The sequence below is a fragment of the Parasteatoda tepidariorum genome, chromosome 1 (genome assembly GCF_982258835.1).
Source record: "Parasteatoda tepidariorum strain Cologne lab strain chromosome 1, Ptep-v5.0, whole genome shotgun sequence".
Taxonomy (NCBI): Eukaryota; Metazoa; Arthropoda; class Arachnida; order Araneae; family Theridiidae; genus Parasteatoda; species Parasteatoda tepidariorum.
The window spans coordinates 124,628,740-124,907,288 of record NC_141755.1 but is presented as its reverse complement, the minus strand read 5'-3'; the positions used below and the strand labels follow the sequence as shown (position 1 = coordinate 124,907,288).

The window sequence follows — 278,549 nt, the reverse complement described above, 5'->3', positions numbered from 1 at the left end:
AATTTGCAAATACTGCTGCTCCTGGAGTAAAATATGTTTGCTTTAAGTTTTAATTCATTCACTTGTGAAATAGTAAAACTTTTTATCTTTCGTGAATTTATGGTGCAACAATTAAGCCTTCTAACTGAGACATTCATTTATATTTCTTGATTCCTGATATGAAAATACTGATAATTATTTAGTATGTTTTATTCAATATTTAAATTATTATTTTTTAATTTAAATTAATTATTTTACAAAGTTTAAAATTTTCAAACAAAAAACAATTAAGCTACATTTTACTTTTATTTTTTAATTAAAATATGATTATAAAAAAATTAGTAATGTAAATTTTTTTTTTATTTAACTGAAATTTTTTTATTTTGTAAGAAATATTTTGAGTTATTTTCTTAAAATTTAATTAGGAAATTTAAGCAAAATTTCATTACAATTCTCGTGAAAACAAATAATGTGTATTACCATCAATATTCATATTTTAAATGGCATGATCTTCTTTTTCAGTGGTAAATATCTCTTTTCAATTTATCCTTATTAATCTTTTTTTTTCCAACAGCAATTATAATGTAATCTTGTTCATATTATTAAGATTAAATTTAATAAAAACTTAAAATATTGGTTACAAAATAGAAGAAATTCAGTAAAAGACATTAAAAAAATTAAATTTCTAAGTTACAAATAAGTTTTCTCAAGTAATTCAAAAATAAAAAAAACAGCCAATTGTTTTTTGTTTTTAATATATGAATTTTGTAAAAAAAATTACATTAAAAAATAATAAATATATATTGAATAAAACAAACAAAATAGTTATCCACCTTTTTAGATCAGAAATCTAGAAATATAAGTAAAATTTAGCAGGCGATCATTGTGTCGTGACTTTAAAAGAGTAAAAAAGTTTTATTATTTCATAAGTAAATGAATTAAACTTTATATGGCAGCTAATTTTTACCCTATTCGAGGTTTTCAACCATTATCTTTACTTTAAGCTTAATTTCGTTTAAATGCACATTTTACAGCTGTGTAATGGACAAAAACACTCCGTAATCTAATGACCGGTTTTTCGTGTCATACGATTTATGGTTCAAGGGGGTCACTTCCTAGGATGGACTGAACTACTGGGACCTGCAATGTATTTGGAAACCTTAACGCGCTGGGATCCTTTTGGCTGATTTTAGTTATCAAGAGGGAGAAGAGATTTATATAGATTCTGTTGGAAATATGATCGATAATCGTCTCAAATCAGCCGAATCTATGCTCGTTGTTTATCTTTGGCTAAGTCACGGGATGAGATCCAAAAAGCTCGATGTCGGGCGTTTATCGGCAGTGGTAACAAACCACCCTCATGAAAATATGTTTTCCTTACGGGAGACCAGGGCTCGAAGAACCGCCCGTCCTCGGCGGTCAAAAATTCCCTGCGGACAACAAATATCTCGAATCCGGCGTCCGCGCGGACGGCCATTTTCCCGTTAATATTCGTGATACATTTTCAATTTTTGTTATCTTACAAGAGTCCTGCCCCTCACTTCTAAAATGACCCTCTAATCTAGAAATACAGCAACATACTGCGCTTGGTGGAATTGATGTTTTCTCTGTCTGGGAGTACTGCAGTGGTTGAAAGAGGCTTTTCAGCAATGAGCTTACAAAAAAACACATTACGTACTGGTCTTAAACAAGAAGCGTTAAACGCAATTATGAACATCCACCTAAATGGAAAACCCCTTTCAGAGATCTGTGCAGAAACCTCTGTAAATTATTGGCTTGATTGTGGAACTGGCAAAGGTCATATTTGTTTCATTTAAAAAACGAAGTACAGTGAAACCTGCCAAGTTGACCACCCTTGTAAGTTGGGCACCTGCATAAGTTGACCTCAATTATCAAGAACGGAATTTTTCCTATATAATATAAAGAAGCAAAACCTTTATAACTTGACCACCTGTCTATCTTGTATGTTGACCACTGAAATAAGTCAATTTTGTCTAGGAGTATTATGAAATTCTATTCTAAAAACCTCATAAGTTGACCAGAAAAAAAATTCAGAAAATTTTCTGTCATTTTAGCAATGTATGTTAAAATTTCACTTGTTTGGTGAAATAGTGTAAAAAGCTAATCTAAACCCTTTTGTGAGTTGACCATCAGGGGAAACTGTAAGGAGTCAGCTTTTTACAATTTCTTTCATCCGTTCATTGAAAACAGGTGTGTTAGTTGAAAAGTTGCTCTTCCTGTTGCAATAGTGAGCATTTGAATAAATGAATACTCTGAATCTTTGATCTTTAAGTGTAGTAAATAAATTTTAAAGTGTCCAAATAATTTTATTTTGTGAAAGATTTCAAATTACATATTTTCGTGTTCTGATATTTTAAGAAATTATATTTATTAGACACTTCACATGCATAACTAACCAAATAATTTTTAAAAAAAAAAATTAGTTATATATTAGAATTATATGTATCAAATTGAAGTTCATTCAGGGTTAAACACATTCCTTAACATATTCATTTGCATATTTTCTGAATAAAATTTTAAAGTCAAGTAAAAAAAAAATTTAATATATAGCAACATGATATAGGAAAAGAAAAAGTAAACAATGACCCACCCCCTCTATAATTTGCCCACTTGTCTAAGTTGACCGCTAAAACAATGCACCACAAGTGGTCAACTTAAACAAGTTTTACTGTACCCTCGGATAAATTGACATTCCAGATAACTTGACCTTTGTCATTTAAATTATTTCATAAGAGAAAGAAATTATTTCATATAAGAATTACTAGGTTTTACTACTAGTAACCCAGTATCTGTCATCCTAGTAACTACTAATTCATTGTGCAATTTATATTAATGGTTGTAATAAATAAGAGAAAATTATATTTTTATTTAATTATAAGCTACGGGTTAGTTTCAAAGGAGGTACATTGTTGAACAAGCCGTCCTCGGGGACAGCTAAAATTTCTGACTTTCTTCGAGCCCTGCATTAAACTCTAATTCTAGCCCTGCATTAAACTCTAAACTCTAATTAACAAAATTTATAGGGAGTTACGGGGTGTGATGTGTGCGTGCCTCCTGATACGACTTTTGTCTCTCTTTCAGCCATTATTCGTTCTTTAAGAAAGAAAAATAATTCTTTTTACGTATAGAGCACTTTATTCACGTTAAATATTGAAAAAGAAATTAAAAATATAACATAAAATAAATAAATAAGTAAAAATTATCCAAAATTTTACCGTTTATTAGCTATTATTCGCTATTTCCCAACAAAAAAAAATTATATTTTTATATACAAAACACTTTATTTACGTTAAAATATCGAAAAATATAAGAAAATTTGAAAGTCGACCCTCGCAGGGTTTCGAACCCAGGGTATCCGGGACTACAAATCTTCCTTGCCACGCAGCTTTACCAACTGCGCCACACTTCACATGCCAGGCCCGCGGATATTTAGCTTAAAACACCTCCTCCCGGTTAGTCAACAAAACGTATTTTGGCCTATTGCGTTCCCTCTAATAGGTCTATAAACAATTTCTTTAGTACAATTGTCCGCTACATTAAACTCTAATTTCGAGCCGAATTTAAAATTTATAGGTTAATATTATAGGGAGTTACGGGGTGTGATGTATGCGTGACTCCTGATACGACTTTTGTCTCTTTTTCAGCCATTATTCGCTCTTTAACAAAGAAAAATAATTCTTTTTACGTATAGAACAGTTTATTCACGTGAAAATATTGAATATGAAGTTAAAAATATGACATAAAATAAATAAATAAGTAAAAATTATCCGAAATTTTTCCGTTTATTAGCTATTATTCACCATTTCTCTACAAAAAAAAGATATTTTTACATACAGAACACTTTATTTACGTTAAAATATCAAAAAATATATTAAAACAAAATATAAAAAAAATTTGAAAGTCGACCCTCGCAGGGTTTCGAACCCAGGGTATCCGGGACTACAAATCTTCCTTGCCACGCAGCTTTACCAACTGCGCCACACTTCACATGCCAGGCCCGCGGATATTTAGCTTAAAACACCTCCTCCCGGTTAGTCAACAAAACGTATTTTGGCCTATTGCGTTCCCTCTAATAGGTCTATAAACAATTTCTTTAGTACAATTGTCCGCTACATTAAACTCTAATTTCGAGCCGAATTTAAAATTTATAGGTTAATATTATAGGGAGTTACGGGGTGTGATGTATGCGTGACTCCTGATACGACTTTTGTCTCTTTTTCAGCCATTATTCGCTCTTTAACAAAGAAAAATAATTCTTTTTACGTATAGAACAGTTTATTCACGTGAAAATATTGAATATGAAGTTAAAAATATGACATAAAATAAATAAATAAGTAAAAATTATCCGAAATTTTTCCGTTTATTAGCTATTATTCACCATTTCTCTACAAAAAAAAGATATTTTTACATACAGAACACTTTATTTACGTTAAAATATCAAAAAATATATTAAAACAAAATATAAAAAAAATTTGAAAGTCGACCCTCGCAGGGTTTCGAACCCAGGGTATCCGGAACTACAACACTACCTTGCCACGCAGTTTTTCCAGCTACGCCACACCTCACTTGCCAGGCCAGCGGATATTTAGCTTAAAACACCACCTCCTGGTTAGTCAACAAAACTTATTTTGGCCCATTGTGTTCCCACTAAAAGGTCTATAAAATAATCCTTTCGTACAATTGTTCGTTACATTAAACTCTAATTTCGGGCAGAATTTAAAATTTATAGGTTAACATTATAGGGAGTTACGGGGTGTGATGTGTGCGTGACTCCTGATAAAACTTTTGTCTCTTTTTCAGCCATTATTCGCTCTTTAACAAAAAAAATTAATTCTTTTTACGTATAGAACAGTTTATTCACGTGAAAATATTGAAAATGAAGCTAAAAATATGACATAAAATAAAATAAATAAATAAGTAAAAATTATCCGAAATTTTTCCGTTTATTAGCTATTATTCACCATTTCTCAACAAAAAAAAATATTTTTACATACAGAACACTTTATTTACGTTAAAATAACGAAAAAAAATTTTTAACAAAATAAAAAAAAACTAAAATAACTTAAAAGACGATCCTCGCAGGGTTTCGAACCCAGGGCATCCGGGACAACAAATCTATCTTGCCACACAGCTTTACCAACTGCGCCACGCTTCACATGCCGGGCTCGCGGATATTTAGCTTAAAACACTGTGTGGCAAGTTAGATTTGTTTTCCCGGGGGCTATGGGTTCGAAACGCTGCGACTGTCGACATTCAAATTATTTTCGTTCTTTTTCTATATATTATTTTTTTTATATATTTCTTGATATTTTAATGTGAATCAAGTGTTCTGTATATAAAAAAAAACAATTTTTTCTTTGGGAAATACCGAATAATAGCTATAAAACGGATAAATTTTATTTATTTATTTATTTTAATTTATATTATTTTTTTAACTTCTTTTCAATATTTTAAAGCGAATAAAGTCTTCTATATGTGAAAAGAAATATTTTTCGCTGTTAAAGAGCGAATAAAGGCTGAAAACGGGACAGAAGTCATATCAGGAGGCACGCACACATCACACCCCGTAACTGCCTATAATATTAGCCTATAAATTTCAAACTCCGCCCAAAATTAGAGTTTAATGTATCAAACAATTGTACCGAAGAATTTTTTTATATACCAATTAGTGGGCCCACAATCTGCCAAAAAAAGTTTTGTTTACTAACCGGGAGAAGGTGTTTTAAGTTAAATATTCGCGGGCTAGGCACATGAATCATAGCGCAGTTGGTAAAGCTGTGTGGCAAGTTAGATTTGTAGTCCCGGGGGCTATGGGTTCGAAACCCTGCGAGGTCGAAATTCAAATTTTTTCTTTTTTTTTAATATTATTTTTTTAATATATTTTTTGATATTTTAATGTGAATCAAGTGTTCTGTATATAAAAAAAATCTATTTTTTCTTTGGGAAATAGCGAATAATAGCTAATAATCGGATAAATTTTGGATAAATTTTATTTATTTATTTATTTTAATTTATATCATTTTTTTTAAACTTCTTTTCAATATTTTAAAGCGAATAAAGTCTTCTGTATGTGAATAAAGGCTGAAAACGGGACAGAAGTCATATCAGGAGGCACGCACACATCACACCCCTTAACTCACAATAATATTAACTTATAAATTTCAAACTCCCGCCCAAAATTAGAATTTAATGTATCCAACAATCGTACCGAAGGATTTTTTTATATACCAATTAGTGGGCCCACAATCTGCCAAAATGAGTTTTGTTTACTAACCGGGAGGTGGTGTTTTAAGCTAAATATTCGCAGTCAGGCATGTGAATCATGGCGCAGTTGGTAAAGTTGTGTGGCAAGTTAAATTTGCAGTCCCGGATACCATGGGTTCGAAACCCTGCGAGGGTCGACTTTCAACTTTGTTTTAATATATTTTTCGATATTTTAACGTGAATAAAGTGATCTATATACAAAAAAAAAACTATTTTTTCTTCGGGAAATAGCGGATAATAGCTAATAATCGGATAAATTTTATTTATTTATTTTAATTAATATTACTTTTTTAACTTCTTTTCAATATTTTAAAGTGAATAAAGTCTTCTGTATGTGAAGAAAGGCTGAAAACGGGACAGAAGTCATATTAGGAGGCACGCACACATCACACCCCTTAACTCACAATAATATTAACTTATAAATTTCAAACTCCCGCCCAAAATTAGAATTTAATGTATCCAACAATCGTACCGAAGGATTTTTTTATATACCAATTAGTGGGCCCACAATCTGCCAAAATAAGTTTTGTTTACTAACCGGGAGGTGGTGTTTTAAGCTAAATATTCGCAGTCAGGCATGTGAATCATGGCGCAGTTGGTAAAGCTGTGTGGCAAGTTAAATTTGCAGTCCCGGATACCATGGGTTCGAAACCCTGCGAGGGTCGACTTTCAACTTTGTTTTAATATATTTTTCGATATTTTAACGTGAATAAAGTGATCTATATACAAAAAAAAACTATTTTTTCTTCGGGAAATAGCGGATAATAGCTAATAATCGGATAAATTTTATTTATTTATTTATTTTAATTAATATTACTTTTTTAACTTCTTTTCAATATTTTAAAGTGAATAAAGTCTTCTGTATGTGAAAAAATATATTTTTCTTTGATAAAGAGCGAATAAAGGCTGTAAACGGGACAGAAGTCATATCAGGAGGCACGCACACATCACACCCCGTAACTTCCTATAATATTAACCTATAAATTTCAAACTCCGCCCAAAATTAGAATTTAATGTATCCAACAATTGTAAAGAAGGATTTTTTTATATACCAATTAGTGGGCCCACAATTTGCCAAAATATGTTTTGTTTACTCTCCGGGTGGAGGTGTTTTAAGCTAAATATTCACGGGGCAGGCATATGAATCATGGCGCAGTTGGTAAAGCTGTGTGGCAAGTTGAATTTGTAGTCCACGATACCATGGGTTCGAAACCCTGCGACGGTCAACATTCAAATTTTTTCTTTTTTTTAATATTATTTTTTTAATATATATTTTTATTTTTAAACGTGAATCAAGTGTTCTGTATATAAAAAAAAATCTATTTTTTCTTTGGGAAATAGCGAATAATAACTAATAGCGAACTTTTTTTAACTTCTTTCCAATATTTTAAAGCGAATAAAGTCTTCTATATGTGAATAAAGGCTGAAAACGGGACAGAAGTCATATCAGGAGTCACGCACACATCACACCCCGTAACTCCCTATAATATTAACCTATAAATTTCAAACTCCGCCCAAACTTAGAAATTAATGTATCCAGCAATTGTACCGAAGGATTTTTTTATATACCAATTAGTGGGCCCAAAATCTGCCAAAATAAGTTTTGTTTACTAACCGGGCGGTGGTGTTTTAAGCTAAATATTCGCGATCAGGCATGTGAATCATGGCGCAGTTGGTAAAGCTGTGTGGCAAGTTAAATTTGTTGTTACGGGGACCATGGGTTCGAAACCCTGCGAGGGTCAACATTCAAATTTTTTCTTTTTTTTAATATTATTTTTTATTATAAATTTTTGTTTTTAAACGTGAATCAAGTGTTCTGTATATAAAAAAAAATCTATTTTTTCTTTGGGAAATAGCGAATAATAACTAATAGCGAACTTTTTTTAACTTCTTTCCAATATTTTAAAGAGAATAAAGTCTTCTATATGTGAATAAAGGCTGAAAACGGGACTGAAGTCATATCAGGAGTCCCGCACGCATCACACCCCGTAACTCCCTATAATATTAACCTATAAATTTCAAACTCCGCCCAAAATTAGAATTTAATGTATCCAACAATTGTACCGAAGGATTTTTTTATATACCAATTAGTGGGCCCACAATATGCCAAAATAAGTTTTGTTTACTGACCGGGGGGTGGTGTTTTAAGCTAAATATTCGCGGTCAGGCATGTGAATCATGGCGCAGTTGGTAAAGCTGTGTGGCAAGTTAAATTTGTAGTCCACGATACCATGGGTTCGAAACCCTGCGACGGTCAACATTCAAATTTTTTCTTTTTTTTAATATATATTTTTATTTTTAAACGTGAATCAAGTGTTCTGTATATTAAAAAAAATCAATTTTTTCTTTGGGAAATAGCGAATAATAACTAATAGAGAACTTTTTTTAACTTCTTTCCAATATTTTAAAGCGAATAAAGTCTTCTATATGTGAATAAAGGCTGAAAACGGGACAGAAGTCATATCAGGAGTCACGCACACATCACACCCCGTAACTCCCTATAATATTAACCTATAAGTTTCAAACTCCGCCCAAAGTTAGAAATTAATGTATCCGGCAATTGTACCGAAGGATTTTTTTATATACCAATTAGTGGGCCCACAATCTGCCAAAATAAGTTTTGTTTACTAACCGGGCGGAGGTGTTTTAAGCTAAATATTCGCGGTCAGGCATGTGAATCATGGCGCAGTTGGTAAAGCTGTGTGGCAAGTTAAATTTGTAGTCCACGATACCATGGGTTCGAAACCCTGCGACGGTCAACATTCAAATTTTTTCTTTTTTTTAATATTATTTTTTTAATATATATATTTATTTTTAAACATGAATCAAGTGTTCTGTATATAAAAAAAATCTATTTTTTCATTGGGAAATAGCGAATAATAACTAATAGCGAACTTTTTTTAACTTCTTTCCAATATTTTAAAGCGAATAAAGTCTTCTATATGTGAATAAAGGCTGAAAACGGGACAGAAGTCATATCAGGAGTCACGCACACATCACACCCCGTAACTCCCTATAATATAAACCTATAAATTTCAAACCCCGCCCAAACTTAGAATTTAATGTATCCAGCAATTGTACCGAAGGATTTTTTTATATACCAATTAGTGGGCCCACAATCTGCCAAAATAAGTTTTGCTTACTATCCGGGCGGTGGTGTTTTAAGCTAAATATTCGCGGTCAGGCATGTGAATCATGGCGCAGTTGGTAAAGCTGTGTGGCAAGTTAAATTTGTAGTCCACGATACCATGGGTTCGAAACCCTGCGACGGTCGACATTCAAATTTTTTCTTTTTTTAAATATTATTTTTTTAATATATATTTTTATTTTTAAACGTGAATCAAGTGTTCTGTATATAAAAAAAAATCTATTTTTTCTTTGGGAAATAGCGAATAATAACAAATAGCGAACTTTTTTTAACTTCTTTCCAATATTTTAAAGCGAATAAAGTCTTCTATATGTGAATAAAGGCTGAAAACGGGACAGAAGTCATATCAGGAGTCACGCACACATCACACCCCGTAACTCCCTATAATATTAACCTATAAATTTCAAACTCCGCCTTAACTTAGAATTTAATGTATCCAGCAATTGTACCGAAGGATTTTTTTATATACCAATTAGTGGGCCCACAATCTGCCAAAATAAGTTTTGTTTACTAACCGGGCGGTGGTGTTTTAAGCTAAATATTCGCGGTCAGGCATGTGAATCATGGCGCAGTTGGTAAAGCTGTGTGGCAAGTTAAATTTGTAGTCCACGATACCATGGGTTCGAAACCCTGCGACGGTCAACATTCAAATTTTTTCTTTTTTTTAATATTATTTTTTTAATATATATTTTTATTTTTAAACGTGAATCAAGTGTTCTGTACATAAAAAAAAATCTATTTTTTCTTTGGGAAATAGCGAATAATAACTAATAGCGAACTTTTTTTAACTTCTTTCCAATATTTTAAAGCGAATAAAGTCTTTTATATGTGAATAAAGGCTGAAAACGGGACAGAAGTCATATCAGGAGTCACGCACACATCACACCCCGTAACTCCCTATATTATTAACCTATAAATTTCAAACTCCGCCCAAACTTAGAATTTAATGTATCCAGCAATTGTACCGAAGGATTTTTTTATATACCAATTAGTGGGCCCAAAATCTGCCAAAATAAGTTTTGTTTACTAACCGGGCGGTGGTGTTTTAAGCTAAATATTCGCGATCAGGCATGTGAATCATGGCGCAGTTGGTAAAGCTGTGTGGCAAGTTAAATTTGTTGTTACGGGGACCATGGGTTCGAAACCCTGCGAGGGTCAACATTCAAATTTTTTCTTTTTTTTAATATTATTTTTTATTATAAATTTTTGTTTTTAAACGTGAATCAAGTGTTCTGTATATAAAAAAAAATCTATTTTTTCTTTGGGAAATAGCGAATAATAACTAATAGCGAACTTTTTTTAACTTCTTTCCAATATTTTAAAGAGAATAAAGTCTTCTATATGTGAATAAAGGCTGAAAACGGGACTGAAGTCATTTCAGGAGTCCCGCACACATCACACCCCCTAACTCCCTATAATATTAACCTATAAATTTCAAACTCCGCCCAAAATTAGAATTTAATGTATCCAACAATTGTACCGAAGGATTTTTTTATATACCACTTAGTGGGCCCACAATATGCCAAAATAAGTTTTGTTTACTGACCGGGGGGTGGTGTTTTAAGCTAAATATTCGCGGTCAGGCATGTGAATCATGGCGCAGTTGGTAAAGCTGTGTGGCAAGTTAAATTTGTAGTCCACGATACCATGGGTTCGAAACCCTGCGACGGTCAACATTCAAATTTTTTCTTTTTTTTAATATATATTTTTATTTTTAAACGTGAATCAAGTGTTCTGTATATTAAAAAAAATCAATTTTTTCTTTGGGAAATAGCGAATAATAACTAATAGAGAACTTTTTTTAACTTCTTTCCAATATTTTAAAGCGAATAAAGTCTTCTATATGTGAATAAAGGCTGAAAACGGGACAGAAGTCATATCAGGAGTCACGCACACATCACACCCCGTAACTCCCTATAATATTAACCTATAAGTTTCAAACTCCGCCCAAAGTTAGAAATTAATGTATCCGGCAATTGTACCGAAGGATTTTTTTATATACCAATTAGTGGGCCCACAATCTGCCAAAATAAGTTTTGTTTACTAACCGGGTGGAGGTGTTTTAAGCTAAATATTCGCGGTCAGGCATGTGAATCATGGCGCAGTTGGTAAAGCTGTGTGGCAAGTTAAATTTGTAGTCCACGATACCATGGGTTCGAAACCCTGCGACGGTCAACATTCAAATTTTTTCTTTTTTTTAATATTATTTTTTTAATATATATATTTATTTTTAAACATGAATCAAGTGTTCTGTATATAAAAAAAAATCTATTTTTTCATTGGGAAATAGCAAATAATAACTAATAGCGAACTTTTTTTAACTTCTTTCCAATATTTTAAAGCGAATAAAGTCTTCTATATGTGAATAAAGGCTGAAAACGGGACAGAAGTCATATCAGGAGTCACGCACACATCACACCCCGTAACTCCCTATAATATAAACCTATAAATTTCAAACCCCGCCCAAACTTAGAATTTAATGTATCCAGCAATTGTACCGAAGGATTTTTTTATATACCAATTAGTGGGCCCACAATCTGCCAAAATAAGTTTTGCTTACTATCCGGGCGGTGGTGTTTTAAGCTAAATATTCGCGGTCAGGCATGTGAATCATGGCGCAGTTGGTAAAGCTGTGTGGCAAGTTAAATTTGTAGTCCACGATACCATGGGTTCGAAACCCTGCGACGGTCGACATTCAAATTTTTTCTTTTTTTAAATATTATTTTTTTAATATATATTTTTATTTTTAAACGTGAATCAAGTGTTCTGTATATAAAAAAAAATCTATTTTTTCTTTGGGAAATAGCGAATAATAACAAATAGCGAACTTTTTTTAACTTCTTTCCAATATTTTAAAGCGAATAAAGTCTTCTATATGTGAATAAAGGCTGAAAACGGGACAGAAGTCATATCAGGAGTCACGCACACATCACACCCCGTAACTCCCTATAATATTAACCTATAAATTTCAAACTCCGCCTTAACTTAGAATTTAATGTATCCAGCAATTGTACCGAAGGATTTTTTTATATACCAATTAGTGGGCCCACAATCTGCCAAAATAAGTTTTGTTTACTAACCGGGCGGTGGTGTTTTAAGCTAAATATTCGCGGTCAGGCATGTGAATCATGGCGCAGTTGGTAAAGCTGTGTGGCAAGTTAAATTTGTAGTCCACGATACCATGGGTTCGAAACCCTGCGACGGTCAACATTCAAATTTTTTCTTTTTTTTAATATTATTTTTTTAATATATATTTTTATTTTTAAACGTGAATCAAGTGTTCTGTATATAAAAAAAAATCTATTCTTTCTTTGGGAAATAGCGAATAATAACTAATAGCGAACTTTTTTTAACTTCTTTCCAATATTTTAAAGCGAATAAAGTCTTTTATATGTGAATAAAGGCTGAAAACGGGACAGAAGTCATATCAGGAGTCACGCACACATCACACCCCGTAACTCCCTATATTATTAACCTATAAATTTCAAACTCCGCCCAAACTTAGAATTTAATGTATCCAGCAATTGTACCGAAGGATTTTTTTATATACCAATTAGTGGGCCCACAATCTGCCAAAATAAGTTTTGTTTACTAACCGGGCGGTGGTGTTTTAAGCTAAACATTCGCGAACAGGCATGTGAATCATGGCGCAGTTGGTAAAGCTGTGTGGCAAGTTAAATTTGTAGTCCACGATACCATGGGTTCGAAACCCTGCGACGGTCAACATTCAAGTTTTTTCTTTTTTTTAATATTATTTTTTTAATATATATTTTTATTTTTAAACGTGAATCAAGTGTTCTGTATATAAAAAAAAATCTATTTTTTCTTTGGGAAATAGCGAATAATAACTAATAGCGAACTTTTTTTAACTTCTTTCCAATATTTTAAAGCGAATAAAGTCTTCTATATGTGAATAAAGGCTGAAAACGGGACAGAAGTCTTATCAGGAGTCACGCACACATCACACCCCGTAACTCCCTATAATATTAACCTATAAATTTCAAACTCCGCCCAAACTTAGAATTTAATGTATCCAGCAATTGTACCGAAGGATTTTTTTATATACCAATTAGTGGGCCCACAATCTGCCAAAATAAGTTTTGTTTACTAACCGGGCGGTGGTGTTTTAAGCTAAATATTCGCGGTCAGGCATGTGAATCATGGCGCAGTTGGTAAAGCTGTGTGGCAAGTTAAATTTGTAGTCCACGATACCATGGGTTCGAAACCCTGCGACGGTCAACTTTCAAATTTTTTCTTTTTTTTAATATTATTTTCTTAATATATATTTTTATTTTTAAACGTGAATCAAGTGTTCTGTGTATAAAAAAAAATCTATTTTTTCTTTGGGAAATAGCGAATAATAACTAATAGCGAACTTTTTTTAACTTCTTTCCAATATTTTAAAGCGAATAAAGTCTTCTATATGTGAATAAAGGCTGAAAACGGGACAGAAGTCTTATCAGGAGTCACGCACACATCACACCCCGTAACTCCCTATAATATTAACCTATAAATTTCAAACTTCGCCCAAACTTAGAATTTAATGTATCCAGCAATTGTACCGAAGGATTTTTTTATATACCAATTAGTGGGCCCCCAATCTGCCAAAATAAGTTTTGTTTACTAACCGGGTGGTGGTGTTTTAAGCTAAATATTCGCGGTCAGGCATGTGAATCATGGCGCAGTTGGTAAAGCTGTGTGGCAAGTTAAATTTGTAGTCCACGATACCATGGGTTCGAAACCCTGCGACGGTCAACATTCAAATTTTTTCTTTTTTTTAATATTATTTTTTTAATATATATTTTTATTTTTAAACGTGAATCAAGTGTTCTGTATATAACAAAAAATCTATTTTTTCTTTGGGAAAAAGCGAATAATAACTAATAGCGAACTTTTTTTTAACTTCTTTCCAATATTTTAAAGCGAATAAAGTCTTCTATATGTGAATAAAGGCTGAAAACAGGACAGAAGTCATATCAGGAGTCACCCACACATCACACCCCGTAACTCCCTATAATATTAACCTATAAATTTCAAACTCCGCCCAAACTTAGAATTTAATGTATCCAGCAATTGTACCGAAGGATTTTTTTATATACCAATTAGTGGGCCCACAATCTGCCAAAATAAGTTTTGTTTACTAACCGGGCGATGGTGTTTTAAGCTAAATATTCGCGGTCAGGCATGTGAATCATGGCGCAGTTGGTAAAGCTGTGTGGCAAGTTAAATTTGTAGTCCACTATACCATGGGTTCGAAACCCTGCGACGGTCAACTTTCAAACTTTTTCTTTTTTTTAATATTATTTTCTTAATATATATTTTTATTTTTAAACGTGAATCAAGTGTTCTGTGTATAAAAAAAAATCTATTTTTTCTTTGGGAAATAGAGAATAATAACTAATAGCGAACTTTTTTTAACTTCTTTCCAATATTTTAAAGCGAATAAAGTCTTCTATATGTGAATAAAGGCTGAAAACGGGACAGAAGTCTTATCAGGAGTCACGCACACATCACACCCCGTAACTCCCTATAATATTAACCTATAAATTTCAAACTTCGCCCAAACTTAGAATTTAATGTATCCAGCAATTGTACCGAAGGATTTTTTTATATACCAATTAGTGGGCCCACAATCTGCCAAAATAAGTTTTGTTTACTAACCGGGTGGTGGTGTTTTAAGCTAAATATTCGCGGTCAGGCATGTGAATCATGGCGCAGTTGGTAAAGCTGTGTGGCAAGTTAAATTTGTAGTCCACGATACCATGGGTTCGAAACCCTGCGACGGTCAACATTCAAATTTTTTCTTTTTTTTAATATTATTTTTTTAATATATATTTTTATTTTTAAACGTGAATCAAGTGTTCTGTATATAACAAAAAATCTATTTTTTCTTTGGGAAAAAGCGAATAATAACTAATAGCGAACTCTTTTTAAATTCTTTCCAATATTTTAAAGCGAATAAAGTCTTCTATATGTGAATAAAGGCTGAAAACGGGACAGAAGTCATATCAGGAGTCACCCACACATCACACCCCGTAACTCCCTATAATATTAACCTATAAATTTCAAACTCCGCCTAAACTTAGAATTTAATGTATCCAGCAATTGTACCGAAGGATTTTTTTATATACCAATTAGTGGGCCCACAATCTGCCAAAATAAGTTTTGTTTACTAACCGGGCGGTGGTGTTTTAAGCTAAATATTCGCGGTCAGGCATGTGAATCATGGCGCAGTTGGTAAAGCTGTGTGGCAAGTTAAATTTGTAGTCCACGATACCATGGGTTCGAAACCCTGCGACGGTCAACATTCAAATTTTTTCTTTTTTTTAATATTATTTTTTTAATATATATTTTTATTTTTAAACGTGAATCAAGTGTTCTGTATATAAAAAAAAATCTATTTTTTCTTTGGGAAATAGCGAATAATAACTAATAGCGAACTTTTTTTAACTTCTTTCCAATATTTTAAAGCGAATAAAGTCTTTTATATGTGAATAAAGGCTGAAAACGGGACAGAAGTCATATCAGGAGTCACGCACACATCACACCCCGTAACTCCCTATATTATTAACCTATAAATTTCAAACTCCGCCCAAACTTAGAATTTAATGTATCCAGCAATTGTACCGAAGGATTTTTTTATATACCAATTAGTGGGCCCACAATCTGCCAAAATAAGTTTTGTTTACTAACCGGGCGGTGGTGTTTTAAGCTAAACATTCGCGAACAGGCATGTGAATCATGGCGCAGTTGGTAAAGCTGTGTGGCAAGTTAAATTTGTAGTCCACGATACCATGGGTTCGAAACCCTGCGACGGTCAACATTCAAATTTTTTCTTTTTTTTAAAATTATTTTTTTAATATATATTTTTATTTTTAAACGTGAATCAAGTGTTCTGTATATAAAAAAAAAATCTATTTTTTCTTTGGGAAATAGCGAATAATAACTAATAGCGAACTTTTTTTAACTTCTTTCCAATATTTTAAAGCGAATAAAGTCTTCTATATGTGAATAAAGGCTGAAAACGGGACAGAAGTCTTATCAGGAGTCACGCACACATCACACCCCGTAACTCCCTATAATATTAACCTATAAATTTCAAACTCCGCCCAAACTTAGAATTTAATGTATCCAGCAATTGTACCGAAGGATTTTTTTATATACCAATTAGTGGGCCCACAATCTGCCAAAATAAGTTTTGTTTACTAACCGGGCGGTGGTGTTTTAAGCTAAATATTCGCGGTCAGGCATGTGAATCATGGCGCAGTTGGTAAAGCTGTGTGGCAAGTTAAATTTGTAGTCCACGATGCCATGGGTTCGAAACCCTGCGACGGTCAACTTTCAAATTTTTTCTTTTTTTTAATATTATTTTCTTAATATATATTTTTATTTTTAAACGTGAATCAAGTGTTCTGTGTATAAAAAAAAATCTATTTTTTCTTTGGGAAATAGCGAATAATAACTAATAGCGAACTTTTTTTAACTTCTTTCCAATATTTTAAAGCGAATAAAGTCTTCTATATGTGAATAAAGGCTGAAAACGGGACAGAAGTCTTATCAGGAGTCACGCACACATCACACCCCGTAACTCCCTATAATATTAACCTATAAATTTCAAACTTCGCCCAAACTTAGAATTTAATGTATCCAGCAATTGTACCGAAGGATTTTTTTATATACCAATTAGTGGGCCCACAATCTGCCAAAATAAGTTTTGTTTACTAACCGGGTGGTGGTGTTTTAAGCTAAATATTCGCGGTCAGGCATGTGAATCATGGCGCAGTTGGTAAAGCTGTGTGGCAAGTTAAATTTGTAGTACACGATACCATGGGTTCGAAACCCTGCGACGGTCAACATTCAAATTTTTTCTTTTTTTTAATATTATTTTTTTAATATATATTTTTATTTTTAAACGTGAATCAAGTGTTCTGTATATAACAAAAAATCTATTTTTTCTTTGGGAAAAAGCGAATAATAACTAATAGCGAACTCTTTTTAAATTCTTTCCAATATTTTAAAGCGAATAAAGTCTTCTATATGTGAATAAAGGCTGAAAACGGGACAGAAGTCATATCAGGAGTCACCCACACATCACACCCCGTAACTCCCTATAATATTAACCTATAAATTTCAAACTCCGCCCAAACTTAGAATTTAATGTATCCAGCAATTGTACCGAAGGATTTTTTTATATACCAATTAGTGGGCCCACAATCTGCCAAAATAAGTTTTGTTTACTAACCGGGCGGTGGTGTTTTAAGCTAAATATTCGCGGTGAGGCATGTGAATCATGGCGCAGTTGGTAAAGCTGTGTGGCAAGTTAAATTTGTAGTCCACGATACCATGGGTTCGAAACCCTGCGACGGTCGACATTCAAATTTTTTCTTTTTTTTAATATTATTTTTTTAATATATATTTTTATTTTTAAACGTGAATCAAGTGTTCTGTATATAAAAAAAAATCTATTTTTTCTTTGGGAAATAGCGAATAATAACAAATAGCGAACTTTTTTTAACTTCTTTCCAATATTTTAAAGCGAATAAAGTCTTCTATATGTGAATAAAGGCTGAAAACGGGACAGAAGTCATATCAGGAGTCACGCACACATCACACCCCGTAACTCCCTATAATATTAACCTATAAATTTCAAACTCCGCCTAAACTTAGAATTTAATGTATCCAGCAATTGTACCGAAGGATTTTTTTATATACCAATTAGTGGGCCCACAATCTGCCAAAATAAGTTTTGTTTACTAACCGGGCGGTGGTGTTTTAAGCTAAATATTCGCGGTCAGGCATGTGAATCATGGCGCAGTTGGTAAAGCTGTGTGGCAAGTTAAATTTGTAGTCCACGATACCATGGGTTCGAAACCCTGCGACGGTCAACATTCAAATTTTTTCTTTTTTTTAATATTATTTTTTTAATATATATTTTTATTTTTAAACGTGAATCAAGTGTTCTGTATATAAAAAAAAATCTATTTTTTCTTTGGGAAATAGCGAATAATAACTAATAGCGAACTTTTTTTAACTTCTTTCCAATATTTTAAAGCGAATAAAGTCTTTTATATGTGAATAAAGGCTGAAAACGGGACAGAAGTCATATCAGGAGTCACGCACACATCACACCCCGTAACTCCCTATATTATTAACCTATAAATTTCAAACTCCGCCCAAACTTAGAATTTAATGTATCCAGCAATTGTACCGAAGGATTTTTTTATATACCAATTAGTGGGCCCACAATCTGCCAAAATAAGTTTTGTTTACTAATCGGGCGGTGGTGTTTTAAGCTAAACATTCGCGAACAGGCATGTGAATCATGGCGCAGTTGGTAAAGCTGTGTGGCAAGTTAAATTTGTAGTCCACGATACCATGGGTTCGAAACCCTGCGACGGTCAACATTCAAATTTTTTCTTTTTTTTAAAATTATTTTTTTAATATATATTTTTATTTTTAAACGTGAATCAAGTGTTCTGTATATAAAAAAAAAATCTATTTTTTCTTTGGGAAATAGCGAATAATAACTAATAGCGAACTTTTTTTAACTTCTTTCCAATATTTTAAAGCGAATAAAGTCTTCTATATGTGAATAAAGGCTGAAAACGGGACAGAAGTCTTATCAGGAGTCACGCACACATCACACCCCGTAACTCCCTATAATATTAACCTATAAATTTCAAACTCCGCCCAAACTTAGAATTTAATGTATCCAGCAATTGTACCGAAGGATTTTTTTATATACCAATTAGTGGGCCCACAATCTGCCAAAATAAGTTTTGTTTACTAACCGGGCGGTGGTGTTTTAAGCTAAATATTCGCGGTCAGGCATGTGAATCATGGCGCAGTTGGTAAAGCTGTGTGGCAAGTTAAATTTGTAGTCCACGATGCCATGGGTTCGAAACCCTGCGACGGTCAGCTTTCAAATTTTTTCTTTTTTTTAATATTATTTTCTTAATATATATTTTTATTTTTAAACGTGAATCAAGTGTTCTGTGTATAAAAAAAAATCTATTTTTTCTTTGGGAAATAGCGAATAATAACTAATAGCGAACTTTTTTTAACTTCTTTCCAATATTTTAAAGCGAATAAAGTCTTCTATATGTGAATAAAGGCTGAAAACGGGACAGAAGTCTTATCAGGAGTCACGCACACATCACACCCCGTAACTCCTTATAATATTAACCTATAAATTTCAAACTTCGCCCAAACTTAGAATTTAATGTATCCAGCAATTGTACCGAAGGATTTTTTTATATACCAATTAGTGGGCCCACAATCTGCCAAAATAAGTTTTGTTTACTAACCGGGTGGTGGTGTTTTAAGCTAAATATTCGCGGTCAGGCATGTGAATCATGGCGCAGTTGGTAAAGCTGTGTGGCAAGTTAAATTTGTAGTCCACGATACCATGGGTTCGAAACCCTGCGACGGTCAACATTCAAATTTTTTCTTTTTTTTAATATTATTTTTTTAATATATATTTTTATTTTTAAACGTGAATCAAGTGTTCTGTATATAAAAAAAAATCTATTTTTTCTTTGGGAAAAAGCGAATAATAACTAATAGCGAACTTTTTTTTAACTTCTTTCCAATATTTTAAAGCGAATAAAGTCTTCTATATGTGAATAAAGGCTGAAAACGGGACAGAAGTCATATCAGGAGTCACCCACACATCACACCCCGTAACTCCCTATAATATTAACCTATAAATTTCAAACTCCGCCCAAACTTAGAATTTAATGTATCCAGCAATTGTACCGAAGGATTTTTTTATATACCAATTAGTGGGCCCACAATCTGCCAAAATAAGTTTTGTTTACTAACCGGGCGGTGGTGTTTTAAGCTAAATATTAGCGGTCAGGCATGTGAATCATGGCGCAGTTGGTAAAGCTGTGTGGCAAGTTAAATTTGTAGTCCACGATACCATGGGTTCGAAACCCTGCGACGGTCAACTTTCAAATTTTTTCTTTTTTTTAATATTATTTTCTTAATATATATTTTTATTTTTAAACGTGAATCAAGTGTTCTGTGTATAAAAAAAAATCTATTTTTTCTTTGGGAAATAGCGAATAATAACTAATAGCGAACTTTTTTTAACTTCTTTCCAATATTTTAAAGCGAATAAAGTCTTCTATATGTGAATAAAGGCTGAAAACGGGACAGAAGTCTTATCAGGAGTCACGCACACATCACACCCCGTAACTCCCTATAATATTAACCTATAAATTTCAAACTTCGCCCAAACTTAGAATTTAATGTATCCAGCAATTGTACCGAAGGATTTCTTTATATACCAATTAGTGGGCCCACAATCTGCCAAAATAAGTTTTGTTTACTAACCGGGTGGTGGTGTTTTAAGCTAAATATTCGCGGTCAGGCATGTGAATCATGGCGCAGTTGGTAAAGCTGTGTGGCAAGTTAAATTTGTAGTCCACGATACCATGGGTTCGAAACCCTGCGACGGTCAACATTCAAATTTTTTCTTTTTTTTAATATTATTTTTTTAATATATATTTTTATTTTTAAACGTGAGTCAAGTGTTCTGTATATAACAAAAAATCTATTTTTTCTTTGGGAAAAAGCGAATAATAACTAATAGCGAACTCTTTTTAAATTCTTTAGAAATATTTTAAAGCGAATAAAGTCTTTTATATGTGAATAAAGGCTGAAAACGGGACAGAAGTCATATCAGGAGTCACCCACACATCACACCCCGTAACTCCCTATAATATTAACCTATAAATTTCAAACTCCGCCCAAACTTAGAATTTAATGTATCCAGCAATTGTACCGAAGGATTTTTTTATATACCAATTAGTGGGCCCACAATCTGCCAAAATAAGTTTTGTTTACTAACCGGGCGGTGGTGTTTTAAGCTAAATATTCGCGGTGAGGCATGTGAATCATGGCGCAGTTGGTAAAGCTGTGTGGCAAGTTAAATTTGTAGTCCACGATACCATGGGTTCGAAACCCTGCGACGGTCGACATTCAAATTTTTTCTTTTTTTTAATATTATTTTTTTAATATATATTTTTATTTTTAAACGTGAATCAAGTGTTCTGTATATAAAAAAAAATCTATTTTTTCTTTGGGAAATAGCGAATAATAACAAATAGCGAACTTTTTTTAACTTCTTTCCAATATTTTAAAGCGAATAAAGTCTTCTATATGTGAATAAAGGCTGAAAACGGGACAGAAGTCATATCAGGAGTCACGCACACATCACACCCCGTAACTCCCTATAATATTAACCTATAAATTTCAAACTCCGCCTAAACTTAGAATTTAATGTATCCAGCAATTGTACCGAAGGATTTTTTTATATACCAATTAGTGGGCCCACAATCTGCCAAAATAAGTTTTGTTTACTAACCGGGCGGTGGTGTTTTAAGCTAAATATTCGCGGTCAGGCATGTGAATCATGGCGCAGTTGGTAAAGCTGTGTGGCAAGTTTAATTTGTAGTCCACGATACCATGGGTTCGAAACCCTGCGACGGTCAACATGCAAATTTTTTCTTTTTTTTAATATTATTTTTTTAATATATATTTTTATTTTTAAACGTGAATCAAGTGTTCTGTATATAAAAAAAAATCTATTTTTTCTTTGGGAAATAGCGAATAATAACTAATAGCGAACTTTTTTTAACTTCTTTCCAATATTTTAAAGCGAATAAAGTCTTCTATATGTGAGTAAAGGCTGAAAACGGGACAGAAGTCATATCAGGAGTCACGCACACATCACACCCCGTAACTCCCTATATTATTAACCTATAAATTTCAAACTCCGCCCAAACTTAGAATTTAATGTATCCAGCAATTGTACCGAAGGATTTTTTTATATACCAATTAGTGGGCCCACAATCTGCCAAAATAAGTTTTGTTTACTAACCGGGCGGTGGTGTTTTAAGCTAAACATTCGCGAACAGGCATGTGAATCATGGCGCAGTTGGTAAAGCTGTGTGGCAAGTTAAATTTGTAGTCCACGATACCATGGGTTCGAAACCCTGCGACGGTCAACATTCAAATTTTTTCTTTTTTTTAATATTATTTTTTTAATATATATTTTTATTTTTAAACGTGAATCAAGTGTTCTGTATATAAAAAAAAATCTATTTTTTCTTTGGGAAATAGCGAATAATAACTAATAGCGAACTTTTTTTAACTTCTTTCCAATATTTTAAAGCGAATAAAGTCTTCTATATGTGAATAAAGGCTGAAAACGGGACAGAAGTCATATCAGGAGTCACGCACACATCACACCCCGTAACTCCCTATAATATTAACCTATAAATTTAAAACTCCGCCTAAACTTAGAATTTAATGTATCCAGCAATTGTACCGAAGGATTTTTTTATATACTAATTAGTGGGCCCACAATCTGCCAAAATAAGTTTTGTTTACTAACCGGGCGGTGGTGTTTTAAGCTAAATATTCGCGGTCAGGCATGTGAATCATGGCGCAGTTGGTAAAGCTGTGTGGCAAGTTAAGTTTGTAGTCCACGATACCATGGGTTCGAAACCCTGCGACGGTCAACATTCAAATTTTTTCTTTTTTTTAATATTATTTTTTTAATATATATTTTTATTTTTAAACGTGAATCAAGTGTTCTGTATATAAAAAAAAATCTATTTTTTCTTTGGGAAATAGCGAATAATAACTAATAGCGAACTTTTTTTAACTTCTTTCCAATATTTTAAAGCGAATAAAGTCTTCTATATGTGAATAAAGGCTGAAAACGGGACAGAAGTCATATCAGGAGTCACGCACACATCACACCCCGTAACTCCCTATATTATTAACCTATAAATTTCAAACTCCGCCCAAACTTAGAATTTAATGTATCCAGCAATTGTACCGAAGGATTTTTTTATATACCAATTAGTGGGCCCACAATCTGCCAAAATAAGTTTTGTTTACTAACCGGGCGGTGGTGTTTTAAGCTAAACATTCGCGAACAGGCATGTGAATCATGGCGCAGTTGGTAAAGCTGTGTGGCAAGTTAAATTTGTAGTCCACGATACCATGGGTTCGAAACCCTGCGACGGTCAACATTCAAATTTTTTCTTTTTTTTAATATTATTTTTTTTATATATATTTTTATTTTTAAACGTGAATCAAGTGTTCTGTATATAAAAAAAAATCTATTTTTTCTTTGGGAAATAGCGAATAATAACTAATAGCGAACTTTTTTTAACTTCTTTTCAATATTTTAAAGCGAATAAAATCTTCTATATGTGAATAAAGGCTGAAAACGGGACAGAAGTCTTATCAGGAGTCACGCACACATCACACCCCGTAACTCCCTATAATATTAACCTATAAATTTCAAACTCCGCCCAAACTTAGAATTTAATGCATCCAGCAATTGTACCAAAGGATTTTTTTATATACCAATTAGTGGGCCCACAATCTGCCAAAATAAGTTTTGTTTACTAACCGGGCGGCGGTGTTTTAAGCTAAATATTCGCGGTCAGGCATGTGAATCATGGCGCAGTTGGTAAAGCTGTGTGGCAAGTTAAATTTGTAGTCCACGATACCATGGGTTCGAAACCCTGCGACGGTCAACATTCAAATTTTTTCTTTTTTTTAATATATATTTTTATTTTTAAACGTGAATCAAGTGTTCTGTATATTAAAAAAAATCAATTTTTTCTTTGGGAAATAGCGAATAATAACTAATAGAGAACTTTTTTTAACTTCTTTCCAATATTTTAAAGCGAATAAAGTCTTCTATATGTGAATAAAGGCTGAAAACGGGACAGAAGTCATATCAGGAGTCACGCACACATCACACCCCGTAACTCCCTATAATATTAACCTATAAGTTTCAAACTCCGCCCAAAGTTAGAAATTAATGTATCCGGCAATTGTACCGAAGGATTTTTTTATATACCAATTAGTGGGCCCACAATCTGCCAAAATAAGTTTTGTTTACTAACCGGGCGGAGGTGTTTTAAGCTAAATATTCGCGGTCAGGCATGTGAATCATGGCGCAGTTGGAAAAGCTGTGTGGCAAGTTAAATTTGTAGTCCTCGATACCATGGGTTCGAAACCCTGCGACGGTCAACATTCAAATTTTTTCTTTTTTTTAATATTATTTTTTTAATATATATATTTATTTTTAAACATGAATCAAGTGTTCTGTATATAAAAAAAAATCTATTTTTTCATTGGGAAATAGCGAATAATAACTAATAGCGAACTTTTTTTAACTTCTTTCCAATATTTTAAAGCGAATAAAGTCTTCTATATGTGAATAAAGGCTGAAAACGGGACAGAAGTCATATCAGGAGTCACGCACACATCACACCCCGTAACTCCCTATAATATAAACCTATAAATTTCAAACCCCGCCCAAACTTAGAATTTAATGTATCCAGCAATTGTACCGAAGGATTTTTTTATATACCAATTAGTGGGCCCACAATCTGCCAAAATAAGTTTTGCTTACTATCCGGGCGGTGGTGTTTTAAGCTAAATATTCGCGGTCAGGCATGTGAATCATGGCGCAGTTGGTAAAGCTGTGTGGCAAGTTAAATTTGTAGTCCACGATACCATGGGTTCGAAACCCTGCGACGGTCAACATTCGAATTTTTTCTTTTTTTTAATATTATTTTTTTAATATATATTTTTATTTTTAAACGTGAATCAAGTGTTCTGTATATAAAAAAAAATCTATTTTTTCTTTGGGAAATAGCGAATAATAACTAATAGCGAACTTTTTTTAACTTCTTTCCAATATTTTAAAGCGAATAAAGTCATCTATATGTGAATAAAGGCTGAAAACGGGACAGAAGTCATATCTGGAGTCACGCACACATCACACCCCGTAACTCCCTATAATATTAACCTAAAAATTTCAAACTCCGCCCAAACTTAGAATTTAATGTATCCAGCAATTGTACCGAAGGATTTTTTTATATACCAATTAGTGGGCCCACAATCTGCCAAAATAAGTTTTGTTTACTAACCGGGCGGTGGTGTTTTAAGCTAAATATTCGCGGTCAGGCATGTGAATCATGGCGCAGTTGGTAAAGCTGTGTGGCAAGTTAAATTTGTAGTCCACGATACCATGGGTTCGAAGCCCTGCGACGGTCAACTTTCGAATTTTTTCTTTTTTTTAATATTATTTTTTTAATATATATTTTTATTTTTAAACGTGAATCAAGTGTTCTGTATATAAAAAAAAATCTATTTTTTCTTTGGGAAATAGCGAATAATAACTAATAGCGAACTTTTTTTTAACTTCTTTCCAATATTTTAAAGCGAATAAAGTCTTCTATATGTGAATAAAGGCTGAAAACGGGACAGAAGTCTTATCAGGAGTCACGCACACATCACACCCCGTAACTCCCTCTATTATTAACCAATAAATTTCAAACTCCGCCCAAACTCAGAATTTAATGTATCCAGCAATTGTACCGAAGGATTTTTTTACATACCTATTAGTGGGCCCACAATCTGCCAAAATAAGTTTTGTTTACTAACCGGGCGGTGGTGTTTTAAGCTAAATATTCGCGGTCAGGCATGTGAATCATGGCGCAGTTGGTAAAGCTGTGTGGCAAGTTAAATTTGTAGTCCACGATACCATAGGTTCAAAACCCTGCGACGGTCAACATTCAAATTTTTTCTTTTTTTTAATATTATTTTTTTGATATATATTTTTATTTTTAATCGTGAATCAAGTGTTCTGTATATAAAAAAAAATCTATTTTTTCTTTGAGAAATAGTGAATAATAACTAATAGCGAACTTTTTTTTAACTTCTTTCCAATATTTTAAAGCGAATAAATTCTTCTATATGTGAATAAAGGCTGAAAACGGGACAGAAGTCATATCAGGAGTCACCCACACATCACACCCCGTAACTCCCTATAATATTAACCTATAAATTTCAAACTCCGCCCAAACTTAGAATTTAATGTATCCAGCAATTGTACCGAAGGATTTTTTTATATACCAATTAGTGGGCCCACAATCTGCCAAAATAAGTTTTGTTTACTAACCGGGCGGTGGTGTTTTAAGCTAAATATTCGCGGTCAGGCATGTGAATCATGGCGCAGTTGGTAAAGCTGTGTGGCAAGTTAAATTTGTAGTCCACGATACCATGGGTTCAAAACCCTGCGACGGTCAACATTCAAATTTTTTCTTTTTTTTAATATTATTTTTTTGATATATATTTTTATTTTTAATCGTGAATCAAGTGTTCTGTATATAAAAAAAAATCTATTTTTTCTTTGAGAAATAGTGAATAATAACTAATAGCGAACTTTTTTTTAACTTCTTTCCAATATTTTAAAGCGAATAAAGTCTTCTATATGTGAATAAAGGCTGAAAACGGGACAGAAGTCATATCAGGAGTCACCCACACATCACACCCCGTAACTCCCTATAATATTAACCTATAAATTTCAAACTCTGCCCAAACTTAGAATTTAATGTATCCAGCAATTGTACCGAAGGATTTTTTTATATACCAATTAGTGGGCCCACAATCTGCCAAAATAAGTTTTGTTTACTAACCGGGCGGTGGTGTTTTAAGCTAAATATTCGCGGTCAGGCATGTGAATCATGGCGCAGTTGGTAAAGCTGTGTGGCAAGTTAAATTTGTAGTCCACGATACCATGGGTTCGAAACCCTGCGACGGTCAACTTTCGAATTTTTTCTTTTTTTTAATATTATTTTTTTAATATATATTTTTATTTTTAAACGTGAATCAAGTGTTCTGTATATAAAAAAAAATCTATTTTTTCTTTGGGAAATAGCGAATAATAACTAATAGCGAACTTTTTTTAACTTCTTTCCAATATTTTAAAGCGAATAAAGTCTTCTATATGTGAATAAAGGCTGAAAACGGGACAGAAGTCTTATCAGGAGTCACGCACACATCACACCCCGTAACTCCCTCTATTATTAACCAATAAATTTCAAACTCCGCCCAAACTCAGAATTTAATGTATCCAGCAATTGTACCGAAGGATTTTTTTACATACCTATTAGTGGGCCCACAATCTGCCAAAATAAGTTTTGTTTACTAACCGGGCGGTGGTGTTTTAAGCTAAATATTCGCGGTCAGGCATGTGAATCATGGCGCAGTTGGTAAAGCTGTGTGGCAAGTTAAATTTGTAGTCCACGATACCATGGGTTCAAAACCCTGCGACGGTCAACATTCAAATTTTTTCTTTTTTTTAATATTATTTTTTTGATATATATTTTTATTTTTAATCGTGAATCAAGTGTTCTGTATATAAAAAAAAATCTATTTTTTCTTTGAGAAATAGTGAATAATAACTAATAGCGAACTTTTTTTTAACTTCTTTCCAATATTTTAAAGCGAATAAAGTCTTCTATATGTGAATAAAGGCTGAAAACGGGACAGAAGTCATATCAGGAGTCACCCACACATCACACCCCGTAACTCCCTATAATATTAACCTATAAATTTCAAACTCCGCCCAAACTTAGAATTTAATGTATCCAGCAATTGTACCGAAGGATTTTTTTATATACCAATTAGTGGGCCCACAATCTGCCAAAATAAGTTTTGTTTACTAACCGGGCGGTGGTGTTTTAAGCTAAATATTCGCGGTCAGGCATGTGAATCATGGCGCAGTTGGTAAAGCTGTGTGGCAAGTTAAATTTGTAGTCCACGATACCATGGGTTCGAAACCCTGCGACGGTCAACTTTCAAATTTTTTCTTTTTTTTAATATTATTTTCTTAATATATATTTTTATTTTTAAACGTGAATCAAGTGTTCTGTGTATAAAAAAAAATCTATTTTTTCTTTGGGAAATAGCGAATAATAAATAATAGCGAACTTTTTTTAACTTCTTTCCAATATTTTAAAGCGAATAAAGTCTTCTATATGTGAATAAAGGCTGAAAACGGGACAGAAGTCTTATCAGGAGTCACCCACACATCACTCCCCGTAACTCCCTATAATATTAACCTATAAATTTCAAACTTCGCCCAAACTTAGAATTTAATGTATCCAGCAATTGTACCGAAGGATTTTTTTATATACCAATTAGTGGGCCCACAATCTGCCAAAATAAGTTTTGTTTACTAACCGGGTGGTGGTGTTTTAAGCTAAATATTCGCGGTCAGGCATGTGAATCATGGCGCAGTTGGTAAAGCTGTGTGGCAAGTTAAATTTGTAGTCCACGATACCATGGGTTCGAAACCCTGCGACGGTCAACATTCAAATTTTTTCTTTTTTTTAATATTATTTTTTTGATATATATTTTTATTTTTAAACGTGAATCAAGTGTTCTGTATATAAAAAAAAATCTATTTTTTCTTTGGGAAATAGCGAATAATAACTAATAGCGAACTTTTTTTAACTTCTTTCCAATATTTTAAAGCGAATAAAGTCTTCTATATGTGAATAAAGGCTGAAAACGGGACAGAAGTCATATCAGGAGTCACGCACACATCACACCCCGTAACTCCCTATAATATTAACCTATAAATTTCAAACTCCGCCCAAACTTAGAAATTAATGTATCCAGCAATTGTACCGAAGGATTTTTTTATATACCAATTAGTGGGCCCAAAATCTGCCAAAATAAGTTTTGTTTACTAACCGGGCGGTGGTGTTTTAAGCTAAATATTCGCGATCAGGCATGTGAATCATGGCGCAGTTGGTAAAGCTGTGTGGCAAGTTAAATTTGTTGTTACGGGGACCATGGGTTCGAAACCCTGCGAGGGTCAACATTCAAATTTTTTCTTTTTTTTAATATTATTTTTTATTATAAATTTTTGTTTTTAAACGTGAATCAAGTGTTCTGTATATAAAAAAAAATCTATTTTTTCTTTGGGAAATAGCGAATAATAACTAATAGCGAACTTTTTTTAACTTCTTTCCAATATTTTAAAGAGAATAAAGTCTTCTATATGTGAATAAAGGCTGAAAACGGGACTGTAGTCATATCAGGAGTCCCGCACACATCACACCCCGTAACTCCCTATAATATTAACCTATAAATTTCAAACTCCGCCCAAAATTAGAATTTAATGTATCCAACAATTGTACCGAAGGATTTTTTTATATACCAATTAGTGGGCCCACAATATGCCAAAATAAGTTTTGTTTACTGACCGGGGGGTGGTGTTTTAAGCTAAATATTCGCGGTCAGGCATGTGAATCATGGCGCAGTTGGTAAAGCTGTGTGGCAAGTTAAATTTGTAGTCCACGATACCATGGGTTCGAAACCCTGCGACGGTCAACATTCAAATTTTTTCTTTTTTTTAATATATATTTTTATTTTTAAACGTGAATCAAGTGTTCTGTATATTAAAAAAAATCAATTTTTTCTTTGGGAAATAGCGAATAATAACTAATAGAGAACTTTTTTTAACTTCTTTCCAATATTTTAAAGCGAATAAAGTCTTCTATATGTGAATAAAGGCTGAAAACGGGACAGAAGTCATATCAGGAGTCACGCACACATCACACCCCGTAACTCCCTATAATATTAACCTATAAGTTTCAAACTCCGCCCAAAGTTAGAAATTAATGTATCCGGCAATTGTACCGAAGGATTTTTTTATATACCAATTAGTGGGCCCACAATCTGCCAAAATAAGTTTTGTTTACTAACCGGGCGGTGGTGTTTTAAGCTAAATATTCGCGGTCAGGCATGTGAATCATGGCGCAGTTGGTAAAGCTGTGTGGCAAGTTAAATTTGTAGTCCACGATACCATGGGTTCGAAACCCTGCGACGGTCAACTTTCGAATTTTTTCTTTTTTTTAATATTATTTTTTTAATATATATTTTTATTTTTAAACGTGAATCAAGTGTTCTGTATATAAAAAAAAATCTATTTTTTCTTTGGGAAATAGCGAATAATAACTAATAGCGAACTTTTTTTTAACTTCTTTCCAATATTTTAAAGCGAATAAAGTCTTCTATATGTGAATAAAGGCTGAAAACGGGACAGAAGTCTTATCAGGAGTCACGCACACATCACACCCCGTAACTCCCTCTATTATTAACCAATAAATTTCAAACTCCGCCCAAACTCAGAATTTAATGTATCCAGCAATTGTACCGAAGGATTTTTTTACATACCTATTAGTGGGCCCACAATCTGCCAAAATAAGTTTTGTTTACTAACCGGGCGGTGGTGTTTTAAGCTAAATATTCGCGGTCAGGCATGTGAATCATGGCGCAGTTGGTAAAGCTGTGTGGCAAGTTAAATTTGTAGTCCACGATACCATAGGTTCAAAACCCTGCGACGGTCAACATTCAAATTTTTTCTTTTTTTTAATATTATTTTTTTGATATATATTTTTATTTTTAATCGTGAATCAAGTGTTCTGTATATAAAAAAAAATCTATTTTTTCTTTGAGAAATAGTGAATAATAACTAATAGCGAACTTTTTTTTAACTTCTTTCCAATATTTTAAAGCGAATAAATTCTTCTATATGTGAATAAAGGCTGAAAACGGGACAGAAGTCATATCAGGAGTCACCCACACATCACACCCCGTAACTCCCTATAATATTAACCTATAAATTTCAAACTCCGCCCAAACTTAGAATTTAATGTATCCAGCAATTGTACCGAAGGATTTTTTTATATACCAATTAGTGGGCCCACAATCTGCCAAAATAAGTTTTGTTTACTAACCGGGCGGTGGTGTTTTAAGCTAAATATTCGCGGTCAGGCATGTGAATCATGGCGCAGTTGGTAAAGCTGTGTGGCAAGTTAAATTTGTAGTCCACGATACCATGGGTTCAAAACCCTGCGACGGTCAACATTCAAATTTTTTCTTTTTTTTAATATTATTTTTTTGATATATATTTTTATTTTTAATCGTGAATCAAGTGTTCTGTATATAAAAAAAAATCTATTTTTTCTTTGAGAAATAGTGAATAATAACTAATAGCGAACTTTTTTTTAACTTCTTTCCAATATTTTAAAGCGAATAAAGTCTTCTATATGTGAATAAAGGCTGAAAACGGGACAGAAGTCATATCAGGAGTCACCCACACATCACACCCCGTAACTCCCTATAATATTAACCTATAAATTTCAAACTCTGCCCAAACTTAGAATTTAATGTATCCAGCAATTGTACCGAAGGATTTTTTTATATACCAATTAGTGGGCCCACAATCTGCCAAAATAAGTTTTGTTTACTAACCGGGCGGTGGTGTTTTAAGCTAAATATTCGCGGTCAGGCATGTGAATCATGGCGCAGTTGGTAAAGCTGTGTGGCAAGTTAAATTTGTAGTCCACGATACCATGGGTTCGAAACCCTGCGACGGTCAACTTTCGAATTTTTTCTTTTTTTTAATATTATTTTTTTAATATATATTTTTATTTTTAAACGTGAATCAAGTGTTCTGTATATAAAAAAAAATCTATTTTTTCTTTGGGAAATAGCGAATAATAACTAATAGCGAACTTTTTTTAACTTCTTTCCAATATTTTAAAGCGAATAAAGTCTTCTATATGTGAATAAAGGCTGAAAACGGGACAGAAGTCTTATCAGGAGTCACGCACACATCACACCCCGTAACTCCCTCTATTATTAACCAATAAATTTCAAACTCCGCCCAAACTCAGAATTTAATGTATCCAGCAATTGTACCGAAGGATTTTTTTACATACCTATTAGTGGGCCCACAATCTGCCAAAATAAGTTTTGTTTACTAACCGGGCGGTGGTGTTTTAAGCTAAATATTCGCGGTCAGGCATGTGAATCATGGCGCAGTTGGTAAAGCTGTGTGGCAAGTTAAATTTGTAGTCCACGATACCATGGGTTCAAAACCCTGCGACGGTCAACTTTCAAATTTTTTCTTTTTTTTAATATTATTTTTTTGATATATATTTTTATTTTTAATCGTGAATCAAGTGTTCTGTATATAAAAAAAAATCTATTTTTTCTTTGAGAAATAGTGAATAATAACTAATAGCGAACTTTTTTTTAACTTCTTTCCAATATTTTAAAGCGAATAAAGTCTTCTATATGTGAATAAAGGCTGAAAACGGGACAGAAGTCATATCAGGAGTCACCCACACATCACACCCCGTAACTCCCTATAATATTAACCTATAAATTTCAAACTCCGCCCAAACTTAGAATTTAATGTATCCAGCAATTGTACCGAAGGATTTTTTTATATACCAATTAGTGGGCCCACAATCTGCCAAAATAAGTTTTGTTTACTAACCGGGCGGTGGTGTTTTAAGCTAAATATTCGCGGTCAGGCATGTGAATCATGGCGCAGTTGGTAAAGCTGTGTGGCAAGTTAAATTTGTAGTCCACGATACCATGGGTTCGAAACCCTGCGACGGTCAACTTTCGAATTTTTTCTTTTTTTTAATATTATTTTTTTAATATATATTTTTATTTTTAAACGTGAATCAAGTGTTCTGTATATAAAAAAAAATCTATTTTTTCTTTGGGAAATAGCGAATAATAACTAATAGCGAACTTTTTTTAACTTCTTTCCAATATTTTAAAGCGAATAAAGTCTTCTATATGTGAATAAAGGCTGAAAACGGGACAGAAGTCTTATCAGGAGTCACGCACACATCACACCCCGTAACTCCCTCTATTATTAACCAATAAATTTCAAACTCCGCCCAAACTCAGAATTTAATGTATCCAGCAATTGTACCGAAGGATTTTTTTACATACCTATTAGTGGGCCCACAATCTGCCAAAATAAGTTTTGTTTACTAACCGGGCGGTGGTGTTTTAAGCTAAATATTCGCGGTCAGGCATGTGAATCATGGCGCAGTTGGTAAAGCTGTGTGGCAAGTTAAATTTGTAGTCCACGATACCATGGGTTCAAAACCCTGCGACGGTCAACTTTCAAATTTTTTCTTTTTTTTAATATTATTTTTTTGATATATATTTTTATTTTTAATCGTGAATCAAGTGTTCTGTATATAAAAAAAAATCTATTTTTTCTTTGAGAAATAGTGAATAATAACTAATAGCGAACTTTTTTTTAACTTCTTTCCAATATTTTAAAGCGAATAAAGTCTTCTATATGTGAATAAAGGCTGAAAACGGGACAGAAGTCATATCAGGAGTCACCCACACATCACACCCCGTAACTCCCTATAATATTAACCTATAAATTTCAAACTCCGCCCAAACTTAGAATTTAATGTATCCAGCAATTGTACCGAAGGATTTTTTTATATACCAATTAGTGGGCCCACAATCTGCCAAAATAAGTTTTGTTTACTAACCGGGCGGTGGTGTTTTAAGCTAAATATTCGCGGTCAGGCATGTGAATCATGGCGCAGTTGGTAAAGCTGTGTGGCAAGTTAAATTTGTAGTCCACGATACCATGGGTTCGAAACCCTGCGACGGTCAACTTTCAAATTTTTTCTTTTTTTTAATATTATTTTCTTAATATATATTTTTATTTTTAAACGTGAATCAAGTGTTCTGTGTATAAAAAAAAATCTATTTTTTCTTTGGGAAATAGCGAATAATAAATAATAGCGAACTTTTTTTAACTTCTTTCCAATATTTTAAAGCGAATAAAGTCTTCTATATGTGAATAAAGGCTGAAAACGGGACAGAAGTCTTATCAGGAGTCACCCACACATCACTCCCCGTAACTCCCTATAATATTAACCTATAAATTTCAAACTTCGCCCAAACTTAGAATTTAATGTATCCAGCAATTGTACCGAAGGATTTTTTTATATACCAATTAGTGGGCCCACAATCTGCCAAAATAAGTTTTGTTTACTAACCGGGTGGTGGTGTTTTAAGCTAAATATTCGCGGTCAGGCATGTGAATCATGGCGCAGTTGGTAAAGCTGTGTGGCAAGTTAAATTTGTAGTCCACGATACCATGGGTTCGAAACCCTGCGACGGTCAACATTCAAATTTTTTCTTTTTTTTAATATTATTTTTTTGATATATATTTTTATTTTTAAACGTGAATCAAGTGTTCTGTATATAAAAAAAAATCTATTTTTTCTTTGGGAAATAGCGAATAATAACTAATAGCGAACTTTTTTTAACTTCTTTCCAATATTTTAAAGCGAATAAAGTCTTCTATATGTGAATAAAGGCTGAAAACGGGACAGAAGTCATATCAGGAGTCACGCACACATCACACCCCGTAACTCCCTATAATATTAACCTATAAATTTCAAACTCCGCCCAAACTTAGAAATTAATGTATCCAGCAATTGTACCGAAGGATTTTTTTATATACCAAATAGTGGGCCCAAAATCTGCCAAAATAAGTTTTGTTTACTAACCGGGCGGTGGTGTTTTAAGCTAAATATTCGCGATCAGGCATGTGAATCATGGCGCAGTTGGTAAAGCTGTGTGGCAAGTTAAATTTGTTGTTACGGGGACCATGGGTTCGAAACCCTGCGAGGGTCAACATTCAAATTTTTTCTTTTTTTTAATATTATTTTTTATTATAAATTTTTGTTTTTAAACGTGAATCAAGTGTTCTGTATATAAAAAAAAATCTATTTTTTCTTTGGGAAATAGCGAATAATAACTAATAGCGAACTTTTTTTAACTTCTTTCCAATATTTTAAAGAGAATAAAGTCTTCTATATGTGAATAAAGGCTGAAAACGGGACTGAAGTCATATCAGGAGTCCCGCACACATCACACCCCGTAACTCCCTATAATATTAACCTATAAATTTCAAACTCCGCCCAAAATTAGAATTTAATGTATCCAACAATTGTACCGAAGGATTTTTTTATATACCAATTAGTGGGCCCACAATATGCCAAAATAAGTTTTGTTTACTGACCGGGGGGTGGTGTTTTAAGCTAAATATTCGCGGTCAGGCATGTGAATCATGGCGCAGTTGGTAAAGCTGTGTGGCAAGTTAAATTTGTAGTCCACGATACCATGGGTTCGAAACCCTGCGACGGTCAACATTCAAATTTTTTCTTTTTTTTAATATATATTTTTATTTTTAAACGTGAATCAAGTGTTCTGTATATTAAAAAAAATCAATTTTTTCTTTGGGAAATAGCGAATAATAACTAATAGAGAACTTTTTTTAACTTCTTTCCAATATTTTAAAGCGAATAAAGTCTTCTATATGTGAATAAAGGCTGAAAACGGGACAGAAGTCATATCAGGAGTCACGCACACATCACACCCCGTAACTCCCTATAATATTAACCTATAAGTTTCAAACTCCGCCCAAAGTTAGAAATTAATGTATCCGGCAATTGTACCGAAGGATTTTTTTATATACCAATTAGTGGGCCCACAATCTGCCAAAATAAGTTTTGTTTACTAACCGGGCGGAGGTGTTTTAAGCTAAATATTCGCGGTCAGGCATGTGAATCATGGCGCAGTTGGTAAAGCTGTGTGGCAAGTTAAATTTGTAGTCCACGATACCATGGGTTCGAAACCCTGCGACGGTCAACATTCAAATTTTTTCTTTTTTTTAATATTATTTTTTTAATATATATATTTATTTTTAAACATGAATCAAGTGTTCTGTATATAAAAAAAAATCTATTTTTTCATTGGGAAATAGCGAATAATAACTAATAGCGAACTTTTTTTAACTTCTTTCCAATATTTTAAAGCGAATAAAGTCTTCTATATGTGAATAAAGGCTGAAAACGGGACAGAAGTCATATCAGGAGTCACGCACACATCACACCCCGTAACTCCCTATAATATAAACCTATAAATTTCAAACCCCGCCCAAACTTAGAATTTAATGTATCCAGCAATTGTACCGAAGGATTTTTTTATATACCAATTAGTGGGCCCACAATCTGCCAAAATAAGTTTTGCTTACTATCCGGGCGGTGGTGTTTTAAGCTAAATATTCGCGGTCAGGCATGTGAATCATGGCGCAGTTGGTAAAGCTGTGTGGCAAGTTAAATTTGTAGTCCACGATACCATGGGTTCGAAACCCTGCGACGGTCGACATTCAAATTTTTTCTTTTTTTAAATATTATTTTTTTAATATATATTTTTATTTTTAAACGTGAATCAAGTGTTCTGTATATAAAAAAAAATCTATTTTTTCTTTGGGAAATAGCGAATAATAACTAATAGCGAACTTTTTTTAACTTCTTTCCAATATTTTAAAGCGAATAAAGTCTTCTATATGTGAATAAAGGCTGAAAACGGGACAGAAGTCTTATCAGGAGTCACGCACACATCACACCCCGTAACTCCCTATAATATTAACCTATAAATTTCAAACTCCGCCCAAACTTAGAATTTAATGTATCCAGCAATTGTACCGAAGGATTTTTTTATATACCAATTAGTGGGCCCACAATCTGCCAAAATAAGTTTTGTTTACTAACCGGGCGGTGGTGTTTTAAGCTAAATATTCGCGGTCAGGCATGTGAATCATGGCGCAGTTGGTAAAGCTGTGTGGCAAGTTAAATTTGTAGTCCACGATACCATGGGTTCGAAACCCTGCGACGGTCAACTTTCAAATTTTTTCTTTTTTTTAATATTATTTTTTTAATATATATTTTTATTTTTAAACGTGAATCAAGTGTTCTGTGTATAAAAAAAAATCTATTTTTTCTTTGGGAAATAGCGAATAATAACTAATAGCGAACTTTTTTTAACTTCTTTCCAATATTTTAAAGCGAATAAAGTCTTCTATATGTGAATAAAGGCTGAAAACGGGACAGAAGTCTTATCAGGAGTCACGCACACATCACACCCCGTAACTCCTTAAATATTAACCTATAAATTTCAAACTTCGCCCAAACTTAGAATTTAATGTATCCAGCAATTGTACCGAAGGATTTTTTTATATACCAATTAGTGGGCCCACAATCTGCCAAAATAAGTTTTGTTTACTAACCGGGTGGTGGTGTTTTAAGCTAAATATTCGCGGTCAGGCATGTGAATCATGGCGCAGTTGGTAAAGCTGTGTGGCAAGTTAAATTTGTAGTCCACGATACCATGGGTTCGAAACCCTGCGACGGTCAACATTCAAATTTTTTCTTTTTTTTAATATTATTTTTTTAATATATATTTTTATTTTTAAACGTGAATCAAGTGTTCTGTATATAACAAAAAATCTATTTTTTCTTTGGGAAAAAGCGAATAATAACTAATAGCGAACTTTTTTTTAACTTCTTTCCAATATTTTAAAGCGAATAAAGTCTTCTATATGTGAATAAAGGCTGAAAACGGGACAGAAGTCATATCAGGAGTCACCCACACATCACACCCCGTAACTCCCTATAATATTAACCTATAAATTTCAAACTCCGCCCAAACTTAGAATTTAATGTATCCAGCAATTGTACCGAAGGATTTTTTTATATACCAATTAGTGGGCCCACAATCTGCCAAAATAAGTTTTGTTTACTAACCGGGCGGTGGTGTTTTAAGCTAAATATTCGCGGTCAGGCATGTGAATCATGGCGCAGTTGGTAAAGCTGTGTGGCAAGTTAAATTTGTAGTCCACGATACCATGGGTTCGAAACCCTGCGACGGTCAACTTTCAAATTTTTTCTTTTTTTTAATATTATTTTCTTAATATATATTTTTATTTTTAAACGTGAATCAAGTGTTCTGTGTATAAAAAAAAATCTATTTTTTCTTTGGGAAATAGCGAATAATAACTAATAGCGAACTTTTTTTAACTTCTTTCCAATATTTTAAAGCGAATAAAGTCTTCTATATGTGAATAAAGGCTGAAAACGGGACAGAAGTCTTATCAGGAGTCACGCACACATCACACCCCGTAACTCCCTATAATATTAACCTATAAATTTCAAACTTCGCCCAAACTTAGAATTTAATGTATCCAGCAATTGTACCGAAGGATTTTTTTATATACCAATTAGTGGGCCCACAATCTGCCAAAATAAGTTTTGTTTACTAACCGGGTGGTGGTGTTTTAAGCTAAATATTCGCGGTCAGGCATGTGAATCATGGCGCAGTTGGTAAAGCTGTGTGGCAAGTTAAATTTGTAGTCCACGATACCATGGGTTCGAAACCCTGCGACGGTCAACATTCAAATTTTTTCTTTTTTTTAATATTATTTTTTTAATATATATTTTTATTTTTAAACGTGAATCAAGTGTTCTGTATATAACAAAAAATCTATTTTTTCTTTGGGAAAAAGCGAATAATAACTAATAGCGAACTCTTTTTAAATTCTTTCCAATATTTTAAAGCGAATAAAGTCTTCTATATGTGAATAAAGGCTGAAAACGGGACAGAAGTCATATCAGGAGTCACCCACACATCACACCCCGTAACTCCCTATAATATTAACCTATAAATTTCAAACTCCGCCCAAACTTAGAATTTAATGTATCCAGCAATTGTACCGAAGGATTTTTTTATATACCAATTAGTGGGCCCACAATCTGCCAAAATAAGTTTTGTTTACTAACCGGGCGGTGGTGTTTTAAGCTAAATATTCGCGGTGAGGCATGTGAATCATGGCGCAGTTGGTAAAGCTGTGTGGCAAGTTAAATTTGTAGTCCACGATACCATGGGTTCGAAACCCTGCGACGGTCGACATTCAAATTTTTTCTTTTTTTTAATATTATTTTTTTAATATATATTTTTATTTTTAAACGTGAATCAAGTGTTCTGTATATAAAAAAAAATCTATTTTTTCTTTGGGAAATAGCGAATAATAACAAATAGCGAACTTTTTTTAACTTCTTTCCAATATTTTAAAGCGAATAAAGTCTTCTATATGTGAATAAAGGCTGAAAACGGGACAGAAGTCATATCAGGAGTCACGCACACATCACACCCCGTAACTCCCTATAATATTAACCTATAAATTTCAAACTCCGCCTAAACTTAGAATTTAATGTATCCAGCAATTGTACCGAAGGATTTTTTTATATACCAATTAGTGGGCCCACAATCTGCCAAAATAAGTTTTGTTTACTAACCGGGCGGTGGTGTTTTAAGCTAAATATTCGCGGTCAGGCATGTGAATCATGGCGCAGTTGGTAAAGCTGTGTGGCAAGTTAAATTTGTAGTCCACGATACCATGGGTTCGAAACCCTGCGACGGTCAACATTCAAATTTTTTCTTTTTTTTAATATTATTTTTTTAATATATATTTTTATTTTTAAACGTGAATCAAGTGTTCTGTATATAAAAAAAAAATCTATTTTTTCTTTGGGAAATAGCGAATAATAACTAATAGCGAACTTTTTTTAACTTCTTTCCAATATTTTAAAGCGAATAAAGTCTTTTATATGTGAATAAAGGCTGAAAACGGGACAGAAGTCATATCAGGAGTCACGCACACATCACACCCCGTAACTCCCTATATTATTAACCTATAAATTTCAAACTCCGCCCAAACTTAGAATTTAATGTATCCAGCAATTGTACCGAAGGATTTTTTTATATACCAATTAGTGGGCCCACAATCTGCCAAAATAAGTTTTGTTTACTAACCGGGTGGTGGTGTTTTAAGCTAAACATTCGCGAACAGGCATGTGAATCATGGCGCAGTTGGTAAAGCTGTGTGGCAAGTTAAATTTGTAGTCCACGATACCATGGGTTCGAAACCCTGCGACGGTCAACATTCAAATTTTTTCTTTTTTTTAAAATTATTTTTTTAATATATATTTTTATTTTTAAACGTGAATCAAGTGTTCTGTATATAAAAAAAAAATCTATTTTTTCTTTGGGAAATAGCGAATAATAACTAATAGCGAACTTTTTTTAACTTCTTTCCAATATTTTAAAGCGAATAAAGTCTTCTATATGTGAATAAAGGCTGAAAACGGGACAGAAGTCTTATCAGGAGTCACGCACACATCACACCCCGTAACTCCCTATAATATTAACCTATAAATTTCAAACTCCGCCCAAACTTAGAATTTAATGTATCCAGCAATTGTACCGAAGGATTTTTTTATATACCAATTAGTGGGCCCACAATCTGCCAAAATAAGTTTTGTTTACTAACCGGGCGGTGGTGTTTTAAGCTAAATATTCGCGGTCAGGCATGTGAATCATGGCGCAGTTGGTAAAGCTGTGTGGCAAGTTAAATTTGTAGTCCACGATGCCATGGGTTCGAAACCCTGCGACGGTAAATTTTCAAATTTTTTCTTTTTTTTAATATTATTTTCTTAATATATATTTTTATTTTTAAACGTGAATCAAGTGTTCTGTGTATAAAAAAAAATCTATTTTTTCTTTGGGAAATAGCGAATAATAACTAATAGCGAACTTTTTTTAACTTCTTTCCAATATTTTAAAGCGAATAAAGTCTTCTATATGTGAATAAAGGCTGAAAACGGGACAGAAGTCTTATCAGGAGTCACGCACACATCACACCCCGTAACTCCCTATAATATTAACCTATAAATTTCAAACTTCGCCCAAACTTAGAATTTAATGTATCCAGCAATTGTACCGAAGGATTTTTTTATATACCAATTAGTGGGCCCACAATCTGCCAAAATAAGTTTTGTTTACTAACCGGGTGGTGGTGTTTTAAGCTAAATATTCGCGGTCAGGCATGTGAATCATGGCGCAGTTGGTAAAGCTGTGTGGCAAGTTAAATTTGTAGTCCACGATACCATGGGTTCGAAACCCTGCGACGGTCAACATTCAAATTTTTTCTTTTTTTTAATATTATTTTTTTAATATATATTTTTATTTTTAAACGTGAATCAAGTGTTCTGTATATAAAAAAAAATCTATTTTTTCTTTGGGAAATAGCGAATAATAACAAATAGCGAACTTTTTTTAACTTCTTTCCAATATTTTAAAGCGAATAAAGTCTTCTATATGTGAATAAAGGCTGAAAACGGGACAGAAGTCATATCAGGAGTCACGCACACATCACACCCCGTAACTCCCTATAATATTAACCTATAAATTTCAAACTCCGCCTAAACTTAGAATTTAATGTATCCAGCAATTGTACCGAAGGATTTTTTTATATACCAATTAGTGGGCCCACAATCTGCCAAAATAAGTTTTGTTTACTAACCGGGCGGTGGTGTTTTAAGCTAAATATTCGCGGTCAGGCATGTGAATCATGGCGCAGTTGGTAAAGCTGTGTGGCAAGTTAAATTTGTAGTCCACGATACCATGGGTTCGAAACCCTGCGACGGTCAACATTCAAATTTTTTCTTTTTTTTAATATTATTTTTTTAATATATATTTTTATTTTTAAACGTGAATCAAGTGTTCTGTATATAAAAAAAAAATCTATTTTTTCTTTGGGAAATAGCGAATAATAACTAATAGCGAACTTTTTTTAACTTCTTTCCAATATTTTAAAGCGAATAAAGTCTTTTATATGTGAATAAAGGCTGAAAACGGGACAGAAGTCATATCAGGAGTCACGCACACATCACACCCCGTAACTCCCTATATTATTAACCTATAAATTTCAAACTCCGCCCAAACTTAGAATTTAATGTATCCAGCAATTGTACCGAAGGATTTTTTTATATACCAATTAGTGGGCCCACAATCTGCCAAAATAAGTTTTGTTTACTAACCGGGCGGTGGTGTTTTAAGCTAAATATTCGCGGTCAGGCATGTGAATCATGGCGCAGTTGGTAAAGCTGTGTGGCAAGTTAAATTTGTAGTCCACGATACCATGGGTTCGAAACCCTGCGACGGTCAACATTCAAATTTTTTCTTTTTTTTAAAATTATTTTTTTAATATATATTTTTATTTTTAAACGTGAATCAAGTGTTCTGTATATAAAAAAAAAATCTATTTTTTCTTTGGGAAATAGCGAATAATAACTAATAGCGAACTTTTTTTAACTTCTTTCCAATATTTTAAAGCGAATAAAGTCTTCTATATGTGAATAAAGGCTGAAAACGGGACAGAAGTCTTATCAGGAGTCACGCACACATCACACCCCGTAACTCCCTATAATATTAACCTATAAATTTCAAACTCCGCCCAAACTTAGAATTTAATGTATCCAGCAATTGTACCGAAGGATTTTTTTATATACCAATTAGTGGGCCCACAATCTGCCAAAATAAGTTTTGTTTACTAACCGGGCGGTGGTGTTTTAAGCTAAATATTCGCGGTCAGGCATGTGAATCATGGCGCAGTTGGTAAAGCTGTGTGGCAAGTTAAATTTGTAGTCCACGATGCCATGGGTTCGAAACCCTGCGACGGTCAATTTTCAAATTTTTTCTTTTTTTTAATATTATTTTCTTAATATATATTTTTATTTTTAAACGTGAATCAAGTGTTCTGTGTATAAAAAAAAATCTATTTTTTCTTTGGGAAATAGCGAATAATAACTAATAGCGAACTTTTTTTAACTTCTTTCCAATATTTTAAAGCGAATAAAGTCTTCTATATGTGAATAAAGGCTGAAAACGGGACAGAAGTCTTATCAGGAGTCACGCACACATCACACCCCGTAACTCCCTGTAATATTAACCTATAAATTTCAAACTTCGCCCAAACTTAGAATTTAATGTATCCAGCAATTGTACCGAAGGATTTTTTTATATACCAATTAGTGGGCCCACAATCTGCCAAAATAAGTTTTGTTTACTAACCGGGTGGTGGTGTTTTAAGCTAAATATTCGCGGTCAGGCATGTGAATCATGGCGCAGTTGGTAAAGCTGTGTGGCAAGTTAAATTTGTAGTCCACGATACCATGGGTTCGAAACCCTGCGACGGTCAACATTCAAATTTTTTCTTTTTTTTAATATTATTTTTTTAATATATATTTTTATTTTTAAACGTGAATCAAGTGTTCTGTATATAACAAAAAATCTATTTTTTCTTTGGGAAATAGCGAATAATAACAAATAGCGAACTTTTTTTAACTTCTTTCCAATATTTTAAAGCGAATAAAGTCTTCTATATGTGAATAAAGGCTGAAAACGGGACAGAAGTCATATCAGGAGTCACGCACACATCACACCCCGTAACTCCCTATAATATTAACCTATAAATTTCAAACTCCGCCTAAACTTAGAATTTAATGTATCCAGCAATTGTACCGAAGGATTTTTTTATATACCAATTAGTGGGCCCACAATCTGCCAAAATAAGTTTTGTTTACTAACCGGGCGGTGGTGTTTTAAGCTAAATATTCGCGGTCAGGCATGTGAATCATGGCGCAGTTGGTAAAGCTGTGTGGCAAGTTAAATTTGTAGTCCACGATACCATGGCTTCGAAACCCTGCGACGGTCAACATTCAAATTTTTTCTTTTTTTTAATATTATTTTTTTAATATATATTTTTATTTTTAAACGTGAATCAAGTGTTCTGTATATAAAAAAAAATCTATTTTTTCTTTGGGAAATAGCGAATAATAACTAATAGCGAACTTTTTTTAACTTCTTTCCAATATTTTAAAGCGAATAAAGTCTTTTATATGTGAATAAAGGCTGAAAACGGGACAGAAGTCATATCAGGAGTCACGCACACATCACACCCCGTAACTCCCTATATTATTAACCTATAAATTTCAAACTCCGCCCAAACTTAGAATTTAATGTATCCAGCAATTGTACCGAAGGATTTTTTTATATACCAATTAGTGGGCCCACAATCTGCCAAAATAAGTTTTGTTTACTAACCGGGTGGTGGTGTTTTAAGCTAAACATTCGCGAACAGGCATGTGAATCATGGCGCAGTTGGTAAAGCTGTGTGGCAAGTTAAATTTGTAGTCCACGATACCATGGGTTCGAAACCCTGCGACGGTCAACATTCAAATTTTTTCTTTTTTTTAAAATTATTTTTTTAATATGTATTTTTATTTTTAAACGTGAATCAAGTGTTCTGTATATAAAAAAAAAATCTATTTTTTCTTTGGGAAATAGCGAATAATAACTAATAGCGAACTTTTTTTAACTTCTTTCCAATATTTTAAAGCGAATAAAGTCTTCTATATGTGAATAAAGGCTGAAAACGGGACAGAAGTCTTATCAGGAGTCACGCACACATCACACCCCGTAACTCCCTATAATATTAACCTATAAATTTCAAACTCCGCCCAAACTTAGAATTTAATGTATCCAGCAATTGTACCGAAGGATTTTTTTATATACCAATTAGTGGGCCCACAATCTGCCAAAATAAGTTTTGTTTACTAACCGGGCGGTGGTGTTTTAAGCTAAATATTCGCGGTCAGGCATGTGAATCATGGCGCAGTTGGTAAAGCTGTGTGGCAAGTTAAATTTGTAGTCCACGATGCCATGGGTTCGAAACCCTGCGACGGTCAACTTTCAAATTTTTTCTTTTTTTTAATATTATTTTCTTAATATATATTTTTATTTTTAAACGTGAATCAAGTGTTCTGTGTATAAAAAAAAATCTATTTTTTCTTTGGGAAATAGCGAATAATAACTAATAGCGAACTTTTTTTAACTTCTTTCCAATATTTTAAAGCGAATAAAGTCTTCTATATGTGAATAAAGGCTGAAAACGGGACAGAAGTCTTATCAGGAGTCACGCACACATCACACCCCGTAACTCCTTATAATATTAACCTATAAATTTCAAACTTCGCCCAAACTTAGAATTTAATGTATCCAGCAATTGTACCGAAGGATTTTTTTATATACCAATTAGTGGGCCCACAATCTGCCAAAATAAGTTTTGTTTACTAACCGGGTGGTGGTGTTTTAGCTAAATATTCGCGGTCAGGCATGTGAATCATGGCGCAGTTGGTAAAGCTGTGTGGCAAGTTAAATTTGTAGTCCACGATACCATGGGTTCGAAACCCTGCGACGGTCAACATTCAAATTTTTTCTTTTTTTTAATATTATTTTTTTAATATATATTTTTATTTTTAAACGTGAATCAAGTGTTCTGTATATAACAAAAAATCTATTTTTTCTTTGGGAAAAAGCGAATAATAACTAATAGCGAACTTTTTTTTAACTTCTTTCCAATATTTTAAAGCGAATAAAGTCTTCTATATGTGAATAAAGGCTGAAAACGGGACAGAAGTCATATCAGGAGTCACCCACACATCACACCCCGTAACTCCCTATAATATTAACCTATAAATTTCAAACTCCGCCCAAACTTAGAATTTAATGTATCCAGCAATTGTACCGAAGGATTTTTTTATATACCAATTAGTGGGCCCACAATCTGCCAAAATAAGTTTTGTTTACTAACCGGGCGGTGGTGTTTTAAGCTAAATATTCGCGGTCAGGCATGTGAATCATGGCGCAGTTGGTAAAGCTGTGTGGCAAGTTAAATTTGTAGTCCACGATACCATGGGTTCGAAACCCTGCGACGGTCAACTTTCAAATTTTTTCTTTTTTTTAATATTATTTTCTTAATATATATTTTTATTTTTAAACGTGAATCAAGTGTTCTGTGTATAAAAAAAAATCTATTTTTTCTTTGGGAAATAGCGAATAATAACTAATAGCGAACTTTTTTTAACTTCTTTCCAATATTTTAAAGCGAATAAAGTCTTCTATATGTGAATAAAGGCTGAAAACGGGACAGAAGTCTTATCAGGAGTCACGCACACATCACACCCCGTAACTCCCTATAATATTAACCTATAAATTTCAAACTTCGCCCAAACTTAGAATTTAATGTATCCAGCAATTGTACCGAAGGATTTTTTTATATACCAATTAGTGGGCCCACAATCTGCCAAAATAAGTTTTGTTTACTAACCGGGTGGTGGTGTTTTAAGCTAAATATTCGCGGTCAGGCATGTGAATCATGGCGCAGTTGGTAAAGCTGTGTGGCAAGTTAAATTTGTAGTCCACGATACCATGGGTTCGAAACCCTGCGACGGTCAACATTCAAATTTTTTCTTTTTTTTAATATTATTTTTTTAATATATATTTTTATTTTTAAACGTGAATCAAGTGTTCTGTATATAACAAAAAATCTATTTTTTCTTTGGGAAAAAGCGAATAATAACTAATAGCGAACTCTTTTTAAATTCTTTAGAAATATTTTAAAGCGAATAAAGTCTTTTATATGTGAATAAAGGCTGAAAACGGGACAGAAGTCATATCAGGAGTCACCCACACATCACACCCCGTAACTCCCTATAATATTAACCTATAAATTTCAAACTCCGCCCAAACTTAGAATTTAATGTATCCAGCAATTGTACCGAAGGATTTTTTTATATACCAATTAGTGGGCCCACAATCTGCCAAAATAAGTTTTGTTTACTAACCGGGCGGTGGTGTTTTAAGCTAAATATTCGCGGTGAGGCATGTGAATCATGGCGCAGTTGGTAAAGCTGTGTGGCAAGTTAAATTTGTAGTCCACGATACCATGGGTTCGAAACCCTGCGACGGTCGACATTCAAATTTTTTCTTTTTTTTAATATTATTTTTTTAATATATATTTTTATTTTTAAACGTGAATCAAGTGTTCTGTATATAAAAAAAAATCTATTTTTTCTTTGGGAAATAGCGAATAATAACAAATAGCGAACTTTTTTTAACTTCTTTCCAATATTTTAAAGCGAATAAAGTCTTCTATATGTGAATAAAGGCTGAAAACGGGACAGAAGTCATATCAGGAGTCACGCACACATCACACCCCGTAACTCCCTATAATATTAACCTATAAATTTCAAACTCCGCCTAAACTTAGAATTTAATGTATCCAGCAATTGTACCGAAGGATTTTTTTATATACCAATTAGTGGGCCCACAATCTGCCAAAATAAGTTTTGTTTACTAACCGGGCGGTGGTGTTTTAAGCTAAATATTCGCGGTCAGGCATGTGAATCATGGCGCAGTTGGTAAAGCTGTGTGGCAAGTTTAATTTGTAGTCCACGATACCATGGGTTCGAAACCCTGCGACGGTCAACATTCAAATTTTTTCTTTTTTTTAATATTATTTTTTTAATATATATTTTTATTTTTAAACGTGAATCAAGTGTTCTGTATATAAAAAAAAATCTATTTTTTCTTTGGGAAATAGCGAATAATAACTAATAGCGAACTTTTTTTAACTTCTTTCCAATATTTTAAAGCGAATAAAGTCTTCTATATGTGAATAAAGGCTGAAAACGGGACAGAAGTCATATCAGGAGTCACGCACACATCACACCCCGTAACTCCCTATAATATTAACCTATAAATTTCAAACTCCGCCTAAACTTAGAATTTAATGTATCCAGCAATTGTACCGAAGGATTTTTTTATATACCAATTAGTGGGCCCACAATCTGCCAAAATAAGTTTTGTTTACTAACCGGGCGGTGGTGTTTTAAGCTAAATATTCGCGGTCAGGCATGTGAATCATGGCGCAGTTGGTAAAGCTGTGTGGCAAGTTAAGTTTGTAGTCCACGATACCATGGGTTCGAAACCCTGCGACGGTCAACATTCAAATTTTTTCTTTTTTTTAATATTATTTTTTTAATATATATTTTTATTTTTAAACGTGAATCAAGTGTTCTGTATATAAAAAAAAATCTATTTTTTCTTTGGGAAATAGCGAATAATAACTAATAGCGAACTTTTTTTAACTTCTTTCCAATATTTTAAAGCGAATAAAGTCTTCTATATGTGAATAAAGGCTGAAAACGGGACAGAAGTCATATCAGGAGTCACGCACACATCACACCCCGTAACTCCCTATATTATTAACCTATAAATTTCAAACTCCGCCCAAACTTAGAATTTAATGTATCCAGCAATTGTACCGAAGGATTTTTTTATATACCAATTAGTGGGCCCACAATCTGCCAAAATAAGTTTTGTTTACTAACCGGGCGGTGGTGTTTTAAGCTAAACATTCGCGAACAGGCATGTGAATCATGGCGCAGTTGGTAAAGCTGTGTGGCAAGTTAAATTTGTAGTCCACGATACCATGGGTTCGAAACCCTGCGACGGTCAACATTCAAATTTTTTCTTTTTTTTAATATATATTTATATTTTTAAACGTGAATCAAGTGTTCTGTATATTAAAAAAAAATCAATTTTTTCTTTGGGAAATAGCGAATAATAACTAATAGAGAACTTTTTTTAACTTCTTTCCAATATTTTAAAGCGAATAAAGTCTTCTATATGTGAATAAAGGCTGAAAACGGGACAGAAGTCATATCAGGAGTCACGCACACATCACACCCCGTAACTCCCTATAATATTAACCTATAAGTTTCAAACTCCGCCCAAAGTTAGAAATTAATGTATCCGGCAATTGTACCGAAGGATTTTTTTATATACCAATTAGTGGGCCCACAATCTGCCAAAATAAGTTTTGTTTACTAACCGGGCGGAGGTGTTTTAAGCTAAATATTCGCGGTCAGGCATGTGAATCATGGCGCAGTTGGTAAAGCTGTGTGGCAAGTTAAATTTGTAGTCCTCGATACCATGGGTTCGAAACCCTGCGACGGTCAACATTCAAATTTTTTCTTTTTTTTAATATTATTTTTTTAATATATATATTTATTTTTAAACATGAATCAAGTGTTCTGTATATAAAAAAAAATCTATTTTTTCATTGGGAAATAGCGAATAATAACTAATAGCGAACTTTTTTTAACTTCTTTCCAATATTTTAAAGCGAATAAAGTCTTCTATATGTGAATAAAGGCTGAAAACGGGACAGAAGTCATATCAGGAGTCACGCACACATCACACCCCGTAACTCCCTATAATATAAACCTATAAATTTCAAACCCCGCCCAAACTTAGAATTTAATGTATCCAGCAATTGTACCGAAGGATTTTTTTATATACCAATTAGTGGGCCCACAATCTGCCAAAATAAGTTTTGCTTACTATCCGGGCGGTGGTGTTTTAAGCTAAATATTCGCGGTCAGGCATGTGAATCATGGCGCAGTTGGTAAAGCTGTGTGGCAAGTTAAATTTGTAGTCCACGATACCATGGGTTCGAAACCCTGCGACGGTCAACATTCGAATTTTTTCTTTTTTTTAATATTATTTTTTTAATATATATTTTTATTTTTAAACGTGAATCAAGTGTTCTGTATATAAAAAAAAATCTATTTTTTCTTTGGGAAATAGCGAATAATAACTAATAGCGAACTTTTTTTAACTTCTTTCCAATATTTTAAAGCGAATAAAGTCATCTATATGTGAATAAAGGCTGAAAACGGGACAGAAGTCATATCAGGAGTCACGCACACATCACACCCCGTAACTCCCTATAATATTAACCTAAAAATTTCAAACTCCGCCCAAACTTAGAATTTAATGTATCCAATAATTGTACCGAAGGATTTTTTTATATACCAATTAGTGGGCCCACAATCTGCCAAAATAAGTTTTGTTTACTAACCGGGCGGTGGTGTTTTAAGCTAAATATTCGCGGTCAGGCATGTGAATCATGGCGCAGTTGGTAAAGCTGTGTGGCAAGTTAAATTTGTAGTCCACGATACCATGGGTTCGAAACCCTGCGACGGTCAACTTTCGAATTTTTTCTTTTTTTTAATATTATTTTTTTAATATATATTTTTATTTTTAAACGTGAATCAAGTGTTCTGTATATAAAAAAAAATCTATTTTTTCTTTGGGAAATAGCGAATAATAACTAATAGCGAACTTTTTTTAACTTCTTTCCAATATTTTAAAGCGAATAAAGTCTTCTATATGTGAATAAAGGCTGAAAACGGGACAGAAGTCTTATCAGGAGTCACGCACACATCACACCCCGTAACTCCCTCTATTATTAACCAATAAATTTCAAACTCCGCCCAAACTCAGAATTTAATGTATCCAGCAATTGTACCGAAGGATTTTTTTACATACCTATTAGTGGGCCCACAATCTGCCAAAATAAGTTTTGTTTACTAACCGGGCGGTGGTGTTTTAAGCTAAATATTCGCGGTCAGGCATGTGAATCATGGCGCAGTTGGTAAAGCTGTGTGGCAAGTTAAATTTGTAGTCCACGATACCATAGGTTCAAAACCCTGCGACGGTCAACATTCAAATTTTTTCTTTTTTTTAATATTATTTTTTTGATATATATTTTTATTTTTAATCGTGAATCAAGTGTTCTGTATATAAAAAAAAATCTATTTTTTCTTTGAGAAATAGTGAATAATAACTAATAGCGAACTTTTTTTTAACTTCTTTCCAATATTTTAAAGCGAATAAAGTCTTCTATATGTGAATAAAGGCTGAAAACGGGACAGAAGTCATATCAGGAGTCACCCACACATCACACCCCGTAACTCCCTATAATATTAACCTATAAATTTCAAACTCCGCCCAAACTTAGAATTTAATGTATCCAGCAATTGTACCGAAGGATTTTTTTATATACCAATTAGTGGGCCCACAATCTGCCAAAATAAGTTTTGTTTACTAACCGGGCGGTGGTGTTTTAAGCTAAATATTCGCGGTCAGGCATGTGAATCATGGCGCAGTTGGTAAAGCTGTGTGGCAAGTTAAATTTGTAGTCCACGATACCATGGGTTCAAAACCCTGCGACGGTCAACATTCAAATTTTTTCTTTTTTTTAATATTATTTTTTTGATATATATTTTTATTTTTAATCGTGAATCAAGTGTTCTGTATATAAAAAAAAATCTATTTTTTCTTTGAGAAATAGTGAATAATAACTAATAGCGAACTTTTTTTAAACTTCTTTCCAATATTTTAAAGCGAATAAAGTCTTCTATATGTGAATAAAGGCTGAAAACGGGACAGAAGTCATATCAGGAGTCACCCACACATCACACCCCGTAACTCCCTATAATATTAACCTATAAATTTCAAACTCTGCCCAAACTTAGAATTTAATGTATCCAGCAATTGTACCGAAGGATTTTTTTATATACCAATTAGTGGGCCCACAATCTGCCAAAATAAGTTTTGTTTACTAACCGGGCGGTGGTGTTTTAAGCTAAATATTCGCGGTCAGGCATGTGAATCATGGCGCAGTTGGTAAAGCTGTGTGGCAAGTTAAATTTGTAGTCCACGATACCATGGGTTCGAAACCCTGCGACGGTCAACTTTCGAATTTTTTCTTTTTTTTAATATTATTTTTTTAATATATATTTTTATTTTTAAACGTGAATCAAGTGTTCTGTATATAAAAAAAAATCTATTTTTTCTTTGGGAAATAGCGAATAATAACTAATAGCGAACTTTTTTTAACTTCTTTCCAATATTTTAAAGCGAATAAAGTCTTCTATATGTGAATAAAGGCTGAAAACGGGACAGAAGTCTTATCAGGAGTCACGCACACATCACACCCCGTAACTCCCTCTATTATTAACCAATAAATTTCAAACTCCGCCCAAACTCAGAATTTAATGTATCCAGCAATTGTACCGAAGGATTTTTTTACATACCTATTAGTGGGCCCACAATCTGCCAAAATAAGTTTTGTTTACTAACCGGGCGGTGGTGTTTTAAGCTAAATATTCGCGGTCAGGCATGTGAATCATGGCGCAGTTGGTAAAGCTGTGTGGCAAGTTAAATTTGTAGTCCACGATGCCATGGGTTCAAAACCCTGCGACGGTCAACATTCAAATTTTTTCTTTTTTTTAATATTATTTTTTTGATATATATTTTTATTTTTAATCGTGAATCAAGTGTTCTGTATATAAAAAAAAATCTATTTTATCTTTGAGAAATAGTGAATAATAACTAATAGCGAACTTTTTTTTAACTTCTTTCCAATATTTTAAAGCGAATAAAGTCTTCTATATGTGAATAAAGGCTGAAAACGGGACAGAAGTCATATCAGGAGTCACCCACACATCACACCCCGTAACTCCCTATAATATTAACCTATAAATTTCAAACTCCGCCCAAACTTAGAATTTAATGTATCCAGCAATTGTACCGAAGGATTTTTTTATATACCAATTAGTGGGCCCACAATCTGCCAAAATAAGTTTTGTTTACTAACCGGGCGGTGGTGTTTTAAGCTAAATATTCGCGGTCAGGCATGTGAATCATGGCGCAGTTGGTAAAGCTGTGTGGCAAGTTAAATTTGTAGTCCACGATACCATGGGTTCGAAACCCTGCGACGGTCAACTTTCAAATTTTTTCTTTTTTTTAATATTATTTTCTTAATATATATTTTTATTTTTAAACGTGAATCAAGTGTTCTGTGTATAAAAAAAAATCTATTTTTTCTTTGGGAAATAGCGAATAATAACTAATAGCGAACTTTTTTTTAACTTCTTTCCAATATTTTAAAGCGAATAAAGTCTTCTATATGTGAATAAAGGCTGAAAACGGGACAGAAGTCTTATCAGGAGTCACCCACACATCACTCCCCGTAACTCCCTATAATATTAACCTATAAATTTCAAACTTCGCCCAAACTTAGAATTTAATGTATCCAGCAATTGTACCGAAGGATTTTTTTATATACCAATTAGTGGGCCCACAATCTGCCAAAATAAGTTTTGTTTACTAACCGGGTGGTGGTGTTTTAAGCTAAATATTCGCGGTCAGGCATGTGAATCATGGCGCAGTTGGTAAAGCTGTGTGGCAAGTTAAATTTGTAGTCCACGATACCATGGGTTCGAAACCCTGCGACGGTCAACATTCAAATTTTTTCTTTTTTTTAATATTATTTTTTTGATATATATTTTTATTTTTAATCGTGAATCAAGTGTTCTGTATATAAAAAAAAATCTATTTTTTCTTTGGGAAATAGTGAATAATAACTAATAGCGAACTTTTTTTTAACTTCTTTCCAATATTTTAAAGCGAATAAATTCTTCTATATGTGAATAAAGGCTGAAAACGGGACAGAAGTCATATCAGGAGTCACCCACACATCACACCCCGTAACTCCCTATAATATTAACCTATAAATTTCAAACTCCGCCCAAACTTAGAATTTAATGTATCCAGCAATTGTACCGAAGGATTTTTTTATATACCAATTAGTGGGCCCACAATCTGCCAAAATAAGTTTTGTTTACTAACCGGGCGGTGGTGTTTTAAGCTAAATATTCGCGGTCAGGCATGTGAATCATGGCGCAGTTGGTAAAGCTGTGTGGCAAGTTAAATTTGTAGTCCACGATACCATGGGTTCGAAACCCTGCGACGGTCAACTTTCAAATTTTTTCTTTTTTTTAATATTATTTTCTTAATATATATTTTTATTTTTAAACGTGAATCAAGTGTTCTGTGTATAAAAAAAAATATATTTTTTCTTTGGGAAATAGCGAATAGTAACTAATAGCGAACTTTTTTTAACTTCTTTCCAATATTTTAAAGCGAATAAAGTCTTCTATATGTGAATAAAGGCTGAAAACGGGACAGAAGTCTTATCAGGAGTCACGCACACATCACACCCCGTAACTCCCTATAATATTAACCTATAAATTTCAAACTTCGCCCAAACTTAGAATTTAATGTATCCAGCAATTGTACCGAAGGATTTTTTTATATACCAATTAGTGGGCCCACAATCTGCCAAAATAAGTTTTGTTTACTAACCGGGTGGTGGTGTTTTAAGCTAAATATTCGCGGTCAGGCATGTGAATCATGGCGCAGTTGGTAAAGCTGTGTGGCAAGTTAAATTTGTAGTCCACGATACCATGGGTTCGAAACCCTGCGACGGTCAACATTCAAATTTTTTCTTTTTTTTAATATTATTTTTTTAATATATATTTTAATTTTTAAACGTGAATCAAGTGTTCTGTATATAACAAAAAATCTATTTTTTCTTTGGGAAAAAGCGAATAATAACTAATAGCGAACTTTTTTTTAACTTCTTTCCAATATTTTAAAGCGAATAAAGTCTTCTATATGTGAATAAAGGCTGAAAACGGGACAGAAGTCATATCAGGAGTCACCCACACATCACACCCCGTAACTCCCTATAATATTAACCTATAAATTTCAAACTCCGCCCAAACTTAGAATTTAATGTATCCAGCAATTGTACCGAAGGATTTTTTTATATACCAATTAGTGGGCCCACAATCTGCCAAAATAAGTTTTGTTTACTAACCGGGCGGTGGTGTTTTAAGCTAAATATTCGCGGTGAGGCATGTGAATCATGGCGCAGTTGGTAAAGCTGTGTGGCAAGTTAAATTTGTAGTCCACGATACCATGGGTTCGAAACCCTGCGACGGTCGACATTCAAATTTTTTCTTTTTTTTAATATTATTTTTTTAATATATATTTTTATTTTTAAACGTGAATCAAGTGTTCTGTATATAAAAAAAAATCTATTTTTTCTTTGGGAAATAGCGAATAATAACAAATAGCGAACTTTTTTTAACTTCTTTCCAATATTTTAAAGCGAATAAAGTCTTCTATATGTGAATAAAGGCTGAAAACGGGACAGAAGTCATATCAGGAGTCACGCACACATCACACCCCGTAACTCCCTATAATATTAACCTATAAATTTCAAACTCCGCCCAAACTTAGAATTTAATGTATCCAGCAATTGTACCGAAGGATTTTTTTATATACCAATTAGTGGGCCCACAATCTGCCAAAATAAGTTTTGTTTACTAACCGGGCGGTGGTGTTTTAAGCTAAATATTCGCGGTCAGGCATGTGAATCATGGCGCAGTTGGTAAAGCTGTGTGGCAAGTTAAATTTGTAGTCCACGATACCATGGGTTCGAAACCCTGCGACGGTCGACATTCAAATTTTTTCTTTTTTTTAATATTATTTTTTTAATATATATTTTTATTTTTAAACGTGAATCAAGTGTTCTGTATATAAAAAAAAATCTATTTTTTCTTTGGGAAATAGCGAATAATAACAAATAGCGAACTTTTTTTAACTTCTTTCCAATATTTTAAAGCGAATAAAGTCTTCTATATGTGAATAAAGGCTGAAAACGGGACAGAAGTCATATCAGGAGTCACCCACACATCACACCCCGTAACTCCCTATAATATTAACCTATAAATTTCAAACTCCGCCTAAACTTAGAATTTAATGTATCCAGCAATTGTACCGAAGGATTTTTTTATATACCAATTAGTGGGCCCACAATCTGCCAAAATAAGTTTTGTTTACTAACCGGGCGGTGGTGTTTTAAGCTAAATATTCGCGGTTAGGCATGTGAATCATGGCGCAGTTGGTAAAGCTGTGTGGCAAGTTAAATTTGTAGTCCACGATACCATGGGTTCGAAACCCTGCGACGGTCAACATTCAAATTTTTTCTTTTTTTTAATATTATTTTTTTAATATATATTTTTATTTTTAAACGTGAATCAAGTGTTCTGTATATAAAAAAAAATCTATTTTTTCTTTGGGAAATAGCGAATAATAACTAATAGCGAACTTTTTTTAACTTCTTTCCAATATTTTAAAGCGAATAAAGTCTTCTATATGTGAATAAAGGCTGAAAACGGGACAGAAGTCATATCAGGAGTCACGCACACATCACACCCCGTAACTCCCTATATTATTAACCTAAAAATTTCAAACTCCGCCCAAACTTAGAATTTAATGTATCCAGCAATTGTACCGAAGGATTTTTTTATATACCAATTAGTGGGCCCACAATCTGCCAAAATAAGTTTTGTTTACTAACCGGGCGGTGGTGTTTTAAGCTAAATATTCGCGGTCAGGCATGTGAATCATGGCGCAGTTGGTAAAGCTGTGTGGCAAGTTAAATTTGTAGTCCACGATACCATGGGTTCGAAACCCTGCGACGGTCAACATTCAAATTTTTTCTTTTTTTTAATATTATTTTTTTAATATATATTTTTATTTTTAAACGTGAATCAAGTGTTCTGTATATAAAAAAAAATCTATTTTTTCTTTGGGAAATAGCGAATAATAACTAATAGCGAACTTTTTTTAACTTCTTTCCAATATTTTAAAGCGAATAAAGTCTTCTATATGTGAATAAAGGCTGAAAACGGGACAGAAGTCTTATCAGGAGTCACGCACACATCACACCCCGTAACTCCCTATAATATTAACCTATAAATTTCAAACTCCGCCCAAACTTAGAATTTAATGTATCCAGCAATTGTACCGAAGGATTTTTTTATATACCAATTAGTGGGCCCACAATCTGCCAAAATAAGTTTTGTTTACTACCCGGGCGGCGGTGTTTTAAGCTAAATATTCGCGGTCAGGCATGTGAATCATGGCGCAGTTGGTAAAGCTGTGTGGCAAGTTAAATTTGTAGTCCACGATACCATGGGTTCGAAACCCTGCGACGGTCAACATTCAAATTTTTTCTTTTTTTTAATATTATTTTTTTAATATATATTTTTATTTTTAAACGTGAATCAAGTGTTCTGTATATTAAAAAAAATCAATTTTTTCTTTGGGAAATAGCGAATAATAACTAATAGAGAACTTTTTTTAACTTCTTTCCAATATTTTAAAGCGAATAAAGTCTTCTATATGTGAATAAAGGCTGAAAACGGGACAGAAGTCATATCAGGAGTCACGCACACATCACACCCCGTAACTCCCTATAATATTAACCTATAAGTTTCAAACTCCGCCCAAAGTTAGAAATTAATGTATCCGGCAATTGTACCGAAGGATTTTTTTATATACCAATTAGTGGGCCCACAATCTGCCAAAATAAGTTTTGTTTACTAACCGGGTGGAGGTGTTTTAAGCTAAATATTCGCGGTCAGGCATGTGAATCATGGCGCAGTTGGTAAAGCTGTGTGGCAAGTTAAATTTGTAGTCCACGATACCATGGGTTCGAAACCCTGCGACGGTCAACATTCAAATTTTTTCTTTTTTTTAATATTATTTTTTTAATATATATATTTATTTTTAAACATGAATCAAGTGTTCTGTATATAAAAAAAAATCTATTTTTTTATTGGGAAATAGCGAATAATAACTAATAGCGAACTTTTTTTAACTTCTTTCCAATATTTTAAAGCGAATAAAGTCTTCTATATGTGAATAAAGGCTGAAAACGGGACAGAAGTCATATCAGGAGTCACGCACACATCACACCCCGTAACTCCCTATAATATAAACCTATAAATTTCAAACCCCGCCCAAACTTAGAATTTAATGTATCCAGCAATTGTACCGAAGGATTTTTTTATATACCAATTAGTGGGCCCACAATCTGCCAAAATAAGTTTTGCTTACTATCCGGGCGGTGGTGTTTTAAGCTAAATATTCGCGGTCAGGCATGTGAATCATGGCGCAGTTGGTAAAGCTGTGTGGCAAGTTAAATTTGTAGTCCACGATACCATGGGTTCGAAACCCTGCGACGGTCAACATTCGAATTTTTTCTTTTTTTTAATATTATTTTTTTAATATATATTTTTATTTTTAAACGTGAATCAAGTGTTCTGTATATAAAAAAAAATCTATTTTTTCTTTGGGAAATAGCGAATAATAACTAATAGCGAACTTTTTTTAACATCTTTCCAATATTTTAAAGCGAATAAAGTCATCTATATGTGAATAAAGGCTGAAAACGGGACAGAAGTCATATCAGGAGTCACGCACACATCACACCCCGTAACTCCCTATAATATTAACCTAAAAATTTGAAACTCCGCCCAAACTTAGAATTTAATGTATCCAGCAATTGTACCGAAGGATTTTTTTATATACCAATTAGTGGGCCCACAATCTGCCAAAATAAGTTTTGTTTACTAACCGGGCGGTGGTGTTTTAAGCTAAATATTCGCGGTCAGGCATGTGAATCATGGCGCAGTTGGTAAAGCTGTGTGGCAAGTTAAATTTGTAGTCCACGATACCATGGTTCGAAACCCTGCGACGGTCAACTTTCGAATTTTTTCTTTTTTTTAATATTATTTTTTTAATATATATTTTTATTTTTAAACGTGAATCAAGTGTTCTGTATATAAAAAAAAATCTATTTTTTCTTTGGGAAATAGCGAATAATAACTAATAGCGAACTTTTTTTTAACTTCTTTCCAATATTTTAAAGCGAATAAAGTCTTCTATATGTGAATAAAGGCTGAAAACGGGACAGAAGTCTTATCAGGAGTCACGCACACATCACACCCCGTAACTCCCTCTATTATTAACCAATAAATTTCAAACTCCGCCCAAACTCAGAATTTAATGTATCCAGCAATTGTACCGAAGGATTTTTTTACATACCTATTAGTGGGCCCACAATCTGCCAAAATATGTTTTGTTTACTAACCGGGCGGAGGTGTTTTAAGCTAAATATTCGCGGTCAGGCATGTGAATCATGGCGCAGTTGGTAAAGCTGTGTGGCAAGTTAAATTTGTAGTCCACGATACCATGGGTTCGAAACCCTGCGACGGTCAACATTCAAATTTTTTCTTTTTTTTAATATTATTTTTTTGATATATATTTTTATTTTTAATCGTGAATCAAGTGTTCTGTATATAAAAAAAAATCTATTTTTTCTTTGGGAAATAGTGAATAATAACTAATAGCGAACTTTTTTTAACTTCTTTCCAATATTTTAAAGCGAATAAAGTCTTCTATATGTGAATAAAGGCTGAAAACGGGACAGAGGTCATTTCAGGAGTCACGCACACATCACACCCCGTAACTCCCTATAATATTAACCTATAAATTTCAAACTCCGCCCAAACTTAGAAATTAATGTATCCAGCAATTGTACCGAAGGATTTTTTTATATACCAATTAGTGGGCCCACAATCTGCCAAAATAAGTTCTGTTTACTAACCGGGCGATGGTGTTTTAAGCTAAATATTCGCGGTCAGGCATGTGAATCATGGCGCAGTTGGTAAAGCTGTGTGGCAAGTTAAATTTGTAGTCCACGATACCATGGGTTCGAAACCCTGCGACGGTGAACATTCGAATTTTTTCTTTTTTTTTAATATTATTTTTTTAATATATATTTTTATTTTTAAACGTGAATCAAGTGTTCTGTATATAAAAAAAAATCTATTTTTTCTTTGGGAAATAGCGAATAATAACTAATAGCGAACTTTTTTCAACTTCTTTCCAATATTTTAAAGCGAATAAAGTCTTCTATATGTGAATAAAGGCTGAAAACGGGACAGAAGTCATATCAGGAGTCACGCACACATCACACCCCGTAACTCCCTATAATATTAACCTATAAATTTCAAACTCCGCCCAAACTTAGAATTTAATGTATCCAGCAAATGTACCGAAGGATTTTTTTATATACCAATTAGTGGGCCCACAATCTGCCAAAATAAGTTTTGTTTACTAACCGGGCGGTGGTGTTTTAAGCTAAATATTCGCGGTCAGGCATGTGAATCATGGCGTAGTTGGTAAAGCTGTGTTTCAAGTTAAATTTGTAGTCCACGATACCATGGGTTCGAAACCCTGCGACGGTCAATATTCAAATTTTTTCTTTTTTTTAATATTATTTTTTTAATATATATTTTTATTTTTAAACGTGAATCAAGTGTTCTGTATATAAAAAAAAATCTATTTTTTCTTTGGGAAATAGCGAATAATAACTAATAGCGAACTTTTTTTAACTTCTTTCCAATATTTTAAAGCGAATAAAGTCTTCTATATGTGAATAAAGGCTGAAAACGGGACAGAAGTCATATCAGGAGTCACGCACACATCACACCCCGTAACTCCCTATAATATTAACCTATAAATTTCAAACTCCGCCCAAACTTAGAATTTAATGTATCCAGCAATTGTACCGAAGGATTTTTTTATATACCAATTAGTGGGCCCACAATCTGCCAAAATAAGTTTTGTTTACTAACCGGGCGGTGGTGTTTTAAGCTAAATATTCGCGGTCAGGCATGTGAATCATGGCGCAGTTGGTAAAGCTGTGTGGCAAGTTAAATTTGTAGTCCACGATACCATGGGTTCGAAACCCTGCGACGGTCGACATTCAAATTTTTTCTTTTTTTAAATATTATTTTTTTAATATATATTTTTATTTTTAAACGTGAATCAAGTGCTCTGTATATAAAAAAAAATCTATTTTTTCTTTGGGAAATAGCGAATAATAACAAATAGCGAACTTTTTTTAACTTCTTTCCATTATTTTAAAGCGAATAAAGTCTTCTATATGTGAATAAAGGCTGAAAACGGGACAGAAGTCATATCAGGAGTCACGCACACATCACACCCCGTAACTCCCTATAATATTAACCTATAAATTTCAAACTCCGCCTAAACTTAGAATTTAATGTATCCAGCAATTGTACCGAAGGATTTTTTTATATACCAATTAGTGGGCCCACAATCTGCCAAAATAAGTTTTGTTTACTAACCGGGCGGTGGTGTTTTAAGCTAAATATTCGCGGTCAGGCATGTGAATCATGGCGCAGTTGGTAAAGCTGTGTGGCAAGTTAAATTTGTAGTCCACGATACCATGGGTTCGAAACCCTGCGACGGTCAACATTCAAATTTTTTCTTTTTTTAAATATTATTTTTTTAATATATATTTTTATTTTTAAACGTGAATCAAGTGTTCTGTATATAAAAAAAAATCTATTTTTTCTTTGGGAAATAGCGAATAATAACTAATAGCGAACTTTTTTTAACTTCTTTCCTATATTTTAAAGCGAATAAAGTCTTCTATATGTGAATAAAGGCTGAAAACGGGACAGAAGTCATATCAGGAGTCACGCACACATCACACCCCGTAACTCCCTATATTATTAACCTATAAATTTCAAACTCCGCCCAAACTTAGAATTTAATGTATCCAGCAATTGTACCGAAGGATTTTTTTATATACCAATTAGTGGGCCCACAATCTGACAAAATAAGTTTTGTTTACTAACCGGGCGGTGGTGTTTTAAGCTAAACATTCGCGAACAGGCATGTGAATCATGGCGCAGTTGGTAAAGCTGTGTGGCAAGTTAAATTTGTAGTCCACGATACCATGGGTTCGAAACCCTGCGACGGTCAACATTCAAATTTTTTCTTTTTTTTAATATTATTTTTTTAATATATATTTTTATTTTTAAACGTGAATCAAGTGTTCTGTATATAAAAAAAAATCTATTTTTTCTTTGGGAAATAGCGAATAATAACTAATAGCGAACTTTTTTTAACTTCTTTCCAATATTTTAAAGCGAATAAAGTCTTCTATATGTGAATAAAGGCTGAAAACGGGACAGAAGTCATATCAGGAGTCACGCACACATCACACCCCGTAACTCCCTATATTATTAACCTATAAATTTCAAACTCCGCCCAAACTTAGAATTTAATGTATCCAGCAATTGTACCGAAGGATTTTTTTATATACCAATTAGTGGGCCCACAATCTGCCAAAATAAGTTTTGTTTACTAACCGGGCGGTGGTGTTTTAAGCTAAACATTCGCGAACAGGCATGTGAATCATGGCGCAGTTGGTAAAGCTGTGTGGCAAGTTAAATTTGTAGTCCCCGATACCATGGGTTCGAAACCCTGCGACGGTCAACATTCAAATTTTTTCTTTTTTTTAATATTATTTTTTTAATATATATTTTTATTTTTAAACGTGAATCAAGTGTTCTGTATATAAAAAAAAATCTATTTTTTCTTTGGGAAATAGCGAATAATAACTAATAGCGAACTTTTTTTAACTTCTTTCCAATATTTTAAAGCGAATAAAGTCTTCTATATGTGAATAAAGGCTGAAAACGGGACAGAAGTCTTATCAGGAGTCACGCACACATCACACCCCGTAACTCCCTATAATATTAACCTATAAATTTCAAACTCCGCCCAAACTTAGAATTTAATGTATCCAGCAATTGTACCGAAGGATTTTTTTATATACCAATTAGTGGGCCCACAATCTGCCAAAATAAGTTTTGTTTACTAACCGGGCGGTGGTGTTTTAAGCTAAATATTCGCGGTCAGGCATGTGAATCATGGCGCAGTTGGTAAAGCTGTGTGGCAAGTTAAATTTGTAGTCCACGATACCATGGGTTCGAAACCCTGCGACGGTCAACTTTCAAATTTTTTCTTTTTTTTAATATTATTTTCTTAATATATATTTTTATTTTTAAACGTGAATCAAGTGTTCTGTGTATAAAAAAAAATCTATTTTTTCTTTGGGAAATAGCGAATAATAACTAATAGCGAACTTTTTTTAACTTCTTTCCAATATTTTAAAGCGAATAAAGTCTTCTATATGTGAATAAAGGCTGAAAACGGGACAGAAGTCTTATCAGGAGTCACGCACACATCACACCCCGTTACTCCCTATAATATTAACCTATAAATTTCAAACTTCGCCCAAACTTAGAATTTAATGTATCCAGCAATTGTACCGAAGGATTTTTTTATATAACAATTAGTGGGCCCACAATCTGCCAAAATAAGTTTTGTTTACTAACCGGGTGGTGGTGTTTTAAGCTAAATATTCGCGGTCAGGCATGTGAATCATGGCGCAGTTGGTAAAGCTGTGTGGCAAGTTAAATTTGTAGTCCACGATACCATGGGTTCGAAACCCTGCGACGGTCAACATTCAAATTTTTTCTTTTTTTTAATATTATTTTTTTAATATATATTTTTATTTTTAAACGTGAATCAAGTGTTCTGTATATAACAAAAAATCTATTTTTTCTTTGGGAAAAAGCGAATAATAACTAATAGCGAACTTTTTTTTAACTTCTTTCCAATATTTTAAAGCGAATAAAGTCTTCTATATGTGAATAAAGGCTGAAAACGGGACAGAAGTCATATCAGGAGTCACCCACACATCACACCCCGTAACTCCCTATAATATTAACCTATAAATTTCAAACTCCGCCCAAACTTAGAATTTAATGTATCCAGCAATTGTACCGAAGGATTTTTTTATATACCAATTAGTGGGCCCACAATCTGCCAAAATAAGTTTTGTTTACTAACCGGGCGGTGGTGTTTTAAGCTAAATATTCGCGGTCAGGCATGTGAATCATGGCGCAGTTGGTAAAGCTGTGTGGCAAGTTAAATTTGTAGTCCACGATACCATGGGTTCGAAACCCTGCGACGGTCAACATTCAAATTTTTTCTTTTTTTTAATATATATTTTTATTTTTAAACGTGAATCAAGTGTTCTGTATATAAAAAAAAATCTATTTTTTCTTTGGGAAATAGCGAATAATAACTAATAGCGAACTTTTTTTAACTTCTTTCCAATATTTTAAAGCGAATAAAGTCTTCTATATGTGAATAAAGGCTGAAAACGGGACAGAAGTCTTATCAGGAGTCACGCACACATCACACCCCGTAACTCCCTATAATATTAACCTACAAATTTCAAACTCCGCCCAAACTTAGAATTTAATGTATCCTGCAATTGTACCGAAGGATTTTTTTATATACCAATTAGTGGGCCCACAATCTGCCAAAATAAGTTTTGTTTACTAACCGGGCGGTGGTGTTCTAAGTTAAATATTCGCGGTCAGGCATGTGAATCATGGCGCAGTTGGTAAAGCTGTGTGGCAAGTTAAATTTGTAGTCCACGATACCATGGGTTCGAAACCCTGCGACGGTCAACTTTCAAATTTTTTCTTTTTTTTAATATTATTTTCTTAATATATATTTTTATTTTTAAACGTGAATCAAGTGTTCTGTGTATAAAAAAAAATCTATTTTTTCTTTGGGAAATAGCGAATAATAACTAATAGCGAACTTTTTTTAACTTCTTTCCAATATTTTAAAGCGAATAAAGTCTTCTATATGTGAATAAAGGCTGAAAACGGGACAGAAGTCTTATTAGGAGTCACGCACACATCACACCCCGTAACTCCCTATAATATTAACCTATAAATTTCAAACTTCGCCCAAACTTGGAATTTAATGTATCCAGCAATTGTACCGAAGGATTTTTTTATATACCAATTAGTGGGCCCACAATCTGCCAAAATAAGTTTTGTTTACTAACCGGGCGGTGGTGTTTTAAGCTAAATATTCGCGGTCAGGCATGTGAATCATGGCGCAGTTGGTAAAGCTGTGTGGCAAGTTAAATTTGTAGTCCACGATACCATGGATTCGAAACCCTGCGACGGTCAACATTCAAATTTTTTCTTTTTTTTAATATATATTTTTATTTTTAAACGTGAATCAAGTGTTCTGTATATAAAAAAAAATCTATTTTTTCTTTAGGAAATAGCGAATAATAACTAATAGCGAAGTTTTTTTAACTTCTTTCCAATATTTTAAAGCGAATAAAGTCTTCTATATGTGAATAAAGGCTGAAAACGGGACAGAAGTCTTATCAGGAGTCACGCACACATCACACCCCGTAACTCCCTATAATATTAACCTATAAATTTCAAACTCCGCCCAAACTTAGAATTTAATGTATCCAGCAATTGTACCGAAGGATTTATTTTATATACCAATTAGTGGGCCCACAATCTGCCAAAATAAGTTTTGTTTACTAACCGGGCGGTGGTGTTTTAAGCTAAATATTCGCGGTCAGGCATGTGAATCATGGCGCAGTTGGTAAAGCTGTGTGGCAAGTTAAATTTGTAGTCCACGATACCATGGGTTCGAAACCCTGCGACGGTCAACTTTCAAATTTTTTCTTTTTTTTAATATTATTTTCTTAATATATATTTTTATTTTTAAACGTGAATCAAGTGTTCTGTGTATAAAAAAAAATCTATTTTTTCTTTGGGAAATAGCGAATAATAACTAATAGCGAACTTTTTTTAACTTTTTTCCAATATTTTAAAGCGAATAAAGTCTTCTATATGTGAATAAAGGCTGAAAACGGGACAGAAGTCTTATCAGGAGTCACGCACACATCACACCCCGTAACTCCCTATAATATTAACCTATAAATTTCAAACTTCGCCCAAACTTAGAATTTAATGTATCCAGCAATTGTACCGAAGGATTTTTTTATATACCAATTAGTGGGCCCACAATCTGCCAAAATAAGTTTTGTTTACTAACCGGGCGGTGGTGTTCTAAGCTAAATATTCGCGGTCAGGCATGTGAATCATGGCGCAGTTGGTAAAGCTGTGTGGTAAGTTAAATTTGTAGTCCACGATACCATGGGCTCGAAACCCTGCGACGGTCAACTTTCAAATTATTTTTTTTTTAATATTATTTTTTTAATATATATTTTTATTTTTAAACGTGAATCAAGTGTTCTGTATATAAAAAAAAATCTATTTTTTCTTTGGGAAATAGCGAATAATAACTAATAGCGAACTTTTTTTTAACTTCTTTCCAATATTTTAAAGCGAATAAAGTCTTCTATATGTGAATAAAGGCTGAAAATGGGACAGAAGTCTTATCAGGAGTCACGCACACATCACACCCCGTAACTCCCTATAATATTAACCTATAAATTTCAAACTCCGCCCAAACTTAGAATTTAATGTATCCAGCAATTGTACCGAAGGATTTTTTTATATACCAATTAGTGGGCCCACGATCTGCCAAAATAAGTTTTGTTTACTAACCGGGCGGTGGTGTTTTAAGCTAAATATTCGCGGTCAGGCATGTGAATCATGGCGCAGTTGGTAAAGCTGTGTGGCAAGTTAAATTTGTAGTCCACGATACCATGGGTTCGAAACCCTGCGACGGTCAACTTTTAAATTTTTTCTTTTTTTCAATATTATTTTCTTAATATATATTTTTATTTTTAAACGTGAATCAAGTGTTCTGTGTACAAAAAAAAATCTATTTTTTCTTTGTGAAATAGCGAATAATAACTAATAGCGAACTTTTTTTTAACTTCTTTCCAATATTTTAAAGCGAATAAAGTCTTCTATATGTGAATAAAGGCTGAAAACGGGACAGAATTCTTATCAGGAGTCACGCACACATCACACCCCGTAACTCCCTATAATATTAACCTATAAATTTCAAACTTCGCCCAAACATAGAATTTAATGTATCCAGCAATTGTACCGAAGGATTTTTTTATATACCAATTAGTGGGCCCACAATCTGCCAAAATAAGTTTTGTTTACTAACCGGGCGGTGGTGTTTTAAGCTAAATATTCGCGGTCAGGCATGTGAATCATGCCGCAGTTGGTAAAGCTGTGTGGCAAGTTAAATTTGTAGTCCACGATACCATGGGTTCGAAACCCTGCGACGGTCAACATTCAAATTTTTTCTTTTGTTTAATATTATTTTTTTAATATATATTTTTATTTTTAAATGTGAATCAAGTGTTCTGTATATAAAAAAAAATCTATTTTTTCTTTGGGAAATAGCGAATAATAACTAATAGCGAACTTTTTTTAACTTCTTTCCAATATTTTAAAGCGAATAAAGTCTTCTATATGTGAATAAAGGCTGAAAACGGGACAGAAGTCATATCAGGAGTCACGCACACATCACACCCCGTAACTCCCTATATTATTAGCCTATAAATTTCAAACTTCGCCCAAACATAGAATTTAATGTATCCAGCAATTGTACCGAAGGATTTTTTTATATACCAATTAGTGGGCCCACAATCTGCCAAAATAAGTTTTGTTTACTAACCGGGCGGTGGTGTTTTAAGCTAAATATTCGCGGTCAGGCATGTGAATCATGCCGCAGTTGGTAAAGCTGTGTGGCAAGTTAAATTTGTAGTCCACGATACCATGGGTTCGAAACCCTGCGACGGTCAACATTCAAATTTTTTCTTTTGTTTAATATTATTTTTTTAATATATATTTTTATTTTTAAACGTGAATCAAGTGTTCTGTATATAAAAAAAAATCTATTTTTTCTTTGGGAAATAGCGAATAATAACTAATAGCGAACTTTTTTTAACTTCTTTCCAATATTTTAAAGCGAATAAAGTCTTCTAAATGTGAATAAAGGCTGAAAACGGGACAGAAGTCATATCAGGAGTCACGCACACATCACACCCCGTAACTCCCTATATTATTAGCCTATAAATTTCAAACTCCGCCCAAACTTAGAATTTAATGTATCCAGCAATTGTACCGAAGGATTTTTTTATATACCAATTAGTGGGCCCACAATCTGCCAAAATAAGTTTTGTTTACTAACCGGGCGGTGGTGTTTTAAGCTAAACATTCGCGAACAGGCATGTGAATCATGGCGCAGTTGGTAAAGCTGTGTGGCAAGTTAAATTTGTAGTCCACGATACCATGGGTTCGAAACCCTGCGACGGTCAACATTCAAATTTTTTCTTTTTTTTAATATTATTTTTTTAATATATATTTTTATTTTTAAACGTGAATCAAGTGTTCTGTATATAAAAAAAAATCTATTTTTTCTTTGGGAAATAGCGAATAATAACTAATAGCGAACTTTTTTTAACTTCTTTCCAATATTTTAAAGCGAATAAAGTCTTCTATATGTGAATAAAGGCTGAAAACGGGACAGAAGTCTTATAAGGAGTCACGCACACATCACACCCCGTAACTCCCTATAATATTAACCTACAAATTTCAAACTCCGCCCAAACTTAGAATTTAATGTATCCAGCAATTGTACCGAAGGATTTTTTTATATACCAATTAGTGGGCCCACGATCTGCCAAAATAAGTTTTGTTTACTAACCGGGCGGTGGTGTTTTAAGCTAAATATTCGCGGTCAGGCATGTGAATCATGGCGCAGTTGGTAAAGCTGTGTGGCAAGTTAAATTTGTAGTCCACGATACCATGGGTTCGAAACCCTGCGACGGTCAACTTTTAAATTTTTTCTTTTTTTCAATATTATTTTCTTAATATATATTTTTATTTTTAAACGTGAATCAAGTGTTCTGTGTACAAAAAAAAATCTATTTTTTCTTTGTGAAATAGCGAATAATAACTAATAGCGAACTTTTTTTTAACTTCTTTCCAATATTTTAAAGCGAATAAAGTCTTCTATATGTGAATAAAGGCTGAAAACGGGACAGAATTCTTATCAGGAGTCACGCACACATCACACCCCGTAACTCCCTATAATATTAACCTATAAATTTCAAACTTCGCCCAAACATAGAATTTAATGTATCCAACAATTGTACCGAAGGATTTTTTTATATACCAATTAGTGGGCCCACAATCTGCCAAAATAAGTTTTGTTTACTAACCGGGCGGTGGTGTTTTAAGCTAAATATTCGCGGTCAGGCATGTGAATCATGCCGCAGTTGGTAAAGCTGTGTGGCAAGTTAAATTTGTAGTCCACGATACCATGGGTTCGAAACCCTGCGACGGTCAACATTCAAATTTTTTCTTTTGTTTAATATTATTTTTTTAATATATATTTTTATTTTTAAACGTGAATCAAGTGTTCTGTATATAAAAAAAAATCTATTTTTTCTTTGGGAAATAGCGAATAATAACTAATAGCGAACTTTTTTTAACTTCTTTCCAATATTTTAAAGCGAATAAAGTCTTCTATATGTGAATAAAGGCTGAAAACGGGACAGAAGTCATATCAGGAGTCACGCACACATCACACCCCGTAACTCCCTATATTATTAGCCTATAAATTTCAAACTTCGCCCAAACATAGAATTTAATGTATCCAGCAATTGTACCGAAGGATTTTTTTATATACCAATTAGTGGGCCCACAATCTGCCAAAATAAGTTTTGTTTACTAACCGGGCGGTGGTGTTTTAAGCTAAATATTCGCGGTCAGGCATGTGAATCATGCCGCAGTTGGTAAAGCTGTGTGGCAAGTTAAATTTGTAGTCCACGATACCATGGGTTCGAAACCCTGCGACGGTCAACATTCAAATTTTTTCTTTTGTTTAATATTATTTTTTTAATATATATTTTTATTTTTAAACGTGAATCAAGTGTTCTGTATATAAAAAAAAATCTATTTTTTCTTTGGGAAATAGCGAATAATAACTAATAGCGAACTTTTTTTAACTTCTTTCCAATATTTTAAAGCGAATAAAGTCTTCTAAATGTGAATAAAGGCTGAAAACGGGACAGAAGTCATATCAGGAGTCACGCACACATCACACCCCGTAACTCCCTATATTATTAGCCTATAAATTTCAAACTCCGCCCAAACTTAGAATTTAATGTATCCAGCAATTGTACCAAAGGATTTTTTTATATACCAATTAGTGGGCCCACAATCTGCCAAAATAAGTTTTGTTTACTAACCGGGCGGTGGTGTTTTAAGCTAAACATTCGCGAACAGGCATGTGAATCATGGCGCAGTTGGTAAAGCTGTGTGGCAAGTTAAATTTGTAGTCCACGATACCATGGGTTCGAAACCCTGCGACGGTCAACATTCAAATTTTTTCTTTTTTTTAATATTATTTTTTTAATATATATTTTTATTTTTAAACGTGAATCAAGTGTTCTGTATATAAAAAAAAATCTATTTTTTCTTTGGGAAATAGCGAATAATAACTAATAGCGAACTTTTTTTAACTTCTTTCCAATATTTTAAAGCGAATAAAGTCTTCTATATGTGAATAAAGGCTGAAAACGGGACAGAAGTCTTATAAGGAGTCACGCACACATCACACCCCGTAACTCCCTATAATATTAACCTACAAATTTCAAACTCCGCCCAAACTTAGAATTTAATGTATCCAGCAATTGTGCCGAAGGATTTTTTTATATACCAATTAGTGGGCCCACAATCTGCCAAAATAAGTTTTGTTTACTAACCGGGCGGTGGTGTTTTAAGCTAAATATTCGCGGTCAGGCATGTGAATCATGGCGCAGTTGGTAAAGCTGTGTGGCAAGTTAAATTTGTAGTCCACGATACCATGGATTCGAAACCCTGCGACGGTCAACATTCAAATTTTTTCTTTTTTTTAATATATATTTTTATTTTTAAACGTGAATCAAGTGTTCTGTATATAAAAAAAAATCTATTTTTTCTTTGGGAAATAGCGAATAATAACTAATAGCGAAGTTTTTTTAACTTCTTTCCAATATTTTAAAGCGAATAAAGTCTTCTATATGTGAATAAAGGCTGAAAACGGGACAGAAGTCTTATCAGGAGTCACGCACACATCACACCCCGTAACTCCCTATAATATTAACCTATAAATTTCAAACTCCGCCCAAACTTAGAATTTAATGTATCCAGCAATTGTACCGAAGGATTTTTTTATATACCAATTAGTGGGCCCACAATCTGCCAAAATAAGTTTTGTTTACTAACCGGGCGGTGGTGTTTTAAGCTAAATATTCGCGGTCAGGCATGTGAATCATGGCGCAGTTGGTAAAGCTGTGTGGCAAGTTAAATTTGTAGTCCACGATACCATGGATTCGAAACCCTGCGACGGTCAACATTCAAATTTTTTCTTTTTTTTAATATATATTTTTATTTTTAAACGTGAATCAAGTGTTCTGTATATAAAAAAAAATCTATTTTTTCTTTGGGAAATAGCGAATAATAACTAATAGCGAACTTTTTTTAACTTCTTTCCAATATTTTAAAGCGAATAAAGTCTTCTATATGTGAATAAAGGCTGAAAACGGGACAGAAGTCTTATAAGGAGTCACGCACACATCACACCCCGTAACTCCCTATAATATTAACCTACAAATTTCAAACTCCGCCCAAACTTAGAATTTAATGTATCCAGCAATTGTGCCGAAGGATTTTTTTATATACCAATTAGTGGGCCCACAATCTGCCAAAATAAGTTTTGTTTACTAACCGGGCGGTGGTGTTTTAAGCTAAATATTCGCGGTCAGGCATGTGAATCATGGCGCAGTTGGTAAAGCTGTGTGGCAAGTTAAATTTGTAGTCCACGATACCATGGATTCGAAACCCTGCGACGGTCAACATTCAAATTTTTTCTTTTTTTTAATATATATTTTTATTTTTAAACGTGAATCAAGTGTTCTGTATATAAAAAAAAATCTATTTTTTCTTTGGGAAATAGCGAATAATAACTAATAGCGAAGTTTTTTTAACTTCTTTCCAATATTTTAAAGCGAATAAAGTCTTCTATATGTGAATAAAGGCTGAAAACGGGACAGAATTCTTATCAGGAGTCACGCACACATCACACCCCGTAACTCCCTATAATATTAACCTATAAATTTCAAACTTCGCCCAAACATAGAATTTAATGTATCCAACAATTGTACCGAAGGATTTTTTTATATACCAATTAGTGGGCCCACAATCTGCCAAAATAAGTTTTGTTTACTAACCGGGCGGTGGTGTTTTAAGCTAAATATTCGCGGTCAGGCATGTGAATCATGCCGCAGTTGGTAAAGCTGTGTGGCAAGTTAAATTTGTAGTCCACGATACCATGGGTTCGAAACCCTGCGACGGTCAACATTCAAATTTTTTCTTTTGTTTAATATTATTTTTTTAATATATATTTTTATTTTTAAACGTGAATCAAGTGTTCTGTATATAAAAAAAAATCTATTTTTTCTTTGGGAAATAGCGAATAATAACTAATAGCGAACTTTTTTTAACTTCTTTCCAATATTTTAAAGCGAATAAAGTCTTCTATATGTGAATAAAGGCTGAAAACGGGACAGAAGTCATATCAGGAGTCACGCACACATCACACCCCGTAACTCCCTATATTATTAGCCTATAAATTTCAAACTTCGCCCAAACATAGAATTTAATGTATCCAGCAATTGTACCGAAGGATTTTTTTATATACCAATTAGTGGGCCCACAATCTGCCAAAATAAGTTTTGTTTACTAACCGGGCGGTGGTGTTTTAAGCTAAATATTCGCGGTCAGGCATGTGAATCATGCCGCAGTTGGTAAAGCTGTGTGGCAAGTTAAATTTGTAGTCCACGATACCATGGGTTCGAAACCCTGCGACGGTCAACATTCAAATTTTTTCTTTTGTTTAATATTATTTTTTTAATATATATTTTTATTTTTAAACGTGAATCAAGTGTTCTGTATATAAAAAAAAATCTATTTTTTCTTTGGGAAATAGCGAATAATAACTAATAGCGAACTTTTTTTAACTTCTTTCCAATATTTTAAAGCGAATAAAGTCTTCTAAATGTGAATAAAGGCTGAAAACGGGACAGAAGTCATATCAGGAGTCACGCACACATCACACCCCGTAACTCCCTATATTATTAGCCTATAAATTTCAAACTCCGCCCAAACTTAGAATTTAATGTATCCAGCAATTGTACCAAAGGATTTTTTTATATACCAATTAGTGGGCCCACAATCTGCCAAAATAAGTTTTGTTTACTAACCGGGCGGTGGTGTTTTAAGCTAAACATTCGCGAACAGGCATGTGAATCATGGCGCAGTTGGTAAAGCTGTGTGGCAAGTTAAATTTGTAGTCCACGATACCATGGGTTCGAAACCCTGCGACGGTCAACATTCAAATTTTTTCTTTTTTTTAATATTATTTTTTTAATATATATTTTTATTTTTAAACGTGAATCAAGTGTTCTGTATATAAAAAAAAATCTATTTTTTCTTTGGGAAATAGCGAATAATAACTAATAGCGAACTTTTTTTAACTTCTTTCCAATATTTTAAAGCGAATAAAGTCTTCTATATGTGAATAAAGGCTGAAAACGGGACAGAAGTCTTATAAGGAGTCACGCACACATCACACCCCGTAACTCCCTATAATATTAACCTACAAATTTCAAACTCCGCCCAAACTTAGAATTTAATGTATCCAGCAATTGTGCCGAAGGATTTTTTTATATACCAATTAGTGGGCCCACAATCTGCCAAAATAAGTTTTGTTTACTAACCGGGCGGTGGTGTTTTAAGCTAAATATTCGCGGTCAGGCATGTGAATCATGGCGCAGTTGGTAAAGCTGTGTGGCAAGTTAAATTTGTAGTCCACGATACCATGGATTCGAAACCCTGCGACGGTCAACATTCAAATTTTTTCTTTTTTTTAATATATATTTTTATTTTTAAACGTGAATCAAGTGTTCTGTATATAAAAAAAAATCTATTTTTTCTTTGGGAAATAGCGAATAATAACTAATAGCGAAGTTTTTTTAACTTCTTTCCAATATTTTAAAGCGAATAAAGTCTTCTATATGTGAATAAAGGCTGAAAACGGGACAGAAGTCTTATCAGGAGTCACGCACACATCACACCCCGTAACTCCCTATAATATTAACCTATAAATTTCAAACTCCGCCCAAACTTAGAATTTAATGTATCCAGCAATTGTACCGAAGGATTTTTTTATATACCAATTAGTGGGCCCACAATCTGCCAAAATAAGTTTTGTTTACTAACCGGGCGGTGGTGTTTTAAGCTAAATATTCGCGGTCAGGCATGTGAATCATGGCGCAGTTGGTAAAGCTGTGTGGCAAGTTAAATTTGTAGTCCACGATACCATGGATTCGAAACCCTGCGACGGTCAACATTCAAATTTTTTCTTTTTTTTAATATATATTTTTATTTTTAAACGTGAATCAAGTGTTCTGTATATAAAAAAAAATCTATTTTTTCTTTGGGAAATAGCGAATAATAACTAATAGCGAACTTTTTTTAACTTCTTTCCAATATTTTAAAGCGAATAAAGTCTTCTATATGTGAATAAAGGCTGAAAACGGGACAGAAGTCTTATCAGGAGTCACGCACACATCACACCCCGTAACTCCCTATAATATTAACCTACAAATTTCAAACTCCGCCCAAACTTAGAATTTAATGTATCCTGCAATTGTACCGAAGGATTTTTTTATATACCAATTAGTGGGCCCACAATCTGCCAAAATAAGTTTTGTTTACTAACCGGGCGGTGGTGTTTTAAGCTAAATATTCGCGGTCAGGCATGTGAATCATGGCGCAGTTGGTAAAGCTGTGTGGCAAGTTAAATTTGTAGTCCACGATACCATGGGTTCGAAACCCTGCGACGGTCAACTTTCAAATTTTTTCTTTTTTTTAATATTATTTTCTTAATATATATTTTTATTTTTAAACGTGAATCAAGTGTTCTGTGTATAAAAAAAAAATCTATTTTTTCTTTGGGAAATAGCGAATAATAACTAATAGCGAACTTTTTTTAACTTCTTTCCAATATTTTACAGCGAATAAAGTCTTCTATATGTGAATAAAGGCTGAAAACGGGACAGAAGTCTTATCAGGAGTCACGCACACATCACACCCCGTAACTCCCTATAATATTAACCTATAAATTTCAAACTTCGCCCAAACTTAGAATTTAATGTATCCAGCAATTGTACCGAAGGATTTTTTTATATACCAATTAGTGGGCCCACAATCTGCCAAAATAAGTTTTGTTTACTAACCGGGCGGTGGTGTTCTAAGTTAAATATTCGCGGTCAGGCATGTGAATCATGGCGCAGTTGGTAAAGCTGTGTGGCAAGTTAAATTTGTAGTCCACGATACCATGGGTTCGAAACCCTGCGACGGTCAACTTTCAAATTTTTTCTTTTTTTTAATATTATTTTCTTAATATATATTTTTATTTTTAAACGTGAATCAAGTGTTCTGTGTATAAAAAAAAATCTATTTTTTCTTTGGGAAATAGCGAATAATAACTAATAGCGAACTTTTTTTAACTTCTTTCCAATATTTTAAAGCGAATAAAGTCTTCTATATGTGAATAAAGGCTGAAAACGGGACAGAAGTCTTATCAGGAGTCACGCACACATCACACCCCGTAACTCCCTATAATATTAACCTATAAATTTCAAACTTCGCCCAAACTTAGAATTTAATGTATCCAGCAATTGTACCGAAGGATTTTTTTATATACCAATTAGTGGGCCCACAATCTGCCAAAATAAGTTTTGTTTGCTAACCGGGCGGTGGTGTTTTAAGCTAAATATTCGCGGTCAGGCATGTGAATCATGGCGCAGTTGGTAAAGCTGTGTGGCAAGTTAAATTTGTAGTCCACGATACCATGGATTCGAAACCCTGCGACGGTCAACATTCAAATTTTTTCTTTTTTTTAATATATATTTTTATTTTTAAACGTGAATCAAGTGTTCTGTATATAAAAAAAAATCTATTTTTTCTTTAGGAAATAGCGAATAATAACTAATAGCGAAGTTTTTTTAACTTCTTTCCAATATTTTAAAGCGAATAAAGTCTTCTATATGTGAATAAAGGCTGAAAACGGGACAGAAGTCTTATCAGGAGTCACGCACACATCACACCCCGTAACTCCCTATAATATTAACCTATAAATTTCAAACTCCGCCCAAACTTAGAATTTAATGTATCCAGCAATTGTACCGAAGGATTTATTTTATATACCAATTAGTGGGCCCACAATCTGCCAAAATAAGTTTTGTTTACTAACCGGGCGGTGGTGTTTTAAGCTAAATATTCGCGGTCAGGCATGTGAATCATGGCGCAGTTGGTAAAGCTGTGTGGCAAGTTAAATTTGTAGTCCACGATACCATGGGTTCGAAACCCTGCGACGGTCAACTTTCAAATTTTTTCTTTTTTTTAATATTATTTTCTTAATATATATTTTTATTTTTAAACGTGAATCAAGTGTTCTGTGTATAAAAAAAAATCTATTTTTTCTTTGGGAAATAGCGAATAATAACTAATAGCGAACTTTTTTTAACTTCTTTCCAATATTTTAAAGCGAATAAAGTCTTCTATATGTGAATAAAGGCTGAAAACGGGACAGAAGTCTTATCAGGAGTCACGCACACATCACACCCCGTAACTCCCTATAATATTAACCTATAAATTTCAAACTTCGCCCAAACTTAGAATTTAATGTATCCAGCAATTGTACCGAAGGATTTTTTTATATACCAATTAGTGGGCCCACAATCTGCCAAAATAAGTTTTGTTTACTAACCGGGCGGTGGTGTTCTAAGCTAAATATTCGCGGTCAGGCATGTGAATCATGGCGCAGTTGGTAAAGCTGTGTGGCAAGTTAAATTTGTAGTCCACGATACCATGGGCTCGAAACCCTGCGACGGTCAACTTTCAAATTATTTTTTTTTTAATATTATTTTTTTAATATATATTTTTATTTTTAAACGTGAATCAAGTGTTCTGTATATAAAAAAAAATCTATTTTTTCTTTGGGAAATAGCGAATAATAACTAATAGCGAACTTTTTTTTAACTTCTTTCCAATATTTTAAAGCGAATAAAGTCTTCTATATGTGAATAAAGGCTGAAAATGGGACAGAAGTCTTATCAGGAGTCACGCACACATCACACCCCGTAACTCCCTATAATATTAACCTATAAATTTCAAACTCCGCCCAAACTTAGAATTTAATGTATCCAGCAATTGTACCGAAGGATTTTTTTATATACCAATTAGTGGGCCCACGATCTGCCAAAATAAGTTTTGTTTACTAACCGGGCGGTGGTGTTTTAAGCTAAATATTCGCGGTCAGGCATGTGAATCATGGCGCAGTTGGTAAAGCTGTGTGGCAAGTTAAATTTGTAGTCCACGATACCATGGGTTCGAAACCCTGCGACGGTCAACTTTCAAATTTTTTCTTTTTTTTAATATTATTTTTTTAATATATATTTTTATTTTTAAACGTGAATCAAGCGTTCTGTATATAAAAAAAAAATCTATTTTTTCTTTGGGAAATAGCGAATAATAACTAATAGCGAACTTTTTTTAACTTCTTTCCAATATTTTAAAGCGAATAAAGTCTTTTATATGTGAATAAAGGCTGAAAACGGGACAGAAGTCATATCAGGAGTCACGCACACATCACACCCCGTAACTCCCTATAATATTAACCTGTAAAATTCAAACTCCGCCCAAAATTAGAATTTAATGTATCGAACAATTGTACCGAAGGATTTTTTTATATACCAATTAGTGGGCCCTCAATCTGCCAAAATAAGTTTTGTTTACTAACCGGGAGGTGGTGTTTTAAGCTAAATATTCGCGGGCATGCATGTGAATCTTGGCGCAGTTGGTAAAGCTGTGTGGCAAATTAGATTTGTTGTTCCGGGGGTCCTGGGTTCGAATGCCTGGGACGTGCACCTTTTCGAAAAAATTTATTTTTTTCTTCTTTTGTTTATTTTACATTATATTATTTTTTTAACGTGTTTTTCGATATTCTGGAGGGTCCTGCATTTTGGAAATAAATTTTTTTTATTGCGAAAATGGGGAAAAAATGGAACAATCCAGGAAAATCAGTTTATTTGCTCTTTTTTGACTCCTTTTGTAACATTTTGGATTTTCTAGCATGCATGGGGTATTTTCTGTGTGTGAAATCCAGCAAAGAAAGCGTAATGGAGTAATAAAAAAAAGATTAATAAAATAAAATGGCTCGAGTAAGGTTCATATTTCGAGACCCCCTAGCTCCCTTTAATATCAAAGGTATAATTTTCAAACTCGGACCCTAAGTAGGGGTCTATGGTCCAAACATGGCTTCCGAAGAAAACTGTTCTGTTATCTAATACATTGTTTATTGTGCAACTTACAGTCCCTGACCAAATTATTAGACGCGCTATAAGATTCTATGCAAAATTGTAATTATCGGGTGATAACTATACAGCTTTATTATTTTCACGCGGTTTACACTTGTTTGCGCTCGTGTGTCAATCTGTTAAATTAGACAATATATAATATAAATTTGACATTTGGATAAATTAGACTATATATTACATAAATATAGAATATTTATTATATCAGGTATTCTATTATAATAATTAGACCAAATTATTAGACGCGCTGTAGTTTTTTTAATAATGACATGATTTGCACGAGTTTAAACGTAATACTTTTATATTTAAATATACATGCAATGGGTTTTTATTCAGGAGATTTTTTATATTCTTCCTACTTATATTAATTTTAAAGTATTGCGTTACAACGTTAACCAATCGCTACACAAACGTAAACTAGTATGCAAACCGGTTTCAGACGCTAAAAAACAATAAAACTGTATAGTATCACGTGATAATTAAGATTTTACATAGAATCTTATAGTTCGTCTAATAATTTGTCCAGGGACTGTTTGTGATCGCTTTTTCAATAAAGTTAGATACTTAACAAATTTAAAACAAGTCAAGAGCTATAAGCAGAGAGCTCGCCGCACTTAACTATACTCAATACTTAATGACATCCATGACGTTCTATTGTGTTTCTAAGTTGCTGATTTAAATCTTTCTTTCCACACCTTTTTCCTAAATGTTATGTTACAAAAAGGAAAAAGAATGTTTTTAACGTCGTTATTTAATTTTCTTATTTAAAATAAATAATTTGTAATTCTGAAAAGTAAAATAAGTTCTTCTTACTCTTTCTTGCTTAAGTGTCACTGTTCAATGAATTATTTTTTATTTTTTATAAAAAACATTATTTACATTTTATAAGAAAACTAAATAATAAGATCATAAATAAATTTTCATCACTATTAAATTTTTTTACGTAAACACAACTTATTTACAGCGTTGTATTGAATAGTTAAAAGTTTCATGTTATCAAAAATTTATTGTTACTTGTCATATATTGTAAAATTGTTTTATAATTTCTTTTTTCAAATCCAGCTCGAACAAACTCTGCATGCAAACATGATAGTTCAAACACATAAATATCCACCGTAACATACCATTGGATCCGACAAAGCTTATGTTCACCATCTTGTAAGAAACATCAATGCACACTGTTGTAAGGTAAAGAAGTTCCGTCAGATGTTAAAGCAAAAACATTCTATTGCATAGATAGCAGTTAAATGAAAGAATTGCGCTATTAATGATGGAAGGACTTAGTTTCACGTAAAATATTTTATTTTATTTTATAACCTTCGTTAAACAGTCAACCCAATTTTTAGGTTTACGACTACTAATGTTCAACTCCGTAGCCTAGTAATTTTGAACCCAATCCAGAAGACAAGGGAACTTTTGTATCAAGTATTGGGAGAAATTTGCAAATCCTCCACAAAGGCAAATTTCTCCCAATACTTGATCCAAGAGTTCCCTTGTCTTCTGGATTGGGTTCAAAATGACAAGGCTAAGTAGTTGAACATTAGTAGTCGTAAACCGAAAAATTGGGTCAGCCGTTCAATGACGGTTATATATCACTGAGGATATTTTACGCAGCACTGTGATCGGTGAAAGACGGATGCGGAATTTTTATTAACCAGTCATCGTTGGAATTCGAACCCGGTTCATCTCATAGGAAGGCGAACTCTCTATCCCCCGAGCCATCACGGCTCTAGGTAAATGTTTCATAAAGTCACTTAGCTTCTTGAAGCTGCGTATATACTTTAGCTGTCAATCCAGCTAAACAGGGGTTCAAATTCCATCGTTGACACCACATAATTTACTCCATTCCTTCAGCACGTGAGAAGTTTCTACTGTCTTGCACTCCTCATATACATGATTAGGCAAAATAATTGTGTAATGAAATTCATACTTACAGTAACTACATTATCATTTTCACAGAAGCGGAGCTCATACATAGCCCCATTGCACTTTCTGTTTATATATATATATATATAGATAGATAATAACCTATTTTTAGACTTTTAAATTTTTTAGGCTTAACATTAATTTTTGTGTTTTTAATAAATGTTTTTTTATTTGTTGTAATACAGATAATTTGCGTCCGGAAAATATATTTAATTTAATTTAATTTTAAATTGTGCAATTTAGCGTTTATAAAAAGGATCCTAACTGATATAATTATGTGTAAAAACAAATTTACTAATTTTCAATGACAATTTTACTAATTTTAAATAAATAAACAATTATCTTTTATGTTTAATGTGCATTGAATTTAATATCATAAAAATTAGTTAGCTTTAAAAGGAAAGAAAAGGTTGGTTTATTTGAGATGCTTGTTTTTTTCTAAAATAACTTTTTTTTTTCTAATTTAGCTTTCTACTCTAGAATCAGATCATTGGCAGCACCGTTTTTAGTGCACTCTGACATGAGGTTGTATCGTCAAAAAGACCTCTTTAAGTTAGAGCTTCGCACAAATATTTTGAATACATTTTAATATACTTAATTTGCTTTGTTAAATTTTTTGTTTTTATATTTTTTCGCGTTTCCTTGTTTGAACTTTCTCGCATTTGATGCAGATGTTTGTCAGGTCACTGGTTGAGGTTTTAATGGTCTCTCCTAGAAGGTTTTTTTTCATCACAAAATCTATGAAGAAAAGTCAGTGCCTCCCAAAAAGTGGTCGTAAAAAAAAAAGAACATCATGTAAGTCTTTTTCTGCACCACTCAATTTGGCTTATTGAAAACCACCAGTCTTTAGGAAAACAATCTCTTTTTTTTTTTATAACATATATATTGCAACTATTCACATAAAGTGTTGGTCAAAATCAAATGTTAAAACAGAAGTTTAAATATTTAAGAAAAATGTCCGAAAAATCTGTGATTGTCATGAAATTGTGGAGCCCTAACCCTTATCACCCGCTTGGCATACAATGGGCTGTTGAAAGAATGCTTTGCTTTATTGCTTGAGCTACAATGCAGTGAAAAACAATGCTTGATACTACTTTTCCAATAAATCTCTTTGCATTATTTATTTAGTTTTATTCTTTATTTATTTTCTTTCTTACCTTCAATTTTAGAGTAATATTCGGAAAAGGAAAAAAAGATAGCAGTAACTTGTAATGTAAAGCCAAACTAAAAATATTTTATTTAAACTATTAGCAAATGTTGATACATGCCTGTAAATCATATTTACTACAAAATATTTGAATTAAAAAGAGTTAATTTTAACATGTTCTAAAATGATTTTTTTTTAAAAAAATTCTACACTATGTGGTGCAGCAGCCTATGAAGGGTAAAAGCCTACTGTGCACATCCAAGTTTTTGTGACTCTAGGCTCTGGAGTGCCAGAGCAAATGTTGGGTGGTCAACCAAGTGTGGAAATCCCCAATGTTTGGCACTTATTCAGGGTCCCCACTCAATTTCAGAAAGAAAAAAAATTCCATGACTTTGCTAGAAAAAGTTCAGTGAAAATCCAGATCATATTTTATCTATACCATGCAATTTTTCATCAGAAATGATTTTACTTTTTATTTGTAGTGTCAAATACTAGATTTTGTGAGCAAAACAATATCATGGAAAGAGGAATAAAAAATGCAAGTTTGGCTAAAATGTGAAATTTTTGCAACAAATAACTGTAATAGATATCAGAATTATTTGTCTCAAAAGATTACATAAAAAATGTGGTTTACCAGAAACAAATCTGTTACCTGATCTACAGTTGAAAACTTTTTAAGAGAAAAATAAAGATATGAGTAAAAACTTATTATTTTGATAACATATTCCTATCCTTTGATTTTTTTTCTTCTAATTTTTGAACATAATTAATCCTATCTTGCAGCAGGCTTCCCACTCAATTTCTGAAAAAAAATGTCCTAACTTTTCCATGTATATCAGGTAAATTTCGATAGAAATCCAAACCATATTTTATCATACCATGAAATTTTTCATCAGAAAACTTTGAATTCTTGTCAAATTTCTTGTAATGTGAGCAAAAAAACATATAATATAATGAGAATGGAAACGTAGAAAAGTTTCACTAGAAAAAGAATTCCACTTCTAAGGTAGATATATATTCAACTTTTAATATAGACATACTTTATAAAATAATTCTACTAGATGCTAGAATTAACTCGAATCTCGATAACTGTTACTGACAATTCGAAGACTGATCATTTACCAGGCTTGTTGAAGGATTTTTCTAGACTATTCAACTTTCCTTGACAATTACCTGATTTTTAGAGTGAAAATAAAATTCCCTGAAAATTTTAGGTTTTCTGTGTTCTCTCTGCCATTTTATTGAATGGATGTGTCAACTTTGACTGGTCCGAAGCTGTGCACGAGATTGCACCACCGGGACTCTCTCCAGTTAAAACAAAGGCAAATTGTATAACAGGCAGAAAAATTAAATAGAGATTAATTTTTTAAATACCTGCTACATTTTAGATTTTCAAATCCATGACTTTCCATGAATAATTCTAAGAATTTTTCATTACTTAAAATTTTAGTTACTTATGGTAAAGAATTGTGAAATTATGTCACGAGGCGGTGCTCAAATCAATATTATTCAGTTGCCATTCAACTCTGGAACAGGGAGCTGCCACTTCACAATGACCGTGTCAATTTTATATCTTTAAACTTGTAAATAAATTATTATGTGTGTTACAGTCCACTGGTTAATAGATCGATACATCACAAACACTTACAATTGAAGTTACAATTTTCTCCGACAAAAACACAACCATAAATTAAAAAAGCATTGTAATAACAATAATTGAAATGATAGATATAACCAAAACTGTTATACTCTGTATCTTCATATTAATTGATTTTAAACTTAAAAAACAAAGTAAAGAAAGAGTTGCAGCAATGAAGTGGCTAAAAAAAAATATGAAAGCAAATAACTAAATACAGTCAGATATATGTTATTTAAAGCTGTTTTATTTCTTCTTAAAAGTGTAATATAAAAAGCTTAAAATAGAATTTTAAATTAATAAAAAAATAAATTTTGAAATCACGAAAGTTTAAAAGCTAATTTGCTCCAGAAATTACGTTCTTTCTTTCATTTTTAGAAAGAAACCATATTTTAATAAAATATGACTGGGAGAGCGGATTTTGTTACAAATTCAGATATTTACACTGTGAAAATTCTATTTTAAAAATTAGATTTTTCGGCAGTCTAAATCCATGACGTATCATGTTCTTTTTAAAAAGAAATAGTTAAAATCATGACAAAGTTTGTTTAATACCGAAATCTATGACTTTCTATGATTTTTCATGACATTCCAGGAGCGCGGTAGATATTTTTTTCCTTTGAGGCACAGTTAAAAGTAACTGCTATTTTTTTATTATACAATATTATTACAAGCTTTCAAGTTTTAGTAATATTCCCTTATAATAGTTTAGTTAGAGCATATAATAGATTGGTAAAACTATTATAAGCTCTGAAGTTTAGTATTAGTCAAGTTTAGATTATCAGTGTTTATAGTAATATTTATCTGTATCAACGGACATTTATAATTTATAAATGTATTCTTAAAAATTCAACGTTGTTTTACTTGATAAACAAATATTTAAAGCAAATATGAAACAATATTTATTTTTTTATTATAAGAAAATATTTCATGTTAGAAGTATTTTGATTATTTATAGTATTATGAGCTTTAAGACAGTTTTGGAAGAAAATTTCAAGTATTACTGTCAAAAATCGGTTTGAGAAATCCAAAAAACTTAACATCCAAGGTATAAAAACCTTTTTTTAAAACCCAGACACAAATTATCACTTTCGTATTATTTTATTTTTTTACAATAAAAGGGATGAAAATACTGCATTTTTTAACTCGAAAAATCAAATCAAATAAACACTGCATAACACTCATACAATCAAACTTCAATTAGAATCAATTAAAAAAAACAATCTCTTGTTTGCAACTAAATTGAGACCAAGTCATTAATAGAAAGTGACTTTAATTCAAGTAAAAAAGAAATCAAAAATTTAATAAATATCTTCATTATATAAATATTTCACAACAAATAATCTCTGTGTTCAAAAGTCGTATTCTTCTATAACAATCTCTTCATCAGGCAATATCTTGATATTTTCATCTGACATGTTAGTATCACCAATTGGGTCGCTCTCTTCCTCTCCAAAACAAAAGTGGTCTTTTTCATCTAACGTCTTTCCTACTTGGCTATTAATATATGAAATTTTACAACAATAAAAGTAAGTAATCATTAAATCAAAAGTAATGAAAAAGATTATCAATAATGGTGAAAATAAAGATTAAAAGATAGAGAAATGATTTTTTTTTCCTTTTTGAAAGATATAGAATAACTTTCAATTAAAAAAAAAAACATCCTTAAACTTATGTTTGTTTCTCATTAAATTTAGAAAACTGAATTGAGAGAATACTACCTAGTATAAAGAAGTCATTAGTAAAATAAAATTTTCAGATAATTCTATATACCTTGCACTTTCGCATTGCTTCAATTTTATATTACAAAATTATTTGCAGTAAGAGTAGGGGTTATTTCCTCAGCATATTTGAAGATTTTCTTAAAGTTAACAGATTTTTTTTTCTAATATTAAAATCAGCAAACACAAAACTATGATGAAAATTTTAATTACTTTTCTTTAATTCATTTAAAGATATTAAATTAAACGAAATTTAAAAATTTAAGAATTTTCTATTTATTTATTTACAGAATTTCTGAAATTTACATAAAATATGACTTTTTATCTAATATACATTTTTTGCTTGATATATGTGCCTAATTTTGGGAAAATGAAGATATAGAAATTTTGAATATAAGAACATGAAGATTGTGCTGCAGATTGACTCAGTAAATTCTGCTGTAAGGTATATAAGTTGCACTGCAATGCCATAATCAAAAATACAAAAGTAATAACCAATCAGAGTTTTCAAATGAAGGAGTACATTGCATAAAACAGATTTCATAAAACAGTTTGCAAGAAAATATTTAAAATTGATTTAAAATGGTTCCTAAAAACAAAATGCAACTTTCTAAACTAGCTAACATGCGGTGAATGAAATTATCACTAAGTTACAAAAGTTAAATTAAAAATAACGTAACTCTAGTGAAAAATATCAGAAAGTCTTTTTTTGAGTAGGGGTGTACGTTGAAATGATAATAATATTTGTTTTCTTGGAAAGGTGTGTCGTTTATGAAAGAGCAAAATCATTGATCTGTCTGGGTTTTTTTAAGAGGTACCTATTTTGTGAAAATTTAGACATAATTAGTGCAAATAAAAAATTATATTTAAAAAATCAACACAAAAATATGGTAAAGGAAGAAAATATTTTCGAAAATTGTCACTACAAATAAAAATCATTTATGACTTATTTCTATATATTTTTCCCTATATATTCAAAAAAAATTTTGGTATTGTAAAATTTTGGGCTAAAAATTTTATCTAAATTACAAAAAGCATAAATCTGTAAAAAATCATTGTCCATAGTAAAATTTCAACTTGAACTTAATAAAAACATGCATTTAACAGTACTAATACTAAAAGTTATTCTAATTATGAGAACATTTTCCTCTGGGTCATACAGAAAAAAGTTTCACAGAGAAAAAAATATTAGAAATGTCAGTTAAAAGAAATTTACAATAGTGTTTATGATAATGTTCGAATTTCGACTTCTTGTAAAGCTGACAGAGGGAGAGCCTCACGTTTAATTTTAAAAAACTCAGAGGGAAAAAAATTCGCTTTGATATGGCGTAAACGACTGATTAGGTTTCCCACATTGACTGAAAAGATAGCTGGCAGGAAAGCTCTTCTTTTCCATAGAACACAGATTTGCATGAGAACTTGCTTTTTTATTTGTGAAACTGCCGTTTTTCCTAAAGTTGAATTTGTGAAGGTACCGCTAAACGGTAGGAAATTTACCTTGGACAGACCCTTGAGCTCAGTATTTATTTAATATCCATAAAAACAATACAGTATAACCCTACAACACAGAATTCAATACAAGTTAGCATTCCAAAATCGTGCAATTCTAAGATGTATTTATTACTTAATTCTATATATTTAAAGAATAATTAATACATTTAGGTATATATTTATAAAATAAAAATAAAAATACCTTGGCAAATATACTAAATTAAAAAATATATGACACTAAAATTTTATACTTTTATTGTAAAATATATAAAATTGTATCTATTATTTGAAATCAAAGTTCTAATTTTTGGTTAAATTAGAACTAATCCATATTGCCTTTATAGACAACTGCATTTAAATCCTTAAAAATATTTTCTCACAGCGCTTCTGTTTTGAGATTAAGCTCTTTTGTTCTCCTATACGGTTTATTTTTATGTTTGTACGGTTACCTACGGTTATGTACGGTTACTTTCTTATGTTTGAATTGTTTAAAAAATGATTTCAAGGAGTAAAAAATAAAAACTAGTTAAATAGCTGCAAAAAACAAAAAAAAATTTAAAAACTATAATTTTCATTTCTCAATCATAAGACCCTTATTTTCTTGAAGAAATCTTAAAATAGTTTTTAATTTTGGAGAAATTGTAATGGTTAGCACCTCTGAAAACAGCACAGGAATATGAGTGTGATGCTATTTTCAACATTTGTTTTGATGCCAGTTGATGGTAAATTCAGAAGGAGTAGGTGTGAACAAATTGCGTAAATATTTTCATAAATAAGCAGACATTCAATTTCAATATGAAGATGAAAGAAAAGCCATGATCTCCAAATAATCTGCTGTTGAAAAATTTAGTGTTAAGAGTTACGATTCTGAGAAGAAAAAGAATGGAACAGTCTTCTTCTCTAACTAAAGATAGTATTATCTCAATATGTTTATCTTTAGCGCAACTTTATATTTCATTTTACAACCGCGTTGAACAGTCAAACCAATTTCAGGTTTACAACCATCAATGCTTAACTATGTTTCCTTGTAAATTTTGAACCCAACCCGGAAGACAAGAAAACTCCTGGATCAAACATTGGGATTAACCAACCCTTGTAACGTTGCACACAATTTTTGCACAAAACTTAATTTATAATCCTAAATAGAGGTACAGTGTTTCAGAAGATCTAATTTTCAATATTTATAAAACATTTTCTTGAGAGTGTAAAGACAAATGTATCTAGTCCATCTAATTGAAAAAAAAAAAACACAAAATTCTTCAAAAAAGACAATCTTTTACAAGGTCTAACATCAAAGCAAATGTACTACATTAGAGAATAAAAAGAAAGATAGTATGCATACAAGTACAAAGTAATAGCAATTGTATGTGGTCACCTTTAAGACAAGTTGGAATATTTTTAGATTTAAAAATATTTAACACATATTTTTTCAAAATATAATTTACAATTTTATTAAAAAATATAACTGATAATTTTAAAACTAAAATCAATAACAATAAAAACCAAATTGAAGAGAATTTAATTGTTTGAAAGAATCAGGGGTGATTTTGAGCCGAAGTCAAAAAACCTGAAAATTTCTTGAGTAAAATCATTAATGACGTGTTTCAAAAAATAAATGTCTTTATAAATTTAAATCATTGATATTTCCCCAACATGAAATTCTAAATAAATTATATACAACATAATTTAAATTAATAATTTTGTAAAGAGATGCCAAGAATAAATTCTAGTTCCTAATATTTCTAAGTAAATTATACAACAATTTTTATGCATAAATGTAATCAATGATTTCTTGAAACTTCTGGGTCTTGGAATTTATGAAATTTTCGGATTGCGGTAAGCAGAATCATCTCTGAAGAATATTGGACTTAATACAGCTTAATTAGTAGATTGCATCAATACAAGGTTTTAAAAACTAAAAAATTAACATAAAATGATAATTAATTACCTAAAAAACTTTTTTATTTTCATATCTCTTAATTCTTTTGTTAGTGTTACATGAGCTAAAATAATAAAAAAAAATTGAAACAAATATTTTAATCTATTTATTATGTTTTTTTTTTTCAAATAGATTATTAAAGTGTTAATACCAGGATTTAAATCTCTTTTTTGCAATTTTGAAAGATAAGGAACTAAGTCAACTTGTAGCTGTCTCATACTAAGAGAAGAGCCTGAAAAGAATAGGCAATGCACTTAATTCATAAGTTGATTAATACCAGGATTTAAATCCCTTTTTTGCAATTTTGAAAGATAAGGAACTAAGTCAACTTGTAGCTGTCTCATACTAAGAGAAGAGCCTGAAAAGAATAGGCAATGCACTTAATTCATAAGTTATAAAAAAATCCAAGTTGAACAATAAAATGTAAATTAAAAAGTTACCAACATTTCATAACCATAAATACCCATAGCTGCCAACATGGATAGGAATAAATAAAGTAGATTTTAAGAAAAAATAAAAATTTTATAACTGTTCCATAATTTTTTAACCGTTTTGGGAAGATTGGGATTTTTATAGTCATCACAATACAAAAACTTTATTACACTAATAAGTTTATTACACTATAAAACTTTATTACACTAATAAATAGTCTGCAATATTTTCCATTTATGATTAATATTAAATGAATTTGAAATGCTTCTTTTTATTATTTTTAACTTCTATTTTAAAAAAGACAAGTAAATCATTATTGATGATAAAAAGATTTTACTATTTAAGTACTGTTTAAGTTAAGAATAAAACAAACTGAAATTTTCAGAAAAAAGAAAAGCTTTAAACTAATTACAATAAGTGAGGCTCGTTCCCTTATGCACTAGCTATACTTATTTAAGTATTCAAGCAAGTGATAAATTGTGTAAAAATTCTATTCCGATTAAGGATATTTTTCAAAAACTTAATCAATTATAGGGAATTTTCTAAAATGTATGAAAACCAGGAGAACAGGGTGTATAGCCAAATCTTTGAATCAAAAATAAGCATTTTTTAAAAACTTTTCAAGCAATTTACAAAAATTTTCAAGCACTTAAAAAATTCATATTCAATCAATGATATTATTGAAAAACAAAAACTTTTTATAAACAGTTTTAGCGTTAAAAAAACAAAAAAGAAACGGGCGTAAATCAAAACAATCAGTACCTTCCCGCATCACCGAGTGAATTCAACTTGACCCTGAACTCAGAATAAAAGTACCCTTACCCCCTATGTCAAAAAAAGTGTTAGAAGTAAAATAAAATAAACAAGAACAAAAATAAATTAAATTAAAAAGAAAAACATTTCATAAGGATCTGATGTCCTCAATCCGAATTGGAGCACTCGGGTTTCGGTTTCAAGTGTGCGCATGCGCAAGTCATAACATGGGTACGACATTAAGTCCGTGTCAATGATTACGTAGCAAACTCCCCATTTTTCGTGAAATGCATGGGATCCACTAGATATCACTGAAGGAAAGAAAAAAAATTATTCGGAAAAAAAGCACTTTTTAAAAACGCCAGCTGAAAAAAGCACCTTTAAAAGCTTTTAAAAACGAAATCCCCAAAAAAGCACCTTTAAGTACTTTTCACAAACGCTACGAACCCTGGAGAATTTTTATTATACCAGTAGACCTGGGGAAAAATGGCAAAATCCAGTAGTCGACTGGTAAATCCAGGAGAGTTGGCAGCTATGAATATCCATTTTAAAAACATCATCATCATCAATGGCTCGACAGCCCAGAGTGGGCCTTGGCCTTCTCAAGAAGTTTAAACGAAGTTCAAGTGAGTTTAAACTTCTGAAAAAGTTTAAAAACATGCAAATTTTGAATATTTTAGGTGGATCTAAGAATCTAGTTAAAAATTTCCGAAGTCTAAAAAAGTTAAAGCTTTCTAGGAAGATCAAAGCTTCCTAATAATGAAAAAAAAAACCTAGAAATATTTTCTCTGAGAATTGTAATCTATAGTAACTGTTAGGTTATTTTAAAAGATTTTGAGCAGAATGAAACTTTTTAGAAAATTATGTTATTTGTGCCCATGCAAATTTTATATCAACTATGGAAGAATTAGTGGCTTTTGGATTTGGCTTTGGTTCCTCTTTGAATTGTGGCATTGTAACATAGTGTCTCTTTTATTATTAGAAAAAATAAAACTATAATTTCTTTCCAAGAAAAAAAAACTATTTTGAGAGAATTTAATGAATATTTACAGTTATATTGTTTTCAAAACTCACAACATAACAGTTTAGACAGCAATGAAGCATTGGCTGTATTATTATTGCAGGAAGCGTTGCCAAATCTTCCAACAATAAATAAGCACCTTTTAAGTACTTTTTAAGAGTTTAAAATATATTTTTAATCACTATATACATTAACAAAATGCAAAATAATTTTCAAATTTTACATGATCATGATAAAATAACCAGTTTCTGACAACGAACTCTTTTCCTGATTATATTAGCTTTTATAAAAAGATCAAGAGTTTTTCCAGTCTGATATCAGGTGGTGGAGAATGAAGTCTAAAATTGAGAATATCTAGCAAAATGCAGCAGAGTTGCACATGAGAGAGCAAGAATGTCAGTGAGCCCAGCTCAGAAGACTTACATGCAGACCCGCAAGTATTTCATCAAACAAGTAAAATGATTGGCACTTTCATACGCTACGGATCGAGGGTACATCGAAATGGAGTGTGGTTTAATGAATTGTGAAAATGTTGAATAGAATAATGTGAAAAACACGCTTCTGCATAATATGCGTCAAAAATCGACAAAGTAAAGAAAAAAAATCTAATTTTTGAAAAGGGAAAATTAAGCAGTCTTTAAAAACACTGAATAAAAAAAGCATCTTAATGGCCATTAAAAAAAGAAAATCGAAGATAAGCACCTTTAAGCACTTTTTAAAAACTCTATGCACCATGTATTAAAACATAGATAACAAAATTCATTTTACAAAACTGCAATTAATCTTCAACTACTCACATAAGTACAGTGAAGTTAAGATATTTTTACTAAGTGGTAATGATGGAAGCAAGTTTATAATTTTGCTTTAAAAAAATAAAAAATAGGAACAAAGTAACTATTAAAATAAAGGCTTACCACTAAAAGCATACTTCAGAGATTTTTGCAACCACCTTTGCTGTAAGATAAAAAAAAATAATAAATAAATAAAATTTTAAAAAAATGAAAGCAGATATAAAATTACAAAACAATAATTTTGGCTCAATCAAAGAATCTTCATATATACCTTAGATAAATTTTCGTAAAATTGAGGTTTGTGCAGTGCTCTCTACCTCCTATTATTCACAGAGGACAAATTGAACATCAGACCTCTAGACGCCAAAGACACCATATAATCATTCATTGTGTCACAGGACTCTGAAACAAATATATATATATATATATATACATAATTTACCCTAGAATAATGGTAGAGACAATTTCAGTTTTTAACTTTTTTTAAAATTTCTCAAGGATTTTAGTTCATGAGATTTTTTTTTATACTTAGCTATAAAGCTTAAGTTTGAGAAACCAACAATAAAACAGTTATGAGGGAAACTCTTTGGTTTGAATTTTCTATATTTAATAAATGGATGTATTCCAAATTACATTGCTACTTATGTGATGACAATATTTGTTCTCAAAATTTACTATTCAAAACCGCATTCCAAGAATTAAACAGTAGGATACCTACTTTAATTTATTTCTTTGCTTCTTCACTTAACATACCAATTTCAGAAGCTGTTTGTAAAACATGGGGCTCAATTATTGACCGTGTAAATAAACAGAGATTAAGATCTAAAGAAGGAAATGAAGAAGATGTTGGAACAAATGACAAGAGAACATTTAATCAAATAAATAGACCACCAGCTGGATACAAAAATAATCAAAAGTTTATAAAAGCAGGCTTAATTGATACGTATGGACCCAATTACGCTGTACATTTTACGAATTTTCACAGTAATAAGATTATGAAAAATTTTGTCACTTCCAAAGTAATTAACAAAGTGAATACAGAAGCCAATTGTTTACCATGCTTTAAATGATTAAAAAAATATTTTATATTATGTATTACTCAACTTTAATATTAATTTTTTCACCTGATTTGTTTCCGTACCTGATGTAACTACTGTAATAAAACGTTAAATCATACTGTTTTAAACTGATACTTTAAATTTTTTTTAAACTGATACTAATCTGATAACTAAATCTAAATTTAATCTTTTTCTCCATTCTTAGCTATTTTTATTCTATCTTTTTACAGGTTCTGGGTAATCTTTATTTATGCTCTAGTAAGCATTTTTGTTTGCAGATCTATACATTTATAATTTTTCTTTATTATAAGATTATACAAATTTAAACTTAAACAAATGTAAACTTATATTATGAAATTAAGAAGAAAAAAAAATACACAGTTTTATTCTATGCATGTATGCCTTTTTATAACCACGAAGAGCATCTATTATTATAAATTCATTACGCATATATTTATAACGATAAAAATATCTTGCAGAAAGATATTGGTTCTAGTTAGGTTTGTCGCAGAAAGCCAGAAAAAATTCTGCCAAAGGGCCCACCCTCAAAATTTCCTCAAATGATAAAAGAAGTTTGAATTTCTATTTTTTTTTCCTTGTAGCAACAGATTTAAAAGCAATTGCTTACTTTATGCCTTTGCGAGGTGTTTATTTATAATTTACTGTGCATAGCTCAGTACATTTCAAAATTAAAAACAATTTGGAGAATGATAAACCAGAAAATATATTTGAATAACTGGAATTTTTTTAACATTTTCTAATAAAATTCAAAATAAAACAAACTTCTAACTTATTTACACATACAACTTGAATTAATCAACAACATAACGAAATTGTAGGTCTTCCTTCGTTACTCATCATTATCATAGTTGGCCAGACAGCTCAATGTGGGCCAATGCCTTCCTCTGAAGATTTCTCCATGAGGACTTCCGATTTATCTTTGATCTCCAATTCTTTTTATTAATTGCAAGAAAATTAGACTCCACCGAGTCAGCCTATCTCAACCGTAGCTTTCCTCGCTTTCTTGCTCCAGTTGGTTTAAAAAGCAGCATCGTTTTTATCGTACTGTCATCACTCATTTGAATCACGTGGGCCATCCAATTTATTTTATGTATTTAATAATACAGTACGGGACCCCCAATCCGGCAGCACTTAATACGATCCATTCCATTTTTTTGCTTTAAGAAATTTTTATTGATAAGAGGAAAAAAAAAAATCAGTTATATTCTCTTTTTATTTGGAATTTTATTCTGTTGAAGCAAGTAACTTTATTTTATCTTTTAAAAATAAAAAAAAGCATGAAAAAAATAAATCAGTGTCAAAGGAAACATCTGTTTCTAAAGCAGTTTAAAATAAAGTGAAAGGGAAAAGTAAAAACACCTGCATTTCCAATGAACAAAATAAAGAAATGGAAGTTGGAAAGAACTGATCAATCAATCTTGACAGCTGTGCAAGTGCTACTGGTTTGTCCCCACATTTCCCTCTCTAATTTGACCATAAATTAGCCACACCCTTTTGACATTAAAAGAACCACTTGGGGTACAAGATGAACTATCCCTTTTGCTGCTTTTTTTATTTGATGTAAATTATACTCTTTTGTTTTCTTATTAGTTATTAACTGGTAATTTGTTTTTTTTAAAAAATCCTATTTAGTTGTTAGCTTGTTTTTTTTTTATTGTTATTAGTTTTTAGCTTGAAACTGGAATGCCGGATTTGAGGTCCTAAACTGTATAGGGTTGTTTATAAATCTTGTATAGTTCAAAGTTATATCTCATTCTCCAGTAATTGTTTTCATTTACAACACCAAGTATACTCCGCAAAATCTTTCTCTCAAATATTGAGAATACTTTTCCTCCAGTTTTGTCATTGTCCAAGCTTCAGAAGCGTATGTCAAGACTGACCGGACAAGAGTTTTGTAGATTAAGAACTTTGCTTTTCTAGAAAGAAACCTAGATTTAATAATTCTTCTCAGCCTTATTTGCCAAATAGAGTCGGTTTTTTATTTTAGGAGTCATTCTGCTGTCAATGGTAATAATTGATCCTAAGTAAATAAAACTCCTTACTGTTTCAAATCCATAAGAATCTATTACAAGATAGGAGAATGGGACTCTGTTTTTTGAGAATAATATATATATTTTTTTCTCTACATTTATAACTAAGCCCATTTATCTTGCAGCCACCTCAAGGGCAAGAAATGCATCTTTCAGGACAGGAAGGGAAGGAGCAATTACATATACATCATCTTTCTTCTTGACCAGTTAAGTGTAAATCAGAGTTTGTTCATTAGAAAACAACAAATTTCCAACACAATCGAGCTACCAGGTCTTGCCCCACTTTTTCCCTTCATTAATTTAATTAAAAATATAAATACTTAAAATTCGCTTTACTGCATTTGTATTTAAATGAGAGGAACTGCCTTTTCAAAATAAAACAAGAAAGCAAAAACTTACTTTATTCTGTTTATTAGTTGCAGTCTGAATCCAGACTTGTACTTCAGAAACTTTTTTTTATGAATTGCAAGCTCTTCCTAAAAAGAAAATAGTTCATCAATAGTTCATTATTTTTTACAAAAACATATTAAATAAAATATGAAATATTAATTTTGAGAAAATCTTTTTAAGTAAAAGAAATTTTTTATTAAGCTTCTTTATTGAAATTTTATTATATCTAGGTAAAAGAAAAAAAAATCAAGCAAATTTTACTACAGCAGAAAACCCATTATCCGGAACGATCGGCACCATCGCTATTCCGAACAACTGATTTTTCCGGTTTTCTAAATCGCTACAAATTGCAGTTTTTTTTATAGTCAAACCCAACTAAAAAAAATAAATTATTATTTAGAAATAATTTTAAAAAGAGGAAAAAACGATAAAGTAATACACATAAGATTAATAAAATAAAAAGGAAAAAAAATAATGAAATAAAAATACATACAGGCTTAATATAAAATGAACAAAGGTAAAATGAAAAAAAAAAGGGGGGGGGGGCAAGGACTCTATCTTCCACATTGTTTTCTTCTACTTCGCCATTATCTGCGTCAGGACTCAAAACCATCCACTCCATTTTTTACTTCATTATTAAAAAATGAAAATGGAAAACTCAGAGCTTTTCTTTTCCCTCCTATGCCTGAGAGAGACAACATTGGAGTATAATTCTGGATGAAAAATAAATTCTTTCGAAAAGGAAAACAAAATTTTTAACTTTGTTATTCTCAAATGAGAAGGGAAAAATCGCGAGCATTTCTTTTCCTTCCTCCTATGAGCTATAAAGACATCATTTGAATATAATTCTGGATGGGGAAAAAAATCTTTCGAAAATTTCTGCAGAAAAAGAAATCTAAAATTTTTTACTTCCCAAAGGAAAAATCTTTCTACAATAAAGTCTGTAATGTTCTGTGACAATATCGCCGTGATTCTGGCAAGCAATTACTATCTAGAAGAGTTTAACTTGGGTTTCAACATTTTGATAAAACATCACAATTTCATTCCTCATTAAGATGAGCGATTTTATTTCTCCTCTACTCCAGTTAAACCAGCAGTTTCCAGTTAAATTAGCAAGCAGACACAAGCTGACATAATAAAAAGAATTTTTGTTCTACCATGTTCTGCCCCCTCCTCACACCACATTCACAATGAATGAATTGAAAAACAGGTGCAGTTCTAACACTTGACCTTTTGAGTCATTATTCCCATTTCTTTGGCTGTCGCTATGCTCAAAGGGGGAATAGCAGAAATGACAGATATTTTTTAAAAAAATAAGAAAAAGTAAGAAATAACAGGAAAAAAAAGAAGGGGTACAGAGATAATAGAAGTTCTGCAGTCCCTGTAGGGCATACTTTAAGAGATTTCCAAGAATCAAAGAAGACAAAAAAAATTATTTATTTTAACTCTGCTGGACAAAGTAATCAACAGAGATATTCTTACTGTGAGAAGCTGGCAGTAATGACTCTCCTTGCTTAAGGGCCAGATGATAAGAAAACAGATGTTCAATAAGACACCCTTTCTCACAGAGCTATGATTGAAAAGAAACACCTATGTAGAAGGGAATGATTGATGTTATTTAGTACAAGACCAGGGGTCTGTCTAGGTTTTTCTGATAGGTACCTATTTTGTGAAAATTTAGACGTAATTTGTGAAAAATTAAAAATTATATTAAAAAATCAACACAAAAATATGGATTTATCGTTTCGTAAGGGATACAAAAATGAAATTTTAAGAAAAAGTATTTTGTGAAACTACAGTTTTTCCTAAAATTGAATTTGTGAAACTACCGTTTTTCCTAAAGTTGAATTTGTGAAGGTACCGCTAAACGGTAGTAAATTCGGCCTGGACAGACCCCTGAAGACTCTCACCTTTCTTGACAGTGTAGGAAACTAATGCTTATTTCTAAAATGATGATAAAGTAAACACCTTTTAAAAAAGACAGAAAAATCTTATGAGGAAATTTTTTTTTTTTTTTTAAATAGTGGGGAAAAGATTATCAAATTTCATTCCGGTTTTTTGGTTTTCTGATTTCCGGATAAGAGTCTCTGTATTGTACTTAGAAAAATAATCGAATATAATTAATCGAAAATAATTAATCGAACAAAGGATTGGTAAAAAGTCAATCTGTAAGAAACAAACAAATAGAAGAAAAAAACTGTCACTGTAGTTACAACAATTATTGATATTCAAATAAATTTGCTATTTCAACAATATATACACTTAGGAAATTTTATTTAACTCTATTTGGATCAAAATTTCAAAACATAAAAAAAAAAACCAAACGATCTTATTTTTCACAAGTACAAATCTCAAAAATTATAAGATATACTTAGGATCAAGAATACAGAGCAGTTTCAGATTTACACTGATAAAAATGTACAAGTACATCTGTGTACTTAAATGTACAAGTACATTTTAATCAGAGTACAATTAATAAGAGGGTAAAAATATACTTGAGGGTGCCCCTTGGTGACTTATGTCTGGCGCCCTTCCTGATAGCGTGGAACACCGTCCGTGGTAACAGGAATGTGGCCAAAACATAATATTTCAATAAAACATTGGAAAATTTCAACAAAGCATCGGCCAAAACTTTATAAAATTACAATGAACCCAACATAAGCAAAACTAATAAACCCAATAAAGTGCATTTTGAATCAAAACAAAAATTAATGGAGTAAGCACGGAAAGAAAAGGAAAAAAACTCCCACAAACAGGACATTTATATCTATTACTATTTAAACCTTCATTTATACACCAGTCAATCACTGCTTTTTTTCCATTGTTATTCAAATCATACAGAAACTTAAGATTTATCTTATTTACTGCAGTCTTTTTTAGGACCAGAAGCAAGATTAACCTTATCCAATGTAGAACTAATGGACCTCTGAAATTACATAAACCATTGAACATTTAAAAATAACTCTAGAATCTAATTTTAAATCAATCAGAATCACGATTGGGTTTCAACATCACCCAGCTTGGCGATCAACCGCAATCACAACTTGGCGAGAATCAAGGGGCACCCTCAAATATAGTCTACCCGTTCCTGAGAAAAGGGAACAGATGAGTTGTACAATATTTAGTCTTACAACAAATTCTTCGACCCATGTCGAGTAATGTTCAGAATTATCATTCCCGCCCTGAAACAAATCTTTGTGTTTGCGCTTCAGGGAAGTAACTTTAGAGACCATAATAAAGTGGAGTCTTAGAATCACAATGAATGAAGTTTTAAAATATCGCTTTTCCTCTATGGTCAAGCAGTTTTGGTGTAATTCAAAACTTCACTTTACAGTGCCCCAAACCGATTTTGGAGTGAAAATATGTTGCAAAATTATGAGCTTGTGGCTTTATTATACTCCATAGAGATTTTTGCGGTAGTACTTTGTAAGCTATAAGTTAATCCTCTGAGACTCCATTAAGTCATCATATAATTGCAAAAGTCTGCAGAAAGTTTGAAAGTTGGGTAGAGCAAAATAAACTATTTTTTAATTTGTATATTTCTTTAGCTATGGGTTATCCTAATATTTTAAAAAAATCAGTTAACTTGTAAACAAGGCGCTGTTCGCACAATCCGCTTTAATTGTATGTTTTGTTAACCATTTAAAATACAATGCTCTTTGTTTTTCTTGCTGAATCCTTTTATTTTATTTTTAGTTGATGGAAACTATTGCATGACTGGTGGATCTGATAAATCAATAAAACTATGGAATCCTTTACTTATGACTTATATGGGACACGGATATGAAGTGTTAGACGTTCAGTCTTCAGCTGATAGTTCACACATAGAATGGACAAAAGCATTTTTTATTGGGACGTTAGTACTGCCCAAATAGTGAGAAAGTTTCGAGGTCATGCTGGTATGTTCTTTTATTAGAGAGTTGGGCAATTTTCTTAATGTTGATTTTATATGTAATTATTGGTGATCTTAATTGTTTTAATATATAGCATTTTTTTTTTCGTAATACATTAGGGAATCTGTTCAAGCCATCTACTGTTAAGCTAAAAAGTATTGATCTTCAAAATTTTAAGAAAAGTAAATAAAAATATGTAGAAGTTTGTCTGAGGTGGCTTAGGGTTATACCCATTAAGTAGGTCCTCTTTTGTGCATTTTTTTTTTCTTTTTATAGTGTCCCACTTTTCATTGCCTGAAAATCTCAAAGGCTTAGCAACTACTTTAGGAAAGTACTACTACAAAGGTCTTTTTTAAATCTACACTCAGTTTTGTGAAACAAGAGTATTTCTAAACTTCTCAAACCAAAAATTTAATCATTAAAAAATAAAGTATATTTAAATAATTAAATCCTGCAAAACTGGTTTTGAAACCATTGTGGGATTAAATTTGCCTAAAAATGTCTTCTGTCTCAAAAAAAATTCTTAGAGAAGTTTTGAACATTTTGTTTTTATTATTTAGATGAAAAAAGTGTTGTAAGGGTCGTCTTGTCCTGCTAGTGTTGCATATTACAATCTTAATTGGCAATTTCTGAATTGTCAGTATCAATAGATACACATTTCAAACAATAGGCTTTCTTTTTTTTTTAATTTTCAACATTTTTATAATGTTTTAATTTCTAACTTTCTTAACATATTAAACTGGTGTTAACACTAAAAGCTATTTCAAATCACTTTAACAATGTTCTAATTTTCTTTTGAGAATCCGAAGCTAATCTACAAATTAAGCTTGTAAAAATAAATTCATCTTAGTTATTTTTTAAACATTTAAAAAATATTATCTATGTTTCTATTTAAAGAAATGCAGATTTCCATTGACTGTAAAATTTTACACTTTTAAATGTACAATTTTTATGAGAAAATTTATTATTTTTTCCACATTTTCTATTCAAACTACAACTATTAATATAAATAATAAAAAATAACTTTTTAAAAGAATTACTTAAAAAAAACAAAAACATTTGGTTTAAACCAGCCAACCCTAGTACAAGCAATGTCAGTTTTTGGTTTATAAAGGTCCTTGCCCAACAACCATATGCAAAGGTGTTGAAAATAAGAAATACGTTTATTAATGATAATAATACTTATAGGATACGATAATATCACAATCATTACTATTGACTATGATCAAATAGTGAGACCAAATATACCTGATAGGCAGCAGCTTGAAGCTCAAAGAACTAAAGGAGCTCCCGTAGCTAAAACACTATGTCTTTTAACTAAAATATCTGTTTTTTGGTTTTGTGAAATGAATGAGCTTAAAATGCAAACAAAATCGCTATTAATTTAATGTTTTATAATCAATAATAAATAAAATAAAATTTTTAAGAAAAAACAACAACTTTTCTTTGGTTTTGAAGGAAAAATTACGAAATAAATTTTGAGTTTAACTTATAAGAATCCAGTTAATGTAGTCTAAATTAATCTCCCAGATATTTTTTTCACTTTATATAAATTTTGTCTTAAAATGTTTAACAATGTTTTCTTTTGAAAATTACTGAAACTGTAATACTTTGGTTGAAAAAGTAACGCAATTCTAAGTTTTCAATTTGAAGGTTCTAATTGATGTTCAAAAAACAATATATAAAATTTTGTACAAGGGAACTATTTTTTTAAGGTTCTACAGCAAATATTTTTTTTCTTACCTCACTTTGCAATGTACTTTTTTCTAATTTGTACATTAGAAGAAAATAAAATAATTGATTAAGAATATAAAAATGTAAAGCTTGCAAGTTACAAGTAGTATGACATGATATTATTTTAAAGCAAAAGGGCATTTATATATATATTTTTTTTCAAATTCCACATTTTTTATCACATGCAATATTTATTTTGAAACTTATATATTTGATATTAGGAGTTTAAAAAGATATTTTTATGAAAGGTGCTCCAAGACTAGGCAAACAATAGTGTGCACAGCAGCTGGTACTTTGTTAAAATAAAATATTTCAAAAATAAATAAGTCAATAAATTAAAATGAATAATATAATAGCGGATTAAATCAATAAAACTAAAATATCGCTTCAAATGATGTGTAAAAGAATTAACATACGTGAACAAAAAAATATATATATGTATATATTGCATATTTTCTTTATCTATTTTAACAGTTCTATTAGCTTTTCATTTCTGTCTAGTTTATAGTTTAAGTTGCTTCATTTATACATGGCACTTGTTTGTTGTTAATACAAGAAAAGAAAGTTCAGTGGTCTTATGACCATGTCTAAAAAAAATTTCGGTGATTGGATAGGTATCAGAATAAAGAGAAATTTAATCATTGGTTGTGTGTTTCGTGTTCTATCCAAGATGGAGGATAACTTGAGATAAAAGAATTTTAAAATGTTTAAAAGCAAGAAAGAACGACTTTTTTTTCAGGTTTTTTACGAAAAAGTAGAAAATAAATATTTTGTGCAACATATAAGAATCAAGTTGATGTAGTCTCACTAAATTTTCAGAATATTATGTTCATTTTATACAAAGTTTATCCTGAAATATGAGTAAGAATTTCTTATAAAATTGTTAAAGGGAAGCAAATGAAAAGTTAGTGCTTTTCAAATAACAAGAATAATATGAAATAAACCACCAATTTTTCATCTGCTAATTGAAAATATCTAACGATTTTTAAAATTGGGACAAAAATTGTTCCTTGCTGCCCCTGTTCGAATTTCAGGATGATTGTACAAATGATTCACACACAAACTCTTCCTTTTATTATTATTCATAAATGTCTTTTTGCTTGTTAAAAAAATTAAAAAATCTGGATGTCATGTTTACTGTCAATTGTCTGAGTTCTACTTACAATTTTAAATTATTTTATTATATCGAACACAAATATGTGATTTTTCCACCATTTTTTATAAATTAATTAAGTACAATTAAATAGCATTTGTCTTTGATAAATTTTTAGCAAGATGTGCTTCTTAAATTATCATAAATGTAATAATGTGGTTTATTTTAAATTATTAAAGTTAATTAAATCCTTAGAGAAAAACTTCAAACAAAGTATATTTTCAACTAGTCATTTTTAAGATGAAATTGTTAGGCAGAAAAACACTATTACAATTTGTAATTTTAGAAAACAATTCTTAAAAAGAGAGAGAGAGAGAGAAAGAAAGATTATAATGCCTGGAGAAATAAACTTTACTGTTTACTAGTTAAGCTAATGTTAGCATTTTGAAAGTTCTCTTAGTATGCATGTGAATTTGGTCTATATGTTGACAGACATTTATACTTTTCATAAACTAACTATAATTCATCAGTTTAGGTTATGTCAATGCTATAAAGTTCAATGAAGAATCTACAGTTATACTATCTGCTTCAGTTGATAATACTGTTTGTGGTTGGGATTGTAGTAGCAAGTCTGGCGAGCCTATTCAGGTGATTTATCTTATTTTTATTGTTGATTTTTAAATGGACAAATTAATAAGATAATTAATTTAAATGCTATTTATCTTGCTTTCAGTTTCCTTTTCTTTATTATTTTTATTACATTTTCTTAAATCCATTAAATTAATTTTTTTAAAAGCTTTTTAAATTTATTTTGTTTTTCAGTTATTTTAAATTTTACATGATGTGAAAGATTCTAGTATGTCATTGTCTGTATCAGAGCATCAAATATTTTAATTTACTACATTTTTATTTATTTTGTAAAAGTAATTGCTTCTTGCATTTTAACATAATTTTATTTAATATATTAAACTGTAATTGTTGAGCTTTTTTTAAATGAATTTTGTTTAATTAAGTCTGGTTTTAAATTTTAGGTTTCATATAATATGAAAGGTTGTATGACATCTTTGTCAATATCAAAGCTAAAAACACTTTAATTTACATATTTCTTTTAGAATAGGGGTGCACAACCTTTTTGAGTGAAGGGCCACTTGCACAGCAGGCTGGCTAACGAAGGGCCGCACATCTATTTAGACATGTTAATGACAAATGTAATAATGTTTATTTAAACATTAGCGTTCCATTTTTTTTTATCAATAAACTTAGTAATATCAATAACTTAGTACTGTTCCACTATTAGAATTCAATCAAAAATAAAAAAAAAAATTATACTTTTTTTTTAACAAAAAATAAACTTGCTATTTTTATCATATGAACAATAGATTTATCAAAATAATTAAACATTGAAGAAAAGAAATGTTTTTTTTCTTTTATCATATTGTGCAATACGAAAATTCATTTTAGAATTAAATTCTAATAAATAAAAAAAAACTGCAATGCCCACAGAATGAAAGTAGGAAAAAGTTTAGTCATAATTAAGTATTATAAATTCAAATTAAATATTTTAATTAAAGAAAATTTATAGGTTTTAAACAAAAGCCTAAAATAAAAACAAAACTGTGATAGTTCAAAATAAAATTCAATGCTTATTTTGTAATGTGCTTTATTATTTTATTTTATTAATTATTAGATTTTTCTTATATCGTTAACAGTTTCCTTTTTTTTTATTGAAAAAGATCACTTAAGCAACAAAAAATTGAAATCTAAACTACAAACAGTGAGCAGTTCAAAAATTCACGTTTTCCGTCATTTTATGAATTTTTTAAGTCGCAATAACATTCATTGCATTTAAATTAGGGAGGGATGTAACAAGTATTTGGCCCTTCTGTGAAAAATTCAGTTGGTTGAATGATCAGTCAAATATTCGGCAGAATATTTTTTAGAAATGTATTTTTCCAAGTTTTTTTAATTTTTGAATTTTTATAGATATTATTTCTTTTTTTAAAATTATAATCAGACAAGTCAATTTTGTCATTTTTTCAATACTTTGAGAATTGAGCTTATTATCACTCTTTCCCTGTACTGTAATATAAATAACCAGTAACATAGAAAAGTTTGATAATCAGTATTAAAGTTTTGTTTCAGGAACTAAGAAAAATTTGCTTTTTCTGTTTTTCTTTTTTAAGGCATTTTTATTATGACTCAGTACTTTTTTTTAAAATAAAGTTACTAATAAAATTTATTTTATAGTAATTTTTTTCTGCTAAAATTATGGCAATGAGAAAAATTTGAATTGAGATTTTCGGCATAAGATTTTCATTTAAAAAATTAAGAACGCTTTTTTTCTATCTTTTTATTTTCTTTAAATTAAAAAAACCTTTTTTTAGACGTTTTCATTATAACGTAGAAATTTTTAATAGCATTTCTTTCTTAATTCTTTTTTCTTGGCTTTTTCTGGTAATTGAAAAACTGAGATGTTCAGCTTTAAAATTTTTTTTCAAAAATTAAGATTGATTTTTATGTTCTCTGTTTCGCTTTTCGACATTTTCAAAAACGTTCTTGATTGGCCTTATTTTTTAGAGTTAATTTATGAATACTTTTTTCCAGGAAATATTATTCTGAGCATTGAAATTTTAGTTTCAGTGTTGCTATGCTGCTAAAAGATTTTGCTATTTGGCCCCAAGTGTACGGCGTTCAGTCGATTTCTTCTTCTTTTTTTTTTTACCGAATATTTGATTTTTGATCAAATCACAATTCATTACCACATTCGACCAAATCATATTCGTTGCGGAAATAAAAACGGAGGAAAAATAACTAGGATTTACAATAAAACTGTACCGAAATACCGTATCAAAAATGGATTATTTAATTGCGCGATTAACAATCACGTGTCGTAATAACATCATAGTTAAATAACGGGATCGTCAAAATAATGTGGAAAAGCATAGAAATAAAAAATATATTTATGCTGCACTCAGCACGAATAAAGCGTTTCAAATGCATGATTTAAAATTTGTATGTCGTAATAGAACAATTGGAATTTTTTATAATACGTGGGAACGCATAGCAATAACTGCCGAAAAAAATTTTTGAAAAAAAAGAAAGAATTGCAAAAAAAAGGTAAAAAATCACTTAGATTTAAGATGAAATCGTCACAAATAAAGTGCACAAAAAGTGATTATTTAAATTTGCGATCTGAAACTCGCGTCGTAATAAAAATTCGGGATTTTCGAAATCACGTAGAAAAGGGGAAATAACTGTTTAAAAAAATCATTTATGTTTACGATAAAATCGGCTTAAAGAAAGTGCGTTAAACGTACATTTACTAAAGAATCTGTTAAAATTGATTGTGTCAAAACGTGATGACTTAAAAATTGCCATTTTTTAAAATTTTTTTATTGTGTTTAGAAGCTCTCGCGGGCCGCACTTCAGTAGTCGAAGGGCCGCATTTGGCCCGCGGGCCGCAGGTTGTGCACCCCTATTTTAGAAGAAAAAAAAAGTTCTTATATTATAACATAGTTTTATTCACTATATTAAAGAAGTCTAAGAGGTTTTTAAAAAAAAATTAATTTTGAAATAAGTTTTTTTAATTGAGTATGATTTTTAATTTTAGGTTTGACATGATACAAAATATTCTACGATTCCTAAGTCTGTATCAGAAAGTGAAATAATACTTTTTGAAAATCTTTTTTCTGTAAAACTATTTACTCATTACATTTTAATGTATATTTACTTTTCATGGTATAGGTAAATGGGTAAAACTTTTAAATTGTTTATTTCTAATATGGAAAAGATTTTAATAAACATTATAATATTAAACCTATGAAAGATTTTATTTTCTCCCTTAAGAATTATGATGTATATAAGCTTCAAGATCTTTATACTAACGTTTCGTTTATTAATTTACACTTCAAAATTCTTTAGTTCGATCTTGTTAAAGTCTTTCAACATTGTTGTAAAAAATTTTAAATAAAAGGAAAAATTTAGGTAATTTATAATTCATTATTAACTTTAAAAACCCCATTTTTGATAAGATCAAATTTCATAATATTTTTAAAAAAATTTTTCCTTTAAAAGATTTTAACATAATTAAAAACTTTGAATATAATAAATCTCTTGTTGGAACTATATTAAATTATAATGATATTAGCAAAAATTTTGGAAAAATTAATACATTCAATAATGAATATCACTGTATAGAAGAGAAATATTTTGATTATTGATAAATATCATAAACATATTATTATTACTGGTAATTTAAATATTATTGAAAACTTAGAGCTTTGGAATTCAATGATAACAGGCACAAAATTTAGACCCATTTACAATATAATTACGATATGATTAAAATACAATTAATTTAGGATATGATTATAAGACAATTAATAAAATTCTAAAATACTTTCTTAATGATCTCAATAGTTTTTGTTTAAAGATGTCAAATAGATTCTCTTTACCTTTAGGTATGTTAACAGATTGGAAATCGGTTATTTATTATTACTTTAAAAGCTTTTTTTTTTCCAATAATAATGAAAATTTAGATAACAGTATCAATTCAACAAATTTTTCTAAAATTGTTCAATCAATTAAGCATCGACAAAAAAGTTTTGTATAGAACTACAGAAAAAAAATCATGGACAAAGCTAACAATAATTATGCAATCTTCTGTAAAAAATCTATGTTGAACTTTTAAATAAAGAGTTAAGAAAAATAGTAAAAATTTTAAGCTCAGTAATTTAAATAATAATATTAGAATTAAAAAAATTTTAGCTTTATATTGAAGGTTAAAAATTAAAACTAGCAATATAGTTTCCTTACTTAATTATCAGTTCTAAATTTCATAAAATTCCTATAAAATTTAGAACAATCACATCTGGGTCTAATACTTTCCTAATTACACCTAGCACCAATTTCTCTTATTATTTAAATAAAATTATTAACAATATTATTAAAGAAGGTTTTTCTTGAATTATCTCTAATAATCAACCAATTTTAAAATTTATTAAACACAATAAAATTAATTCAATTGCAACTTTTGATGTCCAGGATCTTTGGCATTCCCCTTTCTAAACTAAAAGATGTCCTTTTGAATTATTTCTATGTTTTTAAAAATTTCCTTAATTGGGATTTTGATATTGGGAAATTCTAATAAATTTTTGTCATTTTTAAAAATTATCTTCACTATGGAAAAAATATTTTTATCCAAATTGATGGAGTAAAACAAGGATCTTAGCTAACTTATTTTTGCTCTATTATGAATAAAATTATACTCTTAATATTAAACTTGTTGATGACTTAATTATCTTTAATTTTCAAGATTATACTATTTTATAAATAATATTTACCTCTAGGAATTAGTCTTACTTCTTAATAAAAGAATATGTAGTAATTTTTATTTATCACAAAAACAAATAGAAAAACTCTTTCAAAATTTGGTCAAAAAAGCAATGGATACCCAACTAAAGTAATTAAATTCTATATAAAATCATTGGGTTAATTATATGTTATAATAAATAAATTTACTAGAAACTTCTTTGTTAATTTACATATTTCTTCCATGTGCAAATCCATTTCAGGCAATCTCACTCACTCACTCTCTCTCACTCACTCTCTCTCAAATAAATGTTAATTTTCTAAAATCATTAAAATTGTTTTATTAAATATCAACCTTTTATGAATTATAAACTTCTTTAAATTATCCAGTATAATATGTGCTTATCAATTTTCAGGCCTATCCTTGGTAATAAGTAAATCAAAAGCGCTTCGGTACTGCAGTAAGAACACTATAAAATGAAATCCCTGTATTTACGCTTTTACCTCAATTTGCACTTCCGTTTTCAGATTTTGTAATTTGGCAATCTTTTTACGAAAATATTTTAAATCATTCTTGAAAATATTCCCTTACTTGTAAGTTCATTTGAATTCGCTACTCGCTTTATAGATTTCCTTTTGTGCTGTCTTTTCTTTACATTTCATTTTCTGTTTTTTACTTGAAATTTTTACTTAATGTGTTTTATTTTGTTTCAAAAAAAATTTTTTTTGAGTGCTCCTCACACTATTGTATTGATATATTTTGCTTTGGCTATATTGATACAATATCAGAAAGCACTCCTTTTTGCTGATATAATCGTGTGAGCTGATAAAGAGATTATATCTTTTGTTTTTTCCAGGATTTTTAATAATAAAAATTTTTAATTTCATTTTATTTCAATAATTTTCTTCTTCTCTTTTCACCATTCTGTAATTTTTTCCATGTTTCCATTCATTCCATAATGTTTACTCTATATTTTGAACTTTTATATATTTATATATATTTGTGTGTATGTATGTAAAAAGAAATTTTAATAATTGTGGATATCTTTTACACAGACCATTGGCCATTAAATATTATGATCTTTAAAGGTGTATATTTCCATTAAATAATTTTAACTTGATTTGAAATTGTGTTATCATATTTTTTAGGTTCAGTCAACTGTGTTAACTTCACAAAGGATGGCCAGTGTGCTCTTGCTAGCTGTTTAGACAATACTTTGCGACTTACAGATAAAGAAGGGGGTGAAGTGCTTTCTGATTAATTATCATCTTTTATTTTAACTTTGTTAACATTTAATTTGAAAACTACTTTAGATATTGAGTAAGTTTACTTATATTTCATTTCTTGACAAGTTTTTGTTGATTTTACCATTTAATCATCACATCAAAATACTGTCTTAAATTTAATAAACGGCATATCTTTATTAGTATAAAGTTTGTTATTTTCACTTAAAATTAGCACATTGAACGTAATTTCAAGTATTTAAATATTCATTTGCTACTTTTCTTTTCTCAGAAAAAGAATATCCTTTTGATATATAAATGTACTTTATATGTTACTATATGCTTAAATGTACTCAACATGCTAACAAAAGATCTGCTTGCTGGAAATTCTATAGTTGCCAAGTTACTTTTAAAAATACATTTTAATGATTGTAAAGTACTTTAAGCATTCAAACAATTATATATGCCATTATTTCTTTACATAGAATAAAATAGGGTGATTTGAAACTTTTAAGTTTAAAAGTTAAATTACTGATTACAAAATATAAAAAATGTATACTTTTATTAACTTTTTTTTCTGATTTTGACAATTCTGTTGAAATCCATTGTTATAATTTGGATTTAATCCACTTTTATTATTATTGTACAATTTATTTTGATTTTAATAGTATGAACACTAAAATAATAATAACTCAGCGTAAAGATTTAAATTCTTTAGGAAGAGAAGAATTTTCTTATAAGATATTCAAGAGAAATGAAGATAAGATTAAATTTTGTTTGTGCTCAAAACTACAATTTCTATATTGATATAATTATTCATAATATACTTGTATTTCGTTGTATATTAATATTTATATATTAGCATATGTTTCTATATTAGTGTATACCTGTATTTTAATAAATATTTTGAATACATTATTGAAACTTGCATAGTAACTCTCATCATTAGTTTTTGAGAATTTTAAGCAGTTTTTGACAATTAAGATATGTTTATGATGCTTGACGTGTCAAAGACCAAACCCTATATAAGTAAAAAATCAAATCTGTTTTTATCCGTCCATTTTAACCTTTATTAACTTATAGTAAATAAAAGGAATGTATTTGTTATTTGGTTTTAATGCATCTAAAAAGAGAAATGAAAACTATACTAGCAAAACAAATTAAATATGGGTGGAATATACGGCTTTTAAAATAGCTATTTTAAAAAATAAAAAAAGTGGTTACATTAATATAATTATACTATTCTTAAGCCTTAACTTGCATGACTTCTTGGCCAATTTACTGGCTTTAGCAGGAGTGTTTTTACCTTAACAAAAATGTGTTACTTAAAGGAAAATAACAATTATGGTAGCAGAATTTTTAGCATAAATACAAACAAGTAAATTTGCAGTAAAGAATCAGCAAGATTTTATATATTTTGTAGGCTGTATACATCCTCTAATTTTTTCTTTCTGTTTATTTATGAACTTAGCAAAAGTTTTCAATTAATCTGATTAATTGTCACCTTATATTTCTGTAAAAATAAAAAAACCGAAATAGATATAGTGTATTTTTTTTCCGGAACTAACTCTATAGTAAAGCCCGTCCGTACATTAATTTTCAGCTTATATTTTTGTAAAAATTGAGAAACTGTGTTTTGTTTTCTCCCTTCCACGTTTAAATTGATTTCTGACACAATAGCAAAACACTTGAGTGCACTAATTGTCAGCTTATATTTCTCTAAAAAGTTTTTTTAAAAAAAATCAATATCTTCTAATTATTGCTTTAAAAGACATCCTCTCGAAAGGGATAACTTGTTATAAACAAATGACACTTAATGCGCTGTTATTCAAAGTTCTTCATTTTAAATACAAATTCACAATAAAAGTTTCAAACTCAACTTAAGCAAAATTAAAATTATTTTATCCTAAATCCTTTTATTTAGCTGACTTGAGCTATAGTAACATTAATTGACAGTTACAACACATGAATAACATTATCTGTGCCTGATTGATTGAGAGCTAAAGTTTACTAAAAAGAAACTAAACTAATATTTGCCTCATAGACAACGCAAAGTCATCAACAAGATTACTTCATCTAGTGGAATCTCAAAAAAGTATGATAACTATACTTGGCACTTCATTAAAAGATCTAAGCTAGCTGATAAATAATTTGTGCAACTTTGGCATAGTTGTGTCTCTTGGTTGGGAAGAGGGTTAAATGTATTAAATAATCTATTAAAATTAAGCCATAATGCTGCCATTTCAACAATGAAACTCCTTCAACAGATAATGTTTATAAACTTTAGATTCATAATTAAATGGGCCAATTTGTAATCATGTATATAAAAATAAAATTAAATGTCACACAAAATTAAATGTAAAATAACAATGCAAAGTTAGACTGCAACTGAAAATCTTCCATCACTTAAGAGAAAAACAAGATATGGGGGGAAACTTGTTCAAGTATTGTTTCTGTCTTTGTTATCATTCTCAATTTTGCCTAATTTTAAAGCTGCTTATTGTGACTAACCCCCTTGGCAGAATCGTGGCGAGATTGTCGCAGAATGTTACTAAGTTCTTGCAGAAGGATTTTTCATTTAGGAAGTGAAAAATTCTTTTCTCTGCAGAAATTTTCTGAAGATTTTATCTTTCCTTTACCTAATTATATTCAAAGGATGCCTTTCTCGTGCATCGAGGAGGGGAAAAAATGCTTCTGATTTTTCTATTCTCATTTAAGAACCACAAAAAAAATAATAATAATGAAAACATGGTTTTCTTTTCTGCAGAAATGTTTGTTGTATTTTTTTTCTTTGCAGCTATTACTATTAATTTCCGCACAGTTTTTAAAATTCGAAATTTTTTATTACAACAGTTGAACCTCAAAATTGAAGCACGCATTTAGGAAATCTTTTTTGAGGGGGTCTGTTTGCGTGATTTCGTCATCGATCATTTTTTTCGGTAGTTACTGCTACGGATTTCACTATTTTTAAATTTGATTATGACTTACGAAAAGAAAAAAAATTACTCTGTTTTCTCCTACAAAATTCGAGAATATCGCTCATAATATTGGAATAAAAAAAATATTCCAAATTCAATTTAAAAAATTACATTACTATTACTTTTATTATTTTATTATTATTATTTATTATTTTTTTGAAGTTGACACTTCTGTTACTTTAAATTAATAACAAGTATATTTGTTTTTATTTTAAGTATATTGCAGAAAGATATTAATGCTAGAGAGGATTGTCGCACAAAGCCCGAAAAAATTCTGCCAGAGGGTAACTTACGGACGATGATAGGTTATAGGAACATTTAGCTTGATAACTTAAACAACTGTGATTAATAATAGTACAAATTATTGTTTTTTCAACAATTGCTTTTTTACTTAGGTTTTAATTAAATATCTTTTCCATTATTATAAATGAACATGATTTTTAATTAGGTACATAGGCCATAAGAATGAGAGGTATAGGATAGAAAGACACAGATTCCCTCGTAGTTTCTGGATCTGAAGATGGTTGTGTTTACATGTGGGACCTAATTGAAGTCAGTCAGTATTATTTTGTTTTTTTAAAGGCAACTTTTTATTAAAAAACATGACTAAAATTATATCTATCAAGAGTTCCAAAAATGACCAACAATTTGAAAAGCGAATTGAAATAATACGCATGTAGAATTGCTGCAGTCCACTTTTAAAAAAACGCAGTGTTTGTTCTCAACAAATTCAAAATTAGTTTAAAAATTTATCAGCTGATGATTGTTAAAACTGTAAAACAATGATTTCTACTACATGTCAGGTCATTCTGTTAATTTTGTCCTCAGACTGTAACTGCAGATAGGGGTTATTTGAAGAACATTGTCTTATAATTTTTCTCAATCGCAATATCATTTGGAAAAAAAATCCTGTCACTTGTTGACAAAACTGTTTTTTCATGCAAAATGTACATTTATCTCTTTTGATTTTTTTTTCCTTTTTAAAAGTTCACAGTCTTCTTTGAGCCCCTCAGTATTAACACAGTGCATATTTGTGAGATTATACTTTAAATTTTTTTTAAATCATAAAACAGATATAATTGAAAATTATAATATTTTACTGCTGTACAAATATTTTTTAAATAGGTGGAAATCATAAATTTTTTAGTCGTCACTAATATTTATTTATTTATTTTTTTTGCTACTTTAACTCTCTATTTATCTCACCTGTGATGTAGCCTTTTTCGAAATTACGTCATCTCTGCTTCGTTATCTCTGCCAAAAATGTTACTAATATAATATTATACAAAGAATGTTCATACAATGTAAGTGATATCATAAACAAAAGAGCATTAAAATAGCCTTAGCGGATGGATGAGGCTGTGTTTTCACTACAGCGCGAGAATCTCGCATTTTTTTTATTTTCTCGCCTTAAAAATGTTGGGAAAATGTAAACAAATAGATGGGCAGTATTTTCCTCTTGGCTGTGTCACTTGCTGTGGGAAGTTGGGTCACTTCCTGTTATCTCAGCTAGAAGGAAGTGGGTGTTTCTGTTTTTAGTCAGTTATATCTTTGCTTTGAATAGAAGATGTTTCTTCTCTTATGCTATGTTTAGGGAGAGCTATGTGATGTTAAAGAGCTATGTTTAGTTTAATTGAATGTAGTTTTTCTTACTTTATATTTAAAGATTTATATTCAGTAAATATAGTTGTACAGTTTTCCATGAAGTGAATTCTTGAGTAGTAATAGATGTCTTCAATATCTTATACTTAGTAAGCTGGCCCCTATTTTTCAACAAAAAAATTATTATCGCCCAAAATTCGCGCACTCTATTAATCAATTTCAAAATCTGCAAATCTAGTGCATTTTGGGAAAAGTTTTATCATGTGACATTTTGAATAAAATCCGTTTCACTTTTCTACCTTGATCTTTAATTATTTTCAACATTTGTGATTCCGAATAGTTCAGCATCTGTTGAAGGTCTTTTGGCACCCAAAACTGAATTAAGACAAAATATCGTAACAGATTGACTGATAAGCATTTGAGCAACCTAATGAGAATAGCTGACGAAAAAGTAGATATAGAACATTTTCCATATGATGATGCAACAAAAATATTCAATTTTTAAAAAAATAGAAGATGTTAAATATTATAATTAAAGAAATAATTTTTATCTATTTGTGTTTTTCTATTTGTATTGTAATAGATTAGTGTTTTTTTAATTTTTAGAAATCTCACCCTGTTTTTGAAGAAGGGTGAGAAATTCTCTCCCATTTTTTTCTATAATGAAAACACTGGATGAGGTATGTTTCCATTCAGCACATGCAACGTCATAATCACTCAGAAATCGTTTTTGATTGTACCAACTATTGAGGTCTTTTTGGGCAATTTAAATGTTTAATAATTAAATAAATACACATTTGATGGAAAAAATCAATCAGATATTCGGATTCAGGAAAGAATTTTCAATATGTTTTGATTGAAATTTTTAAAAAATAAGAGATGCTGTAATTGTCCATTATATCGCAGAAAATTTTTAATGATTGGGCTGCTTCCATTGAATCTAACTTATTACTTGAAATTTGTTTTTTTTTTCATAAATGTGTTACTAATACCCCTACTCTACACAAACCAGTAAGGATCAAATGCTTTTTACTGGATATCTCTGATTCTTGAAATTAATAAGTCTTTCACATGATTTATGGTATGATTTGTAAATAATTTGTTTTGAATCATCAAACTCTCTACCGTATTTATAGTTTTTGTATGCAGGATATTTGTGTAATCCATATATTTTCATATAAATGATCTATTCATTTAGTCTTTTTGCTGTATATCAATCGTTTTTTAACATGCAATCAATCTCCATTTTCAAAGCCTTTTGAATTTTACAAGAAATACAGTAATGCATGAAATTTCTTTACATTTTACAGGAAATACATAAAGGATTATTTTGGAAGTGTTTTTTAGTTCATGTGATTTTTTATACTTGGCACTAAGATTTAAAGTTTACAAAGGTTTGGGAAACCTATAAAAGAAAACGAGTATTTTTGAACACCCTATACCATAAAATCAAGCAATAAGCTCGTAACTTTTATTGATTACTTTAGTTTTTATTTTTAATAACTACGTGAAGTTTCCTAAAACTAGAGTAAATTTTTATGGAAATATGGACATTTTTATAAAAAAAATTTTGCTTTAACTTTATAAATAGTCAATGGAATTAAACAAAAATTTTGAAGCAATTTAAAATTAATTATGAAATTGTTGGTTTAAAATTTTAAAAGAATTCATTAAAAACTCAAATAGATCTAAGTATTTAAGGCAGTTTTATTATACTGCGCATGCACAGAAAAATTTAAAAAAGTTTTTTCATAATTTTGTAGTAAATCTTATTTGAAACTTAAAAATTTAAAAACTAGTTTTTGTACTTTCAAAAGAAAGCCTGAAATTATCAGGGGGTTTGCACAAATTATATTTTATATCATAAGACAAATTTTAACAATAAATGATAACACCTTATAATAATCATTCGGAAACGGAAATCTGACGGTATAAAGAAAGAATATATATTTTTATGGTAGCTAATCCCCCACAATGCTAGTCTCATTTTTAGTAAATCTTGTTTAATAGTGCAAAATAAAATTTGTGGAAAACCTCTTATCATTTTGAGTTTTCTTTTAAGATGTACAGGAACTACTCAGAAATTTGCTGGTAACTTTTTTAATTTTTTCTGCATTTGTTCAGTATAAAAAAACTACCTTAAATACTCTTTTTATGCCCAGTTATAACAAGTTTTTAAAAAAATTTAAATCAAAAATTTTGTAATTAATTTTAAATTGCTCCAAAAATTTTATTTAATTGCTTTAAATATTTATAGACTTATAGAGAAAAAAAATGAATTTCAAAAAATTAAATATTTTATAAAAATGTCCATACTTCTATTAATATTTACTCTTAAGTTTACAAGCTCATTGCTTGATTTTCTGACATAGGGTGTTCAAAAATACTTGTTTTCTTTCGTAATTTATTGTACATCTCCTAAACCACTGAAAACTTTAAATTTTAATGCGAAGTATGAAAAATCACATGATCATGAACTAAACACTTCTAAAGTTTCAAAATAATCCTTTATATATTTCTTGAAAATTTTTTAAAAGAATGTCAAAAACTGAAAGTGTCTCTTCCTTTATTGCAGGGCACTGTATAATAAATTTAAAAATATATAATTTATCCTATTTAAAATAAATAAAATAAGTTTAAATTTTAATTTAAACGAATTTCTCCTGTTCTAGTTCAGGGTTTTCTTAACTTTCAAACATGTAAAATTTTTTGTCATGGTCGAAAAGGTAATTTAAAATCTAACACAGAAGAAGTAGGTTTATATCAATCCAAGAAAAAGAAGAAGAAAAACACCATAAATTTTAAAACTATCATTTAATTAATACATAGCTGAAATATTTTGCTAGTTTAATAGTTAATATTAATTTCCAAAAAAAAAAAAAAATGTTAAAAATCACTAAAATATACATTAATATTAAAAAACAAATTGCAATGAAAATTTGACTGGTTGAAGAAAAAATCTTAAGTAATGTTTTCAAAGAAACTATTAACAAAACTTATTTAAAAAAAACTTGTTAACAGATATGCTGTAAACCAGAAAAATCTATATATATTTCTACATAGTATATCTGAATGCACTTGTATTTATTTATTTCGAAGGGAAATAACATAAATCCTTTTTAAAAATGAACTATTATAATTGAAACTCTGCAGTTTTTAATTTTCTGCATAAAAATTTAAATAAATTAAAGTAGTTTTTTTTTTTAAAAAAAAAAGAAAAGTAAATGTTATTTTTTTTAAAAGAACTTCCTTGCTCTGCATTACAAATTTATGAATAACAGTAGACATTTGATATAATGAGCCTCATGGTTTGTGCCAAAAAGAATTTGATAATTAACAAAAAGATGGTGATAGCCCAACTCTTTCTTTATTATTGTTTGAAAAATCGACAGAGTGATTGATACATTTATTGTATAATGAGAGTTACATAGATTAGGAGTGGTCATAAATTACAACTATCCAAGACTTAAGAATTTAAGGGGTTGTGTCACTTGTCATTCATTCAAAGGAGATTCAAGGAGTTTTACATTTATTATGTGTTAAAATCAAAGAAAATAATGGTTTAAATAATTTATTGAAAACTTCTTCTGTTGTTGTTACTCATCCCCCTGGTGTAGGAAAGCTTACACCAGATCCTAAAGACCCCCTCGCCTGAGAACATTGAAAATCTTACAACCAACAGCTGCCGCCAGGAAGCTCCTAAGCAATACATATCTGCCAAGTCGCCTGTTTTTTAACGAAGACTCCTGTATTTTAAGACTATCTCCCGTTTACCTGTAGATTCTCAAATTTCTCCGTATTTGTTGAAGAAATTTTTGAAAAAAATATTTGGTGATAAAATGTCCGCTGATAGCAAAAATACTTCTCTTATTCCTCAATAGATGGTGCTACTGCAAGTACCGCAACATGTTGAGTGTTTATAGTTTAAGTAAGGTAATATAAATATAGTGAGTGTTATAGTAATTATAAATAATGGTTTAAAAAATCTTCTTTTGATTAAGATTTGTATACGTATTTTTTACTTTGCTAAATTTAATATAGTTTTTGTTAAAGTAAGTTAATTGTTAATTCATTACCCTCTGATAGATTGAGAAAGTATTTTTATGATAATTTCATTCTAGCAAAATCGTATTCATTTGCATCAAATATTTATGTCATTTTTTTAGGGTTCCATTAAAGAAACTCTCAAACATGAAAGACGTAAAGTGGTTCATTTAATATCGTTTCATCCCTCAAAACCTATTATGCTGACTGCGGCTGAAGCAGATGCATATCTTTGGATTGATTCTTCTGAAATCTCAGATGTAGGGGATGACAATTGAAGATGCACCACCAATTCTGCATTTGGTGTCATCGTCTTGTACACATCTTTGTAAATATTTTTAGTTAATTAATAAATTTAAAGTTTGTAGTTAAATTTTTTTTAATCTTTGATATCAGTTCTCATTCAGTTTTGCTAAGCTTTTATTTAAATGACTTCTAATTGAGAGTTGTCTGAGAAAATAAAATGTTCATTTATAAAAAGAACTTTACCTGAATGTTTCTATCATATATCTATAAAGTTTCAGATTAAAAAAAAAACATTTGTAAAATTTATATATATATATATAGCACAATAAAAAAAAATGAAGAAAATGATTAAGTTTTATTAACTGTGCATAAACTGCAACTATGTAACAGGGTTCCCAGTCCTTAAAAACTGCTTAATTCTTATTTTGGAAAATAAAAATTAAAAAGTACTTAAATTTGGTTTAAGGTTTTTAAAAGTCCTTAATTTCTTAGCATCACTATTGTTGATAGAAGCAATTTTTCATTTCAATTTTTTAAAACAAAGTGTCGCTCTTTTATCACTTAGAATTAGACCATGCATCAAAGGTAAAGCATTTTAGAGAGACAAAAATTAATGTGTGGGAGGTGCTAGTAAGGGGAAGAAAGCCTGTCCTTCATTAATATATTCTGCCTTTTACCTAGAATGATACTCTATGAGGAGAGTGAAGCATTCTAAATGAAAAAAATTAGTATGTCAAGGAGGATACTGCACATGGAAGAAATAGTGCTTTTGGGGGGGGGGGCGATTTTAAGGTACCTAAAGGGAAGGCCCACGCTAACCTTCAAAATTGACAGAATTCAAGAAATTTAGTTCTACTAATAACGCATCTGCTTATAGGTAGGGCTGGGCAATGTCAGAATTTCGATATTGTGGTATATTGTGAGCTTCATATCACGATATTATGATATACCGCGGTAATTAAATTGTTATGTATATTATAAATGCTAAGACTATTTTGCAATTAAAAATTAATGTGTTTAAAGAGCATCATTTAAAAAAAATGGGGTACTTATATTAGCTCGCAGCATAATTATCCCATGAAATTAACTAATTATAAAGCATCATTATTTTAAAACAGAAAAATTTTATTAATATAAGCATCAATTACTAATATAAACATCAACACAATTATAAACATCAAAACAGTTATAAACATCAACACAATTATAAACATCAACAATTATAAATATCAACACAATTATAAACATCACAAGGAGATCCGACAATCTCGGATATTTTTAAAATCAGAAGCACGCTATTCTCAAAATGAAACCAAAATCAGTAACTAAGTATACCATGGAGGGTTGAAATAACGCGCGGGTGTTTGATCGCCAATACCACGGATATGACGCATGCGCTTTAAAGTCAAATGATACCACAATATATTGCAGGAGAAATTTCTAGCTGCCGAGAGGAGGTACCGTAAATATTACGCGCAAGCCTTTGAGTTCTTCACCCCTAAATCAATCACGTGCCATACCAATACCTCCTAGATACCATACCATACCGCCACTTCCTCGCCGCCGGTCGGCCGAAGATATTGGCTAGCGGTGAGTACCGAGAGGTGCAGGCATACCGAAGTTCAATAACTCGGTATTGCCGAAGAATATACTTACGAATATCATTACCGCGGTATCAAAGAAATACCGGTAAATGACGGTATTACGGTATATTGCCCAGGCCTACTTATAGGAATTAAGTAAAATGTTAAGAAAAGAAGTATCAGAAAAAAATATACTGGAATCCATAACAAAATCTATTTCCTAAAATCTTGTAGAATTACATAAATTTGTATAATATTTCAATATGTAATAAGTAACTGTAAATTTATGGAAGGCATAAAATTTTTTTAAATTCATGATTGCACTGAAAATTAAACAGATTTGAAAGAAACAGGGTTTGAAAAATACCAGCCCATCTTGGTTTTCCATCAAAAACCTGGAGTTATTGGATTTTCGATGTAAACCTCATGTTTTTTTGTTTTGTTTTTTCCAAAAATACTTTAAATTTTTTTCCTTATTACTAAATAAGAAAGCATGATTGACTTCTAACAAGAAAGTAAAATATTTGGTAACTATTTATAATTTGTTATGTTACAATGTAAATTTTTTTTAAAGTTTTTGATTGTTACTCTATAATTTTTATTTCTTAAGGATAAGCAGATTGTTACAGAAAAATTTAAATCTACTCATCTAAAAGATCCTTAGATTTTATTCATCATTTTATTCAGTTAACATTACAACTTAATGTACTGTTTTTAATTTTTGTTCAATTTTTGGTTGCTTTAAAATTAGTTCATGTTTTTACCACAATGTTTAGTTACATTATGTAAAGTCAATTCCTAATAACAGGTTTGGCTGGAAATAATTTTGTGCCTTTCATCATAAAAGTAAATATAACACATTTGCTGGTCTAGTAGTGTAAACTTGTTAAAAATAATTTTTTCAATGTTTTTACCAAATTTCTATATTTACTCTTCTTTTTTTTTAATATGCATGTAAAAAATTGCAAATCCTAATTTCTGCTCTTAATTTTACAAATCAATTTCAATGAAATCATTAAAAATGGAATACAGATTAGTTTCATGCATTAACTTTCACAATATGAATGATGTTAACTTTTAACAATCTGAAAACGTTTTTATTTTTAAAAAACCGACCCGGGTTTGCAAAAACTGTGTGGTACTTCTTTGGCAAACCCTGTTAATTAATACACTTATATCAGTGCTTACATTATAATAAAATTGTTAGTTATTATTTTTTTTATTGATTGATTTTTTTAGGAAAGTAAACAATTTGCACAGTCTCTGGTGGCATTCGATGATAAACAATCATACTATTTTTAAGTCTTTAATTTTTCAAAAAAGTGCTTAATGTTTGCATTGTTGAAAGAGTGGGAACCCTGTATAAAGAGTATAGATAGATTGTATATATATATATATATATATATATATATATATATATATATATATATATATATATATATATATATATATATATATATATATATATATATATATATATATATATATATATATATATATATGGATGGAACTCATAAAATAAGTTAAAATATTGACAAAACATGGAAAATAATAAAAATTAATGAAAAGAGAAGAATAAACTTATTAAAATAAAATATTTAAACAAAAATTTTATTTATTTATTTAAAAAAAAGCTTTTTTAAAAGCTGGAAAACAAAATGAATAAAAAGATATAATCTCTTCATCAGCTGACACGATTATATCCGCAATAAGAAGTGCTTTCTAATATTGTATCAATATAACCAAAGCAAATTATATCAACAAAATGTTTGCATGCTCCTCACACTATTGTATTGATATATTTTGCTTTGGCTATATTGATACAACATGAGAAAGCACTCTTTTTAGCTGATGTAATTGTGTGTGTTTTTTTTAAATACATAAATAATTTTTTAAGTATTTTCAGAAATATTTTATATTAATAATTTTCCTTATTCTCATTAATTTTTATTGTTTTTCATGTTTTCTCTGTATTTTAATTATATATATTCATTTATTTTTCTCCATACTTACCACATTTAAAACCTATGACTTTCAACCTCTTTTTTTTAATTTTTTCTTTCTAGTGCTATCCAAGATAGATATATTTGAGTGTATGTATCTGCTTAAAATCATATTATTTTCATGACACAATTTGAATGTTTCTTGCTGATTCTTAAAATTGTGATTGCATAATAGAAAAACTAAACATTATTTTGATTACGAAAAAAAAATATTTATGTCAAAATATATTTAAAATTTTCTGAAATATCTTTAACACAATTTTGAATTCGCCCCTGAAAATTAAACTTAAGCACTAGAAAACAATATAGATAGGTTACTCTTATTACTTTTTGGTGCAGCTGCAGAAAAAGAAGCGAAAAGGTTTTTTTCACCATGGTAATAAATTTTATTCATAGTTTTCAGATTAAAAGCCATTTCAACAACAAAATTCAATGCACCTGAAAAAGAGTTAATCATTTTCCGTAGGTTCTATATCAACCGATATCTCATTAATCAATAACCAGTTTGATTGCTTCTTGTTGAATTCTATCCGTATACACTGAATGTTCTCTTTAGGCAATGTCGTGTTGACCGTTGCATCAGCTTTTTCCGTTTCAATAAGAGCCACGGTGTTAAACTCTGAACAAACAGCCTTTCTGTCTGTCAGCATTTTCTTGAAAACTGTTGCCACTTTTAATTCTGCGTACCTTATAATATCCTCCTTGTGTGACGGAAGGCCGGAACTGACGAAAATTCTACGTACATTTGCGGGTTTCCTTAAAATCACATCAAAACTGTCATTCTTCTTCGGTGCGCTACCCCAGAAGAATTTATCGGATTCGTCATAGCAATACTCCGGGTAGTGCTTTTTGTATATGCCTATTGTAGTGACGACATCTGCCGGTGGATTGGGAAAGTGGTACACTCGTATGTTGTTCGAAAAGCTTCAGTCTTTTGCTTTTTGAATTTTGCCATCGAGTGAAGAGTAAAGCCCCATATGCTGGAATAGCCCTGGTATTCTCCTGGTGACGATCTTTTTCTCGGGAACCATGATATCAAGGAATTGGAGGATTAGAAGATCTACTGGCTTTTCTAGGTGAAAGAGCACCAGGAATTCTGACAGTTTCCTCAAATCCTCCGACTTGAACAATCTACCTATAATGTAGAAACTCGAAAACGTCAGAGACACCCATTCCGAATTTTCCCTCGTTCGAATGAATCGTTGGATGGCGCTTACGAAATGAGGCGACGATTCTATGCCGTCTTCTAAAATTAGAAAATATTCATAAAACGATTTGGAATATTTCAACAAGTAAGCAAAATCTAACACTTGCTTGGATCACCAAGCAATTCTTTCTATCGTATCGTTGTAAGTCCGGCGAGTTATCTTCATCGGCGGATATATCTCGGGATAGGTTTGTATGAGAAGTAGCAAACCTGATCGGACATATTCGTTGAATAGAAACATTGTTTCTTTCAGTCTTTTGTGTCGGATTTTGGTGTCACTGTCAGCATAAAGAACAACTATTGTGACATCTTTTCTTTCATCTTTGTCCATGTTCTCAAGCAGTGATTTCAATGTTTTGTGGAGGTAGTTTTCTTTTTTCCGCACCACAGAAGGTATGCCAATTGTAATATATTTACTTTTCCTGGTGTAAACATCAGCTGGTTCGGAAACTGTTTTATCTTTTACATTTGGCACACGCTGGAAGAAGAAAATTTATTTTTAAGTTGTTTTGCAAGCTACATTCTATTTAGACGTTGCATTTCTATTTAGACTGGGTTTGACTGTATAAAATATGATACATAAAACTAAATAATTCACTTTTTAAACATGGTGCGTGGCGTTTTTAAGAAGTGCTTAAAGGTGCTTATTTTCGTTTTTTAAAAGCCCTTAAAGGTGCTTTTTCCATTAAGTGTTTTTAAAAAGTGCTTAATTTTCCCTTTTCGAAAATGAGATTTTTTTCTTTATCGTGTTGATTTTTCGCCACGTATTATGCGAAAGCGTGCTTTTCACATTGTTCTATTCAACGTTTTCACAATTCATTCAACGACAATCCCTTTCGTTGTATCGTCAGTCCATAGCGTATGAAAACGCCAATCGTTTTGCATGTTTGATGAAATACTTCCAAATCTACTGAGCTGAGTACGGTGAGTTTCTAGCAGTCTCATGTGCAACTCTTTGCAAGATATTCTAAATTTCATTTTCTACCCTCTGAAATCGAACCGAAAAATATCTCGATTCTTTTTATGGTGGCTAATATAATCAAGAAAAGAGTTCTTTGTCAGAAACTAGTTGTTTCATCATCTCAAGTCTTTGAAAATTATTTTGTTAATGTATATAGTGCTTAAAAGATGCTTATTTTTTGTTGAAAGATTTGGTTACACACCCTGTTAAGAGTAATTACTGAAAATTTATTTAATTTTTATTTGCTACAAAGGAAAGTTTTATTTATTTCATTCTATTAGTAGTATGTTTTACACTACTATGCTGAGTGCTTCGAAGCAGCGCGCGTGACCTGGCGGGAATTTCCCTAAAAATTGGTAGGGCACTGAACATGCTAATCAATATGTGTTTATTAAAGTATAATTTTAGCAAATACATCTTAAGAATTTTTCCTGTATTAAATATCTAAGTATTGATTTGATTTTTATCTGAATAATTATTTCTCCTTTTAATTGGCTTTCACGACTTTAAATCATAATGCATTCTTGTTGCAGCAACATACTTTACAATCTCTTGCGAGTAAACTGACGAATGTTACCCTGCCACTAACCTGTTTACAAATGATCTCTCAATTGCACTTTATAAGTATATACTGTACTGTTGTTGTTTAATGGTTTGTAAAATAACTAATAAAAAGTATTTTATTTTACAATCATCGTTGAACAGCCGACCCAATTTTTTGGTTTGAGACTACCAATGTTCTAATCCGTATCACTGTTCGAATCAGGGATTCAAATTAAGTGATTCAAATCATTTGTTAAAATCAAGTCATTCAGATCTCAATTCGAAGCCAGTAATTTTTTTACTGGAATAACAATACTTTACGTTAAGTATACATGACTTAAGGTATACATTAGGAGCGTTTAGGTATGACTAAACGGATCAATATCGATTCACAAAATTTGAATCGAATGATTCAACACACTATTTAGCTTAGATTCTAACTGCAGTTCATTTACAAAGTGCTCATTTTATGATGTCGATAGAAAGAAAAGTTATTAAAACGTTAGAATTCTTTCAAGTAATTAAATATACTTACTGTATAATTATACGTATTGTTAAAAGTCATAAATACTTGTAACTTTTACGAAACTGCAAAGGGTGCTACATTATTATTATGTGAGTTTGTCGAATTATATGAATTGGTAATCGGAATGGGTAACAGGGGGTGTAGAGCAGAACTCTCTACCCTTGGCAACACTTCGCATTCTTTCACCATTAGCGTGTGGAGAGTCATGGGAGAAGAAAGTACGTTCGGTTCTGTCTTGATTTTCAAATAGATTAAAAACTTTTAAGTTAGGGAACTTGGCGATTGCAATGCTTGAATATGCCATCTGGGGAGAAGACCAATACCATGCCTTTGACCCTTCCCTCTCCTCATCTTTTCAATTGTATAGAAATGTACTACAATATTTTCCCCTTTCTTATTATTTTTCGCATTTAAATGTTTAAAAAAGAATTTTTTAATTTCCTTGGCGCTTTCTAAGAGCTATGTTTAATGTAGTTTCCAGTTCCGTATAGTTTCCTAACTTGAAAGATTTTAATCTATGTGAAAATCAAGACAGAAACTAACGTACTTCCGATCAGGGCCGTCTTAATAGCATGAAGGGCCCCTGGGCACGTAAATGGTTTGGACCCCTTTAATATGAAATTACTGCTTAAGATCGAAGTATAAAAATTTCACGAACATTAAATATAAAATTAAACATTTTTAAAACATGCAATAATTTTGACAAATTTAAAAACATCTTGAATTCTCTGAAAATTTAATACACAAAAAATTAAGCTTTTTCAAGATATTTATAATTTAAAAAAATTTTAGATGGTAACCAGCAGTAATCTTCACATTCAAAATAATTTTTAAAAAGGCAAAAGGTAATCGCAATAACTAAATGAAGATAAATAAAGATATAACGCCTTAGCCAAATAAAAACCTTTAATAATTATTTTAAACAAATTTTGCGAACTTTTTTATTCGCAAATTCTTTGATTATTTCGTCAAATTCGATAGTCATTAACACATCACTTTCAATGCACATCAGACATAGCCAGTTCAAGCGTTGTTGTCCCATAGTGCTGCGTAATTGATTTTTTTATCAATTTTAGCTTAGAAAACGACCGCTCTCCGGTACAATTTGTGATCATCATGCACAAAAAAATTCTTAATGCTATTTCAATGTTGGGAAATATTGATTTTAAGCCACCAGAAACAATTGTTTCATACAATGCAGGAAGTTCAAAACTATTTTCTTCTGAATTTAAAAAATTTTTAAAATGGATGCATTCATTTAATATGTCATCATAATCTAAATCATTCTTGTACGTATTGACTAGATTTTTGCATTTATCACTCAGTTCATTGAATTCAATGTCCATTAGATTACTTAAAAAGTGAAAATTTTCCCCAATATTTCCATACGCTTCTCCACGTTTACTTATTTCTGTTATTAGCGAGTCTAAAGCAGGTAGAAATGCCTCCACTTTAAACTTATCATTTCCACTGAACAATCCTTTCCACTGAACAAATCTTTGGTTTCCTTTTCAGGACCATCATGTCTTGTGAGACGTATACTTCGAGTTCGGTCTCGTTTAGCTAAATACTCAAATTCGCAATTTGGCATTTTATTTTTGGCTCTAGATTCATAGTCACTAAATTTCTCTCTGAGATCAAAAAAATATACTTTTAAGGAATCAAAAAGTTTAGCAGCTGTACTCAAATTCATTTCAGGTGATTGCAAAAATAGGCTAGTTTTATTCACCCTTTCTAGAATATCACTCCATGAGATAGTAAAAAAAATTATTTCTAATGTGCTCATTTTTTTACAAAGTTTATGAGCTTCCCTCTTCGTACTTGCATCTTGTTCAGCGTCATTTGATAATAAATAAAGAGCTTGTTGAATTTTTTCATAACCTTGATTTAATGAATGAACTGCGTCAAACCGCGATGACCATCTAGTGCCTGACAACTGTTTCACAACTTTTTCACCATTTAGAGTAGAAATTAAAATACTCCATCGGTGAGTTGATACTGAGAAAAAAGTATACAATCTCTGGACAAAATCAAATCTGTATAGCCAAAGCAAAATATATTAATACAATAATGTGAGGAATTTTTAAAAATTTCATCCTTTTTTTTTCTTAATCTGTTGTTTGTTATTTTTTTCATTACTATCCCTTCATTACATCCCTTTTGTATATGTCTATTATTTTCCTTTATTTTATCTTCATTTTGAACTTATATATATATATATATATATATATATATATATATATATATATAAATATATTTATGTTACAAAATATTAAGATTTTTTTTTTTATTATATTTGTTTCAGTAAAAAAGCTTTTGAATTTTACAATAAAGTTAAATTTCTTTATTTGTTTTTTAAAATTGTTATTGCAAATTTACAAATAATGCTCTTTTTTGTAATAATGTTTTAAATAAAAAAATAAAATAATACTAAATACTAAATAATTTTCGAATTCACAACATTAAATAGTGAACATGTAGATGTTTATAAATAAAACTAACTATTTATACTTTCGAGTACAAATATAAACATTTTATTATATATCTCGTTAATTACATAATTTGAATAAGCAATTCAAATTTATTATAAAATTTCGATATCGATTTCATTCAATCCAATTGAAATCTCATTTTCACCAAAAATACTGCCACCACTTTTCACTATAAATGACAAAAAATTTTCAAAATCTCATATCTCGGACAAAAAAGCTCGTAAAGTCATTTATTTAATCGCGTTTTAAAGTTAACGACTTGTACTTTAATGTGTAAATAATAATTTTTATGCAAAAAATTTTGTCACAAAGTAGCAACTTCTCAGACTAGATTTTTTTTTTCAACAAAAAAAAAAATTCTTTGTTCAAATGTACAAATTTTTGCAAAAAATTGAGATAAATTAAATTAATAATTTTTAGGTGAAAGTAGAAGACCTGAACATAATATCCTGAAATTTATATGAAAATTGATTCATTTTTGAAAAAGTTATGACACTTTGAAAAATGATAATTTTTTAGAAATTTTAAGTGTCCCTCATAATTTGGCAGTATTTTTTTTTTTTCAATTACAGCAGTATACAAAAAAAAAAAAAAAAAAGAAATGCGAGTTCAATTAGTAAAATTTCTGCTAATATTTAGACAGAAACCACAGAATAGTTTATGATAACAGCATTTTGACAAAGAAATGTTTCATTCATTTATAAGTTCTGTTTTTACTTTCTAGTTTCTTTTGCACAAAATGATTATTTTTCTCTTTTTTCAGTTCATCTTTAATAAAATAGCACTTTTTTTTTTTTTTTTTTTTTTTTTTACTTTTGATTCTTTCGTATTTTTGTATTCTATGTTTGATTACTATATATAAAATACATGGAACACTGAAAATTTATTCAGGGATTATGCAAAATGATAATCCGTAAGAAATGATATTAATTGGTAATCAGGTAAACCATTCTCGTATTTTTAGCTGTGGACGAAGAAAAGGTTCGGTAAAAAACATCTCAAAAGTAACCTTATATGAATTTCACAGCTAATTCAATTGGCACGTCAAACCACAATTTAATTTTAAAGTAATTAAGTATTTATTCGAATGAAATTAAAGATATATATTTTAAAAACATTTCTACACGAAGATTAATTTAAGCACAATACAACTCTAAAAATACAATTATTATTATTTTGATAAAAACAAAATAAGTAAAACTTCATAAAAAAAATTACACTTAACACTCTCATACCATAAATTAAGTTAAACAAATTAACCAATTCTTAAAAATATTTTTTATTACAGTTTTTATTATTCAGCATAATTAAGTCATATGAATTTTATTCATGAAACTTTAGTGTTTAAATTATTTCGTTGTTTTTTTAATTAATTAAAATAAGTTTATGCTAATTTTTTTGTATTAAGATATAAATTATCAACATTTATATAAATTTGTTTATTAAATTATATGTAATTTTTTTATAAAATTAAATGTGAGATTAAATTTATGAATGAAAACAAAGTTATTGAAAAATCATGAAAATTTTAAGTTTCGATTTACAATTTTAAAAGTTACATTAATTTCATAAATATAAAGTAAGACCAAACTCCATGCGTTCAAAATAGATTCATGCTCAAACAATAAACGGTAAAATCATGAATTAATGTTCAGTATAAACATATTTTATATATAAACTATAAAACGTAAAACAATTCTAACACTACATAAATTGAAATATACGACTACATTGAAATATAAATGTATTAAGTAATTTAATAGAAACATTTACTTACCTCCCAAGAAATGGATTTCTTTCAATCCAAAGATGAACTTTATTAAGAACAGGAGTTCTCGATGGTACAATTTATTTAGAAAATGATACTGTGCGCGCTTTGTAAGAGAAAATTTAAAATGATTTTGTCAGAGAAAGTCTCTTCAAAATCACCAAGAAAAAAAAAGAAAGAAAGAAAATATCAACAAATGTCTCCCCCTACTTAAATCCCTAAAACATGGATAAGGGCTTAATACATCTGTTTTCCTAGAAATTCTAGATAATTGCCTGTTTGAGGCAATTCATGAATAGATAGCCAACAAAGAGATGGTTCTGTGGATATCCCACATTTTTAAAACATCGCAAAGGAGTGCAGGGCCATAAATAAGATAATTTCAAAATGCAACGAAGTTCTTTTCAATTCGTTACGCTATGCTACAAATAGCCTCTTGGACTAGCAAAATAAATGGTTTCGCTCCTCTGATTACTCGCCAAAAGGGTCCCCTAGGAGCGAGGACAATGTATGAAAGGACAGGAACAAACTGAAAAGGAAATGCAAGTTGATCACCTAAAAATTTCATGGAAATGTAGAACTTCAGGCGTCTTTTTAAGTTGTCATGATAATAAGCTATTCCTGTAATCCCTTTTCACTGTAATCAATCACTATTTGTAGAAAGAAAAGAAAAGTATGCACTTTAAAGTGTGTAATGAAGGAATTATTTCAACTCCCATTGATGAAGAAATTGTAATTTTTAAATTTATTTATCACGAGTTTTTTTTTTTTTTTTTTTTTTTTTTTTTTTTTTTTTAAATATAATCTATAAAGATTGAACTTCTCAAGGGCCCCCTGAGCACCAAGGGCCCCCGGGCACTGCCCGGTTGTGCCCATACGTAAAGACGGTACTGCTTCCGATTTTTATGTCTTTCCACACGCTAATGGTGAAAGCATGCGAAGTGAAGCCATAGGTAGAGAGTTCGGCTTTGCGCCACCTGTAGCCCGTTTCGATTGCCACTAGAGAACTGAAAATTATTGAGCATACTTCTGAAAGAATACGTCATTGAATTTTTACAAAATATTTATGACAATTAAATACGAAAAATTTTAAGAAAGGGGAAAATATTGTTGTACATTCCTATACAACTGAGGAGAGGGAAAGGGGAGGGTCAAGACATGGAACCGGTCTTTTCCCCAGGTGGCGTATTCGAGCGTTGCAATCGCGAATGGAAAATCTTAATTTTTTAATTATGAATGTGTAAGAATCTCTTGAACTTTTCAAAAAAAAATTTCAACCCTATGTGACGTAGCATCAGTGCGTGAAAAACGTAACTGAAATTTAAGCAACAATTTATCATAATTTAAATCTATTCCGATAAAAATCAACTGATTCTAATCAGATGCAAATTTGTGATTCGAGTCATCGAATCAATTCATTGAATCTCCGAATCAGTACCAAACTCTAATTAGTCAGGTCATAATAAAATATAAAAAAATCCCGGTTAAAAATCTGTTCTTATTTATATGTATGAACATGATGAAAAGAGTTTTTATTTGTTCTTTTTTTTTCTCTTTAAAATGAATAATCTTTGAGAACAATATTTAAAATCAATCAAAAGCTATCTAAATGTGGTTTGTTTTATTTTTTCAAGAAATAAATAACTTTCGAGTTACTTGTAACTCTTGCTCAATATTAGCACATTTTCTGCATAACAGCTATCCTTGATTCATGGCCGATAAACAATTGGCAAGTTTTGATGTATCATTGCCTACAAAATAAAACAATAATTTAATCCTGATATTTTTCATCTGATATTTCCTAAAATTACAAAAATATGTGCTTAACTTTTATATAAATTTGCTTATAATGATAAACATGACAAAAATATTAAGAAACCAACTATGGTTGTAAAATACTGTCTTTAAACATAGTATTAATTAATGCAGGAAAATCCTGATGTTTCTATGCTTTAAAAAAAAAACTTTTTTTAAATATGTATATATAATCTGGTATTTCCATCAGGAAGCGTAGCGTTTTTAAAAAGTGCTTAAAGATGCTTATTTTTGATTTATGTATTTTAAAAGCCCTTAAAGGTGCTATTTTTATTCGGAGTTTGTAAAAAGTGCTTAATTTTCTATCTTTTAAAAAGAGAATTTTCCTTTGCCATGTCGATTGTTCATCTAAATTACAAAAATTGCATGATTTTTGTAATTTTCTTTGCAAAATTTATCAGAAACTAGTTATTTTATCATGATTAAATTTTTGAATTTTATTTATTTTATGTTTATAAATTGAGAACTTTAAGCGATAGAAAAAAATATTATTTTTATTACTGCACAGATCTTAATTATGATTTTTTTTTTTGGAAAGTTATTAAAAATATTTTTGAGTGCTTAAAAGGTGCTTATTTTTTGTTGAAAATCTGGCTAAGCACCCTGTCCATGCAATTGTTTGCAGTGATTGTTCTATCTCAAAGCTCCTTAATTGTTTTTTTATACAAAGGAGTATAACTGCCATTTATAAATTTATTTTTTATGTTTCTTTTCAGGGGTCTGTCCAGACATTTTGTGAAAGGTCCTGTTTTTGTAAAATTAAACTATTCATAATTTGTGAATATTAAATAAGCGTTAAATCACATTTTTCAACCAGGGTCCTGCTATTGTGACTTTGTGCAAATAGGGTCTTGTTATTGCAAAAATTGCTAAAAACCTTTTCAAGAAGTTTTTAAATTGTAAATAGATACAAGATTCTGCTCAACAATTGCTGCTACTAAATTAGAAATGCAACGTACAAATATTTGGTATTTAGCCTATACTGCTCAACACAGAATATTCATTTCGGACGAATAATGGAAACAAAATCACTCACATTTTTAATAATTTCAATTGACATATTTTAAATAACACAACTTAGTAATGTATCACTTTTAATGTGTTACGCATTAAGTAAACTTAAATAATTCTTAAATTTTTAATATTTTATTTAAGAAATTGATATAAATTAGTTTTTATTTATGTAGCAATCTATTAATTAATTTTATGAATAAATATAAATTGATCAATTATTTATTTACAAAAAAATTATAATTTAATATTAATAATAATGCGCACATGATGTTTGCAAAAGTAGAAATATTTTCTTAGAATACAACATTTGGAATTCAAAATTAGGGAATCCTAGTTTGTCTAGAACCGTCTTTCTTTCACCCCCCCCCCCCGGAGGGGTTTATTCGACTAACAAAACAATAATGAAGCTAAACAAATTTGTGAAGGGTCCAATGAAAAGATAAATTATTTTGTGATGGGTCCGTTTTTATGAAAAGATATTTTGTGAAGGGTCCGTTAAAGGACCCAAATTTCTTCTAAACAGACCCCTGGCTTTAAGTTCTAATAGTTTTTTAATTAATTCTCAACACCGATTCGATAAATATCCCTAAAGTTTGTTGAAATAGAAGGAGTTTCTTTTACACTACTCTACCAGCATTGCACCAGATTTATTTTCCAATATTGTAATTTTTGAATTTGAATAATTTCTTTCAAGAATTTAAAATGTGCGGTTTTTACCCTTTTTTTGAAAAAAATAAAATAAAACTTACAGTATTATTGATCACCTTAAAAAATATATACAATAGCATTTATATTAAAATGTGTTTTCATCTTTCAATTTTTCAAGAAAAAAATCTAGTCATGTATAAAGCTGGAATTAAATATAATTTTTCCTAAAAAGTAAATATTTAATCAAACTAGTAAATATTTAATAAAATCAGATGAAATTCGAAAAAAGTAAAACATTGCTAGCGAGCAAAATTGATATAATCAAAATTCTCGTTTTAAATGGTATTTTCAAAATTACTACAGAATTTTCTTCTTTTTTTTTGGGTTGTCTAATAAGATAACTGTTTAAACTGACCATTATTTAAATAAATATGAAATTAAATCAAAATAAAAGATTATTTTTAATTAGTTATTAAGGAAGTCAACTGAAAAAGCAGTAACAGGTACAAAACATATCCTTTACCTTTAGTATACAAAAAATATTGTATACACTAGTGTAAGAGAATTTTCAGACTTGGTCGATTATCTCTAGAACTCAGGGCCGGATTTAAGCTTGGCGGGGCCCTAAGCTACTGAAAATGATGATGCCCTTTTAAGTTCAATTCTATTTCTATACACCTAAAGTAAACTGTCGTATTTTTTATTGCTGAATATTAACATTATACTATTAAAATTTGATAATATTGCTTGATTTTTAAATATATTGATTGTGATGGGACTATAATGTAGAGCCTTTCTATTATTTCACATATTTTTTGAACCAGGAAGAAAACAGAAACTCTTTTTAAGAACATCATAAGTACAGAGTAAAGATTTGGCATGTTAGAAGAACCATTATATGTTTAACAGAGTTTTTTTTTCTTGAAATTCTGAATACATGTTATTTGGAATTTCAAATTATATATCTATATATATATATATATATATATATATATATATATATATTTTTTTTTTTTTTTTTTTTTTTTTGCGAATTTTTTTTCTAAATTGTTTTTTTTTCTTAACGTTACATTTCGCTTTGCTGCTCTATGACTTAGAAACATGAAATTATGAAGGTGTGTCAAAAATAAGCAAGGAGTTAGAAAGAAAATAAGAAAATACAATTTGATTATTAGTTTTATTTTTTTTTTATAACCGTCGTTGAACAACCGACTTAATTTTGAGTTTACGACTACAAATGTTTAACTCCGTATAATATTGAATAATCACCTTATAATTTTGAACTCATTCCAGAAGACAAGAGAACTGGATCAGTACCCAGAGGTATTGATTTGTTGTGAGAACTTAGAGGACTTTGTGACCACGGCAGATTTAACATGCACCAGTCACCATTTTATACATGGGTATTCTTCGGCCGGCTGGATTCGAAATCCCGTTCTCGCGAACACGAGTTCAACGCCCTACCAACCAGTCTATCCCGGCCAAATTATTAGTTTATTTTATAATAGTCATTGAACAGCCAACCTAATTTCGAGTTTACGACTACTAATGTTCAACTTATTAGACTTCTAATTTTAAACTCAATTCAGAACACAAGGGAACTCCAGGATCAAGCATTGGAAGAAATTTTTGTCTTGGGGGGGGGGGACGTTTCGATGGAACTGACCAGCATTTAAGTTACATGATGAGGAAAACCACAAAAGCTTTCCACCGTCAGTCTGACAACAAGGGGACTCTAACCTATGATCCGTCTACCACTGAGGATATTTTACTTCGGCACAGTGGCTGCTGTAAGCCGGGTGTAGAATTCGTATCGACCAGTCAACACTGGGATTCGAACTCAGTGCCCTTAAGTCCATCTTCACTGGGCAATAACTCTGCAGGAGGTACCAATTTTATTGATTTGCCAAATTTTAGTCATCTTTAAAATGTAAATAGAAATTCAATCGTAATTTTTGTAGAATAAAAAGATGGAAATAAACCGTTTTTCCTCTTAATCTGCAATGATTAATCAGAAGCAACCATGAGGGTTAGTGTGCAAAATGAACAGGGGGGGTAGCTTTCTAGTTTTTTAAATACTTGTTAAATTATTAGTTTTTAACATGCATACTTTAAAAAAAATAAGAAATACATTTTTCAGTATTAAGAAATAATAATTAAAAACTGTCATCAGCTGGAATAGAACCCGCGATCTCACAGTTTTGTGTTAGATTTCATAATCATCAGCCCCAAATATACACGCCTGCCTTGCGGATATTTATTTATTATTATTATTTTTTTTAAATTTAATAAATGAAGTCGTTTGGATACTTGACATTCTTGAACTGGATACTTTAAATGCTTGACAGTCGTTATTACAGAATGAAAAGCTTTGAAAGACAAATATTAGTTAATGTTTAATAATATTTAATTAAAGAAAAAACATAACCCATATTGATATCTAACGAATTGTCCCTGATAAATTTTGTGCCAGAAAAAAAAAATTGAAGCCTGATACATGTCCGGATTTTTGAAACACTTTCTAATTTTACTATTTAATCAAATTGGTTTCGATGTCTTTCATCCCGCCTGTCTCATTAGTGATTCAGCATATTTCGATATCATTTTTGATTCGTTCTTACTTAATATTAATTTGTTTGCGACAATTAATTTGTATAACTTTTTTACTGCATTTTTGCGAGGAGTTTAAAAATATAATATCGAGGCATTAACTGAAGTTAAATTGGCTTTTTTTGTATGCCTCTTTTACTTACATCATCCACACACCCACACGCGACCGACTGCTTCTTAGAAACAAATATTAAATATTCTCTTGATCAAATGATGGGACAAAATTCGCCTTTCAAACAAATCAAAAAACTTTTCTACCTTTTAAAATTTTTTATTTTTAAATAATTTATTAATACTCAAATTGTTTAAAAGATATGTTCCTTTTCATTGACAACACAGTTTTATATTTTATCTAGTCATTTATTTATATTTTTTAAAATTATTTTTTATTTGCTTTTATTTTATTAAATTAAATGCACAGATTTAAAATAAAAACAAATCTGTCAAAATTTTATAAATAGTTTCAATTTGTAATTTTAAGAAGTTATTTCGACTTTGCTTTAAAAATTTGAAATCCTTATAAATTAACAAAATTTAGATGCCTTATTAACTTTAAACACATAATAACAACAAAAACCAGGGAGTTAAAAATAGAAACAAGTATGATCAATTAACAATAAAATCATAAGCTAACTAAATAAATGAATTTTGTGTACGAAATATCATATTTTACAAATTAAACATAATTCATATTTCGGGGATACATGGAAAATTTGGTCAGACAGGAGGTTTGAACAATATTTTTTACATATATATTTAAACATTTGTTTAGCTGATCATCACTTGATTTCAATGCTCTATCAAGCAATATCACATGTTGCTTCTGTCTATTAGCAGTAAGTAAAATCACATCTGTTATCTCAATTTCATCCAAAATAAACCAAATCAAGAATTTTGGCAGATAGGCCTGTCAAAGAGGGAATTGAATAGTGGCCCACCATTTAAATAAATAAAGAAAGGAGTTCACGGATTCATGTACGATTAATTTGGAAAATAACAAATTAAAATCAATTACAATAATTAAGTAAATTAAACAATTAAGCTAGTTAAAACATTTAGGATAATTAAAAGGAAATTTTGCAAAAAAGAAAAGTTAAAATCAAGAGCGCCGGCAGAATAATATAAAAGGGGGTGCAACTCTCTTACAAACTACCCCCCCCCCCCAAAAAAAAAAGAAATTAAAAATATTCTGTTATTGCATTTTGTTTTGTTATTACATATACTTTCATCTTTTAATTTTTCAAGATGCATTTCTTCATTGTTAACAAGATATTTAATAAAAAGTACAAATTTCTTGTTCTTGCAAATTTTGCCACTAGAAACTGTATTGATGGCGCTGGCATAGCTGCTGACTTTGAAACACAAATAACTACAAACAGTAGTTTCGTATACTAACGTGTTTGTGCACGCTTAACATTGGTATTTATTGTGTTGATGAAGTTTTACAGTTATGAGAAGTCAGTTTGTGTTATACACCTTTGTTACCTAAATAACTAATAAAAAATATAATATTATTTATATTTTATCAAATGAAATTTCAGAAGATATATATATACTATGTAGACATAGTATATATACATATCTTCTATGTATATATACTATGAGAGTAGATCTTTATACATCACTGAAGCTACAACGTGGTACGAAATGTGGAGGAATGGAGAAAATTCTTATGAACTCCTCGAATACATCGATTTAGTTACTGAGACCACACCGTTTTATCCAACTCTAGCGGAGGTAATCAAAATTGGCCTAACTGCTACGTGCTACTCCAGCTACTACGTGCACTATTGAACGCACTTTTAGTACAATGCGACGGAAAACATGGAATCGGTCAACATGGAACAACATTCAAAACATGGAATCGGTCTACAAAGTCTCACGAGAGATTAAGTAGTTTGTGCATGCTCAATGTGCACAAGAAAAGAATCAAAGATGACTCAGAATTCATTGAAAAAGTTATAAACAGATTTGGACAGCAAACAAGACGATTGCAAGTTTTGTTTGATTAAACACTTTTTTAATTGTTATGCACTAATATACTTAATATAATTACTTAATTATTTGTTTTTGAATAAAAATATTTTTAAAAAAAAAATGTATAACAAAATTGTTTTTCTGTATCTCTTTAATCTTTTAAAAAAAAAGCCAGGGAGGTGCAAGCGCACCCCCTTGCACCTCCCTGCCGGCGCCCTTGGTTAAAATTAAACGAGAAGCTCTTTAACGACAATGAGACACAACGGAAATCTCGAAACAGAGTGACCCTAAACAAGATTCTCCCACAGCCCTAGACATTTTTTGCCCAGAAATCAGACAAAAGGGTGTTTCTGTGGACAAAAGAGCCCACAGCAATTTAAAGAAGCTGAAAACATTTCCCACAGTGTAAATTGAAGCGGCTATTTGACTACTCCATGGAGTACCGCTTTTTAGGATCCATGGACTACTCCCATCACTGGTAGCTACGAAAGCTACAGGATATTTTCATCAGTCAAAAGGCCCTTTTATTGCTCTTTTGGTTAAAAAAAGCGAAGAGTAACAATTATTTTATATTTGTAAACACTTCTATTAGACTTTGAAAAGCGTTCGCCAATGTAAAAAAGAAAAAAAATGTATTTTAGGCTTCAGAGGGCTCCGAATAAAACTTTAAAAAAAGAAGGAAAAAGTTGGATCTGGGGGCCCTTGCCATCTCGGGGACCCAAGCTACAGCTTATTTAGCTTATACGTAAATCCGGCCCAGCTCGAACTACTTGACCGATCTTAATGAAATTTGGTATGTACGTACTTTGATAGAATACAAAACATTCAACAATTGTGACACACACGCATGATCGTGCGTGTAACACTCATTGGAGTCGGAATACATGAATTTGCCTCAGGACAATTGTCACATAAAATGATAAACTCCCTTATTTCAAGTATGAAATCACGCTGTAAGTCCTGTTTAACTGTAAGAGGGGACCATACCCCCTATTAACCCATTATTTGTTTTTTTTTTATTTCGCAACTGCTGTTTCATACCTTCCGACTCCAACGATCATGCGTATGTATTACAATTGTTGTATGGTTATTTGTATTGTATGTACATATCAAATTTCATTAAAATCGAACCAGTAGTTCTGGAGATAATCGACCCAGTCTGCAAATTCTCTTAATTTCTTACACCCTCGTATTAACAAAATATTTGAATGAAAAATTGATTTTCTTTACAACATTATTTATTTTAATAATTATTAATATAAATGATAATTTTAAAACAGTTTTGATAGTCTGCAATTATGAAAAATGTGACTAAAGTTAAAATAGTTTTTAAAGAAGATGTTACTTAACAACAACAACAACAAAATGTATTTTACAAATGCAAATCGAAGCGGTACTTATATCTTGGAATTCGAAAACCCCTGCAGAAAACATTTGTGTGTTTATTGTTGTTGTTAAGAAAAGAAAGCTGTTATTTGGGAAAAAAAGGGGGGGGGATAGCGATAGATAGATCTGTTGCCACAAATACCTTCAGATGAAGATTCAAATGACACGTTATTATATTAATGACTTCAAGCAGATTTTAGAAATATTACAAAAAAAAAAAATTAATGCGAAAACAACTATGAAAGAATTTAAGGAAGATTTTAATCAGTAACATGAAAGCTATTTTTGTTTTAGATTTAAACTTCAATAAATAATATGAGATAAATTTTATTGTAAAATGAATTAAATCAAAAAAGTAATAAATTTGATTATGTTATTTTGAAAGTGCGACCTCCTATATCATGTCATAGAAATTATTCTGACGTGATTAAACGTTTGTTTGTTTTGTTCATTTACGTCGCACTGGAGCTGCACAATGGGCTATTGGCGACGGTCTGGGAAACATCCCTGAGGATGATCCGAAGACATGCCATCACAATTTTGATCCTCCGCAGAGGGGATGGCACCCCCGCTCCGGTAGCTCGACGACCTGCACGTGAAGTCGAGCACTTTACGGTAGAACAGTTTTACGAGGACCAATACCGCACACCCTCGGTCCCTACGCAGACTGATCCAAGTGGTCACCCACCCGCTCACTGACAGCAGCCAGTGATGCTTGACTTCGGTGATCTGCTGGGAACCGTGTCTTGACGATCAGTTCACGTGATTAAACGTAAAATAGACAAAGCAAAGTTAACCAGAGTTTAGCTCCCAAGCACGCTTGGTACTCATTTTATCGACCCACTGAAAAGGGATGAAAGGCTGAGTCAACCTTGTCCAGCCCGAGGATCGAACCCAGGGCCTGTGACTTGGGAGCGCGAAGCGCTTTTCTACTACTCAGCCACCGGCAAAGTGAACTTACACCTACAAAATAACATTCGTCTAATTTTTTTTCTCTTTAGTTTATTCCAATATTCTGAGAATCAAAAAAGAATTTTGCGTAAATCTCACATGCAATATTTACAGCGTAAATTGTTTAAACGTTTAGATCTAATTTTACATTGAAAATATGAAATTAAACTTTGTTTTTTTTTTATTTTATTCCAGTAATTTTAGAATTAAGTAATAGAATCTAAGCTCTAATGTTAATAATAAAGCAAACTGTAAATAAAACTGCATTCGAATAGGCTATTCATATTTTTTTTATAACCGCTGTTGAACGGCCCACCTAATTACTTGGGTTTACGACTATTAATGTTCAACTCCTTTTGTAACTTTGAACCCAATCCAGAAGACAAGGGACCTCCTGGATCAAGTATTGAGAGAAATTTGCCTTTGCAGAGGACTATTTGGTGGAACTAACCCGTATTTGCGTTAAATGGAGAGGAAAACCTCCCACGGTTAGCCTGACGGCAAGGGGACTCTAATCCATCTACTACTGAGGATATTTTACGTCAGCACTATGGTCTGTGCTGAATTTTTTTTCTTTACCTTGTCGATTTTCGTCACAAATTATGCAAAAACGAGGTTTTCACATTGTTCTATTTAACTTTTTCACAATTCAACCAGAGCCGTGGTAGCTCAGGCCTTCCATTGAATTGAACCGGGTTCGAATTCATTCGATTGCTGGTAGATATGAATTCCAGACCCGGTTCGCATTGACCACAGTGTTGACATAAAATATCCTCAGTGGTAGACGGATCATAGGATAGAGTCGCCTTACCGTCGGGCTAGTCGTTGGAGATTTTCATGGTTTTCCTCGCCGTGTAACACAAATTCGAATTAGTTCTTCGGGTAATTTCTGTTGATCACAGGAACCAACTAAACATTAACAAACTTTTTAAAAAAATGTCGCCTTACAAAAGAAAATGTTATGTTTCGTGCTAATTTCATCGTTGGTGAAGCGTCATCGTCTTCGCCGCTGGCAAGCTAATGGCTTTCCGCGCTCTTCTATTTATAGATCAGTACCATAATCCTTGAAGGTTTATTATTATCAGTTATATCTGGTTTGGATTACTTCATTTTATACAAGCTTCGAAATAAATAATAATGACAGCTTGTTCCTCCACATTTATTTATTTTGAAAAAAGAGATACTGATGTTTCAAAGGATTTACCTCTTTAAACGACAAAACACACATCAATGAAATTTTATACCATTTGATCATTACTGGAATCTACTATCTTTTACTCAATTTCTGAACCGATTCTATTTTGTGAAAAGCTCGAACCCACTCTCTTTTTATCGTCACTCAAACCAACTGGTATTTAACCTATCTTCGATCTCACTATTTTTTACCCTCAGAAGGACTCTCGCAATCAATTAATAAATACATGAAACTTCACTAATTGGTGCATAATTCAAATCGACGTCCATTTGATAAGCACCTCTTATTCATCTGTACTCGAACCCATTCTCTTCTTATAACTAATTCTCGTACCCACTACCATTTGAACTTATTTCAAACCTAATTTGTCCCGCGGCGGGCTGATCGTTAAGACACGGTTCCCAGCAGATCACCGAAGTCAAGCATCACTGGCTGCGATTAGTGTGCGGGTGGGTGACCACTTGGATCAGTCTGCGTAGGGACCGAGAGTGTGCGGTAATGGTCCGTTAAACTGTGCTACCGTAAAGTGCTCGACTTCGCGCGCAGGTCGTCGGGCTACCGAAGCGGGGGTGCCATCCCTTCCGCAGAGGATCAAAATTGTGATGGCATGTCTTCGGATCATCCTCCGGGATGTTTCCCAGACCGTCGCCGATAGTCCATTGTGCAGCTCTAGTGCGACGTAAATTAACAACAACATCAAAATTCAATCTCACTCTCTTTTTATCGATACTAGAACATGCTGGAATCCGTTCTCAGACCTCATTCTTTATTGGTATTCGAATGCATTATCATTTCATCAATAATAGAACTAATAACTATCAATAGGTTATCGAACTCGCTATTATTTGACCAGTATTCAATCTATTTACTTTCAATCGGTCCTCGAACTCAATATCTTTTAATCCGTTCTCTAATCCTCTATCATTTCATCAATAATCGAGCTCTCTTGTTATTTGTACTCTAATGCACACTGTCTTCTTATAGGTTCTTAAACCTACTGTAATTTGATTGCGAATCATAATTTAATCAGCACTTGAACTTACTAACATGCTATCATTAATCGACCGCATTATATTTCATTCAATACTCGAACCCACTTCCTTTTTATCGGTCGCTAACATTTGATTAGTGCAAGTAATGATGAAATAATAATGTCATTGTTTTCGATCATTGAAATGAGAATTGTTTAAAAGGCAGTAGGTTTAATCATAAATTAGTCCCATTCTCTTTTTGGTTAATACTAGTACCTTTTATTAATTGAACGCGTTTCGAACCTTATTTTTTTAATGCTGGAACCCACTATCATTTGATTAATTAAATCACTATTTTAATCGATCCTCGCACCCGCTATCATTTGATCAGTATATTCTCCTACTGTTTAATCATTATTTGAAACCGCTATCTTTTTATTAGCTCTCGAACCAATAATCTTTTCATCCGCTCTCAAAGCCTATATCAATTCTCCCAACCACTATTTTTCATTAGGTTTCGAATTTGCTATTATTTTCATTACCTTTCAATCGGTTCTCGAACCCATCATCTTTTACTCTGATCAAATGATAGTGAGTTCCAGCATTGATAAAAATTATTGAACCCACAATTTTCTTATCGATCATAGAACCTCCTATTATTTGAACTCACAATGGTTAGATCATTACTCTGACCCATTATGTTTTAATAGGTTCTCGAACGCGCTATTTCTTGATCAAATATCGAAAGATATTTGATCAAGAAATAGGTTGAAATAGAAAGGGTTGAGTATTAATCAAAAGGTAGTGGTTAGCGATAAAAATGTGGGCTTGAATTTTGAACAAAAAGAAGTCTGTTCGTAAAGTGACCAAATGGTAGAAAGTTCTAGCCCAAATTATTTTACGAACAAATGAAGTAAGCACAAACCGCAGTGGATGTGCGTACTGATTAAAATATTGGGTTCGATTCTTGAGTTAATGTCAGGTAATTTAAGAAACTGTGAATCAATTCGTAAACCTTTAAAAAGATGGTGAGATATATATTGATCAAAACAAAGTATAGTTTCGAGAAGTGATTAAGAATAGTGGGTTTGAGAACCGTTATAAAAAAAAATGTTTTACTTTACCAATAATGGACAGTGAATTTGAGTTTTGATCGATCCCAAGAGAGTCTATTTGAAAATTGTTAAACTGACAGCAGCAAAAGGAGAGGTTCTATTACTGATTTAATGATCGTGGGTTCGAGTACCGATATAAATGTAGATTCGAATAACGCGGATCGATTTATAGCGGGACGAGTATATACTATAATTATTAATAGTCATCTAATGGAAATTCATCAATTGATGAGCGGTTCGAGTATTTAACATAAAAAGAGTTCAAATGTTTGTGATAACGAGTACTGTTCAAATGATAGTAGTCTCTAATGTTAATCAAATGACGGCGAATGAAAATAGTGAACAAATAACAGCGGGTTCGGGTACCTATTAAAATAAAGGTATTTCGAACAGTGATCAATTGATTGTAGAGTTTTGATTAAATTATATTGGATTCCAGTACCGAAAATGAATAGTAGGTCGATTATTGATCCAATGATAATAGGATAGTGATCAAAAGAGAGTGATAACAAGTTAGAATTCATCGAAATGTAGGGGGTCCGATAAAATTTTAGTCTGTTCTGAAATATATTAAATGATAGTTTGTATAAATACTGGTCAGATGGTGGCCTGCAGTACCAATAAATACAGTCAGCACCAATCTTGAACAAATAATCGTAGGTTTCAGTAAAAAAGAAATGCAAGTCGATTAGAAATCCTATAAAACAACGGTTGGAGTTCGAGAACCGATTAAAATATAGTGGATCATTTAATCAGAGCTTTACCTTTTGGTCAGTATTCAAAGTCTAACTTTTTGTCCTGTTCTTTAATCATTACTTGGACCCACTGTATTATCATCAGTACTCAAACCTCTATTTCGTGATCACTAGTTAACTTTAAAATTTTCCCATTAGTACTCGAACGGACGATCTTTTTATCGAATTTCGGACGAAGTATCAAATTTCTTCAAAGTATCAAAAAATAGTATAAATATCACTCCTTCATTTTACAGATGTTCGAATCTGCTAGCAGTTCAACAGTACAGGAACGCACTATTATTTGATCCGTAATCGAGTTTACTATCCATGGTATCTTACTCGATCTCTCTGCTATTACATTTGTCTACCTAGTACTTTTTGTTAAACTGCAATCTATTAACTAATAAGAGTTTTCTAACTTATCATCTTGAGTTCAATAATCGCACTCCCGCGAATTTGAATATACTCGATAGAAGAATCATTTGTTAATTTATTTCATCTTTTTTTGTGCCTACTGTAATTTTGGCAATTCATTAAACCGCTCCAAATACTAAATTTTTAATAAGTCTCATTTGTTAAACTCTAACCAAAAAACTATTTATCAATATAATACTATCTTGCTCAGATGCGATCAATCGAGCGTTAAACGTTCTTATTATCATGTGAAAATGTTTCTAAAACAATTTTAATTAACTCGAGATTTCTATTCATGTCTAATATCAAAGCAAAACTGAATCATTTTTTTGTTAGTTACTCAAAACGATTAATTCTTTAACGGTTACTGAAACTTATATAAATTGAATTAGTAATCTGTCACACATTATTTAAACCTCGACTGTTAAATTTTTAAACTCTGTTAAACCACTTTCTAATGTTGCCCGAACCCTTTAACTCAACCTCAGCTCTCAAACCTGCTACCATATGTTCTCAAGATAGCTACTCAAACCTGCTATTATATGTTCATAGTCAAACCTATGATCAATTGAGTACTTGTACTACAAGAAGACCTAACACATGTGAACTAATGACATGAGCGCTAACTAATCTTAATGAGGGAGCATTAAAGTTAAGTTTCTCTACATAAGTAAGAATGTTGATTATCTACCGAACCGTATCGCACATCGAATTAGTAGAAATATATTTCTTTCTCGTCTTTATTATTTGTTTGCCTATTTTATTATAACCATGATATATTTATGTTTTGTGTATCTGTTTATGTTCTACATGTCTTTGTGTAAATATAAAATGAAAGAATTGAAACCTTTGTGAATTAACTTAAAATGCGTTACTGAAGAGAATTGATACTTGATGTAGTTGAATATTCGAAATAGAATGGAATGAACAGTTGCTACTATGTCACTTGCCCTTGAAGAAAGAACAATCGAACTGATAATAGTGTTATGTCTCTGAGTAAATATATAGTGAAAGAATTTAAATCTTTGAGAAAGATTCTTTGTTATAACTTAGAATGTGTCACTGAAGATAATTACTTACTTCGACAATTATTTTCCTACCTAGCTAAAAATTCCTGTTTTCGTTGTGAAAGAAGACACACGCACAAAATATATTTTACTTGCATCAACTGGTTTAGCATTCACAATATATCATCATAGTATACAATATATCATAAAGTATAATATCCAATTTTTCTTGATTTTTTAGTTATTCTAAACGAAATATAGCGGAACAGATCCGGCTCCATCGTGTCAAACGTATGAGATGAATGTTAGACACTGATCCAGCTTCCGCCATTGTGTCATAAAGCAAAATATGAAAGTTGATGACTTTAAAAGAAAATTCTCTCTTGGGGTTTTTTCCTCGGGATTCGAAAACAACTTATCTTCGCCATTTCTGTAGAATTTCTTCTCACTTTTGATAGGCTTTTTCAAACTGATCTGTTTTCCACTAAATCCTTGTGTTATTCTGCATACTTGGAGAGAAAAAAAACTGAGGATTCATCGTCAGAGTGGGGTTGCCTAGAACAACACGAGAAAAGTTTCAGTACACTCTTTAAGAACTTCCTAACAAAAGATTTACTGATGTTGCATAGGATGTATTTAACTGCTTCTGTAGACCTCGAGTGTCCCTAATCCCCTAAACGTTCGGTATTGTTAAGATTTTCTAAAAACCGTGTCTATGTAACAGCAGATGTGTACTATAGTTCGTTCACCAGGAGCTGACACTTGGCTCCACCTCCTCGGATGCAGAGTTCATTCCAGCGCGGGTGTAAAAAGAGAAACATCTCCGCTCTTGAAATTGAGACAACCCTTAATGCGCGCCTACACAAACAGTGAATTCTTTTTCAGTCACTTAATTCGCTTTATCATCTGCTATTATACCTTTCTTTTCTCTAACTAATTAAATATATTCTAAATTTAAAAACTACTGTTTTCCCAGCAAAATGTCTCAAAAAGGGCAAACAATTCACTCAAAAGGGAGAAATATCATAAAAAAGGAGCGAAGTATCATCAAATTTATGAAATATTTAATATTAAAAATATGCACATAAAGTGTGCGAAATAAATACTTTTGTCATACGATCGCCAAATCGCAACCTTGTTCAGGATTGTTTGCATCTTTCTCCCAAAAATAGCGAAATAGTATCGTCGCATACCACGTGATGAAGGCGGAGCCAAGTGCCAATTCCTGGTGAACGAACTATACCTCAAATTCAGTAATCCCTCTCCTTTCTGCAGAGAATATGGATAGTGGGGGAGGAAGGAGGTGCAAAATAACTAATGACGTCATGGCAACAGTTCTGGGCATTTAACTGATAAAACCTCTATTCTATGAAAAAATAAATTTTTAGATTCGTCCTAGGTTAAATCTAGAATTAGTTAGACTCAATCTACTAAGGAGAATTAGTAAGCCAACGAAACTGGGATGCGTCAAATTTCCATTTATATTTACTGATGTGATATTTGGATATCTTACAATTATCCTCTCACCAATTCATTTACTTCTCCCCCGACTGCAAAACGACTCTTGATTTGAATTCGCATTTTATAAAATATTTCAATTTATAGTAAATTTGCATTTAAAGTTTTCTGTGAGAAAAATCAATCCTAAAACATTACGATTTGCCTTTGGCTTAGAATTTTGAAACTTGGCTAATGCGTTTGATATTCAACAAATTTTTTGGTTAATAATTTGAAGTCTTTAATCGATGACCTTGTATCTATCTATCGAGATATATAACTTAAAAAGCTTCAACTAATCTTAGTAATTCACTTACCTAAATCTTTTTCTTAATTTATTATTCTATACAAAATGCTCTTTCTCACACTTTAATATTCACATCCTGTCTTTTAATCTATTTTTGGCTTCAAGTCATGCATTGATTAACATTTTATTGTTTTTCCTTTTGCTAACTCGTGAGAAAGACTTATCCCTTGACCTTTTTAATAGACCAATTTGAATTAAAATTTCCCTTATCCACTAAAACGAAACATTTTACGAATTTACTTTGCGAAACTCTCCCTAACTTTTATTGAGGAGCGATTTGATTTCGTGTCACTTGGAAGATCGTTTACAGATCTGTATACGTTTGTCCGGTATACCTGACACTGATTTTTTTTAAACTTAAATTGTCATTGCTCCTGCTGTTCCCAATACTGCCCATCGAGATGAAGGGTTGCGTTTGTGGTCTTGAATTCGTTCACCATGATGTGGTGGTATCCTATAACGTAACAGTATCCAATATATCTGCGAATGAAAAGTCTTATCTTAAGGTATAACTGGTTTTGAACTTTAATCGGATAATCTTAGGTTTTATCAGAATCCTTGGTAAAAGTTCAAATTATATTAAAACAGACTTTGATGCACTTTGGCGAATATTAGGTTTTACTGATAACTCCTATGATTTACTAGACTTTGAGCTTTAACAGTGACCAAATCATTCTTAGACACGCTTTATTAGCAAATGCACAATCGTGATGCTTTACTGACCATTTCTTAATAGGTTTTCAAATTCCAATAATTTTTTATATGACATAACGACACAAGAATTTTAAATTATAATCATATTCTGACGAACTTAATATGCCACATTCCACACTAATTCAGCTTTTTTACATATCGTTTTTTTTCCGTTCAATCAAATCCCCATTTGTTTATTTTTTAATTCTAAGATTCTGATATATGTTATTCGTGATCACAACGCATGAATACGCCCTCTAGAGGGCGGAAATTTTCAGACCATTATTCATTAAATTTTCATTCAGTACCCTAAGAATAACTGCATAGGTAGGACGTGTTTTTTCTATCAGAAAAGAGGAAACAAAAAATTTCCCTAAGAAAAAAGCTGATGAACTTGACAAAGCAATCTAGAACATCGGTAAATCTTTTCGAAACAGAACGCAAGTAACATTTCAAGAGCATTTTTTCATTAATGCTTTTCTGATAAACGAACATCATTTCAGTGAAATGGGAACTTTCGAATTCGTGATGACATACTATTACGGAAGTATATTACGGCAAAATAAATTTCTTAATGATCAATTCAATTTATATTAAAATGAAGATATTTAAGTTCCTTGCCTACTTCATCTCAATAAATAGATGGGATTTCAGACCCCTCCCCCAAGTCAAAATTTTTGAAGGTTTACCATTGATGGACCAACATAATCTTGATGGTAACCAGCATAAGCAGCCTTCACTTCAATGTAGGAATGCGGACTGATTAATGATGGTCCAACATAATAGCAACTTGTTTTGATGGTTTGTTCATGTTAAACCATCAGAAATTTCCCTCATAGTTTCTTAGAAATCATATGTTGTAACGATCCTGAACAACCATTACCCCAATGTAGGAATTTGGACTGATTTATGATGGTCCACCATAAAAAAACCCTAATTGTTTTGATAAAGGATCAGCAGTAAAGGATCAGCAGATTTACTTGAAGTAGTACATTTCTGTGGATTATTACTACAGTTTTAATGTTTTCTTGGTAAGTACTTTTTAATTTTGAATGATCACTTTCAACTGGAATTCAGCTAATCTGTTTTTAAGTTACATATTGAAATTCATATCGAGACCTAACAATTATAACATTTTATAGTAAGATAAAGTAATAACATCTTTAAGTTATGAAGTGATAATCTAGGTATATATTGGAGAAAAAAATTTCTAAATCAACGAACATTTTATTTTGGGATTCTCTGGACTTAAAAAGCAGGTAAGTGTTATGATTTTATAATAAGGAAACTTATTTGTAAATAATGTTTTCTTTTAATTACATGATAGTTCTTTGCAGAATGGTTTTCTAGGTCTGATAAAGAACTTTAAAAGAAAAAAAAATCAACTCAATGTGCAAAGCTTTAATTTCAATTTTTTTAAACTTTATTAAACGTTTTTCAGTTTATAAGTAATATTTTTTTTTTAAAAATTTAAATTTTCTATAAAAATTGTCAAAAAACTTTTTATTAAAAATTAAATACCGTAAGTTTATATGTTTCTGTATACTTTACATGCTTTAATATTTGAAGTAATTCGGTCCAGAAAATTATGGGATGTAAAGTTTAAATAGACTATTCATATCATAAAATTTAGTAGACCACTTTCTCGAGATTTAGGATTTCTCTCTTACAAGAATATCAATACAAATTTTTTTTTATTTATTCCTTTTTTTAAAAAAATAGATTCTATTTCGAGATTTGTCAACTGCATAAGATGGAATATAATTTTTTTTTCAAATTTAGTAAACCATTATATATAAGGAACATAACCATGCCGCATTGAAGAAATCTCTAGAGCAACTAACTGAACCTGTTATTCTTATAGCAGCCAATCGTCTCAAATAACAATGCCTTCTATAGGTTGTCGCGTTCGCGAATAACGACACGCGATTAGGACAATTAATTTTCACTTATAGATGTCGGTTTCGACGGCTGCATTACAAATTCATATAGGTTTCCTGAGCTTTTATTTATTGTTTTTCGGCTTTTCTCGCAAGGTGTTTTGAGTTCTGATATTTTTATTTGAAAATTAGATTTGACGCTACTCGATAGTTTGGTAATTATATATTATTTACAACCATCGTATATTTCTAAAATGAGTATAATTTTTTCCTGAAAAGGTCACTTTTTGGCTATTTTTTGTAAAAATAAAAATAGTCAGGGCTAAAGAGAAGATGAAGAAGGGCTGGTTCATTTCATACTCAAAGCAGAAGCTATGATTCCCCATCTCATGACGTCACTCCGCACACAGATCTCAAAAATTAGAACTGGAGGATATGAAAATTTTTGAAGTTCAGGATTTTATATTCTTTGACCAGGATTTTTTTTCTTTGATGTTCAGAATTTGTTTTCTTTTCTGTTTAAAGTTATCTTTAAACGTCTAAACAAAAAACATGAAATATAATACTTTTATTCACAGCAGAATAAATTCTTCCAGTATATTTTATACCTCATTTGATGTCACCTTTATATTTTCTAGAATAAAACATAGAAAATTGTGTTTTCTCATTTTGTGTTTTATAATAATTTTTGCCGGTCGCTATCGCGCGAGATGTTATTGGCTACTACTGTTAAATTTTTGCAAACAGGTGCGAAGAAAATCACCTTTAAAATAAATATTTAAAAAAAATATAGAAAACAATGAATGTATTGAAATAAGTTTAAAAAAGACTTTAATTACATGCAAAACAATTTATTTGTAAAGCGAGAGGTTGAGACTTTCGCCGCCGTGACGTCACTGGGTGAAATCAGAAGTTTGGAGCTGCACGAGTCTCTTCAAAGGAGTGTGACCTAGCCCCTTCTATTCTCTCTTTAGCCCTAAAATAGTAGCCTTAGTTGTTTTACCTCGATCTTGCCAAAGGAGGATCTGTAACTCTTTACCAGAAAATTAAAGGTGACCACCTGAAATTAAAAATAAGAAATAGCAATCAAATCACAAAATTAAAGAAAAATTAATAAATTCATGACTTTCTTGTTATACAATATAAATGTGTACCGTGAGCAAAAAAAAAATAATCACTCTGAATAAATTTTGTTCTAAATGATCGGACTTTCTCGAAATCGGGCACAAAAACGTACTTTCTCTGAATACACATATAATTTTTTTGCATATTTGAATTCCTAACCTTCTAAATATGCCGCAATATGGATTTTGTGGCTCTAATAGGGAACGGATGAAAATTTGGTCCCCTTTAAGTTATTTTCACTTTTGGCGTTTTTAGTCATGCTTTATAGACTAATTTAGTAATTTCTAATTAGATTTCATACACTCATAAAACTCATTTACCCAAAGATTAATTTCATGCAAAGACAATAATTTTTAATAATTATTTATTAATTTTTATTATTTCATTGTGGATGGAAAAAAATTTAATTAAGGTATAAATTTTCTTATACCATATTAATCTACGTATATTTCTATTATGAAATCTAGTTTCAACTGCTTTTATTTAGTAGAAGCCGGGAAAAATTAAAATGGATTATTTTTAAAACAATAATTTAGGGACAAGAAGAATTATTTAAATGGGGCGATTAATATTAAAATGTGGTTAGCTCACGAGACAAACTTGACTTACGCACCCTTAGCGTAAAATTTCATTTATATCATATTTTTTGTAGACGAATGGTGGGTTAACGTTCCCTTGTCGTTAGGCTAACCGTGGGAGTGTTTCTCGGTCTTCCTATAACGGTCCATGTAAAGCAAATGCGGGTTAGTTCCATCAAAATTTCCTCGAAGGCAAATTTCTCCCCATAATTGATCCTGGAGTTCCCTAGTCTTCTGGAGTGGGTTCAAAATTTTAAGACTACGAAGTTGAACATTAATAGTAGTAAACCCAAAATGGAGTCGGCTGTTCAACGACGGTAATAAAATAAAATAACCAATTGCTAAAATATTTTTTAAAAATAAAATTCGTAATCGCAACGTGTGAATATACCCTCTAGCGGGTCAGAAATTTTCAGGCCACTATTACTATTCCAGGCTATTATTATATTCTAAGTTTTCATTCAGTAACATCAGAATATCTGCATAGGTAGGACTTCTTTTTTCCCGCCAGCAAATGGAAAACAAAATTTCTCTAAGAAAAAAGCTGAAAAACTTGACAAACCAATCTAGAACATCTATAAATCTTTTTTTAACAGAACGCAAACAACATTTCAAAACATTTTTTTTTTCATTAATGCTTTTCTTATCAACGAACTTCCAACATTATTTCGGTGAACTGAGAACTTTCGATTTCATGATCGTATACTACTATGGATACGGTAAGATAAGTTTTTTACTGTTCAATTCAGTGTAAATTAAAATGAAGATATTTAAGCCCCTTGCCGACTTAATCTCAATCAATAAATGTGATTTAAGAACGTGTAGAACAGTTTTTTTTAACATTCTTATTTTTTATAGCATAGTATATATTGCTGAATATATATAATTCAGAAAACAACAGTAAAGGATCATCAGTTTTACTTAATATAGTATATTTCTATTGATAATTTATAAATTATCAATACAAATTATCAAACTGTATCACTCGTGGCAGTAAACGGTGTTCGTAATAAAAGTATTAAAATTTAGTTAATCTAAAAAAAAATAAAAAAATATTATAACTTTTTCTTGTTTCAAAAGCTTTGGTGGGTGCAAGTGAGTTCACGATCTTACAATAAGCTAACTTTTTGTGACAAAATTCAGAATTTTATTTGATTTTTTTTTTGGTCAAAAATTAATTAAAACCTGTTTTGCCGTAACTTTATATTTGATGGATCAGTTAAGAAAATTTTTTCAGCTGTTAAGCAGGAGAGCTCTATGAGCAAACAAAATTCGTAAATTTTGCTCAAAAATTAGGTGTTTTGAACAAGAAGCTGTTTTGTAAAAAAGTCAAGTTGACAAACGGAAATTTTTAACACGCAAAAAAAGCTTTTTCTGTAGCTTTTCCTTAGAAGCAAACACTGTATAAAATTTTATACTTCGTTGAAAAGGGACAGATATTTTTTTTAAAAGTTTTAAATAGCTGTTTTAGCCGTAATTCTTATTTTGGTTTAAAAAAAATTTCTGGTTAACGATTTTTTACGGTTAATAATTTTCGAAAATGTGTCATCGTTGTGGTCAAAATTCTAGGTCAAAGCGCTCAACACTGTAGCTCAACAAATAGTTAACTTCTGATATGACCATTAAATTGTTTGTAACAATTTTTTTTTATAGTTTGATGTATGAACTAACGATGTATTAAAACGGTCATAAATTTGGAGACAAAATTCAAACGTGTGATTTTATTGTCAAAAATTAGATATAACTTGTTTTTTTTTTTTTTTTTTTTTGCAAAAAAATTTTCGTGGTTGGGAAACTATTTTTTCAGATGGCTTAACGTAGAGGTGATCAAATCGTGCCAGCATATGACACGCGAAAATAGTAAAGTGGTTAGAGAATCCATACTAATATTAAAAGTTTAAGGTTCTATAAATTTTTTTTCTCATTTTTTTATCAGTCTAGGAATATGTGTTAGTTTTCTATTGCTGATTCGTAAAGCCCGGATTTTGAAGACCCAAGAAATCTCCAAAAAATAGCAAAACATACCTTTAAAAATAGCAAAAAATACCACTACGAGGAAAAAAAGTCCCTTGTATTAATACAAGAATTAAATCTGAAACACATCTTTTCTGAAATTTAATATAGCATGCAATTGTATTACAACATTTTTAATAAGAGAATATAAAACTTAATTTTCACTAATTCAAAAGATGAAAGGAAAACTCGTTTGATGCACTGTCAAATCGAATTCGGAAACAATTTTTTTTTTTTTTTTTAACTAAAGAAACTGCACTCCAGTTCCAGCTGTTAATCAAATAAGGCTCTAAGTTACTAGAACAGTCTACTAGTGTTAAAATGAGTGAAAGTTGTAAAAATAAGTTACTTTTATTTTAAAATTTTTTCTCTCCCTAAACTAGCAGAAGTGTCTAAATATGCAGATGTTATTAAAATCCAGGCTTTACTTATCTGTAATATAAACCGTAATATATATCTATAATTTGTTAAATACCAATATAACTGACTAATGAACATCTTAATTTTTTGCTTATTGTTACTTACAAGGGGATGAAATGTTATTTTATTTTATAACCGTCGTTGAACAGCTGACCCAATTTAGGGTTTACGACTACTAATGTTCAACTCCGTAGCCTTGTAATTTTTAACACAATCCAGAAGACAAGGAAACTCATGGATCAAATATTGGAAGAAATTTACTTTCGTGGAGGAGTTTTTGATGGGACTCGCATTTTCGTTACATTAAGAGGAAAACCACGAAACCTTCCCCCCGATTATCCTGATGGCAAGGGGACTCTAACCTACGGTCCGTTTACCACTGAGGATATGTTACGTCAGCACTGTAGTCGGTGCGATCCGAGTGCGGAATTCGTATCGACCAGTTCATGTCATTGGGAGGCGAGTGCTCTATCCCCTGAGCCACCACGGATTCAAAGAGTAAGTGGAATAGAGAGCTATAAGCAATGCTTGCTTAGGACCTTAAAATCTCCTTATTTTAATTTTTTCTTTAAAAATACTACTAATTATAGTAACTAGATTTGAGCTCCTAACATAATAATTTTTGGAAAAATAGTTATATCGGTTGTAAAGTATTTTTTTTAAATTCTCATTTATCTTGGTTAAGTATAAGATTTATATGCGTTCTAACATATTAGTCACGAAAAATATGAATTTTTACCCACCGTCCTTTCTATTGAAAATATTTCAGATTGTCCACATTTCATTATTTCAAGCTTAATAGTTATCTAAAACATATTTTAAGAAACATTTCTTTTTTAATTTTTTCTTCATTTAATCTCAGTTTTAGTAGTGATGTATCAGCGACACAGATATGGGAATATGTAGTTATTTAGAGAAACTGTTATTCATCATTGATATTTCGATAATATACAAAATCAGTGGATAAGTTTTTGAATAAGAGTGAAGTAATACATACTTTAATTTTATATTTTAGTACAAATATATAAAAACTGTCCGATATTTTTTTTTTGTAACTACTAATAACATAATATGTTTTTGCTTGTAAATGGAACATCAGAAAAAATATTTAAAGGGAACACCGATGTCCCTTCAAAGGTTTTTACTTTGTTACTTCACTGAGGTGTTACTTAAAATTTTTTGGTGGGCTAAAGATTTCCTTCGATAGGCTTAAAATTTGAGACAAAATTCATGCGAATGATATATTTCTAAGTTCTAGCAAAATCATATTTTACCTGTAACTATCTTTTAAGAATAAAAACGTTTGGCACTCAAATGTGAGCAAACAATTTGTTCTGCTACGCTATTACTAGCTAGCAAAATTGAAACCTTTTTTTTATTTTTTTTTTTATCGAAATTTAGGTAAAGTAAGTTAGGAAATAGCAAAAACCGATTTTTGAGGGTTGAATAACCATTTTCTAATATTGATTTATAAACAAAATTAACTTTTCTGGTTGCCACCTTATTATTTCAACCATATTTATTATTATTTTCCCAACAAGCTTTAAAGGGGATAATGATTTCTATAATAAGCTCTAGTTTAGATGCGAAATTTAAACTTCAGGTGTTTTAGTTAGAAATTTGTTAAACAGGCTTATGCCATATTTTATTTTTGGTGAATAAGTAGACTACGAAAAAGTTTGTTGAGCAAGAGTGGTCCACTAATTTCCTTCAACGGGCTATCGCTTGAATGTAAAGTTGAACTTGTGATTTCCAGGACAAAAATTAGCCAAAGGCTGTTTGGAACATAAATTTGTTTTACCGGATAAACTAAAGAAAACTTCTAAATTAGGAAGTTAAATTCAAAGTAAGATTTGGAGGTTAAATTCAAATTTGTGATATTTTAGTTTATATTTATAACTTGTTATAGCTCCAACTTTTTTTTTTCTACGTTAACTTGTCATGTTCAATTTTTTTGCTGTACAATTCAGCCAGGGTACATGTCGTCCGTCCGAGTGACAATTCATCGTGGGGACCACTCGCCTTAAGTGCAATTCATCGTGGAGACCACTGGTCATAAGTGCAATTCATCGTGGGGACCATTCGTCGCAAGCATAATTCATTTCGGCTGCAATTTGGATTTTTTAAAATTTGTCGCGTGCACAATTTCTTGCGGATTCGATGATACACGATCTATTTACGAAGACAAGACGCTTGCATTGTCTGCAAAAGCTAACTAAATATTTAATTTGTAGCCGATAGAATATTAAGAAAGCATATAAGGTTCGTGATTTGCTTACATGGGGGCAGAGATACTTGCACAAGACACCATAATTTCGTATTCTGAAAATTTTTTTATTGCTAAAATTAAAACAGAGAATGCGGAAATAAGTAGAAAATATCAAATATGTAAATAAAGTTAAATTTGGTCAAAGAATATCTTTCATAAATTTTTGAGGACAAGAGATTTGACTATAGAAAAAAAATTACGAAAAAACTCTTAGAAAAGAATATTTTACTTAAAAATTTACAAAATAAACTAAAATATACATTTAGTTTTACGCAAAGTTATTTTATTATTTATTTAAATTTATCTCTAAAATTACATTAATGCAAAAAAAGGGATGAGAATTTCTTATATATGCACGAAAAACTTTTTGCAATTATCCAATTATTAATTAGGGTATACCAAAATAGGGTGAAACATGTTTACGTAACATATGAACGGCTCTTTATTAAATTTCTCTTGAATAAAAAAATAAACTGTTTACATATTTAGAACTATATATTTTTTACTTAATTTGTAACATTCCGTGACAGTTAAAATTTCTCACTTCATATAAAAATTCGCGAAAATTTTCATAATACTTCTATCACTATTTTTTTATGCAACTCTGGGGCCTCTTGGCTTAGATATTTAAAAAAACTAAGTTTAAAAATGATGACAAAATGCGAAATTTAGAAAATAAGTAGTTAACAAATTTTAAAAACTTAGAAAGCTATTTCTATTTGAAATAGTAGATTTAAATAGCGTAGGTGCATAAAAATGTTTGTCCCACAAGTTAATGTGGATGTCGAATTTGAATGTGGTTAAAATTTTAAACGTTATTAATAATTTTTAAAATATTTGTTTGGATTTTTTAAAAAAGGATTTGAATAAAGAAGGAATCATCTTGTATAAGTTGTAATGCAAGAATTTGCTTTTCAAAGTTTAAAATGTCCTAGTTATTATTTCAAATTACTTTCAAACAAATGATATTGTTTAATTCTGTAAATTAGTTTTCGAATTCATTTAAATATTGGGGATTTGGAAGCAAAAAAGCAAAATTAACCATAAAAGGCTCGAGGGTTTTCCTATTTAAATTATTAGGAACAAATTTTCTTTTATTATATTTCAATTTAAAATACGTATGGGTGATTCTTTGGAAACATGACAATTCGGAACAGAAAATTTCTTCAAATTTAAAGTCTTAAAAATAATCTAAATTTTTTTCGTATATTTATTTACTTACATTTATTAATATCTTACAGACAGCAGTGTAGTATATTGACATTTGCTTAGGAAAAAAAAATAAAATAGAAATTCACCAAATTTTGAATGCCAAGTAAATGACATATTAGCTCAGAAGTTAAAAAAAAAACAAGTCATTTTAAGCTAATAGTAAGTAACTCAACTTAAGCCTTTGCGTTAGATAGACTATAAATTGCTTAAATTTATTCTTTTATCTACTGTAGAAAGAATCAAAAATGTTTTTGCTGCTGATATGTACAGAATAAAATTGTGTATAATAAATAATCATTAAATAAAATAAATAACTGATTATATACTTTCAAGTATATAACAATCTTACATGAACTTCGTATTATGTTAATATTTGCTTTCTCTCTTTACATTTAACTGTTTAAAAAATTTTCTGGTAACTGTTTCAATGTCCTGACATACACAAGTCAGGAAAATGACAGCTAGGATAATGTCAATTTAACATTTCGGCCTAAGATGTTTACACTCAGCAGTAAACAACAGGATTTCTTGAAATAACTCAGGTAAATCTATGTAGTTTATGTTATTAATGATTTCAAGAAGCCAGGAAAATGACAACAAATCTACTAATCTTGAAAATTTTTTGAAATATGTTTTGAACCAGAAAGTTGGTACTTAATTCATGCAAAGACATGTTCCGATAGGATGGTATTCTAATCAATCTATTATCATAAGATATTGATTCCTGGCGCTATATATTGTAGTTATAAATCACTAAAGAAAAGTAGCTGCCAGGAAAATGACAGATTTTCTTGTGACAAACAAATTATTGACAGAAAAAATTATTTTCAACAATGCTTTTGTAAATAATACCCTCCGCATATATTCTAGAAATGCTTATAACGGTTGAGATAGAAAATTTTAAATATTGAAAAATTTATGGGATGTTTTGAAGCTAGTTATTATTGGAAATATTGTTTGTGACATACCAGGAAAATGACATTTTGAAATTCAATTAAATTTTTTAAATATACAAAACAGCCAATGCTAGTACAAGGTCATTTTAAAACACTAACAACAATGATATTTATTAAAATTTAAAAAAAAAAAGAGTTCTTTTAGTAGTATAGTATTAGACCTGGAAGCAAGACACTGTAAATTGTCTTATTTCGTGAGAATCACCCATATCTAGCAATTATCTACAGATTGTAGACTGAATTAAAGAGCTCTGTACTTAGCAAAAGAAAGAAATTAGATTTACCGAAATGTTTGTCGCGGTGACTGGTCAATATAAATTTCACGTATGCCCTTAATAAGGGCAGGTCGGGGTAAACTAAACTTAACTTACCGAAATGTTTTACCAGTCGTAAAAAGTTTTGCAAGAAGAAAATAAATAATATCCAATAACATTTGACATCATAGCTAACAGTAAATGCTAATTTTAATATTAAGTTGTAATTTTGGAATTAAAGGGTTTGATTTCATCGAAAAAGCATCAATGTATAACTTTTTTTTTAAAAAAATTCTATAACTTATCTGAAATATAACTTAAGATTCTTAGTTTTCTACGATAGTTTACCAAAAGTAATGACATTTTTTATGCGCATTTAGTTTTGTGATGCATAGCGAAGAACGTTTATAAATTAATTTTCTTTTGATTTAAAATTTACGTATAAAAAAATAATTTGGGATATTGAAAGAAAATCATGAAATTGATTTGAAATAACTTTTTATAGGCAATCAAAAACGTTTTTTTACAACCATACAAGCGCATAGAAATTGAAAAAAAAAGTATCTTTTAAATTAAAAAACTTAAGATTTTGGATTTTGCTGCAAAAAAATATATTTTGCTCCGAAAACAGAAAATAAATAAAATGAAATATTTTTCAATATTCAAGTGCTAGAATAAATTTAAACAACGTGTTATACTTAAACCAATTGCCAAGTTTTAAATTAATTGGTTTATTAAAAGTTGAAATATTTGAATTGAGAAAAAACAGATAAAAAGGCATAACTTTGAATAAAACCAAATATGTGAGTTTGCAGATGATTTCAATTAAGAAAATGAATGTGATACCTTTTGTTTTCAGTAAAAGGGTTGCAATATTTTGCAGTAATTTTAGAAGTTTAGAGCTTTGGAAGAAGTATTATCCTATATTTGGTATTTAAATGCTCAGCATAAAACAAGTTACAGCACGCATTTTTATTCTTCTTTTAAAAGTCGAAATTTTTTTTAGGTGAAATCCTCAAGATTCCTTAAGGGTGCATGATAGATATGTAATTTTAAAAAAAATGTACATTCACTTGAAGTACATGCAGAAATTTTAAAAATATCAGTACAATGTTTTAGTTAGGAAGAACATAACTTAAACAGTGGTCGAACACGCATTGCTTTACGTTTAACGAGTTCCTACAACGGGCTTACTAATTTGATGGTAGACAATGTTGGTTGAATGGCTTATAGTGTTATAGATTTTTAGATCATAAGTTAGTTAAAACTTAATTTGACCATAACTATTTTTAACGGCTATGCAAAAAATCATCTAATAGTTTCTGAGAAATCGACTTTTACAAAAGTTGTGTTTTTAAAATTCAATTTTGACGAGCTATTCTACCAATTTTGCTAACATTTTGTATGTTGCCATGCAAAATTACATCATTTAAAGTAATTGTATAAATTGCATAGTTTACAATTCAAAATCTTTGACTTTTATTAAATTAAATAATAAAAAATTATAAATATTTACAAAAAGTTATTTTCTGAATGGAATTATTTTTGGATCGATGGATTTTATAACTGTAACTAAAATATCGTATGCACTAATTAATGAGCATATTTAGGGCCACCCTTTCGAACTATTAAGACTGGATTCTAGTAGGGTGTGAAGATCCGATCATCAGATCAAAATTTATTCAGTGTAGTCCTTTTAAAAATAAAAAAAAATTATGGACTGTACATTCATGTTGCCAACCTATGATACCTCACATAAAAAATTTGACTTATAAATAAAAAAAAAAGTTATCTAAGATGTCTACTCTAGCCCAATATCCACACTAACTTCCCTCTCCCTTACTAATTTTGTATATAAACAGATTAAAAACCTGATTAACCTGATTAATAGCCTGAAGTTTCTAAAGTTAGATTGCAAGTTAATAAAAAATAAATAGTTAATACAAGTTAATAAAAAATTTAACTTGCAAAAACAAAAATAACTATAAAATGCATGTTCTTTTTTTGGATTTAAAATGAATAATCAGTTTAGATTATAATTATTATAAAAAAAAGCAATGTTATTACAAACCGAATTTTAAATTAAAATTATTATAAAAACTGATATTTCAAAAAAAAAAAAAAACCCTCCTTTAAATAACAAATTTAATAATACTCGGCAGTTAAGAAAAAAGAAAGTCACCTTTTTTATCCACATCTTCAACAATCGAAAGCAGTCTAAATGGCACAAATGAGGCACTAGTCGTGGAATAATAAGTTATTGCTTTGACCTGAAAAAAAAATTAATAATCATTAACATTTTCAAACATATATATACCATTACATATTATCATCACATAAAAGACAGGATATCTAAAAAACGCAATATAACTAGAAAATACCGTAAATTCTAAAATTATAATTTAAGTCGATTAAAGAAGCTTTAAGGAAGTAAAATATGAAAAGTAAAATCGCAATTAGCTATATGTTTATAACATAAAAGGTAGAATGAATAATCTTTTAAGGAAAGATAGTATTATGGATCAAACTCTTTTTTACAATACTAAATTGACAAAATTGGGTAAAGACCAAAAGAGAATAAGAAACAAATAGAAAATTTAAAGGAAGAAAACAATGAAAAATACAAAAATGACGTTTTTAAATCTTTCATCAATTTCATAATTTTCATTGTTTTCTTCTTTTAAATTTTCTATTGGTTTCAATTTTTTTTATGGTATTTCTGCTGCACTTCACAACTGTCCTTTGGAATTGTAGTATAACTGCTTTGTACATAATTTTTAATATCTCTTTTTATTAAGAAAGAAATAATTATTTTGGTTATACAGATGACTAAAATATTTAATGTTAGCAAAATCGAATTTCACTTATTTTTCTTTGATACCTAAATATCCATATATTGACTCTAACAAAAAAATACCAAGAAATCTCCACGTTTTTTGTGAAATTTTAAAACTAAAATTTTTATACAAAATCTTAAAAACACTAAAAAAATATTAAAGAAAGCTAAAAAAAGCAGTAAGTTGTGTATCTATCACATTAACATAAAAAATCTGAAGTAGAACAGGCTGTTAATCAAATCCTTTGGAAAAATGAAAGAAACAATAAGGAATTGAAAGCTGCGAATAATCAGCGATGTAATAAAAAGATCAAAGGAAGCAAAAAAATTATTAAAATAACATACAAATAATTTACTAATTACATACAGTTGAGTTAATGTGACTCCATAAACTTTTTAATACAAATTTTATGTTATTGGCATATTTTATTTTATAACCGTCTTTGAATAGCCAACCCAATTTTTGGGTTTACGACTTCTAATGTTCAACTCCGTAGCCTTGTAATTTTGAACCCAACCCAGAAGACAAGGGAACTCCTGAATCAAGTATTGAGATAAATTTGCCTTCGCGGAAGACTTTTTGACGGAACTTAACTACATTTGCGTTACATGGAGAAGAGCTCAAGAACCTCGAACGGTTAGCCTGACGGCAAAGGGACTGTAACCCATGATCCCTCAACCACTAAGGATATTTACCATCAGCACTGTGGTCGTTGATAGCCGGATGCCGAATTCATATCGAACAGCCATCGTGACTCTATTGCATATTAAAATGAAGGCAGTGGTGGTAGCCCGTTGGCTGCTCACTTCACTTGCGGGTCATAAATTCAATTTTAAAAGCCGCCTAAACAGCCAGTGTAAATACACAGTAAGGTTCACGTTAAATCTATTGTGGCAAAAAGTGCCATGTAGTCCACGTTATCTGATCAACGCCATAATAACATATCATTCCTACCACGCTTAATAATCGATGAAGACCCGAAAAACGGGACTAGGTGCTTAGCCATGGTTTGGTGAAGTGAATTTTATGCGATATTGCTCCAACGGATCAAAAAAGGAGGTAAACGGGATCTAAATTCATTATCTAAATTAGAAGACAAAAATAAATTATTTAAAACAAGTTTATGTTATTAAGTTGCAAAAAAAATTACGATTAATTAAAATTTAGAGTTAATTGAACAAAAAGAAAAATTTTTATTTAAGATATTATTGTACCTTAAATTTGAACTAAACTTATAATAGATGGATTTTCAAGTTTAATGTAGTTTAAAATGGATTAAACAAACAATTTCATCAATTTTAGAGTGAATCTTAATAAATCTAAACTCACATTTCCTTGAGACTCATTTTATTTTTAAGTCATTTGTAAAGTGTCTTTATCATAAAAGTAACATTATATTTAAATTTGAAATAAATGGATAGTTTTTTAAAAAAAAATTTTTCTTTAGTTTTTATTAATAATAATTTATTCATCATTGTAAAAAATATATTTATCTCTTTCAAGATCTTCAGATTATAGCTTGCACCGTGCCTGATATCATAAACGAAAAAAAATTGAAAAATTAAAAAAAACTAAGGTTAGATGTTGCCAGAAATAAATCTTAACGCTTGATATTAAAATTTTTAAAAATATTAAAGATTCAAGAGACATAAAAAAAACTTTCAATTCGAACTGAAGGTTATCATTACATAATGTTAATAAGTAAAATAACTTATATTTTCCTGTTTTTGATTGTGTTGCACATTTAGTATTATTAAGATTAAATATTTTTTCTAGTACAGTTGAAATTTTCATATGCAGCTAATTGTTACGATTGAGATATCATTATATTAATACATATCATTGCAATAAAGATATATTTTATAAACAGAGACGATCTTTTTTCCTGTGATAATGAAAAGTAATAATGTATACTGACTTTCAAGCAAAGAAAAAGAATTATGACTGTGAATCGGTGCGAGCAAGGGGTAGGGTCTCAAAATCCAGTAAAAAATAGAAGAAATATATTATAAAATATAGAAATTTTTAAGAAAAAAATATATAAAATATAGGAAAAAATATATAAAACATAGGAAAAAATATATAAATAGATAGAATTTTTTAAAAAAAAATATTCCCTAAGTAAAATTGATTTATAACACATTGATGTAGAAACCATCAATTGTATAATCAAAGAAACTAAAAATAAGTTGAAACTATAAGTGGTATTCTTAAAAATATTTGATAGTTTATGTAACTGTATGCTAAATTTTGAATTTCCTGAAAGCTTCAGCACTTTAGTGCATTTAAATATTATTAATTGACTGTAGAAATATTATTTGTTATTAATTTAAATATACTTTATCTCTTTATATTTAATTTATTAGATGTGAAAATAAAATTAAATCTATCTTATTATTCATCACGTCACATTCCTATTATAAAAACAGCTTAATTCAAATTAAATACGACTTCTAACAGAATAAAAAAATAACAATTAACTTCTAAAAAAATAACAATTTAAATCGAAGCCTTTTTTTAAAAATACACTTGTATGCAACATTGTCTTCTTGATTAATCATAGTTCTGGATGGGTTATTACGCAAAACAAAGAGTAAACATAAAATATTGGAAGATACAAGTATTAAATTTGATTGAATCATATCATCATCATTCAAAAATACACAGTATGCTTTAGCGGTCTTTAATATTCTATTTTTGAACTCAAAAAAACACAAAAGGTTTCATATTTAAATTCGGTAATTATAGTAGAATTAATCAATATAATATATTAATGTAACATATTAAAAATAATTTTATTTCTGAAACAAATTTTACTTTCAAAATGAAATTCATTATTGCGCTTTCAAATTACTGTTAAAAAAAATCTGGAAAATATCAGAATTGTTCAATATTTATGCACTCTGTATTAGAATCTATTACTTCTGATCACGCACTACACACTAAAACCAGTGGGTGGGTGGTTAAATCTGAAACTCCACCCACTTTTAAATCTGTTGTTTAGCGGTAAAATCCATGTTTCTTCGGAAACTAGATTCCTAAAGCTTGAGGAATCTCCTATTCAGGAAATTCAACTCTGAAACCAAGAATTTACAGTATATTCAAGTTATGAAAGCAGTAAATAAAGTAGAAACCTTTAAATGAAAAAAAATTAAAAACTATCATAAGAAATAGCAAGTAATGGATGTTGATATTTCCTAACCTAATATTTTGAATCAAGTATAAACAGGAGTTGTATGTAAATAATTAGGAATTTATTATTATAAAAATTAATATTATGAAAATGGTAAATAAACTAAGAATATTAAATAAAAAAAATTTATGTGGGGATAGTAGTTATTGACAATGCCAACTTTCATTTACGAAAAGGTACCCCAACATAGTATAGAGTTAACATGTCATATATTAGTGAATTGGAATTGTATTTTTTGTAGTGGTAGATACACTACAGTACACCCCCTCCAGAATTTTATCTGTAATAGAATTCAATGAATGGATACCATTAGTAGATTCATTGCTGTTTTGTGAGAAGTCGGGAGAGCTGTATTAAGATCACCATACTTTTGAGTGTTGATCGTGAGAGCTGTATTAAGTTCACGATCGAGATCGCTCATGTGTTGCCATCAGCAGTTCAGGCAAACGTTATGTGTGATCGAGACTGAGTAGCAACAATGCGAGGAAGTGATTAATGTCGCAGTCACAAGTGGCAAGTCTACTGTTTAATGAGGAATCCATAAAAGTAGGCGTGTTCAAATCAAAGTGGAAGTTTCTGCCAAGGTCGGCAAATTCTCATCGCGTCCAAATGTCACCAAAGTGAGGAGAGGAGTTGTCGACAATGTCATCCTTTATCTATGAAAATGTACCCCAATCACGTAAACATGTCTTATATATTTGTGAATTGGAATTGCATTTTTGTAGTGGTAGACGCACTGCAACGTACAAACTAATGAAATAATGAATGTCAATATTTCCTAATATTTTTGAATCCAGATCAACCAGAAGTTATAGACAGACAATCAGAAGTATATCAGTGGTGATCGCGAGCCAAATTCAAAATCCTGAAAATTTCTTGAGTAAAATCATTGACACATTTCAAAAAATTAACGTCTCTATAAATTTAAGCGACTGATATTTTCAAAACATGAAATTCTAAATAAATTGCATGCAGCATAATTTAAATAAATAATTATGTATAAGTTTACTTTTATCTCAAATCACATTTATTATTCTACCAGAAAAAATATTTACAAATGAAAAATAGGTCAAGCATAAATTCTAGTTCTAATATTTCTAAATAAAATATACAGGAGTTTTTATGCATAAATGTAATTGATGATTTCTTAAAACTTCTGGGCCTTGGATTTCTCGCGATTAGCAAAAAATCCGCAAATCCTTATTTTTTCCAAAGCAAAATCAGGAGTACATTTGTATTAATATTATTGATTCAACCATCATCTCACCCGAACTGTCAATATGGGAAAAAAGGTGGGGTTAAACAGGTGTGGTATTCTAAAGCTCAGAAAATAATTTTGTCTTTTTGCAAAAATGGAAACACACGAAGAGAAAGAATGTGTTAGATAGAATAAACTTGGGGATTTTTGTCTGCTTTGGAACACTAAAAATGTTATGTAAAACAGCATCAATTGGGGAACCACTTATTTACTTATTTTATTTACTTTTTCACGTGCTTGATAACATGTTCAATGCAAAAAAAGTTTAAGAGCGTTTGCAAAAATTGTGACACCTGAACACTAAAAAGGTGCAAGTGTTTGGTTAAAAATCGCTTTGATGAAAAGTGAGAGATACGAATATTATAAAAATGGTAAATAAACTAAAGCTTTTAAATAAAAACCAAACAAAAATGTTTTATCGAAAGAAATAATGAAGTAAACAGCTTAAATATTTTTCCTTATTTAGAAGAATATTAGTTAAAACAAAGAAGATAATAATAGTTTGCACACAGTAACAAAAATAATTAAAAACAATATGGAACATAAAACTTACTAACCTCACCTTGAGACTGTGTTACAACGAAGATCTGTGTTTCTCAAAGTTTCTGTCATCGACGCAACTGCTAAAATGATGTTGCTCAAAAATCAGTGCTACAACAAAAGTTAAATATATAGAGAGAATAATGAAAAAAGAAAAGAAAATTAATCAAAAATAAATAAAAAAAAGTCCGAAAAGGGGAAAAAATTTATAAAAATTCAGAAAATACAAGATATAATCTTTTCATCAGCTCTCACGATTATATCCGCAAAAAAAAGTGCTTTCTAATATTGTATCAATCTATAGCCAAAGCAAAATATATCAATACAATAGTGTGAGGCAATGAAACGATTATATCTTTTCTTTTCGGATTTTCTTTAATTTTTTATTTTATTTTCAATTATTTTTTTCTTCTCTTTTTTCATTATTTCATCTTTGTTCATTAGCCTCAGCATTTTTTACATGTTTTCCCTACATTTTGAACCTATTTTATGAATTCTATATACTTACATCTTACCCGCTGTAAAAAAAACTTATCGTTTTTTCTTAATTTTCTTCGTTTTTCTCTTTATCCTTTTTGCATTAATTTGTTGTGCTATATATCTATATCTATATCTATATATATATATATATATATATATATATATATATATATATGCATGAAATTAAAAACAAGTTGAATAAAAAAAATATTTTTTCTTTGCTATTTACTAATTTGCTAATACTATTTTACTATAAGAATAAATACATGTAGTATTATTATTTACTCTTCATTAAAATTTTGTTTTAATGTTTACTCTCATTTTAATTCATAATTTAAGTACCTTAAAAAATAAAATTAGTGCCTATTTTTAATTAAATATTGAGCTAGTTGTATAATTGTCAGTAAACTGATTTAGCTTTTCAATATTACATCCAAGTAAAACCTTCAAAATAAAATTAGATCTAAGTCTGGTCAGCGGCCTTAGTATCAAAATGGAAACTATAGAAACAGAGAATAGAAACTAAGAATAAATAGGGAAAAAAATTTAACTAAAAAGTAATAAAACACAGAATTGTGAATCTGTATTTTGTCCATAGTTTCGTGGATTTGAATAAAACCATGCCTCGATGAAAAGATGAACCCATGTAGATAAAAAAGATAATGGGTTAATAATAAACAATCCCAAATAAAAGACTTAATTTTTCATATATTTCCATTAAAATTTTAAAGGAGGGAAAAAATTTGCAGTAAAAATGACATTTGAATGTAAAAATTAAAATGAAAGTGAAACATTTAATTAAATAGTGGAACAGATAATTTTTCATTTAATAATTTCAGCATATATCTATTTAGACCAATGAACATTTGCTTGCTTTATCCATAGGTCTAATGAATAGGGTCCATCTTTACGAAGAAGTTAAAGGTAATTAACCATGTAAAAACATAACAATACCGAGCCTAACCCTTATATAAAACTTATAAAATGCTTCTATTAAAAAAGACGAAAAAAAGAATTAGGAGAACGAATTTTAAGAAGAAAAAAAATACTATAGATAAAAGACCTGGTAAATAGATAGAAATTCAAAGTCATAGAGCGAATCTTGATAAAATCTGTAGGATCTGAGATTAAAATTAGAAAGAAATAAAAAACAAAACAAAGGTAATCTATTTTTCATATTCTATCAAATACCTCAACCATAACTAACTAAACATCAGAAACACTAGAAAGATTAAAGTGATGAGGAAACAGGGTGTGTAGTCAAATCTTTCAACAAAAAATAAACACCGTTTAAATACTTTTTTTGCACTATGTACAGTAACAAAAGGTAAATTGATTTTCAAATACTTTAAATGATCATGATAAAATAACCAGTTTCTGACAAAGAACTTTTTCTTTTCTTGATTACATTAGCTACCATAAAAAGATTGTGAGACTTTTTAGTTTGATTTCAGAGGATGAAAAATGAAGAATAAATTAAGAATATCTTGCATGGAACATGAGAGTGCAAGAATCTCACCGACCCCAAGCTCAGTCGACGCACATGCGGACCTGCAGCTATTTCGTCAAGCATGTAAAATGATTGACGCTTTCATACACCACTGACCAACGGTACGCCAAAATGCATTGCGTTTGAACGAATAGTGAAAAAGTTGGAAAGAACGTGAAAACCACTCTTTTGCATATCAAGTGATGTAAATTAACAAAGCAGAGAAAAAAAAATTCTTTCAAAAGGAAAATTAAGCGCTTTAAAAACATTCAATAAAAAAATCTTCTTTAAAGGCTTTTAAAATTAAAAAGCGTAAATTGAAAATAAGTACTTCTTAAGAAAACTACACACCATGGGGAAAATAATTATTCATTCATAAAAAAACACTTAAATTAACCTGAAACAAATATAAAACAGTTAAGGAAATAATTATAATTATTTATTACTTAATACAGATACAAACTATGAAAAAAAGATGCTACACACGGCTTCTCTTTTAGGTTTTTTACTTAGAAATAATAAAACATTAAACAAATAAGAATATCAGTCAATAAAAATAATCAATCTTCTAAATTTTTAAAAATAAAGAAAACAACAAGTTAAAAACACTTTGCTAAAAAAAATTACCTTTGATTACGTCTGAATTCACAATTATTTTATGACTCACTGGTAAGAAGCTTTTCATGAGTATCATTTCATGCAGTTTGCACTTTTGAATTATTCCCTGAAAATAAATAAGTTTTTAAATCATATGATGTTATGCTTAAGAACGAATAATACATTTAATAATAATTAAAATAAAGCTAGAATACTTTATTAAATTAAATACTACTACAAACATTATTTCAGAATAAAGAAAAAATATAATGAAAAGTTTCCAAATTAACTCAAAATAAATTAAATTTATAAAGTTAAAAGATCATATTTTACTTAAAATAGTTGATACAAGGTTATATAAAAAATAGAACATAATTTTAAAAACAGGAGGATTTTATATTATATGTACTAAATTTTGAACTATACAAAGACTACTTTATAGAACTCAACTGGTATGGTGCAGTTACAAAAGAAGCTACTTGCAATGATGATTTCCCTCGTATAAAATATCATGCAATACTTTTTAAGACTTCATCTGCGTTTCAAATTATTTTTCTAAAAAGAATAATTGTAAAGCAGAAATGACAAAATATAAACCAATTTTGGAAAATAGCTGTTTAATATATGTGTATATATGCAGGTACACATATTAAGAGCTAATCTTAAAAATTAGTTTACATTTAGTAATTTTTGCTCAAAGTTCAAAATGTAGAGAAAACATGGAAAAAATTACAGAATATTGAAAAAAGAAAATTATTTTTAAAGAAAAAATTAGAAAAAAAATTAATAAAAGTCCGGGGGTAAAAAAATAAAGTATAGAATGACGGATGTAGTTACATGACTATGTCCGCTATTTCTTTAGCGCTCCTCACACTATTGTATTGATGTATTTTGTAAAGACTATATTGATACAATATTAGAAAGCACTCCTTTTCGCGGATATAATCGTGTGAACTGATGAAGAAATTATATCTTTCCCCCCCCCGACTTTTATTAATTTCTTTCAAATATTTTTTTCTTTTTTCTTTATTCTGTAAATTTTTCTATGTTTTCTCTACATTTTGAACTTATTTTATGAGTTCTATATGCTTGCAGATTAAGAGCAATAAATAAAACTTACTTTCTTAATTTTCTTAGTTTTTCTTTTTATTTATTGTGATATATATATATATATATATATATATATATATAAACTGCTGTTTGTAGAAAATGCAACACCATGAAAGAATCATCAGAATCAAATGAAATTTAATGCAGAAACGACTTGTACTGATACAAATAAATGATGAAATTTTCAAAACAAAAGAAACAAATTAAGCGTCCGAAATCAGTATTTGGTGCAGCCACCACGCGCTGCAATAAGTGCTGCTATACGACGTGGCATGGAGTCAAACAGATGTTGAATATCTGCTTGAGGAAGAGAATTCCATATCGCTTGTATGCGCAACCAAAGTTCGTCTTTGGAAACTGCAGGACGCGGATCACGAGTGAGACACCGACCAACCATATCCCACACGTGCGCAATAGGCGACATATCCGGCGAATAAGCAGGCCAAGGAAGAAGTTGCATGCGTTGTGCTGAACAGAAGTCTCTAACAGTCCGCGCAACATGTGGGCGTGCATTATCCTGCTGAAAGATAGCTCCAGGGATGCCTTGAAGGAAAGGAACGACTTCGGGCTGTAGCACTTCACGGACGTATCTGTTGCTATTGAGATTACCCTCAATTCGTATCAAATTGGATCGTCCATGATACGAAATCGCACCCCAGACCATAACTCCGGGTGTTCGACCACTATGTCGTTCAATAATACACTCAGGAAGGCAGCGTTGACCGGCATAACGTCTAACACGAACACGGCCATCATGGGTCCACAAATTGAAGCGTGATTCATCTGAAAAGACAACTTGGTGCCAATCAGCTCGCCAGTCTCTGTGCTCAAGAGCCCACTGCCGACGCAGCCGTCGATGATCCGCCGTGAGGGGAATCCTGTATAATGGCACCCTTGCACGCAATCCACGGCGCAGCAGACGACGACGAATTGACGAAGCCGACAATTGTACACCTGTAGCAGTAGACCAATGTGCTGCCAGCTGCCTGGAGGAAGCTGTGCGATCATTCACCGCCATGCGGAGCAGGTGTCGATCATCGCGCTCTGACGTCACCTTCTGTCGTCCAGTGCCTGTTTTTCGAGTTGTTCGGTGCTCGTCGGTCCACTGCTTCCAAACTCGCATCACTGTGGAACTGTTCCGCTGCATACGAGCTGCTATTGCGCGATAGGAAAATCCTCCTTCTCGAAGGCCGATTATCCTCCCTCGTTCAAACTCCGTAAGTTGCTTGAATTTCTTATTCTTCCGTCGTGGAGGCATACTCAGGTCTCACTAAACGTTTGCCACTAACAAATAATCATAGACTATTTTCAACGTCCCGCTACAGCACTTTATTTATACGCTTTCAGCATCAATTCAGAGGGCGCTGCGCGCGCCACGCACGCGCGATGGCTCTGAAACTTTATTAATTTGCATAATATCCTATAATTGACATTTGCTGCGAATTTCATTTGATTCTGATGATTCCTTCATGGTGTTGCATTTTCTACAAACAGCAGTTTATATATATATATATATATATATATATATATATATATATATATATATATATATATATATATATATATATATATATGCGTGTGTGTGTGTGTGTAACTTTACAATATAACAATACTTTATTAACTAGAGCACCCAAACTTAACTAACAAAGAGATTATTCAGATTGATAATTCTTAGTCACTTCAGTCTTAAGTAATAATCTTCAAATTTTTCTTTATTCTTGAATGTTTTCCTTTCAGACAGAAATAAATTAAATGAATTACCAATCTAACAAAGCGCACCCTGAATCATTTCTTAAAGAAAGCAGTTAACTACAAAAAATTTACTTATCAGTTCAAAATGTTCTTTAAAGTGGTAATTCTCAATCTCTTTAATAAAAAAAATATTCAAATAATTATTTCCAAAAAATTTATCTATACACTTGAAGGGAAAACAAAACCATAAATTGGGTAGAAAATAATTTTGAATTAAAAAGAATATAGCCTCAATTTGTTTCAACAATCCCCGAGTACAACAAAACATATTTAAACTACTTAACATTGTTTTATGAATATCTAAGAAATGATGGCATTACACTTTTAGGAAAAGCGACCGACAAAGAAATGATATTCAGAAAATGTCCAGGTAAGGAATAATTTGTAAAAATGTCAAATTCAACAAATCTCAAAGTTTCCCAGACAGCAAATTTCGTCCTAAAGACATCCCAAAACATTCCGAACACTCCTGGAACTCACATATCCGTAGAGTGTCAGAAGAAAGAATTTCGTAGGATGTCACAAATAGACAGCAATATGACAGGCCTTTCAAAGGAGTGTTTTAGGAGTCTTGTAGGATCATCGTTCAGCGCATGTGTGTTAACTTGAACTTTACCGTTAATGTTATTTCTTTTATCCAGTGACAAGAGCAATTCTGCTAGTGAAATCTAAATAATAAGGTATTTATAAGCTCACATATCTTTATTAGTTTCTGTTTTGTTTATTTTTCTTTTTTTATAATCTATTTATATAATTGATTTATAAGTGTACTTGAACCCCGTCATTATCTTTAATATCTCAATTGCAATGTTTACATGCATCTGCAATGTTTACATACATTACTAAATGTTTAAATGCGTGGTTTATTTAATTTTTTCAGAATTATTGAGGAAGCTTTATTTTTATTATTTCGCGAGGCAAATTTTTATCTGTTCTGATAACTCATTCTTTCTATTATTTTTGTTTTCTTCCTTTATGTTCAACTTGTTATTTGGCATGTTTTTTTGGTCACCCTAAATTAATCATTTCTTCTAATTACAGATGAAATGACATTCAAATTATTTCAATGTTGCTATTCATCTTCTTTATTTAGTATATTGTTATTTTACCATGTCTACATAATTTTTTCTATAAATTGTCTATGAATGGTGTTTTCAATATAAATGTAAACAATAACAATCTCCAACTCAATACTTGCTACAGCTTATTCTGCTAGGCTATATTTTCAAACGGATAATTTTGCTTTTAACAAAAGAAATAAATTATATAATTTTTAAGCTCAAATCTGTTGTATTCCATAAGATAATAACGATAAGTAATTCTGGTGAGGAAGAAGTAAAAATTTGTTTTATTTCTTTAGAGATGTATTGCGAAAAAGGTGACATGGTTGCTAGATTTTGAATAACTCCCTTTTTTGGCAGTCCTGATTTGGCCTCTTTCCATTTGTTTATTATTGTTTGTTCTTGTTGCAAGCTGTGCATCATCTTACGTTAGCACCTTTAGTGTTGTAAACACAAGTAATAAGTAATCAAATACCACGTTTGCAAGAATCACAATGTTCTCTTGCAAGACTCTCAAAACACGCGTTGTGAGCCAAATGGCTTTAAAATACACCGGAAACAGTAACCTGGAAGTATGGGCGTATAGAGCTTGCAGCGTTCCCTTGTGTAAAAAACACCGTCCATAGGGATTTTTAAAATTAGAGATACTTAGCCAAGTAAATAACCAGGCAAAAGGGCTGCAGGTTTTTTTTTCCGTTCTAGTTTGAGTAAATTGCAGCATTTGCTGCAATGAATTAAGTTTTTCTCCATATATGATTGTTCATAATCAATTTGTCTTAAAATTAATAAAAAGTTGCAAAGTTATCTAACTATTATTTTAAATTTAATCAGGCTATCAATTTTAACTGCTGAAGATAATTACATTATTTTCACTATCTCAGTAAATCATATCTTTTTAAAAATAGTTCTTAATTTATATTTAGTTAAATTATATATTAATGAAATTAATTATTTAAAAAAGAATCAGATGGACGCGATCAAAATGTCTATATGTGTAACTGATTTTATACAGAATAGTGCCTACATTTTAATGTCATTGTTTCAAAAGCAGTTATTAGAATTTCTCCTGCTTAGTGCTTAGTTTCATACTCATATTCATTAGTTTCATGCTCACTACTTAGTATTTCATGAAATACTTTTCCTTTTTAAAAAAATAGTTGAAAAGTTAATAAAAGTATTGAAAAGAGTTATTGAATCTGTAAGGAGTTTATTTTCTTTTAAAAACTTCCTGTAAATATATTTGTCATAATTCACCTCTTGCAGTGTGAAGCTGGTTTAAATATGTGTGTTTATATTTTAATTCTTAGTTTATTTTTATAGATATATTTTAGGTATCTTGTGTTTCATAATATGTATTTTTTGACGGGGTTGAAAAATATTCAATGATCTCTTAAGATAAAATATATAGTGCTTTAAAAGTCATATAAAACTTACTTGTAGTTGATCTGCATATTTTCACACTTATTAAATTTTTGTTAACATTTTTAACTGATAATTGTGGTTGAAACATTTAATTAGTATTTACATATTTGTATTTTTACAAAAGAAAACTGTTTGCTAAATTTTAGTATTGTCTTTTTCTTGATTCTCCAAGAGCTCGTTCTTTTACAAGGACAGATTTACGATAAACTATTTTCAGAATGAAATTTTGTTTTCTTTAAAATAAATTTTTAATAATTATATCATTTACATGTCAATTTGCTTTTTTAAAATATTGTTATTTGTATAATTTTTTTTCTTTCTCATAGTCTGCTAGATTGCAAAGTCTTGATGGAACTGATTTTAAAGAACATACAATTTCGAGCTATTCGTCACATCATGCCTGATGATGTTGTTGAACTCTAAAGCTGGGTGGGCAGTAATGAAAAAAAAGATTTTTTGGTTACAGAGTGTCAGGCGCAATTATTGGTAATATTTAATCTCTGTTTATATATATATATATATTATTCCATTTGTAGTTTGACAGTATATAGTTAAAATTTGTGTTGCTAATGTTGCCTTTCTAGAAAATGAATCTTATTTTTAAAAGTATTTATACCAATTAAAATGGTATTATTATTATTAAATTTAGTTGTCAAATAAACATCTATAGCCAGCTTTATTAAGCATCTATAACCAGCTTCTTTTTCTGTGTTCTCATTCTCTGTGTTTGGAATAATTTATGAGTGTGTAATTGTTTGAAATAATCTTGTTATAGTATCCCCATCTTCTTTTCCAGTCACAGTAGAATGGCAATCATAGGATACTTCAGTTATCCAATACTTCTTTTGACTTGCACTTTAAAATATCACAGTTGCATGTGTTTGTACTGACAGCTTAATCATTATTACAGTTGTTACTAGATTATTCTTATAACAATGAATCAAACATGTATCATATCATTTTATTTTTTGTGAACTAGTATTAAGTTACGTATGATGGGCAATTGAAAAAGCAGCTGAACAAGGTTACCGCATAATATTTACCCTGAGAGTAACAGAAATCTGGGCTTCTACTAATTTAATTTGAGATACCTTTTAACTAGGTTCTAAAATAATTTTATGTTTGTTCATAAAAATACCTACTAGTTTGTTTGCATTTTCTTTTTGTTATGTTTTAGAAGCGGTTTGCAGTGTTTTTACAAACACTAAAGTAAATGAAGTTGGAAGCAATATTAGAGGCTGGTTGCGCCATGCTAAAGAAAGAAGAGTTTATTCTGTAAAAAAAACTAAAGAAATAATTGTGCAAATAAAAGTTTTACTTATGTGATTCTAATATTGTTTATTTTTTTCCTATTCTCATATTTATTTGCATACACTAAATTTATGCTGCAAAAAATAGATAAATCCTTAAAACAAGTTATAATTTTTAATATCTTCAAGATACTGATTTAAGTATGCCTTCATCTAACAATTCTTCAGCAAAACATGGCGACAGCTGTTTTAGTTTGTATATAAAAACAGATAATTTTCTAATTTTATTTGTTTTTTAAATTGCATCATTGACACAATAACTAAACAATAAAGTATGTGATCCATAGTATAAAATGTTTGATATGATATTTTGAGTTTTTGATAAAATAGTCACAACTTCATTTAAAAACTTTTGATAGTAAAGAATCCACTTTTCCTTTTGATAGTAAAGAGTTATATATTATTATGGGAAGCTAAAAGCAATAAAATGTATGAATGTGATAAGGAATATTATAAATGTGAGATTTCTAAAAGGTATTTTCTCTAGTTTAATTTTATTAGTACCTACTTTTCTTTATGCACAAAAGGTTTCATATACTCAAAGATGTTTCTGGTGATAAATTAAAATAACAATGATTTAGCAATTTAAAAAAGGATGTTTGCTTTTAAGAAAGATCGATACTTCATTATTAAAAATGTTTTTATATTGTTATTTTCAACTGCATGCATACTCTATAAAAAATGGAATATAATAATAGTGCATAATATTTTTCAAAACATTATCTTATAAGTTAGAAATGGTAAGTTAAAAGTTTTTCTAGAAGGAAAAGAATATATTATTTGTTTTTTATTCCAGATCCTTCCCTCTTAATAAAATTACAAAGGAAAGGTTTCATAAAATCCTAAATCTGCAATCAAACACACGCAAAAAAAAAGAAACTTATTAAAAATAATTACATTATTAAAGTCCACTTACCATAGATATTAGAAGGGAAAAATTTTTCATCACATCAGCAGACCTATAAAAATAAAAAGCATGTTTTATTTGTTATTTATGCAATTCCAAATATAAATTTTTAATCTGATTAATAAGACAGAGTAACATATTAAATGCCTTCTTTTAGTCCTCTGTTTAAAGCTCCATATTAAAACTGATTTTGCATTAAATTACAATGTATTTATAGTTATGTATATATAGTAAACGCTGTATAAGCAAAAAAACATCACTTTGTTAATGAAAAAATAAGCACTTTTAAGCACCAAAAAGCAAATTATGGCAGAGGGAAACTATCACGATCTCTATTATTATATGACTGTAAATATTTATCAAAACTCAGATATTATTTTCAGTCAAAAATAATAATATAATCAGAATTGATAAATGAATTAAATATTAATTTTTAGAAAAGTGACTAAGGAAACTGAATCAAAATTTGAAATAAAAAGAAGTTATTTTCTAATTTAGCAATTTGAAAATAAAATATTTTCAAAAAAATATAGATGAAAGGAAGGGAGAAAAAATATACTACAGTGATTCAATTATTCTCAAGTAACCAATTAGTATTAATTACCTCACAAGTAGATAATGATGCCGGACAGCTTATTTTCATTTAAAAATTTATCATGCCATATTTTAATAAAAAATAAATTTAAAAAAAATAGTTAAAAAGGGGAATACCAATTTCAAAGCAAAATATTTAATATAAGTTTGGGATTTTGGAATAATACTCTTGATTAATATTTTCTGAAATATTAATTTTGAATAAATCAATAGTGGATCTTCTCATGGGAAGCTTATAGAAAAAATAAAATCACTGCATACACTGCACCACAATCACGCAAAACATTGTGATAATTTAACCTTTAAATATAGATAGGTCACAGCATCTCTACAGAAAGAAAATTACTATGCTATTTTTTAGAAAATACAATTTTCAGAATTAGACATAAAATTATTACAGCAACTTATACAGGCTAATCAGTAATAATACAAAAAAAACTTTTACTTTAGTTTTATCATTTTATTTATTGAACCAAAGATAAAATAAAAAATGTGTCATTTATACATTATATCATCAATAAAAAGAACCATTTGTTAATCAATTTTAAGAGAATAGAAAAAATTTTAAATTCTAGGAGAAAAATACAGTTTATTAAAAATTAAAAACTTGAGTCGTGCTTTGAGGTTAGTTTGAGATAACTGTAAGGATTAAAATGAGACCAATGTATAAGGTAATTTTACACACACTAAAATAATGATATATACCCTGAGATTACTGTTCCAACAGTAAAATTTAAAATTTCCTTCATCTCCAATTTTAATTACATTAATTAATACCATAAACTACAGTAAGTATTAGACAATTAATTATTATTATGTTCGAAATATTAATTACGCATAATTCCAACCAAAACTACACATCAGTAAGGCACCAAACAAACTCCAAATTGCAAAGTTACCTTTTTCCCATGTCATAGCAAGAGCTCCTCCATCAGTTGTCCATTTCAAATTTAATACGGCTCCTGCAGCTGTTTTGACATCTATTTACATACATTAGAAACCTTTCATTAAAGCAAACAAACAGAACCAATAAAGGTGCAAAAAACTTAAATTACAGATAATAAGAATGATTAGTTTACCAGGAAAGTCTTTACTGGATAATACTAATTGATGTGTGGATTGTAGAGCACCTGTTAAATCGTCAATGCAGAAAATGATTCCTTAAGCACTGAAATTGTATTAAAAAAACATATAATTAAAAAAAGCATAGTTTAAAAAATTTTAAATAACAAAAAATTAAGAAGTATGAATAATCACATTGCTATAAGAATTGTAATATAATGGTTGAGTGTTTTCAAAATCTCAACAAGTCCATAAAATAGAATTTTCAGGATAATAAGCTTCTAAGGGAAACAACGATCAAAACAAACACTATTTAATAAAAAAATTAACTACAATCTTTAGGTAAAAATAGTTTAATGACATTTAATTAAATAAAGGGATTCGAGATAAAGGATTCGATGATTAAGTGATGATGATTAGTTAGATTTTCCATGAACTGGGAAATGAAAGGAACGACAATTCAAGCATACATTAAAGATCAAATTTATTTATTTTTCTGTCAATTAATTTATTCCCTTTTAAACAAAAAATAAATATTTGTACAAGGAAAAAAACTGTCACGGATTTGCATAATAATATCATTTCTATTCATTTGTTTAGAACTAGAAATAGCCTTTAATCTTATTTTCTAACAAGATATTCAAGTAAAATTTTTATAAGATTGTAATTCCTTTTATTCAAATAAAACAATTTAAGTCATAACAGAGAATATATTTTGCTTTTTCATGATCTTTTAATAAATAATAGATCTCGCAAAACCATCATATCAGTATAAAAAGGAACTGGTTTATACAAAAACCTGCTTTCTTTGCAACCACTACATGTCTATGACTGAAGAGTACCTCAGTATATGCTCTAATATTCTCAAAAATTTTCTATTTTATAGCACTGACAATTCCTATGGATATTGTTTTAATTTTTCTTTACTATATTGTCCTGCTTGTCATACAATAATTGACAGATTACTGGCAAAGGTTAAAAAAACAATTCATATGTTAAAAAAAACTAGCAATAATATAATTTTACTCTTGCAAAAGATGAAAAGAAACAGCCATACAAAGGCTCACATATTTCATTCCCACAAAAAAATTTATGAGAAAAGTTACAACAGTTATTTCAAATTTCAAAAGAAAAATCATTAATAACTCTGAACTTAATAATAAATAAACTTAGCAATTAAAATACAGAACACTATCGATAGTGCAGATAATTAAAAAAAAAATTAGGCATACTTTGTTTGCCCATAAGCAATGACTCGAAACCTATGATTCACAGCTGTACAAGTAGCATTCTGAACATCATTAGCAAAGATTCCAAAAACTTGCTGCAAGAAATACAAAATAGTTACTAAGAAAAAAAACTTAAGACTCTTATCATAAATAATAATTGCTGGAAAAAATCTACTTAAAACCATATCATATTTTAAAAATAATAAGATAAAAAAAGTTTGATATAGATAATAAATTTAAAAACTCAAAACAATAAAATTTTACTTGAATTTATAAAAACAAATGATTATCATAAATAAAAGCATATTCTTTGACTACTTCAGAATTTCCGTATTTTATGTCTTTTGTTTTTTATTCTCAAAAGTTTTATAAATATTCTATTTTAAATACTTCTGTTTTAATTCCCTGCCACTGAAAAAAATATTCTACCAAAGTCAAAAATGTTGGGGGTTTAATAAAGGCATTCAATTGATAAAACCTCTTTAAGCTATATTGTTTTTATCATTAGTTATTTGAATATATGTACATCAGAAAAAACTACATTAAAGTTTTACATAAATTAAATAAAACTACAAGTTTTGCTTATTTACTCTAGGCTCCTAAAACAGAAATGCACAAAACTATGATATATGTCACAGCACAAATTATGCTTCACATAAATTCCAATATAAATTACAAATTAAGTATACAATTTATTCACATTTCTTTGCAACATTTCTTTTCTTGTAAACAATTTCTGTTTCATTAAGTAAGCATGCATACATAATTTTATATATAACTAATTAAGGCTTCTTTTTGAGAATTCAGTGTGCAAGAATGAAAATGTTTGGTCATTAAAAATAATGGTAATGGTTTAATTAATGAGAGTCGTTTATATTTGGCAATACTCACAAAACATTTGCAACTGTCAAAAGTTTTGTCGTTATACATTAGATATAATTCTGCTCCAGGATAGAGCTATGAACTTTCAAAACTTAAAATTAACATATAAATGTAAGATGAAGAAAATATTTTTTCTTACTCAATACTATCAAAACATTTTATACAATAAATTTTTATGTGTACATAAACTTTTAATAATTTACACAACAAAAAGGAATCATTACATACATGAGGCTCAAACTTCAATGCAGTAGCAGTAATAAAACAAGCTTGACCATTTGATAGTACAACTGAAAACCCTCCAATGATGGGAGAATATTCCATATTTTTAATATGGATTTGTGCATCATGAAATTTGGATCCTTAAATGGAGGATAGAAAAATTAAAATAAGATTTATGGTATGTATTCATAACAAAACACTAAAAAAATTAATAAAATGCAAAGAATTTAAAGTAAAATTTATTATTAAAGTATTAATAGAAGTACAGAAGTATAGTATAAAAATTAAAGTAAGATTTATAGTATATATTCATAACAAAACATTAAAAAAATTAATAAAATGCAAAGAATTTAATAAGTAATTAATTAAAAAAACGATAGCATCTCAATTTTCAATGCAAAAATTTGAACAATGTTTACACAAAAAAATTAAACATTAACATGATTTATATTGTTTTAATTAAACACATACATGAATTTTAAATCTGTGGTAAGCCAGCAGTTATAGCTCGTAAAATGACATCGTCAAATGGTAAGGAACTTAAAGGTGATACACATTTTACAAAAGGGGGAGAAACGAAGGCCTCCATGAGTTTCTTGTGTGACCTCTAACTCTTTTATTAATTGATATTTACTTATATAGATTATAACAATTTGAAAATTAATGGAAATAAATAATGTGCTACAATCTGTTGAGCATGACATGAATTAGTTGTGGCGTAGTTCTAGCAATTTTTCAGTCCGAAATTATTGTTATTGTGGCGCACTTTCCAATTTGCCAACATCCAACAACAGAAAATCTTTCGTTCTTATTTTGGGCCACGGCTCTAAAATACATTAACACTGTGATGGCGGCTGTTCTGAGTGACAGGCAGTACCTATTTTCCTAACTAATAGCAACTCTCAGCCTGTATGTTGTGGATTTGGTGGTTTGTATTTATCTGTAAATGCTTGTAGCAATATACACAAACATACATAGCTATTTTAAAAAGATTATTTTTTACTGTAAATTATATTTCAAGAAATGACTTAATGTTTTTTGCATAATTTCTATGTAAAGCAATAAAGTGATAAACTAAACAAAAACTATAATAATTTCAAAAAAAGTAGCATTCAATTTCAAAATATGTGCTTATCAACTTATGCGGCCCCTTTTACCAATGCCTAATTTAAATGTGGCCTCTCACAGTAAAAATGTTCCCTTTCTTTGCACTATGCTATTGCAAATAAATAAAATAAATCCTTGATTGAGCGACTTTTTTAAATGACTGACAACTGAAGTTGGATAAAAGTGAAAGAAAAAGTATGACATTCATCACAGAAAAAAAAAAGAATTTTAAAATTAAATATTATTAACATTTTGTTCCAAGTCAAAGCAATGCTTGCACAGCACAGCATGAAAATCATGAATGAAAGGCCAAAAGTTTCATATGCTATATAATATTTGCTAATCAAATAAATAAAAAATGATAAACATTCATTTTTTTAAATAAAAAAAATTTACAATATATTTTAATACAATAATTAAAATTTTGGTACCATTTATCTTGGTATTCGTACCTGTGTCACACATTATTGGGAAGTAAACTCTATCCCTGGAGCAACAACGACTCTCTTTTCTTCATTTACACTAAAATACTTGTTTTTTGGTGAAACGCCAACTGTTAACTCTTTGGACAAAGTCTTTAACTTTGATTAAGTGTTTTTTTATTGCTTCTCTGCTATGATTTCATCATTTTTAATAAAGGTTAAGAGAAATATTGAGGTTCATTTAACTTAGTATCCACACTATTTGCTTTACAAATTAATCTGCTCATTAATCACTTTCTGCTTCTACAAAAAGTTTGTTATTTTCAATTTCCTATGTTGGAACATTAAGCTTTATTCAAATTAAATATCTACCGTTTTGTTCATTTAAACTAAACTTCCCATTTCTTCGAATCAGACAGAAAAATAATTGTTTCTTGCAGAAAACATCGCCTATTAGCACTTTGAATAATACCTTCAATTATGATTAACTGCCCGATAAATTAAAGAAAAATAATTGATTAACTAAAAAGGTCTATCTCCACCAATTTTTTTCAAAATCCATATGGTTTTTCGCTCGTTTTTAGGCATTTCTACATAGTTTTTCAGATTTCAATATTTTTAATAAAGTATTACTAAAACACACAAATTTTGAATATGAGTCATTTCTTAAGCGTTTAGTTTTAAACAATTTCACCGTTCGATTTTGCAACACTTTGATCGTTTTTTCAACCATTTCCACATATTTTTTTTCCATCAAATTCCAATATTTTTAATTGACTTTATTATGACAAAAAATTTTTTTCAATTTGAATTAGCAACCCTCCCAAATCTGTCTTATTTTCTTATTGAATTCCATTATGTTTACGACAATATGCAAATTTGAGTTATTAATTTTTTACATGCTTGATTCTTAACAGTTCTATAGTAAATTCCTGTCGTTTCTAATATTTTTTTTATTTTTAAATTTCCAATGTCTTCAATACAATCTTATTAAAAAAAAGGATTTCAAATTTGATTCAACACATTTTAAATGCACTTCTTACACAACGATTTCATCGTAAATACGAATAATTTTTTTTATCTTTTTCGATCATTTCAACATAATTTTTTAAATTTTGAGGTTACTACAACAAAAATTTTTTTTTATTTGAGCTATTTCTTTTTGATATGCTTGATTCACCTCGACTACATCATAAAAATCTAAGTTGCTTGTTGATAATTTTTAAGTAGGTTATATAATGTTTTTTTAGTCATTACCATGTGATTGTTGAAACAAAGGTTGAAAAAAAAAATTCTAAAACTTTTAATATAACCAAATTTCAAATTTGAGTTATCCGTTTTTGACGAGCACAGTTTTCGACAACTCTATTGTATATTCACACCATATTCTGTAGTTATCATTGTTCCATATATAGCTTTTTTAATGCTGATGCTTTTAATACAATGACAAGTGACTATTATGACACGTGAATTTGGAATTTGAGGTATCACTTTTAATCATTCGGTTTATAACAATTACGTCATAAATCCACATTGATTTCTGAACATGCTTTTTATTAGATTTTTATTGTTGTTTAATCATTTTCATATAATTTTTTTAACTCAAATATTATTAGTTATTAGTTAATATTATTACAACACGCAAATTTTAAAAATTCATATAATTTTTTAAGGACCTCGAGGATCCTATTTTAAATTTTTTTCTTCTTTTTGGGTGGTTGTACTTTATCTCTTTTAATAAATTTCAACTAAAGGTTCTTCTTTCAACCTTTTTACTCTTTAAAAGAGCATAGGACTTCACTTATGCTTCCTTACCTCTCTAATTTTTCTTTGGACAACCACTGATTTGTTTAGCTTATATAAGTCAACCGACTACAATTCAGTGTATACTGAGCACAAGGTAATGAATAAATATGCTTTGCACATTGAAAGAATCTTTTGAATATAAATTCTTGTTACAAAGAAGAACTTACCTCTAGATTGCAGCTGATCTAAGCGAAATGAGATATTGCATAAAATTAGAGTGTAATCCTCATCTAATTTGGCATCCCATCTTACCCGCCAAAAATGACCATCTAGAGTGGTAACCATAAGCTCATCTCGAATACACACAAGACTAAAAGAATATAAGACAAATTTTCTTTAAAAAGCCACAAAAAAAGCAATTGGTTAAAAAAAAATTTTTTTTTTTAAATTATACAGCTAGATAATTTTTCTATTTTAAATTCAATCAATATGAAATATTTTTGTGTTGGAAAGCTATTTCATGAAATTTGTTTTCATTAATTAAATTACATAACGTGAAAAAAATATTTAGATTAGGGGAGTACAACTTTCATTGAAAGGCCACAGTAAACCATCATTTGGTTTATAGTATCAGTTTATAGGTTAATGAAAAAAAAATTTAAATTTCTGTTTAGAAAACTAGTTCTATTCCTTTAAGTCTAAATGAATTTCTGCATCTTTGATTTTTAAATAAATTCTTGAATTGCAAGTGTTTTGGTTACAGAACATTTTTTTAAATTAAAAAAGAAGTGTTTAAATTTTAGACACTTGAATTAGCATTTCTACATATTGGAATTTTAAAGCTATAATTTTTTATCTCTTTTATAAAAAAACTGTTATCAGTTAGAAAAAACAATTAGCATTTTTTCTTATACAAGTTATTTAGTTTTTAAACTAGTATATAGAGAATAATCTTTCAATTGCAAAATGGCAAGGCTCTCAATAAGGCCTTGAAGACCAAAACAAAGTACTTGTTTTGTACTAAAAGTAAAAAGTAAGAAAGAAACGAGAAGAAAAGTGAAAAAGTGTTTAGAAACTGAAAATTTCTGTCAATAGTACATTTAAAATGCCTTACTGAGACTATTCTAAGTAACTAATGAGGATTATTTCGATTCACTGTCGACAAATGCACGAAAGCATAAAATGATATTTCCAAAAAATATTAACCTGTATATTAATGAGTCAAGGGATAAATTGTTCACAAGTTCTAGTGAAAGAGGTGGCACTTTTTCTTTCAAAAACAGCTCATCGCCTTCTCTACGTACAACAGAGACCCTATAAAAAATAACATGAAAAATGTTTACTTAAATGCAATAACAAAACTACAGTTTTTACCAAAGCAAAAACATTGAAGTTTATTTGAAAAATACATAATAAACAAAGAATAAAATTAAATGGATTTATTCAACAGTATTTAAAATTAACTAATTGATAACCAAACATATACAACCATACAAAAATACTTAAAATTATTACTATTAAGAGAGAAACTTCTACAAAATAAAAACTTCTTTTCCTTATTATTTTATTTCCTTACCATTTTACTTCCTTACTATTTTTTTCCTTATTGTTTTATTTCTTTAATTTTTTATATTCTTTCATTTTAGAATAAAAATTTAGAATACTGACATCTTTTAACCATGCCGAATTTGAGGTATACTGTAATTTTTAAATTTCCATGATTTTAACTGCAATTTATTTTGCTATATAAGATTTGGTAGATTAATTTTAGTTTTTAAAGAAATCATATCAGAAGTCTTAATTTATAAATCAAAGTAAATTTATAAGGGGACAATTGACATTTCTAAATTGATTTAAAAATCATTAATTTAATTATTTCAAATCATTTTGTTACAAAAATTGGAAATCCTCATATTACTCAATTAAAATTTTTTTCTATGTGAGGTACAACATTTGAGAAACTTTTTACCTGTAGACCCTAAACTAACTTAGTTTGATTTACAACCAGTTTGCTTTTCTGTGGTAAGAACTGTTTTCCTTGAATATAATTCAATAAAACTGAACTTGGCAAGAAATTTTTTACGAATTACATAGTGCAAATTTGCCCAAGTCACCAATGAGTAAAAATGAAATTATGTTGTACTTTTTCAATAAATTTTCACTTATTTTAATTATTGTTTTGCAAATATCTAACTAAATAAATATTAATAATTGATAACAAAATATTGTACAAAAGCATTAAAGTGAAATAAAAGAAATATATTACTTGCTATCCAACTGCTCATATAGAAATTTTAAAGAATCATCAATATCAACTCGATAAAACATCAGATAGTTGAGGCTAGTCTGAAAAAGAATAAGCAGTTAGTAATATTAAACATTAACTACTAAAAAAACAACAGAGATGTTTTTTTTATAACCAGCATAAGGTGACGCACAAGTGTGTTGCAAAGAAATTTGAGCTGTGTTATAAAAATTATTGAAATTTCATATTATAATTCACCAGTTTACTATGATTTTCGTAAAACTTTATGAAATAAACTTTCTGATAACATCTAAAATGTTTAAGAATTTATTACATAAAAATGTTACCGTTGTAAAACTGGTAGAGTTCCCTCTAGGAATAAAAAAAGCAGGATGCTTCCTCATAGAAAAGGGTACTAAATTATCATAAAGATTTATCAAAATGAGACGGAAAAAAAAACTTTATCAAATCTACAATATATAATATATATAAATTATTAATATAATATATATAATTAATAATATAATATATATAAATTAATAATATAATATATATAATTAATAATATAATATATATAAATTAATAATAGCTGCACATAAATTTTTTTCAAAGGAAGTGAACTAAAATTATTTATTGATAGACATGAAAGCTATAATGTAAAATCTATAAATGAGATCTATAATTTAAACAGTAAAATTATGAGAAAACTAAAATTTAAATGTGAATTTTAAGAAAAAGTGTACTTATTTTTAAAAAAAATAACTTTAATATTTAAAATCACTTAAAAAATTTATTAACATACCCCCCCCCGAAAAAAAAGAAAAACTTAATTTAAAAATTTAACTAGTTGAGAACAATCCTAACAAAATAAATATTTGTATAAACACAAATAATTTTACCATTATGTAATTATTATTTAAACAGTGAATTACTTTTTTTAAAAATGTTTTTCAAAGGCAGACAAGCCGCCATTTGAAAAACACTTAGGAAGAACTCTGAAACTCGTACAGTTAATACTGGTAATCTTTAAAGAATGAGGCTGAGACTTATTTAGATATTTATCAATTATTCATGAATCAATTATTACCAACTGTTCATGAAAATTATTTCAATGCAATAATAATCATCAGTTAGTTTTTTTTAAATTGCCAATTTCTTTGAATTAAGTGATTAGTATAGTTAAATATGGATGAAAGAATTAACAATTTCAATTAAAATACTTAATTTTGTTATCCTTTTAATATTCTATCTGATTTATTACATTATAATGACATATTTTTTAAAATGCTAACTTAAAATTTGCATTGTGAAAGAATTTACTTTAAGTTTGAATTAACTTAAATTTAAACTAATTAACTGATTAATTTAAGTTACACTAATTAACTTAAATTTAGTTTGAATTAACTTAAATTTACTTAAAGGTGAATACACTAAATCAGAAGGAAACTCCAGGATAAAACTAGAAATAAGTATCTAAGCTTTATAAGCTGCTGAGAGCATTTATAGAAGAAATGAATGACTTGGAAGACAGGGTGGCCATTCAAATCAGATTTCAAATTTCCCTGATATTTCCAGGTTTTCCAGGTAAAAATTTTAAAATTTCCAGGTCCGTGTTTTTTTGCTTATAAAGTGTAGGACATATACAAGAAAAATGTCGTTATTATAAAATATTTTATTCAAAAAATAATTTTTTTTAACGTATCTTTAAAAAAAAAATTTTTTTTGACAAGATTTTGTTTTTTAATGTTTTGCAACATTTACAACATTAATAATTTACAACATTAATTTTTAAAAATTTAAGACACGCGGAGAAAATAATATGCTTAGCTTGTCGGATATATTGCTTTCATTGAATAAATATTTTTTAATGTTTTACTTTAAGTAGTATTTGCTCAAAGTGTACCTACAAAATGGCAAAAACAGAATGACCAATAAAACCCTGTTTAAGTATTGTTTAATATATTTTCATTAAGTAAAGGAAAACAGTCTCAGGTGATTATATATCAATAAATTCTTATAATTACTGTGGCTCCCAAAAGTGCTCCCTCATTTATAACTTTTATTGAAAAAGGAAATAAAACTTCATGGAATATTTCAAAAACAAAGCAAAAGTTAATTTTTCAGATATCAATAATCAAATAGTAACAAACATTTTACCCGACGAAAACCATCGGACAGTTAAATGTTTTCGGATTTCAGAATTAAAATTATCTTCATTTGCTTTAATTTTTTTATTTAATTATTATTCATTTAATTTTTTATTTATTTTTTTGCAATTTAGTATCAAACTTATGATAGCAAAATTATATTTTAATTTTTGCTTACTAACTTTGTAATATTTTATTATTAAAAAGCGGCTCGTGGTCCTAATAAAACAATAGACCAAATTTGATTATTTGTCATCATAAGAGGCATGCACTGTGCAATATATGATAAAATGCATAAAAGGAGGACTTCAAATCAGAGATTAAAATTATAAAATTTGTCGAAAAATTCATAAATTCACAATAGAGTAATGCAAAAATTTCTGTAAAATTTTTTAAAAAATATTCCGAACAAATTTCTCCCGACAAAAAAAAAACTAGTTTATATTTACAAACTTATAAAAGCTATAGTAGATGCGAAAGGAAACTACTAAATGTTAATTTAATGAAAAATTAGAATATTTACTAAAACAGATTTAAATTTTTTTTTTTGAAAGTGTACAATGGCTTTTGTGGGATAAAGTTTTTGTCACTTTTTGATGATTGATTTCTTCAAAATAAACTTTTCTTTTGTTTTTAAAATATTCCATACAGTTTTGTTAAGATTAGAATAAATTTTTTATTATTAAATATCCATTCTGAAATATTCATTTTAATTAATGGATAGTCTTATTTCATTGAAAGTCATAAGTGTACGAACACTTTTGTTTGTGAGTCACTGTAATTACATTTCAATATAAAGCTGTACTGTATACTACATTATACTGTATTTTATCTTACCAGTATTTTAATAAAATTTATTGATAACATTTTCTTTTAACCAATAGATTTCAAGACAAATTTTTAAATAATGTTCTGAATTAGCATTTTTATTTCCAGAGATTCAAAATACAGAAATAAATATCACAAATGTAAAATTGTCTAATTTTTTGTTCTATACTCTAAAGAAAAAAAATAGATAAAATTCCTTAAATTTTATACTTTTTTGATTTTTTTCCTTATTTGAAATTAAAACATTTAAAGAATTCCAATCTAAACACACAGTTTTTTAGTTTAGTATAGTTAATTGTTTTTGTTTTAACAACAGGAATCTTGTACAGCACAGAACTAAAACACATAAGTTTCGTTTTCCTTCTTCTGACTAAACACATATGAATAAAAAAAAATTATTTTATGTTTATACATAATTTTTTATGATTCTTATACATTCCTTAGTTTTTGTCAGCTTTTTACTGATGACTATACAATTCGAATTTTGAATTAAAAATCAAATATTTATCAACAAGCAGTAAAATTGAATATTAATATATAGTTAGTTCTAAAAAAATCTTTCTTTCTTAAATTAAAGTATGTCATAAAAGGCAAAAATTAAATAGAAAAAATTAGCATTAATGCAACAATTTGTAGACAAACATTGATGTTAGCAATTGTAAAAAAACTGATTTGTTGGTATGGTGAAAAAAAATTGACAGATTTCTTCGAATGGGAGTACAAAAGCTTTCAAAGAAAGAGTGCAATATAAAATCTATTATTAATTGTACCCAACTAATTTTCGGATATTTTTATAAAGTTAAAAATGCAAAAACATTTTGACTCATTTTATCAAAATAGAAAAAAAATTACCACTAAAGCATCGAAACAAACTTGAGCTAAATGGCTCAAGTTTGCCCACGGACAGAATTTAAAATTAGAAGCTAATATCCTAACCCCTTCTTCCACGTCCACCACAATCTTTGTGTTTCCTAAATTGCGCAGTGGCATAGTCCCCATAGAGATCAAAGATTTCTACATTTGTTTAGCAACTATGGGAGAATTTTATGTGGCATTCTAGCTTAACAGGGTTATAATAGAGCAAATTTTGATGCAAGCAAAGTATAGCTAAGTTGATAACATTTTAACTGTTTGGAGACACATTTCCGTCTAAAAAATTTGGGTATAATGGATGAAATAATTTAAATTAAGAAAATTAGGAAATAATTTAAATTAGTGAAATTAAAAAAATATCTAAGAAAAAATTTCCAGCTTTTCTTTAAAATTCCCTGATTTTTCCAGGTTTTTATCCAAATTTCCCTGATTTTTTCCAGTATAAAAAAAATTCCCTGATAATTCCAGGTTTTCCAGGTGGGTGGCCACCCTGCATGACTCCAGCTTGAACCTGACCTTGCACACAGTCAGGATGAAATGCTTCATCTGGTCCTCGGAGCATTCGACGACCCGCGTCACTTAAATAAAGCCAAAAAAGTCAGATCATATTACATTCCACCAGTCAGCAATTGTCCACGTTGGGTGATTACTTAAGTCGCACAGCTCTTTGTGCCCATGTGAGCCTCTTACGAGGTGTTCGACTGCAAATGTTCATTACAATGTTCCCTCACTTCCAGATGGATTCATTAACTAAAGCAATTACTGACGGGTATGGAAGCGATTATGATCATGAAACACTTCTCCGGTCCTTTTCATGCAGTATCTTTTTTTCGACCACACGTCGTCTTAAGTGGCCACGTGTATCACGCTTGTAGACACGCAACTTCATTCACCGTATGACCATGACATTCGCCTCTTTTTGCCACTCTGTCACATCCTTACACACACCCATATTTACACACAATTTCCGCGTGAAACAAAAATATCTCACTGATTGATTACATTGAGGCAGTGCGTACACATTTGGGCACGTCACTTGACCACTGCGTCATCTGACAAAACCTAACAATTCACCGGTCAGGAAGTTACCGTCCACAGCTTAGGAGCAAAAAATGGTGGTGGAACTTATTTTCCAATGCTTTGAATATGGGAGTAGTAGCGAGCTGGTTGATACACTGTGAGATCAAATAAAGCCACTAAAAGTGAGTTGTCGCACCTCCAATTCCGCAGCAACGTCACGATGGCCTTATTATATTCTCAGATGAAGGAGTCAAGTAAACCTCGACCTCATCTTCCTGTCATAAGTAGAAAAACGGATAAGCATTATCTAGTCTCCTTCACTCAGGGACGTTGCGCGGTTTGCAAAAAGAACGTGCGAAAACAGTGCGTTGCTTGCGAAAAGCGGCTCCATTCTTCTTGCTTCCCCCAATACCATGGACAATAAGAAAAAAATGTCATCCAGAAGAAAAAAGTAAAATGGTATGTAAAAGAAACAAAAAATATTAAAAATTTTTCATGCATTTTCAATAAATAACCTTTTGAGAAAAATCACCCCGTTTACTTCATTCCAAACGCCGATGTTCCCAAATGGGAACATCGTGAAAACCCTACTTAAAAAATTTTTTTCGCCAAAATATGTTAAGAGAGATAATACTAGAGGTAATAATTTACCTATACTAGAGGTAAAATGAGTCATTTAAGCAAAAAATTAATATAAAAAATTTGAATTACGGCAGTTAAAAGGTTTTAAAGCAAGTTGCTATTCCTATGTTCGACCATCACAAAGCAATACGAACTCATTGGGGTGATGGTTACTTATGTTGGTAACTATCACCATGTTGGAATTATTGATGGTTATCTAATGTTGGTCCATCAATAGAAAACCATAAAAAATTTTGACTTAGGATTGAAAGCTTATCAATAACTCTCTGTTTAATAAAAAAAATCTTAAATTTAAATATATTTTTAATATATTTTTTCAAAGTACTCCCTCAAAGAATATTTTAATTAAAAGAAAATATAGATAGCATAAAATGCATTCTATATTGCATATCCGATGTTTAGATTTCCAATTTTACGAAGCATTGGAAATTGTCATTCTCAGAGATGTGTACGATATTTCCCGATGTATCGTTCATATCGATGTCTACAAGCGTGATGTTGTGCTTTGTTTGTTCCCGATAGTACATCGATGTCTCCAAGATCGCGTGAAGAGCATTTCCCTCCGTAAGTGTGCAGAGATATTTGATTGTTATCTCACTCCAATTTTTTCACATCGTGACTCATCGTTTTGCTAACACGATGAATCCGGATGTAACTGAGAATCGAAGTGTTGTGCAAATCCTGTTGCTTTTTTTTTAACTATCAATCGAGCCGTTTATTGTTTTTAAACCGCTATTTTGCAGATATCCAAGTTTTTAAATATTTATAAACAATTATAAAAAATGCAACTTTATTTAAAAAAATAATGCAACTTACTAATTGTAAGTTTATGCCGTAAAAAATATAAAACATTAATGTACCGAAACATCACGATGCCAAAATTTTAACATCGCCCAGTTCTACTTCTCACTGCACTACTTTTTTTTTTAAAAAAAAAGGAGCACACTACACTACAAATTATGACAAAACTTGCGACTACAGTAGTTTCACTACTTCTAGTGCGCTACTTTCGACCACTGGTCAGAGCACGGGGAAATATTATTTTTTGAAACAATAAAGTAAATTTCTTACCACAAAATATACAGCACTCATAATACAGTTCAAATAACGTCATAACTCTTCCCTACCTGAAAAATGAAGATCCAACTTTTATTAACAAAAATTACAAAGTAAACAATAAGCAATGTTTTAATAAGCATTTCAAATGCAAAATTAAATAAAAATGTATTAATAACTGTACAACACTGTTAATTCACGAAACTAATGTAGGAAAAAAATTATTGACACAGGAAGACCACAGGTAAGAAACATTGAGGAGATGATTTAAGTTTTTAACGCTTTTTATAAGGCTTGTTTGATCATTTTCTTAAGATGTGCACTGAACATTAAGTATAAGTTAAAAAGCATTAAACATAATTACTGTTTCTTAATTTTTCTTTCCCTCCCAATGCATGCATTCGATTTGTTATTAAAGGTAGGCATGTAAAGACAAGCTGACATAAAGGTTTGTGTAGTTTTTCTTTTTAAGTAAACTTCCAGTTGTCAATATGTCTGCTATGATCTCTTTTTTTTTCAGATAAAAAATTCACTAAAATTTGCGGTTAAGATCGTAACTTTTTCTAAAGGTTGACTGAGAAAAAATTCTAGCAGGATGAGAATTTTTTTATTGACATACCGCAGAATAATTTCAAATGTTGCTTCAAATCAAAACTCTCAGTCATTAAAATTAAGAAGTTTATTACAAGTTGGATACTGAATGTCTTGGCCATAACTTCTTGATAACAATATTTGTTAGGCTAATGATTCCATACTAATGGTAAATGCTCGATGGAAAATTATAACAGGTGGTTATTTTTTTTTTATAACCGTCGTTAAGGACTACACAATTTTGGGTTCATGACTCCTAATGTTCGACTCCTGGATCAAGTATTGGGAGAAATTTCCCTCTCTGGAAAACCTTCCGATGGATCTAACAGCATTAGTATTGCGTGGAGAAGAAAACCACAAAACCTCACATGGTTAGAAAGACACAAGGGTATTTTGATCCATGATCCGTCTACCACTGAGGATATTTTACCTTACCACTGTGGTCGGAGCGAGCAGGGTGTGGAATTCGTACCGACCAGCCATCGCTGGGATTCGAACCCGATTCACCTCATTGGAAGGAGCACGTTCCATCTTCTGAGCCACCACAGCTAACGTGGTTGTTATAACAAAAAGGAGTTGAAACTTATTTTTGAAAAAATCTGATAGGAATGTTTGTTACTCTAATATAAGGATGTTAAATTATAAACCAGCACGTCGCCCTGCTCATGATCCCAGGGTCGGACTGAGACTTTGGAGCCCGCAGGAGTACCCTTGAAAGAATTGAAATTCTATTTATTGAAAATGTTAATAAAGCGTTTTTTACTTCCTCTTCGTAACTTTATTTACAAATTTTATAAGAAATATTAAACATTTTTTAATGAGCTAAATATTTTATATTTAAATTTAAAGCACTTACTTATTAGTTAACATAGTTCATTTTAAAATTTATTGTAAAAAAATTTAAAACATTAAATTTTGATTTTGAATTAAAAATTTTGAAATGAATTTAAATGAAATGACAAAAATCAGTTGAACCTGTTTTTGTCGTGGCTTTTTATTCCTTTTTATGGGTGGACTAACAAAAGTTTTTTGCCGGGTTGATTAATTCTCCTCAATGAGCAAACAGTGTGTAACGAAATTCGTAATTTTGATCCAAAAGTAAATTTAGTAAATTAAAAACTGTTTTATCTAAAAAACACGTTTAAGCAGGCATAAAAAGTATTTCCGCAATAGCTTATGTTACCCAGAGGGATTCAGGATATTAAGGATCCACCATTTTGAAACCAACGACATGATGCACCGGCCGCCTTCACTTCCGAGGCAAGTAGGTAAGAATAGATTTGAAATCGGTGAGCTTCGACTGGAGAAGCTCGTTTATACCTCAATTCTTTAATTCTTTCTAATGATATCTCAGTGACCAGTGCATAGTCACTTGGACGTTGCAAATTTTAAAAAAAATTAATCTATACATAATAATAAAAGCGGCTGTGTGTGTGTGTCTGTAATCACAATATATCGCCCCAGAAGCTTCGCCCAGGCACGAAACTCGGCACATAATTGTGTTTTGACATAATGAAGAAGTATTTTTTTTCTTTTTCAAAAATTTGGATTAGTTTTTTAGTTATCAGTCATTTTGTAAGAAAATCTATACTTTTTCGTCTTCAAGGAGCCATATTAAAAAAACTATTAAAAAATGCATATCTCTTATAAATGTATGCTAATGTGAACCTTACAATTGAAATATTAATTTTCGACAACTTAAACCAATAATATAAGAAGGAATTAATAATTTAATTGTAAGGTTCGCCTTAGTTTTACATTTATCAAAGTGGAGAAAACTTTAACTTTTGTATTAAAAATGTGGCAACATATTCGATACGTAAATAGAACGTTTCGCTTTGATATATTTGTCGCTGTTCATAATTGGGTATAATATAAAAAAAACACAACTACTTCCACTTAGTAGGAATAACATTTACCATGACGCAATGCTAAATTCTATGCCACTATCCACATAAATGCCACTATCCACATAAATCAATTATTAATCAAAAATCGAATATCAATTACTTTTCTTTATAATGCAATAAAATCTGGCGAGCAGCTATTTAAACGATCAAACACTTCGTTTGTTTATTTGTGGCTTGAAGTTAGGCTCGCAGAAAATGCCGTTCATGGGTTAAATTTAGTAGGAATTACACAACCTGCGACGTAGGCTATAGTATACCCAATTGTTATAATAAGTTTTTCTTCTTCTTTCCACGCTCTATTTTTTTTCTTAAGCGAAGACGATAATTTTTGTAGCGATATAGAAATAGAAATTGATACCATAAAAATTAATTCGTTTTCGTGTTCTTTTCATGTATTTATAATTTTAGTTTTTTTTTCTTAAGCGTTGTAGCTACATAATATATAATATAGGAATTTAATTGTTTTTGAAGGAACGATCACACTTACCTTGGATCTCTTTGGTTTTTCTATTCTTTATTTTAACAGTTTTTATAAAATGCAATTAGTTATTTTCAGAAAGTTTCAGTTTGCAGGTAAGCACCTAGATTTTAATATTGAAGTTTCATGACTTGCTTTCATAGTAATTGTTGCTCTAAAGTATTCGTTGACTTCTTAAAAACCCGATTACTGACATGGCAGAACCGCCTTCCAAAAAACTTTGTATTTTGTCAAAGAAAAAGATATTAAGAGATTCTCAAAGAAGAAGAAGGGCCCAAGAAACCTCTGTGGAACGTCAGAGAAGGATGGAACATGACCGAATTTCGACAAGCAATTCTAGAGCGCAAGAAGTACCAGAGAAACTTCAAAGAAGATTGGAAGAGGATCGTGTCTCAACTAGCAGTGCTAGGGCCTGAGAAACACCCGAGGAACGTCAAAGAAGACTGGAAGAAGATCGTGTCTCAACTATCAGTGTTAGGGCCCGGGAATCACCTGAGGAACGTCAAAGAAGATTAGAAGAGGTTCGTGTCTCAATTAGCAGTGCTAGGGTCCGAGAAACACCTAAGAAACGTCAAAGAAGATTAGAAGAGGATCATGTCTCTACTAGCAGTGCTAGGGCCCAAGAAACATAGCGTGGCGGACAGCTGGCCGCCTGAGGCGGCTAGTTAATAAATAAATATAACTTTTCAGCAAGTTGGCTAATTAGAATGATTGTTGTGCAAGACTAGGCAAACGATATCCTCATAAACGGCCAACTCTGAGGTGCAAAATTTAAAATTTTGTTCTAAAAATATTCGATTTTTAAAAAGTTAACTAAAAACTGTCGAATCTCTGTTTCGTGGTCAAAAACTAGCTAAGCTATGTCTAATTTCAATTTCCTTTGGTGGGTTGCTTCAGGTAACAAATGTTTACAGGAAAATAACTTTTTGAGGCAAGATTTAATATTGCTGTTTCTAAGTCATAAATTATTTCAAACTTGTTTTGGCTATTTTTTTTAACATAATTTGATAATTTTTTAATGTTTTTTGGCAATTATGATCCGGAACGGTAGGTTTCTAGATTATAAAATATATAAAAACGTATCTTGGAAAGTGTTCTATATTAATGCAAATGACCTAACGAACCTTTACAATGAGCGACGATTTTGATTCTGGGAAAATATCTAGAAGGATAACGACTAACTTTAAAAGGCAAAATTCACATTTGAGGTATCCAGGACAAAAAATATTTTTAACTTGTCTTTGCCGTGCCATAATTGTTTTTTTTGTCGAATGATCTGACAAGAACTTATTTAGGATTAGAATGCACTAATAATTTCTTCCAATGTAATAGAGTTCTGAAAAAAAAAAGAACTTGTTTCCAGGTGAAAATATATTTTGTAGGGGGAAAACACACTAAATATTTCCTTTTTCCCATTTTGTAAATCATGGCATTAGAAAAAATCGTGTAATCAGTTGCAGTAACTACCAAAAAAAAATTTTTGACGACAAAATCACTCCAATCGGACTTTTCAAAAAGAGATTACTAAATGTGAGTCTTCATTTTGAGTTTCAGTTATTGTAATAAATAATATTGTGTTAAAAATATAGGATTTTAATAACTATGGAAATCAATAGTAATAACTACATTAAAAAATAGATCGAAAACTTTTGCAGGAAAGAATACCAAAATTTTTTACTTCCCAAAGGAAAAATTTTGCGTCCAGCGACAGTGCAGCCTTGTCACCACGATTCTGCCACGGGGAAGTAAACAAAATTAACACACATACAAGTTCTCCTTACAAAAATAGGGATCATCTGATGACAATCTTTCATTTGACACTCATAATTTAAAACTGTAGAAATTTTGTTAAACTTGGACCTATTTCATGTTTTCAACCAAAATGTGTAAATCAATGCAAAGCTCTTTTCGAAAATTGATGACTAACAATAGAAAATGCATTCATTTAAAGGCAGTCTAACCAAGTGAATAGATTAGAATTTTCGATCTCTATTTCAGCGGTTACTACTATAGTTGCCCACTTCTAATATATTCAAATTGTTTTTTTCTTCTTTTTTTAACACAGCAGTTTAAGATAGATACTTTAAAATTCAAAAAAAAAAATCTGAGACCTTTTCTATTTTTAGTTAATTTTTTTAAAATAAATACAATCAGATGCATATTGTATATAAGTAATTTAAAAGTAATATAAATTATTGATTTAAAAAAAAAATTTTTTTTAGTAGGATAGTTGTGAAATAATTTACTTTAACTTAATCAATTAGAAAAATAATATAATCAGGAACTAAAACAAAGATATATGTTTAGTTTGAAATTACAATTGAAACTATTGCAGTATAGAAAAAAAAATTCTTAATTCATGAAAACAATTACAAATCAAAAGCATATTGTATATAAGTAACTTAAAAGAGTAAATTATTGAAATTTGTTCAAACAAAAAAAAAAAAAAAACATTAGAATGGTGGTAAAAAAAAATTATTTTAACTTAATCAGGAAAATAAAATAATCAGGAGCAAAAACAAAGATATATGTTCCTTTTGAAAGTACAATTGACGTTATTCGATTATAAAATAAAGTCTAGATTATAATATTTAACAAATAAGTACTTTCTAGTAGTAGATTGCACAGGTATATGTAGTACAACATTCATTGCTTCTATGCTAGATGGCAAATTACAAGACAATTGTAGAGTTGAATCACAATCCCTATAGAAAAAAATTATTAGTATGCTGACAATTTCAAACATATTTTTTCAGCATTAATTAATTTAAAATGAACTGAATAAACATCAAATTAACCAATTTAAAAAAATTAATGCTTTTCTAATTATCAAAAGTAATTTTTCTTGTGTAACAGAAAGAATTTATTTAAAACACTATATGTATGTTATCACTAAGTTTATGAAACTTATTTTTGCGCATTGACAATGAAACGCTGAAAAAAACTGATCTATGAGTTAGGCAGAAGTTATAAAATAACTGTTTATGTAAACCAACAATCTGAGCTATATTTTGTTTTTGATTATGTTTTTTAATCTACACTGGTTTTTTAATCTACACTGGTTTTTTAATCTACACTGTAATTAAGACTATTCCTTTTGTTTTCATGATGCTCCATAATTTATGCAGATCACTTAATAGTTTGTACACGAAAGAGAAGTATTCTAATGAAGAGTCACACTGTCTTATTTAATTTATGAGCTGAGGCATTCATCAATGTCATATGGTGTCCAATATATTAAACTGCTGCAACTCCAAATACTGAATTTATATTTTTGTGTACATAGAAAAATTCAATGAATTATCCAGTCTAAATCCAAGTAGTAGTAGTGAAAAACTACTTGGTAGTATTTCAGTAATACTAAGTAGTATACCAAGTAGTTTGAAATCAAAAGATTTACAAAATTTCTAAGAAAGAATTTACACTTTAAAAAAAGTACTCTAAGGAACTAGTATTTAATGAGCGAGTAAAATCAGCTCAAATAGCGAAGCAATCTGAAAGGGTTGACAAGCACAATCAGTGTGTACTATCATTACATTGCAGTCGGACCTCAATTTAACAAAGTCACTATATCCCGAGAATAAATTTGTTACAAGGAAAATAACCTAAATAGAAAATCACCTTTTGAAATACTTAAACACAAAACAGGTTACAAATTCATTAACACTAGACATAATTAAAATAGCATTGGATGCACCTTTATCTTGTAAACTAGTATCTACTATTTATTTTATAAATCTTAAGCACAAAAGAAAGCTGCATGGAAAGCAAGAATAGAGCAAAACATTATCCAGTACATTTTACATACACTTTCAACTAAAAAAACGCTAAATTTATGTATAAAATTATAGCTGAATTTAGTATAAAAGTAATTTTAAACATACATCACGACATGCGTTCTGAAGTTTAATTGCTGCTGATTAAACCCGTTAATTTCGTCTCAGTTTTGTTTGAAATGTAAGCAAAAAGGGAAAGGAATTTCACTGCTTTCTCTAAAAGTTAAGTGGCCTAAAAAATGAATTCAAGGTCATTTCCTTCATAAAATGCGTCAACAAATTTGAAATGTTCTGAAATATTTTGGGAAATATTTCAGAACATTTCAAACATGTGGATCTCAAAGAAAAGTCCGTTAAATAGAAAATTCACTTCTATTTGGAAGTTATTTTACCAAGAAATTTCCAAAACGTTCTTAGTTTCTTGAAGAAGAAAAATCGCAAATTAGAGAAATTCGCAAAAGGGAAGTTCGTTTAAAAGAAGTCCTACTGCATTTAAAAAATATTACAATGAAACCTTGTGATGAAACCGAAATAATGAATTAAAAAGAATTTCTTATTGTTAATAGATTTCAGAATAAATATTTTTTATTGCTATCGTGTACATTAAAAAATTTCTTTTAGGCAATAACAATATGAGTAACTCGAGTTGATTGTAATTTGTAACCCTGAGTTGAGGAAAAGCTTCTGCAAAATACAATTGTATTTTGCTTGTTCCTACTAATTTCATTTTTCTGTAAGGTAAAAACTTACCTGCCATTAATGAAATGAATAATACTTTACTCAGTGAGTTAACTGTGATGTTATTGGCGTGTATAGAAGTCTATTTTTGATGTTATATAAATGTTTTAAGGAATATTTGATCTTGAATTTTATGAGATTCAATTGGGCTACTTCAAATATTTAGAAGGATTTGGAAACCAGGCAGTCATTTTTTTATACATATAAATCATTTATTAGAAGAATTATCAATAATAAATTATTTATCCTACCTATTGCAAGTAAAACACATTAATAAAAAATACAGCTATTTTCATAAATATTTCTTTAAAAAAATCCTTATTTTACTTTATTTAATTTTCCAAAAAGCAACTAGTTTTTTTGCATTGCATTGCACTGCAATATAATAGTAGTTACAGAATAATATGAAAAAGAATAAAAATATCATAAAATCAATTTATATTCTGCATAGTTGCATTAAGAAAAATATCAAACTCAGTGAATAGACTATTCTCACATCCATAATATTGACCATTAAAATAAATTTTTAAAACAAATTGACATGCATTGTAAATTATGCAACAATTGGCATATTTGCTAAGCTCTAAAATAGGCTGAAGTTTCTGAAGTTAGCTTGCAAGTTAATAAAAAATAAATAGTTAATACAAGTTAATAAAAAATTTAACTTGCAAAAACAAAAATAACTATAAAATGCATGTTTTTTCTTTGGATTTAAAATGAATAATCAGTTTAGATTACAATTATTATTAAAAAAAAAGCAATGTTATTACAAACCGAATTTCAAATTGAAATTATTATAAAAACTGATATTTCAAAAAAAAAAAAACTTCTTTAAATAACAAATTTAATAATACTCGGCAGATAAGAAAAAAGAAAGTTACCTGTTTTTATCCACATCTTCAACAATCGAAAGCAGTCTAAATTGCACAAATGATGCACTAGTCGTGTAATAATAAGTTATTGCCTTGATCTGAAGAAAAATTAATAATCATTAACATTTTCAAACGTATATATACCATTACATATTATCATCACCTAAGAAGACAGGATATCTAAAAAATGCAATATAACTAGAGAATACTACATTTGCGTTACATGAAGAAGAAGAGCTCGAGAACCTCCCACGGTTAGCCTGACGGCAAAGAAACTGTAACCCACGATCCCTCTACCACTAAGGATATTTCAATTCAGCACTGCGGTCGGTGAAAGCCAGATGCGAAATTTCGTATTGACCAGTCATTGTGACTCTATTGCATATTAAAATGAAGGCGATGGTGGTTGGCTGCTCACTTCACTTGCGGACTTGTAATTTTAGAAGTCGCCTAAACAACCAGTGTAAATACACAGTGATGATATAGTGATGTATCGCAATTTAGCATATGTTCAAAAATTACCTACGGGAAATCTTTAAATCAATCAAAAATAAATATAAAAGGAATAAATCTAGTACAAAAGAAAATATTAATTCTAAACATATTCTACTAAGACATCAATATCATTGCTTAATTATTCAATTAAATTAATTAAGAAGTCAAAGTAAAAGCAAACCCAAGCTTTATTTCATTTTTCTTAAATTAAAAATGATTTAAGATTTATTGGTTTAAAAATAATAATACTGTAACAAATTATTTTACGCACATGCATTAAAAATTAAAAGAAAAAAAACGAAAGTGGAAAACAAACCAAAGAAATGTTCACTTCAGAAATTTTTATTTATTTATTATTTGTTGAAAAAAAAACATGCTTTTGAAACATCATTAGAACCTTTTTTATTTACTTATATAAAATAATAAAAGGTAGTATTAACTAATGGTCAAATTCTGTACTTAATAAATGTAAAAATATTTTTACTTATTTATTACTGTTTTCATTTTTGAAAATAAAATCGAGTAAAGATTTATTTGTTTAAAAATGATACTGACTATCGAAAAAATTATAAAACAAACAAGTATTGAAAAAATTTTAATGAAAATTTTAAAAAAATACTTTAAGTACTAATGTTAAATTATTAAAAACGTCAAAACAGTACTAAACTTTATATTTAATTGAAAAAAAAATTTGTATTAACTAATAGCCAAATTTTTTTAAAACTTTGTTTTCATTTTCTCAAAAATAAAAGCAAATTAAATGAAGGTAAGCTTTGTTTTAATTTTTTTATAATTAAAAACGACTGAGCATTTATTGGTTGAAAAACCATCAAATTATTATACTTAACTACATTTAATAAATTTAAAATTTTTTTTTTTAATAACAAAGTCAAATACAAAATACCCTTATTTAATTGCATCGCTTAAAATAAAAAACAATAATTGAAAAAAATCAATGATTTGATCTATTGAGTTCAGAACGAAAATTTAAGATAACAGCTATAGTGCAGCAATCGCAAAGTAACAGTAGGTCTACTAAAAATAATTGAAAATAATCGTTAAACCCAGACAGAAAAAAATGGTATGAAATAATGCAGAACGAAACGATCGCTACAAAAGTCTCACTGGAAATAATTTACAAGAAACCCGACAATTATTTCCGACGAAATAAAATGCACAACGATCCCATTGAAAATAGTCTTCAAAAAACGCAAAATTCCAAAGACAAAAATGGACATAAACTATGCATTGCGTTCTATATTACAGCGCTGATCCTCGCACGAAAGCGGGAGTTCTGATTCAATTTACTCTTCGTCATTCAACATCACAAAACTAACATCATCTTAATAGCAAAATCTCTGCAGCTAGACGAAATCAAAATCGTCTTCGTTAGTGCGGTAACAGCGTTAGCTTAATCAAGGATCCTTGCATATTAAATCATTAAACCGCGATTGTAATCTAATTCCGGCGACTTAAATCAGATTTCTGATGCATCGCCTAAAACGAAAGTCACTACATCGACCTACTGATATAGGCGTTAAATCGATATTTCGCGATACATCGATTTATCGCCTAGTCCTAACAATGCTCCAATTTAAAAAAAAGTTTTGTACTAATATAAAAGGTATACATATTAGAAAATAGGTACCTAAATAAAAGTCGAATTACAATAAAATATGAATGTTAATAGAAGGAAAAAACAATTAAAAATAACAAAACTGCCCCTCAGAGAGAACATATAACAAGTACTTTATTAAATCCAATGGAAATTTAAAATTTTGGCTCTTTGGACATAAATGATTGTATAAAAAGTTTACTTTCTTTTATTAACGTTCTGAAAAGTAACGTTCATTTTTGCGAAAAACTTTGCCAAGAGTAAAAAAAATCTCCTAATAGTCGCCTATTCCTGAAAATAGTTACTTTTTTTCCCTTTAAAGTTAGCTTTCTTTAATTAACGTTCTAAAAAGTAACGTTCATTTTTGTGAAAAAACTTCGCCAAGAGTAAAAAAGTCTCCTAATAGTCTCCTATTCCTGAAAATAGTTGCTTTTTTAGCCTTTTCATTCAAAAAAAGTCGCCAAAGTCGTCTAGGGCCGAAAATAGTAGCAAATAGTTGCATTTTAGTAGCCTGTGGCAACCCTGCTTTCAAGAACTTCAGTTTATAGCTTGCACCGTGCTTGATATCATAAACGAAAAAAAAATTGAAAAATAAAAAAAACTAAGGTTAGATGTTGCCAGAAATAAATCTTAACGCTTGATATTAAAATTTTTAAAAATATTAAAGATTCAAGAGACATAAAATAAATTTTTCAATTCGAACTGAAGGTTATCATTACATAATGTTAATAAGTAAAATAACTTATATTTTCCTGTTTTTGATTGTGTTGCACATTTAGTATTATTAAGATTAAATATTTTTTTTCTAGTACAGTTGAAATTATCTAACATTTTGAATCAAGTATAAACAGGAGTTGTATGTAAATAATTAGGAATTTATTATTATAAAACTTAATATTATGAAAATGGTAAATAAACTAAGAATTTTAAATAAAAAAAATGTGGGGATAGTAGTTATCGACAATGCCAACTTTCATTTATAAAAAGGTACCCCAACATAGTATAGAGTTAACATGTCATATATTAGTGAATTAAAATTGTATTTTTTGTAGTGGTAGATACACTACAGTACACCCCCCCCCCAGAATTTTATCTGTGATAGAATTCAATGAATGGATACCACTAGTAGATTCATTGCTGTTTTGTGAGAAGTCGGGAGAGCTGTATTGAGATCACGATCGAGGTCGCTCATGTGTTGCCATCAGCAGTTCAGGCCAACGTTATGTGTGATCGCGACTGAGTAGCAACAACACAAGGAGGTGATTAATGTCGCAGTCACAAGTGGCAAGTCAACTGTTTAATGAGGAATCCATAAAAGTAGCCGTGTTCAAATCGAAGTTTCTGCCAAGGTCGGCATGCTCTCATCGCGTCCAAAGGTCACCAAAGTGAGGAGAGGAGTTGTTGACAATGTCAACCTTTATCTATGAAAATGTACCCCAATCACGTTAACATGTCTTATATATTTGTGAATTGGAATTGCATTTTTGTAGTGGTAGACGCACTGCAACGTACAAACTAATGAAATAATGAATGTCAATATTTCCTAATATTTTTGAATCCGGATCAACCAGAAGTTATAGACAGACAATCAGAAGTATATCAGTGGTGATCATGAGCCCAACTCAAAAATCCTCAAAATTTCTTGAATAAAATCATTGACACATTTCTAAAAATAATGTCTTTATAAATTTAAGCGACTGATATTTTCAAAACATGAAATTCTAAGTAAATTACACGTAGCATAACTTAAATAAATAATTATGTATAAGTTTATTTTTATCTGTAATCACATTTATTATTCTACCAGAAAAAATATTTACAAATGAAAAATAGGTCAAGCATAAATTCTAGCTCTAATATTTCTAAATAAAATATACAAGAGTTTTTATGCATAAATGTAATCGATGATTTCTTAAAACTTCTGGGCCTTTGATTTCTCGCGATTAGCAAAAAATACGGAAATCCTTATTTTTCCAGAAGCACAATCAGGAGTGCATTTGTATTAATATTATTGATTCAACCGTCGTTTCACCCGAACTGTCAATATGGGGAAAAAAGGTGGGGTTAAACAGGTGTGGTTTTCTAAAGCTCAGAAAATAATTTTGTCTTTTTGCAAAAATGGAAACACATGAAGAGAAAGAATGTGTTAAATAGAATAAACTTGGGGATTTTTGTCTGCTTTGGAACACTAAAAATGTTATGTAAAACAGCATCAATTGGGGAACAATGATGCTGTTTTATTTACTTTATTTACCTTTTTACGTGCTTGATAACATGTTCAATGCAAAAAAAGTTTCAGAGCGTTTGCAAAAATTGTGAAACGTGAACACTAAAAAGTTGCAATTTGTTGGGTTAAAAATCACTTTGATGAAAAGTGGGATATACGAATATTAAAAAAATGGTAAATAAACTAAAGCTTTTAAATAAAAACCAAACAAAAATGTTTTATCAAAAGAAATAATGAAGTAAACAGCTTAAATATTTCTTCTTATTTAGAAGAATATTAGTTAAAACAAAGAATATAATAATAGTTTGCACACAGTAACAAAAATAATTAAAAACAATATGGAACATAAAACTTACTAACCTCACCTTGAGACTGTGTACAACAAAAGATCTGTGTTTCTCAAAGTTTCTGTCATCGACGCAACTGCTAAAATGATGTTGCCCAAAAATCAGTGCTACAACAAAATGTAAATATATAGAGAGAGAATAATGAAAAAATAAAAAAAAATAGTTAAAGAATAAGTAAATAAAAAATCCGAAAAAAAGGGGAAAATATTTATTAAAATCCGAAAAATACAAGATATAATCTTTTCATCAACTCACACGATTACATCCGCAAAAAGGAGTGCTTTCTAATATTGTATCTAATATTGTATTGTATATACTTGCGAGCTAATGAAAAGCTTAGATATTCTCTTTTCGGATTTTCATTTTTTATTTTATTTTCAATTATTTTTTTCTTCTCTTTTTTCATTATTTCATCTTTGTTCATTAGCCTTAGCATTTTTTACATGTTTTCTCTACATTTTGAACTTATTTTATGAGTAAATGTTTACTCTTATTTTAGTTCATAATTTGAGTATCAATAAAATGCAATTAGTACTTTTTTTAATTAAATATTGAGCTTTTAAATAATAAATCAAAGTAAAATTTTCAAATACATATAATTATTTTGATCTAATTCTGATCTGTACAGTGGCCTTAGTATCAAGAATGAAACTAAATAGAAACAAAGAATAAATAGGAAAAAAAATAAATAGAGAAATAATAATAACAGAAAAAGTTTGAGTAAAGAAATACTTTTTCTCTACATTTAACTATATGATTTAAATACATGTATTATCAATATTTACTCTTCATTAAAATTTTGTTTTAATGTTAACTACCATTTTAATTCATAATTTAAGTATTTTAAAACCAAATTATTGCTATTTTTGATTAAATATTGAGCAAGTTTTAATGTCAATAAACTGATTTAGCTTTTTAATATTACATTCAAGTAAGACTTTCAAATAAATATCAATTTGATCTAAGTCTGGTCAGCGGCCTTAGCATCAAGAAGGAAACTATAGAAACTAAGAATAGAAACTAAGAATAAATAGGGAAAAATAGTTAATAAAAAAAATAGTTAATAAAAAAAATAATGAAATAGAGAATTGTGAATCTAATCCACAGTTTTGTGGATCTGAATAAGACTGACTCAATGAAAAGATGAGCCCATGTAGATAAAAAAAATAATAATAGGTTAATAATAAGCAATCCCAAATAAAATCAGACTTAATTTTTCATATATTTCCATTAAAATTTCCAAGAGAGAAAAAATTAACAGAAAAATATTATTTGAATATAAAAATTAAAATGAAATTTATATATATTTAATTAAATAGTAGAACAGATAATTTTTTATTTAATAATTTTAGCACAGATCTATGGAGAGCAATAAACATTTTCTTGCTTTATCCATAGATCTAATGACCAGGGTCCATCTTCATGAAGAAGCTAAAGATAATTAGCCATGTGAAAGCATAACAATACCGAGCCTAACCCTTATATAAAACTTATAAAATGCTTCTACTAAAAAAGACGAAAAAAATAATTAGGAGAACGAATTTTAAAAAGAAAAAAAAGACACTATAGATAAAAGACCTGGTTTATCGATAGAGATTCAAAGTCATAGAGCAAAGCTTGATAAAATGTATATGGTTTAAGATTAAAATTAGAAAGAAAACAAAACAAAGGTAACCTATTTTTCATATTCTATCAAATACCTCAACCATAACTAACTAAACATCAGAAACACTAGAAAGATTAAAGTGATGAGGAAACAGGGTGTGTAGTCAAATCTTTCAACAAAAAATAAGCACCGTTTAAATACTTTTTATGCACTATGTACAGTAACAAAAGGTAAATTGATTTTCAAATACTTTAAATGATCATGATAAAATAACCAGTTTCTGACAAAGAACTTTTTCCTTTCTTGATTATATTAGCTTCCATGAAAAGATTGTGAGACTTTTTAGTTCGATTTCAGAGGATGAAAAATGAAGACTAAAATTAAGAATATCTTGCAAGGAACATGAGAGTGCAAGAATCCCACCGAACCCAAGCTCAGTCGACGCACATGCGGACCTGCAGCTATTTCGTCAAGCATGTAAAATGATTGACGCTTTCATACACCACTGACTAACAGTAGTATATGGGGGGGGGCTACAGGACACTTTGCCCTTTCCTCATATACTAATATTAATTTCCTATTTTATATTAAAAAAATTTAAAATAGACGTATATTTTGCATTTTTATATGAAATACTAAACAAAATCAGCATATTTAAAAATTCTTATTTTTTATATTAATAATTTTTATTTTATTAATAATCCTGTATTTTATATGACTTATCTTTAACTATGAATGAGACCTATAGATCTTTACCTCAGATAGAGAATCAGTCAGAGGAAGATTATGCTGAAGATGTAGGAAATATGTTTAATAAGGCTGAAGTTTTAAAAATAGATATGGACAGAGATGTGGATAAAACTGTTCTAGAAGAATTAGAATTTGAATTACCTTCAATAATATGGAATAAAACTGATGACGAAAGTGATGAAGTTATTGATGGGGCGAGAGAATACAGAGATCAATTTAAAAGAGAGAAAGGAAATGAAACCAAAAGTAGAAATTTTGCAACTAAAGAAAAGAAAGTTGAATATCAAAAAAAGATTGACATTGCTGATAATAAGATGAGTATGATGAAAATATATATAGATGCTTTATTAACTATTAAAAAAGGTAGATATTACACAGGAAAAGGTTTGGAAGATAAATTGAAAATTTTAGCTGATTTGACAGATAAAATTTGTAAAGGTTCTAAATGTAAAAAATTGTATAATAAAACTGTAGATTTGTTGGATTCACTATTAAGAGAGGGAACTATGACAAACGATCAGGTAAAGGAATACTATGGAAAATTTCTTAGTATATAAATAAGTAATTATATTGTAAAAAAAGTATACTTGAGCGACAGTCAGATTTCTAAATTGAAATCAGCTTATAAAAATGGTGAAGAACTTAGTTTGCAAATAGATAAAAGTAAAACACCCAATTTTGATTTACATTTAACAGCTACACAAATTAACCAAATTGTTAAAGGTAAAAGAATTAAAATATCAAAGACTCAACTGAAAAAGAATGGAGGGTTTTTACCATTTTTAGTGCCTTTACTTTCTACTTTAGCATTAGGAGCCGCTAGCGGAGCAGCTGGTTGGGGAACCAAAAAAGTGTTGGATAAAATTTCAGGATCAGGTACGACTAAAAAAAAAAAACCTTGTGGAAAGGGGGTATATCTTCCCTCGGAATATCCAACGAAGTAATACAAGAAAATAAGAAAAACGAAAAAGGATTTAGAGATATATTTACTATTGATATGTTACCTAAAAAGATAAGAAAATTTGAAAACGGAATAATAAATTTAGATATATCTACAGGGAGTGGAACACATTGGGTTTGTAATTATAACGACCCAAAGTATGATTTTATAGAATATTTTGATCCCTTTGGAGAATATGTATATAACACTATAAAAATAAAAAAGGATTTTCTTCCTAAAAATATACAAAATTATTTAAATACTTCTGGAAAAGAAATTCGATATAACGATAGTTTTTTACAACAACCAATTTCTGTAAAATGTGGTTTCTATTGTATGAAATATATAACTGAAAGAAATAAAAATAAATCTCCTATTGATGTTTTATATTCATTTACTCAAGAACCTAGTAATTTAAATGAAAAAATTGTTCTTTATAAATGAAGTATATTATATTAGATTCGAAAAACGCAGATAAATCTGAAGATTTCACCATTGAGTATTCGAGACCTTTTCATTTTACAGAGATAGCTCTTCAGTCCTTTTCTATGTATATTTCATGGAATAATATTACGGAGAAAAACAATAAATTTTCATACTTTGACGGAGCCAAATGGGAAGATTTTATTATTCCAAATGGTCATTATAGTATAAGAGGTTTGAATCGTTATATGGTAAAATATTTTAGAAATGATCCACCTATACTATTTGGAATAATCGAAGAAAGACAAAGGTTTAGTATTAAACTCGAGAAGAATTATAAAATTGATTTATCTAAAAGTGAATTGTACAAAATTTTAGGCTTTGAACCTAAAATATATGAAAAGGAAGAGCAAGAAGGTAAATTTATTGCTGATATAGCTAATGGTAATGATAATATTTATATTCCCTGTGATATAGTGGATGGTGCTTATATAAATCAGTTTCAATCTCAAGTTATTTATTCTTTTACATCATCAAATCCTCCTGGAAGTTTATATGCTAAAGAATTTGATAAACTAATATTTTTTCCGGTTAAATCTGATTCTATTAATCGAATTAGAATGAGAATTACAAATCATAGAGGTGAACTAATTGATTTAAATAAACAAGAAGTACAGCACAAATTTATTGCTAAATAAATGAATAAACATAGATTGTACAGAAAGAGTAAAAAAATACAAGGAAGAGGCTTCTTTTCAGACTTTATGAGTCCAGTTGTAGAAGAAAAATCTAAATTTGTGAGAGAAAAATTGAATGAAATATTTTCAAAAAAGAAAAAGCATGGTGCTGGATTGAAATTTTTTATTCCTAAATAAATGGATAAAATTTACGATTTGAAAGACACTAGTTATTATTATAATAAAGACGTTGAAAGTTTTGAATATAGAGAATTAAAAAGTGAAAATAGAGATAATCTTCGTGAAAATGCTACACATAATTTCTTTATCAATGATACAAATGCTAATATTTTATATTCTGCAGGATATCTCTGCAACAAGAATTAAAAATTGTAAAAGGAGATGGGGGTGCAATAAGTAATGAAAATGTTACCCTAGTGAATGAAGGAGGTCTCATAAATTCAAACAGGTTGACTATAGGAAATACTGAAGTTGAATCCACTATAAATTATAAAGCCATTATGAATCAAGTATTAGGGATGATACACTTCACCCCTGATTACTCAACATCAGAAGCTACTAACATGTTCTTTCATGTAGATACAGCTGATTCTGCAGATAGAAAGGATTTCAAATATAATGGAACTCTGGTAGAAACTACCAAAATAACTGATTTTTTTAAAAACCTTAAACTAAATGAAAGTTTTAATGAAGGATTTTCAAAAAGATGTAAATTTACTAAAAATAGCCAAACAGTAAAAATATGGATTCCTTTAAAGTATATATTTGATTTCTTTAACGAATATAAAAAAGTAATGACAGGTTTCCAAGTTAAAATAGAAATTCAAAGAAATGATAGTAAAAATATGCTGCATACAGATATTCCAAATCCAGATTTTAAGGTTCTTGTTGAAGATTTATCACTTTGGTTACCTTATGTTAGATTTAAAAATTCATCATCTGTAAAATTCAATGAATTAAAATTATCAAATACTCCTATAGAAATAAATTGGGATCATTATAACATTATCAAATCCAATGTATTTTATAAAAATGCCAGTGGGTCTTATTCTATTCCGGCTACATCTGATGAAGTTTTGAGTTTATATGTCATTCCACAATATAAAGAAAGAAATGAAAATATTAATCAAAATAACATGATGTTTGATCACTTGGATATGATAGAATGCTGGTTAATGATTAATAACATTAAAGTTCCCACTGTAAGTTATATGATGGACTTTAATAATAGTGATTATAATCGATTATATTATGCTCTTTTAGAATCAGGAATGAATAATATAAATTCTGAAACAGGTTGTATGATAAACTATTCAAATTTCAGTAAGTATCCTATAATTTGTTTCAACTTGGCAAACCATGAAAATTATACGAACTTAAGTAATTTAATGATTGAATTCAATTGGAGGTTGAGAAATAATACTACTAAAAATTATGTTTTTTACTTTATTTTGAAAGAAAGAAACAAATGCTCCTTGAATATGTCAACTCAAGATATAAAAATGATTAAAACTCTGAAAACATAAATGATTTTTATTATTTTAATAAATGGCTGCTTATTATCCTCTAGGCGATGAAATAAAAGAAGGTCCTCCAGGTCCTCCTGGTATTGGGTTTAAAATAACAAATGATGGTAATTATGATATGGAAAGAAAACTTTTAAAAAATGTATACGATCCTCGAGAAGATAGTGATTCTGCAACTAAAAGTTACGTAGATAGTGGCTACAAGGAAATAAAAGAAAAAATTCATACTTTAACAGATAATAGTCTGATTCACGGGGAAGATTTTTTCAATGCGAAACAAAAATATATAAAAAATTTAGGAGATCCTAGAGAAGAATCTGATACTGCAACTAAAAAATATGTAGATGATTTAAAAAATAAGTGTTTAATTCGTAATAACGGTCATTATTATGCTAAACATAAATGTATTAGAAATATAGCTACTCCTCTAGAGGTCAATGATGCTTCAACTAAAAAATATGTCGATGAATTAAAAGACAAAAGTTTAATACATGATGAAAATAATTTTGATGCTAAAAATAAAATCATATCAAATGTAAAAGAACCTGAAAAAGAAGGCGATGCTGTTACCAAAAAACATCTTGATTATTATTGTATACTGTGGGAAAAAAATTAATAGAAGTTATTATGTTCACAATCAAAGAATATCGAGTGTAAAATGGCCCACAAATGATACCGACGTTGCTAATAAATATTACGTTGATAATAAAACTTTTTGCGCTACCACAGATAGACTTGTTCAGTTTACAGGTGTGGGTTACAAGACTTTTGAATTCAACGAAACTACTTCAAAACTTTTAGATTCAAACTTAAAATTATCACAAAACATGTATATGAAAATTAAAATTTTTTTAGCCTCTGATAAAGTAGGGGAAAAGCCTAAAATACGTTTAGAAAAAGTGAAAGAAGTACTTCTTGATAAAGAGATAAATGTTAATGAAGATGCAATAACTATGTTTACGTATGGAAAGTTAAATGAAGCTTTAACATTATCAGTGCTAACAGGAGGAGGCTGTAAGTTAAAGCCTTATTTACACATTGAAAAGATAAATTTTTCTTCCTAATAAATGGCCAATGAAATTAATTGGAACGACTTTTCAAGAAAGAAACTTTCAGAAGATGTGATTATAAGTTTAGCAGATTATTTAAAATGGGAATATGTGTTTCAATTTTCAGAATTATCTGAAAGGCTAATAGAACAGCATGCACAACCAGATGATAGGTATATTATTTCTCAATATCAAAAACTCAATGAACCTTTTATAGAAAAACATGCCTCTGATGTAGATTGGGAAAAAATATGTAGATACCAGACCTTATCTATCCGTTTTATTGTGAGACATTCAGATAAAGTGACTTGGTATGAAATATTAAGATTCCAAAGATTGGATTTAAGATTTATAGAAAATTATTATGACCGTTTAAATATGAATGTTGCATCTAGATATCAAAAATTATCAATGGACCTTATAAGAAAATTTCAAGATTATGTAAATTGGGATTATATTATACAATATCAAGATATTGATAAAGATTTTGTAATAGAATTTGTTTCTAAAATAGATTTCTGTCTTTTAATAAAAAATAAAAGCAATATATTACCAGAAGAATTTTATAATTCAAACAAAGAAAAGATAGTTTGTATACTTCCTGCTGAAATTTGTCATAATACACGAGTACCGCTATGTGAACCATTAAAAGAATAAATTATTTAAAAAAAATATTTTTAACTTAATAATAGTTTTCACTCACAGTAGATTATTTTTTACTCGCAGTAGATTATTTTTTAATTAATAAATGCATTCTAAAATTGCAATTAAAGACTATAATGAACCGGATGAATTTAAAGATCCAAATCAACATCCTCTATTGCCTATACATCCCTTTAGATTAATCATAAATGGTGCTTCCAACAGTGGAAAATCGAACTTATTAATCAATTTAATTTATGACTATTTACACTTTGATAGACTTTACATGTGTGCAAAAGACATATTTGAATCTAAGTATGCAAAATTACAAGAAAAATACTTTCAATTTACAGATGTAGAATTAGAAGATATTCAAAAATGTAAACGCTTAAAGAATAAAAAAGAAGTTTTGAAAGAATATAAAAAATTTAAAAAAGATCAAGTTTTGTTTTCTTCCAAACTAGAGGATTTTATTACCGTAGATGACTTGGATCCTTCCTATATGAATTCAGTTGTATTTGATGATTGTATATGTGAAAAAGATCAACAATCTATAGAATAACTTTTTATACGAGGAAGAAAGAAAAATACATCCCTTATCTATATAAGTCAGTACTATTATAAAATACCTATAACCATCAGAAGTAACAGCGAATATTTTATATTTTTCGATATGAAACAAAAAAAAAATTATACAAATAATACGAGAAATAGATGGTCAATTAACAAAAGAAGAATTTAATAAAATGTATAAGAACTGTAAAAAAAAACCATATGATTTTTTAGTTTTAGATTTAGTCAATCCTAATATGAGGTACCGAAATACAGAATTTGTGTATATATAAATAGAAGAATATTTGGAAAAAAGAATTTTTATTCATAGAAAAAGTTATAATTACTATCAAAAGATTAGTATCGCACTATCTATGAGTAAGTTTTTATTTAGTGCATCTGGCTTATCTGGTTTTATTTTAATCCCCTTATCAGCTTTGAGTTTAGGAGCTGGAGTTATTGAAGTGGTTGACAGATCTTTAAATATATCCGAAAGAAAAGAAGAATATAAATATACTTACAAATTTTATAAACAATTACTGAATTTGTTTAAAGCCAATACATTAACTGAAGATGAAATTCGTAAAAAAGAGGCTGAATTTATTCAAAGTTAAAAATATTTTCCATTAGAGAAATACGTTAAAAAAACTCAATTGAATGGCTACAAATATATATAACCTCATAATTTTTATTGCCTATAAATGTCGTGTAAAAGTAATATATTCAAAGTTGGAAAATTAAGTAAAGACGGAAAGTTCAAGTTTTGTTGTAAAGAATGAGGTCAAAAAGGATCTGGCTTTATCAATTCAGCAATTAATAATTTACCCTTTGAAATGCATTTACCAGGACATCAATTTACAGGACCTGGAACACAATTATTACATGGAAAGAAAAGATTAAACGATGATTTAACATATAAAGAATGGAGTAAGCCCATTAACAGAGTAGATGAAATTGCATATAAACATGATGTGTGTTACCTTAAAAATAAAGATACTAAAACTAGAAATGATCCATGCGATAAAAATATGATAGAAGAATTGGATAATATTCCCAATCCAACAATTCGTGAAAGGCTAGATAGAGCTGTTGTGAAACCTATTATCAAAGCTAAAAGAGCATTTGGTATGGGTATGAAAGAAGAAATATATTGTTTAAAATGTAAAAATCATACAAATACTAAAGATGCTCACGAAGAAACTTCTAAAAATGGACGATTGATGATGAAAGGTACATGTGAAGTTTGTGGATCTAAAAAGAGCCGTTTTTTAAGAAAAGCGGGGTCATAGAAACAGCAGCAGATATATATTATGATCCCGAAAAAGGTTATTGTGGTATCAATGAATTAAAAAGAAAAACAGGTTTATCTCAAAAACAAATCACAGATTTTTTACATGAACAAGATGTTTATACTAGATATAAGCCTCTCATTAGAAAATTTAAAAGAAGACGAATATATGTATCTCATATTGATGATCAATGGCAAGCGGATTTATTGTTTATAAAACCTTTTAGTAAGTACAATAACGGAGTGAATTACATCTTAATAGTTATAGATATTTGTAGTAAATATGCTTGGTGCGTTCCTATTAAAAGTAAAACAGGTGAGGAAGTTACAAAAGCTTTTAAACTCATTTTTAAAGAAAGAATTCCAGAGAAACTACAAACGGATAAAGGTGCGGAATTTATTAATAAAGATACTCAAAAATTATTCAAGGATAATAATATTCACTGGTTTACTACTGAAAATGTTGAAATAAAATATTCTATTGTTGAAAGATTTAATCGTACAATAAATGGTAAAATTAGAAAATATATGGCTGCAAATAATACTAATAAATACTTAGACGTGCTAGATAAATTAGTTTATAATTATAATAATTCTTATCATCGATCTATTAAAATGACACCCTCACAAGCCAGTCGAACAGAAAATGAAAGTATCGTATACAATAATTTATTTTCTAAAAAAGAAATAAAGAAACCAAAGTTTAAAATAGGCGATAAAGTTAGAATTTCAAAATATAAAGAAACATTTACCAGAGGTTATCATCCTACATTTACAGAAGAAATTTTTATCATATCTGAAATATTGATAACAGATCCTATAACTTATAGAGTGAAAGATTTAAATGGTGAAGAAATTAAAGGAACTTATTATGAAAAGGAATTAGTAAAATATAATAAGAAAAATGAAGCATATAAGATTGAAAAAATAATAAAAAGAAAAGATAATAAGTTATTCGTAAAATGGGTTGGTTACCCTGAAAAATTTAATAGTTGGATAGATGAAAAAAATATTATGCTAATTTAGGAATCAATTGAATTATATCATTTTTAAATCTCTCCATATCATAATCTTTTAACTTTAAATGATTAAATTTAGTTTCTGTATAAGAAATATTTTCTTTTATTCTGTTAAATAAATTAATAGCATTCGGATTACATTGAATTTCATGAGCTATTTTTAAATTAGGATATCTAAATTTTAAATCTCGTATAGTTTTATTATATAAACCTCTTTGACATCTAATAACATAATAATGATAATCAGAATCATTTTTATTATTTTCTATTATTATAAACATGTTTAATTTCCTAGGTTGAGATGTTTTAGGTGCTACGTCTTCTTTATATTTTTCATTTCTTATTTTTAAGTCATTCATTTTAATTTTTATTATATCTAATTTCTTTTGAAGTTTATCATTATCATTTTTATATTTTTCATTAAATTCATTAGTATAATAATTAATTACAACATCGTTTACTTTTTTAGAAAATTCAGGTGAAATCCAACAAGCTATATTTGTAATTAAATCCTTAGAAACATAAGTCCCATTATATTTTAATTCAATTGCATTTCTACCTTTAATTTCATAAAATAATGAATTTTCTAGAGGGCCCGAATTCGGGCCTTCTAGGATTTTAGCTAAATATAAAATTAACTCTTTAGATTCTTTATTTTCTAACCACTTTTTAAATCTTTTACCTCCTGATTTACATAGCTTAGAAGCATTGAAATATCCAGTATTTTTATCTATTATTAATTTAAAATCTCCAAACAATCCATAATAATAACTACCTTTAATTTGCTCATAACAAATATCTTTTAAAGAAGTCATTTTATTACGAAACATTTTTATAAATTAATTTTATTATCTATATCCATTTATAATCTCTAATTTCATATGTTATTTTTTCAATTATTAATATAAAATTTTATCAGTAAATATCTTTTAAATAAGAACCAGTAGTTTCAGTAAGAATATCCTGCATAATTCTGACGATGAAGGAGCAGGCACAACTTTGACCTGCCATTTTTTTCGTAACTAAAGAGCTTATAAAGAAGATTATTATCAGACAAAAAAATCACACCACTCTCCGGTCAGAATCCCACGAAGCGGTCAATTTTACCGCAAAGTGGCATGAAAAAAGTTTCTTCGATTTTCATCTCGCTGATAAGGTCAGAGAGGAAAGTGTTTTAATTATTATTATGTAAATAAATGGAAAGTCAATATTTAGAAATATTTAATCAGATTAAAAGGAACAGCCTTTCAAATTTAAAAATTGCATTTGATAAGGAAGAAGAAAAATATTATTATGATTCAAATGATTTTGATATTTCTTTAAAACAGAGATACACATCTAGAATTAGTTTTTTAAAAAGTTAAAAAGAAAATTGAACTTGGTTTTTACAGTTGAAGCAGATGAAATGTTTTTAAAATTTTTAGATTATATGTATTTTAAAAATAGTTTAAATTAAAAATATTTTATGAAAAAGATATGTGATTATTATAATATTCCTAATAATATTAAGTTAGGTAGCCCGAAAAAGCAAAACATTTATGATGAAATTTGGAATTCGTTTCTTAAAGAGATTTAACTGCAGAAAATATTTAAAAAAAAGTTTTCTAATAAAATGGAAGAGAAATTTTGTTGTGATTGTAAGACTTTGAAATCAGCTGACGAATTTTACAAATTTAAAAAATATTTATTTAAAAGATGTATAAATTGTGATCTCAAAAGAAAATCTACATATTATGAATGCAAATGTGGGGAAAATTATACTTATTCACATAAACAACGACATTTTAAAAGTAATTTTCATATACAATGTATGAAAGAATTGGACAATAAGCATTTATAAATTTTCTTCCTTATAAATGAGTAACATAGCAAAGGAGTTCAAACACTTGAGTAATGTACTCTCAACTTTCAGTATTAAAAAACTAAGAGAAACTAACTAAACTTAAAATTCCTGTCCTGACTGATAAGAGATTAAAATCAAATATCATTAAATCAATAGTTTCATATATCAAAAGTACAGGAAATTATAAATCTGTTTTATCAGATTATTTAGGATTAGATGCTTCTTATTATATGAAACTATTTAATAAATATCCTAAGCAAAGAAATGAATTAAAAAAAGTTTTTGATTCGTATAATTTAAAATATAAAAATGGTAAATTTATACCGAAAGCAGAAAAAAATATTTTAATTGAAACTAATTTAAATGCTTTGTATAGGTCTCAAAAAATAAAAGATAAGGTAAAAGTAGAGGTAAATCTTAAAAATTTCTTTAAACCAGATTATAAAATTATTGAATTCAGAGGTCAATATATTGAAAAATATAAAGTTTATGGAAAACAATATAGAGTGGTAGGATCTAAAATTTTACCTGAACAATACCATAATATTTTAAGAAATATATTTAAAAGGGCTATTGGAAATATTATAGGAAAAGTAGATGTAATTATGCATAATCCCAAATTAAATGTACCTTTTAATGATAAAATGATGTCAACTAAAACTGCTTTTAATGAATACATTGATAAATTATCCAACCAAATTGAATATAAAGAACTCGATATAACAGAGTGTATATTTGCTTTTAATGTCATCGAATTACCTCACGGTGGTAGACACAAGGCTTTAAAAATGTATTCTGAAACAGATCCAGCAAAAAAGAAAAGCATTTGTCAAATAAAAAATGATGATAATATATGTTTGGCTAGATCAATTGTAACAGCTTTAGCTATCCAAAATCCTGAACTGTTAAGTGATAAATTATGTACTGAAAAATTATCAAGCAATGAAATAATTTATATTAAAAAAGGTCGTGTTTTACAAAAAACATTAGCTATAAAATTACATGATATATGCAAAATTCCTTTAGAAGTGTGCAGTTTAGAAGAAGTTAAAATATTTGAAAATTTTTTAGACATTCAGATCAATATAGTTTGCAGAGAAAATGGTAATGAAATTATATATAATGGTAATTATAAATCAAAATCATTTCGATGTCATTACATCAATGACAGGATTTTTAGGTAAGAATAATTATTGTAATTATTGTAAAGTGGGTTATAAACGTTCAAATCAACATAAATGCCCTTTAAAATGTGATAGGTGTTTTGTTAAAGAATCTGATTGTGAAGGAGAGGAAATATTTTGTGAAAAATGTAACCGTAAATTTAAAGGAGAAGATTGTTTTGATAATCATAAAAAAGAATTTCCAAAGAAACCTAGTGTTTGTAAAGTTTTATGGAAATGTTTAAAATGTAAAAGAAATATTAATAGAGATGACAGAGACCCTGGTGAACATATATGTGGTGAATATCGTTGTAACAATTGTTGGGAGTGGGTCACTAAAGGTCATGAGTGTTTCATGAAAAATGAAAAAAGCAAAGGAGGTGTATGTAAAGATAATTGTGTAAAAAATAAATGTATTAAAAACCAATGGTGTGAAAAATGTAAAGATGATTATACAGAAAAATATTTATTTTTTGATGTTGAAACCAAGCAAGATACAGGAATTCATGAAGTGAATCTAGTTATATGCCATGATTTTCATGGAAACGAAACAGAATTTAAAAATGAAAACGATTTTTGTGAATGGTTATTTAGAGGGGAACACGTTGAATATACAGTTATAGCTCATTATGGAAATGGATTTGATTTTCAATTTTTAGCTAAGTATTGTTTTAAAAAACATATAAAAATATTCACAATTTATCAAGGAAATAAGTTAGCATATATGAAAGCTGATAAGTATAATATAAGGTTTATTGATTCTATTAATTTTACAATGTGTGCACTCAAGAAATTTCCAAAAACATTCAATTTAAATGGACTGGCCAAGGGTTATCTTCCTCATTTATTCAACAAACAAAAGAATCAAAATTATATTGGTAAATATCCAGATAAATATTACTATGGATATAATTATATGGTTGATGAAGACAGGAAAAAATTTGATAAATGGTATGATTCCACTAAACATGAAACCTTTGATTTCCAAAAGGAATTTATAAAATACTGCAGATCTGATGTAGATATTTTAAGAAAAGGTTGTTTAGAATTGAGAAGATTATTCTTAGAAACTGTGAATGTAGATCCGTTTAAATATGTAACTTTAGCTGGTCTATGTATGGCCATTTACAGAGATAAATTCTTGAAAGAAAACACAATAGCTATTGATGAAAATGTCATTCAAAAAGATCAGTACAGTAAAAAATCAATAGCTTGGTTAGATTACATATCAAAAAAGGAAAATATTAATGTACGTCATGCTTTGAATGGAGGAGAGAAAAAATTGCAATTAGGTGAAAAATATTACAAGGTAGATGGATTTTATAAAAATACAGTATTTCAATTTAATGGATGTTTCTGGCATGGATGTAACAAATGTTTCACTAGAACACAAGTAAACACTGTCAATCAAATGCTTATGGAAGATTTATATAAACGAACTAAGAAGATCAATAAAAATATAATTGAAGCAGGTTATGAATTGGCAAATATCTGGGAGTGTGATTTTGATAATAATAAGGATATGAAACAATACATGAAAAAGGAATGGAAGAGAGATTTTATAGAACCTTTAAATCCTAGAGATGCTTTTTATGGTGGAAGATGTGAACCTACCAAATTAAAATATGAAATGAAAAGTAATGAAAAAGGCAGATATATTGACGTATGTTCTTTATATCCTACTGTAAATTATTTTGATAACTATCCAAAAGGTCATCCTATCAAAGTATTTAATCCTAAAAAATATGATGAAAAATGGTATGGATTAATCAAATGTAAAGTACTTCCACCCAGAAAATTATATCATCCAGTATTACCTTATAAAACAGAAAAATTAATATTTTCATTATGCAGAACTTGCTCTGAAACAATAAAATGCAATCATTTCAAAACAACTTTAGAAAAGAAGAAGTGCGAAATGTGTCATGAGATAAGAAATTCGGAATGTAAACACGATGATTGCGATCGATGCATTATTGGAACTTGGACTACCGATGAGATCAGATTAGCTGTTAAAAAAGGATATAAAATATTGAATATTTATGAAGTGTGGCACTTCGAAAATAAGTCGAATAAACTATTTAGAAAATATGTCAAGATGTTTTTAAAAATAAAATTAGAAACTTGTGATAAGTGGAAAAATAATTTCAAAAATGAAGAAGAGTATGGAAAAGTAGTTAAGGAAAAATAAAATATTAAATTAGATAAAATTGAAGAAAATACAGGTTTGAGATTCATAGCTAAAATACGTTTAAATTCTTTATGGGGTAAGTTTGGCCAAAGAAATAATATGAAGCAAACTGAATATGTGATGGAAATTGAAGATTTTTTAGAATTATTCTAAATGATACTATTAAAGATTTGAGTATGAATTTTTTAAACAACGATTGTGTGGAAATGAGTTATAAAATGAAAGATAAATTTGAAAAAAATAACTTCAATACTAATGTATATATAGCTGCTTTTACAACAAGTTCTGCCAGAATTAGATTGTATGAAATGTTAGATAAATTAGGAGATAAAGTACTTTATTATGATACAGATAGTTTAGTATATATAGACGACGGAACCAATAAAATTGAAACGGGATGCATGTTAGGAGAATGGACTTATGAATTGGGAAATGATAAATATATTACATCTTGGATAGCTGGAGCCTCTAAAGATTATGGGTATAAATTAAATGATAAATCTGTACATGGAAAAGTAAAAGGATTTAAAATGTCTTATCAGAGTGAAACCATATTAGACTTTGATAATAGGACTAAAATAATAACAGGTGAAACAGATTGTTTAGATCTAGAAATCAATCAGTTTAAAATCGAAAAAGATAGAAATATTTCAAGTATTAAAACAAATAAACGTTATACCTTTGGATACGATAAACGTAGACTTTTAGATAATTATGATACTGTGCCTTTTGGCTTTTAAAAATGTTTCTTAATAAATGGATAAGATTACAGTCATCCTAAACATTCAGGGATTTATTTTTCCCAATCGTAAGATTGTAAGAGAGATAGGATGGGTTCACTTAAATTTACCAATCGGTGAACATATTGGCGTATTTACACCTAATTGTGAATTGAATGATCACGAATTGAAGATTGTACGTAAATGCACTTAGGAAGTACACGGATTAAGATTTAATAGAAATAAGAATAGTTTATGGATAAATCATCAAGACGTAAAAAATTATATAAATAACCTATATCAACTATAGGGTGGAACATTTGCTTATAAAGGAGGTATTTTAGAAAAAGAGATATTAGATGAATTGAATATACCATCTATTGACATTGATGTACCTAAATGTACTAAAATTTTAGGACCTGGATGTTCGTTATACAAGTGTATGTATTACAGAAATTATATTGCAAAAAATGTTTCTAGATAAATGGAAGAATTTAATGACCTCAAACGATTTGCTGAAACATACAAATTAAATGAACTCGAGATAGGTAAATATAATTTAATATCGCTGAGAAAAATAAATACAAAATACGGTGACTCTATTGTAGCTAGATTAGAAGTAGACAATGATGAGAAAGATTTTTATCTCTCGAAATGTCATGGTGAATTATCTGATAAAGCTATAAGAAAAATTAATAGTGGAAAATATATTTTTTATTTTAAAGGTAGAAGTAAATATTACGATTATGAATTACATGTAAAATAAAAAACGATATTTTAAATAATTGTGATAATTTTATTAATAAGGGATTATTACTATAAAAATAAGAATTTTGATTACTAAAGTCATAAAATACAGGATTATTAATAAAATAAAAATTATTAATATATAAAATAAGAATTTTTAAATATGCTGATTTTGTTTAATATTTCATATAAAAATGCAAAATATAGGACTATTTTAAATTTTTTTAATATAAAATAGGAAATTAATAGTAGTATATGAGGAAAGGGCAAAGTGTCCTGGAGCCCCCCCCCCCTCATATACTACGACTAACGGTACGCCAAAATGCATTGCGTTTGAACGAATAGTGAAAACGTTGCAAAGAACGTGAAAACCACTCTTTTGCATATCAAGTGATGAAAATCAACAAGGCAAAGAAAAAAATTTCATTTTCAAAAGGAAAATTAAGCACTTTTTAAAAACACCCAATAAAAAATCCTCTTTAAAGGCTTTTAAAAATTTAAAAAGCGTAAATTGAAAATAAGTACTTCTTAAGAAAACTACACACCATGGGGAAAATAACTATTCATTCATAAAAAAACACTTAAATTAACCTGAAACAAATATAAAACAGTTAAGGAAATAATTATTGTTATTTATTATTTAATACAGATACAAACTATGAAAATAAGATGCTACACACGGCTTCTCTTTTAGGTTTTTTACTTAGAAATAATAAAACATTAAACAAATAAGAATATCAGTCAATAAAAATAATCAATCTTCTAAATTTTTAAAAATAAAGAAAGCAACAAGTTAAAAACACTTTGCGAAAAAAAAAATTACCTTTCATTACGTCTGAATTCACAATTATTTTATGACTCACAGGTAAGAAACTTTTCATGAGTATCATTCCATGCAGTTTGCACTTTTGAATTATTCCCTGAAAATAAATAAGTTTTTAAATCATATGATGTTATGCTTAAGAACGATTAATACATTTAATAATAATTAAAATAAAGCTAGAATACTTTATTAAATTAAATACTACTACAAACATTATTTCAGAATAAAGAAAAAATATAATGAAAAGTTTCCAAATTAACTCAAAATAAATTAAATTTATAAAGTTAAAAGATCATATTTTACTTAAAATAGTTGATACAAGGTTATATAAAAAATAGAACATAATTTTAAAAACAGGAGGATTTTATATCATATGTAATAAATTTTGAACTACACGAAGAAAACTTTATAGAACTCAACTGATATGGTGCAGTTACAAAAGAAGCTACTTGCAATGATGATTTCCCTCGTATAAAATATCATGCAATATTTTTTAAGACTTTGTCTGCGTTTCAAATTATTTTTCTAAAAAGAATAATTGTAAAGCAAAAATGACAAAATATAAACCAATTTTGGAAAATAGCTGTTTAATATATGTGTGTATATATGCAGGTACACATATTAAGAGCTATTCTTAAAAATTAGTTTACATTTAGTAATTTTTGCTCAAAGTTCAAAATGTAGAGAAAACATGGAAAAGATTACAGAATATTGAAAAAAGAAAATTATTTTAAAGAAAAAATTAGAAAAAAAATTAATAAAAGTCCGGGGGTAAAAAAATAAAGTATAGAATGACGGATATAGTCACATGACTATATCCACTATTTCTTTAGCGCTCCTCACACCATTGTATTGATGTATTTGCATAGACTATATTGATACAATATTAGAAAGCACTCCTTTTCGCGGATATAATCGTCTGAGCTGATGAAGAGATTATATCTTTTTTTCTCCCAGACTTTTATTAATTTATTTTAAATATTTTTTTCTTTATTCTGTAAATTTTTCCATGTTTTCTCTACATTTTGAACTTATTTTATGAGTTCTATATATGCTTGCAGATTAGGAGAAGTAAATAAAACTTACTGATTTTCTTTGTTTTTCTCCTTTTCATTTTTATTTATAGTGCTATATATATATATATATATATATATATATATATATATATATATATATATATATATATATATATATATATATATATATATATATATATATATATATATATATATATATATATATATATATATATATATATATATATATATATATATATATATATATATATATATATATATATATATATATATATATATATATATGCATGTGTGTGTATGGAACTTTACAATATAACAAAACTTTATTAACTAGAGCACCCAAACTTAATTAACAAAGAGATTATTTAGATTGATAATTCTTAGTCACTTCAGTCTTAAGTAATTATCTTCAAATTTTTCTTCATTCTTGAAAGTTTTCCTTTCAGACAGAAATAAATTTAAAGAATTACCAATCTAACAAAGCACACCTTGAAGCATTTCTTAAAGAAAGCAGTTAACTACAAAAAAATTTACTTATCAGTTTAAAATATTCTTCAGACATTATTTACGGTGGTAATTCTCAATCTTTTTAATAAAAAAAAAATATTTAAATAATTATTTCCACGAAATTTATATGTACTCTTGAAGGGAAAACAAAATCATAAATTGGGCAGAAAATAATTTTGAATTAAGAAGAATGTAGCCTCAATTTGTTTCAACAATCCCTCAGTACAACGAAAAATTTTGAAATAACTCAACATTGTTTTATGAATATCTAAGAAATGATGGCATTGCACTTTTAGGAAAAGCGGCATAGAAATGATATTCAGAAAACGTCCAGGTAAGGAATAATTTGTAAAATTGTAAAAATATCAAATTCAACAAATCAAAAGGTTTTAAACGTGGTAACATTATAATAAAGAAAGTAATAAGTTCATAGATCTTCTATTAATTTTTTTTAATGCTACTTCATATAAAATGGATAAATTAACTAAGGCATGCTGTAAAATTTTAAACTAACAATGTTTTGTTATGGAATAATTTATTACCTCTTTAGAAATATGGACCACTATTTTTTCAATAACATCAACAAGCACTTCATTCTTCAAGTTCTATAAATGAAAAATTCAGCTAAATGTATCTTTTTGGTGCAAGGAAAAAAAACTAAATAAATAAAGAAGAAATGTTCTTAAATAACTCTGTGATACAGTATGAAACTTTCTTCGATACTTAAAATTGTTTCATATCCACTGATTTCTGTCTTCTTTAATTTTTAAATGAAAAATGATTAATTTTTACATGAAATTAGTTCCATTTTATTTTGATCAGTTAAAACATTAAAATTTTCTAATTAATTTTTCTTAACTATAAAATAACTTTTCTCTTTGCTAAAAAGACTTATAAATGCCAAAACTGTTTTAAGAGTTCATGAGTGTATTTAAAAAAAAGGAAATTTAAGTTATTAGAAAAATAAAATGCTAGGAATACTATAGTGAACTAATATTACTTGTATTATAATTTTAGAGTTTTCTGAATTTGTTTTCAACTAAAGTGGAATAATCTTTAAAAAGAAGTTCAAAGAACAATAAATCATTTTCAAATAGTTTACGTACTTCAATTTTTTATTATTCAATAATTACACATCCTACAGTTTTGTTGGGTAAAACTTTTTTACAAGGTCTTTCTAATAAAAGTTTTGTAAATGAATTTTAATCCATAATTCAGAAAGCGATTTCGATTAAAGTTTTAATCTGTCATATATATTGCATGATATAGACTGAAGCAGTGCAATAACACCTTACAAATTTGTCAACAGATAATTTAGTAAAAATATCTATCAATAAAAGTGCGTTTTTTACAAATCTAAAAGATAAGACTGAAAAATATAGTTTACTGCAGATAATAAGAATTTAAAGTTTTAATAAAATGCAAAAACAAAAATTTATCAAACAAACTGAAATAGATTCTTATTTTACTATTACTTTTTCTTACTTTATTATGACTGTTATAAACAAATAAAACAAATTATTCAAAAACTAGAAAACGATTAATTTGAAGATTTTTACTAAATACTTTTCTATTTTCAAAATCTTATTTATTCACTGTATACAAATATAACAAATCTAAAACAAAAGTTACAGTGCTAAAAGTTTTATTGGGCCCAAGAAAGAAAGTAACAGCTGAAAAATGTTTGACCTTATGATTGGATTTTCAGTACTAACATATAATGTTAATGACTTTAGAATTATTAACATTATTAACGATCTAAATTATTCTAAGAAATTTGTATAGATGATATTTAAACAAAAAAAATCAGTCACAAAAACGTCTTTAAATAATCTTTCTATCTTAACACTCAAGGAGGACATCTCTTAAATCTGATCCCAATAGAAAGCAGTCGAATGTTTGGTTCTTTAATGTTAATTTTACTTTTTGCATATGCCCTTTTTGAACTTGATGCACTGTAATTAATAAGTAGTTTTGCATAAAAAATCACGCATTAATTAATGTTTCTTTTTTTAAATATTACATAAATATTTATTTAATAAAGAATCTAATATAAAAATATGCATAAAACAAAAAATACCATCAGCTCAGATCTAGATTTTACTAATGGTCTTCCTGCAGCCAGATTAGGAAGAAATTTTTTTTCCTGCCCAAACTAAAAAAAAAGAAACAATAAATTTGAATATGAATTTTTATTTCTTTCATTTACCAAACTATGATAACTTAACATGTTAATAAACTGAGTACCTTGATAATTTTACGTTTTACAATTCATTCTTAGCAAATTATCAATTTCAATAAGGTAAAAACTTCCTAAATTAGCACTTGATCTTGAACTATTGCTTAAATTGCTTAGAATTTGATTTATACTGCCATTACTAACTTACTTCTCAACTTAAATTAGTCTAAAACAAATGTTAATGTTAAGGAAGTAATTATTGTTATTTATAACTTGATACAGGTACGAACTATGAAAATAAGATATTACACATTTATTTTTTTAAAAAAAAGTTCGTTACTTATAAGTATTAAAACAGTAAATAAATAAAAATATCAGTCAAGAAAAATAATCAATCTTCCAAAATTTTTAAAGAATAAAAATAAAAAATTTCAAGTTAAAAAATTTTGCTAAAATAAAAATTACCTTTCATTACGTCAACTTGTTTTAAATTATCTTCTGAATTCACAATAATTTTATGACTCACAGGTAAGAAGCTTTTCATGAGTATCATTCCATGCAGTTGGCACGTTTGAATTATTCCCTGAAAATTAATAAGTTTCAAAATGGTAAGAAATTCATCAAGCTGTCCTTTAAAAAATGAATCACATTTAACAATTACTAAAATAAATCAAAATTACTTTTTTTTAAACTAAAAACTACTACAAACATTATTTCCCAAAAAAATGAAAAGTTTCCAAATTAACTCAAAATAAATTACACTTAGAAAGTTAAGAGATTATAATTTACTTAAAATAGTTGATCCAAGATTAGAAAAAAAAATGAAATTAGTTGTTTTTTATTTGGAACAGTTAACACATTAAAATGTTTTAGTCAAACTCCATTTAACAATAATATAACTTTCCCACTTGCTAATAATAATAATAATAATAATAATAAATGCTAAAACTATTTTAAGAGTTCAAGTAACAGATGAGTTTATTAAAAAAAAGGGAAAGTTAAGCTTTGTTACAAGAAAAACAAAATACAAGGAATATTATAGTGAACTAATATTACCTAAAATTATAATTTTTGAGCTTCTTGAATTTTTTTTTAACTAAAGAGGAATAATCTTTAAAAAGAAGTTCTCAGAACAATAAATCGATTTCAAAGAGTAACGCACTTGAATTTTTTATTATTCAATAATTACACATCCTACCGCTTTGTAGGGTGAAAAAATTTTATAACGCGTAGCTAATAAAATTTTGGTAAAGGAGTTTTAAAACATAATCCAAAAAGCAATTTTAATTCAAGTTTTAATTTGTCATATGTATTGCATAATTTAGACTAAAACATTGCAATAAAACCTTAAAAATTTGTGACTAGAAAATTTTAAAAAAATTTGCAACAATATCTTTCAATTAGTGTTCCACAAATTTAAAAAATAAGAAAGAAAAATATTGTTTACTGCAGAAAATAAGAATTCAGAACCTTTAATAAAGTGCAAAAACGAACTTATAAAACAAACTGAAATAGAACTTTAATGTATTTTTCTTATATTACTCTGCATGGTATAACTATTAAAATATTTTATATCTTTTAATTCAATAAAACAAATTAAATAAAAACTTATAAACAATAAATTTGCCAACCTGAAGATGATTGACATGATTTCTTTTCAAACTTAAAATACTTACATTGAAAGTATAATTGAAGGAAAATCAGAAACAAAACCTTCCACTCCAATTTTTTGTTAATCAGTTATAAATAAAACCTAAATAATTATCAATAATCATTCTAACTAATATAAAATTTTTCTTCCAAAACTACATTAAATTATAAAAGGGAGACATTTTACAGCCAATATTCTAGAAGGTCAATGCATTTTTCTGACAAAATTACATCAATACGTGAACCTAAGCTAATTAACTGTGAGCAGCATTTTCTTAAAGTAATTTAATACTATACTTTTGTCCACTTTTAGGTTGTGAAAAATATTTACATAATTGCATGATTAAGGTTAAAAGAAATTTTAAGCTGCATCCACTGCGAATTTTGCAGACAAAATTAAAATAAATTTTAGAAAATCTCAAGACAGACAAATTAACAGTAAAAAAATAACAAATGTAAACAAAATAACATTATTAATCAGACAAAATTAAACATACCAAAAATCTCAAGACAAACAAACAGTATTAAATTAACAGTAAAAAAATAACAAATATAAACAAATTAAAGTATAAAATTACAGTATTAAACAATAATTTAATACTACACTTTCTTTTTTTTTAATAACTGTCCCAATTTTTGGGCTTACGACTACTAATGTTCAACTCCTTAGCCTTGTAATTTTGAACCCAATCCAGAAGACAAGGGAAGTCCCAGATAATGTATTGGGAAAAACTTGATTTCGTGGAGGACTTTTTGATGGAACTAGTCCGTATTTGCGTTGCATAAAGTGGGAAACCTCTCACAGTTAGTTAATACTGCCTTACTACTTCCGCTTCATAACTCGATTTCAAATTTTATAAGAAATATTAAACACTAGGAGGCTTCGCCCCCTGCTCGCTGGCGCTCACCAACCCCCAGAACTGCTTTCACAGTTCATTTCGGATTGCTTCGCAATTCAATGCTCGCTTTGCTCGCTCATTGGATACGTTCTTAACGTCTAGTTTTTGTATACTTTTTTGAATACTGAAGTTCCGAAAACTTTTCACTGTAGAAAAGTCTAAACCTGTACATTTCAATATTAATTTGAAATTGCAAACAGTTCACATATTTTTCCTAATCACACTATTCTAAATTTCAGCTGTTGAGAAAAGTAACTGTTGTAAGTTTTGTTTTAAAGTCTTTCCCACCAGAGGGCTAAAGCCATGTGTTGTAAAACAATATGAAATAGTAGTCTGCCACTGAACGCCGGATGTAAAGCATCGGCTTTGATGAAGATAATTTTGTATTTTAAATTCTCTGAAGGGCGCCACCTTAATAATATGGAATTTGTAAAATAAATGTATATATTTTTGATTGTTGATGAAGCCCATCATTTTGTGTTTTCATCAGTGTTCAGAAGCAGAACAACTATAAGTTTTTTATTTTATCACAAAAAAATAAAACGTATATAAAAGAAAGAAAAGAGTAAGAAAATTAGTATAGTCATAAAAAAAGTTGAAATTATAATATAGTATTTGACAGTTAAAATAAAACTTTTTGTTTAAATCATTACTAACAATTCAAATTTCTCCGAGGCAATTCTAAATTATAAATTAAGGTAGTATTGTTAAGTTGAAACACAATATTTTTAGTTTTGATGTCAACAATACAATTCAATTTTTCACAAAAACGATTGTTTCCATTGTTAAGTTCAATGTCAACAATTCAAATTTTTCTGAGGCAACTCTTAACCTCTAAATATTATTTTTTTTATGTACACATTTCTAAATGCCAGTATTCAACCACAAAACAACTTAAAGTCCTCAAATTTAGAATGAAGTTGTAAAATCTAATGAAAGAGGGTCATAGCAATAATGAAAGTAGAAGTAAAGTTAGTACTGTAAAATTAAAACAATATTTTTAATCAATGAGCCAAGTTCTTCAAGAAGCAGTTGTAGAAGTAGGTTGTTTGTTTAAAACTTTTTATAGAATTTCTTTAAGAACATAGTTGTTAATTTGGGTATTGGGCGATACAACACTTATAGAATTGAAGGATTTGTTACGTCAAGCGCTCAGGTATCATAGTTTTGATCTAATTGCGCTTCTATGTCATTTTGATTTATGTTGCTAAGTTAACTTTCAAAAAATTCTATGGTAGGCAACAGCATTTTTATTTTCTAAGTAGTTTATTTTTATTTCTTTTAGAATTCGTTATTTTTTTAGCGAAATGTTTTTTAACCTAACAGAATTCTTTGCCGACTGTTTTATCTATGAATGAAGAAAATAAAGTAAATATTTAACTGTTGTGAAAAAAATCTTATTTAGTTGTACAAAGTACTTCAGCCAAAATTTGGGAGCCACGTAAGAGAATTATATATATTAGATCAGAAACACATCATTGAAAGGCAGAATGCTTTGGTGATTTCAAAACAAAGCAAACGTTGCCACCGGCGGAAAAGAAATACAGCCAAAATTTGGGAGCCACGTAAGAGAATTATATATAATAGATTCCTTAGGGAGCTAAATATTTTATATTTAAATTTAAAGTACTTACTTATTAGTCAACATTGTTTATTTTAGAATTTATTGTAAGAAAATTAAAATATGAAATTTTTTAGTCCTGAATTTAATTAGTACCAATAACTAGTTTATTTTGATTTTAAAATTATTTTTTATTTCTTCCCAACTTTAAGTGACATTTAAAACTGTTTGAAGTACCTAAACTATTGTAAACCAAAGCATTTCTTAACGCATTTTTACTCAATCAATATGCCAACTTTACAGGTAAACAAAATGTTTGCCTATATTGTTAGGCAACAAATGAAACAGAAATGTATGTCATAAATTTTCCACTGAGTGACGCATTTTAACATTTAGAAACTGATGAGTGAAAGATATTTTTTTAAAAAATTAATTGCTCAATAAAACCAATGATATTCTGAATCAGCAAGAAATTTTGAAATGCCTATATTACTGTTAGTCACCGAAATGAAGAAAATGTCCTCTTTCAATGGTGAATGTCAACCTACTTTAGTGGTAGACGGATCCCCTGCCGAAAGGCTAACCGTGGAAGGTTCTCGTGGTCTTCCTCTCCATGTAATGCAAATGCGGGTTAGTTCCATCAAAACATCCTCCACGAGGGCAAATTTCGCCCAATACTTGATACAGGAGCTCCCTTGTCTTCTGGATTGGATTAAAAAATTGCTAGGTTACGCAGTTGAACGTTAGTAGTCGTAAACCCAAAAATCAGGTTGGCTGTTCAACGACGGTTATAAAATAAAAATGAAATGTAGTTAACTGCAACTGCTTTTTTTACAGACTATTTTCGAAATGTAGTTGTTACCATGAATGAAAAATCGTCGAAATCAAGTTTTTACCATTGAAATGATGAGAATGTCAACTTTCACCGGTGAATGCCAACTATCACTTAGTCACATTGGTGAATGGCCGAAATATTAATTACATCCTATTTTATATTTATTCTTTGATATTATCATATTTATACAATATTTTAAGATCTCTTCTGAAGATAGATTAGGAGAAACATCAGTGTTCGGAGTACTGGTAAAATATATATCGAACCTTAAGAAAACTTCAGTATAGGGTAAACATTGAAACTTAAAATAAAACATTGATGTAGGATATAAAGCGGAGAAATGTAGGCCGGGTAGTATCATTTAACAAGATAGACTAGGTGATTGTCAACATTCACCAGTTTAAGTCCACCAATCTCTGTCATTCACAGTAAGACATACATTGTTATGAGTTTAAACCGACATTGTCTGAAGTCTTAAATGAAAACTGTTTTCAACTAAAATATAATTTTTATCTGTACAGGTGTCATAATTCATGACAATAGGTCCAGGAAATCTGTGGAGCCCCCAACATATTCCATGCATTTTATCTTCAAAGTAAGTGCACACTTTGTGCGAGAAAATTCAATAATATTAATAAAACATTGCAAGTTCGAATTGTTTTGGAATTTGATCTGATCAGATAATGTATTAATCTAGGGGGACCATAATTTCAAGATTCACAGTGACAACTCCGCAGTTTCATTATTTTTTTTGAAAAGGCGTTAACAACCTTGGCATTGACCAAAAAGGAACAAGTGAGGAAAGTTTTGAATCGTAAGAAAAGGAGGAAGAACTACGAAATGTTAGTTTATTGTTTTGATTTCTACGGATATTTACTAAATTTGGTTTCAAACTTTTGTATGTGAGGCCCCGGTTTGTAGACTCAAACGATTTTTAACTCAGAATTTCATGCACGTGCATTAGGCTAAAGGTGAAATTCCCTATATTTATTCAAATAGCACACACAACGTAGCCTCCAACTTAGTTATTAAATAAAATTCTAAATAAGTATTTTATTTTTTAAATAATAATATTTTAAATATTATATTCATAATGTCAAAAATAAAATGAATTATGACAAAATACGTTTTAAAATTATACTGAATATTTAAAATGCTTCATTTTTGTTGTTGTTGTTCTAAAGGGCAGGGAGTCAAACGGCCCCACTTTTAAGGAAGGCTTTGGCTGGGGCCCAGGGTGCTTTTTCAGGTCTATGGCGAGTCCGAATGATTTTATAACCTTCATTAAGCAGCCAACCTAATTTAGCGTCTACGGCTACTAATGTTCAACACCGTAGCCTTTTAATTTTGAACCCAACCCAGAAGACCAGGAGACTCCTGGATCAAGTATTTTGAGAAAATTTGCCTTCGTGGAGGACTTTTTGATGCAATTAATACACATTTGCGTTACATGGAAAGGAGAACCGTGAAAAACTTCCACGGTTTGCTTGACAGCAGGAAACTCTAACCTATGATCCATCTACCACTGAAGATATTTTCCCTCAGCCCTGAGGTTTGTGCGTGCCGGCTGAGCAGAATTCGAATCGACCAGTTATCACTGGGACCGAACCAGAGTCACTTCATTGGAAGCGAGCGTTTTATCCCCTGAGCCACCATGGCTCAGTCCGGATGATTCAACCAGTTAAAAGGGGAAAGGAGGTTAAGTTCTAGATCATAAATGGCTTAAAACTAGTTTTAACTTTTTGTCGTAATAGAATTCGCTTATTTTTGGGAGCGCAGGTACAGTGACCAAAGAAAAAGAGCGCCACTCTTAATAACGTTTGATCTAATCATCGGATTTTTACGCACTCAATTTTAATGGTTTGTGGGGGAACTAATTAGTGCAGAAGATATTCTATGTTAGGAAATCAGACAAGAGACAAAAAAAAAGTAATTTTTCTGAATAAACAACGGAATCGGATATCTATTTCCCAAAATATAGGGATTAGCCGCAATCTGGAAAAAAACTTGTCCTGATAGTTTGGCTAAGAGAACGGTACACAGTTTGAAGCAATTATTAATTTACTTTAAGCATATTTTGCAGTGTCTAGAGAAATTTTTAAGTAAATTGAAAAAAAAATTTCACACAATAATAAAATTCTTTTGTCTAAAGATACAAAAAAATCAATTTTAGCAAATATTTATTATTTTTTATTTTGGTTATTAATAGTCAAATAATTTTAAATTGTAAGGTATAATTTTTTTACATCATTACAAAGAATGCAATTTCACATATCAAAAGGAAAAATCTAAAAGAAGTAGTAGAATAGTTCCTGGAAAATCGAGCTTCAAAAATACTACTGTTTTAAAATTCAATTTCTCAAGAACTAGTTGACCAATTTCACTTAAATGTCATATTTTGCTTTGTAAAATTACATTCTTTAAAAAGATGTAAAAAGTTTTATACCTTACAAATCGAAATTATTTCGACTATTATTAAATAATACCGCTTTCGTGATCAAACCATTGGGACCATATTTCTCGCCTTCCAATGAGTGGAACCGGGTTTGACTCCCAGCAATGGCTGGTCGATACAAATTCCGCATTAGGCTTGAGCTGACTACAGTGCTGACGTAAAATATCCTCTGTGGTAGACGGATCACGGGAGCCTTTGCCGTCAGGCTTACCGTGGGAGGTTTCTCATGGTTTTCCTCGCCATGTAATGCAAATGCGGGTTAGTTCTATCAAAAAATCCTCCACGAAGGCAAATTTCTTCCAATACTTGATCCAGAAGCTCCCTTGTCTTCTGGATTGGGTTCAAAATTAAAAAGCTAGGGAGTTTATAAAATAAAATTATGTTTTTTCCCAAAATTATTCCTCTTAGATTTTGGCGGTCAGAAATCCGAATTCCTCGGAGGAAAAAAGCTTCGCGTATTTTGAGAAAGCACGTTTCTGCGTTTGACTTCGTAACTTAAAATATCGTCTGCACTTAATTATTAACATATTTTGGGTCACTCCCTTTAACTACTAAGATTTTGAACATATGATCATTGGACTAAAAGTAATTCAGGGTAGCCCATTTTTTATATTGAGCACCGTACATATGTATCTTGATATAATGTATTATTCCTCGTACTAGAATTTGTATTAAAATCACATATTATACAATTTATAACTCTTTGTTTAAACAGCTAGAAATTGCCTGTTAACAAAGGAAAAAAACTGTAGCAAGATGTGTGTTTGAAAATAATTGCAAGATTTGAAATAGTTTACAAAGTAGATTGAATTTTACTTACAGATGAAGTTGCAATCAGCAAAACAGATCCCACTTTATCTGGTTGTTCCCTATTGTCACAATACTGAGCTGAAATTTATCCTACAAGCATTGTTGAATTTAATAAAAGCAATTGCAATTTGAAATTAATTACAAGATTTGAAATAGTTTTCTAAGAAGATTAAATTTTACTTACACATGAAGTTGCAATCAGCAAAACAGATCCCACTTTGTCCGGTTGTTCCTTATTTGTCACCCTATTGAGCAGAAAATATCCTACAAAGCTAAATTACATTAGATTAGAGAGACAGGATTAATATCAAACAAATTAAAGGTCTCAAAAAATATAGAAAAAGTTTAAATTAGAAAAACTGAAAGTTAACGATATTAAAAGTAATGGAAACACAGCACAAGGAACATGGTCGGAAGCAATCAATATACTTACAAACACATGGGAAAAAAATAGCTAAAAAATACATAAGATGAAACACTAATTTACATCTGATAAAAACAAAGAAAATAATTAAAAACATTATTAAAAAAATCTATCAGACACTCGAAAAGAAACGAGGAACAAAATTGCTAAAAAGAAACAAAAAGAAAATACATATTAAAATCTGGATCCTTTAAAAAAAAAAACAGGACATTTTTTTCTAAATCAATTAAAAAAATTTGTCAAATCATAAAATGAGAAAAACATAAGAATAAAATAATTAAAGTAATAAAAATCTTGAAATAAAGATTAAAAATGGATATACTCAAATTGAAAAATTAATAATAAAAAAAGTTAAATCTGTGTAAGAATAATATCGCACCGTAAACAAAACCGAATAATATGAAAACCAAATAAGGCCATGAACAAAAATGGACTTGATCAGATGCACATAAACGAAAATTTTATAAAGCAAAAAGAAAATTATAGCCCGCATTGGAAAAAAATGGAAGAGACATGGAACAAAAGTGGTGCACCAATACGAAAAACAAACATCCATTCGAAAATATGAAAAAAAGCACTGAAAAAACCATTGGAAGATAAACACGTCAAAAAAAAACATCGAGAAAAGAAAACTCCAAAAAAAGATATACACATGTACATTGGAAACGAAAACAAAACACATAGGATATAAAAACGCAGATTTAATTTTTTATATATATCTTACTCATTGAAAAGCAGAGGGTACATTAGAAAAAAGATGAAAGCTGGAACACTATGAATAAGAGTGGAAAGCATTTGAAAATGGTGGAAAAATATGAGGAAATCAAAATTGGAAAAGATAATTACAAAAAAAAAAAAAAAAAACTGAAGCAAAATGTACAAAACTCTGAAAACAAAACGATTTATATAAAAAAAGAATGGATGGAACGAAAAACTTCTTTAAAAAAAACGGATGGATTTGATCAACTTCACTGGAAAGAAAATATTAACCTTTGAAAAACACTCTGAAAAAGACACAGGAAAACATTTAAAAAATACAAAATACACTTAAACAACACGTACATTGGAAGAAATGAATTGGAACACAAATACTGAAGAAAAAAATTTGGAACACAAAAATAAGATGAAAAAATTTGAAACTCTAATACAGGATAAACAAAAAAAAAAATCGAAACATAATGCCTGATGAAAAGATATAAACACAAACATTAGATAAAGAAATTTGAAAAATGAACACAGTTTAAAAAAATTCGAAACAGGAACAAAGGACAAACAAATTGGAGCACAAACACTGTACGAAATAATTTGGAACAGGACGAAAAAAGTAGGAACACAAACACAGAACGATAAAAATTGAAGAACAAACAAAGCACGAAAAAATTTCAAATACAAAGATAGGGACATAACATTTTGAAACATAAACATTGGATGAAAAAATTTGGAATACAAACACGTTGAGTGAAAAATCTGACACACACATTGAAAGAAAAGAAATTTAAACGCATATTGAAAAATGAAAAGTTGAATACATATTATAAAAGGAAATTTGAAACATACAATGAAAATAAAAACGAAATACAAACTTGGAATAAAAAAGCGGGCACAGAAGCTGGAAATAAAAAGGGAAATATAAAAAGAACTTGAAATATAGTGGAAATAAAACACACATTAAATAAAAAAAAGGATCATATATTGAAAGAAATGGAATCTACATTAAAAAGAAAAACTAAATAAGTCAATTAAACAATAGGAAATGATAAAAAACATTAAAAAAGAAAAAAAAACCTGAAAAATCAAAAATAGAAATTGGAAATATGAAAAATCCAAACAAAGTTAAAAATATGGAATAAAATTGAACAAGCGTACGAAACTAAAAGGAACAGAAACAATAAACAAAAAATTTGAAAGAAACACAAGACAAGAAATTTGGAACACGAACATAGGTTGAAAAAAATTAGAAACACAAGCACAGGACGGAAAAACCTGGTTCAAAAATACTGGATGAAAAAATTTGAAACACAATTACTGGAAGAAAGAATTTGGATCACAAGCACTAGATGAAAAAAAAATGGAAAACAAACACTGGATAAAAAAATTGAAATAATGTCATTGGATGAAAAAAATTAGAACATAAAGAACATAAAGAAAATATGAAATAGAATTGAGCACGTAAAAATACATAAAGATGGTGCCTCTCAAAAAAAAAATTTATTGAATGTACTTGAACAAAAAATTTATCAATCGAATAACACTTTGAAAATACTACAGAAAACATTCAAAACATTTAAACATCACATAAAGCACTCAGAGAAAAAATTAAAAAACACATATTGGAAGGAATTAATTGGAACACAAACAGTACGTAAAAAAATATAGAATAGAATACAGAAATATAAAATAGTGGGATGAATAAATTTGGAACACTAACACATCGTGAAAAAATAAAGATCACAGACAATGGTTGAAAAATATGCGGAACACAAACACTGGGTTAACAAATTAGAAACACTAATACAAGGTGAAAAAATTTGGAACACCGATACAGAATGAAAAAATTTGGAAAACAAAGAACGAAAAATTTCGCAACAGGAACATAGAACGAAAGATGTAGGAACATAAATACTGGATAAAAAAATTTGGAGCATAAGCATTTGAAGAAAAAGTTTGGAACATACTAAATACGAAATAGAAACTAAAATGAAAAAATTTTAAACTCAAAACTTCGATGAAAAAAATTTTAATTAGTTAAAAAGGAAAAAAAAGAGACGGAATACGCTTATGATGAAATAATGATAAACCCGATCGATCGAAATTCGTCGCGCGTGATTTAAAAGCGGGAAAACCTCGAGCGCATGTTGCGAGCCGACGGCAAACCGACGAAGAAAAAATAATTAAAAAGAACGAATTAAATTTATTTTGTTTTCTATTCAAAGAAAAAATGCATTACCTCTTTTCAGTAATAAATGAGACTTTACTTCCAGTATTGTACCATGTAAAATAAATAAGTGCCTTACCTTACAAGTGTGAGCTTACCTATTAACGTAGAAAAGTACGCAGCCATTTTGTGATCGTCACGTAAAATATCTCTTGAATTTAATTAAAACTTACCTAAAATACTCACTAACTCTTCACTGATTTTTATTCATGAATGTCAGATGAGAACTTACTGGTAAGCTTTTTCTTCAGATTCTAGAAAGAAAAGAAAATTAAACTCAATTCGTAATGGGAAAACGAAAGATTGCACTGCTTTCATACATTCGTTCATTTTTCGATCTTTAAGAAAAATAGTTAGTTCCTTATTCAGAACATTCTTTATTTAAAAAATATATTTAAAAATTAAAGAGAAAAACAATCGGATTGTTTTAAAACATACTGTGTGGAGAGGAGTTTTCGACAATGTCAACCTTCATCTACGAAAAGGTACCCCAACGTAGAATCGAGTTAACATGTCTTATATATTAGTGAATTGTATTTTTATAGTGATAGACACACTGAAGTACTACCCCAACCAGAATCATAACTGTGATAGAATTCAATGAATGGATACCACTAGTTGATTTATTGTTGTTTTGTGAAAAGCCGGGAGAGCTGTATTAAGATCACAGTACTTTTGAGCTGATCATGAAAGCTGTATTAAGTTCACGGTAGTGGTCGCTCCTGTCCTTTAGCAGTCGAGTTTATACGTTGTGTGCGATCGAGACTGAGTAGCAATGGAGACTAACAAGTCCAACTGTTCAATGTGAACCATCCATCGAAGAAGGCGTGTTCAGATCGAAGTGGCCGTTACTGTCAAGGTAGGCATGTTCAAATCAAGTCCGAAGGTCACCAATGTGGGGAAAGGAGTTACCGACAATGTCAGCCTTCAAGTATGTAAAGGTACCCCAACATAGAATTGGGTTTAAATATCTGAAATACTATTGAATTGCCATTGTATTTTTGTAGTGGTAGACACACTACAATACGTTGAAAAAAGTAGTCTATTGCTCTGTATTATCATAGTTGTGAAACTATTCAGTACTTTAGTGCTTTGAGTTGGAACCTTAATACTGAAGTGCAAAATAAAATCTTTAAATAAGCTTCCATTGTCTTAAATTTTAATTCTTAAATATATCCTAATAAATCGAAGAAATCATTTATCTTCTACTATATTCTCATAGCAGAGCTAGCAAAATAGTTTAACCAAAGAAAAGAGTACCATCTTGTAGATAAAATATAAAACTAAAGAAAAACATTTATATTTAAAAAACCACTTGTATTCAGGCACCATTACAAATTTAGTTCTGCTCCACTTTGCACCACCGAATCGCAGAAGCGCAAGTGATAGCAGGCCTGACTATTGATGTGTACAGTGCGCAAAATAAAAAAACGGACCATCCTGAATAACTTTTGATCAAATGGTCGGATCTTCACGTTCTAGGACTCAATCTCAATGGTTCGAGGGTGTTATCTCAAACATGCTAATTAATTAGTGCAGACGATATTTTAAGATAAGAAATTAGACACAAAAACGTACTTTCGATGAATAAACATATTTTTTTCCCCTGACGGATTCGAATTTCAGACCTCCAAAATAGAGGGGATAATTTTATTTTATATTATTTTATAACCGTCGTTGAACGGCAGACCTAATTTTTGGGTTTACAACTACTGATATTCAACTCCGTAGCCTTGTAATGTTGAACCCAATCCAGAAGACAAGGGAACTCCGAGACCAAGTATTGGGAGAAATTTGCCTTCGTGGAGGACGTTTTGATGGAACTAAGCCGCATTCGCGGTACATGGTGAGGAAGACCACGAGAACCTCCCACTGTTAGCCTGACGGCAAAGGAACTCTCCGTCTACCACTGAGAATATTTCAGATCAGCACTGTGGTCGGTTGCAAGTCTGATGTGGATTCGTACCTTCCTACCATTGCTGGGATTAGAACCTGGTTCACCTCATTGGAAGGCGAACGTTCTATTTCCTGAGCCATCGCGTCTCAGCTAACGGGATCTAGGAATAGGGTCCCAATAGTTCGGTCAGGAGAGTGCTCCAAAATTTAGACCCCTTAATGTTTATTTTACTTTTTGCGCGTTTATCAATATCTCGAGATATTTAAAAGACAATTAGAAATCTTTACCAAACAATTATAAAATTCATTTATACAAAGATAATTCTATGTAAAATATAACTTATAATAAATATTTATTATATTTCATTATTTATTTAATATTAGTCGAAAAATTTTTATATTGCAAAGTATAACATTTTTTACATCATTATAAAGAAAATATAATTTTACACGGCAAAATACAAAATTTGAATGAAATAGGTCAAATAGTTCCCGAGAAATCAAATTTTTAAAATACGACTCTTTTTTAATTCGATTTCTTAAAAACTATTCGGGATGGTTCATTTATTTTTTTGCTTCATAATTTTCGGTTATAAACCCCTGTTGTTTCAGTTATAAGCACGACACATCAAGATACATTCTTTGGCTTGATTAATTTTGCAACCAACATGTTTGTTCCAAGGTTGAATTTTGGTCAAGGATGAGGCAAAAACCTTTAGAGGCAATGTTGATTTGGACTTTTAGCAGTTTTTTAGGTGAAAAAATAATCCCTTTTTATTTTGTGATTGCATGGTACAAGAGTGGTCAACTGTGGATTCCTTTCAATACGCCATTTGCTTACATAGCATTTTGCAAGTTATGTGAAAATCTTTACCTTACTTGAAAAATATTTATTGATGACCAGTTTGAAAAGTTTCGATGATTTATGTTGGTTTCAGTGCGATTCATGATGGTCCAAAATCATTTGATGGTCACCATCATCCAACATGTTCCAATCTGTGTTCATAGTGTTTGATATGCCAACAAACTTCTATCATTTCATGATGGAAAATATTACTTGAATACTAGGATGGCTAATCATGAAGAGAATTCTCGTGAATCAGCATCCATGATGAACCGTGATGGTCCATAATAGTTCCATGACCGTTAAATAGAAACTCTTGTTAGTTCTTAGGACCAAAACCATTTGTTTTCCTTTTTCTTCCATAAATCAGTCCAAATTCCTACATTGAGGGGATTGTGCTGCATGATCGCTCCAACAACTATGTTCGAAATTTACGATGGTTCAACATAAACAAACCATCAAAACAAGTTGCTATTCTTATGTTGGACCATCATAAATCAGTCCAAATTCCTGGGATGGTTACATTGGGGTGATGGTCACTTATGTTGGTTAACATCAAAAATATAATGGTTCATGATGGAATTATTGATGGCTTCTATCAAGATTATGTTGGTACATTAATGGGAAACCATCAAAAATTTCGACTTGATGAGTATGACAATGTCATTTGCATATCCCCGAGTAAAGTAGCTGAAATGTTTTATTAGACTGTTTAATACCCGACTCCAAAGTAATGGTCATAAAACACCTCCTTGAGATCAGCCACTAGCAGTTTTTTTTTCTTTTTTCAGATGTCCTATTGAAGATATTCATTTGGATAACTTTTTCAGGGCTTTAGTCCATGAACACAAGTATGGTTAGTCCCTGTGTTCTTTAAGGTTGGTTTCTTCCCCCCCCCCCCCACTATATTTTGAGAGTCAGAAATCCAAATCTGTGATGAAAAAAAGGCATTTTTATTCAAAGAAAATACGTTTTCGTATTTCATTTGTAACTAATATATCATTTGCATTAATTAATTAGCATATATATATATATATATATATATATATATATATATATATATATATATAGTTTCATTCTCGAACCTTTACAGGGTGCGCAGCGATATTTCTCAACAAAAAAGAAGCACCTTTTAAGTACTTTTTAAGCAGCAAAAAATATTTTTAATCACTACATACATTAGCGAAATGCAAAATAATTTTCAAAGACTTCACATGATCATGATAAAATAGCTAGTTTCCGACAAATAACTATTTTCTTGATTATATTAACCATTATAGAATGATCGAGAGATTGTTTCGGTGAGCCAGAAATGAAGCCAGAATATCTTGCAAAATGCAACAGAGTTGCTCATGAGGGTGCAATAATCTCATCGCTCATTAGACGCACATGAGGAAGTCTTTTCCTTTAAAAATGATTAGCGCTATGGACCGACGGTGCGCCGAAATCGATTGTGGTTGAATGAATTGTGAAAACGGTGAATAGAATTATATGAAAAACACGATTTCGCATAATACGTGGCAAAAATCGACATAGTTAAGAAAAAAATCTCATTTCTGAAAAGGGAAAATTAAGCACTTTTTAAAAACACCCAATGAAAAAAGCACCTTTGAGGGTTTTCAAGAAACGAAAATCGAAATAAAGCACCTTCTAGCACTTTTTAAAAACGCTAAGCACCATGCTTTAAGATTGAGTCGCACGACGTGAAAATCCGATCATTAAATCTAAACTTATTCAGGAAGTTAAGTTCAAATTTATTTTTCTCATTGTGCGTCACGTCTATCCATAGAATGCCTTAAGTCACAGATTTTATTCGAATAGAAAATAAAAATTCATCTTAGTTATTTTATTTCATCACCGCCCTTGAACAGCTGATCCAAATTTTTTGGGTTCACAGCTACTGGCGACAAGGGAACACCTGGATCGAGTATTAGGAAAAAATTGCCTTCGTAAGGAATTTTTCAGACGGAACTAACTCGCATTTGCGTTGCATGGAGAGGAAGACCACGAGAACCTTCCACGGTTAGCGTTGACGGCAAGGGGACTCTAACCCATGATCCGTCTACCACTGAGGATATTTCACGTCAGAACTGTGGTCGATGCTAGCCGGATGCGGAATTCTCATCGACCAGCCATCGCTGTTGTTCGAACTCGGTTCACCTCATTGGAATGCAAACGCTCTGTCCTCTAAGCCATCATCAACTTTCAAGGAAAATATTTTCAAATCATAATAAATTCATTATAATATAATTATTAAACTTACCCAAAAAGACGATCTTGCAAAATTTTCTAAATATTTCCTGCTATCTTCATCTGTGTGTATGCATACAAAAAGTCATTCATCCAGTCGAATAAAATCAGAGAACACAAGACAATGACTTCAATAAACTAGAAAAAATCTAAAATATGTATTAGTTTCACCTGAAAAGAAATAGTTGATTAAAAACAAATCTAAAAAGTAAATATTGCACAACAGTTTTTTAAAGAGTAAAAAGTAGACGTGACTACCGACGTCGTAATTATGATAGTCAACAACAATTATTTTACCTTAAATTTCAGATTAAGAAATTCATTCAATTAAGTATTTTCTAAGCGTTATCTGTGGCAGTTGATAACACTGCAAATTAAATATAACATATTTGTAAAATAAAATTCAAATTTCGTAGACAAATCGCTATTCCTTAATTCGATTTTGCTAAACGTATGTGATTAAATGTTTATTTTTTAATAACCTTTGATAATCAGCTTATCTACTTATTGCGTGTTCTATTATTTTTATATTTTGAACTCCAAACTCAGAAGGCGCTAAAAACATTCCATTATCCATTATTTACTTAAAATATTACCTTCTACCTTACCTTCTACCTTACCTTCTGTTTTATGTATGGCACAAAACAGAATAAATTAAGTTAGCTACACATACAGAAGAGTTCTTTCGTAGACTAATAATATAGGTAGACTGCTCATCTATGATTGCCAATAGGCAGCTAGGAAGAATATTATGAATAAAATGGCAAATCCTTGCTGTATTTGAACAGGGCTGGACTTATAATTTGGTAAACCCAGGCAATCGCAAAGGAACGCCAAATAAAAAAGGCAAAAAATTCATTTTTGATTTCGTATAAAATTCTAGAAAAAAAAAATATTTGTCTATTTTACCTTTCCTGCATGTTATGTCTGGATTTATTACTGTTCTTTACCAATTTTTTGACTACACATTGTTAATTGAACTCAACACGAGAGCAAAATTAAAAAAGATCAGTATTTTCTTCTTAAAATTTTTTTTAGGTTGCAATACTTTTTCTGAAATAATCACTAAATAAATCAAATTAAATTTAATGATATTTCGCAAACTTATTTATGATTGAAAAATTTAATGAATGTTTAATAGCGCGTCTATAAAAGAAAAGATTAGTGATTTAAATTTATTTTTCAATGTATTTTTAATAATCATTTCACTGAGCACAAAATAATTTTGTTGATTCTTTCTTTAAGAACAATAAAGATTAAGAATTCAAAAATGTTAAAGTTGAATAAGACCTACATTTTTAATAATTTTGTTCTTGAATAAATTAGAAATATTTGTGCAAAATTATTGTGCTAACTTGTAAATTTTAGATCAGTATATTGTTTTAATTTAAGACAGATAACGAATTTATATATAAATTTTTTTGTTTGCTAATGCATGAAAACTTTTGTTAGCTTTGTTTGATTTAGTTAAATGTTGTTATAATTAAGAAATTACTGATTAGAGATTTAGATGAATGTAAACAGACATTCATACAAACTTTCAAGACATGAAACGTCGATTTAAAATTTATTTTAAAAAACACGTAACTGTAACAAAAAAAAATGATTTTATCCCAAAAATATTTTACAATTAAATTTAAATTCGATTGAAATAAAATTTTTTGAATTATTGATTAGAAAAAACATTTGGGACAAACTCTTTTAAGTTGTATATTTGTTTTTCAATGTGTAAATTATATTTTGTTCTGCGTAAATTTCCTTATTCACAACTTGACATTTTTCTGAAAGAAAATTTCGACATTTTAGCTTAAGTAAACTTAACATCGTGGGTAGCAAGTTCACTCTTTCAAAGCTTAATTGAAAATTATATAATTTCACTTGTTGCGCAGGAAGTTTACTCTAGTCAACTCTTTCAATTAGAACTATATATGCTCAATCAGAACTCAATTTAGAACTATGTAAGTTGGCTAGTTGGACAGGAAAAAATATAAAAACGTAATAAAATCTTTTAATTGTGAAAAATAGCTGGCAATCTTTTCTTTCTTTATGTACTTCAACTTTTCCATATTTTTTAAGCTGCATAAAACTGTGTTAATGCAACCTACATAAAACTATGTTTTTTAGCATTTTCATCAAACCAATTGAAAACCAATAAATCAATCTTATAATTAATTCTTTAAGGAATCAGTTTTGAGTAATTTAATGTGATCAGAGAGGAAGTGAGTTTTTAAGGGAAGTTAGTTTCAAGAGGAGGAGTGGGTTTTACAATTAGGGTAACAGTCTAATCCGATTTTATTAGTCTATGAGTAGTGATGAACTCTTAGTCTGAATGTTAAGCCAACAATCGCATTTTCCAGAAGCTTTCTATTTAAAAAAAAGGAAATAAATATTACAAACGTATTTGAGAGGATAACTATAATATAAATATAATATAAATTATGAACACTGTAAGAATATAATAATAGCTCAATAATAATAGATTAACAATTATTAATCCTGATTTGCATAGCTTTGATCTCAAGAAAACACTTTAAAAAATCCATAGTATCAAGAGCCATAATATTAAAAACCAGAACACATTTATAAGAAACAAAACAAAATAAAAACAAATTAATATTTTTGAATAGAGTAAAGAAAACTTAAAATCTATAGAAGAGGGGTGCCAACTTTCCTAACTAGATATCAGAAATTAGAAGTATTACAATAACATATATGTTTCTGTGAATGACCGAAATTTTAGGTTGTTGACTTGCACCGGTGAATTTTGACAATCACATTGTCGCTTCGGTAAATGTCCGAAATATATACTAGGTATAGTTAAGTGCTTGGCGTACATTTGCCCGGTATACCCTACACTGATGTATTTTAAGGTCAAGTGCCACTTCTTGGAATAGAACTCCGAACACTGATGTGTCTTTTAATCTATTCTTATCAGATATTAAAATATCGAATAAATGTAATAATCGAATAATGTATAAATTAATATCAAATAGGATATAAGAAATACTTCGGACATTCATCAGAGAAGGTCGACATTCTTTTTATTTCAATCTTTCACGGTAACATATATAATCTATAGAAATTTCCAAATAATCTACTTAATTTTATATAGTCTATGTCTAATAATATATAATTATGTATAGTAATACTAATATTAAAATATATGCTAATATATTTATTATTATTGTGTAGGAATTTATTATTAAATAAGAAACTAAAAATTACAGATAAACCGTAACAGTTGGCACCTCTTTAAAAAGAAGAATAAATAGAAAGTTTCAAAAGATAAAGCAAGTTCGTATCACTAATGAATCAAAGAATCTTTTTACATTCTAAAAACAAAAATGTAGACTTCTCAATTGTCAGAAAATCTTAAAAATATTTCATTTTTGTCTAAATAAATTAGATAAAATTAGAAAATTGATATTTGTGAGCGACCAGGTTGTTATTCGTAAATTCTGAAAATGTTGAAAAGTCTCATAGCGTTTCATTTAACTGTAAAAATATGCTACCCATTAATTGACAACTTAAAAATCTATCTGAAAAAATATCACTTATATTTTCTTACTGAAATTATTTCTAACTAAAACAACAAAACATTACGTTGAACAAACATAGGTTAAATATCAAACTACCGATTTTTATTTCCTTTTCCGACTTTTTTTTTATGTTTGTGCTCTAAATTACGAAACTTTCTATTTAAAAATAACATTTTAAAACAAGAGAATGTTTTTCTCCATCAGATACACTCAAACATTTATGTATTATACAATGTTATAAATACACGAATTACAAAAAGGGTTGGATCAAGTAACCACAGTTTGGCTAACTAAACTGTGTTCACCTAAAAAATTGATTCAATTATTAAAAATTTTCCTATTAAAGTGTCCTAAACTTAGTAAGACGTATGCAATATTGTAAATGAAATTTAAAAAAAAATTTCTCCAAATCATCATAACAATGTATATACAAGAATTTAACAATAAAAATAAATGTGAAAACCTTTACTTTTTAATGCTTGGCTGTAACTTTAAAATCTAGGAAAGCAGCAGCTCTTATATTTTTTTTTCATATAAAATATTTTTCATGCTTATTTTGGCTAAAGCTCTTTTGACAATACAATCTCATGTTGCAGTCAGAGGGCACTAAAGAAGATGCTATCAATCATTCTCTTATAGATTTCATTGTTGAATGAGAAAAAAAATGTCATTTTAGAAAAAAAAAACATTTCAAACAAACAAATCTCTTCTCATCTTTTAGAGCTAACTAATTTTTGTAATATGAAATTAAATTTAAAATTAAAGAAGAAAAACATAATTGTTTATTTATTTAAAATATCTTTATCATTCATAATTGGAAAATTTGTTTTTATTCTTAATTATATCAGTTGGGATCATTTTTATCAATGCTACATTTTATTCATCCAGACGTCTTCTTATGACATCAACAGAAGTGGTACTTCCGCACCAAGAAAATGACTCAGAAAAAAAATTTAAAATGCTTGCGAAAAAATTATGAACCTTCCATACCAAGTTTGAAGTCAATGGAGGTAACTTCTAAGAACAACCATCAACTACCATTTTAATGTGGAACAGTAGAGTGGTCGCTCCCGAGAGGTTTTACTGCAGTTATCTGAATCAAGCAATTCCGATAATTGAATACCTATTCAACTTTCATACTTCACAAAATAAGAACTTTAATATTTTTAGAGAATCCCATATATTAAAAAAACAAATCACGAAAATTGTTTTAACCCCCCAATAGGAAAACAATGGGTATTGTGAATGAATTTAATATAGAGATTATTTGAAAAGGATAATCTAGTTTTTTTTTTTATAAAAACTAGTTTACATTTAAGTTTTTTTAAGAAATTTTTTTCTATTAATTTATCTTTTTTTAATTTTTTCCTGAAAAATTACAACACTTCAGAAAAGACTTATCGAGAACTAAACTATGTAAAATACATGTAAATACAAAGCATAAATAAGTGTAAAATACATAAGTGTAAAATACAAAGCATTAAACTATGTAAAATACATGTAATCAAAAATGATAAATTAAAAGTTTCTGTACTTAAAGAAGCTATTTTCATTGGATCGGTTCCAAGAAAAAGTTTTGCTTTCTTGAAAACAGAATTTTTTTTTACCTTTTCGTTCTTCAAAAAAAGTTTATTAATATTGCTAAATATTTATTCATAGTTTTAATCATATGTAATAATATATGTGATAGTGTGATATTTATTTATAGTTTTAATAAATGCGAGTTTTATAATCTTTCCAGCCACACACATTTTTTATGTTCGATTTTTAAATAAAATACAATTTTTTGAACAAATAGGTTTTCATTAGTTGTGATTTAAAACAGTTGCAACACTTCTTTAAATTCAGAACAGAAACTTTTCAATTTGGAAAAACAAATGTATTCGAATTTGAATTAGGAGAATATTCCATTTTATTCTTTAATCACAATCGTAGAAAAGAATTAATAACTGTGTAATTTTTTTTAAATCAATTGATTACACGTGGAATGTTTGGTTTAAAAACCAATTACCTTAAAAAAAATTCATTAAAAACAAGCACTCAAATTGTTAATATTGAAACTTTTCTGAAAATAATTCCTGCTGGGAGCATTTGTTCTTCCATACATTAAAAATATCTTAAATCTAACAGTTTAGTAAAAGTAAATAGAAAGCTCTAGAATTTCAAGCCTATGAATTCAGCTTATAGAATTCCTCTCTTTGCAATTCAAACTTACTATTACAAACAAACTTACTTCTATTTAAACTTACAGAATTCCTTTCTGTTAAGTCAATTGAAACTTTTCTCGAAAAAGTATTTTAATAAATGCTAATTAAATATTCTTTTCTTTATAAGTAAAACTGGATAATGAAACAATTCTCTTAATTCCTATTATTTTCTAGCTGTCAAAAATGAAAAATATTTTTCCTTTAAACAATCAGATGTATAAATTTTTGTAAAAAAGTCGGATTGATATTTTTAATTTTTAGGAGGCCATGTTTTGTAATTCTATTAAATCATAATATCTAAAAAACGCCTAGAACAATGTTGAAAAATTACCTAAAACAAAAATACTCTATCCGACCGTCCATCTTCATTTTTCTGAAGAAAATACGAATTTATAGTAGAGATATTAGACTTCATTGAATTTATTACAAAAATTTTTTTAACTATTTAAAATGCATAAGTTAGTGAGTCATAAAATTTTGTTTTGCGGTTACTTATATAAAAATTATTCTTTTAGGAAATAAGATTCTAGTCATTCGAAGTAAATATTTAAAAAAAATGCATTAAGCATGCCAAAATTAAAGCATGTAAATGAAGATGGACGTCACTGGGGCCCCGGGTAAGTGAAGCCCGTATTTGCTAAACCCTACAATTTGATGAAATAAACAACTGAAAATCAAGAGGGGAGATTTATATCCGTGAAAGCTGGTTCTGGGTTTGAGAGTTTTCAGGATCATCGTAATCGTAAAAGTAAAAATGTATACGAATATCACAAGCATTTATCTGCGTCCCTTAGAATTTCAAAACGAAGTTTACAATTCTTGATATTGATACTTGTATTTAAATAGCTGGTTGTTCTGGAAATATTCAATTTGAAAATCTGATTGGAAAACATACTTTTTTCCCTCAAAACTTTTTTTCCATAAATGTTCCCTTACAAGTATTGTCCTATTCGCTATACTTTTCTTAGTATCGATGATTGGACAGGAACCATTTCAGGCACTGCCTATCTTAATAGTGTATAAGAAGATTTTTAGAAGATTTTTCACGTTAAACTTACAGAATTTCAAAATTGACTATAAACTAGACTATATAGACTATACAGACTATGAACAAAATAGGCTATAGACTAAAACTTCAAATTTCAAAATAGACTATAAGGTAACTATGCATTTTCAACAAAATTTCAGGAAGATTTTTCACGTTAATGATTTTCCAAAACTTAGCAACTCTCAAAATTTACGAACCAATCGTCATTTCTGTTAACAAATGGATATAAGCCGTTCTTCACTATTGATTTTCCATTTTTCCTTTCACATAAGTTTTTTTTTTTTTTGAAATTGACTATTAAAATTGAAAAATTTTTAAAACGTTAAAAGTCTAAGAAAATACATTTTTAAAAATTACATTTAAAAGAAATATAAATGCTTATTTTCAATTTTTACAAAAAAAATAGTTTAACTTCTACATGCGATTTTTTTTCCAAAAGAAATACACACGAATAAAAGCTATACAAAATATGAATTTAAAAGTAGTCAGAATTAAGAATAAAGTAAATTCTTATTGTAGGGTTAAGCAAACCCCCTGGGGGAAAATTTTAATTCAGTTAAAGAGAAAAAATATCAATTATCCAAATCAACCGAAACTTTCAGTAAAAAAAAATCAAGAATTCAATATTGAACTCTTGTTCTGATGTTTGCATTCCGGCTTCAGGAGCTGCGTTAGCATTATGTTCAATTGTCAGCCGTTTAATTAAAAAAAATGTCCTTAATAGTAAAAAAACCACATAATGAATTAAAATCTTATCTAGATTTTTCTATTGTCTCTTTCATATTCCTTTTTTGATATAAAATTTCTTTGCCTTCTGAGTTCAGTTCAAAATCACGAGGATTTATACACAATACGTAAAAATCTATATAAGTCGCTATGTGAGATTGCATGTCGTTAAAAGTATTGTGAATGCAATTCGATGCGTGTGTAATTTGTCACAAGCTCATATTTTTAATTTTCAAAATATCATGCAATTTTTAGAATTGAACTTTGGCACTGTTTTGTAAGACGCAAGCTTTAAACTAAAAACTACATTGAAACATTAACAATTCACAAAAACAAATAATTGAAAATTTTCAATCAGTTTGTAATTTACTTACCAAAATTATTTTTAATATCAAATTTCAAAATAGACTATAAAGTAATTATGCATTTTCAACAAAATTTCAAGCTCTGCCTTGATAACGCAAGAGAAATAATAAATTGTTAAATCGTACATAAAAAATAAAAATAAAAAGTAAGATTGGTAGTAATATAACGCACACGTAGAATTTAGTTATTAGAAACAAACAAAATCTAGGAACAAAAAGGTAAAAGGCAATTATGGGCTAAAGGTAAGGGAGGAAAAAAATTATTATTAAAAATAAAATTTAAAAAAAAACATTTAAGGAAATAATATGGAATAACAGGAAAATAAAAGCAGAAAAATAAATCAAAAGATTAAAGGAAAAGGAGTTTAAAAAAACATGTAAACGGAGGAAGACAGTAAATGTAAATGAAATATGCAAAAAGAAGTAAATATGCAGGAAATTTAAGAATATATATTTAAAATTTGGCCCACCCTCCCATTTTGAATTACGCATTAATATAAAAATAACTCAAAAAGTTAAATTTCGTATTTTTGCAAGGAAAAAAAAAGAGTAAAAAAAAAAAACACTGATGTCCTAACATATACGCTATGAGTGTGGTTGGTATATCTATTACAGCCCATGTACCAATGGAGTGTCGAAGGTCATACGTATGAAAGCACTGCTTAATGAAAGTACCATCGAGTAAACTGTGGTGTAGTGTTACATCCTATAAATCGAAGGGTTACTCAATGATGCACGCATGGAGTAGTACATCCATAAATTTGCCTTCACGACATTCCATTAGATGAATGGATATTCCAACTTCACTCACAGCATATATGTGGTGACTTCAGATACAACATACTGCAAAAATAAAAAAATTTCCTTACTTTTTGATTTACTTTTGTTTACTTCCTTTTTGCAAACCATGAATTTTAAATCCAATTTCACGGGGAAAAAACAACAAAAAGGGGAATTCACATTGTATTTAATGTCTAAATATATTTTTTTTTAGTTCATTGCGAAGACCGAGAAAATCCATAGCATCATTCATTGTTGGAAAAATGGAATTTTTCAGGGGCACGTTTTAAATTCGTGTTAGAAACCCTCCTTATTTTTCCTAGTCATTCAAAGCAAGCTATAATTCTCCATCAAACATTTTTTTTTTCAATTGTCCCTTACACCATCAAAGACAAAAACACTTCAATTGGTTTCTATCATTTTTTGTATCCCCTGTTGCAACATTTTACTTTTTTCCTTTTTTAGAACGATTAAAATTCGTTTTTAATTATCATAGACCCACGGTTTTGTACTAATCACTTTATCATTTCAATTCTTAAGCTTTTCACTGCTAAGCAAATGAAGGAAGGCAGGAATTGACATTTAAAAGTTGGTTATTAGCATACATCAAGTGTAACTTATTTATCAAGTGTTAAGAATATATTAAACTAAGCTACTAAACTCAGCGGCGCGACAGCCCTACAGGGCCAAGGCCTACTGTGCCCATCTCAGTTTTCTTGACCTTGGGCTCTGGGGTGCAGAAGCAGATGTTCCGGTCAGGTGGTCAGCCGAGCGCGGAACTCCCAGTGTTTAGTTCCCAAGCATGATTGGTACTCATTTATCGACCCACTGAAGGGATGAAAGGCTAAGTCAACCTTGCCCGGCCCGAGAATCGAACCAGGGACCTGAGGCACTACAGCTCTAAGAGCTACCGCTCAGCCATCGGGAGTCAAAAATATATTAATCTTACGTATTAAAACTATACATAATAATTAAATTAAGAAGTCTAGTTATTTCTTACAATCTATTTTAAGTAATCCAGAAGATTCCATCTTTATTCAAAATTAACCTGATATTGCTTTTAAACAATAATTCAAATTTTAAACAATGATGCAATTTCATAACTGTATCTAAAATCAACAAAATACTTTCCTTTGTACTCACAATTTGATTTTCACACGGGCGCAGACTTCAAGACCTTAGTCAGCCTTTTTATGTATAGGGGTCACCATTCGAGCACAGTCAACTGTTCCAAATAATTTGTAGTCGGAAACTAGATATCCATGTATGATACATATACGGTAGTAGGAAACTACCTTATATGTATAATAGAGAAGGGGATAAATAAGCGAGAAAATTTTATCCTTACGATAATAAATATTGAAGGTGAAAATATTTTGTTCTGAATTTTCTTAGTTGTCCTCAAATTTATGGAATTTCCTTACATTTTCAAGGTTTCTTTTTTATCTCTCTATTTTACCAGCGTTTCAAAACGAAAACAATTTGGTGAGAAAGGGTTAAACTCTTCTTGATTTAGCTCTTTTACTACAATTTTTCTTCAATCTCAAAATCTCATTATATCCTAAAACATCGTAACAAAATATAATTTTAAACTTTAACCATAAAAATTTATCATAAATTTAAACAACAATCCATTACATATCAAACATAAAGCCAGGAATAATATCAAGCTTTAAAATTCTTTCTCTTGGATAACGTAAGAAACCTTAATATGCGCGCTGCGTTGGCGACACTCTTTTGCATTATATTGCACAAGAAGGCAAATATCCAATGCTATAATTGTGGTAAAAATATCATTTATAACAGTACTTGTTGAAAGAGCCGCGGTAGCTTAGGGGATATAGAGTTCGCCTTCCAATGAGGGGTACCGGGCTCGAATCCCAGTGACGGCTGGATGACATGAATTCCGCAAACGGTTCGCACCGACTTCAGTGCTGACGTGAAATATCCTCAGTGGTAGACGGATCATGGGTTAGAAACCCCTTGCAGTCAGGCAATCAGTGGGAGTTTTTTCATGGTTTTCATCTCCATGAAACGCAAATGCGTGTTAATTCCATCAAAAAGCCTTCCACGAGGGCACATTTCCCCCAATACTTGATCCAGGAGTTCCCTTGTCTTCTGGATTGGGCTCTAAGTTGCAAGGCTACTGAGAGGAACATTAGTAGTCGAAAACCAAAAATTGGGTCGGTTGTTCAACTACGGTTATAAAATAAAAAATTTGTTGAAAAAATTCGATTCTGATTTTATTCACTGATTTGAACTGAATAAAAATGAAAATGGTGTTTACTATATTCATATTAACACACTCAGTAAGTGTGAGATTGTAGAATATGTGAGCCATGAATGATAAAATGATTTACTGTATAATTAATAAGCAAAAGATTTTCATAACAGCTTTTCAGTAATATTCACCAGCTGCAATAACAAACTTTTAAATGTTTACAGTAGTTGATATATGATTAATGAATTATTTATGTTATTGTGATTGATAGATGTTCATAAATTACTTGATGTTTTGTTTCCTCAACAGAATGGATACCTTTCATTTATCAATAATAAATGGAAAATAAACAAGAATATTTTGAATATACGAATGGAGTAATTCTTTCTCCATCTGCTGCACTTAATCGTTTCCCATTTTCCTACAATTATTTTTTCTTTATTTTCCAACATATAAAATTGAAGTTTCTAAACATTTTAAGATATGTGAAATGATCTGGAATGTCTGTCTTTAGTTTTACTTTAACGAACAATTTATTCTTGATGTTCTGTCTATTCAGCTATATATTTCTGATTGAAAATAAGTTTAAAGATATTTTTAAAATATGGCATAGTTAAAAATGAATAACTCTGGTCTAGCAGATGCTTACGCCAAGCCCATTGAAAACAAAATTAGTATTAAAGCAAATATATATCTATAAAAAAAAATGCTTAGCTTGACAATTTTTTGTCGAAAGTTTTATCTTCAAAAATGTTTTTTCTATTTCACCCAAGAAGTAATAAAAAAAGAAAAAAAATCTGCAGAGCCCTTGACCATGCTGCATTGTTTCTGCTGCCACGTTTACTAGGAAATAGCTTTTGAAACAATTTACGTATATTAGCACATTTATTTTGATTAAGTTGAAACAGAAGGTTTCTAAGAACTTTTAAGCTTGTTTAAAGCTTGGTTTTTATCTACCATATAATCATGAACCATGGAAAGAAGTTAAAATGTATCGTAATTGACTGTTAACTATTGAGAATTTATCCAACTTAGATCACTTACAGATCAATTAAAAAGTGCTTCATTTCATGCCAAAGGTACGTCAATAATTCAGCAACTAAACTAGTAAAAAAAAAAAAAGAATTGGTGGTGACATGACATTAGTCCAACTCTTACGTTTTTCTACAGTTACACGAGGTGATTAGCCTCTGCTAATTATTTATTTTATACCTTTATTTATTTATATTACCTTTATTTATTCGTATTATACCTTTAAGATTATTTTAATGTAATTAAAGATACGGAAATCCTCCCATTCAACGAATAGAGGTAACTGATTTTAACAACAAAAACGCAAGTACTATTTAGTACTGTTAAATGATCTCAAAATCAAAATAATTATCAATAAATGTAGAAAATTTCAGAACTGTTTTATTTTGCTTTTTTATTTTTGAAATCAGTATTGTTTATTTATCAAAACTGACTTTTTATACTTTTAACTTTTATTTAAAAAAAAAATTAGCAGATTTATTTTTAATTTAAAAAAAAAATATTGAAAATTATCGAGGCCAAATATAATTGCAATTTATACTTATGAAATATTTAACTGACTTTAGTAAATTAGATTTAAAAGAAAGACACGCAACAAAGCCAGTGTGTAATTACTGATACGTGTGTACAAACATGAGACATAAATTTCTTTTCATGTATCAATTAATAAACTATTAATAGAAAAAAATTAACTAGAGCAATTAGAAAGAATTTTAAGGTGCATTTTCCCCCACTAAACATAAGAATCATTATCAATTGTGAAGATGGATGAAACTATTGAAAAGATGATAAATTAGAAAATATTGATCCAAATATATCGAAATCTAAATTTGTCATTTTAACCTCTATTTCAATATTTCAAATATTTTATATGATGTAATTTAAACCAATGATTTTTTAGTACATATATGGAATTTAGATTTTTTTGTACCCTTTTAAATTATATTCTTTTCAACAGGACTAAGTAAAGATGAATATCAAAATAAAGTTTACATAATGAACTATACTTCCGTATAACAGAATTTTATTTTGTGTAATTCGTTATCATTGAAACTTTTTAAACATATTTTGAGACCACTTTAATAAGAAGCAGTAACAATTCGAAAAATATAAAAATCCAAAATATTCTACTTCACTGCAAATCACAAAATATCTACTTTAGAAAAATAGATGAGCAACCATTCAAAATTTTAAACTTTGGTTTATTGTTATTTCAATGATAATCTTAGAACAAAAATTACAGTAACATTTTTTCTTTTCGAAAAATCAAATCACATTTTTTAAAAAAGAACTGATATTTTTAAAATATCAAAACTGTCAGCAAGCACTGCCATTGTTAATTTTAGCTATCGTTGTTTTATTCAGTTGACGATTTTATGTAATAAGACAACCTTTCTGAAAACCAATAGGTTAAAAAAAACTTGAATGAAAAAATGACAAATTTTTTCATTAAAAAACATTTGCCTTTTAAGAAACAACTATATAGTTTTGGACAAGAGATAAATGCAATCAGTCGAAAAATCATTTTAAGAATCCAGAAATTTAGTATAACTGTTTATCTTAAAAAAAAATATATGAATCTCAACATAAATGTTTTTTTACTAATTAAGGTGGACCAGTAAAAAAGGTGTCAGAGGATATTTTATTTTTATTTTTTTAAAAATGATAATAGCACATAAAAATGCACAAAGTCTTTGGTTTCTGTGATTTTTAATGTTTATCTTTTTCACATACGCGTAAAGCAAAGTGATTAAGTAAATGGTAAGGGAGTGGACAAAGGTCATTCAGAATACGAAATAGTGATTTTTTTATCCCATCATTCTGAAGTTTTTACAGAATATTGTGATCACAAATTTAAATTTGTGTAAGTAATTTAATAATAAAATCTTACTTTGTTTTATAGTTAAGTTGTTTTTTTTTAAAGAAATTACTTTTCATTTAGTTTTCTATATTATTTTATAAAATATCTTTGAAAGAAATAGTAAGTTACATACTTAATCAGAATAAGTGTTTTCAGGTTTTTTTTAACGACAATTTTCTTATTGGTAATATTTTGGAAACATTTTTACTTTAATTTTGAGAATATATTTATACTCTACATGTAACTCATTTTAATAACAATAAATAAAATTTTAATGCATAAGTTTTTAATAAACTTTTAATCCACACATTGCTTTATAGAACACTTGTCATTAATTATTATCTAAGGAATGACGTTATTGTCTTTTATAAGCTCTTAAAAATTCAATCTTTGTTTTATTCAATAAATTATTATTATTTGTTTTCAATTATTTAATATTTGTTTTATTCTTGAAAATTCAATATTTGTCAATAATGTTATATTAAAAAAACTATTAACGTTAAATATTCAGTTTCATGTTATTTAAAAGCTATTAAAGAACTGTTAAGATGTAAATTACATTAAAACATTGACCAATACAGTAGCTTTAAATTAAAAAAAATACTAATATTTAAAAAATGCAGTGATTGCAGGTCCAAGATTAATTTATTTAGAAGAATTAGCGTTTATTTTATATGGAAGAAAATTAACAAAAATATGCATTGAATAACAAATTCAATTTTATATTTTTGACTCAAAATAAGAATGAGAATTACAAATTATTTTATCCCTCTTATTTTTGCGTCAGACTTGTTTTATATCACTGTTTGATTTCATTAAATTGAATAGGTGTTAGCGATGCTTGGTCTTGGAGCAGTAAAGGAGCCTGCAGCTCTTGTGCTCTTAAACGCTATATTCAGCAACAAAGAAATGATTAATTAATGATTAAAATTAATGATAGGCAACATTTAATTAATCATTAGTGGGGAAATTATCATTTCAACTTTTAAAGACGGAAAACTTTTAGTAACTGCTAAAATAAAATTAAAATTATTAAAGTTCGACTAAATAAAATATTTAAAATAGCAGTGCACAGCTCTTACCAGTTGATGCATTTAATACTGTATTTTGGAAAACAGAGAGCTTTGCCGATCAATGTTATACTATTAATTCTTTTAAAGAAAATAAAGCTTTTAATCATTAATTCAATTTAACTTCTTTTATGCATTTCATGACGAGAAAATAAAAAAGGGCATATCTATGGTGCGTATGGAACTGAAAGAAATTGCGTCTATGATACTGCTTTGAGATTGGCTATTGGACAACGCACCGAATTAAATTTCAAACTAGATTGAATATTTTAAAAATCATATAAACTACATTGTTTTATCAAAAATATAAATTAATAGTATTGAAAAAATATATATAATTTCCTAGCATATTCTTCCTCATACATTTCACCTCTTAATAGCATTTTCCTTTTCAAATGCAATTTGGCATAATTCAACTTTATTCAAAAAACTATTTTAATAATTGCAATTTGTTGAATAAAAAAATAATGTTTGAAAATAGGCACATCTTAATGCAATTAAAAATCTTATAATAGGTAACATTTCCTTTAAACTATTTTATAGTTAGTAATCACAATTTTCATGTACAATATCTTAAAATAAACTGCGATGGAACATTTAAGTTTATGAAACCAAAATGAATTTAAATAAAACTGTTAATTTATTTTCAGATTGTAATAATTTTTTTTTTAAAAAAAAGGGGGAATTATAACATTTATCTAGTTTGACCTATTAGTTACTATTTGAGACTTCTTAATACGGTTATTATAATAAAGTAGATAAGAGATAAAGTATTGAAATACAAATAAAACTGGGAAGATTTCAACTTTCAACCACCATTTCATTAAATCTTAAATATCCGAAATTTCAAACAAAATCAAGGAACTTTGAAATGTCTTTGAAGTGAGTTATACATCATTCGATCCCGCCATCAGCAGAGAGAATACTCACAACCTCAAAATGAAATTTTTAAAAAAATTATTAAATTTGAGGATAAGTATATTTTGTAATACAAATATATAAGTGCTTTTATACATTTTTGAATAGGAAAAAATATTAATATTAATATTATTAAAAATATTAATTGTAAAAAATATTAATATTAAGAATTATATGTTTTTTTTTTTTAAATATTTCTTTCTTACAACAGGCCTAGTAAAATCTAATGGTTAAAAAAACATATTGGCAATTTCTTTGATTATCTATTTTTATTAATAAAAAAAAAACCGAGTACTCATCTCTTATCTCAGGGCTGAACTATAAAGAAAAAAAAAAACTAATTCCCAGTTTCGTTGTCAACTGTTGACCGTAAAGGAACAAAAGCGTAATAAAATTTCTTTAAAAAAACGGATATATGCAAGATATTTTTTGACAACATAACTGACTTACAAGACTAAAGTTGAGAGAGAATTGAGAGTTCGTTCCTTGTTCGTTTTTTTTCTTTTAATGCAATCAGTTTTTACTGCATTTAAACTCCAAAAATACTGATTTAAATACTATTAAGAGCATAAAAAGGATTTTGCACCATAAATTTAAACATAAAAAATTTATTCGATGATATATTGGTTTCTTTTTGACATTATAATTAACCTACCAAAGACTTGAAACTCTACAAAATTTGCAGAAGTTTAAGAAAGAATGCGTGTTCATCGCTGCAGTTCATATATTGGTAAAATATGAAACAATAGGGATATTACTTATTTAAACTAAAAATGTTACTGTGTATATATTTTCTTAAGTGGTATTTAATGCCAATGTTTTGCACAGAAAATTAATTACTATTAAAATCACTGGTTAAATATTCGAAAGAAAGAAATGGGCACATTAACATTAAAAATTCAGGATACTTGTTTCTTTTCTGGCAGTTTTTCTAGCTTGGAAATAGTTAAAAGATTGGAAACGAACGGACAATTGATGAAAATCAAACAGGGGAAGAACGTTCACACAAGGTTATATTTAGAAACTGATTCACCTTAAGATACGCGACTTTTAAAATTGACGCGTAATTAAAAATATTTATAAGTATAATATTTATAATATTATACTTGTAATATTATATTTGTAATATTTATAATATTAAAAATATTTATAAAAATATTAATAAATTTGTAATATACCAATTGCCAAACTGAGAACAAATTGCTTTCTGTATTTAATTTTTTTTTACACATCCCACTTAACCACTCCTTCCAAGTGAATTCCTTCTATGCAGAGTCAGAAGTATGTGCATAGATATTTCAGTCACATAATTTTAAGAAAATATATTTCATTAACCAAAATTATTTTCCAAATAAATATTTCGAAAACTGAGTTTTAAAATTTGCACTAAACATGAAAAATCATAAAAATATCTTTCATCGAGAGGTAAATCTCATTAACAAAATTTTAAAAAATGTACTTTAAAGATGTGTAAAAAACCGTGTGAAATTTTTTTTAAAAAAATACAAGCTATGTGTTGTTGTTATTAATTATTGCAGATAATTTAAACATTTACCGTCAACTATTTAGTTACAAAGTACAAAATTACAAAATAAGTTACAAAAATAACAGTGCATGACTAGTTATTTTTTTATAAAAATATTTTGTTTCTGAAAGCTCATTACTGACTAAAGACCTTTAAAAATTTTAAAAAATTACAATAGTTTTATGAAAATACCATATTTGAAGTACTTTTTTTTAAGCATTACGAACATCATTTTTTATTTATATTGAACATATTTTTCCTCGTTAAAGTAATGAAAATGTCTGTCTCAATAATACTAGAAACATTTCATAAATAAAGTAAACCAAAAACTTAGTTTTAGAATGTAAACGTGTCACCCATTTTCGTAAATTTATCCGTATAACTGAAACAAATTCAAAGCACATTAGAGAAACTGTTAACACTTTATTACTGCACAGATCTTTTAATGCTTCCTGTTCATCACAAATTGAAATAAACTTTTAAATTAAAAAAATAATAAATGCAAGTATTTTTGAAATACATCAAGCAAAACTATGTCCTCTTAATTAATAATTTGGTAGTGATAAAAAAATACCTGAATTATCGTAATCCATTAATAGAATCGTAATGCAATTCCTGGTTCCATAGTAGATTTCGTTAAGATTCCTTATCCTGACCCACACGAAAAATAGGGCATGAATAAAATTCCCTCCTGGGTATATGGATCATTATTTTAAAAGTATTCTCACGCAAAGAGTGAAAGGTTTCTCTAAAAGAATCTTCTTCGATGCTACTTGTATATACAGCTAGTTATTTGTTCCATTTCCCTTAATCATGTCCCATTTCAATAAAAAGAAATTGAAACTAAAATAAGATGGTCGCCTAAATGTTGTAGATCAATAAGTCTATTGGCCTTTTACAGAAAGTCATAAACACCAATTAAAAAAGAAAATTATTTTTTAAAAAATAACAAAGGTACATAATAACTACTAATAAATATTTACTTACTCAACATGATTATCGTGGCTTTTTTGTATAATAAAAATTACTTTTTATAATAATTCCCTGCATTTTGGCTGACAAACAGAAAGAAACGAAACATTTTCCGCCAGTGTCTCGTACTAATAACATTTCATAAAGTCGAAGAAATCTCTTTGCTATGACAGAAAAAAATTTAAAGCAAAAAACTATTGAAACATTTATAAATGTTGACTTTATTAATTGATTAGAGGTCGCTACATGCACAATACCAAAAATTTGCTAAATTTAAAAAAAAATCTTTCCAGTTACTATATTTTTGTTTATGGCTAAACACAATGGCATAGCAATTTTAAACTGTTGATTTCTGTATTATTTTAACTTGTATGACAAAAAATTATAATTTTAATTAAAATATTTGTACAAAATTCAGGTTTTTGTTGCATAGCATAAAAGTTTCGCACATAAAAATTTTCTATAAAAAAAAATTTAAAAAAAGTTTTTTTTTTAGTAAATTGGTGTTTTAGATGAAATGCTACAATGAAAATAAAGCAAGATTTTTAATTGAAATCTGGAAAGAGTAATTAAATTATTATTTATTTACTCTAAGAACATCTGGAATTCATGTAAGAGGGTATCGTTATAAAGCTTGCCATTCACTTACATACAATCATTTAAGAATGAATATAAATATCACCACAATGAAAAAAAACTAGAAAAAAAAAAGATTAGGTTTAAGCTAAACGAAATCTTCTAATTTTTTTTAAAAAAAGTTTGCACATGCGAATTATATTTCAGGGACGTAAGTTAAGAAAGTGTGCGCAAAATCTTATTAATTTTATGTGAATGGAACGAACATTTCAAAACGAACGATTTTGCTTCGCTCAGCTTTTAAAAATACTCTTAATTTCATAATTTCTGGCTTCCAGTAATTCGAACGATAAGTAAAATTAGAGGTATGGCTTCGCCTTGCTTTAAAAATAATTTTTTTATTTCATTGTAAATATTTAAAATAACAGGTTCAACTTTTGAAAAACGTCCTCTTAATATCAATTTATAGTACTGCTGATTGGAGTGAAACATTAAGTTGATGATCTGAATAGAAACAGTTGATGAATCGTCCATTTGATTCAATGTTTTTGAGGATTTCATTAATCGATTCGAATCTATTAGCTTAAAGATATTCAAAAATTTAAAATAAATTTTTTAGTTTGGAGTACTTAATTCTGTTCATCATTTAAAATTTTATTCTCGTACTGAAGGTTTTCATCATTTCCGAACTTAAAACAATGTATCTTACCCATTTTAAAAGGAATATTGGGGAAAAAAAAGAGTAAAACACTGATGCAAATATTTCTAATTTATAATACTTAACTTTTTTTTCAGTTCTAAGAGTTCAAGACAATTAATTTATTTCACAATTAGCCTATAATTAGATAAAGAAAAATTTAAAAAGGTTTAAAAAAATACAAAATTTTAATATAACTGAATGTTAAATTCTTGAAGTAATAGATTAAATTACTATAATTATGGAAAATTGTCAATATTTATAAATAAATAAAATAGTAAGAGCAATTTAATACACAAACAACTAAAATTAAAAAAAGCATACAAAATATTAATTTGTTCACTTTTTCAGTAGAATAATACAAAAATAATTTTACATGCAATTTAAAAGATAAATATATAAAATAATGATACATAAAATATATCCACAGTTTGCTTTTTTTAATAATTTTTTTTCATTTTTTTGTGTATACATATTTTTCATTTTTTTCTTCATATTTTTTTAATTTTTTTTTTTTTACATTTTTTCATTCTTTTTTTTTTTTTTACATTTTTTTTTTTTTTTTTTTTTTTTTTTTTTTTTTTACATTTTTTCTTTTTTTTATTTTCATACATTTTTTTATATTTTTTATATTTTCTCTTTTTACATTTTTTAAATATTTTTTTCTTTTTTATAGATATATTTTTTTTCTTTTCTTTTTTTTCTGTATTTTTTTTATTTATTTATTTTTTTTTAAAGCAAACTGTGTGGTGGTTTACATTATACTTTAGTACAATAAATTACAATCAGGTAAGCATTACATAAATTAAAAATGAATTTGCGAATTTTTCATGGAGGTTGTACAGATAACTTAAAATATGTAAATCTGCATTTGATACTATGTTTATTAAGATTATAAATGTTTATTAAGATTATCAAAAAACTTATTTCTTCAGTCACCCCCATTTTATTTAGTTTGTTGCCTTTGTTTATAGGCATAAATGTCATTGAAATTAACACTCTTTGAATAAATAGTTCAACAATAATAATAATAATAATATAGTTATTATGTGAAAACGTTGCGCTGGAGTAGAGTCAAAGCACTTTTTACCAACCAATAGAGTAAACCAGAACACGCATATCTGTTGTTTCACCAAAATGTCTATCCTGCAGAGTAAATTTTAGCTCCACCACTTGATGGAGCTCAAGTAATGTTGATTGTTGCAATATCGAACAATAATGTCGAGACCTCATGCAATAAGTAAGTCCTGAATAGAATTTCTGCGCATGAGTAGAACAAATGTCATTGTGAGATTTTTCTCACTATGTCACACTAGGAACTGTCTCACTGTGTTACGCGGGGAGATGTCACACTACTATACACGGGGAGATGTCACACTATTTAGATCATGGTTCAAAAAGGAAGTGAGATAATATCTGAATGGTCAAACTCAGTATAAGTTCCACTAATTGTCCACTTTTATCTGTTTCCAAATCGTTTTCGAAGAGATTCTTTATCATCAGACATGTAAGGGAAAAAATATTTCACAAAATAGGAATAATTTTTAGCAAAAATGATAATTTTTTTTTATAGGAATTTTAAATAATAGTTTATATAGTTATTGGCAATATATAACTATAAAAATTGCAAGATGAATAAGGATGATGCAAAGTTCAATCATAGAATAGGTAGGCGATTTTCGTAGTTTCATTTAATATTGCATCTTTCACACAATGTATCTATTTCAGTCTTTATTATTGATCAAAAGAAGAATGAATTTTTGGCATTTATTGTCTTATAGAACAATTAACTGTCCATATACTTGTTGGTATCGCGTAATATGTGTAGAACTGCGTAGCACTTTGCTAAGATGCATGTATCAAATTTGAATTATTTAATAGATCACTAAAAAGGCAGGGAATGTTCATATCTATCAGTCAACATTATTTTGTATCGTTAACGAGTTTCATGGGATTGCTCTGATCTTATGAGTAACAAGTCTATTTCAGTCTTTATCATTAATAAAAAGGAGACATAAATTCTTGATATTATTTTTTTTCCTTTAAAAATATATTATAAAATTCTTTGCTCGCTCTCAGGCGGTATTACTGGTTGTGTGGATTCTACTTTTATCTATTTTGAGCATTTCTAGCTTTCCAATAATTAAAATAAAAAATTTTCTTAGCAGATTCTTAGTTGCATCATTTCTAAATATAGGATATCTTTTTGATAAAGTTCAAAAGCTAATAAAATGGAACGATTCAAAACGTCGTCTGCAATTATTTCTTTATTCACAGCACACCAAAGGATGGCACAAAAACTTTTTCAAGTTGTTTACGTGCACAAAAATCATTTAGCAAATATCTTCGTTTTTTTGTGGTATCAAATTCGTCAATTTCTTCATGCATAACTGAAATTTGGATTCGACTAGTTTGTTTGGAGTCGACTAGTTTGTTTAAAAGTAGAGTTTTTTTTAATTTTTTTTTTTTTGAGAAATTTTTTACCACTCAGCCTTTTCTATCTTCTGATTATCAATTACTTCATTTTGTTTCCTTCAAATTTAAACTGAAAATGCTAATGTCTTAGTTGTCAGAACTTCATTTTGGAAATTGTTTTCTGCCTTATAAACTCTTTTAAAGTTACTTATCATCAATAAGGAAATTCCCAGTACTTTTTAGGGCATATTCTGTAAAAACGTTGTATTTTCCACTCATCAAAAATAAGTTGGTCTTCAAAAATATTTTGACATATTCTTTTGGTTAATTTTTGTAAGATTCATCTTCCTTTTTGAATTTATCATTCAAGACTTGAACTTGTAGCTTATTCAAACAACTTCGCATTTTATCAGAAAAACACAAGAAACTGTAAACATTTGCTAGTTGGCAGCAACATTGTCTGTAAAGTTCTCGGAACCAGTTTTTTAAGCATATCATCATCATTTTTCTTGAATGATTCATCATCATTTTTTGCATATCTTCATCAGTTTTCAGCTAATTTGTAATCGGCATCATCCTAATCTTTTGGAATATGATAGTATTTATTTTTATAAACAGCAGGTAAATATTCTGTATCTGTAGGAATGGTATCTTTGAAACTTAAATATTTTCGTTGTATCTTGTTTAATTAAACTTCCTTCAAATTGTAACGTTTCCTGACAATTAGAATTTTTTTTTTTTTTTTTTTTTTTTTTTTTTTTTTTTTTTTTTTGCAACCTGCTTTTGTTCTTGCATTTCAGAATTTCCTGTTCAGACATGTTTGACCTTGAGATCATCTTTTTCAAGAAGTTGCTCAATTTCATGCTCCCTTCCTAAATTCTACATATTTTGATTCGAGATATTTTGAAGTCACACTATTTATAATTTATTACATGTTTAATTATCACTCATTGCTGGATTTTAGTTCTCCTAATAATTCCTCGTCATACGGATCGTAGGTTGACATCTTCTGTACAAAGTTACATTTTTATTTAATATCCATAACTTAATGACCCAGCTAAACTGCTATTAATTTTAAAAAATGTTATATTTGCAAGGGGGTGAGCCTGAAGTTCATACAATTTTGTTTTTCACAAATGTTTATAGAAAGGAAAAAATATAGATTGTGGTTTAAAATAAAAATCAGTAAGACTATTTTTAATTATAACATTTAAAATACAATAATTTTTTTATATTATTTTCAATTCAGAAAATATTTCCATTCTCAAATATACAGTTACAAAAAAGTTAGCTTTATAAAATAATATATCTTAAAAAATATGTTTAGCGATCTGACAACCAATGCAATCAAATAAATTTTTTCTTAAATTTGAAGCATAAGCACGTGCTTTTAAGCCTGACAATGTACAGAAAAAAGTTAAAATCTAGAAAAAATGTGTTTTAAAGTTTGAATTTTTTTAAATAATGCTTATAAAATATCGTTCGTGGTAAAGTAATTAACATATTTTCTTTAAAAAAAGCAAGTTTTTTAATAAGATTAAAAAAATCTAATTATATATTAAAATTAATTACTGAAGTTAACAAATATTCACAGACAATTATTTACCAATAAAACTCTTCAAATAACAGTAAACTTGACGAATATAACAGTACATGACTAGTTTACAATTAAACAATCAGAAAAATAATTTGTTGATATGAAAATCCCTGTTTTCTGACTAAAAAGTTTCAGAGTTAATAATAAGGCTTCTTAACAACTATGCGCAAGTTGCATTTTTGTAACATTTTTTTAACCATTGTATGGTTTTATTTTACTTATATTGAATATATCCTTTGTCATTAAAATTATAAAAAAGGTATGCATGAAAAGTTGAAATGATACGTTAATAAATAAAAGTAAAGTATAAAGATTAGTTTCAGGTTACTTTTTTTTTTATTTTTCTTTCGCTAATTTTTTGTGCATTAACCAATAGACGCACATATAACTCACATAATTTGAAAACATTTTAGATAAATGATTTAAGTTCATGTATACACATTTTAAAACTGATATTTCTTATTCATCAGAAATTGAAATTATTAACAGCTCCGTAAATTCAATTTTCAATAAATGAACTTATTTATATTGATTGACTTGAAATTCATTTACGACACTTTGCTTCTTTTAATTGATATTTTAGTAGTAATAAGAAAACGCTGCTACATATTTCGATCCGTTAATAGAATCTAAATGTCGATACCATAGCAGTATTTCATTATATTTCTTATCCTAACCCACACAGAATACAAGGCAAGAATAAAATTTCCCCAGAGGATATATGGATCATTATTTTACAGTTCCATAATTCTCACGCTAACAGCGAAAGGTTTTTTTTTAAACTATCTCCATCGAAGACACAGGTAAATGTAGATAGCTATTTAACTTTGTAAATGCCTTAGTCTCCTTAGTTGAGTTCATAATAACTGACATAGAATATGTCAAGTTTTATATTTATAGCAATTTACTGCTCTTCAGTTTGCAAAAAATCATTAATCACAGTTGCGGCTGATATACAGAAAGCGACAAAACATTTTCTGCCATACCTTGTACAAATTGCTTTGCATCGGTGAAGAAATTTTTCTGCGAAGACAGAAATTTTAAATATTCAATAGATAAACCATTGAATACTAAGTATTGAATATATTCAATATTCAATAGGTAAAATTGTAGGGCGTATTTATCACAAAGCGTAAAGTTAAAGGTTGAACTTTTAATTTGATTAAAGCCCACTACAAATACAATTAAAAAATTCTTCTAAAAATGATTCACAACTTTCATGACTTCCATAACTAATTAGGGCTAAAAAATCAATGTGTATTTTAATCATCGTACTGTTTTGGTTTTTAACCTTTTATTTATTTTTAAACCTTAATTTTTAGGCAGAAAGAAATAAAAATGTAATTGAAAATTTTAATGCATTTAATGCATTTTTTTAATATTCTGAAAACTTTGCACACATAAAAATCGAAACAAAAATTTGAAAATCTTTAGTAAATGATTCTTTCAGTTAAAAAATTTCAATAGAAATAGTTCAAAATTTCACTTAAGTTCAGCTCAACAAATTGAAGTTACATAGTTATTTTAATAGACTTTACACTTGAAGGGATTTGATAATTCTTTGACGGGCTTCAAGTCGTTAGAACGATAGTTGCAACGAGAGGTAGCTTCGCCCTGTTTCATAAAGAATTTTATTGATTTCATAGTAAATATTTAAGACAAGAAAATAACAGGTTCAACTTTGTAAAAACGTCCTTTAAATATCAACTTATGATGCTGCCGATTATAGTTAAATATTGAGTCGAAGCTCCGAATAGAAATATTCACGAGTCTTTGGTTTGATTCAATGTTTTTGAGGATTCTATTAATTGATTCGAATCTATTACTTTAAAGATACTCAAAAATTGAAAAAATTTTTGTTTCTTTCGAATGATTTAAATTCATTCTTGCAAACTACTCTGTATTTAAAATTTAATTCGTGAAAATATAACTTTTTACTGGAGGTTTTCAACAATTCCGAAATTAAAATATAATATCACTCACTCAAGGTAAATAAAAGTAATGCATGAAAAAGTATTAAGCACTGATGCAAAGATTTAATTTTCTTTAATTTAACAAAATGATTCGGTTAAAAAAGTTTCTAAAAAATTATTATATTTTACAAATAGCCTATAATTAAACAAAAAAAAAGAAAGATATTGAAAAATAGAAACTTTAAATGTAACGAATGAAATTGATGTAATTAGAAAAAATTGTCTTTGTTTATAGATAAATAAAATGATGAAAACAATTTTTCAATAAATAGAACACTAAAAACAAAAAAGCATACATAATAATAATTTGTTAACTTTTCTAGATAAATAGTACAAAAAATTTTAAGTACATATTATACAAAACATGAAACATACATTTGCACAAAAATATTATACAAAATACTATTACCACAGTTTGCTTTCTTTAATTTTTTTTTTATTTTAATTTTCTTTTTTTTTTTTTTTCTTTTTTTATATTTTAATATTATATTTTTTCTCCTTTTTTTTTCCTTTTTTTATATTTTTTTCTGCATCTTTTTTTTTATATATTTTTTATATTTTTTTTTCTGCATCTTTTTTTATATATATATTTTTTAAATTTTTTTTATATTTCTTTATTTTATATTTTTTTAAATATTTCTTACTTTTCATATTTTTCCATAATTTTTTTTTTTTTTTTTTTTTTTTTTTTTTTTTTTTTTTTTTTTTTTTTTAAGCAAACTGTTAGATTGTTTACATAATACATAGGTTCAAAAGATTACAATCAAGTAAGCATTGGATTTGCAAGTATTTCATGGAGGCTTAAATTGGTTGGATGTATGTTATATATAATGTTGAATTGGATTTTTCAAGTAATTGGTTAATAGATCACTTTAAAAAAAATTGAGTGTATTTCAAAGGGAAAAAAAATTTAAACTTAAAAATAAGTAACATTCTTTACAATAGCTAACAAAAATAAATAAGTTTGATAAATAATGTTATGTAAATACCAGCAATAATTTGAAAGAGATTGTTTCCTCTAATAATAAATAAAGCTTTTCAAATTTAAAAAAAAATCCATTCGCTTGTTTTCAACACTACACAAAAGAAGTTTTTACAAAAAAGTGAAAATAGTTTGAAATAGAAATTTGAAACTTTTTTTTTATGAGGTGGAATGTTTTTTATTTATTTGAAAAATAATGAAAACAACATTTTAAATAATAAAGCTATTCTGCAGCTAAAAGTATAATGTTAATATATTATTTATCAAAATAAGAATATTATAGATGAAGTATGCATGTAAATTGACAATAAAGCACTTTTAGTACAAGCCTCCATAAAAACAGCAAGTTTAACAAAGTTTTCATGACACTTACATAAAAATACTTCAAGAAAAATTAGCAAATAATCACAAGCTTTTAAAACAAATAGGAACGTAATAAATGAACTTAAACATCTTTCTTCAGTAAGTTTGTTTATTTCTGATCACCCCCATTTCCCTGTTTCTGTTATTCGACGTTCTACACTGTTATTTAGCTTTATATTAGAGAAGAAAAACTAAAGTTATATGTTAGTCGTGTCAAAGCTGCTTTTATCAGACAATCGAAAGGTTTGCTGCACATTTTGTGCACAGTTTCAATACTAATTATTTGTTAGAGGAAAATTCAATTCTTGACACATATTTTCTCTACGGAATTGTTAAGCAACTGTCCATATACTTGTTGGTTAGGTGTAATGTATGCATCAGAACTGAGTGTCATTTTACAGTAGGGATACATCAAATTTAAATGAAGAAATAGTCCAGTTACTAAACAGATATGTCATCTTGTTTCCCATTAGTCCACTTTTTTCATATACTTCCCAGTTTTCACACCAAGTTGATTCGTCTTCTTTTTCTTGGGCACTACAGCCTATGGCAGGCCAAGGCTGTCCCAATAAGTTTTGCCATCTTAATATATTCTGCGCCATGGTCTTCCAGTTAGTTATTCCTTTTATCTTTAGGTCCCTCTCAACTGCGTCCAGCCACCTAGTCGGTGGACGACCCCTTTTTCTTGTACCTTCTGGTTTAAAAAAAGTTTCTTTTTTAAACCAGGTTAAAAAAAAGTTTGGTAAATGTGGTTAAAAAGTTTTTTTAAACTTTTTTGCGGGATTTTGGTCTTTAGATCTATAAAGGTGTCCCAGACATCGAATACGATTGGCCTGAATAACATGAACTATGCCTGGTTGTTTATACTTTTTATATAACTCATGATTGCAAAGGGTGCACCATTTGTTATTCTCATAGATTGCACCAAATATTCTTCTTAGTATCCCTCTCTCAAATATCAGCAATTTGTTCTCTTTTTTATTAAGAGTCCTGCACTCACTACCATATAGGATCACAGGCCGTAAGAGTGTTTTGTATATGCTAATTTTTGTCTTTTAAGAAATTCACTTTTTAGTTGGAGTTTTAAACCAAAGTAGTACTTGTTTGCCATTGCTAAACGGCTATTGATTTCAGCATTTGTGTCATTTTTGCAGGTAACAGTAGTCCCAAGATATTTAAATTCATCAACAGCTTCAAAGTCATAATCATTCACATGAAAGGGCATTCATTGCCTTAGTGAGCCCTCTGTTTATCTCCATGTATTTAGTTCTGTTAGCATTAATGATTAGTAGTCCCATTTCACTAACTGCTACATCGAGAGCTTTGGAGTTCTCCACTACTGATTGTCCAGATCTTCCTATAATATCAAGATCATCTGCATAAGCAAGAATTTGTGTAGATCTTTGAAAGATACTGCCTCTTACATTGATTTCAGATGCTCTGATTTACTTTTTCAAGTGCGATATTAAATAAAAGGCCTGCCTCAGACCACCATCAGTGTAGAAGAGCTCGGAGAGTTAGTTTTGCAACTTAACTCTGCACTTGACTCTTCTGAGTGTTGCCTTTGTCAAGTTAATAGGGGGAATACCAAATTCCTCCGTTGCTTCATACAACTTATTTCTCTTGATACTGTCGTATGCTGCCTTAAAGTCAATAAAAATAAGAAAAGTCTCAATATTAAATTCGTTTGTCTTCTCAATAATTTGTCTTAAAACTTGTATTTAATCGGTTGTAGATTTTTCTCTTTGTAAACCACACTGTTAACTTCCAACCACCTTCTCCACGTGTGGTAAAAGTCTTTTATATAATACATTGGAGAAAATCTTGTATGCTGTATTCAATAAGGTGATCCCCCTATAACTTTTACAATCCATTATATCTTCCTTTTTGTAGACTAGGCAGATAAAACCATCATCCCATTCAATGACCATCTGTTCCATGCTGGAATGCTGGAAATAGGTGTTATCTCGGCATTAAGCACGAAGCGCTTCTAACGGATTCATCGAATCTAGTAAGTCCTAAATTATAATGTTCTAAGTTCACAAGATATTTGTAAGATGTCTACACAATATAAGTTCATTGTAGATGTTGGGCCTGCGTTGCACTGAAGAAAATCATCATTGGGATGGGGTATTCCCCTGCAGAAGTGCCTGAAGAAGGCTGAGTGCCTCCTGATTTTTCAAAAGTTCTTGTAGCTGTAGTTGAGGCTTTGTTGTTGAATCTTTTTCTCCTGGGGCCTGACCTCGCACCCAGAGAAGTTCGAGGTATGATCCTTACTGCAATTGCAGCAGGTAGGAGGTGTGTGCTTGCTTTTATTTGCACTGGAATGAGTAGTGCCCTCCGGCACACTTCATACATCTTGTATCGGAAGGGCAGGTACGCTGAGAGTGTCCGAAGCCGTGACATCTAAAACACTGTATCGGCCCCCGGCCGCCATGAAATTTCTCTACACAAATCGGAAAGTCCTTAATGAATTCGATATGGTAGATCTTCATGTAGTTCTCGATCTCTGGTATGATGATGAGGAACAGTGGGAGTGGCCTATATGCCCCGTCCACTTTCTTTTTGAACTTAACAACTTTCAGTATTTCTAAATTCTGTTTCCCTCATTCAAGGGAAATATTGTCCGTACTAAAGTCCGTACAAAGGAAGCCCTCGGATGAGAACTTTTAGGTTCTTGGGTGGTTGAGCTTTATGAACATTTGTGGATGGCTCTGGGTCTTTTTCTGTGCTCTCCTCCGGAGTTTCCATCGGGACTGGAGTCGGTTTCACTGGCGAAGTTAGAGGGTCAGAAGAACAGTTAGTATGCTTTGTTGAGTCTACATTAGTTGAGTTCTTCTTATTATTCCTCTTTCTGATAGGTGGTTCCTTAGGATTTTCTGTCTGGGGTTTTGTCTCAGAGGCCGAAGGCTCCTCACTAGGTACCAAGTATTGGTCAGGATCAGTAGCATTGGTAGTGACCAATTTCTCAGATGTTTGAGCTATGGGAACTGGGTCTTCTTTCTTTGCTAATTCTTTCTCCTCCTGTTTCTGTCTGCTTAATCTGTACATGATGTAGTGGGCAATTTCACTCCTTTTAGTGATGTAACGTCGATGAGATCCATCAAAAGTAGGATAGTTTCTGTAGAAATATCGGAAAGAGTCATCATTATCGTACAGTTCGTCTAGGGGAAACTGTAGGTGGAAGGCTTCAATTTAAGACTTCTCTAAGTTTCCGGGTGAATAATATTGCGGGGGAAACCCGCAGTTAGCAAGTATATCATCTAACGATGACGCATCAAATGGCAGTACTTGAGAGCGGCCGGAATTGAAAACCTTTCCGCCGCGCGCTGTTCTGTGATACGGCATTGGTCGATCAGAGAAAAAACACGCCCTCACTAGTCAAAGGCTTGAGTCAATCTCCCTGTCGGCATCTGTTCCAATTCCCATATCCTGAATATATCTTGGATTGCCCTGATCAATGATGGTTCCTTAATTATTGGCAATGTAGATTATTTACTAATCCATTTATATCTTCGCAACTATTATAATCTCATATCTTCTTAACTGACTCTTACTTGTATTATTTTTACAGACAGGCCAGACCATCTCAAAGTGTAAGTTCAGTATCCAAAACATAAATCAAAATGTCGTCAATCAGTGAAGAGTAGTACAACACTCTTCCAAATTGGTTACGGGCAGATTAAAGCAACATCAACACTTTAGATACTCTCCTCCTTTTTTATTTAAAATCAATGCCAATCCACTTTCTTGAAAAGATTGAAAGAAATTTTCCTACCATTTTCGCGGATTTTTTTTTTTTTAAATCCATTTGTAACGAAAATTTGAGCTCTGGTAGATATCGCTTAAAGAATCTGTTTACCATACAAGCTTCTGAAACTTCAAATAATCAGTTACTTCATTTTGTTTCATTTAACCTGTATTTACTAATAATTTCGCTTTCAAATTTTTTTTTGCGAGTTAGTTACTGGCACATATGCTTGGAATAGAACTGCTTGACATTTGAGATTGAAGTTTCAATTTTCAGGGCAAATTCTGTGTGAATTTTGTATTTTTTCTTCAAAAGTAAGTTGGTCAACAATTTTTGACATCATAGTAAATCGTTGTAAGATTGTTTGATCACTATCATTAGAGCCTGGAAATAGAAGCTTGTCTCATCATTTTTGCTTTTTATGAGCCAAAATGCATAAATTTGAACTGGTTACTAAAAAATGGTTCCTTAAATCTTAATGAACTGATCGTTTAAGCTAATCAGTTTAATTTCTTAGAAATAAGATTTTTGATAATTTGTATCAGGCTTCCTCATAACCTTTAAGCTTTTGTTGATATCACTTGTTATTTTAAAACGAATCACATGTCCAGATTTTCGAGCCATTCCTAAGAATTGAGAAGTGTTCAAAGTGTTCTCTGAAGTGTTCAAAGCTCAATTTAAGCAATTTGAGTAAACTGCTTCTTTGTAAGCGCAATCATTGAGCTTGTCGCACTTGACTATTCAAGCATTTATCTGACAATTTAGATAACCTAATAGATTTAAGTTGTCAAATAATTACAATCCATATAACATGCTCACAGTTTTTGTAACATTTCTCGTTTTTCGAATTAAAAGTCTAAATGTTGTGTTTAAAAGGGTGAATGCTATATTTGAAGCTTTCAAATCTTTCCTCTAAAATTTATTTAACTAAGTTACTTTCTAGCTGTTTATATTCCAGAACGCTTGGCTTTTCGATTTCTTTTTCTTTTATTTTTACGTCAATTCAGTTCTCAGAGATTCAATATTTCCAGTTGATTCTGCATATCTTTTAACACACTGTTCAAGAAGCTACTCAATTTCGACCTCTCGTTCAGCGAGTTTACGAACAGAGTTTGCACTATTCTTGGAATTCCAAACGTTTGATCGAAGTGTGAAGCAATTTTAAAAAACACAAAAAATAGTTTGTTTCGTAATAAAATCCAGCTTATTGATCCAACTCAGTGTATTTAACTTTTTAATCAGTGTGAGGGGGGGGTGATCATGACTCAAATGATTCAAATGAAAGTTTCATTTTTTCTGAAAATGTCTGCTTCAAGTATTTTCTAGTTTTGCTTAACGTTTCGTAATCTTTTACTTATAATACACAATACAATTAAAATATATGCTCTTTTAACTAAAATAATTATAACTACAGTCAAATATACACTCGTAAATAAAATTAGCTTTTAAAAATAATATCATAGAGAAAAAAGTTTCAGAGATCAAAAAATTACTAATAACCAGTACAAACAAATACATATTTATACAGTTTCAAACAGAAATTAACACGTTTTTAAAGCTTGATATATTTTTTAAAGTTCAGGGATTGTTTAATGATAATAATTCGTTAACCTCATAAAGCTAAGGTCTAATATTAGAAATGAAAAAGTTACTTTGGAAAAATGAATTTTCTGGAGAAATTTTCAAGTAAATTAAATAAAAATCATTCTGAATTTGAAAATGTTTAAAATAATCAAAAAAAGCTTTTAAACATGCAAAACAACTCATCGTTAAAACAAGAAATTCATTAATTTTTATTTGGGTAAAAAATTAAAGTTAAAAAGGTTTAGAGCTAGCAAAAGATAAATATTATTGAAATTTTATAAGAGAACAGTTCATTTTTATTTATCTATAAACTCAAACTACGTCTTTGTAATTTTTAAGAAGATGCAATATGCTTAAAACTATTTAAAAAACAAAAATTGAAGAAAAAAAACATTTAGATAATAATAAATCTTTGCATAGGTGATTATACTTTTGCAACATTTTTATATATTAAACAAACAAGAAATGAAACTAGAGTTCTAAATATTGAGTGACAATACTTCTCAAATTTTAAAATAGAGTTTTGATATACATGTCGGCAACGCTGACATGCTTTGTCGGTATTTCTATACTCTGCAGCATCATAGATTGTATTAAGAGGACGTTATGAGGATACAGTTAAAACCCTATCTAACCCTAACAAAAAATAATTATTTTCCAATTATTTTTTATCTAAAAAGAATTACACGGGGCGAAGATTCATATAAAGCATCTTAATTAAAATGAAAATTATTAAAAGAGTTTGCTTTTTAAAGTAAAAAGCAAATTTACAAAACTTTCAAAGTCTTGTAAAAATAATCGCATTTCTTTAAAATTTTCCTTATACCTCGATCGATACACACGTTTACGAACGAGAAGCCATCAAAAAATATCCATAATTTACCCACTACAAATTGATACTTCGTTTTTTTTTTTTGAAAAAATGTTAAAATAGTATCTTTCCTTAAAAAAAAGGGTTGGGGGGTGATGAATGTACACTCAAATTCCTGCATAAGATTAATGTAGTTAGGCATACCAGTCTTATCACGAGTAATCGAAAAACTTGTTCAACACATGAACAGGGAAATAAATGTTGAGAATTTACGCCACTCATTCAATTAGCATTCGTCATCATGGAACAGATTGTGGTATGAAAGAAGGTTTTACGTTAGCGATCGTTTAAATATTAATGCAACCATTAGGTACTATGAGTATTGTGTGTTTTAAAAAAAGGGGTTTTTGAGAAGTTTCAGAGGCATAAAATATTTTCAAACTATGAAGCAAAACTCAAATTTACAAAGATTTGCCATTTTAAACTGCGTATCGCCGTTCTATAACTTTTTCTTATAATTAACAAGCTACTAAGTTTAAAACACATATCGAGTAAAATAAAAGTCTTACTGATCGTGTATAATAAAACGTTTCCCGACAAAGACTTTGATCATAGATGATTGATGTAACTGAGAACAGTCATTTTTAAACGGACTGCTGCTGTCCATTAGAAATTGGCAGAAAATGTTTTTGCTTTTTGTTAAACAACCTTACACAGTAAAACGTCAAAAGAACTTTTTATTGCGGAGCTTTATTAACGTTATCTTACTGGAAAAGAGTTTTATTTCTATTTCTATAAATTTCTATTTAATAAAAGAAATTAAATCCCTTGTATCAAACTTCATTAACGTTTGACAACACCAGTTCCTTTTTTTTGTAAAATAAAAAAAATATTTGAAATATATGAAATCACTAAAATAAATTGATTTTCCCACAAATTTGAAATACTAAGATGAATTTCAAGCATTTAAAAAACAAGCAAGCAAGGGCTTAGAAATTCTTAATTTGTGTGTTATGCACACGGATAGCTACGAAGATTGTTCAATTTTAAGCATCAAATTAAGAAATAACATTTTGGGAACAGCAATCCAGATACAAATTTATTTATATTTTTAAACAATGCATTTATAATTATTGATAACATCAACAAATTTGGTTGCAGATTACAAGGAGTCGCTACCTTATTACTTCTATGGTAGTTCATAGTTGTAGAAATGTTTGATTTTTTTTCATAAGATTAAGATGATTTAGGTTTAAGTAAATTATCAGTTTTTTAATGAAATGATTTATTGATACTTTTAATTAATAGAAAGGTTACGAGGATTTCTTAGTTTCCTCTAGAGATTTAACTTTGATATCACATTTCCGTAAACTTTTATTTTTCTCCATTTCTTCAAGTTTTGAGACGACTAATCATGTACTGATACATTCAAAGAATATTTAGTTTTATAAAACTGTTTCAAAATAGTAATTTTTTTAATTAAAAAAGTGTCGTTAAACAAAAAGTAACATTAAAACTTTTTTTTTTAAACTGCTCAACATTTGACAATTTTCCAATATTATCAGTAATATTTATTTAGAAAAATCGCTCTAGGATTTTAAAAAAATGTTTGCCTTATATTCGAATTTTTTTTTTGTTTAATAAACCTTTGCATGAGTCACTTTTTTCCTAACATTTTTTTTTTGTACTTCAATCAACAAGTACTAAAATTCAAGTAATAAGTTACAAGTTACTTAATGTAATTTAATGCGCTAATAATTTCACTGAACTATTTTTGAGACAAATTAACACCTCTAAGCAAATTCATTTCAAAATTTGAAAAAAAAAATGCCACCACTTTATCAACAGTGCCGTCATTATATTAAGAGGATGTTACGTGGATACAGTTGAAATTTATTATAAACCTTTCAAAAAATAAATATTTTCGAATTATTTTTAACTTAAAAGAATTACTCGGGGCGAAACATTCCGTTCAGAAAAAACAACGGCAACAAAATAAGTTTAAAAAAAACAATTCTTAAAAAGAGTTATGCTTTTTTAAAATAAGAAGCAGGCTTACAAAACTTTCAAAGTCTTGTAAAAATATCAAATTCAATAAAAAATTTATATACCTCGATCGATACAAACATTCACAAACGGGAAGTCGATGAAAAATTATGAATATCCAAAACTTTCTAACTACTCACTACAAAGTGATACTTCGTTTTTATTTTAAGAAAACATCTTAAAACGTGATAAGATCGCCATTTAAAAAGAGCAGCGGAACCATTAAAATCCAATCTATTCCTTAAAAATATACATTTACTTAAAATAAAAAATAACTCGGAAGAAAAATACATAATTGCAAAGATATCGCAAGGAGATGCATAAAAATACTCAAACTAATACATAAATTGAGTATGGTTAGATATGACATCTTTTATAACGAGCCATAGGAAAATTTTTTCAACGCATGAAGACACATGACAGGCTAATAAGTTTTAAAAGTTCACACATATTTGAAAATTATTTTGTGTCAGGAAAGGAGGTTTTTCATTAACGATCGTTTTAATATTAAGGTAACCATTTAGCAGAGTTGGTATTGTGCGCAACAGAAAAATAGCAAATTTTATAATAAAGTAATTAATTTGGTTCAAAGGATTGCTAAAATGTACAACAAAATCGCACATTTTCATAAGCTTTGCCATTTGAAATTTTTTATATTTTATTTTTATAACTACTAATGATACGCTACTAAAGTTTAAAACTCATATTAAATAACAGAGAACTCGTACTATACAAATATCATCTTATAATAGAAAATTTTATCTGACAAAAACAGCCTGTTGCTGTGAATTAGAAGCTAAAGAAATCTCCTTAGGGCAGAAAATGTTTTCATCTCTTTTGTTATCTTGAAACTCCGAAATAATTTTGCCAGAAATTTTTATTATGGAGCTTTAAACAGCATTTCTCATGAATATGTAAATAAATGTTATATTGTGCGTCCGTGTGCAATTACTGTTTTACAAACCAAATGAAAAGGAAATTAAGAATTATTGACGTCTATGAAGTTTTCCGCATAGTTTCAAACATTCAATATATGATCAATTGGAACTGCGGATATAGCTGGGAGCATTAATAATTATTTAATATAATACCATGCTACTTATTTCTTTCCAAAAGCCATAATTCTAATTTCAAAATTCTTCTGGAAATGACATTTACCTTGTTAATCACTTTTTGGTACAATTAATATTATTCATTATAGTTTTGCTTCATTATTGAGTAAGTTTGATAAAAAAAATATTTAAAGCAGCTAAATTTTCATATTTCTTACGATATAAGGAATCTAAGTTAATTTTACAAGGGAAAAAGCATACTAAATTATTAAAGTTTGATTAGTTTCATTTTTCTATGATGAAATTCATGTCCTGAAGAAACGCATATGTGTGATGAACAGGAAGATATTGAAATTGTTAAATTTTATGCATGAGTTATGAAATATTTTGAGACATAGCTACACGTCTAAGATAATAAACTAAATTACTTTTTGAAACATTTCATTTGTTACCTTTTTTAGCATTAGTTGCACAGAACATAGAGTTATCCACATATTTTCCATCTTTTAAAACAAATAGAAAAAATAACTAATACTTCTTTCGAAGCTTATGGTTGTCGAATTGATGCTTTCACGAAATTTATTTAATTCGTGTTTCGGTTTTTTCCACAAAAGCATTTAATTAAAAAAAAATATTAAAAACTAAAGAAAGGTAACAGCAATTTTTTAGAAATCATTGCCTGATTTATTTCCCAAATCATCTTTACACTTATGACGTTTTTCCATTCCGAGACGACTAATCATTTACTGATTGTTTAAATCAATTCATAGTTTTTCCCAATAGAGTTTAAAACTACTTGGTTATTCTCTATCTAACGTAGAAAGTTAAGGCGTGTAAAGAACTGCTTTTTGCTGAGAACCACCAGAAACAAAAAATTTCTAATTGACACAATGTAAAGTATTCGGAATCTCAATGTTATTAGTTATTCATTTTTTCCTTGCGTTTAAAAATTCATCTTAACTATTCATGCAAAAGTAATGCTAAAATAACAATACAGTGTTTAGATAAGTTATAATTCATGGCTGTAGGAAGCTGTATTAGGTTGTATGTAGGTATTATTA

General features: G+C 29.6%; 2 protein-coding genes, 2 long non-coding RNA genes and 1 pseudogene across 14 annotated transcripts; 2 read left to right on the top strand and 3 right to left on the bottom strand.

Annotated features, from left to right (window-relative positions):
- Positions 1-83,394: 83,394 nt before the first annotated feature.
- LOC147816891 (uncharacterized) lies at positions 83,395-97,143 on the bottom strand. Of its 8 annotated transcripts, none has more exons than XM_087152396.1 (7): positions 96,917-97,120; positions 93,795-93,871; positions 90,558-90,688; positions 90,410-90,449; positions 87,441-87,521; positions 87,299-87,353; positions 83,395-83,635 (listed from the first exon to the last, which is right to left on the bottom strand). In XM_087152396.1, exons 5-7 carry the CDS (start codon positions 87,505-87,507, stop codon positions 83,491-83,493), a joined length of 267 nt encoding a protein of 88 aa, XP_087008522.1. In that variant the 5' UTR covers positions 87,508-87,521; positions 90,410-90,449; positions 90,558-90,688; positions 93,795-93,871; positions 96,917-97,120; the 3' UTR covers positions 83,395-83,490. The 8 variants fall into 8 exon arrangements, 5 of the variants coding, with proteins under 5 accessions (XP_087008522.1, XP_087008521.1, XP_087008525.1 ...); XM_087152395.1 differs by having other exon boundaries at positions 87,441-87,647; positions 96,917-97,119; XR_015429433.1 differs by lacking the exon at positions 87,299-87,353 and having other exon boundaries at positions 87,441-87,647; positions 96,917-97,143.
- Positions 97,130-122,356, top strand: LOC147816890 (WD repeat domain-containing protein 83 homolog; annotated as a pseudogene). The gene is made up of 7 exons (XR_015429424.1): positions 97,130-97,409; positions 97,482-97,684; positions 101,041-101,153; positions 106,965-107,136; positions 110,466-110,573; positions 115,786-115,991; positions 122,197-122,356. The product of XR_015429424.1 is annotated as a WD repeat domain-containing protein 83 homolog (transcript).
- A 20,381-nt stretch (positions 122,357-142,737) lies between these two features.
- On the bottom strand, positions 142,738-198,530 carry LOC147816888 (guanine nucleotide exchange factor subunit RIC1-like). Of its 3 annotated transcripts, XM_087152370.1 has the most exons (13): positions 198,442-198,496; positions 195,653-195,751; positions 190,083-190,138; positions 183,523-183,602; positions 182,463-182,570; positions 181,484-181,626; positions 177,988-178,121; positions 176,881-176,972; positions 175,666-175,754; positions 175,486-175,566; positions 174,002-174,044; positions 148,213-148,269; positions 142,738-143,387 (listed from the first exon to the last, which is right to left on the bottom strand). In XM_087152370.1, exons 3-9 carry the CDS (start codon positions 190,101-190,103, stop codon positions 175,748-175,750), a joined length of 585 nt encoding a protein of 194 aa, XP_087008496.1. In that variant the 5' UTR covers positions 190,104-190,138; positions 195,653-195,751; positions 198,442-198,496; the 3' UTR covers positions 142,738-143,387; positions 148,213-148,269; positions 174,002-174,044; positions 175,486-175,566; positions 175,666-175,747. The 3 variants fall into 3 exon arrangements, with proteins under 3 accessions (XP_087008496.1, XP_087008493.1, XP_087008501.1); XM_087152367.1 differs by lacking the exon at positions 142,738-143,387 and having other exon boundaries at positions 148,040-148,269; XM_087152375.1 differs by lacking the exons at positions 142,738-143,387; positions 195,653-195,751 and having other exon boundaries at positions 148,040-148,269; positions 198,442-198,530.
- LOC147816889 (uncharacterized) lies at positions 169,326-173,098 on the top strand. The gene is made up of 3 exons (XR_015428600.1): positions 169,326-169,972; positions 172,102-172,261; positions 172,953-173,098. It is a non-coding gene; the product is annotated as an uncharacterized LOC147816889 (long non-coding RNA).
- A 4,667-nt stretch (positions 198,531-203,197) lies between the features above and the next one.
- LOC147816887 (uncharacterized) lies at positions 203,198-236,821 on the bottom strand. The gene is made up of 4 exons (XR_015429423.1): positions 233,213-236,821; positions 233,039-233,118; positions 221,096-221,192; positions 203,198-203,223 (listed from the first exon to the last, which is right to left on the bottom strand). It is a non-coding gene; the product is annotated as an uncharacterized LOC147816887 (long non-coding RNA).
- Between the last annotated feature and the right edge of the window lie 41,728 nt (positions 236,822-278,549).

What these genes read in the sequence shown, in the direction of transcription:
- LOC147816888 (XM_087152375.1), bottom strand. Translation starts at nt 190,103, where the DNA reads ATGAGTGCTGTATATTTTGTG. An exon ending in CTTGACTCATTAATATACAG is followed by an intron (nt 181,627 to 182,462) that starts GTTAATATTTTT and finishes ATATTCTTTTAG; the next exon opens with TCTTGTGTGTATTCGAGATG. An exon ending in AGATCAGCTGCAATCTAGAG is followed by an intron (nt 178,122 to 181,483) that starts GTAAGTTCTTCT and finishes CCTCCATTTAAG; the next exon opens with GATCCAAATTTCATGATGCA.
- LOC147816891 (XM_087152390.1), bottom strand. Translation starts at nt 97,018, where the DNA reads ATGGTCTCTAAAGTTACTTCCCTGAAGCGCAAACACAAAGATTTGTTT. An exon ending in GCGGTTGATCGCCAAGCTGG is followed by an intron (nt 83,636 to 96,800) that starts GTGATGTTGAAA and finishes ATATATTAATAG; the next exon opens with CCAAGTAGGAAAGACGTTAG.